This window comes from Catharus ustulatus, chromosome 1 (genome assembly GCF_009819885.2).
Source record: "Catharus ustulatus isolate bCatUst1 chromosome 1, bCatUst1.pri.v2, whole genome shotgun sequence".
NCBI classification, from domain to species: domain Eukaryota; kingdom Metazoa; phylum Chordata; class Aves; order Passeriformes; family Turdidae; genus Catharus; species Catharus ustulatus.
The window spans coordinates 92,133,306-92,419,256 of record NC_046221.1 but is presented as its reverse complement, the minus strand read 5'-3'; the positions used below and the strand labels follow the sequence as shown (position 1 = coordinate 92,419,256).

Below are 285,951 nucleotides of genomic sequence, written 5' to 3'. Positions count from 1 at the left end.
AAGTAATGCAGTACATTCAGAGAGATGAGCAAAACACTGGCAGATTTATTCTGCTACATTTCCCCTTCAAGGTAAGTAAGGAGATATGCAAATGTGTTTCAGAAGATTAACTAAGGTATAGTGACTCAAAGCTTTCCTTCACTATGTTAACTGTTCCTTCATGCTTTCAAATGAAGAAATGTAGGAAAACAAGTGCTTCAGAATAAATTTTGATAGCTTTAGGAGCCTTGTATCTGATTTGAACTAAATTGTAAACAGTAGAGATTTAGGGTAAGAGAAGAATGTGCAAAGTTAAAAAATTTGTACAGCATCAGACTGCTTTTTGCTCTCAGTTCTATTATAGCATTTCTTACAGTAATTTTAAAGTAAATATTTCTCAGGTTTGCATCTTACACTGTCCACTGATGACTGAGAATTGTTCAGCTAAGCTGAGTTACCATATATGTAACTCAGATAACTGATAACGCTGATATTTTTCATCATTGTATTCTTCAGGAAAGCCTTTCGGCCTCACCTCTTGTGAAGTTCTGTCTCATTTTCAATGCCATTCTCTGTGTCTTTTTTTTTTCCCAAAGGTTGAATTGTGGTTTTTAGGATAGCAATGAGGACATATATTGCCTTAGAGATGTGTATTATTTTTGTGTGCATTAAGTAAATGTTTTCAGAAAGTGATCCTCAGTGGCGTTTTAGTTGTCTGAATATTTATCTTATTATACAGGACCATAGAAGTAATTCTTTGTTCCATTTTGCATTTAGTCTAATTTATACATTTTTGCTTTCTTTCCATGTTTAGTCACCTAGGGTTGGTTATTGCTGTCTTAAATAACCTGGGACTTCTTCCTCAGTACTTAATGATACTGATTCAGTCACATATTTCGAATGTTCCCACTTTTACCTTTGTCTTGGGTTGGAACAGACCTGGGCAGGTCATCTGGCCTAAATTTTTGCAAAAACAGGGCTGATTTAAAAGTTAGATGAAGTTGCTCAGGACCTCATCCAGTCAGCTTCTCCATGTCTTGTAGGATACAACCTTCTGGCCAACCTGTCTGTGTTCTGATACCTCTTGTGATGACTAATCCTCCACCTCCCCACCAATACCTAGTCAAAATTTCCTTTCCTGCAACTTTTCTGTGCCTTTCACTGTGCATTTCAGAGTTAATAATAAATTTTTATTTTGTAGATACTGTGTTTTCTGTCATTTTCCTGCTTCTGGAGCTATAACCAGTTGGCTGTGTAGTTCATCTACTGAGACTGAACTGCTATAGAACAGAGGTTAAACCCGTGTTTCAAGAGAGTTCACCACTACTTCCTCTAAATTCTAGAAATATGCCTTTCCTACAAACCTAACTTTGGCAAAAAGAGGCACCTATCCTGTGAAGTGGTCCAAGAAAAACTGTTGGGTCCATGTCCAGTCCACAGGAAGTGGGAAAGAAGCCCAGCCATTATTGCTGTGGTGACTTCAGCATTGGAAATATTCAAACCAAAGAACTTGAGAGTAGGTTTTGTAGTTGCCTTGGCTGCCTGATGAGATCTGGATTGTTTCAGAGCAAAAACCTTGTTTCAAATTCAGTGAAAACAGGAAGAATTTTCTAGCTGCTGTTTTCTCTCCTGGTTTTGATATTCATGAATTGATTAATCAGGGCATCTGAGTTTCTGGTGGATCTTTTTGGTCAGAAATTTTTTCAGGTAGCTAAGCAGATTAGCAAAATAGCGTTTTCAGTCTAGGGCAGTTAGACAGACATGGCTCAAATGACCAGTTCTGGTGGTAAATAGTCCAGGTTCTTGGGATGTAACAGCTGTCACTATAGATGATTGCTGTAATATGGTAAGTGATGGCTTGTTGAATGGCAGTGACCCTTTGCTTGTGCTTTCTCCTGTACTCATTTGAAGTGCTGTACTCAGGGAAGTGCTGGGAGTGGGAGTCTCATTTCCATTGCCCAGAGTAAACAACCTCTCCCTGTGTGAAATGATGAAAGAAATATATGCTTGAGGCAGTGAGATCAAGTTGCACACATAGATCCATTAAATGTGGCTGTACTTACATAGTGAATGAACTGGAAACAAGTCTCAAACCCCAAAATCCTCTCTCACATTCCCAGATGCTGAAAACCACAGGAACTAACTGTATTACCCGTACTTATGGCATACTTGAATATAGTAGCTCTCAGAATTACCCTTTGTAGTCGAAGCCAATCATTATTCTGATCTGGCCTCGTTTTTTTGTGATCTTGAATGTGAATTACTGGATGAAAACAGAGAATTATTCAATTACAGATCGTGCATATGTGTGTATTTATGTGAAGTAGTTCAGACAAAACACATTAAACTACTTCAATTAGAACTGAAGTTGAACCCAGCAGCAGGAGCATGTACACCCAATCCGCATTGAGAGGCTGTTGGACAACTTTGTTAAATGTTGTAGGTGTGCTTAGCCCCGCCTGTTTTGCTTGGTACAGAAATTAGTCAGTGCCCCTCAACCCTGCTCAGTCCCTGGTGTGAGGAACACTCCATTGTTCTCATTCCTTTTCACAGCTCTGGGCTGCCATGAGGCATTATGTGCCTTTTCCACTTTTATGCCATGTACTTTTGCCTTGAAAAAATGCATTTCAACTCTATGCAAAAGTGCTGGAATGTAACTTGGAGGAAATTGTATCTTCTGAGTCATGGCTTTTGTAGAAACCAGATCCATAAGGTCTGTTTATTTTTTCTGACTATGGGCTTGCAAGGGCTGGGTCTCCTGGGTAGAGTGATGGAATGGGTAGAGATCAGTCTCCTGCTTTGTTCCTGGACACTTCAGTCCAATTGGATCAATGTTCTCCCAGGCTTATGCAGGCTTCAGAATCCATTTACGTATAATCCATTAACTCTGTTGGTTCCCAAAGTCAGATTTATGACAAATAAATCTGGAGTGATCTTAAATGATATTGTTAAATTGTTTTCTTCAGGTTCCCAAAATTCCTACCCCCACTCCTCAGCAGCTGGTGAGCATAGGAGAGGTCTTTTGCCTTTACCAGGCCAGTAACTGCAGATGACTCTTCAGTAATGCTCAGGCGTTGGTATTTTAGAGCTCCGGTTCACTGCAGTTCAGCACACCTGCTCTGCTCTGCAGTTGGTTTTGGAAACCACCTGCCTGAGAGCTCCTCTCTGCTGGTATGGTGCTACCTCTGTGCAATGTGGACATCATGGACAGGTCAAATTATTCTGGACAGGCAATGCCTTTGGCACGATGCAGCTGACTGCGTGACATAACCTGCTGGTGTAATATCCACAGAGCAGCAGCCTTTGTGTTTTGGTGTAAAGCAGTTGGCTATTGCTGTCTTGGTGCTCTGGCCCTCACATTTGCTTCCGACTCATTTACTGCATACTCTGAATATTCTGGTTCAGGCCACTGTATCTTGTGCGGGAAATATCAGAGGAATATGTAATGGACTTTCTTCCAGACATGGGGTTATTTTAGTCTGCGTGTTAATTGTATGTTTGACTTGGACATCAATAAGACACAATAATTGTTCTCATCCTGTCAGTGATGTGTGGGAAATTAAAAAAGACATCCATTAAATGTGATCCTGGCTGTAGGACTGGAAAGGCTGATGTACAAGGTTCCTTCATTTTTCAAAGACGTGACAGAACTAGAGCCATAGTAATGATGGCAATGTGGTTTGGTCGGGAATCTGGCGATAGTGGAAGTGCCTTTATCACTCTCCCAAAGCTGTTCAGTGCTGTTGTCCCTTTTACCAGACCTCCTTTTGGAGAACTGGAGCACTGTGCCAAAGACTTCTCCAGTGCTTTATTCCAGGCATGGATGTGAGGCTCTTCTGCCCTGCAAAATACTCTCTCAACAGCAGGATCAATTGTACCACCTATAGATATTTATGATTTTTCAAGGGTTGCTCTAACAGTCCTTAATGTTACTGGTTAGAGCAGTAGAACTGGAGGAGGCTGTGGCTGTTTTGTGAACATCATTAATTTAAAGACTTTTTTTTGTTTGTTTTATGGGTTTTGGGTTTTTGTGTATTGTCACACTTTGATGTGTTAACATTCCATGATATTACATCTCCATAAGGACGTTGCTTAAGTCCTATGCATCCTCTGATGGAACCTGTCTGGAAGGACAAATTCTACCAGAAGCACAGAGAAGGTAATGACACTTAGAGATAACGCCCCTGTCCTGCACCAACCTTTACCTGAGGTTTTTTTGAGTGATGTAGTGCATCGTAATTTTCTTCCTATAGTCATCTGAGGTCCATCCACTCTAATTGTCACATAAAGATACCTGTTTATTTTCATTAAACTCCACACCACGAAAGCTGTATTTCAGAGTATTGCCATAGACAGTTTTGCTTTAGCTAATGGTGTGAAGTTCTTCAGTTTCATTAGTCCACCTAATGTTGTCTGTGGTATTACTTGTCAATGCTAGCTACCAGCCATCTCAGTGCCCTCCACTTTTGTGGAGTTCTTCACTGCAGTTTTATTATAAGCGTGTTTTTATTGTGTTCTTCCTGCTCCTTCTCAAGCCGGTGATGTGAGGACACAGGGCTGATGTGTCAGTGAGGTGTTTATGAAAAGCAACCCCTGACAAGCAGCTATTGATGTGTTGGGGCACATCACATTAGCACCATAGGTGGTTCCATACTTCTTTTGAAAATAGAGCAGTTTAAAACCCACAAGTGGAATTAACCCACATGTCTTTGCTCATTTTTCTCTCCTTTCCCATTCCATGAGAATCCTTACTATTTGAGGCTAAGAAGAAACTCAGATGGTGCTAGGCACAATTGTACCCCAAATATGAGGAGAGGAAGAGTTACTTTTCCCACTATGGATGCTAGAAATAAAGAATGCTGGTGTGTGCAACCAAGATGCAAACTGCAGCTTGAAGAAACCCAGTTAGAGGTAATCTCACTGTATGCAAACTTTTGTGTGGTTTTTTTTTTAAACTGATGAAGTGAGCTTTAACTTCTGACTGTCTTGATTATTCAGAGCATGAAGCTTATTGAAAGCCAAGCTGTTGCAAAAGGCTAACGAAGCGATTGTTCCTGCATCCTGTGGATATAGCTTGATGACTGTAAAGTTCAGTTCAATTTTTTTAGGACGTGCCTGGACTAGGAATGTTAAATAGCTAAAACAGATTTAATACAGCTGTATATAATCAAGGACAGTATAAGTAGAAGCTTGTATTCTACCTGATAGTGTTCAGATTAAAAGGTAACGGGGTAAATGTGACTTGTTGCTCTCTGGCACATAAAAATGGAAGGAAAAAACCCACAAAAAAGCTGCAGCTCTGCTAGTTGCAATACTATGTTTCAAGTTTTGGCAGTTATGGGGATAGTAAAAAAAAAGCCTCAGTAAACAATTGCTTCTCTGATTTCCTGAAAGATTAATGTCTAATGTTTCCCTACTTACTGAAAGCAGGAATTTTGTCTTATAAAGTCCAAGTTGCTGTATCTTCTTAACCAGTTTTTGCTGTCTCTGCAACCGCTGCAAATGAGAAATGTTTTGGGTCAGCACAGGGGCAAGCTGTGCTTTCCCAGGAGTCATTCTGTTGGTTTAAGTAACTTACAATAGATACATATAGCTGAGTCCTAGGAAAAAGCAAATTATTTTCCTTAAAGTTAGGAGAGCCAAAAAGTATATCTGATACCTAGTGGAAAAAAAAGATGTCCTCATGACTTTGAGCTACACTTAAACCATTATTTTACAATCCTTTCTCTGAAACAAGTGACTGGGCTCAAGCTCACATGCTTCTTACAAACAGGTTACTAATGCCTGTCCACCTCTGTGAGGAACTACCAGCTCAGTGACATGTTCTACAGCAGATGCACAGGGAACTTTTGCTTTGGGCTGCAGAGCACAGGCCAGAGATGTGGATTACCCAGTTTTGTGGTAGCCACAGAGACAGGTTATTAAGAGACAAGATAAGAGGTCTATTAAAATGTGATGGCAACTGGAAACGAACATGAAATATTGTGAACTGAAGAGTCTCCCCCTGAAGATTTTCTCATCCTGACTCCTTGTCACTCTAATGGCATCACTTGTGTTTGCTTCACAGGAAGGGTTTCTGGATATCCTGAAGGAGGTGGGCACGCTGAGGCTGGGACAGTGTATTTCTAAGGGTCAAAGCAGCACCATCTCCAGGACTGGAATTCTGGTGATGGCACAACAGTGCAGTTGCTCCATGCCCTGTTCAATTCTCATTCACAAAAGGGATAACTCACAAATACCATCCTTCTCACCTCATTGAAAAGATTGTGCTCTTCTTCCTGTCCCTTTTGCTGTGCATGTGGAGAACAAGGTTATTTTTAAAGAAAAGGAAGCCTTGCTTAACATTCAAAGGACATTATTAAATTCCCTTTTCATGAAAAGGGAGTGTGCAGGTATGGGGAAGTAGAAAGTCTTAAGGTAGTGTGTTTAGACTTAAATGTCTCTGGTGAATTGCATGGGAAGCCCTGCCAGTCAGGATTCTGCCACTGTCAGCATGAGTATCCAGTTCACAGAAAAAAAATAATACATAAAGCAATTTTTTAGCGAAAAAACCCAACAAACAAAGACTTCCGGTGTTGAGATGGCTGAGTATTTTGAAATCTTTACCCTTAAGGAAGAATACATAACACACAATTTTGCAAAAGAATTGGCAAAATATTTTGATGATGATAGCTAAATGAGCTCACTTTGGTCTCTTTGGGGGTCTATTCTTTTTTTGTTAACACCGCACCACGTATTTTCACTTTGATTTTCCCTCCCCACTTTGTCCTGAAGGCAAAAAAAAAGTAACTCTGTGGTTACATCCGAGGTGTAATGCTGGAGCAGAGCAGGAGACAGGCAGGTGTGGTATCTTGCTGCTCTGGGGTTGCTCTGTGCTTTGCTGGGGTGTAATTATTCTTGCAGGTGTGCCTCCTGCCATTTCCACTGTTACAGCCACTTTGGGTGGCTTTTCCCTCACCAAATCAGAGCAACCACCCCCACTTCTCTTTCTGAACTCAAACCAGGTACAAAAGACTGCATGGAATTTCAGAAACTTCCCTACACAGTGTGTATCTCACTGACTTGATTTCCTCTGTCTTCCCTTCCTGTTGCAAAAGTATTTTGTTTCTAGAGTCTGAGCCCTGAGGATCGATACCCATGGCCTCATTTGACTTCCTTTCTGCCTGAATCACTGTGGCAGGCACAGCTAAAGCGTGGGCTGGTCTGGCTGCCATTGGTCACTCAGCCCCTGCTGTCCTTGCCCCCTTCCTCCAGTGACACACATTGCCTCTGATCACTTGTCTGCTCTTGGCATGAAAGGGTTTTATTGCATCTCCCTATAAGGCACAACCTTTTCCAAAGTGGCAACGTAAAGCCATGGCAAAGGCAAAATTGGTTGGTACCTCAATTGGTTCCACATGGCATACAAATTCCACATTGTTTTCTGACAGTGTTTTAAAGGTATAAAAACAAAAATCCCAACAGCTGCTTCTTTGGTTTTGTGCTGCCCAGGGATCTGGGCAGTCTGTCAATCATCAGCCAGGCTTTGGTTGAGCTTGAAGTACCTATGAAAAGCTGACTTAAAGTCAGGGAACACTGATCAGCCAAAACTATGTCTCTTTCTATAGCAACCTCCCCACTGTTGAGCTGAATTTTGAGTTTCTCCCAAGATGGTGTTTTTGTTATTTTTTTTTTTTCCTCTGTGTAATGAAAACCTTTCAGAAAACTACTGGGCACTGCAAACAAAATCTTTTGCGTAGCAGCAAGGGATTAAGTCTTAGAAAAAAGCATTAAACAATTGTTTTAAACAGATTTGAAGTGTTTGTATTGGACCACTTTTTGGCACCTTCTTTACTTCTTCTTAAAGCCAGGAGCATCAGTTACTATGAGTACAACTGTGCAAGGCCACAGGAAGCTGCTAAATCATATGAAAGAAATTAAAACCTCTTTTCTGGACCTCACAGTGCTGTAAATTCTGTTATCTGAAATTTTAGGAACTTGTAGGGTTAGCAGTAATAATCAGCAGTCCTGTCAAACTTTGCCATAGCTGGCTTAAAATGCAGGGGAAAGCATGGAATTACACCTGTCCAAAGCAGTCTGCTTTGGGGCCTTTCCAAAAGCTGAGGAATACAAAGAATGAGAAAGTAAATCTTGCATGCTTATATCAAACAGCTTTTTAGCTGTCACTGAAATATTTGCAGCTGCCAATATAAACCCAACCTGCCACTGGCACCACATTTTGATTCAGTGCACAACGGTTAAAATTTTCACTACAGTTATGCATGATTTTTGTTTAGTTTGTAGATTTTGCTTTGACAGACAGCAAGTGCCCTAATTTAAAGAGCAGGGGTGGCTTCAGTTTTTAATTTGCACTGCTGATAAATAATAGCTCCTGTGCTTTACTGGGTAAGTAAATTGAAAGTATCTATGATAGGTTTTTTGGGGGTTTTTTTTGGTTTTTTTTTTCAGCTGAGGGTTAGGAATGCAAGAATTTCTGTGATTTGTAAAAAAACTCTAATCTGCTTCTTTGGTTTTCAGCTTAGCTACATAGGGCTGAACTTCAGCCCTGGAGATCAGGGTGAGTACAAGTATTGTGCTTTAACTCTCAGTCTTGTTTATTTTAAAATCAAGTAAGAAATTTGCAGAATGTTGTCATTTTCACCCTGATTCTAGGGGTGAAAATAATGGTGGTTCCTGGGAATTTTCCTTTCTGTGCTTATAGTTTACTGTACTTCAAGAATGGGCCTAGAATTGACTTGAACTTTAATATCACTCAGCTGAAGTAGGCAAGTACTGAGAGTGTTGAAAAGAGACAGGAGAGGATTTGAATAAAATATCATGGCCTGCTTTTAACTTAGAAATAACAGTGCTGCTCTGAACCTGTCAGTGAAGGTTGAAGAAATACCTCTGAAAAAGAATTTGGTTTTCTACTATGACACAACAACACCCATTTCCTGATGCACAGCTCTACCAGAAAAGCTTCTCTGGGCTATAAATGTCATCCTCTGCAACTGTGCCATGTGCTGAAGACTTAAGAAGGAGAAACTGCTTCAGATGACAAGTTTGAGTTTTTTTGAACTTAGATTAGGCATATGCAGGAGGTTGCTGAGCTGAGTTTGGATCACAGCAGAGTTCAAAACAGAAAAGTGAGGGGGCAGGCGCTGAGCATGTGGCTGTGCTATCAGCCTCTAGTGCATTCAGGGCCATGCAAGTAGCACAAGTGTTTCTTCTTCCCTCTTCCACTTTCTTAACTGTGGACGTGTGGATCTGGTGTGTTAGCTATGGTATGAGTAGGCTGTTTAAAATAGTTACGTTTCAGAGAACCATCACTCAGTATTTTTTACTCTTGCTCATGTCATATAATGGTCATCATCTGTTTGAAATTCAGGCTTCATACAGAAACAATCCAGAGTGCAATAGCTGTATTCTTATTTGGATGTGTTTCTGTTACATTGTTATCCATCTAGTTCTGTCAAAATGAAAAAGAGATTACAGTAGTATTTGGGGTATTTCATTCTTAGAAGCTACTCATAGCATAGCTAACTTCAGTGAAAGCCTGACCACCAGCTACCAAATAAACTGGCATTATTGTTCCTCTGCTTAAGCAGCACTTCCAGTGGACTTTTCCTTCATTTATCTGCATTGTGCTGATACCAGCAGTTCACTCCCTGTGAGCCTCCTGAGCCCTGTCAGGCAATGTTTCCATCACACCGCAGATGGTTTTGCATGAGAGGTTTGGCAAGGGAGTGTCAGTGCTGCCTCTGAGTAGGCAGGATGTTCCAGCCAGCTCTTTTCTCCCTCCTTGCCCTATCTCCTGTCTTTTCTTACAAGAAGAAAACTGCACAATATGAAAGTGAAGTGTAAACAAAATTTCTATCTTAGGGCTTTGAAGGATGGGTAGGTAGGCTCCTGAGGGAGCTGGTCCCCACAACACATCCATCCTTTCCTAGCTAAACCCAACTTTGCAGGTTGCTGTGATACAACACCAGCTCCCTAGATTGCACCTGGTTTTACTATTGGTGTTCACGTAATTTGCAAGTTGCTTCAGGTGGCTACCTGGGCTTGCAAGTGAAACAGTCTTATCTGTTTATTGTAGCACTCTCAAGGCACTTTTTTAGTCTGCTTTGGTTGTTGCCAGAGGCCTTTTGGGGGAGCAGGAGTTCTGTCCTCATCCTCTCCTGTCATCCTCCTGCCCTGAAACTGAGAGTGGCTATTATCTCCCAGTGCACACTCCTCTGAGTGGCAAGCTGGTGGGATGACTGCCGTCTGAAGTCCCTGGTGTCCCCAGAGGATGTAGGCTTGTGCTGCAGAAAGTGGAGGTGGGACCTAGATGCAAAAATTTTAGTAGAGTTTTCTATGAAGATTTTTCCGTCTCATATATCCATAAAAAGCCAACTGCTCTAATTTGTGCTTTCAGCATCACAGCCACCCTCTTCTTCACATTAAAACACCTTTTTTGCCATAAATCTGTTATATTGTAGATCTGCTCTAAATTTAGACACACTTTAGCCTAACATCCATTATAGTTGCTTCTTCATTATTTCATATGATTCCCACGTTATGAAACTTGCCTTGGTTTGTGTTTGTGGTGGATTGTTTTTTGTTTTGTTTCGGTTTGGTTTTTGTGCTTCCTTATATTTTAACCAAAGGAAGTGCTCATTCTAGAAGGAAAGAATTTGGAGGGTGAAGCTTTGCAAGATGTAGTTTTGTATTGTCATAACGTCAGGGTTTATATATTTAAATAGTTGAAATTTTCCTTCCCTGCTGCAGCAATGAGAAGGTATTCCCATCCTTTATCCTGTAAAGGCAACGTATGGTTTTCCTGAGCACTGGTACAAATATTCTCTTCTTCATTAATATTGATGGTGGTGCAATCATCAGCATCAAGTTTCCATTTTCCTGTTACAGGACAGACTTTTCACAATAAACCCTGACTCCCTGAGTCAGAAATTTTCAGAGCTTGGAACTTCTTTTTCCTTTTAATACTGTTGTTTCTGACAACTGATGTGTAACTCTGTAATGGTGTCCAGTTGAAAGTTAATAATCTCATTTGCTTTTCAGAGTGCTTTGCAGCAGGCTATGGAGAGATTGTCAGTTCCCCTCAGCTAGCAGTGCTTGAGGTGATCATTTCTGTTCACTATGTGTTTGCCAAAAATGAAGGAATCCATCACATGCCTTTTTTTTTTCTCCTCTATGTAGTAATATTGTCTTGACCTGTGGAGATTAGCACAGCTTGCTTGACTGGTTTTAAGCTCAGCATGACTTCCTACTGCAGGATTTTGGAGACAGACAGTCCTGACTGCAACATCAGACCTGTGCTCCAGGTTGTGTGCAATCTTCAGAAACTAAATTGATTTATCCAGGGGTAAGCACAGGTCTCCCCTAGGGCTGCTGCTTTGGGCTCCCACTGCAGTCTGATTCCTTTTCAGGCACTGACAGTGTCAAAGAGGCTGGTCAAGATCATCCCTGGATCTGTCACAAACTCAAAAATGTGCTGTTTTCTCATCTCATCCCAGCCCCTTCTTATTACCTTCCTCTGCCTGCCTCATCTGGCAGTTGCTAAGGTACCAAGTACATCACTTTGCCAAATGACTGAGCTCCTCCTCATTGCTGCTAGCAAGTTGTCACCTCATTTGCTGCTTAAATATTTCCATTCCAGTGGGTCTCTATGGGCTCAATACCATAACATTCAACTCCTTCAGTCTTCCAGGTGTGTGTAAACCCAAACTATTATTTCCATCAGTTCTTCTTGGGGCCTGATGTTTGAGAACTGAACAGGGCAGAAAGTGCTTGGACACATGGCTTGGGTGTCCTGAGAGCTGGTCCCAGAGCACACAAGTGGCTGAAAATGCGTTTCTGCCTGCTGGACCCCCTTGCTCAAATCAGGCCTCTAGCAGCCAAACTTGTGGACTCACCCCTGCCTTCTGGCCACTTGGATCCAGCTGCTGCTCTTTGAGAGGAATATGGTGGGAACAGTATTTATTCTGCAAGCACCAAAACCATTTTTGTGTGCAATAAAGTGTAATAAGTAGTTACCGCAGAAAACAGCTGCAGAACCCTTTTTAGTATGAGTCTCTGTATACATACTAAATATGTTTGTATACATGTAAAAATAGCGACAGTATATTAATATGTGTCTACATGGTAATTTTGGTGGGGTATTTTGCAGAGGGGTTATGGTCTGTGGATGACATTTTAGTTAGAAAAAGATAATTAAGTCACTGTCCATACTTATTGATGAGAATTGTATGCTGGTAGGCGAAGTTATTTTTAGGGTATTGACAAATAGCCTGCAAACTGATGTGTATGGATGTGTTTAGTCTTTGTTAGTCCACTTGTGTGTGTGGGTGACATTAAATGGGCACTTTTGTGTTAGGTTGCTGTTGCACCCACAGGCATAGAAGCAGATTGAGTATAATCTCTTTGTCATTTACTTTGCTAATTGGCTGTTAATCAACGCTCTGTTTGTGTTTGGTTCATCTGTGGAGTTTAGCAGTGACATTTTATGTGTTTGGCAAAGCAAGGTGCATTGTTTTGAAGAGCCAGCTGTCCTCTGTGGCTTGCTGGCCCAGCTGTGACCCACACTGGGTGCTGCAGGGTCCAGCTGGGCACCAAGGCAGCAGACAACCTCTGTCTTTCAGCAGCTGAAACTCACCCATCCCATCACAGACCTTTTTCTCTAGGAGTGTCTTTATCCACCAAATTGATAGGGTTGTGTTTTACTTTTTCGGTTTGGTTTTTTTTTTTTTTTTTTGGTTTTTTTTTTTTGTCTGTCCAGGCGGTTTTTTCGAGAAGATAAGAGATTTATAAATTTTGGGTTATCATACCCAAGGAATACAAGGCAAGAACTTAGTTTCTCAAAGTTTGGCTTAGGACAGTGGGATATCAGTAGCAAGCTGTGAAAGATCATCACTCTTTGGGAAGGAAAGATGCTCCTGTATTTTGCACAGAGACACCAAGGGAGCAATAAGATGAAGGGACTTCTTCAGTTCTCTGGGGACTAGCAACAATAAAGGACTCTAGATGAACAGACTTATATATTTGTAGCATTGAAGTTTGTGTACCCTGAGCTTCACTTCAGGTTGTGTGCAACTTGCAGTAAACGAATTGCCTTACCAAGAGATAAATACAGTCTCTTGGCAATCTCTCTAGGTAGTCCCTGCCGGTGAAGGTTTCAAGGCACTTCTGTGTTCCATTACCCTTCTTTCTGCCTTGCTCTCCTTCACACTCTGGCATTTGTAGCTGCTTCCATGCAACTGATTTGTTGGTGGGATATAAGGAGCAGGAAGTGAAGTACCCTGAAGTGAAGGCATAGGGATGGCCAACAGGCTTAACACTTTGCTTGGCTTAGACCTCAGAATGCTTTCTGTTTCCTCTGTTTCTGTAAAAAAGATGGGGAGTCAGGAATGCTGTTATAACTTTCTGTGGATTATAAATGGATCTTAAAAAAATCAGAAAAACAAAATCCTGTCTTAGATCAGGTTTGTTTCGATACTAGCTTCCTGGTGTTTGTTCTCTTTTTCTGCATGTTTAAATTCAGATGTTTACTGGTTCAAATTGAAACCACACCTTCACTTTGCTGCCCTTCTCGACTGATTACATCAGTATCACAACCTCAGAAGACACACTGTCTCCTGGAGATAGGCACTGGCAGGACCTGAATGATGTTGTCCTCCTTATTGTGCCCTGAAGCCCTGGAGCTGCTGTTCCTTCTGGTTACATGCCAGAGGCGAGTGCATGTAATTAAAATGAGACAATCACCTGGTGCCTTCAATACTGTGTGATTGCAGGGATGTGTAAAGAGGAAAGATCCTTAATTAAAAACCTTCAAAAGTCTTAATGAAATCAAATGTCTAATCCTGGAGGTAGAGCTGCTTTTGACTAGATAAGGCATATTGGCCTCGCATGAAGAGAAGGAACTCCGTTGAAAATCAGCTCTGGTTTCACACTGAATGAAAGTCTCCAGAGATGGAAAGGGGTTTGAATAATAACAACATGCAAAAATAGCCGTCGATTTTTGAAAGTGAAGTTGTATTATGGAAGCATAGTTTGGATTATATTACCTCTATCAATGCAAGGTCCAGATGTAGAAGGCAAAACCTGTCAACAGATGAAGAAGGTGGTTGTCTCAAATGCATATAGTCTGCTTAATGAATGGATGGATTGATGGCTGTGCTCATCAGCCCACATTTATGTTTAGCTATTGTGTAGCCCCACATTTTCTCTCCTTTCCTCGTCCCTCAAACAACCTCCACGAATCTGATTTTTGTTCTTTGAATGTTGACAAAAATAAGAGGTGGAAAAACAAAAATAATGATTTCTTTGTCCATTTTCCTTGACATTCTGCTCTCTCAGGCCTTAATCTGCAGTTTGCAGGTTCTTCACCCTGCCTGGGCACTCCTTCACCTGGCTGGAAGTGCATATTCATATAACCTGTTAAGCATTAGCACAAGTCCTTCAGATGGCAAGAGGCATAAAAGGGGAAAGGAAACTTCGCAAACTCGGAAAAAGTACTTATAGGAATAGAAAAAAAAAAAAGGCAGACATATCAGGAGCAGGTATAGTGCCATACCTTTAGTTCAATTTTCTTCAAACCATCCAGATTTTCAGTTCATTTCTTCTGAACCAGTAATGTGCAGTGCACTGGAAGTAACATAATATCCATGTATCACACAGATTTCTGCAGCAGCCAATACTGCGCTCATGTTTATGGATAAAATTGACAGTTGTCATATATAGGTGGAACTAGTCCATAGAGGCTATTTTATTTCTTTTTTGTTGAAGTAGCTCAGAACTTAATTCAGAGTGATCCCATTTCTCCAGAAATTGTGGGTGGTGGCAGAGTACAGGAGATCACAGAGAAGCAGAGACACACTGCATTCTTCATGTCTGCATTCTACTGAGTAGCTGTTGTTAAAAACAAACCAAAACACAAAAGCTCCAGAGATCAGGAGCAGTGTTGACTTGTGTATGTGCAAGTCCCTTGCTTCCTGCCTTCATCTTTTTGTGGATGAGAGGAACAGCCTCCCTCTTTCTCCATTTATGGCCCTGTCTTGAAAGTGATGTCTAATGGGGATCTGTGGAAACACAGGTATCAGGAAAAGATAATACCCTGAGCTCATGTGGACAGAATTGAATTAAGAAAATGTCTTACAGCTAACTACTCTGGTGTGGTGTGATGGATAGACAAAGTTTCTTAAAGTTCGTAGTTTGCTCAGTTTAATGGCAGAAGGAGATGTGCTCCAGAGTTTCAGCTGGGCATCTCCAAGGGTATGAAGGGTGTATGGGATCTCTTCTCTCATCAAGAATGAGCACAGGTTAGAAGCAAGCACCAGACATGTCTCATATTTTTGTAGATGAAGTGGAGGGGAATAACCAAAAAATCTGGGAGGAGCTGGTATTACAACACAGGCTTCTAAAATAGTCGTTAATCAGAGCTAATCTGTTTAAGGAAGTAAAATGATGAAAATACCCTTGGCTTATGGATGGAAAATGTCTGTTAACACAGATGTAACTCTCTTTAAAATTTAACAATTCACGCTCTTTAACCCCCACACCTCATCCCCAACAAAATCTGTGGATCAAAGGAGCAGAAAGTTGTGGCTCAGCCTCACTGCTGCTGAGGCTTTGAACGAGAGAGTGAGCTGTCAGGTTGCTGCAGTGTACAACCACATCAAAAAGCTGTGCTGATAATAACAGATCCTTTCTATCTAGGCTTCTAGGTAAGTATTTTCCAGGGTTTATCTAGGATGGCACTGGCCACCAGCCTGTTTTGACCTGTTCCTTCATTCATCTCCTAAGAAATTCCTCAGAAAGTATCTTGGCTGCTTAGAAAAGAGGGATTTGTGTAATTCCTTAAAGGGGAATGATAATATTGCTCCCACATAAATGCATCATTGGGTTAAGGAGGTGCAGTGGGTTTTAGGTAATCATTAACTTATGGAAAAAAACGTTATTGTTGGAATTAAACAAACGGACTTGGTGGGGGGTTGGTTGTTTGTGGGGTTTTTCTGCTGGTTTTGTGTCTCCTCCCACCTCCACCCACCCCACAAAAGTCACAAGTTCATATGGAGTAAAAGGTGTCTGTGTTTTGGTGAAAGGTTAGTGCTTCTGGAGCTAAGTATCAGTACAATTTTATGTGTAGGCAGTACCTGTGATTACTATTTCAGATGGCTGAGGAGTGACTGTTGCTATCTCTGACTCTCTATACTGAAGTTATAAAACAGGCCTGAAGGTGCAAGACATTAACTGGGACTTAATGTCAATTTAACACAATCACAGGGGTGATTACTTGTGTTGTAATGAGTAACAGGCTTTGTAAATGGATTATGTGTATAATTCTAGCTCTGACTCTTGAGATTTAATGCTTGTGTGCTTTCTTGCCAGCTTCTCCTCAAAATTCCTCACTGATATATGCGGTAAGCAAATTGTAGGTTGGTGTACATAAATTACAGCTAGAAAATTTCTGCAACCCTCACAGTCTCCGGGATAGCAAAACCAAAGCCACTAGTTTCCAGTTTACCTATGTGAATTATAGAAGACTGAGCTGCCTACCAGGTGTCTGAGAATGAGGCACTTTAGTGAGCAGTGTAATGTAGCATGATCCTTAGGTATGGAGTTACCAAGAGGCTCTTGAAGGTTTTACCAGCAGTGTTACTGTCTTAGTGCCAGACATCCCTTTTCCCATCAGTAACCTGGGAATTCTGCCTTCCAGTACTTGCAAGGGTCAATGTTTCCCTCATTGTGATCTCTGACATTATCAGCAGACATATCGGGCATGGTTTGACTTCTTTACTTAGACTAGAATCACCCTTCCAACCGAGAACTGGGATAGGAGAGATTTAATAAACCATTGCAAATAGCCCCTCCCTTCAGTTTTGTTCATTCTCTGTTACAGACTCAATGTAAACCAGATGAACATGTTACCGGGTTGTTTTGGCATTTTGCTGGAAGAGTTGAATATGCAGGAGTTTTTATTGTTTTATTGGATTTCCTGCTGTTTAAAAATATGTGATGTAAAGGCAGGGAGCTTAGAAAAGTATTTTACAGATACTTATAAGAGGGACCTCTGTTCTTGATAGTTTCTCTATCCTGCTCTCCCAAACAGTTCCTTAAATCAAGAAAACAAAAACCTCAGTTAAACCTTGATATGGGCCAATGAATTGAATCCCATTTTGTTGATGGCTCTTTCCCAAAAGATGTATTGTTTTCCTTTTCTCTGTCCTAAAATGTGAAGATACTGTATTTTTAGGATGTTGACAGAAATAAGTGTGGCTCCACATTATTCAATTAGGATGAAATGCACTGTGGAGTATTAACAGCATATTCCTTGTATTTTGGCAAGCAGAACATGGTAAGGTTTGCATTCAGATTTTTCTCAAGATCTGATGAGTTCCACTCTGTGCCATTTATGATGGAACTAGATTATCCAGTCAAAATTGTAGAAGTTCTCTGAAGTCTTTGAGGCCTGAGAGTGAACCTCCTTACCAAGCAGATTTTAATCCATTTCAGCCTTTAGCTACTGCATTACCTACACGCTGAATTAATATGTGGGAGCTTATGCTGGTTCTGTGGCATAGAGGCCTCATTTGAAGATGATTCATAAACTCATAAATATTAATGGATAACAGAAGGGGCTGTTTATGGAGACTGTGTAAGCCCTTCCTCTGGTATTGGTCCAAACTCTTTGTAGTTCTCCATTACCCAAAATCTCCATTGTAAAAATTATGCAGAACATAGCTTTGCCCAGTCCTTTCAGAAATCATTTATATGTTGTGTGTGAATTTGGTTAATTACAGTAATTTCACAATTATAAGCCTCACCATTTTGACTAAAATTTTGGTTCGAACCCGGAAGTGTGGCATATACTCCGGAGCAGCCAATATATGAACGAATTTCAGAAATTTGCCAACCCGGAAGTCTGAGCCCGCACGGCCCTGAGCCGAGACGGAGCCCGCCCAGCCCCGGCGGTGCCAGGGAAGCCCCGTGCTGAGCCCGCATGACCCCAAACTGAGCCAGTAAACCCCATGATCCTGCAATTCTGTTACCAATTGGGAACTTTGTGCAAGTTGCATGCGAATCCTCGCTGCAAATGAAAGTGCAGCTTACAATCCGGTGCAACTTATATATGGATGAAGACCTAAACATTGCCGACATCTAGATGTGTGGCTTACAATCAGGTGCGGCTTATAATCGTGAAATTGCTTTTTTAGCTGGCTGATACTATTGACATCCACAATCTCCTGTGGCAGCAAGTCACAGAAGCTCACTACCTTCTATGTAAGGAATAATCTTGCAGCCTTTTAAAGCTAGTTTCCAGACAGTTTCCTTGAGTGTCATCTAGTTCCTGCAGTATGGGATTTGGTGAATAATGGTTTGGCAGTCAGCATGGCCACCAGATGTCAAATTATGTCATGATATTGATACTGCACTGTATGATATCACCCAGCTTTTCCCTTAGCAAGTTAAAGAGTCCCAGTCTCTTACAATTTCTATTTTTTGGCTTTTTTTGCGTAATTGCACTGTCCCCTTAATCACATTAGTTACCCTTCTTTGTACTTTCTTTATATGTCCTTCTTGAGATGCAGAGACCCAATCCACACACCATTTTCAGGATACAGGCTGACAGCTTCTTACGTGGTGGTAAAATGTTCCTTTCTGTCCTGTTCTTTTTACCCTGATGATGCCTGGCATGTTCTTTTCCGTCTCTCTGATGAGACGTTGCTGAGTTGGAACCTGAGAGCTGTCAATGATTGCCCCAAAATCTCTTTTCTCAGTTATAACTGCCTTTTCCAAACTTCACACCCTGTAGGCACAGGTAAGGTATTTTTCTTTGGGTGTATTTTCTTGATACCAAATCTGGCCTGCTATCTTTTTGCTTGCTCAGCTCTCCTGACTGATAAAGTTCAGCATGGCATATGGATCAGAGTCTGTAAACAGAAGAAACTGCAGATGAAGTGAGTAGATAAAGGAATTGCGAAATGTTAGTTCTGAGTGTTGACAAACATGCCAGTAGAGTCTGTACATCAGCTGTGCTTGAGAAGTACTGATGGTTGGGTAGCACACCTGGGTTTCTCACAGAGGTCAAACATAAATAATCCTGTCCAATAGATAGGAAGAGCTGGGATCCAGAGCCAAGAAGTACAAGAGGTCCCAAGCCACATCTAGCTGCCAGCCCTAAGATTAACTGGCTTCATTATGTACCTTCTGGAAATTAAAATTATTTTAAAAATAATTGACCTCAATGCACTTGCAGTAAATCTGAAAATCTACCTGCTTCTTAAGCTTGGGCTGTTATGGCCATACCATTAATTTCAGAGCTAGCAGTAAACTAATGAGGTAAATTACTCAGTTGGTCTCATGTGACTGCAGGGACCACTCTGACACAGCAGCCAGCTTGCTTACTTTCCCTAGTGTCTATACAAGAGCAGAGCTGAAAGTCTGGCTTTGGTATCTCTGCTTTGCACACAGTCTGCAGTGTGATCCTGCGTGTATTAATGAATCCTCAGAAAGGTGGTTGTGATTGGGATAAACCAAACAAAATCTAGCTATTGCAAATATGTTAGAGGACATTTACTGTTTAAAGAAAAATGTTAGGTGGATATTGTGGACCAGTGTTGGGGGATTTTGGAGATGTACATGCTGTCTCTACACATTCTAATGCCAGGTGCTACAATGTGCTAGTGTATGAGATTTACTTTAAATGGTGTCTTAATAAATAGCGGGTGATTAGGCAAGACTTGTGATATGTAAAGAAGAATCAAGCTTTTGTTTGCAGTTGCTGTAATGCTAAGAATCACAGGCTTGGCTGTGGATAGAAGAACATGCAGACACCAGACTCAGATTTGCATTTCCGAAACCTAAAACCAGCATCACGGCACTTAAAGAGCTCATTTCTTTAAAGGCATGTTGAAATGCCCACTTGCAAACTCCCTTTCTAAATGAAGCTTTAGAGGGCAACCTAGGAACCACAGGGCAGTGAGTCTGACTTCCAGCAGAGACAAGATGATGGAGCTGATAGTTAGGCACAGAGCACTGGACAGGTAGCTATAAACACAGCCTGTGGGAAGCAGCACAGCTATTTTAAAGGGCAACCCTAGCAATGTAGGGGTCCTACTGCAACCTCCTGGTGGTGGTGTCACTAAGTGTGTCCATAAGTAGAGCACAGGAAGAGGTCATACATGGATTTTCAAACAGCATTAGTAGAGGGTTTATATCAGAGGTTAGTAAAAAATTAAGTTGCTGTGGGACTGGAGCAAAGACTTGGTAATTTTTTTTTAGTAGACAAAGCTCTTTAGAGGATGAGATGTTCTCCATTAAAATTTTGGATGCTTTAAAAATGAAGTAGAGTCTAGTCCAAGGTCACAATGAAAATTCACATTTTTAGTTTCCCTGTAAGACAAAGTGCTTAATGAACATTGTGTGGCACAGGCTTTTGGGGGAACAACCACTGCGTGCAATGTCATCAATGGGGAGTCTGTTCCTTCCAGGACTTTAAGGGCATATGTAGTCAGAAGGAAATTGATGTCCCATGGACACACAGAAGCCAAGCACATAAAAAAATGAATGGGTTTAGGCTGTTGGCTCCTCACAGCTGATGCTGATTATGCCACCCAGCCCATCTGTGAAACAGAGCTACCAGGTAAAAAGATGTAAGGAGAATACAGTTTCCTTTCTTTTATTTCTCCTTCCATTATATCCTAAAAGAAACCTCTTCCTGGCCATTATTCAGACTCTCTTTCCTCCAAACAGCATTAATACAAATATTTCTGTGGTAGGAAAAGGTGTGTAGGAAACTTCAGCCCTGAGGAAAGATGCTACGTGCAAGTGGAAATTACTTTTTGCATTGGAAATGTTTGTTCAACCTTAATGGTATTCACCGATCCCACGAAACAAAGCAAGGAGAAAGAGCAAAGCTGAGTGAGTCCAACACAAGTTTTGCCTGTAGGGTTTTTTCCCCTCTTTTATTCAGAGTTGAATTTGATCCATTTTCTTTTATTTGCTGTAGAATAACAATGATCCTCTGCTCCCCCAACAGTAAACATTGCAGCCTGTGAACATCAGGGTTCAGCAAGCAAACTTTGAAAAATCCCTTTGCAGGGTAAATGTCAGGCTGTTGTTCAATTAATTATTTTTAAAAGTGAATTCACATGCAGCAGTGACCTTTAGCTGTGCTCCACACACAGTACTGCTTTTTATGATTTCATTTGGCGTTTCATGGCTTGGGCTAATATGAGGGACTGGTGGTCTGCATAGCAGCAGATGAGATGCCTGCAATGCTGGGGTGGAGGGAGAGATGCTTCCTTCACCCTGGTTTGGGGGATGGGGATCAGTGAGAGCCCCAAACTTCAGAGGGAAAGCTGCTCTGAATCTACTCTCCCTCTCCACCTGAGACATGCTGGGACTATCTTGGTCCTGGTCAGATTCACCTGGGCTTGGGGAGGGGATGAAATGACTGATCCCACCTGGTACCTTGCTCCCTTCTCGCTGATTGTATCTTCTGTTACCAACAAGTATTTCACAGCTGGGGCTCAAATGCTGAAAGAGACAAAAAACTGATGGGGTTTGGAGTCCTGTGAATGAGACTGGGCTGTCTTGACCTCTCCATCTGGCACGGTTTGTTGTCTCACCTGGTGTCACGTCAACATTTAAATGAGAAAATAACAATTCCTCTTCGCAGGTGGACTGAGAATGGCTTTTTTGACAGGAGGCATACATGTGCATCCCAAGTGAGCAAGCAGCCTGCTGGGAGTGAGTGCTTTGGTTTCACAAGTTTTCTCACAAAGGTCTGAATTTGCCAGTCCTGAGAAAATGTACCCAGAAGCAATAGAACATTCACCTGAAAAAAATCTGCTTGAATGAAATTAATGGGAAACACCAGTGATAGGGTCTAAAGTAATTCCAGAGAGGTTTAGGGTTCTTGCTTGCTCTGCAAGAAAATAATCAATCATCCTCACCTTGCACTACAGCTGCTCTCCTGAACTCGGTAGCTTAAAGAAAATCATACCTCACAGGAAGCAAATTTTTTTAAAAACTCCTTGAGTTGCTTCAGCAGATGATAATGTTAAAAAAAAAAAAATTATATCTTCTCACAAATGCGTGGAAGATCACCAGCCATTGTGAGAAAAAGAGAGAATGATGGCAGGAACCTGGACTGCCCTGTTAGACAGATGGGGAAGTGCTGGAGCTCCAAGCTGCTGCCATGCACTGGCTGGAGACCCAGCAGACTTGTGTTTATTTAAGTCCATTGGAGATTTACACAACTGACACCCTTACTTGGCTGTTTGAATTTCCCAGATTCTACCAGTTTCATGTTTTGGTTCTCTTTTGCTATGAGGCAGAGATTTTTTTTTGTCTAGGTACCACACTTCAGCAAATAGTGCTTAATACTATGAAACCCCTCTACCTTTTGTTTTCTGAAGCATTATTATGTTTTCTAAGACAAGCTCAAATTTGAGGTTCTATATCAAACAATTTCTGTTTGTCTTCCCCTCTCTATCATTCTCATGCTATATATTGTTTATATTATAGACACAAGTCCTTGTACTTACTGTGCAAGTAAAAAAAAGAGGAAGCACATTCAGATGCGTATATGCTCTTTGAGTATTGTAAATACTCAAAAATGTAATTGCAGTAATTTCACGACTATAAGGCACACCCCTTTTAACTAAAATTTTGGTCCGAACCCAGAAGTGCGCCTTATAGTCCGGTGCACCTTATCTGATGGACAAAGTTGCAAAATTTGCAAACCCGGAAGTGCGAGCTGCGAACCGAGCCAGGAACAGTGGGAGCTGTGGCTGCCGGGCAGGGGGACGCCGAGACACGACGCAGCCGCCAGCCAGAGAGAAGCAGGGGGAAGTGGCACAGCCACCAGCCACGGGGAAGCGGTGAGAAGCGCCGCCGCTGCGGGAAAGCGGCAAGGAGCGCCACCGCCGCCTGCTGGGGGGAAGCCGGGACGCAGCATGGCTGCACAGTGGGAGCCAGGAGCTGTGAGCCTTGCCAGCCAGCGCCGGGGGCGAGCAGGAGTGCCGGGGCCCGCTGCATGGGGAAGGCACCTGGGGCTGCATTTAAAGGCTACACCGATCTTTAAAAAATGTTTGCAAATTGAGCACCTGCCAGTAATTCCTTACTTTGTTGAACGCTGCGCAGCTCCTCGCTGCAAAAAAAAAGTGCGCTTATAGTCCGGTGCGCCTTATATGATCTGCAAAGTTGCGAAATTTGCCGACTCCTGGGGGATGCGCCTTATAGTCCGGTGCGCCTTATGGTCGTGAAATTACTGTGCTCTCTTTCTTGCCATTTGCACTGAAGAGGAAAAGGAAGACAAATTGCTAGTAAAAAAAAAAAAGCAAAACTTGCAGGAGAAGAGTTGGAAAAGGTCTTCCTGTTGATGGTGAGCTAGACAGCTAGACATTGTATATATGCACATATATATATATATATATATATTCCAGATACAGTAACTGTATTGTGATTTTTGAAAGATCCTCAGTATAGAATGTTCAATGTTCACTTATAATTTATTCTCTTTTAAGCCTGAGGTAATTAAATTCCAATTCAGATTTGCTGTTGTGTTTAATGACATGCTAAAAGAGCAATTTTCTCATTTATATTAGACGTGGGCCTAAATTTGTGTGTGACAGCTCAGGACTTGGAAGAGGAGACCTGCATATATTAGTGGCATGGTCATTTTTTTGGCTCCCAAGTTAGGTTCTCTTTAGTAAAACCACTGCTGGTTTTCTGGTAGGTGAATATCATGGGGGCACCAGAGGGCAGCTGGGGGTGGATGGGAGCTAAGGGCCTCAAAGCAGAAGTCTGAGAAAACTTCCACCTCATGTACTCAGTCCTTCCTGACTTACTTAGCCTGATGATAGCATTCCCTCTTCCACTGCTTTTGTGGTCATGCAGCATCATCAAGGGGTCAAAGTAACTGTTTCACCAGCTATAAAGGATGATAGTGGAAAAGGTTCATGACCAATACTTCCTTTGAATATTATTTAATTGAAGAGCAGAGAAGATCCTTGCAGTAAGAGATACTTAGTATGCAAAGCATCAGTGCCTGGGTGCATTTCCTTTCATTAGCCTTCCTGGAAACACTTTCCATGACTAATGTGACCCTTTTATACAGAGTGGGGTCGTGCAGTCTGTACCCCCTGGCAGCTCCTGGGTTCTGAAGCAGTGCCACAGCAGCTGTCGCCAGCAGGATGAGGAGGGGCTGAGGTGGCGAGGCTGAAGGAACTGGGGCTCATTCCCCAGGGGTCTGGCAAGAGGGGGAAAACAAAACAGCCAAGAGATAAAAACAGCAAGCTGACTAGCTTAGGGGGAATGTCCAGTTCATATCCATCTTTGTAGAAACATTTTCTAGAAGGTGGTAAGAAGAGGAAGCCAAAACATCTCTGCTTCAAAGGCAAGATCTGGCTCCCCCCATGCCATCCCTGCCTCCTCTGGGTGCTTGGCTGGTGAAGTGTACTAGCAAGAAAAAACAAGCTCCTATTGTCTGCTGCAAATTTAACCCGGAGATCAATACAATACCTTGATTTTCTGTGCTCTCAGTGTGCCATTCAGACCTACATTGCCCTCGGAAGAGCCTGCAGACCCTGAGCTAGAGCTCCAATGCATCTTTTCCTGGTGTTTTGTAGAGCCTCAAACACATAGCATAGTGCATCCTCAGCCTGAGCTTTCTCCTGAATTGGACTGCTCCTTGGTCTCCCTTCAGAAATGTCATTAAGGTAATTCATTTAAATGCATTTTAATTTACCATTCTCCCTTTTTGCTTGTTGAAGATATCAGAAAAGCATGTGTCTGCTATTGATACATAGCTTGAAAGGCCAAGGTCTTGTCTCAGGGTTACTCCTCTTGGGTGCTGCATGTACAGTGCTGAAGTGCTGCCCTTCACAGAAGCTTTTCAGTCAGTGCCAGAAATAACACTTTTCTTCAGGTCAGAACACATTTTAAAATTAAAATTCAGCCTCATTAGTTGGTCACCGGGGTTGTGCTTGTGCACAAAGACTAACTGCTGATGGAAAAAAAGAGCCTCTGGACAGACTAAAGCTGGTTGTAGAGCAAAAACAGAATGTCTAACACAGTGATTTCCTTGTCCTGTGATGTTTTTTTCTTAAAGACCATCTTCAACAAAGGAGAGTCTGAGCATGCCCACTGAGTCTGGAAGCAGGGAGGGATACAGGTCTAGGTTAAGCATGCACACTTGGAGAAGACAGACAAGAAACCAGACATGACATCATGATGAACTGAATGTAACAAGGGTTTCCAGTGGTATTAATATTAGATGATAATGTTGGAGTGCAGCTGGTAATTAGGCAGGACAGCTGCCAAGGCCAGTCATTAGCAATGTTGATCTACTCACTTGAAAACCAGAGGAAAGGTATTGCAGATGTTTCTCTGTCACTTTTGTTTTGTCTGTAATGGATACGATAGCTCATTGCAGGTAGAAAGTTCACCTTCCTGCATAACAGCCTTGGATTGTTTGAGTTGCCACAGGATGTTCTTATTTCTTACTTGTTGTGTTTGGCCCACAACTGTAAATCACAAACACCAGGCTGTGTAATTCTGACTTTTATTACGTTAATGTATTTTAAGAGCAGGAAATCTATAGACTTTTGGCTCAGTGCAGTAGAAGCAGAGCATGGTGGGTACTCTGTGGTCAGGAATGTTCTCAGAAATATGCCTCTTGCTGAAAAGGTGACCTCAAGATAATCTCTTCTTGGCTTCTGGGCTGGGAAAGGAAGGGCATCTCAACCTCTCAGCACAGGTGTGAGCTGGGAATGGGTTCTGGGTAGAGAAGGAATTTGTTCCCTAAGCATAAGGAGGGAGGAAAGGAAGGGTAAAAAAAAAAGATGTTAACTTCAGTGCTAAAACCAGCCTATGTATGCAGGATTCTCTTTGCACAGGGCCATTGCAATACTCTTTAATACTCTGCATGACATCAACAGCATAGCTGAGATACCAGAGGAAGGCTCCTGATTCCCTACCTGGTGCTTTTTCTACTGAGCCTCAGAAGCAGCTTAAGATCTTCCTGCACCCTCTTCAGGAAAAAACATATATCCCCAAAGTGGATGCATTGGTAGCTGCACTGAAGTGTTTCCTTAGTCCCTTTCTAGGCATTAAGACATTTTAAATAAACCTCATGTGTTTTGGGAAGCTCCCCTCCAGCCCCACTGAGTGTCCATTATGTCACAGCACACAAAACTGATCTGCATGTTGTTCCAGAGACTGGAACAGGTGATCTGTTTCAAGACATCTTGGGGCTTGGAGTGAGGTGAGTCAGGCCTTACTCTGGTGAGGGGGTGCCCTGCCCCAGACCGCCCCAGACCCCCCCAGCCCCACAGTGCCTGTCAATCATGGCAAACTGGTGGCAGCCCCAGTGTCACCTACTCCAGTCCCCAAGAGGCTGAGAGAAGAGAAATCCCTCCTGGGAAGATGGCCAGGATGGGCCAAGGCTTTGAGCAGCCTGACCACAAGGCAAACATGTTGTCCCTTAACTCTACCTTCATCTTGGAGTTTTATATCACTGCAACCCAGGAGTTGGTAGCTATGTGTCTGGGGCTTTTTTAATCTCTTTCCTGTCCTTCTGTTTTTCTCCCTTTCTTAACTCTCTTCTCATGGAACATAGCATCAAATGGCTTTAAAGGTTTTCTGTGTTCAATGGGCTAAGTCTATGCTGTGACAAATGATGTCATGTTGCATTTACTCTTTTGTTGATGTTCATTAATTTTCTATTGTTTGCCATATAGTTTGCCATAATTTTGTGTGTGTGTTTTTGCCTCTTGAGAATATTTGGTTGGAATTTTCTCCTTTGTGTCTACCCCGAGAAAAAGTACCTTGGTTTAGCCCTAGGTTTGAGTGATCAGCATGTAACACATGTGCAGCAGAAAAATCCCTCAGACTTGTGGCTGGCTACCATCAGAATCCATATTATAAGTGCCAGAATCCATATTATAAGTGCAGGTGAACTCGCTAATGATCATGATCTTCTCCCTGAGCATGTCATTTTCTACTCTGCTTTTGCACAACTATTTTAATATGGGCAGAGGGAAATCAGAGAAACCAGGTTGCAAAGCACTTGGTCTGCAGGGCCAGGATTGCTCTATCCATTTAGGGTGGCCTCTGGGCCAGACTTTATACTGCTGTACCTGGAGAAAAAATTCTTCCCTGTGTGAACAGTCTAACCTGAGAGAGCCCTGTCAGTGGCATTCAATGGGCTGTGTTGTATCTGTGAAACTGCTGGTGAATACAAATATTTGCAGGAGAGAGGTTCAACGAGCATCCATCTTTACAAAGGCATGAAAAGTGGATTGCTCCTTTATTTTATTGCTTCTGAATATCCTATCCTGAATGTACTTCTTGCCTTCAACTGTGAAAGTGTGCTGGAGAGTCTTGAACATAAGAGTCGTATTACAGCTCTTGATCCTTCTCATCCATGAGTTCCCTGCCTGCTCAGGAATGCCTCAGGTAAGTAGTGCTGAGCTGCTAGGGCAATTATATCTCTGGGATACCTTTTAACCTTTCTTTTAGCTATCATACACTGGGAGAATTACACTAAACCAGGTCATAATAGAAATGTTGTGAAATGGAAGTCGAGATAAGAGAGATGTGCTTTAGTAAAAGTGGAAGTGGAGATGGAGTGATGCAAGGGGGAGATTTGAACTGCGTCTCCAGGTTCAGCCTCTGAAGAGGAGAGGTAGTGGAAGCTAATGCAGTGAAATGAGCTGTAACAAAGCCACACCAGGAGTTATTCAGCTGTTCACAAGAATTTTAGAAGAACTGTAATTGGGAAATGATGTGAATATCAAACAAAATGTCACTTGACTGGAAGCCTTGAAAAGAGGGGGAAATAAAAGAAAACGAAGAAAAAAACCTGCATTACATGTCACCCTCTTAGACACACTCTGAAAGAGTTCCCTGCTCTCCACTCAGACCTTTTGGCACGCTATTGTGTTGCATTGTGTATTTTCCGTGTGGGGTGCTTCTCCTTGAAAGAAATTAAAATGATGGGAAAGCTGGCATGTCATGTTAAATAACATCACATGTTTTTCTATTGGGGAGGAAAAAAAATGAATAAGTACTATGCTGAGTTCCAAGAAAATAACTACTGAGGAAATGAGTGCAGCAACCAGCTCAGATCCTGTCCCTGGAAAATAGCAGCTGTGCCAGAGCAGGGAAACAAGTTCTGTGTCCTGGCAGAGTTCAGAAGCAGGATTGAATTTCTTCTACATGCTGTTTGCTGATGACCTGCAGACCAGATTGTCCACACCTCTGATCTCTCCCAGCTGCCCATAATGATTTTCAAGTTCTAATATTAGGGATTATTTTTTTCTAAAATTTGAAGTGTATGTAAAAATATCAGGATTGTTGACCACCAATTCTGTTTTTGTTGACTAATATTCACTTTTTCCTTCTAAATTCCCTGTCTGCCATTCTTCTCTGGGATTAAGCCATCTTGAAAGCACTTTGGCCCTTTCTTCTTCCTTATCATGTCCTTCATATGCAGAGAGCACCACTGGGTTGGGTCCTCTGGGCCCCTTGATGTTCTCCTCAGCACTCACAGAAGAATTGTCCTTTGGACGATCTGCAGCTCCTCTCTCTTTAATTTAGTGTAAACTTTTGTCTGGAAACACCAAGAAAACACCTGCTGCATGCAGAGACATAAGGACTCTGTGGGCCATTGAGCCCACTGCATGCCTGGAGAGGGGAGGAGAACTAGGACAAGATTTGCTTTGAGGTTTACCAGAGTGAAAAAATCCTCTTTTCTCCTGAAAGGAGAAGATGACAGCGCTGTGGAGAAATTACCCATCAAGAAGACAAGAAGAGCACTCTGATTTTGATTAGGCAGACTTTCTCAGTGGCCTCACAGTGCTCCTTCTCATCTCAGATATTCTGCAACCAGGAACTTTAAAATGAGGTTAATATGGGTTTTGCATGTTTTACTTGCTGGGGCTATATGGAGAAAAAGGGGTGATACAAGGCACTGCAGTAAGATAGCTGTCTGATAATAGATATTATTATCTATAGTATCTAATAGTATAAGATTATGCACATAATTATATATGCATTAAATGCATTAGTAATAGATACTACATTTTTAGTAATGTTGTTATGCATCTGTCATGATTTGATGGGAAATCCTTCAGGCAAATATTCTTAAGGGCCTGAGGAAACAGATACACTGATTTCTATCTGTAGATTGCAGTGATTTTGATGGAAATTTCCCAACTTGTTTTATAAAATAATGCTTCATGCAGTAAGCAAAAGAAAAATCCTGCCTTGGAGCATCACAGGAAAACAACAGAATGCTAATCCCTGTTGCATGTTTTCTTCACCTTCATGTCTTCACTATAGAGCTGGGAGACACTTGCCAGCTTCAAAAGGAGAAAAAAAGTAAATTCTCTCTTTTGCTGTGAATATCAGAAAATGGGGTCTGATAGTAAGATTTTAGGTTTCTGGTCAATATCTTCTTTGAATGTATACTTGGGTTTTTTGAAGTTTGGTTGGGTTTTTTGGATGTGTTTTTTCTGTCTGGTGCTGTTTCTAGTCAGTGAACCATCATCTCTAAAGGCAATCCATCTCCTCCCCACCCCGTCACCTCTTCTCCCATCAGGCTATGTTGGGGAAGAGTTAGAATAAAATACACATGCAAGCACAGGTCCACAGGCAAGTGAGTGTCTGTATAGCCTTGAGGCAAGGCTAGTAGAGAGCTCTTGGTTGAGCCTGAGCAGTAGTTACCAGCTGCCAGTCAGAGGGTGGCTGGGCAGGGGTCCCTGCACCCCACCATGTGCCCCTCAAGCACAGAGGAAGGGTGCAGAGGTGACAGGAGGTGATTTAGGCAGTCACCACTGTGGGCACTTTATTCCAAAGAGAGAAACCTGGTCAAATGGTGCTGAAGAACCAATTCAGGTTTAAAAGGCCCAGAGCCATAATTTATTTGGGGAAGGTGCTACTGCAAAGAGAAAGCAATAGGACAACTCAGCACTAAGAGCCAGCCTCATGCAACCTCTCAGCAGAAGATTTTGGGATTTGCATGTTTCTCCCTGCTTTCTTTCCCATTCAGAAGGATACATGAAGCAATGAAGATGATTTGTGGCCTATTCTTATTCCTTGTTGTTTTCAAGTCTGAGCAGGAGCAGGTCTTGTATCTCCCTCAGCTGCACAGCTCTCAATTGTTTTTCTCCCCTCACTTAAGGATCTCACAGAGGCACACCTCAGGTGTACTTGTGCTTTTATCTCTGGTCTCTGTTATTAACGGGTCTAATAGCTAACATTCTTTTCAATAAGACCTTATTAATCAAAGACTGTCTGCTCTAGTAAAGGTCTAACGGTATTTTAAAGCTCCTCTTCCAAGGGCAGAGCTTTGCCTGTGAATCATTAACCAAAGGTTTCCCTGGGGCTCTCTAGTGTGTTGTCAAGCACTGCCCCTTCCCCTTGCAAGGCTTGCTGCTTTTTGGTGGATCTGACATGCAAAGGGCAAAATCAAACTAAAATATGAGCTCTGTGTTTAAGTTAAATAACAGTGCTCTTGCTATTCTGAATTCGGTAGCGTTCCCTGCAATAATTTCCTGAGAAAGGGTTTGGCAGACTTTACTTTCCGTCTCATACATATATGAGCTGTTCTTGCTGCTTTGGAGTGACTGAGTGGAGGAGGCTTGCACACTGTGGTGTGCTTTTGATTTCCTTTTTTATTTTATTCCTGCTTTTTTTCCCCCCATTAAAAAAAAAAATAAAAAAATTATAAAACACTATTAATTCACTTGAAAAGCACTGCGGGTTTTTTTCTCTGTTATGCTATACAGAGTTATACCATCAAATATTACCCTTCTGTGGGACTCTCTTCTAGCTGGCTGCATGGCAATGCAATTGAGGGCTTGGCAAATACCAGCAACTCTTGATGTTATCACAATATTCTGAAAAGCTTGTATCAGGATAAAGTGGTTTTCAGCTATGTTTAACTGCAATGCAAAGTGAAAAGAAATATTGGAGTACGACCAAACAGTTCCTGATTGTTTTGTTCTTGTGCATCATATGAGCTGGGGGCAGAAACTGTTCAGTTTTCAGTGCTACCATAATGGCTCCCTCTAGTAATGCATTGGACATTATTACAAATTGAATGGCAGCAGTTGCACTTGTGAATTGAAGCTTTGCACAGCCATAGCAAATTCAGCTACTTCATAATCTTGTTGAAAGGCCTGACCTGCAGAGAAGGACAAGAAGCCAGTTTTTGGGGAAAGCAGGGGAGGTGGGGAGCAGCAAGGATGGTGAATGCAGCAGGCTGCCTTTTGTCACCTGGGTGGCTTCACTCAGCCTTGAGAAGGTGCCTGAAAATAGGGAGTGAAAGGGTGAATCTTTTAGCAGCTTTTTCCGATCTTCTTACAGTGAGGCACTTAGAAGGAGAGAAATGGGCCTGTAGTTATCTTATGGTGACTCCTCCTGCCCCCTGCTCTGTCTGGCATTCTGGAAAGCTGCCACTTCCCAGTCTGGTGCAGATGGACACCACTCGGCATTACACCGGGCATCTTGCTGTAGGAGACAAAGACCTGCCTTTGAATGCCCATGGAAACACCCTGAAAATAGCTGGAAGCATCCCAGGACAAACAGATGAAGTGAATGTGCAGACATAGGGGTAATATTATAAGAGGATTGACTGTATTTATCCAAGGTATGAAAAGCACTATTATTCCCAAACAAAGAGGTAACCTGAGGAAGCTGCAGCTGTCAAGGAGGAGCAAACCAAATGGGCTCTCCTCTTCTTTATGTCATGACAAAATATGCCAGGGGCTTTGTGAGCAAATAGAAGGTAGGGCCCTGAGGCGTACAGCTAACAGTTTAAGGCCAGACCAAACAGTGTGTGTTTGCAGGTAGCAGTCTGCAAGTTAGGGAAAGGGGAGGGGAGATTAGAGAGGAGATAATCCACACTCCCTAAGGGATAGCACACAGGCTAGCCAGATCAGATGGTTCAGCTATCACAATAAATCCATTTGCTGTCTGTCTGGATTACCGTGTGTAGTTTTGGGTACTGCCTTTGCTCCTGGAGCAGTCTGACCCTCGAACACCCCTCCTTTACAATGTGCTTGGAGGTGGGACAGCTCTGTGTGCTTCTCTCAGCTTCCTGATGAGAAAATACCATAGACTCTGACCCTGAGGGAGCCTGGGGCAGTGCAGAAAATGTTAAGCCTCGAGTCTCTGATCTAGAAAATGCTTCCTATCACCTTATTTTTGGAATAATGCTTGTATATTTAAAAATTAATTTGGCCTGCAATGTTTGATCTTATAGCTGAGACCAATCTTGTGGTGTTTTTTGCTAGGCTCTCAAGTCACCCTTGGAGCTGTGTCATTCAGGCAGATCACAGGTAGAACAATGTTGCCTCTGTTCAGCTAACCTAGTTTAATGATACAACCTGTAATGCCATGCAATATCCTGCAGCCGAGAGATTTTTATGCTGGTGCAGTTAAATCAATAAACTTAGTAAGTTAGGCTGGTACAGATATTTTTAATTGCACTCCCTACAGACAGCCTCACAGTTCCAATGTCTAATCAGAACTGCAAACTATTCAGGGGAGTTTTCTTTGCAAATAGGGTTATGAGTAATCAATAGTTGGATGTTTGTGTGTGTGCACAAATACTCATTTAGTAATTCTGGCCTGTGAATGCATTCATTAACCTGACTGCCTGATGTTACCCCAGCCTCCCTTCCCTTTTCACAGACAGGAAAAAGGAATGCATTCATTGATTATGCTGTTTTAATTTATTTGCCTAGTTCTAATCTCTGCACAAGATAAGACTGCTGAGAATTGTCAAATTGCATACTTTGGAGAATTGAAAAGCCCATTTCCTCACTATTTCCTATGTTATGTGATAATGCAAGATACATGGTGCCATTTTTATTCTCCATGCAAAACATTGGTTAATGGATATATCTTTTAGTGTCACTGTTTTGTGTGAGTATGTCCCATTGTTTATGCACAGAAAAATTAAATAAATAATTAATACCAATGGAATCCAACTGGCCTTTGAGTAAACAAACAGAATTACCTACCTATCAGCCCTTGTCTTTGGGAAAAACTGGTCCTGATTAAATAAAACCAGATTGGTCCTGTTTGATGTATGTCATTTTGACTATGTCATCTTGATGCTGAAGGTTTATTTAATTACAGTTTTAAATCTGTCTCCTATGAGTTTTTGCTGTATTCCTCCCCCCAAACTCCTTAGTCCAACATTGCCTCTCAATGAGAGATTGCTCTCTGCTTGATGTGCCTGTTGCTTACTCGTGAGAGCAGGAAAACCTGTGCAGCAGAACTGCTCTTTGGTGGGTGTTGGAGGTGGTCTTTGTTATCAGTCTGCAGGAACTGTTGGTAAGGCAGCTGGTAAGGCTTTCACGTGAAGCAGGCTCTGCTTTTATTTCAGTGGGAAAGGGAGACAACACTGCCAGTGCTGCAGGTGAAGACTGTAGGTGGGTGTGGATCCTAATAACTTGCTGGGCTTCTGTGCTGGAGCGTGGCATGATGCCCTCCCCAGGAGCCACAGCACTGACAGGCCAGCCAAAGGCTTACACTGCACAGCATAAATTACAGGGAAAGAGACAAGATGCAAGAGGGAAAGAGATGTGTGAACAAAGAGAGGAGATTAAGTGATGGGAATGTGTAGTTGGAGAGAGGAAGGAGCAGCAGCAAATAGGGAAAAAGAAGTAACCTTCCATGACCTCAATACTCCCAACAACATGGAGTACCCCAGAGCCTCAGCCTTAGCCCTCACATGGCTCCAGGCACCTGGAGATGAAGACATGGAGGCAGCATCTGTCCTTCCTTGGAGGATGATTTGGCATTCAATTCACTGTGGGGAGCATTGTGGTGTGGCTGGAGAACTTCCCCTTCCACTCTGCCTGCACCATGTAACAGCTACAAATTGTCCATGAGGGCACTGATGTTGTGCCTCAGCTTATTCCTGCAAAAACCTTTTCCTGACTTACCCATGAATAGGCCCTGTTCCTAATCCCTGATGCTGGAGCTTTCCTAGAGCCTGAGGTGTCCCAGTCTGGGTGAGGGAGATAGCGAGGGGTCTTAGTGCATGGTGGAGTCATAACAGTGTCCCCAGCTTGTTCTTCTGTCTCCTTATTGTAGGCGCCTCTCATAATTCCCCTTGTTTTTTTTTCCCGCATGGATCTGAAATGCAGTTGTGTTTCTTATCAGGAAAATGATGAGGACTGGCTGTGTTTGAACTGGTAGAACAGTGCTGCACATTGTGTTGATGAGACCTGGGAGCCCTTCATCAGGTTGGGTTCATTTGGAGAGTTAATGGGAGGTCCTGCTTAACCTTATAACCCAGGGAAGAGACTTTCTGCGCTGGTGAGGAAAATGGTGAGGAAGCTGAAATACCTACAGGACCTCATGCCTTATCCCCCAGGTCATGAACTGCACAGGACTCAGACAATAGGGGGCTTCATTTCTGGTTGACTTCAGTGCTCAGATAAGAGTAGAGAAGTGCTATGCTACTGTGACATGGGAGATTTATCTGTCAAAAGTGTCCTGGGTATTTCTCATCAACTCTAAACCACATCAACAAACCTAAAGTTATTTCTAGTTTTTGGTTTTTTTCCTAAGTTGGGGTAAAGTGAAAATCAAAGCAGAAATAATGTCTCCCTGCCAACACTTGCTGGGGTCAGCCCAGGTGCATGGTTTTGAATGTGTTGATGGCTATGGTATGTGACAACCCCTTGTATCCTCAGAATGGCTGCATGCTCTGGGGAAACACAGCTTCCTCTGAAGGCCATCAGAAAGGAATGGGGAAAGAGAGGGGGAGTGCTGCAAACACCATTTACATATCTGGGAGATGAGCTCATCCTCTTCTGTCCAAGTGGGAATCGAGAGGATCCATGAAAAAAAAATAAATTCAATTAGTCTTTTCTGAAACATAAAGAAAGCACTGCTTGCCTCTGGTAATGGGCTTAGAGGAGAAGATGGGTTGCTAATGCACTGCAAGTGTGTAAACATCAATTTACAGTTTGTAAATGCTGTTTCTTTCTCTAAAGCAAAACCTGCAAAATTCCCATATTTCTGAGTTTCTAGCCTCCTGACCAAGGTGTGTGACTTCTCATCAATTTCCGCGGCCAGCTGAATGATAGATACCCCCTACATTTGGGAACACACACCACCCACCACCAGCTAGACACTTACCTAAGGGAGGAAATTGTTTAGTCTATGAAGTAGCTCCTCTATTTCCCTCTAATTGCAGCAATTTTGTGTTGGACAGATGGCCAGGTCTCTGCATCATGTCAGAGAAGTTCTGCTTGTTTGTCTGTGCACCAAACTTTGTTACAGCACTTCCAGACACATTTATTTTAAGTTAGCTTCGACCACTCCAGTGCTTCATCAGAATAAGACACATCTTCACAGCAGCACCTCCTGCTTACCCGTGCTGTCTGTAAAAACCCTTCCTGCTGCTCCTCCAGCAGACTTTGCTTGATGTTTTACTCCCATCTAGTGCTTTTTATTAAAACTGCTGGTGCTGTGTTTCTGACATGGGACTAGTCTGAGCTGATCAAACATTACCTTATTTCTAACCTAGGTGTTCACCAAACTTCTTTCCATCTGGCTATGAAAATCTACAGCTCTTTGATCCTTGCTGGTGTAGTGGAGGTACAGGAAAGCGGAAAATCCCTGCAGACTTTTGCTTCTGTAAAAAGTCTTTTGTGTCTTTCATGTACAAGACACTTCATTCATGATTGTTTTCTTGTCAGAGGAATCTTGACACTTACGTTTGTTTGAAGCAGGTTTCTTAAATACATTCTTGTTGATATTGATGGGAATGGGAAGGCTGCTGTACTAAATATGAGTGGTGTACTTCAGTGGTCCACATTGGGACCAGTGTTATTTAATATCTTCATTAATGACATAGAGGGGTCAAGTGCACCCTCAACAAATTTACAGATCACACTAAGCTAAGCGGTCCAGTTGTCACACCTGAAGAATGGGATGGCATCCAGAGGGACCTAGATAGGCACAAGAAGTGGGCCCATGGGAATCTCATGTGGTTTAACCAGACCAAGTTCAAGGTGCTGCACCTGGGTCAGGGTAATCTCAAGTACCAGCACAGGCTGGGGATGAACAGATCCAGAGCAGCCCTGCCCAGAAGGACCTGGGGATGCTGATGTGTGAGAGGCTGGACATGACCCAGAAAGCCAGACATGTCCTGCACTGCATCTAAAGCTGCATGGCCAGCAGCTGAGGGAAATGACAGATATCCCATGTGCCTGCATCACTACAGGCGGTGGGAGAGCCCCAGGCTGAATGAGTTGCTGGGCCCAGAGGAATCTGGTCTGTCTGTGCATTCAGTGTGTGACTTACATAAATAAAAAACCCTGAACTCTTCAAGGGAGTAGCTGATGACCAGCTGATGCAAAGATGGGTCACCCTCTTCAGGTGAGTGTGTCAGGGTTTTCTGTTGGCAGCACCCCATGTGGGAGGGAGGTGAGCATCCAGGGCATCGAGGTGCTGGCATGGTCCCAGTTGTGTGCTATGTGTGTGCTGTTAGTTCCTTACTGCAACTGTGGCTTGTTCTTGATGTAATGGTTAGCAGGTTAATAAAAGAACATTAGAGGGGGTGATCAAGTGGTGGGGAACCTGGCAGTAAAGCTAGACTCCTCAGGTGGAGGGTGCTGTGTTGTGAAGCAAAGCAACTTCATGTGGGTTAGTGCTGATTTGGTGGGAATCCTGCATAAATCCCACCTTGGCTGTGCTGCCCAAGTGCTGATACCCTTCCAGCCTGGACTCCTCTCTCCTTTGTTTTCTCCCACTGTTTGTTTTCTTCCCCAGCAGGGCTTCATGGAGCAGGCTGAGCATGGAGTAACCTGATGTTTTCACATTTCTCTGGTGTCTCCACTTGTGGCCGCTGCTGTCTCCTGGTCTCCTTGGTGTTGAACTTTCAGTTGTGCTGAATATAAATGGTTCCTCATTTTGCACCCATTGCTGAACTGCACTGAGAGGTTTTGCTTTTCCTAGAGATTCAATTCTTTTGCTGGCTTTCTGTCCCTTTTGCTGCTTGAATCACCAATTGTCCCAGCTTAGATTGATCCAACCTCTGTTTTTTGCTTAGTTAGCAGCTGTTTTTTGCTGAGTGCTTTGTTCTCCTCTGGTACCCTCAAAGATCCCTTCTGCTATCAAAACCTCAAGCTCACTTCCACCTCTGGGTGCTGCTACAGCACTGACCCTAAATTTTCTCATCATCTTTCTTTTTCCTTCTCCATATTCCCATTTCACTTTTCTTCCAGCAGGATATACCTTGCTCTGTTTTCATTCCCCTATTCTTATAATGGATATCTAGACAAAGCTGTTTTACTCTCTACATAGTATAACGTGGTCTGCGCTCTCTTTTTTTTTTACCCTTCCTTCCCTCTCTTCATGGTCAGTTAAACCACATCAATGAAACTTCAGCTCTAATCTGTATAGGAGCAGAGACCATATTGCTTAAAGCTATAAAGTTCTGTGTTTACTTAGCATAGCAAAGATAATTTTTGCAAATAGGTGGTGAGACTGCAGAATAAGAGTACTTCCAACAGCAGAAAATGCACAAAGGCAAGAAAAATATTAAGGAATGTTTATAGGCAGGTAAATATCAAATACAATGCACTGATTATTATTCCAGTGAGATGGACTTTGATAAACTGGTTTTATTTTGCCATTCTGCAGGTTTTATTTTTAACAGATGGGAGAGAAAAACAACATTTGGTCTAGAGCCTCTGTCTGTCTGAGTGAGGTTTTGCTCATTTTGGGGGCTGCAGCTATTCTAAACATGGCAACTTGATTTAATTAGCTGACTAGGATCCTGCTTTGTCAGTGGTTTTTTGTTATTGTTGCTTTGTTGGTTTTTTCTTGTTGATTTTTATTTTTTTGCCTAAATGCACTTTCGCAAAACTGACAGTACCCAGAACTCCCAGACTTCTCTGGCCAAGTTTCTGTCTGAAATGTGCAAACAGAATAGCTGACAAAATAATACACATGTCCATGCTGGAAACCTCTCCCTTCCCTTTTTTAGGGAAAATTGAATATCTATTGATTCATTGTTTCTACCAGATGGGGAGCACAGCAGTAATTCCTTTGTGTTTTTGAAAGCAGTATCTTTCACAGAGTTTGCTTCGGTTGACAAGTTATTTTCCCTCTGATTTGAATCTGTCTTTAATGTGTTCTGTTGGGGTATTGACTTCAGGAACAGACAAGCTCTGATTACAGCTCTTGCATAGCTGCCAAGGTCCTGCAACAAGCAGAGAGCTGATTTAGTCTGTTCCCCTTGAAAGCTCAAGACTTCCTAAGGATGGCATAAAAAGCTCTAGGTCCATTAAGCAGAGATTGTGATGCCTAGGAGAGATGCAAAGACAGTCAAGCTAGACAACAATGCTATGTCCTTTGTGCATATTTAAGTGTGGCACCATAAAAGGGCTCGTGCCAAGTCCATCTGAAATGTTTAAGGACAGCCTTACTGAAAATGGTCTGTTGTCTTAAATAGGAATTCCAATTACAGCACAAATCCAGCATTATGAGTCTTCTTTTTTGAGTATGTTGTGCTGAGCTAAGTTTATGGGTGGGGGGGGAAGACAGAGGAATTAACCTGAGCTTACTAATTTAACATTACATTAATGATGCAATATCGAGCTGCAATATCAGCCTCTCCCCAAGTATGCAGAGCAGATACCCACATGGAGTGTTGAACCGAAGGAATGGTTTTGGGAACCTGTCTGGCCAGGTCTCCCAAGCCTTGTGTGACACATGTCCCTGAGTGTCTGTCCCTTCTGTTGGCTGGTTTCAGTCTCATTTGAAATGGACATCAAAGTCCCCAGATAGCAAAGTCCCTGTTGACAGTCTGGGACCAACAATGGAAAAAAAAATCGAGAAGGTTTCAGCAGTGCCTCAGTGTTTGGGATTGCTGGCCAATAGATGTTTTCAAATCAGCTGCCACAGATGCTTCACTTTCTTAGTGGTATCAAAGGCAAAAGAGAGCAGACAGAAGCAGTTACTGCTCCTAGAAGAAAAAGAAACTTTGTGGGATATGTCACAAATCCATAGGAAAGAAAGTTTGACAATTTCTGCTGTTCACAGATCAGCTAAGGTGTTTGGTTGCATTTTTCTTTTGTGAAAATTCTGAATTGTTATGTTTGTTTGTTTGTTGGTTTTCTGGTTAATTTATTTAACTTTAAAAGTTGTTAGAAAAGTCAAGCAAAGCAGATTTTTTTCCCAGCAGTTTTCCCCTCTGCACATTCCAGATAGCCCCCTTCTCTGAAGTGTTCCCAACATAGAAACCAAGGCAGCAGGTTGCTGGCTGAAGAGCAGGTTGTCTGTAGGGATTGGAGCCATGTGTGTGAGCAGTGAGAGCTACAACAATGCTGAAGCTGGGGAGAAGGTCACAGCAGTCCCACAACCACATATTGCTCATTTAGTAGCTTCAGACACAGCCATCCTGCCTACACTGCAGTTTTTAAATGCACTTGAAAACTATCATTGCATATATTTGCATACATTTACACGTTATGCGAGCATATGCCTTATTTTCTGGTCATGGGGGCATTTATTGCCTGGACTTATGTGCTTGATGGCAAAAGCATCTGAAATCCACTGCCAACTTCTGGCTGGTACCAGGAACACAAGGTGCTCACTGTCAGGTGTGGGAAGTGCTCCCTTAGCACCAGCACAAAACACTTTCTGTTCACAGCAGCTTCATGCAAGCAGAGGGGTCGTGCATGTTCCAATTCTTTTCTGCGTATCCACACTCTGGGTGACTCTTTTTAAAAGCCCAAGGATCTCCTCCTACCTGTGCACAAATGAGGATTGGAAGAATGTTTTGGGCTCAAACATGACCTCCTGGGACTTAGGTCAGAGAACTATAATATAACTGTAACTTGGCCCTTTGTATGCACAGTCATTAGATTTTAATTAAAATATCATGTTCTGTTATTTTTTTGCAGACGGCTGCCTCAGTAGGTGCCCAAGAGGAGAGCAGAAGAAACTAATGAGAAGGAGTATGACTGTGTAGTGAAAGCACTTTCTGTCTGGAGAACTCTGGCTTTCCTTGCTGGAGAAGGCTGCAAATGCATAATGAATGAGGCAGGATGCTGCAGAAAGACATAAAATGGTCTCAGAGGGGATGCTTGACGCCTTTGTGGAGAACTAGGTTCTACAGCTTGCTCAGCCACAAACTTTGTCTCTCTCCCATAAAAAGAAAAATTGACCACAAAGTGCATGATCCTTATTTTCTCTATGTCCAAGTTAAGATATACAGGAGGTTTTTGGTTTTTTTAAGAAGCGATAACTGCAGAGGCTGTTGGTGGGACCTTTGTCTGGTTGCTGAGATATAAGAAACCTCAGTACTCTGGAAAATTGGGGTCTCAGTCTCATTCAAAATTTACAGGTGCTATTGTTAGGCCAATACTTATATTTTCCCATCTCTAATCCTCTGTTGTTATGGTAAACTGAGGAAAGTAATTTTTAGATATCCTAAACAAACTACAAGGAATTCTTAGTATTTGTGGAGTAAAAGATGCTGCAGTGGGAATAATTGGAAGGAAAGCACAATATTTTTTCTGAGGCAGGATTTAGATGATGTAAAGTAAATAAAGATAAGGGATGTGTACTATAGTAGCAGAGCAGAAATAAATAGAAATATTTAACCACTCACTGAGGAAGACAGGGCCTTTGTATAAAAATATCATCTACAATCACGTAATTAAAGACTGTATTTTAACTCGAAGCTGAAGTAAGGAAGCTGCGTGGGTGGTTTTAGCTCTTACATTTCTTAGTCACTGAGTTTCTGCTTTAATAGGTAGCTTTTCAGACGTAGTGGTATTTGTAATGGCATGGTAATGACTTCCATAACGTAAGCTTTGCATTGCATTAAACGCACACATCTTACTTTATGCAGCTCAGTAAACAAAATAATCCACTTCTCTTACTGACTCTCATCTCCTTCCTAAATTCATCTCTCTGTTTGTCACCCCTGTGCTCTCTGGGACAGAACATGTTGGCCAGAATCATGGGTTTCCTGCAGCTTTATCCAACACCAGTTTATCCAACTGGCACTTGAGCCTCCCCTCGCTGCTTTTGGACCTGCACAACCCCTCACAGCAAATGTTAGCTGACAGTTTCAGAGCTGATGCTTCACTTGCCAGCCCTGCTCTCTCCACAGCTTTTGAAGCCTCCATCGCATCCAAGGGTTGCTCTGGCCTGTCTTTGCTGAACTTGATGTCTGTCAAGTCAGTAGTGACTACTGGCATTGATTATTTTATTTTTGCTTTGCATCAAGTGCTCCTGAATTCTCCCATTTAATCCCACTTGATGGGAGTTTGTGTTTATTTTGTGTTGTTTTCTTGGCACGTATTGCCTGTGTCCAGCTGTGGTTTGTTACAACGACACATGATTTCTCTTTCTCTTGCAGGGAAAAAGGGGTGATGAGGAAACAATGCTAGCCACTCACTACTACCCCACTATTCTGTTTTCAAGGCCATGGAGTTGTGTGCACCTGCAGGAGAGAATGGTGCTAACTGCAGGAAACCTGAAGCCAGGATATGCTTTACAGCAAGGCACTTAAAATGCAGGATCGTAAGAAATGTTTGCATTTTAAAATGTTTTATCTTATGTTTAAAGGACAGTGTTTCTGGCAGGGGAAAAAATATATAAGGACATTAAATTGCTTTCTTTGCAGGCAATTAAACAATGAAGCCAGTATGAGGCATTTAAATAATTGTAACAGATGTTTATTGCCTAGTGCAGTTTACTGCATCCTATTATTCCCTTTACATACAGGAGAGAAAAACACATGACAAACTATACCGTAAAAGAAATTCTTCACTGCTTTGTGAGCAATGTGGCTGTTTCTCTGACTTCTTAATTGAATCACCTTGGGAACAAGTTGGTAATAAATAGTATTTGGAGAGCAGGCAAGTTGACTAACTGCCTGAAGGAGCAGCAGCAACTGGTGTGCAAAGACCTGGGGCTGGCGGTAAATACCTCTGAGTAAACAAACTGCAGTGGGATTGCTCCAAGAGTGATGCTTGGCTCACTCTCATTAAGGAATTCAGTACCTCCCAAGGCTGTGTGTTTCTGGAGACTCTCCTTGCCTGAAATCCATTTTGTGTGCTCCTTTGAGAGAGGAAGGATAAGATTCTGGGTCCTTAGATGGACTTTTGATAGGACATTTGTAATCCCATGTTACTACAAACCTGCTGCGTGGCTTTATTTCCTGCACTGCATCCCAATGAGGCAGGGAAACATTTCAGTCTGCCCAAAAGTCACTGTAGGGATGGATGTCCTCAGCCAGGCCAAAAGTGCACAGAGCCCCATTGCCTGTGATGACTTCTGGCAATAGCCTCTGGGGGATGACTAGGAAATGATGAAGGACAAGTCTGTGTTTGTTATTTCCTCCAAATACTCTCCAAATATTTATTTTACAGAGCCAGATATATTCTCTATGTGTTTAATAATGTATTCTTTCAAACAGGTAATTAATCTGTGTGTTTATCAGTGACTTTTTTTTCATCCATTCTTCCTTTGAAGAATGTCCTGCAGACATTTAGTGCTCAGAGCAGTCTGTGTAAGGCTGTAGGATAGTAAATGCTCTAGATAAACTCATAAGCTTCTTCAGCTAGTAAAAAAAAAGGCTCTACCTTCCCAAAACGAAGAGAAAATCTTCAGCAACTCCCTTCCCAATCCCAAACCCCCAAAGTCCTATAGACATTTTAACTCTTGCCTAGTATCCCTCCTGTTGTCTTACCCCTGACTTTGACTAAAATTTGAGGGGTTTTTCACCGAGTATTTCCTTCAACTTTCCAGCACAGTTCAGCCAAAGCTGTTCTGTGATGTCAGGTCAAATTTGGCAAAATTTGAGAATGTTCAAGGGGTTTTTTTTTCAGGAAAATGTCAATGTTTTTAGCATACATAATATTTGGACACCAAGTTTTGATGCTGTAAATAATGAAAGAAAGAAAACTTGTTTTCCCAGTGCTCTTTTCAGGGAGGAAAGTGGTGCCAACAGTTTCTTCCTCACTCCTTTTCCCTTCCTTTTTTCTCCCTCTGCCACGTTTGGTTTGCCATTTTGATTCTAACGCCCTTTTAGACCTTGCTCATTTCTCATTGTCTGCAGCTCCATGTCATGCTAAAACTTACTTTATATGCTGCCTTTTATGTGTGTTAGATCCTGTGTCTTATTCTCTTCCTCATCCCTAGAATGAGTTTTCTCCAGCCCCAGGTCTTCTTTACCCGGCTGTCACTGAGTGGTTTATAGCTGTGGGATCTCCAGGCCCAGTCTGTGTCCTTCTGCCATCACCCCGTGCCAGCACTCCTCTGTAGCCCCTCCAGTGTGCACCCCTCTCAAAGCCTCTGTCCTCTCTAGTGCATCTTTACCTTAGAGTGGTGCATATCTTGTTCTTTATAGAAAAACTTCTTGTTGCTGTGATCTGTCTAAAATGACTCTTGTATCACGCCAAGGTAAACAGAAGAAAAGCAAATTACCATCAGAGAAACTGCAGTTACAGATGAGCTGAGCTTTCTGCATTGCTCTGGTCTGCTGGTACCTGCCCTTTCCTGGCACATCCTCAGGCAAGCTGCTGTTACACGCCTGACCTTCACAGGGATCTGCAGCAGAGACACGCCTGGGTGGAATGCAGGTAGGGCAAGGAGGAGGGGGGAGCAGAGGAGAACAAACCCCAGCTGCAGGATGTGGATCAGTGCCTCTGCTTCTCAGGGTTATCAGGAGATTTTATGAAAAGTCCTGTCAGTTCGTCAGAAACCCTTCAGCAGGTTTTGATCTACAGCTTGTCCTGGCAATGTAAGTGGGTAGTAGATGATAGCTGAACTGGGAGTGCTTAAAGTTTCTTTCCTCTCTCTCTCTCTGTCTCTCTCAATTATTGAAAGAAGCCTTCACTGGAAAACTTCCCAGATGTCCTTGGAAAGACTATATTCTTTTCTGAAATCCCAGTGTAATAGCTCTGGTTTGGGGTCACTCCTGGGTGAGCCTCTGGGCTTTCTTTACAAACAGAAACCACCCACATGAATAGGGATGACAGAAAAAGGACTGATGGAGACTGACAGGAATAATTTAGAGAGGAATCATCTATTTAAGGATGAGGATAACCTGGAAGGTCTCCATTTGGAGGTTGCCTACACCTGCCTGTGCATCTCTGAAGTAGATTTTCTTCTTTGGAGAGTCTTACCCATAGCTTTTTGGATACATCAAACAAGAGCCTTACCTGCCTCTGTATCTCTGGATCATCCCCACAAACAGGATGACACTGTGGGGAGAGGTGATTGTGCTGAAATCAGAGCAAATGTTCATGCAGTGGTGGAACCTGGAGTCTTGTTCAGAGCTATTAGGTGAACCCTGATCTCGCCTTGTCTGATCAAGCTCAGTGGTGGCACCTGGGGACCAAAGGGTGAAAGAGCCATCTAACCCTTAGTTTTTTCATCTCCACCTTTCCCATAACTTGCTAAAACCAGCCTTCTGTCATTTCTCTCCTAAGTGAGACTCTTAGCAACAACCTTTTAGTATGTTAGAAAGCAATAATCAAATCACTCTGCCTTCTCGCTGAAGCAGAACAAATCCATGGCTGAGTTCCCAGCTGTAAACAAAGGTAAACAGATGTGGGACTGTGGTCATCTCCTTCCCAGCAGGAGGGATTATCAGAAAAACTCCATAAATAATGAAAATGTAAATGGGGCATAAAATTCATTTTTAGATGAAACTGGAAGCCCTTTGTACACCCCTTATCCAGTTTAGGTAGAGAACAGTCCCTGGCTCACCTTATAAAATAATTTTCTTCTTGGTGAATATTTTAAAACTTTGAATTCTCAAGAATTCCCCTGTCATATTTGATTGTTTGTTTTCCTCTTGTTTTGTTTGCTGGCTACTTAAAATAAAGAGCTTTCCTTACCAATGATTACCTTTTTCCTTTTCCTTTCTTTAAAAATTTATTTTTTTCCTATTTCAAATGCTTCTTACTCTGCCAGATCCCTCAGCTGCACACTATCCCCTTTCCCAGATTGTATGTCAACCTTTTAGGCACCAGCTCATGCTTGTATTTGTGTTTTCACAAGCACTACCAGAGTAGCAGCCAAGAGGAAAATAGAAAATAATATAAATTTGAGGCCAATACAGCTGCATTCTCACTTCATGCCTCATCACTGGACATAGAAAATGGTATGTGATATTATCCCCTATGTACATTGTTATAATCATTGTCATTTGCAGATTATTTTAGAGACTGAGCCTGTCTTCAGGGAAAAAAGAACCAATAAAGCAGAACAATCCACCCTCCTGCTGTACCTCCAGTCCCAACACAAAATCTGTTGTGGTGGATATTGAAGTAATGACTGCCTTGAAACCAAGGAGGGGCTGTACTGTGGCTGAAGTGCTGCTGGCTGCCAAAAGCCTCTCTGGAGAGTGTCTCCAGAGCCTCTGTGTAAACTGAGGGTCCCCTCTGGAGTTAGGTGGTCTGGGACCTAACTGGGTTTCCCTCACCTGCACAAATACTCTGCCTCTTGTTTGGGTTGGGGAGATGCCTGAGCTGCTGTTCCTGAGCATTAGATGAAAATCTTGTCAAACTGGGGATGCTTGTCAACATAGCAGTAGATTAATTTATTTTTTTTTTAACAGAAGATGGTATCAGGGAACTTCTGATGACTGAAGGCAGATCCCAGATCATCTCAGGCTAGCCTTCAGGAGGAACCTCTGCTGGAAGCCAAGCACTGGACAAGCAGTTAATGTGCTTTAAAAACAAGTACTTGAGAAGCATTCAGTATTGCCATGGCATGAGGTCCTAGCTTTTTGTGAAAGGAAAAGGTATAACTGCACAGAAAAGCTTGGTAAAAGCACCTTAGATCCAAAACTGCTGTTGTGAACTTATTGGAATTGTTGGGGGATGATGAAATAGCAGCCAAAAGAGCATCCCATCATACTGCTCCTTTTAAAAATAAGTCTTAGAGTGAGGTTTCCTCTTTCACTTGAGCAAGATGGCTTTCCACTTGCTTGGAGGGTCAGCAGTGGGGCTTGCTGCTCATAGTGCCACTGCTGTGGGCACAGGAAGCTCCCTCCCTGAGCCAGAAGGACAGCAGGCATCACAAAGGAATTCACATGGATTGTGTCTGCCCAGAGGTGCATCCTCCTTGTGGTGGCGCTCTGCCGTGGCCACAAACACCATTGCTGGCCATCAGCCTGCCCCAAGAGCATTCCCCACAGCTCCTGCAGTTAGAACCTATCATAATCCGCGAGATGAGAAGCATTACTGCCACGTTTCTGCTGCAGCATTATGGATTATAACAATCCTGTCCCTTAGGAAATAGCTCCAAATTTATTTTCTTTCAGAACGGACCGAAAAGTAGAAAATTGTGAGTGTTTCTGCAGAATGCAAATTAAAGAAAAAGCAGTTTGGAAATACCCATGAGTTTTAACAATATCAAGTTGTTCACTTTTTGTTCCTTTTTTGGTCACATCCAAATACTAAAGGACATAATGTTTTATAAAATGGGTATGCACAACTTTAAAAAATGACAGCAGGCAGAATGTAGTCCAGTAATCTGATGAATCCAAATTATATATTTAAATATTACTGAAACAAACTGTGGCACTTGAAAATGCACCCCAGCCCTCATCCATGTTATATCTTTCTCAAAGTTATTTGAAGGTAGTATTCCTGTGAAAACATCTGCATTTAAAAAAAAAAAATTGTCTATTTTTTTGAGAAATCTTGCCTGGCATGCTTAAGCATCCATAGCATACTGTATTTTACATTTCATCTTTACAAAAACTGGTGAGGATGCTGCCTCTGTAGGAGACATTCCCTCTCATGAGTGAGTAGGGAAACTTTTTCTTTGGAATGGGGAGAAAATAAAAACCAGTTTAATCCAGACCAAAATGACAAAGTTTTATTTTAATCCTAATGAACTGAAAACTATTGATTGCAACTTGGAACAAAAGAAGTGCTCTTTCAAATAATTTAATTTTATTTCTGTTCTGAGCATCCCTTGGCAAAAACAAGACAAATGCAGAAAATGCTGGGTTTAGGCACATCTTGCAGGTTGTTGTGTGTCATGATTGCCTCTTCACCCATATAACTGAATGTGAAGTCACCTCTTCTGCTTACAGCACTTGGAGAACCCCTCATGAGTTTAACCTCATCTTTCATGGGAGAACATTTGCACCCTCAGGCCCCTGGAGACTCCCCTAACAAACACCATGAATCAGACAGTATCCTGGGATGGAGAAATGCCGTCTCTCCAGCTGATGGTTTCCAGTATCTGTAAAGCAGTTTAATGTTTATTGGAACAAAGTCTGGAACATAAGGGTCTCTCCTCTGAGCTGAGTGCCCTCACCAGATGACAACTGATCTGGCTCATTGAATGTTTTAGTTTTGTGGAAATTATATCAATTCCAGCAGGAGGAGACAATGAAGTAAATTTACCCCTTAGTGCCCAGAGCTGTGCTAGTAACGCTGCTCTCTTGAAAAGCTCTGGTCCAGGTCCCCTCCTCTACTCTGGGAGACCTGAAGCCAGATTTAGGGTAATGCACACGTACAATTTCACTTCTTTGGATTCATAGGAGCAGTATGGGAGGGATGAAAAGGACTCCTGATATTTTTTATGGAGAAGCAGAAGATTTAGAATATTGCAATGCTGGCAAGTATTTGGTCTACATGCAGTCCACAGGGGTTTCTCCTTCCCTTAGATACTGAGACACAGGGGGACTCCCATCATGGTGCACCAGTCCTAGACCCTTTCCTTCTACATTTCTGCCTTGGCTGATGCCTGGATAAGCCAAATTCTGCAGTCTCTTTAAGTGACGTGATGAAGAGGATGATAAAGTAAGGTTTGGTGCCAGAAAGAAAGACAGGTAAGTGCTGATTTAATGTCCCAGCCCTTCTCATTTTGAGTCACAGGAAGAGAAAGTGGAGAGGAGAGTTGCATTCTTGTGGTAAGGAGTCGTGGTGCTGGTGATGGTGCTAGAGGGGAGTTGCTGACTGGAGTGAGACTGATGGCTAATGACTGGCATAAGGGGCTGAATAGATCAGGCTTGGTGTTCAGTACACACTGATCAAATTCCAGGGAGCTGACCTGCAGTGTCCTGTGCCATTTCTTTAGTTTGTGTCTTAGGAGATCTGGAGGGAGAAGGACAAATTATTTGTTTGTATTAATAAAAGCTTATTATAGTACTGTGGATTTACACAGTGCTTCGCAAACTTAGCTGTGTTCCTTACCCTCTAAGTCTTTCATAGAAAATCCATTGAATAAACTCAATTAATTATTTGGAGTGGAACAGCAGTGAGATGGGAACCATCTAACCCTGTCCTTAGAAGTGATTTTACAGCTACATGAGGTGAATTTGAAGCATTGTGCTTATTTGCTTGCATGCCTAAAAAGCTGAGTTTTTTGTTTGCTTTCTTACCTTTGTAGCGAATTTTTTTGTGCCAGAAACTGCACTGTTGTCAGGAACTGACCCCTGCTCTGTCTTACCAGTAGGTCAAGTATTTAATTTTTTTCCTGCACATAAAAATGCCTTTTCTTGTCTGCATGCTTCTTGTTAGTATCTCATCTGAGAGAAACATCAGCTGCTTGCTCAGTTTTCCGCTTGGACTCTGACCTCCTTTTTATTCTGACTCAGATTAAGAGAAACACCCCCAACACCTCTGTGTGCCCAGCCCCTGGGTGTTGCCTGCCTGTGGATTTGAAGGTGGTGGAGCGAAGATCAGGGATGTGAGGTGGGCCTCACCTTTTCCCTATGGCAGTCCTGGATGTGCATCCCCTGGGATGCAAAGGCTGCTGGATGGGAAGTTTGGCAGGAGGATGTTGTGCAGTCTCCAGCTCTCATTCTCTGCCCTCCCACCTGCTGTTCTACTGTGTGGCCTTGCCTTCCAGCTATAGAAAAGGACTGATCATCCTCCCTCCTCCCTGCTTGCCAGCAGTGCTGGAGTGCAAGATTTGGCTAAGCACCATGACAAACCTTTGCTGGGGCCAAGCAGGGAGGAGAGGACCTAGCAGATGTACTCTACAGGATTCAATTTTGCCATTCTCAAGAATACAGGAAAACAAAGACCTGACACTGAACTTTAAGCAATGATTTTTTAAGCCTTTTTAAGGCTGTTGCTCTAGGCCACCTCCTGCTTGGATGGTGCCAAGGAAGAGTATCCCTGTACTGTGCACTGTGCAGAGACCATGGCTGAATGGTCTCAGCAGCATTAAGCTAGTGAGACCGCCAGATCTGACTGCAGAGCAGTCATGCTGTAACAAACCTGGACCTGGCTTTTCTGCTTACAGGGGCCTTTCCTCCACCTTAGAGACTAAGGGATTTGGGTCCACTTAGGGTAAAGGCATATTAGCTTGCGCCCACCTTTGTAACAAGCTGCTCCCAAATCTGGGTCACGTTCTGATCCAGCAGCTAACTTTGTATTTGGAGCCCACCTGTAGCATTAATGGAAGTGTTTCATTTAAAACAGCATGGAACTGGCTAGCAATGCCTGTGAGAAACATCTCTCGCTGTTAGCAGGCACTGGTCCTGCTGGGAAGGATTCATCCTGCTGGCTCTGGGAGGCAGGGAGATCATTGTTTTTCTGAAGGAGGGAAGTAACAGGGGAGGGGAGTTGGCAGACAGAGACAAAAGTGTTGTATGTGAACTCAGACTCTCTTAGGTTAGCAGTGTGGTTGCAGTGATGGGAGAACTGGGCTACATGCTGGCTGGGGCTGGACACAAAAGGAATTTAGAGCCACCACCACCCACAGCCAACATTTGAGCTCTGTGTCCAGACCTGATGCTCGAGCCCAGTGTCTTCCCAGTTAGCAGAAATAGTAGTCCAGGTGTGGGACCCCTGGGCTGGATTTGTGCCTGCCCACCTGATGCAGTGTGTTACCAGGCTTGCTGGTCCTGATGCATGTGAGCTGAGATGCAGGTGTGAGACATGGTGCTATGAGCAGCAGCAGCAGCAGCTAATGTTCCATTCTTGTCTTCTCCTCCTGGCATGGTGTCCCTGGAGTTTGAACCAAAACTTCTGTAAAGATATTGACTCTTTTTTTTTAATTCTGTCACTCTAAAAGATTTTATATCACTGTGATTTATATAAATTGGAAGGTATATCTTCCTGGTGTTCTTTCTTTTCTGTCTTTAGGGCTTTTAGAGCTATATTACAGCCAAAAAGAAAGAAAAGGAGAGACAGACATTAATTTACAGGAAAAAGAGGTCACCAGAAACCTGACCGTATGTCTATCGGGTGCTTTTTCTGTGTCCAGGGAATCTCTGCAACAAACAGAATGGCCAAAGCAAATTCGCCCTTAACTGCTGCTTGTTTGCTTGTAAAACCAGAAACCAGCTCCAGAAATATGCAGCAAGAGATCCAACATGCACTTTCTTGAAGTGGGATGTCTCCTTAGGTACATGTTATTCAGTGAGTTTTCACTCCTGGTTTCAGCATGCATGGGCTCCAACCCCTGCAGAGGTCAGTCCAAATGCTGCCCAAATGCAGTCCAAATGCAAGGGGGCTGATGGAGCAAACAGTGCCTGAGTGCTGGGGGAGAAATTTGCTGGGATGATAGGGTCTGTCACATGCCTTGTTTGTAACCTCTTTGAGTTCAAACCCTTGAATATGTGAGAGCAAAGAGAGACTGTGCTTCCAGAATTACTGAAGAAGCTCCCCATAGTCAAATGCTGGACTTTCTGTCTCTCTCATTGGCAAAGAGGTTACCCTTGCTATGAAGTCAAAAATTGATCCAGAGGGAAGCATTTACCCCCTCTTTGACTGTTCAGTATTTAGTCCCTAGATGATCTGATTGATATACAGTGTGCTGTATATTTTATTAGGTGAAAAAGTACCCACTGAGGCATAGTATCATTTCCAAGGGTGACCTTGTGGCAGCGCGTGGCAGCAGCGCACATAAAAATGATAAAAGCCTGGCCAAAATCCCCGGCTGCACAGGTTGAAAAGGTGGCTCAGAAACTGTTGATAGATGGGTTAGATTAACCGATATGCCTTGGCTCAGAGGTTCAGTCTTTTTTTTAAAGAAAAAAGGCAAATCAGGGAGAGAAATGAATGCAGATGAGCACACAGAAAATCAAGGGAAAGGTAAATGCAGCAGAGAGAGAAGAGAGAGTGGAAAAAGGTTTCGCTTTTTTAAAATAAAGCATTCTTCATGAGGAAACATGGCCGGACTGAGGTGGCATGTTGCTTTATAGTGCAGAGGGAAACTGGAGTGTAGACCATACTAAATTGCACATGAGTTTCTTTGTCACTATTAAGTTCTCTCTCTCTATTTCACTTGGTTATTTGTGGTGTGTGTTTGCAGTGAGTTTTCAGGCAGTGTAGATAAATTATCACATTGATTTTTCTTCCTCACCTTTTTTTTTGGTGGGTGGTGGCCGGAGGGGGCAATGGTGTATTATATAGAAAGCAGAGTGGCTGTTAACAACCTGCTGGGTTTAGTATCCACTGTGCAGGAGAGGCACTTGAACCAGAACTTGGAAACCAAATATCTTGAACTGCAGGGCAGCTGAGGGTCTGCATCTGAATTTGCCATTCAGGACCATTTCCACTACCCAATACAGGAATGAAAAATTGAACACTAGCTTCTCAGGACTGTATATATCACAGCTCAAGACAAGGAATATCATAACTTGATGTATTCAATGATTGATGTGATCATGGTCAATGTAACAGAACTGATTGTTTTTGCAGCTATCATTGCAGTGGGAGTATAGAAGTAGCATTTTTTGTTCAGCACCACTTCGGTTTTCATGCCCTGCTCTGCCAAGAAAGAGATATTAAAGGTGAAGAGTGGAGAAAAGGGTTTTAAGCAGTCAAGGGAAGAGAGAAAAGATTAATATTTCTGCCCAGAAGCTGGAGATGAAAAGGGAGAGTTGTGCCCATGACAAACATTACCTTGAGTCACTCACCATTGACAAATGGGTTTGTGGACCAGAAAGTGTCATTTCTCTCTGGGGAAGCGTGGCTTAGATGGGAGAATGGTGATAAGGAGTTTAAGTGGATTTGCCTTAGTTAACTTTCAAGGCAGTGGGATCTGCTAGCAGGTTGGGAAACACAGAAACTTAACCTTTCATTCTGCAGACTGTTAAGATACCCCTTAGAGGGTGCAGGAAATAGTGGAAAAGAAGTGACCCTCACTGGAAGTGTTTGTTTATTGTCAGCATTTGGCAAACTTCTGCATCTAATAATTCTCTCTGAGTTTGTTGCTGGCAGTGATGTGATTTCTATGCAGTCTTTGTTGGCTTATAATTTCCTAGTGCACCCTGAGAAACAAAAGTAATATCCATAGCCAAAGTGTTAATCCAAAAGTAGTCTCAGTGCATTGTCAGTGACATTGGAGCTGTGCCTTGTTGGTTCAATGTGGGCTTAGTGGCTTTGGCTTGTGTGGCGCTCCTGCATCTACTTGTATTTTCACTTCTCTGCTCTGGGGTGCTGGATATACATATTGATCACCTTTGTAACTTGGGGTTATGCATGCCCCTGTTTAGGGTCAATCTGTATAGTGTCCTCTGCCACCATGAAGCAGGTGCCCTGAGACCACTCTGGGATAAGCCATCCTGACCTGATTTTGTGTGCAGTGAAATGATGATGAAAAAGGGGTAGAAGTGTGAAAGATAGAAAGACAACAGCAGCAAGCAGAGGGCTTGCTGCTAGGGAAGTTCATGCCTCCAGCCCTGCCAGCCAGGAGATTGTCCCAGCACCCTGGGCACAGTGGCGCAGGTGCCACCTATAGCTGAGGTCAGCTCTGTTCCTGAGAGCTCAGGAGTGCTGCTGGCTTCAATGCAGTTGTGCTGGAGAATGAATCTGGGATTTCAGGGGGCTGGGAAGAGAAATGTCTGGGGGTGGCATGGCAGCAAGCATGGTTGTCAGGTTAGCTAGAGTAATGACATGATCCTATGAATATTTACTTTCAACTATTTATGGGGCCATGTATTAGATGTTCTTTATGGTTATTTTAGTAGAATTAATGCTTAGGGGATATTCTCCATGAAAAATATTTCCCATGAGTGAGTCAAATCAAATAAATAAATTTGCTACTTGCCATAAAATAGCAAAGGTGCACTTCATTTTCCTGCTAGGATGACATCATTTCTGCGGAGATGCTAGCAAAATATTCCTAGTGCATACATTGCTTTGAAATGAAAATAAATAGAATATAAGGTATTCTGAGTGCAATGAAAAAGCTACTGTGAAGGCTGAAAAGGCACATGTGCCTTCTGACTTTGAATTTTATTTCAGTTTTGGAATTGTCTGGATTCTATACAGCTTCCTCAATCAAAACTGTTGCAGAGTAATTAACATTTCTATGTACATATGCCAAGGAGGTTGAGGACAATAAGAATTCAGGTACTGAAGTGAAAGCTATCCCTTAAGAAAACATAGGTTCATTACTTGGTACAATTGGCACTACTGCAGAAAAAAATGAACTGCTAAATGAATATTCATTATGGATAAGGGAAGGTGCTTTGTCATATATTTGGGAGTCACAGTGAGAATGAAATTCTGTTTTGAAAGTAGCTAATGAAAATGCTAGAGAGCCATTGCTAACAGTGAGCATGTTAAAATGTACATGACCAAATAAGTTTCACCCAGGAGTTCAGAAAATATTTACACAAGAAGATCACACATTGTTTGTGAACAAACTGTGAAGAGCACATCAGAGAAGGGTGTGCTCAGACATGAACTTGATTGCATGAGATTGTACCAATTTTTAAAAAAAATACTTTGAAACCACAGGTAAATGAAGTTTGATTTGCCTAGCAATAAATATGGTCTAAAAAGAAAAAGAATCAGAGAAAAGAGAAACAGGAGGATAACTGATACCTTTCAATATCGTTTTTGTGGAAAACACACAATGTGGAACTTAGCTTTTTGATGTGATTATAATTTCATTGATGATGCCCACATGATGTTCTTCCATCATGTCTTGGGCATCAGACTCAGTGTCACAGAAGATTCTAATTGAAGGTTAGTAGTGGATAAACTAAAAGTAGCACATTTTAAATAGATTAAGCCATCTCACCAATAAATCTCAGGTAGTAAGCCCCAAGGGTTCTCCAGGGGTCACTTCTTGGCTCAATTCCTTTTGTATTCCCCCAGTTTTTTGTAAGAATATATGAAGTCATTGTTAATAAAGTCTGTGGATGACATAAAGGTGAAAAATAAGGACAGTCTAGTTCTATGGGCTGAACTGAATTACTTGAGAAGACTGGACTTTGCTGAGCTAAATCCTTTTCAGTACCTCCACATTCAAGGTCATGCATCCAGAACTGGAGAATTTAGAACATGCCTACAGGAGTAGAGGCTGCTTCCTGGTAGATAGCAAGTATGAAGAAGACACATGGTAGGTAACCCATCAGCTCCTATTGAGATCCTCCTGCTGAAAGCTGCTTTGACTGAGAAAATTAAGAGACTATTCTCTATTTATAATGTCATGTGCCGGACCAGTAAGACCGTTGGTGGAAATCTGTGAACAATTCCTGGAAAATTCTGGTGAAGCAGGAGGGATTTATGAAGAAAAGGTCTGGCTTAAAACTTCAATTATACTCAGTTATTGTTTTTCTTTTGTTAGTTCATTTTTTTGCCCTGCTTATTTAATGTACTTGTTGGGCAGAGGAAAGGAGGAAATTAATCTTGGGTTTAACATTGTTAGCTTCTTTGTTCAGCAATGGATAAATACAATTCCTATATTTAATTCTAAGTCTCCACAACTGTACACACAATTATTCTTTTTATCTCCAGCCTCTCTCTGTAATACCTACTCTGTCCCTCTTTTCTAACACTGGGCCCAGATGTTGCTATCTGCTATGGAGTGGCTGAAAGTCCAAACCCTCCCAAACAACCAACAGGAGTTTTGATGCCTGTCATAACCTACTGAGGTGATTTGCTTCACAAAGTCTACTGGATCATAAAAACTAGAGATAGGACAAAAGGAGAAAGGATGCCACATCCAGCTGAGTTGCAGAGATCTCCACAGGTGTAGCTGTCACTTCAGTGATTCTGTTGAATATAACCTAAACCCAGAGCAGCCTAGGAATAAGGAAGAAAAATCGGAGCTGCAGCTAGACCTGAGTGCCCTTACAACCCACTGCTGACTTGTGATGCTGTCTCGATGGAGAGAGGTCTGGTACAGCACCAATGCACCCAGGATAGCACCAGTAGAGCTGGGTCCCAGAGGAGTTTGGTCTGTATGCTATGCTCAAGTGCAGAGCAAGAGAAAGAACAGCTGCTGTGGTCATTTAAGGACATGGGGAAAGCTGCACGAATGGGACAGGGTCTGTATGTCCCTAAGAAAGAAGATGAATAAAAATGGTTTTCATTAAGAGTAATGAAGAATAAAAATAATATAATGAAGAATAGCAGACATGTAAGACAAGACAGCACTTCTATTTTCCCTGTTTTTTGAAGTGAGAATGGTAAGACTAAGGAGGTGGAATTCAGTACTGAAAAAAATTAAATACTGACTTTTTCTGCCTGGTTATAAGTGAACTATAGAGCAGCTTGCCAAAGTATGAACACTGAAATACTTTAATAAGCTTTTAGGTTTAATTGTTATACTAATTACTGTAATTTGTGCCACATTCTCTTGATATGCTTATGTCTGCCTACCAAGAACACCCAGAGCAATCATAAAGACCATTGATAAGAACACAGAGAGATGGACAGATCTCTTAAGCCTCCTGTTTCAGAGGTTAAACTAGTCTTCAGCTACGAGAGATGGTGTGGACAGAATATGGCTCACAGGAAAACTGCGGTGCAATAATGTGCAGCCCATGGCTGGAGTCAAGGTATGGGACCATTTCATCTTGGTTGTGGTTTTAGTGACTTCAGTCTTAGTTTTGGACTCTCCTTGATGATTTCTGATTCCTCATGTGGTGTAAAGTGGCCCAGGGTTTTTGGTTTTAGCAGTATGTTGCTGATTGACCCCATGCTTTGCCTAGGCATAAATGCATCAATACAATAATTATCCCTGATGCATCGGTCAAACATATAATCTTTTTTCCTGATACTCTGAGAGAGTTTGCACTTAGTGGGAATCTCTCATTCTCTTTCCATCTAAAAAGAAAAGAAAATCTTACACCTGGGGTCTAGGAAAAAGGTATTTCTTTCTAATTGGATTTCTCTTTTTCAACTGAAATTGAGCAGGCATCCTGTGAGCAAACAGGCAGAGAATTTTGGTCCTGCTGCGCAAGTCTTACTCTTCAGGTGCTCACTGGCAATTTGCAAGCACTTCTGAATATCTTCTGGCATGTGAGCTCTCTCTTCTCTGGATGATTTTTTTTTTTTTTTGAATCCTTGTATTGTGCAAATGCTCTTGCAGGTGGCAGGCATGCTGCAGATAAATCTTTTGATCCTTCAGAATCACCAACCTCTTGTAATCATGTTTTCCAGCTTTGTAAATGTTACCCCCAACACATACAGCATCTTGTTACTCTCAGATCTCTGCCCTTACTCCTTAATTTCAAACAGCATCATCATCCCTGTCTCTCAATGTGCCACATCACATTTCCCTAAGAAAAGGAGAGTCTTCTTGAAATGATCACTAGATGGCTACACTACCGCACAGGATTTCACAGCTCTGCTTTTCCAGACCTTCAGACCATTTCTCTCAGCCCTCTAGCTCACAATATCTTTGGTCTGAATTGCATTTCAGCCACAAAATGCCATTTCCATATCTTCAATTTTCTTCTCAGCAGGTTGCAATATAACTCCACACCGTTCAAATTTATTGTACAAAGAAGTCGCTGGGGCTTAAACGGCATCTAACCTCTGAAGCATCTGCTATTGTCCAGGATTGGAAACAGGATCCTGGACTGCATGCCCCTTTAGTTTGATCCAATAGAGCAACTCCTGTCTTTCTGGAGTCTGTGCAGAAAGCCTTTGGAGTCAATTTGCCGCAACCTAGTGTGTCTATTGACCTGGCTACAGCTGAGCAGCTTCAAAAGCCCAGAGATTTGGGATGAGCATCAGTCCATGACTCAAATGTTCACCAGTCGCCACTACAGTTTCAGAGGATTGAAGGGAGTTTCAGAAGGAGGGAAAAAAATTGTGCTTATTTTCCTGTCATAAGCAAGAGCAGATTTTAGGAACAAGAAGTGGCAAATATTAGAGAAGTGTTTGCCTTCCTCACTGCCTTTTTTCTGTCTTTCATTTAAATCAAAGACTAATGCAAATGTTAAACTTTCCAACAGAAATAATTTCTTGCAATAGTTGCCAGGAGGCACCTAAAAAAGACACAGCAGCGTTAATTTTTGTCATATATATTTGTGTTCAGATTCATGTAGAATAGAAACACATTCCTCCTCTGCTAAAAGTCCTTTTTTTCTGTTTGTGCCTTTACACAAATCCTCCCACATTCTTGTGAGTGGTTACATTAATGACATTTATGTAATATCACTGGGTGTTTACAGCTGCGTAGTCTGAACGTGAGTCTGGATATAAATAATGTGATCATCGTCTCCTGCGAGCTGGAGCAATGTTATCTGTGTTTTACAGATGGGGGAATTGAGGTAAATGGGGGTAAGTGAAATGAAGTGAATAACTGCTCTTGCCTGCAAGCTGTGGCACCCTGCTACACTCATGAGGGATGCAGGATGGGGACAGACAGCCAGTCAGCCCTGGGATGCCAGCAGGCACTCGATGATGCCAACAGCTGTGCTGCCACAGGGGCAGGAAAACAGGGCTAGGGAGCATCGTGCAGAGAGGAGTCTGGTGAAAAGACCTATTTTGAGAGAACTGAAACAGCTGGCTGAGGAATAAGGTGTGTGGCGTGCAGTGGCACCACCCCCAAGGGCCAGAAGGGTCTAGAAGGGACTAGAATTTTTCAAGTTAGTTTTTTGCTGGCTGCTCTGGAAACACGACATGAAAACCGGGGTTATACATATATTTGTCTTAGTGTATTTTCAGTGGGAGTCCACGAAGGAGGAGAATCATCAGAAGAGAATTAGCAGAGCTCAGCCTGGGTCTCCCCTGCCACATGGTTGTTTGGAGCTCAGGGAGGGTGGCCTGTCCTCCCTGCCAGGCTGCTCTGGCTGGGTACCATGGAAGTGATCGCTGCTCACCAGAAGCCCCGGAGGCAGCTTAAAAGGAACAAAAAACCTGGATGGTTTGCCTGTGAGTTCCCCATAGAAAATAAAGCTTCCCATTTGGCAAAAAGTCAACCTGTTGTAAAAGGTAAATTGAAAATGCAAAACCTCTTCATAAATGCAGATGAGCTTTAAACTGTATATTTAAAAAAGAGCATCTCAGCTGTTTTCTCTGAGTAGGCTGGAGATAGGGATGCTGTTCCTTTGGTTCTAGAAAGTGTCTGCCATTTCAGAGGTGAGACAATTTGGAAGATGAACTTCAAGTTGGCATGGGCTGATTTGCTCCCAAATTTTCAGAAAAACACTAAAAAACACTATGGTTGGTATAATTGTCAGATATACAAATTTGTGGGTGAATTTCCTGGAAAACATTGTGAGTTTGTAGGCAAAAACCAGTATTAATTTCAGATAGTAATCTATAGTGAAAACAGTCTGTTTTCAGGGAGATGCTTTGCAGTGCTATTGAAATTTAGAAGCAAAGGAAGGTATTGATGGGAACCAGTATCTCCAATACAGGCATCCCAGAAAAATTCCAGATATGGTGATCAACCTTGCAGAAATCATTTTATTTTATAAGCACAAAGCTATGAATCAAGAGTGGCTAATGAGACACCAGTTAATAACAGGACTATGGCAGAACTATATGGACTGCTTTAGACATCAGCATGTAATTTTGGAAATGGAGCTGGCACTTGTTTGAAGGGGAAGGGTTTAAAGGCAAAGTGGTTCCTTCTGAATCCTCTACTTAGCTGTTGTAAAAATACTGATGTGTTGGCAGCAAGGATGGCTGCTTGGCTTTCACTTTTTCTATAATTTTCTGCTCTGACCCCATATCAGCTGTCAGGATGCCCAGTGAATAGGTTACATCAAAAACCTACACACCATTTTGCAAGTAATAAGAATCCCCAGTGACTTGAGGGGCGCTGTGTGGATCATCTAAGAGAGACTGATGGTTATCAAGGCTCCCCCTCCTTGCCTCAAGGAGACAGCAAACACAAGCAAAGTTCTGACATTGCAAAGGCAGCTTATACAGCACTGTTCTCTGCTCCACAGCTTTTCTTAAGGATTTCTTTTCCACAAGAAGACAAATAGTTTTGGCTTCCCTTTATGCAAGAGCAGAGGAGAAAATGATCCGGGCTAGGAACATGGCCCAAGGCTCTAATAACCCCTTGTCGCCTGTGGGGCTGCTCTACACTGAGATTTTTTCCCAGCAATTCTGCCCTTTCACAGGATACGCCTCAGCTCACAAACCATTTTGCTGAGAGGTTAAAGCCAGCTCTGGACCACAAAAGTTGTGGGCAGTCATCTGTGCAGGAACGTGCTTGTCCCTGAGGCCCCAAAACTGACCTTCCCTCCTGGAGCAAACAGCTCCAAGGAGGAGGATGCATACCCATGCCCCTGCAGTGGGACAAACCCTATCCCAGCACAGGGGCTGGGCAGTACTCCAATTATCTCAGGGAACAAAAATTTAGTTTTCAGTCTCTATTCCACCCCAGAGCCGCCTGTGGATTTCTTACAGCAGCAACTTGGCCTCAAAAGCTGCCAATGCGTAACACAGCATTTCATGTTCTGCACACCAGACAATTACTGTGGGAAGGCTGCTTTGGATAAGCAGAGTTGCTTATACAAATGTTACCACAGCAGTCAGCTTTCTAGCCAGAAACAGCTCCTTCCTTGTCCTGTGTTAAGGCTTTTCCATCCAAATCTCAGGCACTTGTTTCACTAGAGTTTAACTTTGTTCAGCCTCCATTTTGAGATTAACAAGAAAGTTAATGACAGGATTCAATAATTTTCCTTCAGTTTTTTTACTCCTCAAACTAGGGATAAAAAGAGGCACTGAATGTGCACAAACATATGATGCAGTTTTTCCCATGATTGTGCTTAAACCCCACTTGAAAGAGAGACTTTTGGAGCCATAAAATACTTTTATCTGTAGGATTGAAATTGGGTTAGCAATTTCCTCAAAGAACAGAAGAAAACTGACTGCTCTGGGTCATGCAGCGTACTTGCATGCCTTTGAAGTAGTCTTTTTAAAATTAATGTCCCAATGCACAGTTAAACTTGCTATTTTTTTTTTTCCTTTTCTGACACTAAGAGGTCATTGGAGTCACTAAGGTTATTTTTTATCTAGTTGGATAACCAGAGGATGGTAATGGGGAGCTGAGAAGTGCACAGGTCCCCATCAACACCAGGGAGTGAGTTTCAGAGGAGCAATCCCATGAGCTCGTTCAAACTTTGGTTATGTGTGAGCTGTTCCTGATTCTGGCCACAGTCACTGTCACTGCCACAGATTTATGTTGTTGTGCTTTCTCTGCTCATTACAATTTTCTGAGAGGAAAAGGCATTCATCAGCTCTGACATCAGACAAAATCTTATGAGGACTGCTACCCAAGTCTGTTGGGCAATGAGAGCCCAAGAAAAGTGTTTGCAACTCACTCTGCTAGCAAGGGCCATGATAATGTGTAAAAGAGCATGAGGTTTGAAGTAATTACAAGCAGGAAATAATTAGCTAGCTCCAGTTTCCACGAGGCAATGTGGTCTAATGATTTAACTCTGAACTGCTGGGCAGGACTGCTAGATCAGAGCTTGGTCCTGCTAATAGCTGTGGGCAAGTGATTTAAATCTGTATTTTGATCTCTTTGAAAAGAGCATGTAACAGCTATGATTTCTGGAGTGAATCTGGGCTCTCTTACCCCTCCCTTATTGGAGGGGTAGGCTAGTGAAAGATAGCAGAAGATGAGCCTTTGAATATTGCAGACAGTTCCTGAGAGAACCTAGAAATGAAAAATACTGAAAATCAAATGTATTCAGCAATACTTGGAGATAATGGTTTTTAGCAGAGATACATCATTTTGACCCCGGTAACTTCTTTTTTATGTTCACCTGTTGTTTGTCCTCTAATCTTTGTATTTCAAACCCTCTGTGTCAAAGTCAGCTCATGACACGTCCATAAGCAGTACCTGTTATTGTGTACTGAGCTTGTACTGTACTGTCATGTCGTTAATAATTGGTTTTCTTGTCCATGCTCTGTCAGATGACTCTGGACTGCCTGGTCTTATTTATGCTGCCACTACTCTGATGTGGCTTTCCTTTGCTTTTTCTCATTTTCACCTGCACCACAGTCCAAGTAAGCTGTTAAGTATAACTGAGGTAGGGCAGGGTTATCATTGTCTTCCTCTCAATACACAAATGCATTCTGACACCTCCTAATTCTCAAGGCCAGGATGTCAATAAAAATTGGAAACACTGTGGCATTATCATATCTCACCTTAAATATAATCCTAACACAGAGTCTGTGGCCTTGGGTACAGGGTAGAGAGTTTTTATTTGTTCACTGGCTTTATAATGGTATATGATGATGGTGCTGTCAATACCTAGCTATAACCTCTGCCTGCTGTATGGATTGTTCTGCCCTTAACTGCTGCTCTCCAGCCCTGAGCCCTAAATTTTAAATCTGTGTGAGAAATAATGGGCATTTGCAAAATTAAGACTTATATTCCTCTCATTATTAATCATCCCTTCCCTGGCAGCTCCTGATTGTGGTTTCATGTTGCATTAGCATAAATGCAGTGCTTGAGATCCACCCCCACCTTGTCCTTTTCTTTCCCTGATTCCTTTTCTAACTTGTAGGCTAAGAGGGGCCATTCAGTCAGAAGGTGTCAGTGTGAAGTGGTGGAGTTGAACAGGAAAAAAACAACATAAAAGACTCCATGAACAATGTGTTTATTAGACTGTTTCATGTTAAGAGGGAAGAAAGCAGTTTCAGAGAATGGAGAAGAAAAATTACAGAGCTGTGTGACTAGAGGTGAATTCAGATCGAGGTTAGGTAACCTCACAGAGTTTCTTGGGTGTTTTGGTTTTTTTCCTTCCCTATCTCAGGACAGCACTTGAAGAAAAGTCAACAGATGAGAGAAGAAGAGGCCTAAACCTAAATCCTGGTCTTAATTTACTGAAACCCTGGGGAGTTCAGATCTTGCTCCATGCGCAAACTTTGCATGTCGTGACCACAGCAGAGATAGTTTGGATTTCCCCCTCTCCCAGTTTTCTCCAGCAAAAACAGCAAAAGGAAACATGAAGAGTCATGGTAAGGAGCTGGATGACAACATAATTTCTCCATCTCAGGTGATGCCAGGGCACCCTGGGGGTGTTAAGATCACAGTGGCCACAGGCAGCCTTGCTGGGGACACCTCCAGCACCCTGGGGGCTCCAGCTCAAGTCAGGGCATCCCATCCAAAACTGCCCTACACCAGTCTCTCTCTGTGGGCAGCTTGTCTCCAGCCTGGTCCAGGACCTTTTCTCCTGGATGGACCTTGGACACACAGTGCTGCAGTGTCCAACTCCAGCCCTGTCTGCAGCTGCTGCAAGTTGGACCTGGACCAGGTCTTGTATCAATGTTTCATGAGTATATTTATCACAAGTTTTCAAGGAAAAACTTCATCAATTTTTTCCTAATTTCCTTATTCTTTCTTGTTTCATTTTCCTAGGAAAAAAAAAACATACAACAAAAAACCAAACAAAAAACCCAAACCCAACAAACCAACCAAACAACCAAAAAAAACCACCTACCAGCCTACCTCCAAACAGAAAAAGAAAAAAGCATCAATAAACAAACCATCTAAGGAAAGGGGGAATTATGATGGACAGGAAGCGGTTTGAGCTGAGAAGAGAAAGGGAGAGGATAACAACTACTATTATTTCACCATATCTTTTCTAAAGAAAAACAAAAATCTGAAAAACAGCAAAACCCTACACCTGCCCGGAAAAGCATCTATATTGCTTTAAAATATACATTTGGCAAAGGCTTTCGTTTTCATCAGCTCCTCTATTGAAAGATGGAGTCTGCTGGTATAAGCCTATTTTCTGGTATGATAGGCTTGAAATAGGAATGGAAAGTCATATTACCATTTGATAAATTAAAATCTTAGAGATGGAATAATGATGTATGTGTAAAAGTCATGAGGGTCTTAGAAAATATTAAGAGTTTAAATATTCTAGCCTGCAGCTTGGAACAGTTTTTGTTAGTCCAATACTAGGAATAAAAATGCTTTTTTCAAAGGTTGTTTGTTTACTGCATGCTTGATGGCTAGTTCCATCTTTTTGGTTTATTAGACTTCATGGAGTCTATTGGAATTTTTTTAGACTTTCATTGTCCTTGAAATCTTTCTTCCTTTTATTCCTGGTAGCAATAGTGTATTACCTTTAGTGTGATGTTGTGCTTTTTAATAGATAGCCATATTATCCTTTGTGTGACAATATTATTTGCATGGCACTAGCTGCTATAAGACTTGGGTCTGAGGTCTCCTAGCTCAACTCCTGCAAGTGGGAACATGTAGAGGATGGACTTGTTATGCAAAGAGTCCATGATCCAGACAGGTAAGAGAGAGGAAAGGGCAGCCCTGAGAGGTGAAACCCTTGGCTGGAGCCAGCACCCTGGGTCAGTGTCAACAACTGAACGGATCTGGAGCTGTGCCATTTGGCACGGCATTTATCATCACATGGGACTTGCTCCACAGTCAGGAGCAAGTGACTAAGTCAATCCTGAACTGACTGAACTGAAGGAAAACTACTTTTCTGTATGGATTAAAAAAATACATGTTTTAGCATAAAATTTCTGTCATATTTAACACACCTGATAGCGTTCAGCTTGATGAATTGTAATTGTATTGTATGTTGAAGGATAATGGTGAGTTGGCCTGAAATGAGCTCTAAGTGTGGATGCAACCAGTCTTGGCTGCACAAAGCTTTGGGGACAGCCAGGCCAGGCATCTGAGCTGAGGCAGGAGCACTTTACTGCAGGATGGGCACAATCCATGTGTCTTCAAGGGCTTGTGGAGGGTTTAACTAAACTATCCAAGCCCTGAGCAGGTAAAAATTACATTCTATCAAGGATTATCAGTTAAACTCTCAGTGGCTTCTTGCTCATCACTTTGTTATTTTCAGAGATGAGGTCAAGAGGAACGATGAAGTGTGATGAGAGAATAATCCATTTGCTTCTGCTAAAATATGCCTAACGGAGCAAAAGGGAAATGGGCTATTCTAAAGATAGGGAAATAACCTAGCAAAAGAAAGATGGTTTCATAAATACTATTGCTGAGGAAGCAGAAACTGTATTATTAAAAGAATTATTCTTTTGACCTCTAAATAATTCCAGGTCTATAAAAGGTAGAATTTTGTCAATAAATGAGTGTCATTAAGATAGATCCATACAGAAAAAAAGATCATAAATCAAAAGGAGGTGGGCTGCTGTATTACAGCACAGCTACAAATTGCTGTTCTGCTCATTTCTGCATTGTTAGCAACCTGCTGATAAATAGGAAATGGGCACAAAATGTCTGTAGCTATTTCATCAGCAAAATGGTCCAGCATTTGAAAATAGATGGAGCAGGTGGCATTAGCTGAACACAGGCCTGGAAGAAAAGACAGTTTAGGTCTCATCTTTCATGAGGGTCCCCATAGAACACTGAATTATTTCCATTGAACTTATTTGCATTGCACCTTGCTTCCAGGAGCACTCCAGTGAGGGCTCATTAGAGTTAAGAGGCAAAGCCTGGTGGTGGTGATATCCTTTAAATGTTGCACCTGACTAACTCTAGGATTTCCAGGGACAACTGGGTGCTTAGGGGCAGAACCAGAATATTTGTGGGTGATAAGTCTCTAAGTGGGAAAAAATAAAAGAGACTAAGCCTCAGTACACACACTTCTTCAATCATCTTGAGTATTTTTCAGAGTTTAAAAAACAAGGCAGGAGGTGGGAAGCTACCCTAGTGAACACTCCCACACTGTTACTCCTATCTTATCTAACATCTATTGAACAATATATAAGATAACATGCCAGCTCAGTGGGTAAAATAAAATAATTTTGCTAAGGGAAAGTCAGAGATGAGGCAGGAAAATGATGTGCAAAACTCATGGAATAGAAAGGAAGGAGGGAGACTCGGACACATGATTGAATTCAATTGTCCAGCCTAGGCTCAGGGACATGCTGAGGGTGCATGAGCTTGCAAGCAGGCATTTTTCCACAGCTGACAGAGACAGAGGGGCAGATGTCTTGCAGTGTGCCTGGTTCTCTCTGGAGCTCAAACCCAAGTAGCACTGCAGTTAACAAGGCAGTGGCTGGTGCTGGATGATGTGCTGGGTCTCCTGGCCTGAACATCCTGACCTCTGTTCTGTCCCTGCTGGCTTTGTGTGGAAGAGGTGGCCCAATTAGGCTTGCATGGGGCAGAGGGAGGGAGGACCCAGCCAGCAGCAGGGTGCTGGGGGAAGAGGTCATGCCCATGGTCAGGGGCAGATGGTAAGAGGTGAGGTGAGATGAGGTGAGGTTAGGGGCAGAAAGGGACATGTGATGCAAGGCCTGGGGGTCACAGTGGGAAGTGGTTGAGATTTCTGAGGTGGCAGGGAATGAGGACAGACAAAAAATGTGCCCTAAGGAGAACTCATGTACTACTTTGTTTTGCAAAGAGCTTGGCCTAGAGGAAAGCGTGGCTTTCCCCTAGCCTGCCAGACTGCCAGATAACATTTGCCCAATGATTTGGGGCCAGAGCACAGCAGCAAGATAAAGATGATATCATCTTCCATTATTAAATCCTGATGGAGGATTTCTTAAATGCAGTTGGTTCAGACAAATGTGTTATTTTCTCTCTTGACGTGTGAGATAGTGAAAAATAGGACTTTCTCTTCCGAGTTTAGATTGTGGTTTGTCACTGATTAGAGGAAACAGAACTTCTCTGCACTCAGTGGCTCTGAGCCATCTTCATGAAGCTGGTGCAGTAAACACACTCTGACAGTAGGAATTAATGTTATAATCATATCAGGACTGTGAACCATAACTTGTTGATGAAGTTGTGAGAAGTGCACTTACCAGATATAGAATGTATGCAGAGCATTTGATGCATTAAATGTCAGATCCCCACAGCCTACATTCCAGAAATAAAAAAAGGATAATTAATTTCCATACATCTTGGCACACTCCATTAGAACAGTGACAGCAGAAGCAAATGTTTTTACAAGTAGTTGCTGAAAAACTCTATTGAATTTTGGGAATAAGAACAGCAATTCAGGATCAGTCTAAAAGTTTATCTCACTCAGTATTTTCTCTCTATAATGACTAGTGGCAGAGATTTTAGGGAAACATGAGAAATGAGGGAGCCCAAGGTGATTTTTCCTTGATCTTGTCCAACTTTCTAGCAGTCTGTGGCTCATGGGCTTCATGTATTTTCATCACATATTTAAGAGCCCGTGCTGAACCTATTTTTTTTATTTGTCTAACCATTTTATTTTTAACCTAGTTTTATTTTTGGTGTCAGCAATGTCTCAGATCAGTGAGTTTCACACTTATGTATACATGTGTGAAAGAGCAATTCCTTGTGTCTCTTTTTAAACCTGCCACCTGATAATTTCCCCAGTTCCCTCCTACTCCTTCCATGGTGATATATTATGAAATTGAATAACAGTCCCTTGTTCACCTTCTCCAGACTGCTTGTTAAGACCCTGAGCTAGCTGATTTCCAAGCTGAAATGCTGTACTTCGTGTACCATGTTCTCTCCTCTAGCTCATCACAGCATGGCTTTTCAGTACCTCTTGCAGCAAGCAAGGAAGAGCTGAACTTCAAACCCATTTCTTCCCAGAGCTGCTTCCATCTGATAGAAAGCAGTCACTCCCATCTGCACCAGCAGTTGGTTCCCTTCCTACAACCTCCACCTGGAGGAGATGGTTGTCTTGATCTTACCCAGCAGCACATCTACCTTTCTGGACAAGCATTTTCACTTAGGAACTCCTTATTCTTCTCTTGAGTCCTTTTGAAGCAGAGGAAGTTTCACAAACATCCCCCCACCCCCCGCCCCCCTTTCATTTTAGAGACTCCTGGAACCTCTTTTTTTTTTTTTTTTTTTTTTTTTTAATATGAGGCAAACACAGAGCAGTATTGGGTAAGCAAGGCATTTATTCTACTTTCTCATTTCAGCCTCAGGAGAATGACTGAAGTCAGTCAGCACAACTGTGCTAGCCTGCCTCAGGAAAGGACTTCTCTTTTACAGAGAAGAGGGAGGAATGCCAAAAAGACACAGAGATATTGGTAAGATGCAATGAACATATAAAAATGTAGAAATGTGCCTGGGTCTGGAAATTCCTGAAGCATGTATAGTTCATGGCAGAGTGCTTGAGGAAAGTTTAGAGGCCAGTTCCTAAACTCTTCCCTAGATGAAAACTTTTGAAAATTAATTGGAGATAAAGCACTAGGCTAAATGGATTTTTGATCCCACCTACTTCATTTTCCTTTACTCTTAAGACATGGATAGACCACCTAAGTCATGTTGAGCAGGTGGGCCATTGCACTGGGGTGGATGCAGATGGGGGGCTGGGGATGCTAAGAAGGCTGGGGCCTTTCCCTGGTCTAGAAAAGCTGTGTTAACATGGTAAAACATCTGTCTGTATATGAGATATTCCATGCTGAGGTTTTCACCGAGATAGTTTTTGGCCCCAGTGGTCCCCAGCACCAGCTGGATTCTTCCCTTTGAGGCCAGAGCAGTTTCTTCTGTTGCATTGATATGGTTAATGATTCTTCTGGAACTTAGTTAAAGACAGATTTTCAAGAACATAGAAACATTCCTTGGGCTCTTACAACAAATACCTCTGACACCTTTCTAAGTGTTATTTCTTACTGAAGCCCTCGTGGTTTCAAGAAGTTTAACAAATTGCCTTTGTGTCTCAAGCCCATTCAAGTCTTGCTAGATCATGGCATTCATTAACCTTTTACAGACAGGATTAAAATATAAAGCCAGAGTCTAGTCATACTATTCCAGGTTTTTTATTGTGGTACTGAATGAATGGTAGCAGGAACCATTTTACTGCATGAGGACAGGTAAGTGTCTCATTTTAATTGAATGGCAACAAAATGTTCTGTGATGAAGACTCTTCACATATACCAACGTTATATTTGTATTTGTACAAATACTACATTTATAGCATAACAAAGATAAAGCATTAAAAATAAGCAAGGGGAAAATCTTTGCTTACATACTGAACACAGGATGTATAGGCAAAAAATCTAGAAAGCGTGATTATTATTTCAGGGTCAGGTTTCTCTGTTTCTTCTCAAGGGTTAATTAAAAGTAAAAAATTAATTGTTGTTATCAGATTTTTTATGAATTATGGAAGTGAGGGGTGGAGAAGCAGGAGGGGAGGAGCGTATAGTTACATTGCTAAAACTCTCTTTGCAAGTATTAGCATTTCAGTGAGCAATCAAACCTCTGAATTCGGTCCTGGACTTTGAAGGCTTTTGAACCTGTGTAGGTTTCTGTGAGTGAGCAAATATACCTGAGGTTGTGTTGTATTGTAAATTATGTCTGTAAATGGTGTTCTTCTCTGTGCACATTACAGCTTGAGCAGATGTAATCTTTCAGGTGTGTTTCACAACATAAAACATGTCAAAGGCTGTCCCATGCACCTTGTCACGGGTTTCCTTGATAACTGCTGGTGGAGGCCTTTGTTCCAGTGTCAAAAATCTTTGTCTATCTTATCATCACGCCTCTGTGGTACAGAATTGAAAGCCATCAACAGGACAAACTGGGAACTTTGTAGACTCTGCCTTTTAACACACTTCACTTAGAAATGTTAAATTAATCAGCTTAAATGTTCCCATTTGAGTTGTATGTTCTGTAGGAACCTCATTGAATTGCAGGAGTTGAAGCACCACCTTTCTTTTCTCGACCTTCAGACTCTATTTTGAAAAGCTACCCTTTCTGTGAATTTACTCTTCTAGTCTTCTGTGTTTAGCTGTGAGATTTTTAAGCTTACCGGTAGCTTATTCTTAAACTATAGACATATTTGGGGCACTAGAGAAAATGTCAAGTTGTTTGAGATACGGTATGTATCATTGTGAACTCCACCTTGGACTGGTTGTTAGAGCTGTTTCTTGCCTTCTCAGAGAAAAGGCACAGCTATGCCAAGATTCAGCTTCAAAACAAATTAACTGGCATTGGAAATGACATTTCCTTTGTGTTCAATTACATCCCTTTCTGTTTATGTACATGGTACCATGGAAGTTGCTAAGGTATCTTTTGTGCCAGAAATGACTGCACAGAGTAGCTTACCCTGATGTAGCTTGACTGGTGTCAGTACAGTTGAGCTGGAAATGAGTGTGATGCATTATATTCCTTTCTATGAGTGATGGAGCAAGGGTTTACTCCAGACGTGCTTAAGTGATGGAGCAAATATCTCAGCTGTGCTCTGCTGTTGCTGCAGGTTGCTCATGCTGTGTCAGGAAGGGATGGTGCTCACACCCAGGGCCTTGGCAGTGTGCTGTGCAGATCACACAGTGCTCTCTGTGTGGGTCTCCACAGCATTTTCCTGGAGCCAGGATTGTTTGCCATTTGCATCTTTCTAGCTCGTGGAAGATGCCTTGCAGCCATTCCTGTGCACCTGGGGCTAGTGCCAGCAGAAAGCCATTCAGGTTGATTTCTTAAGTGAACTATTGTGCATGTTTACCTTGGTAGCAGCTCATGTAAAAAATGGATTTGAGTAGTGGATTAGAGGGCATAGGGCACATAAAGACTCTCTCTCAAATGGTTTCTCAGCAGATGATTGATGAAGTATGAGAGACTGATTGGAAAGCCTGTAAACTGCCTTTTTCTTTTAGTCCTTTCCTACCTCCCTCTGCTGCCAGCATGTTTTCTTGCATTTCTTAGTGAGAGATTAGTTATTCATGACCTGTAGTCCTTAGGTTTTTCAGAAACATTTGGCAGAAAGATGAACACCTGTAAGGAGCAGCTGTGGGACAAACTCAACCATCAGGAAAGAAGCACTGAGAGGACTGCTGCAGGATTTTTCCTTTTTTTTTTTTTTCCTTAAATTTTTTCCTCTCCCCAGCATGCTTGTGCAATGGCTTTCTACATCTAAGGCATCACAAGTCAAATTTGGCTGATGTTTTTCTAACACCCATATGGGACACTGGCACAAGGCCATTTATTGCTCCAAGGTGCTGAATAACTCGATTTCATTTCTGTTCTTTGGCCACTGAGGGAAACTGCCCCCCATCCATGTTCTCAGCTGTGAGTTTATATGTGGATGCCCTCATAGTACTCCATGCTTATTTGTGGATAAGAATTTCTGAGCACTTCAGGTTTTGGCCTGAAAGAGTCAATATATATAGCCTGATATTAAAACATGTTTAATGATTTTTTGCACAGGTACCTGCAGAAAAATATTGAACATCTATATTCTAAAAGGTTATATTTTAGACATTTAAGGCAAAGAACAGCTGTACTACAAATTAGGAGACTCCATGAAAAATGAGTGCCTCAGTTAACTCTGTATAGATCCTGTACCTGGGTTAGGGCAATCCCAGGTAAAAAATACAGGCTGGGCAGAGAATGGACTGAGAACAGCCCTGAGGAGAAAGGCTTGGAAGTGTTGGTGGATGAGCTCTGTAGAGCATCTGGCAATGTGCACTGACAGCCCAGAAGGCCAGCTGTGTCCTGGGCTGCATCTAAGCAGCGTGGCCAGCAGGGCATGGGAGGGGATTCTGCCCTTCTGCTCTGCTCTGGTGAGACCCATCTGGACTTCTGTGTCCAGCTCTGGGGCCATCAGAATAAGAAGGACATGAACCTGTTAGAACAAGTCCAAATGAGGCTGCAAAGATGACCAGATGGAAGGAGAATCTCTCTTTTGAAGCCAGACTAAGAGAGCTGGGCTTGTTCAGCTTGGGAAGACCAGACTGCCCCTGAGAGACTCTACAGCCAACTTCCAAAACCTAAAGGGGGCCTGCAAGAAAGCTGGAGAGGGACTTTTCACAGGGGCATGTAGTGAATTTGGCTTTTCCCTCCCAACCCCCTTCCCTCCTCTGCAGTATACAACATACATTTACAATTGCTTTGGACAGAGTTTGTTTATCCATTGAGGAAACACAAATAATTCCTCTGTTGTAGATACCCCTTCACCACCCTATTTTCTGGGTAAGTGGAGGGCTGGCCAAGCTCATGGGAATCCAGGTATCCCACTAGCAGTGGCTTCTACCTTGGAGTACTCAACCTGTTGGTGTTGATACTCTTCATGTTTTGATCCATGTGCATCGTCTACGTGATCCACTGCACAGCTCCACTCTCTATTAGGAGGATATTATTTTACTAATTAACTCATTTATAGTCCAAGTAGTCCCAAGTCTACAGTGAAGACATTTTGCCATTAGAATATTTCTAAAAACACTTTTTCAATTATTAGGGATATTTAACTTTATTTGAACAGCTGTAGTACTGACATGACTGGGGTTCAAAAGTGTATATTTGGCATAAAGTCATCCTTCCTTTAATTGCAAATTAGTGTAAATTTAGCCTTCATAAAGCCACAAAGCAAAAAGATGTCAAAGATTATTACACTGTGGTGTGTTAGATTGGTGTGTGAAACATTCGGTAAAAGGCTCATCTCAATTATAGCAGGGCAATAGACAGCTTGTGTTTTTTTTAAATGGCTGGAAGGGGAGTTGGGGCTGGCAATTAATACCCTATTCGCTATCTTCCTATAGCATGGTCCAAGTAGCTTGCCTCACTGATGGAAAATATATGTTATTGTTTGCTCTGCTTCAAGCAACTTAAAGAACAAAGCATGGAGTGGTTAAAAAGTAAATGAAACTGAGAGTGGGGGATAAATACAGACAAGCAAGAGAAATTGTGTCTGCATTTGTGTGTCCCACTTCAACTTTGTGTTACTATTGACCTAAAAGAAATACCCAGGTGCTTTACAAATGTTAGTAGAGCTACCTAGCTGTGTCATTATTTTTTATCTGGAAATACTTTGCCAAAATACTGAGCTTAAATCAGGCCAGATAGATATTTACCACCTTTAACAACCTGGTGGAGGTGAGATGGATGAAAAAGGGTGAGGGCTGGAGGCCATGAAGTGTTAAAAAATGTAATTACCTTAATGATGTGGCAGATAGTTCAGATAAGTTTTTTCCCTTTGATTTGGCAAAGCTGTGTATTTAGTCTTTCAGAACATGCATTTTTTTCTCAACAAAGCTTGGACAGTTTGGAGTTACAAATGAGTGCATCCCTTTTCTCTATTAAATATGATGTTTTTATAACAAGGAAGTTTGAGAATTTTTCAGTCTCTTCCACACCTGGTTGAAGGTGATGTGTTTATTTAAAGAATAAAGGTCCTCCCTTTGTCTATGTGATATGGAAATTTAACTGAAAAATATAAGTCTGAATACTTCTAAATCTTACCTTTATAATCAGCTTGCAGGTCTCCATGTTAATTTGCTGACTGAAATGACTTTTTTCCAAGTAGTTAAATGCAGGCATGCTTGAATTTTTTTTAAAACTTTTCCTAGATATGTTTTATTTCAAAACAGGATGGAAATTTCTCAAGACCAAAACTTTCCCCAGTTTTTGATTAACATCCCCTCAAAAATATTAAATTTCAACAAAAACACTCTTTCTACATCCCATTTCAAAAACTCCTTTTGAATTTTTCTGTGCAAGAGCATGGGTTTTTTTATTTGCAAGTCAGCTTTACTTCAAAGGCTGTAGGAAAACAGAAGCCATGGTTCTATGTGTTGGTCAGCAGGAACTTTGCCAACCTGAGGCAAAGATTTTTCTTCTTTAGACCTAAGAAGCACATTAGATACTCATGGGGATTTTGCCCTAGAAAGTGTGTGTAGGTCTAAGTGTGAGAGAAAAACACTAAGTGAATGTCAGAGACTGGGTCAGGCTATGGTTGTTCCAGTGTTGCAAAGGGAAGTCAGGAAACTACACCCCTAAACAGCAGAAAGGTGTGAAGGTTGGAAGGCAATGGTTGTGCCAAAGGGAAACATGAAGCTGTGTCCCACCTACTCTTGCCCCTCTGAGGCTCCACAAAGGAAGAGCTCTCCCACACCTTCCTTCAGCTGTTTCCCACACCTTCCTTCAGCTTGTCACCTTAGCTCCCACTTCTGGACACGGTGTCCTCAGAGCGACGTGAAACCAGAGAGGAAAATGGTGAGTGAAAAACACTCAATGTTTCTAAATTACCTTTGTTACTGTACTGTTAACTTGGCAACAAAATGAGTTTGGAATAGATCCTGGAGTTTTTAATTGCTTGAGGCAATCACCTTGGTTATTAAGTCACTGGGGAGGATTTGGCTGAGGGAATCGTACAGCAATGAGGGGATGCAAATCCATCACTGGTAGGTGTGAAATAATTCCTGTGTATAAAACATTCATTACTTTCCTTTGGGTGTTACTGCCAAAGTCGTCACCATAAACTCAGTGGACACAGGGTAATCTTTCTCATGTGTTGCTGCTTGTTATAAAGAGGTGTAGGAGGGTCAACAAACGCTCAACATGATAAAGTACATGCCCTTAAGGATTGGCACTATATATAGGAAGAAGGGAAATTAGCAACTGATTAATGAACTGACAGTGCACCTGTCAATAAGGGAAACAAGACTCAGGTGTCTACATCCACTATATGATGCCATTTCTGAAAGTATGAGCAATTTTACCAATACCTGTGTAAGATAGGGTCTGGTCTCTTGTGCTATGAAGCTTGTACAGCTTTAGAGCACATTTAGAGCAAAATCTCTTTGCAAGAGAGAGACAAGACTTTTCAAGGACTGCATTAGACAGAGGACAATGCTAGATACATAATTTGAGTGGTATCACATAAGTCATAAAAATAAGTGGATAAATGCATTTACAGTAAGAAAGACACCCTAAGCATTATCACTTTGAAGTGTCTGCCACTTGGCAAGCTCTTGGTCTCCATTTTCTTTTTATTTTGTGAAAAGCATGAAAACTCATCTCAGTTTTCACTTGCTATAAATTGGAGCTGTTTTGTGAAAACCAGAGGATTTCAAGCAATTTACAACAGTTGAGGAACTGTGTTTTAAATAACAAGACAACCTCAGAAAACCTCAGAGGGCAAGAACAAAAACTGTTAGCAATCTCCACCTCTTCCTGCAAGGGCTGTGAGTTTGTGGAATACACCAGAGTATTGGTGAGCCTGACCCACACCTCCTTTGGCTAGTCTGAATGTGAGCCGGATGAGGAATTCCAGCTTTTCTGCTTTCCCAATGTCCCAGGCTTTCCACAAGAGACGTCTCAGTAAATGAGATTGTCCCAAGGCAGTAGTGCAACCAGATGTGCCCTGCCCTGTGTGGTCTGTCTGAACCAGTGCACCAGGCCCACTTCACGTGAAAGTCAGTCGTGAAGTAGTCATAGTTGAGAATTATAAGGGCATTCCCAAGACATGCAGAGATGCAGTTAAGAAAAGCAAAAGCTCTTCTTCACTTGAAAATGGTCAGAGGTGTTAGAACCTACAAGAATGAGCTCTGATCAGGTTGTCCTGACCTACAGTAAACACCCACAGCAGCATCACCCATATAAGCCTGTCTCTTAGTTCTTGCCTGCAAACCCTCAGCTCACTTGTCTGGCCCTGGGTAGAGCTCCATACATTCCTGCTGCTCTCTCACATAAAGAGCAACTCTACCACTGCCCCTCTCTGACCTGTCCTTTCTAAAATGTACATAGCCCTCCATGACAGCATGTGAGCAGTCTTACTGTGTCTCTGTAATTGCAATGGGAGCATGGCCCTGTGACCACACATAGATTTCTATTTCTGTTTATTCCTCATGCTGTGTCTGTTTGTGTACAGCCACTTTAGAGTAGTGATCAAGCAATTGGATTCTCTAGACAGGGTGTAAGAGGAAAAGTCACAGATATTATCCAGGTAGAGGAGAGCCTGACATATGAGAAAAGGCTGAGAGAGTTGGATTTGTTCAGTCCTGAAAAAAGAAGACTTAGGAAGACTTTGTCACTATGTTTCAGCATATAAAAACTACCAAGATGGACAATCTCTTTTTACAAGGAGTCACACAGAAAAGATGGGAGGTAATGAATATAAGTAACTTCTGGGCATGTTCTGATTAGACACAAATGGAATATTTTTCACAGTGAAAACAATCAGCCAGTGGAATATCCTCCCCAGGGAAGTGGTGGATTCCTGAGCACTGGACACTTTTAAGATTTGGCTGGACAGGATGCTGAGCCATCTTATCTAAATCATGCTGCTACCATCATTCTGCCAAGAGAGGTTGGACCAGATAATCCTTGAGGTCCCCTTTTAACCTGGTATTCTATGAATAACAGCAATTTATTTTTAGAAAATTAAGTGGGTGTTCCAGGCAGCAGTCCTGGTATCCTCAGGAGTTAGCTTCCAATTTAGTGTGAATAGTCCCAGCTGGAGAGCCTTTGCTTAGAAAAGTCCCTTCTCTGTAGGCAACTTGACATGCACAGGCAACTTTTTGTACCATTTTAGGGCAAATGACTTATAAAATGCAATATGCATGAGAAAGGGAGAGAGATGAAAGCTGAATTGTAAAGAAGGAGGAGGTCCTCAAGGCCCCTGTGGTGACGTGGGGAGGAATTTACAAGGTCATATTGGACCTACTTTAAAATGTGCTGATATAGAGAGGATGCTGGGAACTTTTGGGGCCAACTGGGAATTGGCTCACTTGTTCCTGCCTGCTGCTGCCTCCGCCTGTGAGTAATATTTGCAGATCACCTTTTTCTTCTTTAAGCAGCTGGAATGCCTGATGCTGACTCAACTCCAGGGGATGGAAATGTAAGCCTGATTGAAGCCAGGGGTGATCTTGTTTCCATGCATGGGATTTTATTTTTCATTGTTTGATTAGGATCACAGCCACATCAAAAGAATTGGAGAAAAAAGAAGGCATGGTATTTGCCCTTCATGAAAGGCCTTTGGGAATTTTAGCTCTACCTGTGGCAGGTGGGAGGTGGTAAAGTTTACAACTGGATGAGCCAATTCATTTCTTTCCCCCTCAGCCCCCCCTTGCCATTCCCACACTTGTCTGAGCTCTTTCTGTAAGGAAAAGATAGGGGAAGGTGACTGCGACAGATGAAAGTGATGTTAGTTATGTCAGTTGCTGTTGGAAATGGAGCAGAGGAATACGCCTGCTAAGAAATACAACTAGAAAATAATCTGTCCCAAAGAGTTACTGCAGTCTCTGCACAGGGCACCTGAAGAAGCTTTTGAAGGACATCTTTTTTTCTTATTACAGTAATATTTTTCAGGTTCACAAGGTGAGCACTGTATATAGGATTCAGCTGGCTACAGTGATTAATGGCTCTTTCTGCTAAGAGTTCCTCTGCAGATCCTTTGGCATTTCATGTATTCAGCAAAGCTTATTTCCACTTAACTGCAGTCTCTCTTTGCAGCTCAACATCCATTTGGACCCTTATAAAGTATATCTGCATGCTAGTTAATCTCTGCTGTTGGCAAAAGGTCTGCCTATGCAGCATGCTGCTGCTTCCTCTTCCCTTGCCCTGGGCTTAAGATGATATCTTCTTACTAACACAGTCTAGCTACATCAGCCTATAAAATCTACTTTTGAAAATTATATATTGAAAGCCATTTTCTCTGAAGCGCTTGTTTGTTTTCATCTTAGAAGGTGTCATTTGCCAATTTGATACCTTGTTCTTTGGGTGCCTTAAAGAGATATATATTTTCTTCCTACAGATACCTAACATGCTTTGCACAAGGCAGTGAAGTTACATGGTTTAATACATAATATCCTAAATGCAATCCATTGTACAGCAACATCAGATTGTAAAGTGGAGACAGACAAGCAAGTGCACGAAGGAGGCAGAGCCTGCTGCCAAGCAAGAGATGAGGAGAGTTTCTCTGCCATGTGCATTTTTCTGGCAGTGACTGTTAGAAACCTGCAGAACTTGATAGGAGAGGCTTTGAAAGCACTAAAGATGTCCTTTATCTGTTTTGCCTCTCTTGAATGCTCCTCTTGTAGTGCTTTTTGTCCCTGCAGTTCTGACTGCCGTTCAAGCAGCGAGACTTGTGGAAGAGGGGCTGTTCAGGACATTAGCCTCAAGGTGCCTTTTAAAGAAAAAGCAGTTGCTGTAACTGTGGGCACAGGAAAATATCTTGTGGTTGATAAAGAGAGTGATCCTCTGGTGGTAGGTAGGTGGTAGAGATGGCAGCTTGAGCAACTGGGTCAGTACCTTGAGTTAGAACAGAGAGTCTCCATAGCACCACAGTGATCAAGAGGTAGCTGAAACAGTCAGTCATCCTTTGGATTTACACACCATTGTTAGTCCCTGTCATGGGTTTTTGCTTGCTTAGTGACACAGGCAGGGTTACAGAAAATTTGAGTTACAGAATTCCTTCCCTTCCTGAGTATAACTCTGCCACTCCATCTCATGGGAATTGTTTCCAATAGTCATTCCTCTCTGACTGCCTGCTCTGCAGCTACTGAAAGATGTGCCAAACAGTACTGTTTTCAATTTTTTGCCATTTTTGCCAGTATTATTTCCAGGCAAAATCACGCTTCTCCATGCTGAGTTCTCTGCTAATTTGAGATTGGCCACAACAGCACTGCCCACTCAGGCTGTGTTTTCATTATAAGTTACTCTCCTTTTCAAAACTCTCAGTGGATTGCTCCAGGCTAACTTCTCTGTCTTGCTCTGCTTCTGACCTACCGTACAGCTAAATTTGGCTGGTGAGAGATCTGTTTTCTCTCAACTCTATGACAACTTGTGTTGTGTGCATTCAAGCCTCAGATAAAATATTTCCTCACTTCTGCTTCCTAATTCACCACTTCTTCCCTTGGTTATTATTATTAGGGTGACTAATGTATTGCATGTTTCTTTCATCTCTGCTGTCTTCCCAGCCTTACTCTATGAGTAGTTTAAGTGAAGGTGAGTAATGCAGAGGCAGTGGACGTGGTGGCTATTTGGAGTTTGAAGATAGTGTATTCCATAAGCATTAGTACTTGCTAAACACAGGATTGATGTGCTAAGGTACATCTCTGAACACTTGCAGGCTTTAAGGATGGCTAAGTGTTGAGTTTGGTGTCACATAACTAGGATGAAGAAGATGCTTAATGCTCAGAATGAGATACAAGCTCACCCCAGATGCAGAATCCTTTGGCCTAGGGCTTAATTCATAGTAATTGTTGGGGCTTTGGTGATACTTCAGAGGAAATTACCTTTGCCACCATTTGCACTAGTGTGCGAGTCTTTTGCACAAACAGAGCAGAAATGCTCCTGTGCTGGATATCTGTGTTATGGGGAGCCAGAGGAAGGTAACAGAGCTGTCTGATCTGACAAAATTTGTGGCAGAATAGGCAAGTCCAACATAGCCTTCAAATCACACCTTACAGACTGCAGTGCCTTTGTGTATGTTGATGCTGAGAGGGGCATAGCTACAGAGATGAAGTGGGGAGAAAGGTTTCCTCCCACTACTTTCACTTCTGTATAGAGAAGGCCAAGAGTGAACCAGACAAAAATGAGACATGTTTGCAAACACTCTGCAGACTTCAAAACCAGAGTGCCTTTTTTTGTGTGCATGTACCTTTCTAGACATGGCTGTTGTGTGGAGGTGAGGCATTGCTCATTCCAACCAGGATGGAAATTTCAATCCAATGGCTGGAATTCACATAACTGTCAAAGCTAAATGAGTTTGGAGCAAAAGCAAAGGGGGCTTCAGAAGGTTAAATCTGGAAGGAAACACCACTACATGTTTCAGTCTTTAAATAGTGAGTCATGAATGTTAAAGACTTAAAGGTAACAGCATAGCATACTCTTTATCACAAAACAAACAGTTTAACTCACTGAGCACATTTAGAGAGGTCTCGTTCTTCTCCCACGCTTGGCTTCCAGGCAGATGCAGAACTACTTGTATAAGGAAGAACTCCTTTCCTGTAGGACAGAGAGACATGAAATGGCTAACACTGAAAGCAGGTATTATTGCAGAGGTGCTCTACAAGGAATCCACAAATATTCTCCACAGTCAGCTCTTGAGAGTGCATTTACTCCCACAGTGTATTTGAGAGCCCAGTAAAGAAATATGTGTTAAGGTGAAAAGGAGCCCCACTGTGCATACAGCAGAGCACCTTCATGCATGTTGTCTTCTGTAGCACAGGATGAGAGGATCAGAAATAGGTCCCAGCACAACTATGCCTGCACACACTTCCCAGAATCTCATACCATAAGGTCCCCAGGGCTTCCAAGCATGAGGCATGACTTTCAGATTCAGCTACTTATATATATTCTGAGTTATTCCGTAACTGGGTTAAGCATTTTCCAGCTTTCCACAAAGCAAGGATTTATCACATCCAGAGCCCTGGTGAGTAATGTTAAAAATAACAGGAGCGGCAAACACTGGTCTGGGCTAGCTCCTAGGTTGCAAAGATTGCACTTGGGGGTTCTACTGGACTCTCCCAAGACTTTCTGCTTATGGGATGGGGGAAACTGTGCCATTGTTGGAGTGTGGTATAAGGAGGAAGAGCTGTGGGAAATCTGAGATCAATGGGGTTCAGCAAGAAGCACTGCCAGTCCTCCCATTGCAGTGTCTGTGATGGTTTTTAGTCCTGCAGGAGACACCTGGATCCCCCCCACAGCCCCACTGCTCCTGGTGGTTGACATTAAACACCTGTTCAGGTCCCTGTCTTCCCTACAGCATCCCTTGTGTTGTGATTTGAAAGTCAGCTCCAAAGATAAGGCTGTGTGATTAGTGTGTCTTTTAAACCAAAGTGTATCTTAATCAGTCTGATTTACTGTCTGATTCAGCACATTAGCTGCAGCTTCCTAAGCTCCATGGTGTAATGAATATGCATACATTCAACAGTTGCAATTAGCAGGCAGCCACTGCTGGGGAAAACAATCTACCCAGGGCCTAATTCCACCCTTCCCATACTGAATTCAGTGGGACTTTAGCTTAAATACAAGCCCCTGGATCCGTCCTACAAAGCAATGGTTAATAAGCCCCCCTATTTCAAAAAACTATTTAAATAGCAAGGTTTGTGTCAATTCTAATTTTACCTGAATGAGTTTGCCTATTCCTCAGTGACCCAGGCAGACAAATTGAAAGTACAAAGCACATATAGTACAGTACAGTACCTACGTCAGTGTTTGTTTCAGGACTTGTCATTTGGGCAAGCTGACTTCTCTCACTGAAAGAAATATAATTAATTAGCAAACTTCAAGAAAGTAAAAGGGTTAAGCCTTTCCTTTGGGATTCCCAGTAGAAAAGTTCAGCACTATGCAATTATCATGAGAATTTATGAGGCAGAAGCTACTGGAGTAACTAGGAAAAATATGCACAATTAAAATTATATTTCTGTTCTTGTCCTTCAGCTTAACCCCTTGGTGCACCATAAGCTGAAATGTTTGTGGGTTTGTTTTTTATTTCCCAGAGGCTTTTCAGACAGCCTAATGCAAAATTGAAGCTATGATTGGTATATTTAAGCCCTGGGTTTAAGTTCTGCTCACAGCTGACACAGTGATTTGCAAAGAAACACTTTCACACAGTTATTTCATAAAAACCATTTATATTTAATATAAATCTGTCAAACATTCAAAACCATATGTGAAGTAATTTAAAATGCTTACAGAGTCGTAGAACATTGTGCTTTATTGCATTCAGAAGCAGAAAAAAAGGGCAAGAGACCTGCAGCAACAGAAATCTGAGCTCAAGCTTACCCAAAGCTGAAAGAGATAAAGGGATCCTGTTGCTCTGTACACAGAGGAGAGGGAACTGAGTTGGACCCCTCCATGGGTCTCCTTCCTCTCTGCATGTGGCTTTTGCTCTCCTGTTCCACCCACACCAACCTCATCCGCTGAAGCTGTGCATGGATTTGGGCTGTTGAGATTTGGAGGGGCTGCTGCCCTCTTAGCTAATGAATGCCTGTCCCTGCATCAAAATAATGTTTCTGTTTCATCTGGTGCTTGTCCTGAGCAGAAGTTGCTAAGCATGGCCAAGTAATAAGCTGTTTGCAGAGCATGAGACCAGCTTCTTTTCCTTTCCTTGGGAGATGTACTAGGTGTTCCAGGAGAAAGGGAAAATGGTGGTTCCTCCCAGCATGCTAATGGTCTGAAGATGGCCAAGGAACAGAGAGGAAGTAGTGCAAGTGCTGCCTCACCTAAATATATTATCCCATTCACCTCCAAACTTTCAAGCAATATTGCACATTGTCATCAAATTTGGCTTGTGAAAATTCAAGAAGACAGGTTTAATTGTTGCAAAGCTAAATAATGATAGGGAGACAAGATCAGGTTTATAATGACAGGATATTTTCTACTTAACTGTGGTGATATTAAACCCCTTCTATATGTGCTGAGTCACTGCTTGCATTTATTTATTTTAATAAAAGGCAATAGCTACATCTGTTTACAAATTAATAAAAATTGGTTGTATACATAGAATCATTTAGGTTGGAAGGGGCTTTTAAAATTTGTTTAGTACAACCTCCCCACAATGATCAGGGAAATCTTCAACTAGAACAGGTTACTCAGAGCCACATCCAACCTTGAGTGTTTCCAAGGATGGGACATCTCTCTCAGGCACCTGTACTAATGTCTCATTGTCATAATCTAAATCAACCTTCTTTTAGTTTAAAATCCTTTGTCCTGTCTTAAGGTTGGCTCAGTCTTTTTTGCAGGCCCCTTTTTCATCCTGGAAGGCTCCTCTATGGTCTCCCCAGAGCCTTCTCTCCTCCAGGCTGGATAAACCCAACCCTTTCAGCCTTTCTTCATAGAAGAGGTATTCCATCCCTCCAAGTTTTTGTGCTATTTCTGATGCACAAATAGAGTTGATGGGAATTTGCCTGCATGCCTGCTGTAGTGCATTGGTGCTCTTTCTGTGGGGATGCACAAAGGCTGGGAAGCAATAAGCTCACTCTCTGTTGGGTTAGCCCTTTAGTGATGTGTATGGGACCTTGGTGTATCACAGGTAAATTCACCTTGTCATGAGCTCTGGTCATGTCAGATGCTGAAAAACAAAAGATGGAAAATTGAGCAGTAGGAAAAAACAGGACCAAAATGGGCTGACAAGATAGTTTAGAAGGAGAAGGAATAGAACACTGAGATATGTTTGCACATGAAAATTGCACCCTAAAATTCTGACCTGGCCCTCCACCAATTACTGTACTTGTATCTCTATTCACACACAACACTGTGTATTTGGCTATTTGTGCCTGGATTTTGGTAGGACAGTAGAAGGAGAAATTTCTTGTCCCTGATTCAAGACATTGTCTTACTTTTAGATTAAAGAAATGTAGTTTGTGGAAAGGAATATATTGTAAGGAATACACTGAATTGATTCCTGAAGGGCAGAGGGAGAGAATGAAAAGAGATGGCTAATGAATACAGCTTAAGAAGGAGAATTGTTTGGCAGATGCAGACTCTTGGTCAATTTGTGCTCTCAAGTAGATGCTGAGATGTCAACTAGAGGGGAAAGAGAGAAAGGAAGGGAATTTAGCTTCATGATTGTGCATAAAAATAACATTAAAGTTGTCCTATAACCCTCTCCTATTCATCTCCTCCAAAATGTAAGTCTGAGTGGTTTGCAAAATCCTTTCAAATGAGCCTACCCTGTTTCAAACACTGGGAAGTGCATTGTGACAGGCTCTTAGCAGCAGTAGGCACCATATGTAACTGTTGCTGCTCTCTGTGGATGTGCTGTGCATACATATGCCCAGCAATGAAACATGTGTATGGCGAGTGAATGAAAAGCAGTCCATGAACTCGCTCCCTTTTTGTTTGCTCTGTGTGAGGCGAGTGGATTTATGCGTATCATGTGCACATACATCATGAGTGTGAGGAACAATCAACTGGAGCATTTGAAGGCTGTTTTGTGGATTGCCTGCCTGATTCCCTGAGGTGTGCCTTGCAAATTTCCTTCTCCTCTTAGGAAGAATATTTTTCTTTTTTTATTTGCTTTGGTTTCTCAAAAAAACCTCGAAACCCCAGCACATATGAAAAGCATTTTTTTTCTAAAAAGCACAGTTGCAAATGCAGTGTGGGGGAATGAACTTCAAAATTGTTTCCAATTCTGATAGTGTTTTTGAGCATGGAGAGGGTAGTCTGTGTCTCAAAGGTCTTCCTTATAGTTGCAGCGTAGCTCATACCAGGGTGCCATGTGATTGTGGAGCCAGACTCTGTTGATGAATGGTCCTGGCCAGCTAGAGGAGATGTCAGACCTAGCAGGAGTCTTGAGTAGATATTGATGGCATGTTCCATCTTGCAATCTTTGCAAGGACCGTTTTGGGAATTAACACCACTCTTGCTGACTGGAGTGGCTTGCTCCCCCTTCCTACCAACCCTGCACAGTGAGTGACTCACTTGTGCTAGCCAGGAGTTTTCCCAGCATTTTCTGCAGAAATACATTATCCTCGTTTCACGGTCAGCAGCAGCAGCAGTACTGCCACAATTCCCTGGTACAGAACAAGCGACTCCCCTGGGAAAGTCAGTCAGTTTAATCCATTTCATCCTTAAGGAAAATGGGACCCCAGAGGCGGCGTGTGACTTGCCCAGTTGGTGTGACAAATCCTTAGTGGCACTCAGAGTCTGCAAGAGCTGAGCTGGTAGATGTTTCTTCTCAGCACTGGTTTGTGCATCGACCAGCAGGGCCCGACTCACCTCACCAGAGTAATTGTTACCTAAGCCTGGCTACTCTCCGTGCTCCTGCATGCTCCCTGTGCATACATATTGCCTGATGAATGCACACCCTGTTGAGTGTTATTGCTTTCTTAATGTGTTGCAATTTCCCCCCCAATATTCTAACCGAGAATGATTGTTGCTGTAGAACATCCTCCCTCCAGTCGCCGCAACCCATGTTTATTTACAAGGGCACATTTTACATCATCTGTCGCTCCGGTCTCCCTGAAATAGAAGTTTCAAGTTCACAGAACAATAAAAGATATAAATTACCTATCATAATTAACTGAACAGCATGAGCAAGCCTTCAAACACCAGACTTTGCTATGCCCTAATTACACACTGTGCACACACAAGAGCATAAACACCTCTGCCCGCCTGTCTGTGCTGGGGACTGGGCACTGCCTGATCCCAGCCCAGCAGGCAGCTCTTGGTGCCACATTCCCAGCTGGTGCCAGGTTATGCATGCACCAGAGAGCTTGCCCATGCTATCATTCTTTTATCACCATCCTACATCATTCTCTTTGGACCCCATAGGCATGCCCAGGAGGGGAGGAGGAGAGGGAAGTGTAATTTTCTTTAAATGACAGTGTTATTTTCCAACCTGTACAGCTTTGTAGAGAAATCCTGGCTGTCCCTGAGATTTGTCTGCTAGCCCTCTCCATAGGTTTCAAGTAGCTGAGAGAATTCTTCTTCTTCTGGAGAGGATGGGACAATTTCCTGCTGGAGTCCCCTCCCTGCAGGCTCCCACCTGGGGCTGTGTCACACATCCACTTCAAGGGTTTGTCCATACTATGTTCAGCATCCAGAGTCTGGTTGTGGACATCACCCATTACTGCACTTTAGGGACTCCTGCAAGCCTCATTTCTCCATGTCTACTTGATGTGCTGGTTTGAAGGAGCTGAGCTGGGCCTCCATGGGTCAGGGGCAGTGTTTAACCTCCTGGCAAGCACTGGTGTGCCTGCAGTTAGTTCAGCCCTTCGTCATTTTGACAGGAGGTGATTCCACACAAGCAGACCTCAGAGGAGAGAGAGAGAGTATTGCTCATTTTAAGGTGAGGACAGTCAATAAGCCTCTGGAAGGAGAGTTAAAACTTATGTCTTGCTCAAGTTATAGGCTGGAGAAATTTGGAGACAGGAGGTTTGATTGACTGCAGCCGAGGAAATGTTTATGTGCGCAGTCACCATGTATTTCCACATCAGGAGCATCCTCGGGAAAGGTCACTGTGCTTAGGAGCTGAAGCCTTGCCGGGAGGCTTTACAGGTGTTCAGACAGCTTGTTAACAGCAGGAAACACAGAGAGTGTGAGCCCTTTGGTGGCTCATTAAAAGCTCAGGTGGATGTGTGTAAACTTGGGACTATGCTCTTTCAGACACCTGGTTTTGGTCTTTAAAATGTGTGATCTGTGTTTAAATCTGTGTAATGTGAATCTTTCTTTGTTTCTGCTTGAGCACTTGATTTTTTTGCTATGAGATGGTGTCACAGTAATGGATCCCAAGCTAAGTGCTCCATGACAAGATGTGAGGCAGCCCTCACAGAAACAAGGTATTTGACTGTTCCTATGCCTATCCAGCCAAGCCAACACCATATTCTAGGATGTTAAACACTGTGCTTGTCAGAAGGTTTCTTGATAAAGCTTCACAGTTAAATTTAGAAATTATAATTAATGAATTATGATTTGTGTTGAATAGGGGTTTCTTGCCATATAGTATGGCGATATGGAGAGAGAACATGAAATTTTGGCACAGTCCAGAAAGGTCATGAGAAAGTTCAGTCTCTCCAAATCTTTCACAGAACAGCTATCACTTTTGATACCTTTTTATATTGGAGAAAATCTGGCACATTTATTATACTTCTGGGGTTTATGATACCCTATTATTTTATTGTTTTATATTAGTACTTTATAGTGAAATGTTTTGATGTTATTGAAACAAATTGTTATTTTCTTGCTGGAGAAAATGACTAGTGAAATAATATGTTCTGAGAGCCCAAAAATATTTTTTTATTCAGCTTTGGCATTTCATGGAAAATCTGAGAGTGTTGCTTTTCAGAAAAAAAAGTCACACTTCATCTATTGGAATTCCTGACCAGAGCTACTGTAAGATTGTACTACATTAACCCTGAAAGGATTAACAAGCTTTTAAGTCAAAGCTGACTGAATAAATTGTAATGAATAATTTATTCAATTAATTTCTTTTCTCTTTACCAGTTCGTCTATTAATACATTGTGGCTAATTTAGTTGTTGTTTGAAATATTTTACTAATAATTTCTGTAAACTATCTGATCAGGATAAAATATTAAATTTAACAAAATGTTTTATGATAATAGGGAATTTGAAAGGGAGTTTTATAGTACCATAGGATGTATATATTCCTGGACTTCTTCTTGCAAAAAGAAGAATATTATCTGCAACTCACAGGTGAATATTGAAATAATTTCTATTTTGACATTTCTTTTTTCATTGCTATTTGTACATATAAGAAAAATAATATGTAAGATAGTCTCAAGCTATCGGTGGGTGTTCAAAAACAAGTCATGGGATGCATTTGATATTCAAATTTTCTTGAATTTTATTTGCATTCATAAGATACATAGCCTCTGTTTTCATTCTCTGATTGGATGATCTCAACCTCCCAGATGATTTTGTTATGTGACTATTAAATTACATTTTAAGTCTCAGTGTCCAAAAACATCCTAGAATGCTTCAAGGGAAGTTTCTGCCCTAAAACCACTCACAGGTAGTTTTGCTGTCAGTAAAAATTGATGCAGAAAGGGTGGGTTTTTTAGTACATCAGATCTGGAAAGATTTCATATTTCTTATTTCATTTTTCTAATTGTAATTCCTGAATGAGTCAAAGGTGTTTTTTTCTGGAAAGGCACACAGTAGTATTTTTCAGTGTTTAAACTGACTTTACCAAGCCAGTCTCTGCACATCTGTCCACTAAGCTCTTTGTTTTGCTTTGAAGCATGGGGTGGTTTTTTTGAAGAGCTGTTCCTGCTCACTTCCTTCATTGCACTGGAAAATCTCCTTCAAGCTTGTCCCTCACAGCAGAGAAGTCGCCCGCAGTAGGGTGAGCCCGGCTGTGCCACCAGCTGTGCTGGTAAGGAGCATTCCCAGTCTTCAGTCTCCAGTCATAGCCCATAGCCCTACTTGGGCTGTGTTCTACTGAGGAGGGAGTACTGAGGAGGGAGTTGCATGGTAAAATTATATGTATATATATATATATATATGTATGTATATGTATATATGTATATGTGTATGTATATATACACATACAGGAAGAAGAAAGAAAACTTGTTTCCTCTGTCTCAGTGATGAATTCGTGGTGTGGCACTTTGCTTCCTGGGCAGTGGGAGGGTGACAGTGAAGGAAAATGCTTTCTGCATGGTGGTCATCAGCATCTGACAAATGAATATAAAGCTTTCTAAGGTTTTGTTTTGCTTCGTTTTTTCCATTTGGTTGCATGAAATGAGATTGCATTTTTACTGTCGACACAGATTTTTTATTAATTAATAACTCGGCATTACTTTAAAATCTAATTTTAATTGGAACTTTTCTAGAAGTTAAAATAATTATTCTCCCATCTTTTCTCATCTTTCCATCACTGATGTGAGGAGAAACTTCTCTGTATAATGCTGTACCCTATTCCCACACAGCTGAAAACGGTAACATGACTCACTGGAGAACAGGGATAAGCTGCAGTGTCCCCCTGAGGGGTCACTGCACTGCTCCTTTGCCTAGAATACTTTTGTATCCCTTGGTATCCTCCCTCTGTTGCAGCTTCACCCCACTCTCTGAAGCAGAAATGTTTTCCCTACTAAGACAACTTGTTCCATTTGCAGTCAAAGTTTAACTGCAGCAGTGATGGGATTGTGTCCAGAGAAGACTCTTTCTCTCAGGCAGGTCAGGGACAGGACAGAGCCAGCATAAGACCAGGAACAAGCCTTCACAGAGCACTCTGTGTGAGGTGCTCACCTGTGCAACTGCTGCAGCAATAACATTTCATCCTTGGGAATGCTGAATTTTTCAAACATAAACTAAAACTGGGTGACGCTGTGCCCAAGAAGCAGCTTTGCATCTGACCTACAGTACTCAGACCCAGGGGAGACATCTATGTGTATATAATGTCTTTAAGGGCAAAATATTTGCCTTGGGAAAGGCTCTCTTTTTTCCGTCATGTTTGATAGAGGATAAATATAGCTTCCAGCTGTAGCAAAAGACCATCCTGAACACACAGATGCCTGTGCAGGTGTTTCAATTGATTTTGAAAGAGCCAGGGCTTTCCCTCTTTCTCTGTTTAATTTATCTGGGCAGGACTCCATGCACCCTTGGCACTAATTCAATGAGAAAGAACAGTGTGCTTTAGCAAAAAGAGACTTTAGGATGGTCTTGTCAGTGCCAATGTGAAGGAAATTTAAGCAATTTTGACTTAAGAAATGGCTAACAACCTATTCGCATACCAGTATGATGGTTTGGGAAAAGTTAGCAGTTTCAGAGTGATTAATAAAAACTCACCTCTCATTTGGATCTTAATTAATTCTTCTGTTACAGGAACTGCAGCTTTTGCTGTTAACTGAAAATGGTCTGACCTTCAAATAAAATGGCACGTACTTTAGAAGGAGAAATATTCCAGAGCCTGTTGATATCGTGGCACCATCTCTATGTGCTTTTCAGGTATTTGCACATTTCTTGACTGCCAGTTCTGATAAAGACCTTACTCTGAGCAAAATCTGGTCCTTAGCAGCTCTCGGTCTTGTGCTGTATAAATGAATGATGCAGCCCATAACAGTGGACATTGACTCTGCTCTGGTCATTTTAAATTACTTTTTTTTGTAAAGAGTTTAGGCTTACTCCTGATAATCTTTTCCAGTTTGGGATTGAAAGGCATTTCTTCAAAGCTTTTCAATTCCCTAGAATTCTTTGATTTATTAATATAACATAATAAATAAAGAAATTCAGAACATTCCTCCTAACACCATCAAAGCATTTAATAAGAAATGAAAGAGGATTTCTTTTGTTTCTACAATTATGACTATTGAAGCAAGCTGTGGTAGTGAACACTCTTTGGTTTTCGATAATTTTGTTACTTGAGAGCAGCTTAGGGTACTGTGCATGTGGTTACAACCCGTTATCACAGAAGAACATAAGGCAGTGAATGCCACATGAGCAGCAGTCTCATGCAGGCGGGGAGGAAACTGATTTTTGTGGGTAAGGAATTCAATTAGGACATTAAAAATATCTGGCTTATGTACACCTCTCAGCTATATGTTTTTTTGGGTCCTTGGACCTGTTTAGGGGTGAATCTTCAAAGACATTTGGGCATTCATCTCTCATGGGATTAAAAAGGACTTCACTGGCTTTGTGAGCTTTGTCTTTCTGAGTCTGGTTTCCACCAGATGATGGCACTTCTTTCATATTCCATGTATTGCAATTGCATGCTTTGGACAAAAAAGCACTTTCAGTGTCATTTCATCGATTGCCAAAATGGAGCCAGGGACCAAATATATATATGGAGACTGAGCAAGGATTATACCGTACTGCATGAGTGTGTGTGTGTGTGTGCATGTATTCATGTGCACACTGTCTCTCCAATAACTTTTTCTGTGTCTTTCTAGCTGTGTTAGAGTCAAGGTTAAAACGTTTTTCTATCTTTCCTGTCTTCTTAAACGGCTTTCCTGAATTCCTATTCTTCATTTTACTTCTGATTTGAATCTAAACTATGAAGGAAGATGAACATCTGACTTGCTGGAGAGCATCACTCCTGTGAATAAGAACAGTGTTGAAAGATGTTTCAATTATCCACAGAAACAAGGGCTTTTAAAGCAGTTAGATCTGTTTCCTTATGGATTTGACTTCTCGTTTTGCATTATATCGCACTGTATAACGTGCAAAACATACAAAGGGCAAATTAGAGTGCTATGAATATTCTTCTGACTATGTGCAACCTACTATATTATGCAACATGAAATTTGTTAAAAAGTTAAGACAAAAAATTATTTCAAATCGGGATGATGGAAGTATCATATGAATATATGGAAAGGCTATGTCTGCATATATTAATCAGAGCTTTTCCCCAGCTTGCTTTTAAAAGGAAATTCTGGAAAATTTTAGGCAATTCCACACAGCCCTTTGGTTTTGATAGAACCACAGTAACAGAATCTGGTTCCATAAATCTTTTCTCAATGAAGTCTTTGTAAAACCTTAATTAAAACACACTGTCTCTACTAGTGCAACAGGAAATCAGATAACAAAGCAATGGCACCCAATATGCTCCTCTAGATGAAATAATTTCCTATTTCATTTATAGTCTTAACGAATGCTTCACTTTCTCTTCATTAAGTCCATATGCATCTCTCTTTGTCCTGGAGATAATATAACTGCTGGCACTGCGGGCTGTGCTTATACAATTGTTATTTTTAAGAGCATAAAGCACATGACACAGTGTTATAGGAGCTGCCATAATGAAATCAACAGCACTGTCACTGCGCTCACGATCATTTACACCACAGACTGATCCAACTGCTGGCACCAAGTAACATCTGCTTTGAAATTCAGACGAGAGGCCATCAAATTCTTCCTGAATTTCACATCATGAAAGAAGAAGCCAGTAGCCCAAATTATTTTATTTCTTCTTTACATAATATTGGTCTCAGTTTTAATTTTGATTACCAGGGGAAGTGCTTTTTCCTTCTTCTGGTAATTTTAATTACCAGAGGAAGGAGAAAGTATGTCCAGCCCACCTAACATCTAATTAGCCAATGTATTGTGGGAAAAAGAAAATGAAAGAAAATCCAGCTGAAGTTCACTAATGTGAAAAATAGTCAGTCTTATTTCTCTTTGTGTCCTGATCCTGTTTGCACTCAGTGTGTTCACATAAGACTGAAAAGGAGATTTCAATCAACAGTTTATGCAGCATGTCCAGTTTTCATGCATTCATGTGTGACCTTTTCTTACCCTGCAGGTACAATCTGTTTCTCAGTGACATATACTTTATTAACTTTTTCATGCTGGGATTGCATTGAAGTGATGCTTCTTTTGCCCCCAGGAGTCACATCAGGTGACAGGCTTTTGAACCACAATTTGCAGAAATGGTCTCCTGCAGATGTCCTGAGGAGGATAAGGATCTCTTAGAGAGTAGAGAAACTGTCTCTGCCACTTAGGGAGGTGATGTGTCATGGTTTGTGAGCAATATCAATCTTGTGGGCCCTTTAAAGCAATTTCCATTCTTATACATTCTTCACCACTCTCATCTTTTTTGTACTTTTCAGCAGCTCTGCAGGGCTGTGAAGACCCAGGGATTTCTTTCTCAGTAGCAGCCATTTCAGCTTCACTGCTCCTCTGTCTCTTCTCCTGGGAGTCAGCAAACAGAGCATAGAGCAACCAGGAAGAGCAGCAAGGAAAATGGAGCAGTGAAGTAAAAGGCTGAATGACCTTGGCCAAGCCAAGGAGCCAGTGTTCCTGTCCAGGCTGGTCAGAGGGCCAGCTCTGAGATGAGAGACAAAGGCAGAGGTTGATCAGCCTATGGTGAAAAAGAGCTAAATAGCAGCAATACCATTTTCCTTAACTGGGGATCTGGTCAAAAGCCTGCTTAGTTCAATGGAAAAAATTTCCACTGAGATCAGTATATTTTAGATCTGTCCTCCAAATGTGTTTTGTCTTTGGCAATTAAAATAGCTTTTGCTGCTTCCTGTTCATCTTACATCACAGATCCCATGAGTCTGTTATGGAAGAAGTGGACTTGCTCTTGGCTAACAGGTGGAATAGTGGCAAGGATGCTTCTAGACATACTCTGACCTGTAAAACTTTTATTTCTGCCAAAAATGTGAGGGGAAGAAAAAATCCAGAGTGGTTCTCAATCTCTTGGTGAGCTTCCAGAACAGCATGATGCAGCAAATTCCCGGCTTAATGGCTGCAAAAGAAGTGCTGTTCATTTGGAAACATCATGAAACAGGAGCCCAGAACTTTATTATTGCCACTCTGGAAAACAAAATAATGAAATGAACTGCTGGCTTTCATTATCACTCCACCAATGCATTCCTGCAACAGCCTTTGTTAAGGAAATGGGAATTTAGCATCCAAGTTCCTTTCTGAGATCTTGTGCATCAAGAAAAAGGATTGCAGAATTGTAGCTACTCACTGCTGTTTCTTTGGTCCAAACATCACTAGGAATATTATTTTTAAGAGGGATAATTTGAGACATCTGACTCTAGGCTTCAGTGAGTAGGAGCCAGGGAGTAGGAGCATTCATCAAAGACCAGACCTGAGTCTCTTCACCAGCTGTTGCAGTGTCCCAGACCATGCTCACCCAGGGCTGAGCTGTGCTCTTGAGTCTTGCCCATCAGCACCCAGCACATTTTGAATGTCTCTGTGCTTCTGAGCAGTAACAATGCTCCCAATTACTACTAATAAAAGAAAGGGTCAAGGGTGCTTATTTTGGTGCTCTGTCCACATGCTTTTATGTATCCAGAGTTTTTATGTAGATATTGGCAGAGAGCTGAAGGAAACCCACAGGTCTTTTTCTACAAAGTGAGAAATTACAGAGAGGAAGTCTAGAGAGTACATTAAAAGAACATAAAACAGAACAAAACTCTATTACCAACAAAATACTGTCCTTCTTTGTCCTGACCATAGAGAAGTGAAGCAAATATCTCTCTTCTCTTCCAGCCGCAGATGTTTTGATCATGATCAACAACTAATGCTTTACAATGCTCAAAGATATAGCTGGGCTTGGAACAGCTGGAGAAACCAAGGGACACACCAGGACTGCCTTGCCACATCCCTGCAGGAGATTCCTATTGCATAAAATATTCCAGTGATAAAGCAGCAATTGCCAAGCTGTCAGCCTGAGGGAGAGCTCTGTGAGTGAAAGGCAAGCACTGCTCTCCTGGAAGCAAAGCTGCAGGTAAATAGGCACAGCTGATCTGCCACCTGTGGCATTGCTGGGCTTGGTGTGATGTTGGGAACTTCTACCCATATTTTACATGTTTTTTCTTCCATTCTCTTACTTGTCTAGCCCTCCCTCACAGTAAGCCATTGCTGCTTGGTGTATGCCGGAGGGAGCAGTCTGTTTCAATTACCATGGCAGCACTACACCTCTGCTGATAACAAATAACCATTGTGCTCCTGGCCCCAGGAAAAAGCACTGTAGGGAATTGTGCCTCTGGTTTGAAGGCAACAGTTCAATTTCCGAATTTATTTTCATTATTCAAAATTTCACCTATGCCCTCTCAGTTTTCTCTGCCATCGACATCCCAAGGAAGGTGTTGATCCTACTTCTTTAAGGATCCCAGATTTTCAGGGAGTAAAATGGGGCTTCACGTGTTCCTAGATGAATAAGAGCACCAAAATTCAGCCCACCTTCATATTAGTCAAACATGGTAGCAGTTCACTGGAAGATCATCTTTAGTGCAAGATGAGTGAAGCCTCACCGTAACCCAGAAAGGAGAGAGATCTTCTGACTCCTCTGTGTACAGTCAGGACAGTAAAGGTGAGGTGACCTCTCAGGGCAGCAGGCAACGGGGCCAGAAATTGAAAGCCATCTCCTGACTGCCAGGCCCACATCTTTCTGCATGTAGGTCTTCCTTCTGTCACCTCAGATTAAATGGTTGAGCATGGCAGGTCAGCGTGAGCAGAGGTATAAAATAACACAAGCAAATGTCTGTGTTAGGTTTATTGGCATATGCTCAAAGTTATACTTACCAGATAGCCTATGTTAGGATTTCCCTCGATCACTGGCCATAATTCTCCGTGTGCCAGCCTGTAATTTCGGAAAACACTACTTTTGCTTCTATTTTTAAGTCCTCTTTCCTATCATTTTCTTCATGGTTATCAGGGCTGTGTAGTTCTATAAGAGCTAAGTCAGAGTAAGAGAAAACAGCAGTATGGGAGAAAAACTGCAGTGATGGCAATCTTCAAAAGGTTTGGAGGTTCAGGCAGAGGTGTAAGCTTATCTGAACCTCTTTGGTGTGAAAATTGATATGGAATTTCATGAAAAACCTCAACTTGCTTGTAAGACATATGGCAGATCAGAGCTTCAGCTGGGTTTGAAATAAGTTGTGAATGGCCTTTCCTGCACTGTTTCCATATTTTGTCCTCCGGTCCATGGCAAATGAGAAGTGGCAGAAGCACATGATGGGTTTTGGTATGTGAGGGCAGGCTCTCTCTATCCTCTTACTGTTTCATCAACATGTTTAAGGGCCCAGCCTGAAAACAACAAAACTCCCTACCAGCCAAAGTGTCTTTTTTAAGCTTTGCAGGAATGTTTTTGGAGGTTGGGAGAGGAACTATGCAAAGGTGAATAATTATTTTATGTGAGCAGGCTGATGTGTATGGGGCCACTGGATCAAATGGAAGCCTCACAATGCAGAGGTGATATCAGGATAAAAACTAATGTGAAACTGTGCAGCATAAATTCCTCCTGACATACATCCCATGCTGCTTCAGAGAAATTGATAGCTTGCATGGATTGTAAAAAGAATACAGATTTCAGGCTTTTGTTTTTATGCAAGGCTACAAATTCCTGGCACTGAGGTTGTTGCCCTTGATATGAAAGTTGCATGTTATGATTCAGTGGTTTTAGCTCGCCTAGAAAAAGCTCATTAATCACTGATTTTACATGTGTATAATTATTCTGCTGGAAATCTCAATCCATTTTTTTTTAAATGTGAGAGTCAATAGTTAGAGGGCTGTCAAGTCTATTCATTATAAAACGCTGGTGTCAAGAGTATATAACCAGGCTGTAAACACTTGTTCTAATCTAAAAAAATTGCACAGAGTCTGATAAAGGAGGTACATTTAAATAATGGGGAAGAAAAAGAAGAGAAAAATCCATATGGTTGTTTTTAATTACACGTCCCTTGCTGAAGGAAGTATGAGGCACCCAGCTCTGCAGGCTTGGGATGAGCACAAAGCTACAGTGCTCCTCTCCTTTCTGCCAGCAGAGGGAAAGAAAAGGCTGCTGTTATTCCCTCCTTCTCCAGATACTGCAGATGGTTTTCTGTCCCAGGCAAACAGCAGTGCAGCTCCTGATGCCAAAGTCTGCACTCCAGGCAGAGGTTTCTGTGCCATGAATGCCTGTCCAGCAGGTGTCTAATCAAATCCAGGTCTACTCTCTATTTTATACAAAAAGTGTAATTTTGATACATGAGAGGTTCCATTAAACAATGTCATAGTTCCTTCTGCTCTGAAACTTTGCAATAAGGTAATGCAAACCAAGCCCTGTACTGGGTTCTGGCAGGGAGACAGCTGCAGCAGGAAATGCCATGAATTTGTGCCAGAGCTGGCACTGGAGCCTCCCTTGCAGTCCCACCACTCCTTGTGGATGGGTTTGGTTGGAGGAACCCAGTGTACTTCCCAGATCACTGTCCTTGGCTGTCTGGGCAGGCAGCCTGTGGCTGCATGCACAGATAAAGCAGGAACATGAGCTTGGATGGCGAGAGTGCCTGTTAGAAACACGTTGATATGTGCATGGATCTGCCTACAATCTGGGGCAATTTTTGAAGTCCCCGGGACTGTCTCCACAGCTCTGGGACTTACATTAATTTTCTGGCAGAGGCTTGTGCGTTGCTATTTGGAGAAACTGTTGCTTGGGTAGATAAGGAGGCCAGGATGATAAAACGTTTGAGTCCCATCCAGCAGTGGGAATATGGAAGAGCTCAGTCCCTAAGCCCTGAACACCTCCACCTCCAGTGCCTTGTATGGCAGAGAGCAGTCATGCTGAAAATAACTTTCTCAGTTTAGACAGAGAAGTCTCTAGTGTGTCCCCTTACTTTCAGAAAGTAGGCACAAGAAGAACAAGTCAAGTGAGGGGAAAATCTCTGCCTTCTCAGCATGCTGTTTCTGACAGGTGTGGGTCTGTGTGTGTGCTCAGTAACCACAAAATGGTTTTGGGCAAATCATTAGACATTTCAATACAGTGTTGTTATGGCTGGAGAAGCACCTTTTGCAGAGCTGGATCACTGCAGTTGCATAAGCAGTTAATAATAGTATTTTTAAATGGCCAATGGTTCCAAACAGAGCAATAAAGCACATCAACAAATAGTTAGGGAAGCACCCATATTTATGAGCCCCAGCTAAAGCCCCAGCTGCATATCTCCATGGCACACTGTGCCTCCAGGAGCTGTGCAAATGGAAAACAGGACAAGGCAGCCTTCTGTAGCAAGGCACTGGATTAAAATCTCCCTGAAAGTTTCCTGTTTCTTTCTGTGGATGTTTCCGCTTTATGAAGCAGAATATGAGGACCAGAATAATTCAGACTCATCCAGGATATCGAAAGGATGGACTTGAATGCAGTGTCAGTACACTAGGTCATTAACATTAGGGGCTATTCAAGCTCTTTGCTGGAGCTTGAAGGCAATGTTTCTTGAAACCCCCAGATGTGCAGGAGGAGGGATACCTTCAATGTCTCCCCCTGGTCCTTTCCCTCCACCAAGGTAATCACTGTACACAGTCACCACAGGCTGTGGCCACAGTGTTGGTCAGTTTGTAGTGTGCAGTGCCTGGCAGAGCTGCAGAGCCACAGGGAAGGGCTTTAGGGACATCTCACCTCCAGGCAGAGCTGGCTGAAATCAGACCTGGCTTCTCTGGGTTTGTCCAGTCAGGCACTGGAAACCTTCAAGGATAGAGCCTGCACAATGTTTTTGGATAATCTACACCAAACTCTGACTGTCTCATGGTGGAAAAGTTTCTCCTTATATCCTGTCTGGATACCCCCTCACTCCTTTTATGGCCACTGTCCTGTTCTGTGATCACACATCTCAGTGAAGAGTCTCCTTCTGTCTTCTCAATAAACTCTTTGTAAGTACTGGCAGGCTGCTGGTAGGTTGTTTTTGTTTTTCTCTGGCATGAAGGAGCCCTGTTTCCTCACCCTTATCTCACATAGCAAGAAGGATCTTGGTGGCCCTCATCTTAGTTTATGCAGTTCATCAACATCCTTGTGTCTGGGGACACAAAACTGGACAGAATAATTGCCATATAGCCTGACCAGTGCCAGCTAAAGAGGAGTGAAATTGCATTGTTATTCACCATTCTAAATTTAAAGAAAATCTAGTAGGAAATATTTTTAGTCCTTTGTGATTTAGCATTTAGCTCAACCTAAAATCAGAGTGAAGCCCAAACGAGTCCATGAACTACATTTTTTTTTTTTTTTAAATTTACATTCCTCAAAGCGATGCTAATAAAAAATTGCTGAAGATGTAAAAAGGATTCAAAATCATAGTAATTCATCAACTGCAATTAAAAAATTCTTATCTTTCATTTCAGCACTGCTGGTTCTTTTGTACATCAGAGACCATAGGGCTGAGCAGGCATTGCAGGTAAAGATGTCAGCTCTGAGCTATTTTGGGGTCAGGCATTCTTGCCTCAGGATGTCTGAGGGAGGGGAGCAGCCAGCTCAGAAAGGCAAGAAGAAATAGGATGGCCTGGGGATTTTCAGACTAGGTCTCTGAAAGGGTTGCTGAGTGCTATATTGCTAACAGAATTGTGCCTTTCTGAGGGGGATATTAAACATAGTGCTGCTAGGCTTCTAATTCACCTTGGTGAGTTGGAGGGCTTCCTTGTGTAGCTGCTGAAGCCTCTCACTGTCACCTGAGACTGCTTCCTCAGGAATGACAGACTGTGGCAGAGTCAGTGATACCTCACAGACCAGTAGAAGTATTAATATATTTTAATATATGTGTATTTGAAAAATGCCACTGGTGAATGGCCAAAGACTCTGACTTTATTACCCACACTTTCAGTGAGGTTTTTTTTTCTTTTAATCCTCCAGGCAATAATTCCCCCATCGCTTTGCTCCTAAAATCAGATTTAATTTTAATTTTTTTGAGAATAAATTGCTGTAAATCTTTGGAGAGTCCTCAGAAATGTGATAGCTGCTGTGTCAGGCATTTTGGTTGAAGAAATTCTGCAGCTGAGTTGATGGAAAATAACCTATTGCTTGCTTTTATTAACTATTGCCTGATTATTTCTTTTCCTAAGAGGCTGGAACTATAACTGGTCACAAGTTTAGTGTTTCATCTAGGCAGAGATTAAGCCAAAAAAGTGTCAAAAGTAAATATGTAGCCCCCAGGGACAATGCTACCTTAATATTTTTGAAGGATTTGAATATATTTTGTGAGATGGCATTTTTGTATTTCCGCCCATTCTCACTCCTTTGTTTTGAATGCAGATAGGTTATACGAGCATTTCTTTAACTCACAACAGCTTTCTGAATCTAAAATGAAGCATTTCAAAATTAAAAAAAGGCAAAGTCAGAAAGACTGAGACAGCAAGCAGCCCTCTCAGAGAATGTTGTATGGAAGTTGTATTATTAGAGGTGCTGGAGCTGAGAGAGGAGAGCGTGCGCACAAAATTCCCTGCGTCACTAAATATGACTTTCAAAACCTCATAATATCTTCTGTAAAAGCTACCATCCTGTCAAACATTTTTACAGTTGATCTCTTTGTGGCTGAAACTATAAAGAAAGCTCAAATAAAGTCGCAACTATTTTTGCTATAAAAAAAGCCACATCCTTTTCCTTTTGTCTCCTTGTTCTAAACCCCTGGCTGTACAGCATTTGATCAAGCCTTCAAAAAGACAAAACAAAATTTTCCCTCAGGCGTAGAGCAGTCTTGGGAAGTTTTGGCTCAAGACACAGATATTTCTGCAAAAATGAAAATAAGGTCTTGGAAACTAAATCCTACAGCAGCCATAACTGTGCATCGCTATGGTGGTTTTAGTTACATCTAGGAAAGCTGGGGGATTGATAATATCACTGGCAGACTGAAATGGGGCTGGCAGTTGTGATGATGAGGACAGGGGGACCCTGAAGAAGCACAGCTGCTTTTCCACCTCCATGTCAGGATACAGCCATGCAGCAGCAGGCAGGCGAAAGGAGGTGCTTTTGAGTCTTTTGTAGCCTCCCTGGCAAATCCTCTTCCGAAGGGAAATGGCAGAGAGCGAAAGCAGCTAGAGTGCTCTTTCTCAACATCATTCAGGCACAGCTCTCACTCCTGAATTCTGAGCTGATGTTTAGCCATAAAAAAGATATTTCATACCTGTCTTGACCTGTTTAGCAGTAGGTAATCAGGCAGCCTGCTGCTCTGTGCGTGAATGTGAGCCCACACCTCTTTTGGACAGTTACCTGCTAACAATCAGACCTGAGCTGGCAGCACGAGGTCATTAATGGTTATTAAGTTTTTTTGTCAACTCTGGTCTGTGTCTGATTTAAATCAGGGGTTTAGAAATGATATGTGGCCACCTACATGACCTTCTGCCAAGCAGTTATATCGGTATTTAATATATCAGATTTCTCCAGCCGTGTGTGTTCCCTCATTTCTATGTAATTCTGACACTATTTTCTCACCATTGTCTACCTATAATTTTCTTCAATAAACTGGCAGAATTACTATGTCACTCTTTTTCAAGGCTTGAGTATGCATTCTTCAAACAGATGTTAAGCATTAAAAATAGCAAAGAGTAATGATAAATAATTGGGATGATCTGAGTGAGAGATGGCAAGAAATAAAGAAAATAATTTCATGGGAAAAATTCTATTACCATCAATAAGAAAAACTGAAGTTAGAAAATAATTGCAGAAGCTGTGTTTAGTATTCTTGGGGGGACTCTCAACCCTGAACCCAAATCCCAGGGATACATCTGACCTGCTGTTAATTACCATCTATCGCAGGTAAGGCTGTGGAAATTACAGTAATTTCACGATTATAAGCCGCACCATTTTGACTAAAATTTTGGTCCAAACCCGAAGTGCGGCTTATAATCAGGTGCAGCTTATATACGGACAAAGAATGAAAAGTTGCTGGCACCCGGAGATGCAGCTTATACTCAGTGTGGCTTATAATCATGAAATTACTGTATATAGTCCATAGGGCAAATCTCAAAGGTAGTTTTTTTCTTATGTATATAAAATGTTGGAGTCATTCAGGTTTAGAAGCAGGCATGCATGGCTTAAATCTGTATCTGTAATCTGTGGCACCTGATCTTTGCTTTTGCAAGGAGCACAACAACATCTCACTCTTTACCTTTCCATTTTGTATGGAGGTATCTGGGCTGTAGTAAACTCATATTTTTGTCTCCGTGCCAGAAATGGAGCTACAGGCATCAGAAAAAGTGATTGTATGTGAGCAGCTCCCCGACACCATTCTGCAATTTTCTCTGTATAGGACATGCAGTGGATGGCACAATTGAAGTCTTGTAACACAGCAAAGCTGTAAAATGAAACTTTAATGTCATAGTCTCTCCTCATATGCTATAACTTGACACCTTATCCATTTTTGCCTTTTTTTCTTTGGACCCTCTCCAGTTTTTCTAATTAGGTTTCATGGTATCTAATGAGGGTTCTCAGTGTGGGTTCCCCTGCCCCAGCATAGAGCAGGTGAGAAAGTCCATCCCCCCTCTTCACTATGATCTACAGCTTTATCCATAATTTACAAGCAGTGAACAATTTGCTGTCCAGTTTTGTTCTTCCTGAGTGCCTGACATTTATTTTGGGTTTCTTCTTTTTGAAACACTTTGCTTTGTGTTGTGTTAGTAGGGGTTAGTACAGGTTTTGTTTTACATTTAATTTCCTTTTGTTACTTCTAACTTGTAATTCTCTAGATACATAAGGTATTGCTGTATTTTTGCCCTTTCTCTTCTGTTCCTGAGTGTGCACTTTGCAACATCTTTTGCATTTCTAATGAAGGTATTACTCAGAGTCAAAACTGGAAGGAACCCTGTGAACATCTTGCGCCTGCTACCTCATCAGTCTCTCTGCAGCAGTTTTGTTCAGGGCTCCTTATCACTCTCCCTTCTGCTGTTGCTCTTCCTGTAGGTCTTTATTAAGCAAATTGTTTATGCTCATTGGAGAACTTTGTGAATGCAAACAAGGCTGTCCTTTCATGCAGTGGTTGCTCAAAACTGACTTGGAAAGATTTAAGCATGCGCTTAAGTGTTGCTGAAGGGAGGCTTCTGTTCCGATTTAATTACTTTTATCTCTTACCTTTTGATTCTAGTCTTCTATGTATAAAACATCAATAACTCCCTCTAGAACAGATTCTTTCTTTATCCCACGTCACTTGTTGCTCATGTTTCCAATGCCCTCTTGAAGTTTTCTAATAGCTCTTTTTGTACTGCTGGGTCGATTATTTTACTGGAGATTGAAGATAAAAGTGCTGGGCAGTAATTGCCAAGATCATTCTTCCTTCTGTGTAAATCAATACCATATTTGCTTTATTTCCAGCCTTTGGGACTTCCATAGTTCTCCATGACTTTCAAAAATAATTGCCAATGGTTCAGTAACTTAATTGGCTAATTCCCTCATCACCTGAGGATGAGTGGAACCCGACCAGCTGATCTGTACGGTGGATATTCAAAATTTCCAACTGTTCCTGCAACCTGCACTACAATAATGGTTATTTAGATAGGATTTTCATTATTTCCCAATTGTAACATCCTTTTCTTTCTGTTTTATTTGGGAAGAAAAATAGGGGGTGATTGGCCTTGGAAGAAATACTGTTTTTTTCATCTACTTCTCACTTATTAATGAAATACTTTCTGGCTGGCTTTCCTTTCCGCTACAGGACATTCACGAAAGCCATTCTTATTCCAGTACTGCTTGGGTTAGCATAAATTCAGCTAGGTTTCTCCTGCCCTTGTCATTTCTCTCTTCTCCTATTTTCTCCAATTTCTTTTCTATTTGCTGCTGCTCATTACTGGGTTCTGTTACCTCTGAGTGAAGCAGCTTGCGCTGCTGTCACTGACCTATTCCTACAAATAATTGTAAACATAGCTGGGCCAGAAGGATCCAATCCATTACCAAATCCTCTCCCATTTCTCTCCCTCACTGACTTAGTGTCCTCTCATACCTGGAATTTTTCACTGTCTTTTATTTATCACCAACTAAAAAGGAATAGCTTTAGAGGGATATTTATGATTGTCTTTCCAAGATACTTCTCTTCCCAAGAGAGACGTAATAGGCAGGTGCCAAGATTAAGCAAGCCCTGTGTTTCTGGTTCCCCTGAGGTCACAGCAGAGACCCTCCCTGGAGCTGGCTGGCCATTTTCTCTGTAATTTGTCACTGCAACCTCAGCCAGTGTGTGATGTTCAAGCCCAGAGCACTTTTGTTGATGCTCTCTCTCTCTCATGCACTTGTAAGGGCACTGACTTACATGACCTAGCAGGACTTTTCCATTTTTAACTTTTTCAAATGGTTTACCTTTCACAGCAGTGCCCCCTGAATCTTTCACTTCTTGGTCGTTTCTTTTTCCCAGAGGTTCAGTTTTATATCTCCCAGGTCTCAAAATGCTCTCACTTTAATAAATGATGGCAGTTTACAAGCTGTGCTTTGGATGCTATTCTTGTTGTGCTTGAAGTATTTCTGAATAGATAATTGTCAAAAACTCTTCCCAGATTTAGGGCAGATTTTTTTCCTGTCACTGTGGTACCATCTCTGCAGCTTTTAGAGTGGGTCATCATGTTGTCCTCAGAGTAATGTAATGTAATGTGGTGTGTCAGGCAGCTCACACAACCTGTTTTTCATTTGAAGCTGCTACTACACTAAAACTATGATTTTAAGGAGGAAAATTGCTTATTCTCTTCTTTGATGTTGTTTCATGTTCATATACATCTATATTAACCAATTTCCTCATGGTGAAGGCTGCCTTTTTTGCTCCAGAGGCCAGACACTTGGACATGAAAACATGTTACCACCTCTTGCCTTAGAGAGAGGTGCAGGAAACAGGCCTATGGGAGACCACCTTTATTTCTTTCTTAGCTTTTCCACCACAGGCATTTATTATGTTCCTGGCTTCCCACTGATTGTCTATGATACAGTCTTCTGAAAACATATGGATAAGTCTTTAGAAACATATTACAGGAAATATTAAAAGTACTATCTTGTTACTAAATTCATAATTATCCTTCTTTCAAGAGTACCTTATAAAGACCAAACATGATACCACAGATGGTGTAGTTGGAAACAAGGTGGTTAATTAAAATTAAAAAAAAAAAGCAAAAGGGAAAAAAAAGAAAGGAAAAAAAGAAAAAAAAAAAAGAAAAAAGAGAAAAAAAGAAAAAAATTCATTTTTACATTGTCTTGATTTTTCTGCATAACTGCTATCACCCTGATGCTCCAGGAGCCTCATACCTTCCTCACCATACTTCTGCATAATGCAGGTTGTGCCTCTTGCTCTGACAGAAGATCTTCATGTCCCCAGCTTTCCATGCTCACAGATGTTTCATTTCAGATTGTTTAAATTTCATCATCACTCCAAAGAGGAAACTGAGTGTTTCAGGATGCTGGTAAAGGGATGGCAGTGACTGTCCCTGGTCATACTGCCCAGTCTCTGCTCTTCAGCTGTTTTGTGAGCAGGGCTCCATTCACATTAGGTGGGCATCTGTGTTGCCCTGAACAAAAGTGCATGAATTTGGCCTTTTCTTCCTTGCATGATTGAAAATATTTTCATGTGTGGAGGAAATTCACACTAAACTCCAAAAACACTAATGAAGGTCCAGCTTGTTAACACAGTAGGTGACTTGCTGTAGTTAGTGGCAGAATCTTTTTCTTCCAGGCAATTTGGTTCCACAACTTTGTTCTTCATTCCCTGCTGTCTTTTAGCATCAAGAATAGAGTCCCAATTAATATTTGTCATGTTGCCTCACACTCAGCCATCAGTTAGGCTTGAAAACTCCCCATTCTTTAGGCACTCCCACTTGAAATATATGAGATGTTGTGGAGGATGACCAAGGGAAAGGAAGGTCCTCAAAAGCTAATAGCAAACAGAGAACAAGCAAACACTGGTTTTGGGTAAATACCTAGGAGGACACACATTTTCATGGAGGCTGAGGTTTGCCTCTGTGTACAGACCTGTTGAAGACACCCCTGGCATTTGCTTCGAGCTCTAGTGTCTTTGATGCTGAAAGGACAATGAAAAGATGCAAAGAAATTTTAAAAACAATCTGAAAAAACAAAGGACAATATGAATACAAAAACCATCATCCTCCGAGAGTTCAGTTATCCAACATAAGGTTAGAAGGTGGCTTGAACATGTTTCCTTGATAACTATTTGAGAAGGCTGATAGCAGAGGAATCTTAAATTCAGCACACAGTGTTGTTAAGCTGCCCCCTCAGACATGGGAAGTTTGTGGCTGTGTCGCAGTCTTAGCTGGACTGATGGTTCTCAGGAGGGCTGTGAAGGCTCCAGGGGACTGCTCCTGGTTACACTGCACCCGACAGGCAGATGTGCACCCTCCTGTAGGTCACAGCAGTGGAGGAGGTGGATTGGCTGGTTATTGGCTGTTTTCCCTTAGACATTGCCATCCGTTTGAGAGTCCCAACCAAATCTGCAGCTCAGGGGGATGCATTCATTTAACACTTACTGATGCTGGGTCCATTTGCCTTTCAGTCTGTAATACACAGAGTTGTGTCGTATTTAATTTTGTCACATTTATGCCCACATTCCCAAATCTTGTAGCTATGGACTGCCTGAAAAATAACAATTCCACACCAGATGTAGGTGTTTTGCTAAGACTAATGATGAGACAAAGTGTAGAAAATTGAAGAAAAGCAAGCAAGCCCTGGTCACTCAGACTTTGCTCTAGTCCTGTTATTTAATGAGAAGCTTCCTCTTTATCTGCTCGAAAATTGTTTTCTGCTGCAACACTGTTCAGAAAATAATTTCTTATGCTTTCTGTCTCACAGCAGGTTATATGGCTGCATTTGTTTTCAGTCTCAGTCTGATTGCAAATCTAAAATATGGTTCTTTGTTCTTTTCAAACAAAGAGAAAGCCCTCTGAGCCAAATTTGAAGATAGAGGTCTGTCTTCTTTTAAAAGTGGTTTTGAAGTATATAGGAAAATATTAACTGGAAAGTTCCTTTTGTACTGGCTCTAGAACCTTGTCAGGAGCTTGGGGCTTCTCTTAGTCTAGGTAATGAGCAATAATAATAGAGATAATTATACTTTTGGATGTTTAAAATAGATTCTGTGACAATGTGCTGGTCAAATGTGATATAATCTGTTCTAATAACGTCTTAATTTTCAAGCTGTATAAAAATACAGTTTTGAGATGACATGCCAGTCTGAGATAATCTTCCTGCATAATGAGTTAAGAAATTTAGGCTTTTCTAAATGTCAGTTACTGAATTTATAATTTTATCTTAGAATTTTAACACAGCAGAAGAGTAACAAATAAGAACATGCTTCCCAAGAGCATGGGACCTGCTAGCATGTCATTTTAGGTGCTTCAAAAACCAGATATTAGAGACAGAGCTTCCCAAACTTGAAATTTAATATTTTCTAATTTATCAAAATCAGATGTTTGGGATCCTGTTTAAACAACAAGAACATGTCGACCTCTGCAGAAACTCAGTCTTCCAGGCCTGGGACAAGTTGTGTGTTTTTTTTTTTTTAAACAGTGTGGCAATATCTGGCAGGCACTTGCCAACAAACCAAATCCATAAGAAGTCCCAGTTATTTTATTTCTTGACCTAGCAGTTTCAGATATGCCCAGCAGAGAGCTCTTTGTCTCTAAAACTCTATTTCTAGCAATATGCCCCAGAAAACTTTAACATGAAGAAAATGCACATGAGATAGGAAAGGCAATGTCCCAGGCCTGGCTTAAGCCAGCAAAAAGGATCTCACTGAGTTTACACACTCTCACCTTTCATCTAGGCTCCATGCCTCTAACAATTACAACTTTACATAAACAGAGGCTGCTGAAATCTGAAATATGGAGGTTCAGGGATAATAAAGGATATTAACTAAAGTCAAGCTGCAACTGTGTCTAATAAATTCTCTATTACTAAATTTATTTATTTATTTATTAATACCAGCACAGGGCTCAGGTCTTGGTAATTCACATTTATAAATAATTCTCATTTTATTTACAGGAACACATTCTGAGGAATATTTTGGAAGCTTGCTGCAGAGATTCTTTCCTGGCTGCCAATACAAAACTGCAGGTAATGAAAAGTTCTTAGCCAAACATTCTATAAAAATGAAATGAAAGAAAAATGTTCTAGGTGTGAAACTTTGCATGTAAAGTGTAACTCTAATCTTAAATATTTCTCCTAATCTCTCTGTAATTCCTGTATTTAATTTGCTTAGCTTGCAAAAAAATGATTAGATGTTTCTCTGCAAATAATGATGAATTATTCACTTCTCTTCTTGCTTATAAGTCATTCACAGACCTATATTTATGAAGTAATTTGTAGTCTCTAGGAATCTTTAGTCTCTCTTTGCTGGGAAGCCCAACCCAATATCAGTCAGCAGATTTTCTGCAGACTTCATTGATCAACTCTCATGCTGAGCAGGCCATGAGTGGTCACCTAAATTTCAACATGTGATCCAAGATTACTGAATGGGTAATGGCTAGTTTTGATTGTGTGATAAAAGATAACTCTTCAGGAAAGTTATTTTTCATGTGCAAGTATTCTGGCTCCTACAAAAATGTAGGATTTGCAAAAAACAGCTCAAACCTTTTTTAGTATCCATATGCCAAAGCCCAGTCATTCAGAGGCTGCTGTAGAGTAGACAGAGAGCTGCAGGGAGTTGAAGAATTCCCGGAGTTCACTCCCATTGTGCTCTAGTCCTGTTCTCCATTTCTGGCCAAGGAGGAAATCCAGGAGAGTAAATGGAGGCTCAGTCTCTTTCTGCTTGCTTGCTCTAGAGCTTGTTGGGAAGTGATTCAGCTGAATGCTGCCATGACAATACTCATTATCAACTTTACACAGTACACTAGCAAGTTACTTTTCTTATGGAAAACCTTACTTCACCACTTTTTATCCGTCTCACCCACGATCTCCGCCTGAAGGCTGTGATTCTCTCTGAAACATATCAGTTTGGTTCCCTGGCCAACTGAGAAAGTTAATTAGCTGTTTTCTGCTTTTCTGTGCCTGTGTCTTTCTCTGTGACAGAGTGAACAAATCTGCAGCCAGAATTTGTATGCCTAAGTGATAACATGAGCGTCACCATGCTGCCAGCCATCTCTGCGATGATGCTTCTCTCCATACAAGCAGGTTGGCCACTGAAACATGAGCTTTGTCTTATTCCCTCCTTGATCCCACCCAAACCTCAAAAACTGCACAAGACCCTGTAAAACAGTTCTCCCCAGTTCAGAGCCATGCAGAGTTCCCTGTGCTCATCCCTGCCGTTGCCTGGTGTTGAGGCACTCCCAGCGTGGGTGTGCACAGGGTTTGCTCCATATTCCAGGAATGCTGCAGCCAACAGGGCTGAGGAGTGGGATAAGCAGAGAGTAGGTGAGAACAGGAAGAGACTACTAGACTGATGTGAGGGTTCCTTACTCTACTTAAGAGGAACATGAGGCACACATATTTACCACATCTGCAACATTCTGGCAAACTCCAGTGAGTTTGTGAAGTTACTAAGAAAAAACAGTAGTTAGCAAAGAGCTGTATGGTTTTTCAAGCCTCTGAATTTGCTCAGAATCTGAATTTGATCCCTACCAACAAAGATAAAATGTACCTGGTTTAAGTGTGTGATGCCATTAATGTCTGAGGCAGGTTTAATAACACCAGAACACATTCATAAAGTGATCCTTAGTGATTTGTGCTGGCATATCTCTGTCTATCCAAAATATCCTTCTGCCTTTTCATTCTAGGCAGGCTCTTCCTCTGTGATTTGTGAACACATCTTGCAGAGGGCCAACAGCCCCCTTTTTCAGCAGCACTGAGCAGCCATGGTGCCCAGAAGGAAAAACTGGAAAGGTTTATATTCAAATTCCTGATTTCATGGAGTATTCTGAAAGTTGTATTATCTATTCTGCCTGAGTGGCAGCTGTTTATAAACCTTGAGGGAGAAATATTAAATATCACTTTCTCTTTCATAAGAAAGATGATCTTATTTCTCTGATCTGGGTTTTATTCTGTGCTTTTTATATGTCCTAAAGCACCAAACATAGCTTCAGTGCTCCAGCAGTGTTTTGCCCTGTGCCTTTGAATCAGCCCACCCTTCTAGGCTTGCCACACATTTGACATTTCAATAGCATTTTCTTCTTACATGGTAATTGAGATCTCCAAAGTTCCCTAACAGAACATGGCCCATCTTCATCCCCTGCAAAAATGATTGATTGTCCCAGTGATATTCCAACTACTCTCCACAATGTTCCTGTGTGATGTGTAGTGAACCCATGGAGCAGGTCAGAAAATATAAGATTTAAAGCACAAAGATTCAAAATGTTTTCATATCCTGCATTCAAGCTGACCTCAGTTTTTCAGTTTCAAAGCTGTTGTATGTGTTTTCTCCATTTTTCTCAAACACATGACAGAGTGAGAGAGAATGGTGTCACCAATTTGTTCACAGTCATGAACTTATTTGGTAAAAACTAACAGTGAAAATATTCTCCCAGAGAAGAGCACAGGCCATAAGGAAGTTGAAAGAAAAAAAAAGGGTTTGATCTATGTTTTAAAGGTGGGCCACTTGTATGACTATCCTTGCTGTGCAAACACACTTGGTTTATTCTGGTTCCTGGTCCTGCCATCAGCTGAGAGAAGTAGGAGTAAGAGATGTCAGCAAGCCCCAGGCTACCCAGCAGATCAATATCTGAGTCAAGATAAGAATACAGCTCTTGCCTCCTGGGGCTGTGGTTGGACACAACTGCCTCTTCTGTGTTATCAGAAAAGCCCATTAAGAGCAACTTGTTTATACCAGGACACACAGATTTAATTCCTTCTTTCTTTTTAAGTCCTTTCCAGTTCTCTGTCACCAAACATTGATTTTAAAATGGACATTTATCTTCCTTGGGCAGAGCACTCTCAGGTATTTGCAACCCTCTGAACTTGCTCTCTAACACTGGAAAACGATAATGTTGGTGAATTGAAGCCAGTGATGGACTTTTTAATAGACAAATATTACCACCAGATTTACCTGCTGACAGTGGAGTTGATGTTAATGGCGAATGGTATGAACTAGGAGAACTTTGGGGTCTTTTAATACTAAAAGCCTGAAGCCTGTAGGTTTTTAATTTCCAGGCTCCACTTACCATCTACTTATCAGGAGCCTGAGGCTTGCAAATGGGCAAAAATGGATAAAGCAGTTAAAGAGGTGCTGAAGTATTATTAGGTGTGAAGCTCTGAGTGCAAATGCTGTGTGCAATTGCTGCACTGGCTGGGCACAGAGGTGGAGGCAGCCACTGCCAGCTGGTAACAATGTGCTTAGCGGGAGACCCACACCTACCTGAGGGTGTGTTATCAGGGAATAGAGGATGGCAGCCTTAGAATTAGATGCTAGGAGAACCTGGCAGTAATCAGGAAGCCATTCTTAATAAGATTGGGCTTACAGTAATTTCACAACTATAAGGCGCACCCTTTTGACTAAAATTTTGGTCTGAACCCGGAAGTGCGCCTTATAGTCCGGTGCTCCTTACATAATGTACAAAGTTGCGAAAGTTGGAAACCTGGAAGTGTGAGCTGTGAGCCGAGTCGGGAACCACGGGAGCTGCAGCTGTTGGGCGGGGGGACGCCGGGATGTGGTGCGGCTGCTTGCTGGGGGGATGCGGCGTGGCCGCCAGCTGGGGAGAAGGTGGGGGAAGCGGCGCAGCTGCCGGCCGAGGGAAGCGGCGAGAAGTGGCGCTGCCGCCACCACCGGCTGTGGGGAAGCGGCGAGAAGTGGCAAGAAGCGCCACCGGCTGGGGGGAAACCGGGACGCAGAGCGACCGCATGGTGGGAGCCGGGAGCCATGAGCCGTGCCAGCTGGAGCCGGGGGCAGGAGGGAGTGCTGGGGCATGCTGCATGGGGAGGGTGTCTGGGGCTGTGTTTAAAGGCTACACCGATCTTTGAAAAATGTTTGCAAATTGAGCACCTGCCAGTAATTCGTTACTTTGTTGCACGCTGCGTGGCTCCTCGCTGCAAAAAAACCAGTGCACCTTATAGTCCGGTGTGCCTTATGGTCGTGAAATTACTGTATGTATATTTTAGATTTTGTCACTGGCTCGAGGAAGGCAAACTCAGTGCAGACACACTGCAAATACTGCTGGGCCACACAGGATGGCTGAAGCCTTCAATTGTACCAGTGCTGTGAAATTTTTGGTGGGAGGAACTGTGCTCCCCTTCTTCTGCTGCAAACAGCAGGAAAATTCAGAATCTCTCTCAAGGGGAGTAGGCACGATATGCAAGGAGGGGCAGATCCGTATGCTAGATAGAACAGGTTTTGTTCTTTGGTTTTGATTTTCCTGGGAGACATGAAAGAAAAGGGGAGATGATAGCATGTGTTTAATTCAACAGAAACTCTTTGGCTTCTTACATGAAGCACACTTTTGAAACAGGAACATCAGTGTAATGGGGGAGGCGACTTGACAAGAGAGGAGCACTTAAAGTAATGTGATTGCTTCACAGGGTCAGGGTTATGAAGAAGTCCAAACTGTGTCAGAGCTCCTCATTTCAAACTAATTAACCCCTTGATGACAGGAACTGGAGTTTCTTGACAAAGGGGATGGACTGTTTGCAGCAAAGTGGTGATGTCAGTGTCATTAGTAGCACCAAAGACTGCAATTTAATTCACATGGGCAAGCATGTGTCACCTTTCTGGTCAGGAGGGTCTACACGAATTCCTCTTCTAGGTTCAAGTTCAACACTTTATCTTCAAACTATCAAGGCCAAACAGAGTTCAGTTTTACATGCTCACGTAGAAGTTCACCTTTTATTCACCAGAAACATCTTGTTTCATGGCTCATAAATATTAAACTAATATAAATGTAACCTCTGTGGTCTCAGGGCTGATCATGAATGAATGAATTTAAGAACTAAAACTTCCAAACTGCAGTGTCTTCCCCTGTTGTTAACACTCTAGCACAGGCTGAACAAAAGCACTAACAACTGTGGTCAGCTCAAATTCAGAAAGGACCCTCACCTTCATTCCTATGTCCCCCCACTCTGACTACCTACTTGCAGAAACTGACCAAACACAAAAACTCCAGCCTGACTTTGCGAGCTTTGAAAACAACAATAAAAGCACAAATGTTTCCAATGTCCCACTCACAAATCCATGTTCCATACAGCGTGAGGGAATGTGTGTTTCTGTGGCACTGTGATCATATCAGTGCTGCCACATCCTTTTTCAGTTATTTGTTGTTGTGCCAGCACAGTCCAGAATTCACCGGCAACAGAAATATCCAAGTGATTTTGAGCTGCAACTTCTGAGATTAAAAATTTGGCTGAGAAAAATACAGAAGTCATAAGTCTATTTGCCTCACCTACTTACTGTGTGATTATCTGGAACAGCTTGTGAAATTATTTGGAAACCTAACACATTTAGCAGGTAGGGACCAAGACTCTCTGTGAGCTTGCCAAAAGCAAACTTTAATTCACGGTTTTGATATCAGGGGAGAGTTATACTTCAAGTGGTCTGATGTAAGACTTTTCTGACATTTATATGATTAAATACAACTCAGCCCCCTATTTAAAGGAAGAAAAAAGCAGTCAGAACAAAAGCTTCAAGGCCAATGGCCAAAATTTAAAAGTTACCCTGATCACTCTCATTTCTCCTTTGGGTATCTGAGAAAGGTTCTTGGATTGTGCAAAGAAATATATATATATATATTTGTCTTTAAATCTCAAAAGATCAAATGTTTCTGGATGCTTAGTGCCCTCATCTCCTGCTCTTTCTGTCTGACATTATATAGCACCTAAGAAATGATAGACATGCTCCTGCGTATTTCTGCCACCAAGTACTCAAACTAGAATAGGTGTGTTAGCTCTAAGGCTACTCTTACTCCTCTGGCTTCCTATTTGCCTTGCCTTCTGTGCTGAGTCCCTTCCTCAGTCTTGCCTGTTCTTTGCAGAGACAGGACACAGAGCCTGCTTATGGTTCAGATTTCAAATAGGATGCTCAGAGAAGGCCAAAAAGATGGTCTGAGTAGATGAGCAGAGTGATAGAAAGTGAAATTAGCAATAAAAAATGATTAAAGGTCCATTCTGCAAATCTCCAGTGGCATAAAAAAAGTCCTGGCAAGGGTTGATGATGTCCTTTGCTGGAAATGGTGCCTGGGGCATTATTACGCTCTCACGCTGATGATGACAGATGTACAAATCAGATAGTGATGAGAGTATGAGGCAGCTTTGTTCCACCTCCAGCCAAGCCACCAAACCTCTCCAGCTGGAAAAGACCTTGTGCTGCAGTTGTGACTCACAGAGGATGTTATCTGCTGTCAAAGAAGGTAAGTGAGGTTGAGTGTCTTTCTGAAGCAGGTCAGCTGCCATGGGTAGCACAGAAATGGGGTCAAAAGGAAAAGCAGATATCCCAGAAAAGGCATAGGTGAATATCTCGGTACATGAGTCACTGGAAACTGAGTCTTCACACAGGGAGTAATCCTGAAGTCTGTGTGGAATACCCAGAAAAGAAGATTAGAGCCTCTCCGTGTTCTGTCCCAGTGGCCTTTCAGCCTTCCTGGATGAGAACGGTACCAGGAGGCTGACATGGCTGGAGGATCTATTTTTCTGATAAAGCAGAAGATGAAGTCCTGACTGCCTGTATTTACTCAAGAGCTGATGGCCCTTTCTGGACAGAGAGAGCAAAGGACTCTTGCCCTGTGTGAACATATCCCACTTCAGTTTCTATGGCACTTTGCTATTCTTGGCCCAAGTAATTGTTCAGTTCCTGTACTGAATAGCAAAAATGGTTTCATCTCAGACACAACAGTATGACAAGCCCTGTGACAAAACGTAACTTAGTGCTGACTTGACAAAATACTTGTGTCTCTGAGGGGCCACCATGGCTGTGGGTTGTATTCAAAGTATGCTGAGCCACCATGGCTGTAGGTTGTATTCAAAGTATGCTCACAGTATGCTGAGAGAAGCTCCATCAGGCTTGACCTGAGAAGGTACCAGCATGTCTGAAACTCAGGGGCTGCAACACATGATGATGAAATGAGCAATCCAGAACCTGGAGCCTGCTTTGGACACCCATGTGCCTGGGAAGTTCCCTGCTGCTGACTTGGGGCTTCTGAGCCAGCATGCTGAGCATGTGGCCAATGCTAACCAGAGGAGTAACCTGGCCTAGGGATGCACTTGTGGGGCAGTGGGAGGATACTTTCATCCTTCAGGAATGTCAGCGTTCTTGGGCCAGAAGCTATTTCTCTGTGTTTTCCTTAAAAACAATGAACAGAGGTCTTGGAGGCCAAGGCTGGAGCTGTTTCCCCAAGAGGTAAGAAGGTAAGATTTCATTCCCTCATTTGTGTTGAAAGAACCAAATCTGCACTAATTAGGAGGTGTAGACTAGAGGTGAGATGTGGTATGTGTGGGCCAGCCTCCCTCTCAGCTGAGGTCTCTTTCTTCCCAGGGCAGTGCTGAGGGGAAGATGGGCTTTGGCCACCTGCTGTTGGAAGAAAAGTCTCTGTCTTCCTCTCTTGATTTGGTTTGAAAAGAGAGTGATGTCTGAGGATGTGACATGAGTTAATCATGTTCTGAAACTGCCTCTCAGATCAGCTGTTTTGTGGATCACTGCTAAATGTCCAGTTTAATGAACCAGCCATGTGCACTCACAGCCCAGAAAGCCAATGGAATCCTGGGCTTCATCCAAAGCAGTGTGGCCAGCAGGGCTGGGGAGGGGATTCTGCCCCTCTGCTCTGCTCTGATGAGACTCCACCTGGAACATCCAGCTCTGGGACCCCCAGCACAGGAAGAACATGGGCCTGTTGGAGCAGGTGCAGAGGAGGCCACCAAAATAATTAGAGGGATGCAGCACCTCTCCTATGAGGAAAGGCTCAGAGAATTATGATTGTCCAGCCAGGAAAAGAGAAAGCCTCAGTTTGACCTAATTCCGATCTTCCAGTACTTGAAGGGAGCCTCCAAGAAAGAGAGAGACTATTTGTAATAGTGACATAAAGTGACAGGACAAAGGTGAAAGGACTCAGACTAAAAGAGAGTGGGTTTAGATTAGATATTAGGAAAAAAAATCTTTACTGTGAGGGTCATGAGGCACTGGAATAGGCTGCCCAGAGATGCTGTGGATGCCCCATCCCTGGAAGTGTTTACAGCCAGATTGGATGGGGCTTGGAGGCACCTGGTGTAGTGAAAGCTGTCCCTCCTCATGGCAGGGGTTCGGAACTAGATGATCTTTCAGGTTCCTTCCAGTCTAAACCATTCTATGATTCTATGATCACAGTTGGACACAGAACAAGAGTTAAGCTGAAGGAAGGAGTATCTGCAAAAACTCTGATATGAAGATTTCTGGTGTCTTTTGAAGCATTTGCCTTCTCTTTATCACAGAAAGTGATATTCGATGAAAGCGACAGTCCACATGATCCTGTTGATCAAAGCTGCATGCATTACTGTTTAACGAAGCTTGTGACTTGAGGTTCCATAAAATATGCTAAGAGCCTGCATTACAAGATCCAGTAATAAAGGAATTAGCTTATAGTGTACACAGGAGAAAAGCTTTGCTCTGAAACAATTTACTGAGGTTCTGGGAACGGATTTGCTATAATTTTGCTCTGAAACAATGCTGCTGCTTTTATAGCAATTTTTATTGGCAAGTTCATCCTCAAAAGTGTTGTTTTATCATTACTTTTCTATTATTCACAGTGAAAAAATATTGCCATAAAAATATTACTTGCTCCAGTACAAAACTTGGTTACTAAGGTTACTAGATGAGATCTGTTTGGAATGATTTACAGCTCCTAAACACACTTACTTCCCCCAATGCGCTGACTGAGAAGAAGAATCTGCCCTAATAAATTAACCATGCTAAATGCAGACTGACCTACAAATTAAGAAATACAAGGTTAAATACAAACATCGATCAAAGGCAAGAACTATAAATAGATAATGAACTGAAGAAACAATGCCTGCAAAGCAAAAGGCTCCTGGAGTTTTCACGTTGGCTGGCAAATGCTACTTAAGTACCCTGCTCAGCAGAAGAGGAGGATAGCGCTTACATGCATTCAGAGGAAATGTTGTGCAGCAGGAAACCTCATCACATCTACCTAGAATAATTAAAGAAAAAATAAAAAACATCTTCCATGAAATTCTGCAGGAAAATTCTGTGTAACTTCTCTAGGGTCAAGACTATGAGTTGACATGCAGTACCACTGCCTTTACACGGATGAGAAATTGTTGCTTAGATTGTGCATTTTCTATTATTTGTTTTGCAGTTGGTAAAGTCCAAAGCCATATTTTACAGAGGTGCTACCTCTTATCTTTCAGCTTGTTGGTAGAACTGAAATTTGTAAAAGCAAGTACAGTCACTAACAATGAAACATAAATTATACAGGCAAACAAGCACATCCCTGTGTGTCATCACAGGTCTATTGCCTTCAGTGAAGTCACAGATTTAGTGAGTGAGGGTCCAGACTCATAGGAATGGGGCTTCTCCAGGCATGCATTTGGTTTTTGCACTGTTGGCATCCCTGTTTTGAAAGGCAGGTCCTAACCTAAAACTCTCACCTGAAGTAAGATTCTTTCTCTGGAGCCCTATAATCCACCATCAAAGGTTTTGGGAACACCCTGCTTCATTGAAAACATGGTCCTTGCTAGAGGTGGTAAATAATGGGTAGACAGATGCCCTCAGAGATGCAGGACAGGCCCTGGGGAGGCAAGGAGACTAGGAAATGTTCTCTACTAATTAAAGTCCCATTTTCATGTAGCTGCCTCTGGCAACAGGGAATATTGTGTGTAGCACTGAAAGGGATATAGGAGCAGATTTAGAGCTAGACTGGTACTGTTCAGATGAGAACATTGTCTTTGATAACCATGGAGAAAAAAAACAAGATGGAAAGGATATGGTTTAATTAGGCCACGAGTGTAATAACTCATCTGGGAGTGCCACTTGGAAGTGTGCTGTAGCAAACAAGCATCTTTTTTTACCCTTAAGCCTCTCTCCTTTGGAAGGCTCTGTCAGCTTTCCCACTGTCAAGGCCCTGAGGGAACTGGAGCAGCATGGCTGAGGTTGGAAGAAGCCCTTGGAGATCGTATAGTCCACTGAGCCCCATTCTCAGTGCAGCTTCTGCTAGACAGGTTGCTCAGGATCAGGACTGTTAGCTCAAGACTGTGTCCAGTCAGATTTTTAATAACTCCAAGAACACAGACTTCACAATGTCTTTGGGCAACTTGTCCCAGAGTTTGACCAGCTTAACAGTGAAAATTATTTTATTTCTTATGTTTAATTTGATTTTTTAAAAAATTCAATTAGTGCTCATTGTTTGTTGTATTATTACCAGGGACCACTAAGAGCTTGTCTCCATCTTCTTTACTGCCTCCAATCAGGTACTTATACACAGTGACAGGATCTCCCTGGCCATCTCTTCTCCAGCTAAACAGTCCCTCCTCTCTCAGCCTCTCCTCAGGTCCCACATGGGCTTGCCCCAGATTTTACTTTCAATTGCTGGCAACTGAATGTACTTAAGAAAGAACAGATTTTGCCCTAGAGGTTTGCCACAAGGTGATGCTGCTAGTTAAATCTATTTCTGCTATACCCCACTCTCAGACAGAGATCTTAGAGACTTCATTTCCTCACTGTTATCAGCTAAAGGCACATCTGCTTTCTGATTCACTTAGGATGATTTTTAAATCAAGCTGGTGCTGCGCTTGATTCTTTCTAATTGGTACACTCTGACTTATCACCTTGGAGAAGTCCTAGCCATGCCCTAAATCCTGATAATTAAGTCAGCCTTTTAATAATATCCCAAATCATTTCTGTACGGGTGCACAATAATAATTTTATGAGGCAGTTTCTTGGCTGTAGAAAGGTGTAGGAGAGGCTGTCTCAGAGCATATTGCTTTTTTGATGCCAACCAAGAACCATCTTGTCATTGAAGCATGGCTGTATGTGGTCTGCCTTCCTATCCCCCTTCTGCCAGCTGCTAAAATATCTTTCTTCTTGTCACTGGCCAGTTTAGTGACCTTCCTTAGGAAATCTGTCTGGCTGCACACTGGGCACACTGTGTTGTGCTTGTATACCTGGGCAGTGCTCCCTTGGCTCATTCACAGCATCTTGGAGTGGGATTTGGAAAAATCACTGAACATGCTGTTCCACAGTTTCTGTGTATACATGGGGGCAGTGGCATCTCATCTCTCTTTGACTTGACACTGGCATGGTTGCAGAACTGAGAAGGAAGGGTTTTTCCTTTTACCAGAAGAACAGAGTGAGCTCTCTCTCTTGCATGCTGCCACAACAGAGTTCATTTCTGAGATAATGCTGTGACCTGTGAGGAGAGGCTGGTGACCAGATCAGGCATGAGAAACGTCTCAGTGTGTCATTGTCCATTCCAATGCTTCTGTTTTCTGTGATCCATCACCCCAGCTTTCTAGCAGCTGGGGAGGAGCTCAGAGGAAGGGGGTGAAGGGACAGGCAAAGATATTCTGGCTGCTCTTTTGTCTTCCCTGTTGTGAATCCTGTGGGCTGAGATTCCATGTAAATACCTTCCTGCTGAACCCCCCCAGAACCTGAAGAGTTACCTGCCACAGCCTACTGGTCAAATTGTTTTACACTGGGACAGCTCTTCTTGAGGACCACCTGGAATGACCACAAAGAAACAAAAATATACCATGACCCAGTAGGGAAAACAGGAGTCCCACATACTGGGAACCTAAATATTGTTAAATGTTCGTCCTCTTCTACTCCCTGTCCCAAAGTGGCAGTTTGGTGGGAGCAAATTGAAGACTACACATGATAAATGCCTATGCACACACACAGACAGCTGAGCTTGGGGCTGGCTGTCGGGATGTGCTTGTTGCTGGCTTGCAGCCTAGGAAAAGCCGGAGGAAACAGTGACAGCTAAAGGAAGCAGTGCTTTCAGACTAGGCAATTTGGATGCTGCTGTGGTGCCCTCTCACAAAGACTTTACTTTCTGCTAATGAAAGATGTTCTGAAGGGGGTAAATCCCTTTCTTAATCCACTCCCGCATCCTCATAAATTGACGACAGCTGATGGGCATAATTTGTTCTAATTACTTTGGTCCTTAGATGACTTCTTTACCCACGTGTCCTTTGAATTTAAGCTACAATAACCAGCAGTGTTTCTTGCCTGCATATCAGTCAGCTGTTATGTGTTTTAACTAAGGAATAGCACAGCTGGGTTCACGTATTTGTTGAATCAGTTACAAAATTTATGAAAATGTGTTCAGATAACTTTAATGAATCATATTACCATAGCACTAGCAATTCAGAGCTTTGACTGAAAGTGAAGAGGCAATTCCTCTAGGCACCATCAACCTAATTCCTCTTTGGTCATGGGACAGAGTGCAGCAACCTGTTCATGCCTAACCTTGAGGAGGGAAAGGAGGCCATGGTTGGACAGGTGCGTAACCCTTGGAAACACATGCCAAGATCTCGGTTTGGCTCTGCTGGCAATGGCTTTCTCATCAGCCTAGGTCTAGGTAATGGATCAGCCAAGGAATATCTACTTACTTCCACCTCTCTGTTTTATTTAAAATGTGGCTTTTTTGTGCAATTACTTTTTTTCTGGTCAACAACCATTCATCAGCAAGGCGAAGGTCATGTACCTCTGACAGTACTGCCTTGCATCAGTAGAGTAGTGCCCAGCCTTATTTGTCATTAAGGGCAAGGTTAGCACAATGAGAGTGCATGCTTTGCACAGTCAGGAGTCAGAAGTCCTGGGCTGAGTTCACTTCCATATCTGGTTCCTTTCTCCTGGCTCATCATGGCACAAACATGGTCATAACATCTGATCTCTGATTCAAACATTTCAAAATGAGCAGGTGGGAAGATGTCCACCCCTATTTTCAGGGTGAACCTAAAATTCTGTAAGTGCAACAAATACAATAGTGAAGGGATATTTAAAACATAAATGTTCTGAGACAACTAGATATAAAGTTTGGGTCCTGACCAGATATGACGTAAGCAGCACAGGAAGACTCTGTATTTAAAGCAAACCCTTTTTAGCTGAATGATCAGAGAGTACTCATCTTCTGTAGTCTATAAAAGTAAATTTATATACAGGGAAAGCCTCTACAAAGTATAAACAAGATCAAAATGTAGCCTCATTACCGGTTACCCTGGTAAGTGCTGTGCTGCACAGAGCTCTACAGGAGAGAGTTTCTGGGGAGAAGAAATGAGCCAGCCAAAATATTATCTTCTAGGCTCATAGCCCACTGCTTCCTGTCAGTCACTAGATAAATTCTTCCTCAGGATGATTTTCTTTGCCAAAGGGAGCACAGTGCTGCTCTCTGCGATACACAGTCTGGAAAACATAGGTTTCTGTTTATCGGCTGAAGCTGTACTTGGGCTTCTGTCCCTTCACGTGGGTTATCATGTCTAGTTGCTGGCGTACAGCTGCAAATCAGGTGCCAGAGGAGAGCCAAATTCGATTTGATGCTATAATTAATTCTGTAGGAATAAAAATGCTTGCAGGAATATGACAGCTCCTTCTGTCTGCAAGCAGTGATGTTAGGTTCCAGCAAGGCTAAAAATACATCATATTTACTCAAATGTAAAGCGTTGGATTAATTTCCAAGCATATTTGTTAACAGCCAAAAGCTTCTGGCTATCACAGAGGAAAAACACTGCCTATATCTGAATTCCTAGGTCCTGCTGAATTCCTTCAAGCCCTGTGAAGCAGCATCAAAGGAGGAAATTGGCAACCAATATTTAGGGCTTTGTGTCCTTTCTCCAGCTAAGGCAGAGGTTCTTTTATCAATGAACCTAGAGGGACTCAGTAGGACTTGCATTCTCATGATGTGGTGAAGGACCAAGGCGTGAGGTCAGGGTGCAGCGGACTTGAAAAATGGGAAGCACTGGATGGGAATGTCATAAGAAGGGCTGTGGTTTGGAAATACAGGATGATGTGGAAAGAGGAAAAAGAAGTCTAGAAGCAACATATCAGCAAAATATAGCTTATTATTGTAGCTCATGAACCTAACAATGTTGGAAAATGAGCAAAAAGTCCTAACCTTACCCAAATTTTAGGTAAGCTGTCTTTTTATGTTTAATGTATGTCTAAGAAGCAGAATTTTGTGCTGTTCCCATTCATGGACAGGCTGTGGGATTCTGTTTCTTCAGTTGCTCTTCCATCATAAGCCAAGGACTAAGGACTGCTTGTCCTTTACACATAAAATATCACCACAGGGCCTGCTCTGCTGTTGACTTTGCTCTGCCCAAAAGTTAAATAAAGCTGATATGGAGCAAGGCATAGAGAGTTTCTTTATGGACCTGCCCTCAATCCTGGGCTTCCATTCCCAGTGAAACTGGACTTGTTCACACACTTGTTTCAAGTTCAATAGCAAGGAGAGTCCTTTTTCTGGCCCAACCCTCAGCTGTCCAAAGTCTGCAGGCCACCCTGCTGAGCCTTGAAAGCAGCAGAGATGCTATGGGCACGCTGATGTGGCTGTGATATGTGCCATCTACCAAGGGTGAGGAATGAACTGCTCTCCACATGAAGTTTTTAAACGTGAAATGCTCAGTGTAGATAAGTAAAATAAATAGTAACTGTTGTTATCTCAGTCACCCACTGTGTGGAGAATTGCTTGTGATGGTGTCCCATCGCTCCACCACTCAGCTTCACCACGCTTTTCAAGATAACCTTGTTTTTCAAAAAGCTAAAAATACTTTTCCTTTAATCTAGTTTGTTTTGTCAACAGTGTAATGTAATCCATGGGTGACTGTATTAGCTTTGACATGAAAAATTTGTGGCTGTGATACCTTCCTCAAGAAAAAGGATAATGTAGACATTTGTCACTGTGAAGGTACTAACATACTAATGGTTTTGATTTAAAATGCTGACATTTCAAACACCTCATGTGCAAACAGAAGAGAGCCAGTGTAGGAAGGAAGCTGCTCTTCATGAAGAATTGGATGTTTTGGAGGAAAAGCTTCTTTGACTTTAGCAACCAGTGTTAACAACAGCTAAAATTTAGACATGTGCAACCTAATTATTTTTCCTGGGGGCTATGGCTTAGCGACACGCTTAAGATTTGAAGAAAGACAGTAGAAAAGAAAAAACACACTTTGATGAGCCATCCCATGATAAAGATGTGCTAAAAATTCAAGTTTTTCTCACTAGTTGCACAGAGACTCCATTGCCCTTTCAGCTTGGAAAGTAGAGTCATTAAAAATCACTTTGTTCCATTTTTATTTTGCACTTCATTGTTTCAGTTTGTCTCACCTGTAACTGTTATGTCTTGTTTTTGCTGCTTTTCTGCTTCTCTGGATCCCTTCTCTTCTATGGATTTTGTCTCTACTCCTGAAGGGCTCTTCATAAAAAAGGGAGTTCAGCATGGACTCATTCAGGTCACTCATTCAACTTGTTTTCCTCTATAACTTCTTGCCAACTTCTTGGAGGTCAAAACTTTCATGATTCTCGGAGGTCAAAACTTCTCCAACTTCTTGGAGATCAAAACCACCATGATTGTTGTGCCTCTTCAGCTCACCAGTGGCAAAGCCCAGTCAACAGCATACTGCCAAGGACCTGTGCCAGAGAGGACCTGGGGGGGCTGGAGTGGGGGTCCCCTTCTCTTGTAATCTCACCTCTGATAAAAAGTGCCTTTGGTTAAGACTGGACATTGTCTAGAGAAACAGGGACTGTAAATAGCAGCACTCATTGGTGATTTTCCTTGACGCAATCAGGTGCAAGGGCCACCTGGACAACCAATATAGATGTACCTTTAACTGGGGCTGGTAGTGCCCAGCAGCAGGGAGGCTCAAGTTTCCTTAGGATATGCTCCTGTTGCGTTTTAGCAAAGTTGTGTTTGGTACTCATGTTTGGTTTTTTTCTGTTTTTTTTAAGGAAAAGTGTAAAAAAAATACATTGGTGTATTTTCCTGTGAAGTGCTTCTATCCAGCACAGAACTGAATGTCTTCCTTTCACTAGGATGTACCTGGTAACCTCTCCTAGCCAGGGGGTTGTAATGTCAGTGTGGAATGAAAGCAAAACAGCAGTAATGTTTTATTTTAGTCAGAGGACTCTGCAAGCTTCTGCCACGGCATGGTCCTGCCTGCAACCTGCCTCATTCTGAGGGTCACACTCCCTGAGCTTGTACCCAGCCCTCAGTCTCTCTTCTCCCTGCATCCTTATTCTTCTTGAGCAGGAGAAATATATTCTGTTCAAGCACCTTGTCTTTGTGTGCTGTCTTACCTCTTATCCTACAATAACTTCAGTCCTTCCCACACTCTCTTCCTCCTCCGTGCTATTTATCTACATCTGTCAATACTCATGTCCCCTGCTTCATTGTTCCTCTTTATGTTATAATTAGGATATCCAGCACAGCTTTAGTTCATTTAATTTAATAATCTTTTATCTTTCTCTTCATTCCTCTTTCTCAGAAGCTCACTTCTGTCTGTATTAAGTTAATTCTTCTTGTTGGTTATTAACTGTTAACAAAATGAGATATAATGACCATCTATCAAGATCCATTTTCCATTTACCCATGAAAGTATTATGATCACTTTTGATTAAAATATGAATGGGCCTGAATACATCTGACTAAAAAACTAAAATGAAAGAAAACTCACCTCAAAGCTTGTTTAAAACTTCATCTGTTTCCAAATCTGTATTTCTGTAGCTTCACCCCAAGTCTACATTCTGTGCTCTCTTATAATACACAATTTCTTTGGTATTAGGAGTTCACAGCTCATTTGTCTTACATTACCTGTAGTGCTAGCACAAAGCTGAACTATGTAAGCCTCAATTTACCTCCCTAGAACTGAAAATTAGTCATATGTAAGCAGTCAATTGTGCTGATTACAATGATCACTAAACCAGCTGCATCCTTATCTTACTTACTCTGTTTTAGGACTGGAAATGGTTGCATTAACTTCATTTCTGCTACATGTTCTCACTCTCTTTCCCTTTTTTCTTTCTAATTCACATCTGTTTTGAACTGAAAATGAAGCATCACAGATTATCTACAAAATGCAGCTACTAAATATAAGGTACAGCCCTTCAGGAAACAGCAGCCTGGCTGAACACAGACAGTCTCTCCTCTCTGTTAGAGTACCCAAACCAAAAAGATTCATTATAACCCCTTGATTAAAAGGTTGGTATTCTCCTCTTTGTGCTCATTTTTCTTCCAATTATTTTCCCCACCCCAGATGCAACACAATCCATCCATTGCATCCTGGGTAAATCATCATATTTTAAGGATGACTCCTCTACTACATCTAGTGACAGGTGGAGTAATATCCTTGCATCTGTACATCTAAGAGGCAGAGGAATAAGAGAGATGGGACTGAGGGCTCCAAATTGCAGGGGTTTCTCCTTTATGTCAGACATTGTAAATATGAGGCACCCTCACTGACTTCCAGCATTTGTGCCAGTATTGATTCTCTGGAAATTTCATATTAAATCACTTTTCAAAGGCATAATGGAGAGTAGGTAATTTGAAATTTGAAAGGGCAGGGTTTCTTTATTCTGCCTGCTCTGCCCTGTAGCATCCATGTAATGCCATTAAAAATTCCCTTCCTCTAAACTCTGAACAAGAAGCCAGACATGTTTAACACATCCTTCCTTCTTCAGCTCTCAATTTTCAGACCAAAATGTATATTTTCCCTTATTTAAACTGCAGCTGCAAGTGCATATCGGATAATGGAACCAAGGGATCCATGATTCCAGTATTCCCATGTCCCCATGTGCTTCTGGCTGTCAAAGCTGCTAAGCATGGATGATATTGAGCTGTCCTGGTTTGCAGGTAAATTTTGCCTCAGGCTTTCTTCACTTGAGATTCTGCAAACCTTCTCTGTTTGAAGACCTGTGCCATAACGAGTCTGATTTCTCTTATCTGATCAAAATGATTTTTTTTTTTCTTTTCTACACAGCTTTATGTAGAACAGCTCCTCAAAAATCACATTCCCTCTAAGTATTTTTCCCTGTACTATACCTAGATATTAATTGATTGTTCTCTAGAAATCATCCTACCGTGGTGACAGAAAAACTGGGTAATAGGGAGCGTGTCTGCTGAGCACTGGCACTTGTGGCACCTTTTCTGTGTCTGTAGTTTCATGGAGGTTGTCTCTGTCTCCCTGGTTCATCTGGGTGATGACATTTGTCAGATGGCTTGTGGATATACTTGACAGGTTAGGCCTGAGCTCATAGGTCTGGATGCTACAACTCTTTCCCAAAGAACCTGAGTGCTGTGGGCTATAGAGAAACTTTTGTTAGGAGGTGCTGCAGGATATGCAGTATGAGATATGGGATATGAGAAAGACTTGGGAACTGCAAAGCTGAAGGAATGGATGTCTGAGCTTTGCTCTGGTGTTTGTGGCACAAATACGGCCAGACATGAAGCATGGGTCTCTCACTCAACTCCCACAGTACACGAAGCACAGGGAAGGTGCCTCACAGAGGGAGACCTGGCTGAAAGCTTGCCACAGGAGTCATGCTGCCCTTGGTTTGCTCCAGCACGCAGGCAAGGAGCGCGCAGGCAGCCCAGCTTTGTCCGTGTCCAAGGTCACTGCCCGGTCCTGGGAGCATGTGGAACCTTGTCCTGTGGGCGTGCTGCAGGGAGCAGTGCTGCAGCTGGCCTGGCAGGCAGCCCTGGCCCTGCCCTGCAGGAGCAGGACAGGTTTCCAGCAGCTGGCTGGCTGAGCCAGTCTGTCTCAGCATCCCTCACTGTCCTCCTCACAGTGCAGGGGAGGGAAGCATGGAGGGGAGGTACCAACTCTGCTGCTGGGGAATGCAATTCCCTGGCTCCTTCTGGGAGCCCCTCATCAGGGCACGGATTATTTCTGCCTGCAGCTTTAATGAGGAAATGATGTCAAGAGACAGCAGTAACAAACCCAATCTCCCATCATCACCTTGCAGGTAAGAGCTAAACCAGCTGTGCTGCCATGCCAGCATGTAGCTAAGCAGCGTCCATTCAGAATGAATGCAGTGTGACTGAGCAGCAAGTTCACAATTTAAAGTGAAAATCAACACTTCCCAGCAGTGAGGCAGATCATTAAACATTTTGTTGCATGAGCCAGTATCACTTTTCTAAAAAAAGTGTCAGGGTGTTCAGCCAAATGAGCAATTCAGTTGGCTTAACTTTCCTGACCGCGTTCTAATTTGGTTTTAATGAAGATATAATTAAGAGGTAATGTCAGTAGAGCAGAACATTGTCACACAATAGTGGTCTCCTGCTGCTGCATAAATGGTAAATGCAGTAAATACAGAAGGGAAGTTGGGATGTTATTTTCAAAGCAGGAGGCATTGATCCTGGGACACTCTTCTGTTTTGATATCTTTATTTCCATTTTGTTAGAAAAATGAGGGGTAGCAGATTTAATCCCTTTTGGCCTGCAGCCACTTCCCAGGAGTAGGAGGACAACTTTCAAGGTGGCTCTGCTGCAGCTGAGACGTGCTGCTGCTGGATGATGGCTCGTGGGTTAGACTAAAAATTCCTCACTTTAACCCGATTGTCCAGTAGTATGCGCGCTGCCGTAGGGAATGCAACAATTGAGAGCCTCAGCTAGCCAGCACTACAGAATAACTTGGCCATTACAGTGCTCTTTATGAAAGAAAACCACCTTGAGAAACCAGTCCTTTTATTTTTTGACTGGCTGGAGCTTATGATCTTCGTCTTTTCTGGTGAATAACGTCTGCCTTCCAGCATTGCAATAGCAGAAATAAAGATTTTATGTTCTAGCCCATACCGTTCACCTCCACTGCAATTCAGGCTGCAAAATTATTTCCACTCTGAACTTCAGTTCCCATTTTTCTTTTAAGTTTTTGCAAAACTTCTTAGGGGAGAAATTCTCTTCCAAGGCATTTAAGCCAAGTAATAGCTTTAACAGTTTTTGCATTATGAAGGCTGACAAGATATACTATCTTCTAAAGCTAAGACTGTTTTTTCAAGCAGAAAACTGCATGAAATAACTGCAAATGAGACTTATGCTAAAATATGGCTAAATCTTGGAAGTTAAAACTTCCTGTGAAATTAGTACTTGCTGAAGAGCTCTGCCTTTGTTCTGTCTGAAATATTTGGTGTCTTGGATTTGCCAACTAATGACAATTTTAGAGCACACAGAGTAAATGGGAAGTGTTCCAGGACACTTGAGAAATAATACCTCTTATACAGTGCTCTTAACTGATAACTCTCAAGGCATTTCATGCTGATCAGAATAATGGCTAACCATATATGGGTTCATTTTTAAAAATCCAGGGTTTTTCCATTCTGAAGTAGAAGCAAATCCAGTCTTTCAAAAATGCTAATAAAAACCAGGAGACATTAGCACACCATATGTTAAGCACATCCAAGCTGAGGGAGATTTGCCTTCAAGCCCAGAGTAGGCCTTGCATTTAAATGTGCCCTAACTACTGTGTTGCTTGCAGTCATTTTGCTCCTGTGCTGGGAGATGTTCCCACTGACAGGGATGAGCCAGGCTCCATGCATTTGTGACTGAGCAGTTGGCTGGAAGATGGAAACAGCCAAACTTCCAAATCCCCCTCTTGATTCATGCAGGTTTGATTTGGGTCTGCCATCTTCTGTAAGAGGATATGCTGCCTCTTCATCTGTACCAGTGACATGGTGAAGGGGAGAAGCTTCTCACCTATTTCTTCTTTGTGAATTATAACTTGTACCAGCCTTACATGGGGCACTAAGATGTAGTTTTCCATTTACTCCTCCACAGCTGAGGTAGAGCACTCTCTCTGATGAAATGGGACATCTCCCCCTGGACCAGAGACACTTGCCTGCCACACAGATATATTCCTAGGAAAGACTTGTTTTGTCATATCAAAGTTTTACAGCCAGAAAAAATTATTTTACCAACCTGCCAACCCCCAAGCTGGCATTGTAGCATCATCTTCTCAGAGAGGAAAGACATCATAAGCATGAAACCTGTGGCAGAGCTGGGTGTAAGACATAAGCTTCCAGTGTCATTCAGTGCTTTGCCTTAGACTTGGCTGTGGAGAACAATTGCAATATTAACAGCAGTGAATGTTTTCAGATCCAATGCTGTGAATCTGGATGACTACCTGAATTTAAGTGTCAGGGGGCTGCAATTACATTAGGGTGACCCAGTCAGAATTTTGTTAGCATTGTGTGGAGCAATTTTGTGTCTCTGTAGGCAATTTTGTCTCTCTGTTGACTCTCATGCAGGAGTTGTGTTTAGAGAAAGTAATACTTGTGTAGACAAAGCAAATATTAGAAAATGAATGGGATCCAGTGTAATGGGATCTCGTTGTCCTGAGCCTGCTTTTGCTGAGACCTGGGATACAGTCAGCTCCCCCATTATGACCCATTCTTACACCAGCTCAGTTTAAAAGCTCCTGGGGACAGCAAGAGGTTATTGTCCAGCTGGAAGACTCTAGTGGGCCACCTATCTTATTCCAAGAAAATGGCTTTTACAGCTTACCTATAGTGCCAGGAGCTGAAGGCAATGATGTAGGACTTCTGTAAGCTTTCATGCCTTGGATGCTGTTTGTACTCTTTGGTGAGGAAGTCACCCTTCTTCCCAAAACATGTCCTCTGGTAGCACTCCAGAGGATACAAAGAGCCAGTGCTCTGGGTCACCCTTTCAGAAGAACACATGCATCCTTGCCCAGCTGAGAGGAGGATGGTGAGTCTGGCAGAAGAAATCTCTGTCTGAGGCACAGTGCAAACAGCAGGAGGATGTCAGTGGCTGTAACACAAAGGGCACCTGAGACTCCTCTCCCAGTTTTACTCTGGCCCAAGCAGAGAGGTGTCCATGGCATACTGCTGGCAGGTAGGAGGGCAGCTGCAATGCCCTGGTGCTGTGCACACCCCAAGAGATCCAGCAGCTCAGGGAGCTGAGGAATTGACCAGAGCAGCAGTCACCCAGGAAAAACTTGAGACTATGGCAGGGACAGAAGAAGCCTGCCTGAACAGCAAGGGGTAAGATCTCCCTACCCCTAAACCACTGTGACTTGGGAATGTGCTCTCCTCTTCCCTACACCACCTAAGGGCTGTTACCAAAACAGATGCACTTGGCTGGCTGCTGGAAGTAAATCTGGGGAGAGAAGAGCAAGGAACACTTTATTCCTCCTTGAATAAGAAATTCTCGGGATTTCCCCTCATCCTGTGGGAGCATTTCAGTAAGCAGCACTATAAATTTCATCTATTGGTAGAAGTAAAGATGTTTTATGGTTGTCCAGACTAAGCTATGATTGACTTAAAGTTTAACAAATAATTCCTTTAAAGTCTAACATATCAATCTCCTCCCACTTCCCTTTAACCACGCTACACAGAGTGCCAGCTCTTCCTTTAGAGATAACGGGAGAGGGAGGGAACAGCTGTCACCAGCACCTGATGAATGAAGGAATGTTGAGCCATCCTATAATTTCCCTCTGCTTGGCTATAAGAACAGGAGGAAAACAAGCAGAGCAGAAATCCTCTGGCAAGAAGCAGTCAGAGCTCCTGAGCACCATATCACACTTGTGCTATCAGGAGCCAGACCAGTCCACCCAAATCTCTGAAGCAGCTGCGTCCTCACAGAGGTGTGGGGTGCTGAGGGAAGGATGAGGAGTCAGTGGGAGCCTCACTAGAAAGGGCTTTTTGTTAAAAGGTGCTACACAACAGTGCACATTGTGGTGGAGGGGGCAAGGTGGAGTATTTCCAGTGGGAGATGGTGCATTTGTACAAATCAGAATGCATGCTCTTTCCTCTGTTGGAATATTGTCACTGTCCTTTATTACATTAAAGGGGAACATCTTTATCTCATGGTGATTTGGGTGGGATATGACATTGCTTAATGTAAAGGGGGACTGTAATATCAAGGAGACAACCGTGAAATAACACATTACACACTGAATTGAACAGCAGGCTCATTTACATTCCTTTAATTTGGAAATATGAACATTCCAAAAAGCTCTTCTCCGCTTGCACTCCCTTATTTGGGAAACATGTAAATTACATTTATGATAATTTAGTATTTAACTGGTACAAGCATTGCGAATTCCAGAAGCAAACATTTTTAAATGGGCAGGAGCTGTGCCAGCATACTTTGGACATGCGTGAGTTAAAAGTCACCTCTGCGGACGACTCGGAACGCAGTGCTGCCAACTTCTGGACCTGCACTTGCAAATGCTTGCAAAGCAGATGGGACAGCGATGGTGAGGCTTGCAGGGCTGGACCTTTTGTCCAAATCACAGTCGAGGCTTATCACATATGGCAGATGGATTTAATTAATAAAGCTCTTCTGTTGTGTGTGGAGTCATTGTTTGCAGCCTATGAGATCCCAGAATTGCAAATGAAAATGACAGCAGAGGAGCTTTCAGATCAGCAGTGCTCAGATGACGCTGAGAGGCCTCTTCTACAGCAATCTCACTGCTGCATTTTCCAACCTCGCCTTGGAAACCTTCTACCAACCGTGAGTCATGTTCAGCTGCTCATCAGTCAGCTTATTCTCCTGCGTGTGTAATAGCCCTTATTATGAAGTCATTTCTCTTGTATCTAAATGGGATTGTTCCACTTTTAATCCAAGACCCTTCTTCCATCTCTGCCGCAGGGAAGGTCCATCCTGACAGCACACAAGTACAAGTGTTCATCCCAGAGCTAGATGGGGCTCCCTCCTGCACTTTGACTTGTTCTGTCACCCCCTCCACCACCTGCAGTTCCCTACACCGTTCCTGCTGCCCATCCTCAAGTCCTCTGTCACTTTTCACTGTCCTTTTTAGAAAGTGAGTCTTAAAAATACGTGCTGTGATCCAGCCTAACCCAGACTGCATAATGCAGCACCCATCACTCCCTTTTTGTCACATGGTAGATCTCTTTTTATACCCCTGGGACAGTGATTGCTTTCCTCACAATGGGAACTCTTTTCATTACCTACTACAACCCCAAGGTATTTTCCTATAATAATGTTTCCTAAATATTTGTGTTGATTATTGTTATTTCTCTCCAGGTGCAGTGCTGTCACATTCATCAGTATTAAGTAAATTTTATTTTGTTAACATCTTCCCATGACTCAGAACATACCAGGTAATTCTGTAACTGGGATTTGCTATCCCTTTTCACCTATCAATTTAATATTTTATTGCTTTCAGTGCTAGTAAGGTTAAACACAACATTGCCCCATATAAATCAAATGACATGAGTACAGAGGGGAATAAAAAATTTGGAAAAATAATTGGAAGCTGAAATAAGATTTTTGAAAAAACAAAACAAAAAACAACCAAGAAAATTACACTCTTTTCTCATGAAATATAACCATTGGATTTTAATGCTTTCCCCTTGCCCAAACTTGAATAGAAAGAAGGTGGAAAAAAAAGAAAAAAAAAAAATAAAACCACAAAACTACTAATGTCTTATTAAAAAAAAAAATATACTGAAAATATTTGCCAGACCTAAACTTTTATGTTAACATTTTCATCTGAGTTATGCATCCATTGGGAGCAAAGGTGTTCTGAGTAATTCTGGCAAGGCTGTGAGCAGGAAATACCTGCCTTTTTTTCCACCTGTTTCACAGAAGGCAGAATACAGAAATCATGGCTGTAAATAAGAGTTTGTCCCCTTCCAGGAGAGCTCTGAAACATTTGTCTGCAGTTAATCAGGAGCCATGGATCAATGGGCTTCCATGTGTCTTTGCTGTGCAGAGCAGGAACTTAAGAACATGCTGCAAACTTAGTCAACAGCAGTCTCTTAAGCAAAGTTTTATTCAAACAAACAAACAAGATCACCATAACAAAAAAATCAAATCCATACAAAATATATCTGAAAGCCAGAAATGTTTGCATACTCATTTCTTGACATTGTACATAGCCTTTAATATATTCATGAGCAATTTCCTACACAAACTTGCATAAATCAAGGAGAAAGGACAAGCTGGAGGGAATCCCATCTGTAAGAAAGGCATAGCTAAACAGAGGTCTAGTTAATGAAAAAAAACCATTTTTTCTCAGAGACCCAAGCCAATACACTGAGCTCAGAGGAGGAAATGACACTCTCAAGCCCATTCCTCAGGAACATGCACTTTACAAATTAGCTCTCATGCACTGTGCACTGAACCCCTGCCAAAACAAATACCTGCTATTGCATGAAGGTGTATGAAGTTCTTGCCATGATACTTTTGAAGATGGCATCAGGTTATGTCTGCTGTTTGGCGCTAAAACAACCCTGATTCTTTTAATGGCAATACAAAGACAGCACCATCTGACATGCCCTGTGAATGGCTGACTCGCAGATGCCATTATCAGCTTGTGGCAAATGTCTGAAAGTTTCAACCTTCTTAGTAAGTCTACCTTGTGCCTGTGTTGCTTATTCCCATCAGGTTTGAGGAACACTGGTTTAGGTTATCCCTAAAGCAAAGAAGGGTACAGGAGGGGAGCCCAATCAGGATTCCTTGATTACCTGAGATTTGCTCTGACAGATTCATTTTCAGTAATTGTGCCTGCACACCTGATTTAGGGCTTCTCAGCAGAGAGCAGTGGAAGCTGATTTCTTTGAAAGTAAATACCCAGCAGCCAAAGCTATAACAGATGTTATGGATGGGACCAGTAATTCACTTAACTCTGTCTCAAAACCCCTCTTTTCTATACATTTCACCTCAGTATTCTCCTGGGCAATCACTAGCCCTGCTAAATTTGTGGTTCTCATTTAATTCCCTGACATGTTCTTTTTTTAAGGCTTTATTTGCAGCTATTGAAGTACAAGAAGTTGCCTGGAGCCTTGCTTTCCAGAAAGGCAACAAGAGACTTCACCCCTGGTAACTAAAAGGCAATGCTTTCCATTTTGGCATGAACATCTCTGAGGGCCTTTCTGAGCCCACTAGCACTTTTCTGCAATGTTCTGTTTCCAACGGATGCAAATCTTCTCCTGTTCTGACCATGGAGGGCACAGCACTCAAACCAAGCTGTGTCAATAAGATAATTTACTCTGAGATTAATCTTGTGAAATTAGGGGTAGTGAACACATCCCTCTGCCCTAGGGTTTCTTAATTTATGTTACAACAGGGGCTCCCCTGGGTGAGTGCATCAAGCTGCAGGGAGCCAGGGTCAGGGACAACCCAGCAGCCACCAGTGCATCCTCTTTGGAAGCAGGCCCATGGACACACAGCCTATGGTCACACAGCCCATGGTCACACAGTCTGTGACATCACTCAGGTTAAGAGGCAAGTGCTGCCTTGCTGAGGCAGGCTGTAGATGCACATAAAGATGCCATGAATAGGTAATCATTCTTTTCATGGCATTGCATCAGAAATGTTACTGAAATCACTACAAATTATGTCTGCTGCATAATCTTTTTTTCCTTTACTAGTCTATAATTACAGCAGCTCCAAACAAAAAACCCAAACCAAACAGTATTGGATTTTTCTGTCATGATCTGTGTTTAGGTTTTGGCAGTATTCAATTTTAATTTCAGCTTCAATGATAACACTTCATTACCTGTGTTCTTTATTTATAGGCGCACACTGCTCATTTAAACTGATGTAAATATTTTTCGACTTGTATGCAGGAAAGTGCTACTATCATTGGTTGAAAGAAAAGCAGCTTCTCTCTTTTGAATAGCGGCTGTGATTTCAATGAGATGAGGTCTACAAATTCATCTGCCATCAAAATATTTAGCTCTTAATCTATACAGAAAAGAAATGACAAATACATTACAGAACCCTTCCTGACAGAGCCTGTCCATGCTCTGTTTTCTAAGAATATTGCACAAGGTGATAACATGAATCACAAATAACATTCAGCATGAGTTTGAGCAAGCTAAAAAATGCTCCTTTTTTCCTTTGGAGAAGGGAGAAATAAATTGTGTTATTAAAAACAGAGATGAGGTGAGAAAAAAAATATTGTCTTAAGTATTTTGTGCATTTAGATAACCCAAGAAGATCCCATATGGAATATGAGCAAGTGTTAACAGAAAGATCATTAATCAAGAAATACGCCTACTGGAAACAAATCCCACAACACTTTAGGAAAACAACAGACAAAAAGTTATCCCGTGGTTAGATAAGTAAATGAATGTCAGTGTGGGAGCATTATGGTAGAGAAGAAGCAGCATGAGACTGTGAGCAGCCAGGGGTTAGGCATTTCATCATCCAACCCTCCAGTACTCCAGGAGTCCTGTGCCAATCAGCTGATATCCAACCACTGGAAAAAGTTCTGTGCTTGCTAGAGAGAATAACAAGGAGAGAACCTTCCGTTTATCCAGGAGAAGTGATCCCCAAGACTGCAGTGTGACCTGTGTGGGCAGACACGAGGTTCCCTCTGACTCCAGTCAAGATGAAGGAAAGCTGTGGGATGGTGGGCATGTCACCTGCATTGTCCCTCCCACAGCAGTCACCTCCCATCCAAGGTATGTATCCAGGTAGGAAGCTCCTTCCCCATCTCCTTCCCCCCACAAGCAGGGCAGTCCAAAGCAGTGTTGCTGGGAACTCCAGCTGTTGCTCAGTGATGCTGAAAGCTGAGGAATATTATGCCAAAATTTTCACGCACAAAGGGAAAGGTCTGATTTTGAAAGAATTTATGATGGCATAGAATAATTGGTCCCTACACACAGGAAAGATGGGAGTTATTGGTTCAGGGCTGCAGAGTCGGGGATTGGGAGATGACTGCTGCTGTCTTGATGCTGTTGTTGTTGTTGTTTTGGTTTTTTTTCTGAGTGATTTGGCAGAGCAAACCAAAAAAAAGGCAAGGCTGTAACTGTTTCCTCTCATCCCCCTAATAATCCTTAGTGCTCTGAGAAAATTAGCACTGAGCATTTTGCACAAAGTATTTGTGGAACAGACCTTAAGAACCATTGTTAGTAAGAAAACAACAGATATTAATGAGCATCTTCCCTCAGTTAGTGTGCCAGTGGAGAATTTACAAGTCCCAACGTGCACTAAATTTGAGAAGTACGATTTTACTTCCATCCTGGAGAGTACTTAAATCTGAAAGAAAATTCCCAGCTAACTAACTAGGGGATCTGACGAATAATTGTCAGAGCTTAAACGTCCTTACTTCCCCCCACAAAAGCAACCAAGTCCATCAGTCTTAAAGTTTTTATTCAATATTCCATTGCCAGGAAATGTTTTCAAATTCAGATGAAGGGAACAAAAATAATAACCTTCCTAAATATAAAGATAATAACAATCCTAAATATATCATTAAAAGCTTTATGCAGCAAACAAGGCAGACATTAGGTCACCAGGACCTTAGAGTCCTTGATTTCTACCAGAGATGCAGCCATGCAGCAGTACAAGAAAGATGAACACCCCAGGACTTGTGTAACATGTAACTTGTATTTTTCCACATGCAGTGAAGAGTTCTATACAAAGTCACAGGAGAAAGCAATCCTCCAAAGCCTCCTCACTTTACAGGTTGGGCAGAGATGCTTCTGTCATGAAGTTCAGCTCTTGGATAGGTCCAAAGTAATAGCATTTTTTGGTCTACCCTGAAATCTGATGCACCTCACAGAGGGACGGAGGCTGAAATTGTGGACTGAGGGAAGCAGGATGCACCAGTTTGCAGAGATGGTTCTCCCTATACCAGGTGCTCTTTTAGCTATGTGTGCATGCATGAATCAGCACAGATGTGTGTGAAGATTGGGGGAAGCAGACCATGGCTTCTGAACAAGCTCAGTCTCTCAGTTCGTACTCTGCTGTGTCTTGACACCAGTTCACCTTTGATGACACAATATTGGCAGCAAACCTCAGGAAGCATCTGTTTGCCTTAGTAGGTAAATGAGTTGCAGCTGGGAAAAGATAGAGTTCATGTGGGGACAGAGGCATTGAAGGGCTTTCTGAGCTATTGATTTTTGCATGTTCTCAAGGGAGCACAACAGGGAAACAGATTTTGTGTCAGCCCTGGTTACCCAGAAATTTCTATGTTTTGCCATCCAGCCCAATTTATAGATTATTGAACTGATTAGCACCACTTAATAATCATCACAAATGGTCTTTTAAGAAAATTATTAAATATTTTAGAAAAATCTGTTCCAAATCTTTGCTAAAGGATTTATGTATCTTAAGTAGTTACACAAAACATTTTGTGTGAAGTATAGAATATCACTAATTGGAAAGGACCCTTAATTAGACAAGGTTTATTGAAGTCTAACTCCTGACCTTGCACAGGACACCCCAAGAATCACACATGTGCCTGAGAGCAGTGTCCAAACACTTCCTGAACTGTCTCAGGCTTGGTGCTGCGACCACTTTCCTGGGGAGCCTGTTCCAGTGCCTAGCCACCCTCTGGGTGAAAAATCTTTTCCTAATATCCAACCTAAACCTCCTCTGACACAACTTCAAGCCATTCCCTCAGATCCTGTTACTGGTCAGCACAGAGAAGAGATCAGTGCCTGCTCCTCCTGTTCTCTTAGTGAGGAATTTGTAACTGTGGTAAGGTCTCCCCTTAGTTTCCTCCAGCCTGAACAGACCAAGTGATCTCAGCTGCTTGTCATTCCACTTCCCTTCAAGGCCCTTCACCATCCTCCTGGCCCTCCTTCAGATGCTCTCAATAATTTAATGTTTTTTTTATATTGTGGCACCCAAACCTGCCCCCAGTGCTCGAGGTGAGGCTGCTCTCAGAGCAGAGCAGGACAATCCCCTCCCCTGCCCAGCTGTGATGCTGTGCCTGATGCACCCCAGGACAGGGTTGGCCCTCCTGGCTGCCAGGGCACTGCTGGCTCATGGTCAACTTGTCACTGACCAGGACTCCCAGGTCCCTTTCCATGGCACTGCTTCCCAACATCTCCTTCCCCAGTACAGCCAGGGTTGCTCCATCCTAGGTTCAGAATCCAACACTTGCCTTTGCTGAAATTCAGACAGTTGGTGATTGCCCAGCCCTCTGATTTGTCAAGGTCTCTCTGCAGGGTCTCTCTGCCTTTGAGGTACTCAACAGATCCTCCCAATTTACTTCCATCAGCAAGCATACTTGTTATGCCTCCAAGTCCCATCTCCAAGTTTATGAAGATGTTGAAGAGACAACACATGGAAAAGAATACTGAGCTCTGTCACAGCAGAAAATCAGTGGTGACCATCATCTGGGATGGCAATTGCCCACTTACATGGCAAAGCTAACCCTTCCTACAGGTGGGTGTTGTGTATAAAAAAGGTAATGGGGTTGTTCTTGTCCAGTTTCCCACTCTTCCCTCTGCACAGCTGGACCTCAGGTATCCTGAGCCATTCATGTTCTTGGTGGACAGAGGACACAAATGACAGCATCTCTTTCCCCCATAACACACGCGTTTTTTGCTTCTGTCCGGCTTCATCCTGCTCATAAAGGCATTGCAGTTCCAAATACCTGGATTCCTTGGATTCCTTGCAAGCACATGCAGGCAGTGCACAGGATTCACTTGCTTTAGGACTGTAACTGCTTCTGCATGTGGTGCTGTGCTTATTCCCCTGCTGACACTTCTGAACCAAAGGTCCCCTCAAAATACTTCATATGGAGGCAGGGTGTGCAGGATGGCAGCTAACAGCCATTTTCACACAACTCTTTGAGAAATATCTGCACCCAGGGCCAGCTCAAAACACAACTCTGCCTTTCAATGCATCCCTCTCTCTGCTGCTCACTCAGCTCTAATCATTAGGACCTGATCACTGCAACAAAGATGAATGCTTTGACATGTGCTTTTTTGCATACAGTTGTTCATGAATCATTGTTCCTGTCACACAATAACTATAATTACTGCTTTTCTAGACCTTTGGCTGATTGTCTTAGCAGAATAAAAAAAAAAAGAAAATGGAAGGTACAAAATCAGGCATCTTGGAAATAAAAATAACCTCTTGCCTCTTGCTGCTGAAGTTGTTCCCTTCAGGTCAGAGCCCATATGCACGCACATGTGCACACATTGCTTCCTCTACTCCACAGTGCCTGGGGTAGTTTGTCTAGTTTTAAATTGGCCAAAGTAGACGACGGGTGGCAGAAGGTTATTTTTAATCTGTTAATGTGGTATGGGAGACTGTTGCAGCTAGGCAGCATAGAAGAAGAGGGAAAGCAGAGGGAAAATGTGGAACAAGTAGTTTGAACTAAGGGAGCACATGATGTGAGAATTTCAAAGCTCCTTGTTCCAGACTTTTATAGTAGTGGAAAAAAGAACTTCCCCCCCATCCCCTTTTCTTATTCCCTGAGAGGACATATGCTTATGTAGGACATGAGAGTCTTGGCTTGACTGAGTCTGTGGTAAAGGGTAAGGGACCACCTCAGGACTGGACTTTTCCAGAAATCTCCTGGCTGGTTACACAGCTTAGCATAACAAGAAGTGTCACCATTACTACACCCAGGATTTTTCACCACACTGTTAGCCTGCCTGACCCTGGGAGATGGTGGGACCTGACCAGACAGGCAATCAGAGGACATACTCTTCCCTTGATAGCTGTCAGGTCTCTGCTATTCCCACTCCTTCCCCTATGAAATATCAATTTATTCCTGCTTCTCACGCTTATTCTGTCTTTTTCTCCCTTTTTTTTCTTCACCTTTTATAAGAGAATTCTTAGCAATTTCAGACAGGTCCAGCTGTGGTTAATTCGTCATGGAGAAAATAATATCAAATGGAGCAGTGCTGGGGAAACAAACAGCCCAGTGCAAAGCCTGCCCCTAATTGATTGATGAAAAGAAAATTAGGGCTGCCTCCAGAAACAATTTCCATAGCAATGGGAATAGAAAGGAAGCTGTGCTGCAGATTGTGGGCGACCCACTGCAGCTCTTTGGCCTCTGAATTGCACTGGCAGTGCAGTGTGCCTGGGGCTCCCACCCACAGCCAGCGTGGCTGCCTCAGGCTAGCACGGGACCACTGATGGACCCCCAGGGCACGGCACAGCACAGGCTTGTCCCTGGCCAAGCCCAGTTAGAGCTGGGCTGTGAGCACAGTGCTGTACTGATGGATGGAGTTTAGCTTCTTCCTCCCACTCTGCTCCCCCTCAAAAGAAACAGATGCCATATTTTATGGGCTTTTCTCTTCCCTTTGCGTTTCTTTCAGGAAAAAAAATAACAAAAAAAAAAAAAAAAAGATTCTGCCTCAGCTTGAGTACTGATTGCTACCACTTCAAACGGACTGACTTTCTTTTATATTCTCTGTTAACAAAGTCATCCAGGAGACTTCCCAGTAGGAGTTTTTCCCCTTCAGAAAAAGTTCTGCAGGTGCCCGTGGCAATTGAGGCACAGTGGTAATTATTGGGACCGTGTTCCTCATTTTTGATGGTTAAGGTGGCTTGTGTTAAAATTGACTAATGATTTGGGGAATGCCTTTTGTTTGCTTGACTGGAGATATCAAGGAAGGCCTGACTTCAGGGAAGGAAGTTCACCGCAGGAGTCTCAGGGTGGGGAAACACAGTCGCCCACATTGCCAACTGCTTTTGAAAACCTTGGTCATGCGAGTTTGTGTGTGCCTTTTGTTTGTCAGGCAGGCCACAAAAAGCAAAATCAAGTTCCTGGCAGCTAAATTGTGAACAAATGTTGCTCTTAATTTACTGTAGTACAAAATTAACAGTTTACAAATTTTAATAGACCTTAGAGAAAAAAACAGCTCAAAGAGAAAAAAATAAATAACCCTAATCCTGGACTTGGAAATTTAAAAAACAAACTAATCCATTTTCATAGCTGTCCACTGGGCACACCTCTCCCAGGTCTTACATTTAGCAGAGCTTAATTCCTGCTCTGTAGTGGCTCGATCCTGACAGGAATTCAGTGCCTAGATAGGAGGAACCATTTCTCACAGCACAGGTGCTGTCGCTGGCTTCACCTCATGTTTTAAAGCCATGTCCTTTTCAAAGCCAGAATGCACACTGCAGCACTGGGTAATGTTTTGATTGCTGCTTATGACCATGACAGCATCAGAAGAAAAGAAAGGCAAGGTTGATGTGACTTTCTCTGTGTTACTTTTGTCTGGCTCACCTTTTCCAGCGGCCATTCCTGAAGTAAATGGAAAGGCCATCACTAAACAGCCTCTCTCCTAATGAGTGCCCTCTTGGTTATTGTCATCAGTACCTGCGGTCTGGAGAACATGTAAAAGAAACTGCCTGAAACGAAACAGCCTGAAGATAGACAGAGAAAAAAAGGTATTTTCTGACTTAAACAATTCTATGATTCTACAATTCATGATCTATGACATGTAATGCACCAATTTACCTGAAGATTGATTTCTCTCAAAACAACATGGTATATTTTTATCTGCCTGCATTTATAGAAGTAAATTGTACAGCACTGCTTTTTGGGCAGACCTAAGTTAGCAGGCTCTGAGGAGCATCCATATTTCAGTAATTTGTAAAAAATTTAAAAATTAGTGTGTCAGAGATATGACTAAAGGGACAGCTGGAGGGATAAGCAGTAAGTGGAAACAGACCAGTGATAAGAATGAAGTTGTGCATTGGCAAAAACTTCTACTATTTTGCTAAAAACCCTTTAAATGGCAGGAGGGAGGACATGCTCTGTTGTTGTTGCTGTTGTCAATTTTTAGTAAGAAATCTCTCCTTTCCTACCTTCACTGGAGAATGAAAAGTTTGCACTTGATGCAAAGCTAGAGCAAAAGACAAACAAGGAGAATGACAAAATTAGACAATTCAAAGCAGCATGATTTTTTAATCTACTGTTTGCTACTTTCTCTTCTTAGCTTCTTGTCGCTTTTTTTCTGCTTTTCAGGGCTCTTCTTTTAGACTATCAGCTTTTTGCACAGGGATTGCTATTGAGTTTTCACACAGGTTGGCATGTTGTAGTCTTGACTGGCAGAGGGTTAAGGGTTACAACATATGCCAGTCACTGTAGAAAGACAGCTAGAAGGAAAGGTCATCCACACAGCCCTTTGCTATAGTAAACAGTAGATTAACTCAAACAAGAAAGTTGAAGTATTCCATAAAAAAAACCAAAAAACCAAAAAACCAAACCAAACCAGACCAAACAAAAAAAAAAAACCAAACAAACAAACAAAAAAAAACCCAACCAAACAAAAAAAACCCCAAAAAACAAACAAACAAACAAAAACCAAAAACTGAGTGATTAGAGCCCTTCTTCTGGAAGAGACTTAGACAAACAACCAGCTGAAAACCATCACCACCAGCACTCCTGCTGTTTGAGCATTTGTCAGGCCCTGGAAAGTGTTGTTGCTGAAGGCTGGTAGTTTTGCTATGTGCTGTATTTAGCTCCAGCTTACAGTCTTACATGCCATCAGCTCCAAGGCAAGCCTACACATTTGGTAGCTGTACTTGAGCAGTCCTCCTCAGTTTGAACTCAAGCACTTGCTTTATGACCTTACTGGGTGTGGGTTGGCAAGGCCCTGGTGCTTGTTCATGTGTATTTATGGGGTAGGCTTGATGCTCAGGTGGAAGTGGCATTGTTTCTAGAGAAAACAATTGGGACTAATAGGGTAAGGACAGAACAGACATGACATTGTCAGGAAGAGACAGGAGCTGATACCACTAGGGTGGCATTTTAAATATACTTTTACACGGTTTATTTGCAAAGAATGAACATAATGCTCCAAGAGATTAAGAACTCCACCTGCTCTAGAGATGTAGCTATAGCAACCTCCACATGATTACATTGCTAATCTGCAGGTGTTGAAGAGGCATAGATAGATGCTGTTGAGTAATTCAGCTTCAAATAGATACTTTGATCTGCATAACAGCTTGCATTCATGTCCCAAATATGGATCATTTCCAGTTCTGCAATTCTTCCTTACAAAAGCAACATTCCTATCCTTAATTTTATAGGAGTCTTAAAACTTGACACTGTTATCTATACAAGGTAATCAGTTCCTTTACTCTTGGGTGGGGCAGGAGCAGGGGAAAAAGAAACCTTTTCACTGCCTAAAACACACAAATTATTTGTTGCATGTTTTGTCTTACTGACTTCTCAATGGGAACAAAACTAAACCAAAGAGAAAACTTGTTCTACTTTCTTGTATACATGGTATACTGACAAATCACTTGCATCTTCACTTTAAAGATGGTCTATTCCACTGCAGACTCTGGCAGCAGTGTCTGAACATGTACCAGATCAGGTTATGCTTCATTAGCAGCCACAACACTGTTGAGAACATCAAGCTAAAGTCTGTCCTGCTTTGCTCTCCACAAGATGCCATTGAACTTGGTGGGTTGCCTGGGATGGAAGTCAAGGCAGAATATGGCTCACCATCAAACAGCTCCAAAGGAGCCTGGACCTTTGATAAGCAAAATCTGCAATTCACTGATTCAATAAAAGTAAGGAATTAAAGAGCTCCAAAAGAAAAATGACCCTTCATTTTATTCCCCTCCAATCTGCTGGAGCAGTCCTTTGAAAGGGTAGTTCAGCCACACACTCATCATTTCATGAAAGCTGATTAAGAGCATTTGATGAAGCCTCTGAAGTCTATGTCACTTGCCCTTTTCCGTGTTGAAGAACAACAAATTAAACAGAAAAGTCATCTGAGATTCACTGGTCAATGTTGAAAGCTTACCTCTCTTATAAAGACCATGCATGTGACATGTGACAGTGAGGTGAACCATGGCACAAGACCTGACAGTTCTGTCCATGAGAGCCTGTCTCATCTCTTGCCCAGGACACAGCTCTTTCAGAGAATGCTCTCTGGTTGACAAATTCAGACTTTCTTCATTCCTTTCTCCTGCCTTTACTCCTGCCTTACTGACCCCTGTCCCTATCTTGGTGTCCTGCATTTTGTCCCCAGCCCTCTTGCATCCAGTCCCCTGACTATCTGGGCTACCCTGCCACCAGCAGCCACCAGACTCCTCCACCTTCCACTCTGGAAGTCATTTCAGACTCTGTCTCTGGCTCCTGTGGCTTTTCCTTAGTGCTGCCTACCACTGTGTGACCCTGGCTGGGGGGTTGCTCACCCCTTGCAGGATTAGGGGACAGCTGGATTCACAGGATTCACTTAGGAGAATCACAGGATCTGTCTTGGATGAAGGGAAGCAGCTCATTAGTTTTTGTTGTGCTGGTCCTGGGTCTCCTGCACGCTCAAGCCTCGTGCACTGAACAGGTTGGTCCTGCCTGGTTACCCTCTAGTAACCACACTTCCCACCTCAGGTAGTAATGCTGAAATCACACACTCCTTCTCAGTACAGCCATGTTAATTAATACACCTTTCTTATCACTCCTTATTAATTAAATTTTCCATTAATACTCTGCCTGATATTGATATCAAGTAAACTGGACTATATTTACCTGCATGGTTTTGTTTACCTCTGAATTTTTACACAGTATTGACATTGAACTATGAGAATGTTCCCATTATTAAAAATATTAATATTAAGCATTTACATACACAAGCTAAAAAATCCTGCATTGACTCTTGTGGGCCATTTTTGTGGACCTTCCAACTTAAAAAATGGGTTAACCTTAGTGAAAATTGTTCAGTATCTTTCTTAATTAGTAATGTGTCAGAAAACGCATTATTCCAAATAGAGAGCAGAAATAATTTTTGAACAATTTGGGAGTTTGTTTCATTGTTATTAATGACTGGGCTGTCTTCAGCTAGTAATGAGTCTATGGCATTGACAGTTTTTCTGCTGATATTTATATGTTTTCAAGAAAATCCTTCTTCTTAAACAAAGTCTGACCAGCCACAACGTTTTTTTCTGATGTCTTTAGTATCCTTTATCAATTTTCTACACCTCATAAACTCTTATTTATATGGATTATTATTACCTCTCCCTTTTTGCCATATGTTGCATATTGCTTTTTAATTCATTGTTCCTGCCTTCATTCTTCCACTGAAAGAGAATGTGCTTTTCACCAATATTATTCAGCTCCTTTACTGTGAAGTAATGGCTTTTTGACCATTTAATATGTGCTTCTGCCTAACAATTTTTTACACTCAGTTTCCCTTGTAACTTTTCCAGTTTGGGAAACCAGTGTCTTTAACTATTGAGTATATGTGCCACTTGGAGTTACACGGCTCATCAGGGTAGTGATGGCAACTGTCCCTAGGTAGCCTGTTCTTCCTGTTTCAGCAGGAACTTTTCCTTGCTGAAGGAGGACACCAATCTGCACCAGGACTGGGGCTGCAAATGGTCTCTTCTCTCTGAAGAACACAGTTTTGGTTTCATAGGTGTGTGCAGTTTATGAAGCCATTCCCTGACACAGAGGCAGAGCAAGTTTGCTATCCCTGATGTGCCGTGCCCATCCTCCAAAACAACAACGGTGGGGTTTATAATACATGTATATATATATATAATATATATATACTATATATAAAATATAATATTTTATTGTATATTATACATATTTAAAATATATCCAAAGAAAACCCAACAGTGAGGAATGTGCCACCTGCCACTTTCCCCCTTACAGCCTGTGCCCTGCCCAGGCAGGTTTTATCCAGCGATTTTAATACTGCCATCATACAGAGCCTCCCAGGTGGTTTCAGCAAGCCACTTAGATTGGATTTCTTCCCATCAGGGATTACTTTCATTTTCTCCTGCTTGTTCCCCAAACTCCTATTAGTTGTCTATAAATGCATGGAAAACAAGGACTGCGATGGCACAGAATATGGGAAGGATCTCTGGCCAAATGGAAACCCCTGACCCACAAAGACTATGAAAAGGGGAAGCTTGGAGGGAGAAAAAGGCTGGCTCAGAGGTCAGGACAGGGTTGAACTGAATTCTCCTTATTAATCCTCCATCTCAACTGCAAGACTTATCCTTCCTCCCGAATTGCTTTTGAGCTGTATTGCTCCCAGATGTGCAGAAGTGTTTTTAGTGAGCCCAAATAGCCTCTCAGTTATCTAGCTGAGAGGGAAATGTCCTATATTGCTGTAGGAAAATCTAAACTCTCTCCGTATGTGCATGCTAGTCCATAGCAGAAATAGTTCCAGCTACAAAAACATTATTTTGGGAATCAAAATCAGCACTTTTTCTTGTTTGAATGTGCTATTTTTCACTTTGCTTGGCACTTCAAGTGGAAGGTCATGTGGCAAATCATTATACGAGCAATGTTTATCTCTGTTTGAAGAACTCTGTCAAGAATTGATTTGGAAAAGGTTTGAGTAGTGCCTATTCTTACTTGTCAACAGTTCCATTATTCAAAGCCTATTTATGCAAAATCTTTTGTTGCACAGGTATTTTCATTTTAATTGTAGAAAGAAGCCTGGGGGAGAAAGGGAAAATGCCAATATTTTTGAAACAAGAATAGTAGTTTTTAAAATTTTAATGTTATATTTTGTCACATCCGTACCCATGGACTCTATTGGAAATTCAGGGAAATGCTGTTTAGAGATCCCCTGGTGTTTAGAGATCCCCTGAAGAGCCTTGGTGTTGAAGCTGAGACAGCATCAACCCAGGTCAGTCCAGCCTGTGCACTCACACACACCAGGAACATACATCTCTGTCCCTGCGTGCATGCACAGACACACCAAATGACAAGTTTTATTGGCCTTCACTATTTTTAGTAGTCTTTAAAGCCTTACGCAGGTTGCCGTATCTTAGAAATGCAGCTTTTAACACCAGCTGGTTTGAGTCTGCTAAGTGTTTTATCTAGCAGATTAGATTACATACCCTAGGGAAGAGAGCGACTTAACCACATTGTACAGCAGGTAAAGTGCTTTGGGGTCTGTGTTGTGTCATTAAGACCAATATGAGGAAGCAGCAAGACTTATCTTAATCTTGCTGATTGCCTCAATTAACACAGTCCCTATAGTGTCCTCCTTGATATCTAATCCCTGCAGTTTCTTGTTCTGCGTTTTGCTCTGACAATGTTATCAGATCATTGCTAAGGGTATAAAAGTACATATTAAGTAAGTGAGGATGTGGTAGTTATTTAGAGAAGCCACGTGCTTAATTTAATTGGAAATCAAGCAATGGACTATTAAGTCTTTTGCATAAGGCAAGAAATGTACTAGATAAGGGCCCTAAAAAAATATGTTTTTTTTTTTTTTATAAATAAAAGGAAGGAAAAGATGTGCAGGAAAGAAGGGTAATTATAAGCAGAATTCAAAAGCTATGCCATTCATAACAACCTGTCTACTCATGGCAAACACTTTCATCATTTGGAAATAACTCACACAGCAACACAAGCAAGCAGCAAAAAAAAGGGGGGTTGTCCTCCCACGTCTCACACATTCAAGATGTAGTGAAATTATCTCTTACACTCATGGAACTTTTCCTTATTCCTGAGGGTAGCCTCTACTCCCAGAGCAGCCCTGAGTACATTCCTCAGTCATGCAAAGACAAATAAACATGAAGAATCAGATGTAGGGAACTTGATGGAATGATAATCTATATTTTTCCAGCCAATTCTGCAAGTGATGCCTAGCATAAAGATTGCTGTGTTAAGGAAAAAAAAACAACAACCGCCCTAGCTGAGAATAAAAGTCGGTTTGGGAGGCTGACAACCTTGAACTGGCAATGAGTGCTGCTACCAGAAGCAATCCCGTGGCTGAAATTGCTTTCTGCTCTCTGATGTGCCATCTGATGCTCTGGATGGCGTTCAAGCGGTCCCAGGGCCAGGATGCTGCGGTGAGTGAGCAGGACTATCACAGCGAGAGCACCTGCGGGCCCCTCCCTGGGGCACCAGGGAGGCAGGCAGCACTCCTCCTCCCTGAGGGCACCCTGCATTGAAACCTCATCTTGAGGATTACATCCCCATCAGTACCAACTCTCTTTCCTCTGAAGACTCAAAATGTTAGCATTCAGTTAAGAGATTTTCCTTCTTTTTCCTTTCTTCCCCATGCTATCTTACCCACAGTGTGCAATATATGGGATCATGTTTTGGAGAAGAACGATGGAGAGTGAAATGTTCATCTCAAACCCTGCATATTTAATCATGTCAATCCCTAAATATTTTATCTGGATCAATCTTTTATAACAGTTCATCGCTCACTGGCTCGCTGGGCAACTGCCATGAAAGAGCACAGCAGAGCCTCTGATGGTGAACAACTGCTGCAAAGACTTTTTCCTCCCTTCTTTCTTCTGCCAAAATTTTAGGCAATGTACACCTGTTTTTGAGCCAGGAAACCCATTCTGTCTTTTGTATTGCCTTTCCTAAATGAATACCTGACTGTATATTACAGTGAGATGCCAGGGCAGCAACAAAAAGAAATATTTCTGAAAGTGTAACAGATCTCTACTCGTGTAAGAATATCCCATCCTTGCTGCTCACAATGCAAACGACACCTCATTTGCATTTCTGTAGTTTAAATGTAAATGGTCTAAGATAAGTCATTGTCAGACTCCTTCAAATATTGATGACTGCTCCAGGACCTGGTTTGTAACCATTTCTTTCTCTTCTGTCACAATTGGAGGGCGACATATTAGCAGAGATGTGGATGGAGCTTCTGGGAGGGAAAAGAATAGCTTTGCTTAGTGGGTGACAGCAAAAGAAAAGAAGGAAGTTAGGGAGGAAAATTTCCAGATGAATAATGAATTGAGCCAAGTTGGAGACTGGTGAATCTTAATTAGAAATCTGACATATCATCAGCCTCCTGTTTTTGTGCTCACTGCGCTCAAAGGGATGCTCAGCACCAGCCCCATGTCCCTGTGCCCCCCACCTCTTGGTGACTGTAATGCAGTGAGAGAGCCTGTTGTGAGACCAGGTGAGATGCAGCCACCCAGGCTGGGCACAACACTATTGCTTCTCTCATGCAGATGAAAGGGCAGAGAACGTGCCGGCAAAAATGATGGAAAAGGTGACTCAATGGCCACCCCACCTCCCTCCTGAGATTATCAGCAGGTCTGGTGAACTGTATTCAGCTTGTCTGTTGTGAATAGATCCTGACACCCCTTCCTCCTGCTTTTTTTTTTTTCCTAATGACAGTTTCAATACTTCTATCTGAGATGTCTAAGTGAAGTGCCTGAAGTTACAAAGGAGGGAGAGAGAACATCCATCTGCATCTGCTCTCTCCTGCAGAGAGTTGTCATCAGTCATCTTGTCTGACTTAGCAGGTGAGGGACAGCAAGACCCAAAGGGCAGCCCCAGAACAAGGAGGCAGGTGAGGTTCTCCCAGACTGTGCTATGAGAAGGTCACGTCCTTGGGCCTCAGTTTCTCCAGCTCTAAAATGAGAAAAGGACTTATTGTTCAAATTTATTTCATGTCTTAGAGGAAAAGTACTCAGTAAGTGCTACGGTTTATTATTCTAATGTGACTGTAAAATCATGATGTCTTTATTGCAAAATGATCTTTAAAACATGAAGCATTAGGATGGTGACTGAAATCATTAGTATCAAATTGTTCTGCTTTTGCCCTGTCACATCGATACTTCAAAGTAAAATTGTCCTGTGGGCGTTTGTAGGATTTTATGAGGATAACTTGTCTTTTCAAACCTTATTCAGGAGGGCAAAAAAGCCTCCAGATGTTTTCTTAATGAAAAAGGGCTAAGGCTTCTGCCTGCCTAATCTGAAGCTGTCCTTTAATATTTAAATTCCAAACCCACTAACAATCAACGTGATGAACAATCAACAGGATGAAAATGAGTCTCCAATTGCTCAGAAGTGGAGCAGGCAAATGTCCCCACACCTTGGTCCCACCCATGGCTGTTGTGCTCACTGACACATTGAAGGGTGAATGCCGTGGTGCCCCATCCCTCTCTCTGCCTGCAGAAAGGGAGTGAAGGTGTCTCTGCTCTCTGGTGTGAGTGTCTGCTGGCAGGGGCCACATTTCTCTGCTGCTCTGGGGTGCCTGACACCTAGCACCGGGAAGCCACACTCATGCCACAGCTCTCTTGGGTACAACCAAATACTAAAAAGATGGCACCATGCACTGTGCAGTTGCTGGGCTTGTAAAGTGTCTGGTTCTCCAAAACTGCCCTATCTTCTCTGTCCCACAGGCTACATCATCACCAGGTTAGCAAGGGCTTGGTTCCTTGTCCTTCCCCTCCATCCTTTTTCAGGTTGGGCTGCCCTGCGAAATCCTGTTTCCTCTTCTGATAGAAAGTCCAAAGGTGTTTCAGCAGGCTAGGTGAGTGCACTCTGTCTTGTGGGGACACACAAGGAGCAGCCTTCCTCCATCAACAGCTCCACTGGAGCAACTTTCTCACTCAGCCTCAACTTGTCTCTCCCAGATCTTTCATTTCCTTGCATACACATTTTGCAGATCACTAAACAGACTTGTGGATGCCTATGCTTGCCCTGTTATGACCCAATCCACAAGTACCAGGATGAAAGCTTTCTTCACCTTTTTTCTTTTTTTTCCCCAGCCTAGCTGTTTAGCAAAAAATGCTACTGGAAAATGTGTTTGTTTGCTTTTTCACTCCCTCTTTTTTTTTCCCTGTCAGTTTTCCCAAATGACCTTGGGATTTGCTAGGCAGCTTCCAAACAATTTTGATCGTATGAAAGTGGCTTCAAATGCTACAATTACAACAGTGAATTAAATATGTCTGGAGTTACTCCCTGGCACAGAACAGTTCCTTCTTTCTCATGTGATTCAACAGCTTTTTCCCAACACTGTGTGTTTGGAATGGTCCTGGGCTTGATTCTTATGTTACGTCCAGGAATTGCTGGATGAGTGCTGGTCAGCACAGGCCAAAATGGGGTAAGGGGTCATCACCCTCATGTGCTAGTGTATACATGACAGTGTGTCCATAGCCACATCTTTGTTTTCTCAGATGGACATATCCATCCAATGGATATGCCTGAAAATCCAGCAGAGATGAAAGCCAGAGAGCAGACAGCCAGCAACCTACACCAAGTCATGTCCTGTGAGCGTAGCACAGGACAGCCTCACAACAAGTTTGATTTAATCAGCTCAGGAATGAGTTGGCAGTGATTGTGAACAGAGATGCTCCAGGTCTGTGGCTGGCCTGACCTAGGGCCATTTGCTTGTACAGCGCTGCCCATGACTGCCTCAGAAAATGTGTGGCAAAGTGCTGCTCCCAGGCCCTCAGGTCAAGAGTTTAACAAGGTTGTGAGCTGGGCAAAGGAGCCACCTGACCATCTCCTCTGCCACACAGTCTCAAACCCAGTCCTAGATAGTGTGATAGAAGTCACAGAATGTGCTTTTCAGAAGCAAATATGCAGCTGGTTCTGATTTAAATGGAAAGAGCCTCTAATGGGCTGTAACCCCACCGCCACCCAGAGCTGGAAGTGCCTATGGCCCCCAAAAAGTGCAGTCCAAAGGAACTGCACAAAGCTGGAAAGGGATCCAGTTTTGAAGTGTCTGAACTATAGAAGACATCTCACAGGCAAAGCTGGGGACCACAGCAAGTCACCAGGTACAGGGCAGGAATAGACAAGTACTTCTGCCTTTAACTCTTCCTCAGGATTCCACAAGTTCCTGTCTGGCTCTACAATCAGATTTTCAAAGTTCACTTGAGCAATTTCAGGTTCTGAGAAGTTGCTTTCTGCAGGGTTTCAGGGAACCACCCCATCCCCCCCTCCTTTTGCATAGGTCTATGATATACAGACACATCTCTAAATTTAATGCCACAAGTGAAGTCCAGTGAAAGAAAGACCCATACTATGGCTCTGAAGCAGTCACTGAGTATGATTACTGCCTAGTTTTATGCCAAACAAGTCCATTAGCATTTAAATTGATTCTTAAATATTTTCGTAGAAATTCACAGCAATATAAGCTTTAAATCCAGGACTGGTAACATTGTGAATTTTATGTCTAATTTTAGATTTGGTTTTCAGTCCTATAGATTGTAATTATAAGGCCATGAAATTTCAGAGAGCTGCTTTAAAATGCACAGATTTGTGTTTCTCCTTTAATGAGTAAAAGTAAAAAAGAAGAAAAGGAAGTAAGCATTATCCCACGTCCCTGTGCAAGACTGTTGCCAAATCCTGATATTCTTGGACATAAATCCCTCAATACAGTCTAATTACATGGCTTACAAATTAAAAACCTAGACTGAAGATGTCTTTTAATGTGTATAAAAGATACAAAATATAAATCCCTAGCACCTGAACAGTCCTGTAAACTGAATGGCACAGATGTCTGTCAGTGTATATCTATATTCATAGAATCATAGAATCATTAAGGTTGGAAATGACCTCCAAGATCATCCAACATTTGGCCAAACACCACTGTATCAACTGAACCGCATTGTTCCGAACTTGGTATAAAACACAGGTGAAAAGGCTTGATTGGCCTCCATCCAGCCTCTGAACACATCCCAGTAGGGCTCAGCCATCAGGATGCTCTCCATTTGACAGCACCTGCTCAACCAATGCCTCTGTCTGGGGGGAAGCTGAAGATTTCAGGAGGTAAGTCACACTCAAAATATGCTGATAATTATGCTGTGTGGACACAAACAATATAGTCTTTGCCTGTATCAGCTGTGTTCTTCAGGCCATTAGCTTCTCTGATAAATTTTTCCACCCACTCTGGAAGCATTAAGAAAATGTTTCATATGGGTACAAAAAAGCAAAACTCAGCATAAGCAAAACCTGTGTGGCTTTTCAGTGACCTTTGTGATTAGTAGTATGTTTTCACTACATTTATTTGGTCTTGGTAGTTAATGTCACCACACGTAAATCCTTCAGAGTTTTGTGATTTTGAGAGGTGGGATTTCTCCAGATGTTGTTTCCATGGCTGAGAACTCTGCTGCCACTTAGGTCAGTCATGACTGAAATGTGAGAATCTTCAGAGACCAACAAGTTAACAAAAGGACACTTAGCAATATTGCTCCTCTGCTTGAATCTGTATTTAATTAGCTTGAGGAAGATATAAAGGCTGCTTTTTCAGGTGTGAGTTGCTACAAGACCCTGGAGGAAAAGAAAGAAACTACTTAAGGGAAGGAAGCGCTTGTGCTATTACAGTCACAGAAGGCTGACTCCATCAGTCCTGCCCTGTTGGCAAGAGCTGATAATGTCATACATGAAACACCCCTTCCCAGGCTTCTTCAGAAGCTCTAATGTGGAAACAATTTTAGATTATGAAGTACCACAACACTGACAATCCCACATCTTCGGTATTGCATTAAAAAAAAAATATCCTGGTTGAGTATTACTGAAGACGTCTGGTTTTGGTGTGAAAAAGGCTAAGTCAAGCTCTACATATTTCTTACCCATGTAACAAGCATTGCTGCAGGGAATGTAAGCATAGAGAGAAAATACTGTCACCAAATTTTATTTTACTGAGCTAAATCTTCAATACAAAGGTTGTGTTTCTCTTTACTAATGAAAGTTTGACTATGAACTGAATGTCAACAGTTCAGCAGAGTGCATTTTGCTAAGTGCTAAATTCACTTCCTTGCCAAGAACATGTATCTGTTGATTAAAACATCAGGCTACTTACACTGTGTTTGATACTGGATCAAAGGGGACACTGCACACATTTCCTCTCCCACACTTCTTTTGCAAAACACACTGTACTTGTAAAAATCACAGTTAGAAATCTCAGAAAGTTATGTGAAGAAACAAGGTTAAATCAAAAACTTACAACCCAATCATCTTGATGTGATTTAAACTCAAGGTTGCATCCAGGTGTTCCAGGCCATTTGGTGCAATCCTTGACTCTGAACCCTTGAAAAGGAGCTGAGCCTAAGAGGCCTGTGAACCTTGCATCTTTGACTATCTATACAGTTTATTACAAAATATAATCAATTTATTTCCACGAACCTAATCCAACTCCAGTAGAGCCAACAGAAACCTCACCACTGACTTCAAAACCAAAATCTATCACATTACCCAAAAAAAGAAAAAAATATCCAAACAAAACAAAAATCAAACACATGATGGATTGTTCTGTCTCCACAGAGCACAAAGTGGCTTCAGTTTTAATGCTCACACTTCAACTTTAACTCCCAAACCCGTCTGTTTTGTGCATGTTGTGGAATGTCATATTTATTAAACCATTTTTCATAGGTGTGCCAGGGCAATAATGTAAAAATAAAACCAAGTTTAGGTTTATGCAAAACTGACACCACAATTCTGGTTCTGTGCTCAGGACTTCATGCAGACTGGTGCAGGGACCAAGAGGAGTGTTCCCTCCATGGTTTTAACCAGGGTTAGATTAGGCCCTTCACTTTGAGTATTCCTTTGTCAAAAAGTTCCTAAAATCAGACATCTGAGATCTTTCAGTGCTACGTTTTCCCTCTTCCAGAGACGTTTGACTCTCCTTGAACAACACTTGCTTCTCTCACAGCCCCGTGAGAGGTCTGGGAAACAATTAAATGTGTCAGAAGGAAAACTTGTGGAGGTGCTTGTACACCTCAAACTAAGATGAAGCAGTCCCCTTCCTAAATGTAGCCAGAGTGATTTGGCCATAAAAGAGCTGCTATTATCTACCTAAATGATCTTGCTAATATCTCTTTCTTTCAGTGACTACATCCTTTTATATCTTATATAGCTGGTGAACCAAACACATAAACCTTTTCTCCTGATAGCCCATTAGGTATGCTTTTGAGGTACAACCTCAGTAATTACTTCCTTCCAATGTAATTGTATTTTAATTACACATTTAAGGCCAAATTCCTTCCTCATCTATCCCAACTAAAACTCGCTGAAACCTTATTAATTTTAATTAAGTAGGAGTTGATGCAAAATTTCTAAGTGCTCAATTTTGCATTAAAAGTTTCAAATTCATTTAAACATGGATTTAATTTCCACAAGCACTTCAATTGGTAATGTGCTCCTGAGTTTAGTCTTTCAGAGCAATAACATGAAATACATGAAACATAAAGTCCTTTCCAACAGATGATATTAGGACATAGCTCACCTTTAAATATTTCCTCATTTGCTGCAACTACCTGAGGGATGTTTGCTGCAGACTCTAACAGGATTTCTCTCTTATTAACATCAGTAGTAATGCTTCTCCAAAGGGATGAACTGCAGCTGGAAATAAACTGTCCCTTTCTGAGAGGTGGGACAGAGTTTATCAGCCAGTGCAGTAGATACAGAAAGACAGCCTGGGAATGAAGCAGGCAAACTGCCAGAAGGGACTGAGAGCACAAAAAGCCATTCTGAAGTGTTCATATAAGCAGGGAATAGATACACGGAGCTGGCCATGAAAGAGAGTGAGAAAACTTGGAAGTAAAACTTTTCACTGTCTCACTGAACAAAAAGGACAAGAAGTGACTTGAGAGAGTCACTTATTATTTTCAAAATAGTACTTGGAACAATTGAACCATCAAGAAAGTTATTTGAAGACTTGACCTGGACAGAGTAAGACTGTAGAGGGACTCAGTAATTGTGCTCAAAAGTGAAAATAAAAATATGAGGCAATTGAGCCTTATGTTTCAGATGTAAGATTTCTGACACTACGCATATCTTTGGAGACATTTTGGAGCCCCTAATTAAAAACAAGAGCTGCTTGTGGAATTTCAGAGTGCAAGGGAAATTATTGAGAGAAACAGATCCAGCCCGGGAGAGATCAGCCAGCATCACAAAGAGGTCACTGCTGAGCACTCAGACAAATATAACACATGTTACTGGGCCTCCAAAGCTCTCGGCTGAGGAGAGGGTAGTGCCCAGCAACACCTCTGGAATACAGCAAGCCGGGTATGCTGCACAGAATATCACACAGAAGGGCTGTTTGCAAAACCTTCACAGCCCAGAAGGGAGGCTCTGGCAATCACTATAGCCTACTGCCCACAGTGGACACTGAGGGATGTGCCTGTGCTGACTCCCAGTATTTCTCTTAGCAGCCACCAGTAGCTCCAGCAAAGGTCAGGCATTCTTTACCCAACATTCAGTGAACAGGTGGGAGACAGGCTTGCCTGAGCAGAGCCATGGAGCATATCCTCTGGCCAAGCATGACTGCCCACAGCAAACACTGTCAGACAGGGAAAACAGTGAACTGGCAGGGAGATAGCCCAGCCAGATCCCTGGGGGGTGGGGGGAAATCAAGCAGCATGCACAGGTCTGTTTGCTTTCAATAAGAGGATGGTGTAGAGCCACCCCAGCTCATTGCCCCAGCTCCACAGAGACCAGCTTCCTCAGAGCAGCTCTCTAGGCTTTTGGGAGCCCCAAGTGCAAAGGGGGTGAGGTTACAGGCTTTGATGTGGAACAAAACAGCAGTGAAAAGTGATTTGAGTCTGAATAATGGAAGAAAATTCTGCCTAAGAAATTCCTGTGAGAGAAGTTTAAAAAAGCAGGAGACAGAGCTGGATGTGAGAAAGACAGAAGACATTACAGTCATGTTGGACATAACATGCTGCATAAAATAGTGTGTGACAGCAGGTCAGAAGCTTGGAGTGAGTTTCAGGACTAAATCTGTAATTGCCAGTTGTGCACAAAGTCCCATGACACAAAAGAAAGTGAGATCATATGGATGTCCATCTGACCCTTCCACACCCTCTCCACTTTCACTTCAAATACAGAGAGAATGTGACACTCCCAGGCTCAGAGGATCAGGGCAGCCTCTTGCCAGCCTCTGCACCAGCTTCACATGAATCCTCAATGTCAAAATCGCTAGGATTGTCATTTCTAAAGCATTATAGACAGATACAGGGCACAGGAAGCTGGAGAGATGAGAGATTGACGTCGGAGAAACCCCTGGAGATGTTTGTTGCACATGGTGCCATTTATTGTTACAACCCATGGCATCAGCCAGATGTTACAAACCCTGCAGTGTGAAAGAGCCCCAGCACCTGATGCCACCCTCAAGCCTGGGAGGAGGTTACAAAGGCATTCAGCTTGTAAGCTCTTGAACAGACTTGAGGAGACTCTGCTAGTCGAGACCTTCTATCTGAGACTGTACAGCACCTACCACACCAAATCACCACAGCCTCAAAAAATCGTCTCTTTTCCTCAAGAATTGGAAGCCAGTTGCAGTCACACCAGGAGAGAACAGCACCAGATGCTACTGGCAGAGCAAAGCCAAAACTGAAAGATCTCCCAACATGAAACAGCATAGCTGCAGATGAGTCAGGAGAGAACTGGAGGTCAAAACAGCGCAGGGTGACCCAGGGGCTCTCCTGACTTAGTGGACTGTGAACAATTATATAGGTATATTTAATCATTGCTTGTTTCATGTAAATGTTTGCTGTTAGTGTGTGTTGTTTGTGCAATGAAGGCATAAAGAAAGGTAGGATGCTCTGGCACAAGACAACTGGACCTGTCCCCATTGTACATCTTACCTGCTGACACTGCTGAAAGCTGGTCCCGGGTAGGCACTCTGCCTGATGGCTGAGAAGTATGGCTATAGCATCATCCACAGCTGTAATGCCTCTGAAAAGAGCTGTTTTCCAATAAGGAGCTTGTTTCATTTTTACAAGCAACGAAGAGCTTTTTGGCTCTTGCTCAGCATGTGTTACCTGACATGCCAGGCGTTCCCAGCAGCCGTGAGGAGAGTCAGGCAGTGAGGAACTGCTCTGTGTACTGAGCTGAACTTGCTTTCTCGTTTTTCCAAGTCTTGGCAGACAGGTAAATTTTTTAAAGGTACTTGTTTCTAAATACAACATGTAACTCGTTTTGCTGCAGTCTATCCATCTAGTGTTCTGTGCTTGTGGGTACGAAGTTACTAGTACCAGTTAACGTGACTGAGAATTAAAAAGGAAATACATGTTTATCTATCAGAGACAGAATGGTTGAAGTTAAAATATTTCAAGGTACTCTGCAGTTTTGAAGCTCCCTGTTTCTTCTCCACTTAAATAAAGGATAGTGAAGCTAAATGATACATTTCTGCATAATTGAAAATGCACAAACACAGGGAGAGAGACCAAAAGAGAGAAGGCTAATTGGAAGCAGTTTCCCAAGCAAGTTGCTTCATCTTGGCCATCAGAACCTGCAGTTTCAAGCCATTTAGGCACTCTGGAAAATTTTCTCTGGATATGAAACACACTTACTCAGCGCCTGTCAATTCTGTGCTGCAGCCAGCACTGGGGAAAGAGGTCTCTCGGTGGCTGCAGCCAGCACTCTGGGCAGCTTCCAGTCCTCCTCTCCTGCCAACAGTAAATAAAAGCATAATGAAATAGGAACAGCTAATGCTAATGCCCAAAGGCTGATGTTGGAACGAGGAGCGTGAGAGCGGGGAATCGCAAGCAGCCTCTCCTCTCTACCGCAAAGTACTTGCAGCCCAGACACATCCCGAGCCAGGCTGATCTTCTGTGTATTCAGTAGCTCTAAGAGGGTTCTCTCTTCCATTAATTCATTCAGCCTTCTCTCAGGCTGCACTGCTCATCGATGTTTTCTATGCAGGCAGCCACACCAAGGAAAAAAGAGAATCAATATTCACTTTGGTCATGGCCTTTCCAGTCCTCAGCCATTCCCTCATGAGTCCTTGTGTTAACAACCCCATGGAGGGGATAGGAATGAGATCAGCAGCTGCCAGCAGGGCTCTGTGCCACAGAAATTTCCAAATAACGTTTTTCTCTGTCTCTTAGGGACACATAATGCAGCTGATACTTCTGCCCTTTTATTACACCTTTTTCTGTGCATAAGATTCATCTGGCAAATATACATCGAAGTAAATATAAGAAAAAATTAAAATTTAAATCTTACAAATGAGGTCAAAAAACCAAATCAATGTGAAAACTAGTTTGCAGAAGTTTTGTTCCATGCACATAGTGTATGTTAGTATTTAGTAATATGCAAAAATTACAGATATGACTTAAGCCTTCTCAGATTTTATGTTAGTTTTTCCCTCTGCAAAATAAAATTCTCGGTGGAGGAAGCATGGTATGAAAGAACTAAGAACTGTGATGACAAGATGGTCATTATTATTGACATTTTTCCTTCCATATTTTAATTTGATGGAACTAGGTAAGCACCTTTCCTAAAAGAACCCAAATTGAATTCAGTTGAGTTACTGAGCAAAAGAGTGAATTATTTTCTTAATTTCCCTTAGGAAAGAAAGATCTCTGCATTACTGGTACATGCCATCAAATTAAAATGGTGTGAAGAAGCACAAGTTACTCAGCAATGAAATGCTGTGGAGTAAATGGGAGGCAAATGTTAAAAATCCTCCTCTGAGCAGCCAAGAAGAAAATTCCTTCATGATACATGTAGGTGACATAATCTTGGGACAGCCTTTCCGTAGGTGTGGGCCTTCTTTGCATGTTCCCCAGGAGAAATCTGCACATCGTTTGTCAAAATGGCTGTAGATTTATATCTTTGTTTTCTTAGAAATATGAATCTTTGTCTATTCATTGATTTTCAGTCTAGAATTAGACTTTACAATCATGCCATACATCAGTCCTTATAGGCTTGCCACAGACTTTCAGACTCTTTCCTTAAGTTCCTATTTTCCAGTTGAATTGAAGCATGTCTTCTGAAATTAAAAAAAAAAAAAGAAAAAAAATCAAGCATTGATTTAAACACATCAGGTGTTAGAAAACTCTCAGACATAATGTGATTCCTGGTCTGAGCTGTCTCAGGGTTTTCCTCGTGTGGTACATTGGTCCCTGGGCATGAACTTCCTCCAATGCAATCATGAAATGTGATGGAGGAAGTGAAATTCTTGGTCTGTCATAGCAATTGACCTGTGTAAAATATCCTTGAAAACCTATATTTCCATTGAAAGAAGTTGGAGAAACTATAAATTTTAAAAATTACATACCTAGTATCTAAAAATGCCAGGACTAGATCCTTCAGAGAATGATACAAGCAGTTTCACATTCTGCAGTTACAAAGTAATGTGTCAGAAGGGAATATCGTTCCTATCCCAACCTTTCATGAAGCTTGTTTATACCTTGAAGTACAAGTTTATTTCACTTACTTTTTGAGACAACTTTTATTCTATGCTGGAAATCAGGGTGGCTTATTGGAAAACGCTAGATTAGCGGTCAGTTTTCTAAACTCCCAGCACAGTATCTGACATGCCTTTCTTCACCCTTATCCTTCAAAAAATACTAATTACAGCCCATAGTCATGTGTAAGCTGAAAACATTACATAAACATATTGTGTCATAGGTATAACAAATGTATGTCAAAAGAAATCAATATTTGCCCAATTTTCTTACTGATATCCCAGCCTTACCTGGTGAGTCAAAGATGGGATGTGTCATGCTGGAAGCTGCCTCCACAGGCACTGGGGAGAAGAGGCTGAGTTCTGACACAATTTCAAATCCACCTTGGTGGAATTGTAATCAGACATCTGTGTGGAGACCTCAACAACTTCCTTTCTCCTCCTTTGTCTGAGGTCCAGTTGCTTTTGGTTTTGATCTTTGTACTGGCATGGTTCCACTGCTGAGTATGGGACACCTCATCCCCTTCATGTCCTTAGTCCTGCTGACATTATTAGGTATGCTGGTGAGGCCCAGGCCCAGCCTTTGAGAGGGAAACTAAAATTAGAAGTAAAATAGATTTTGAAGTAGGAAGCACTTTTCCCATGTTGAAAAGTCACAACAGTTCTAAAATGAGAAGGCATATTTTTAGTGATTAGCTGCAGTTAATCCTAAGAATGCTTTAGGCTTTGTAATAAGTCAAACACAATATCCTCTCCTCCATGGAGAAGTGAGACGTGGGGTTTCAGAATGGAAGAACAAAAGGATTACAAATGAGGTATTTGCAATAATTCCTCCACAGCGGCTATACATGCTACATAATATTTCCCCCTAAAACAGAAATCTCCCTTGAATAAAAGGAAGAAAATTACATTAGGAGAAAGAAGTCATATCTACAAACTGCACGTAAATCAGAAGTTCATTAGGGGAGTATGCACAGAAGCTTTTGGAATGTAATTTTTACTACCAACTAGTTTTCACAAGAGTGAAGCAAGGCTTTCAAAAGCACCATTGCTCTAAGTAATTCAAATTACCTACTCTACCTGATACTATCTCTTCCCATAGAGATTACAAAGCACTTAAATTTTTACCCACTTTGTTACAGAAATCCCCAAGGAAGATTTAAATCCATTTGCAAGCACTGCTGAGAGAAGAAAAGATACCAGAAGTTTTCAAAATGACCTCCAGCACATCTAGAGTTAAAAGCTTCTTACAAGTATTATCTCTGTATCATAAAGCTCTTTGTTCAGAAATTTACCACTGGGTCTCACAAAAAAAAAAAAACAAACACTCTGGACCAAAGCTCAGTCTACAGGAGTTCAGCTAAGAAACAGTAATTCCTGTTTTTTTGTCCCCTTCTTTTTTCTAGGACTGAAATAGAAAAGATTCTACGTGCTCTACTGTTTCCAAGTATGAGGGTACTCCTATTACTCAGAAAATCACTTTAATTTCAAAATGATAAGGTGTGGGCTTATAGATGAGATTGCTGATGATGTTTGAAGCATCAGGTGATCTCTGCTGGTATAGATGGCTCAGCTGTCGTTCAGAGGCATGCACCCTCTCCTTGGGCATCTCTCCTATTTTGTAGCAGTCCAAAGCCTTGCTGCCTTGCTTTTATTTGGGCTAACCTCCCTCTGGCAGCCACAGGAGTGTGTTATAGCACAGGTCATTAGGGAAGGTATTGCTTGGCTCCTGTCCCTCCCCACAGCAAGTAAGACCCCACTTTGCAGAGTGGAAACGAACTCTGTACAGACATAAAAGCACTGGGACATCTTATCCCTCTCACAGCCCAGAGGGGAATCCAGGAGTGGGGCTGTGTTTTATTCTGGCTTCCCACAGAGCTGCTCAGCCACTTGGAGAGTTTTTCAGCAAGCCACTCCTTAGGGGAGCTGAAAGGGTTTGGATTGGGGCAGGTGAGAGCTGGCCTGGCTTCAATCAAAACCATTTCTAGCAAGTACAGTAAATTCACGAATACAAGCCGCACTGAGTATAAGCCGCATCTCTGGGTGTTGGCAAATATTTCGGTTTTTGTCCATAGATAAGCCGCACACGAATATAAGCCGCTCTGTCGTTCGCAGCGAGGACCCGCGTGCAATTAGTAAGAGAACCGCGGGAGGGCGGGGTTTACTGGCTGAGCTAAGGCTGTGCAGGCTCGGCCCGCTAGGGGCCGCTGACGGGGTCAGGTGGCCCAGCCCGGTGCTGCCGCTTGGGGCCGGCCGCCGCTGCCGCTGGGCTCAGTCACCCCGGGTCGGTGCTGCCCCGCGGTGGCAGGCAGGGACGGAGCTTCCCCCACTCCTACGGCAGCGGCGGCGGGCGGGGACGGAGCTTTCCCGCGCCCGTGGCGCCGGCGGCGGGCGCGGACAAAGCACCCCGCCTCCTCCCCGAGCCGCAGCAATGGCGGCGCGCACTTCCCGCCCCTCCCCGAGACGCGGCAATGGCGGCGCAGGGCTCCCGTCGGCTCCCGGAGCCGCGGCAATGGCGGCGCCCCCCCCCCCTCCTCCCCTGGGCTGCGGCAGAGGAGGGAAGAAGAGAGCTCTCTTGCCTCTCTCCCCGCCCCCCGTGCTGCCTGCAGGGAGCCAGGGCAACACGGTAACACTGTAACAATTGCAAAATGCCGGCTTTTACTGGCCGGTGCTTGGCTCGGCACTCTGGCTGGCACGTCTGGGGTTGTAAATGTCAGAAAATTATTAATATATTAGCCGCACCCGACTATTAGCCGCACTTCCGGGTTTCCACCAAAATTTTTGTCAAATTGCTGCGGCTTGTATTCGTGAAATTACTGTATTTTGTACTGTCATTAAGGGGGCTCACTACATTCTGCTTTGTGTGCTGAAGTTTGAGCAATCCCAAAATAAATAAAAAAAATTTTAAAAGATGATGCAGAGGATGAAGACTGTGTGGAATTAAAAGGCCCAAAGAATAAAACTTCCCATAAGTGCTACTGCCTGCCGTGCTTCGAAAAGCTAGGATTCTGTGAAACAGGAGAACTTTGCCTTCAGCTTTGGTGTACCTAGGTTTCCAGGTAAGGTCACTACTTTGCTGCCATTACAGGTCCTGCAGCTTGGTATGCCTGCAAAGCTCCTGCAGGTCACAGCAGCTGCTCAAGGAACACATGCCATCTTGAACAGAGCAGGAGAGAAGGGACAGCAGGGAAGTTGCCAGAAAATGCTGTAGTGGAAGGTGTCCCATGCATGGAACCAGATGATGTCCCTGGGTGTTGGAATCAGATAATCTTCAAGGTCCCTCCCAACCTAAGCCATTCCACCATTCTATAAAAAGACACCATCGTGGTAAAGTGGGCAGATGTCTGTATTATGGTGTCTGGTTGCTGCCTGTCCCAGCTGCACCTTGCTGCCTGTGTGAATACAGCTAAATCAAAGCTGACCATGCAACTGAGCAGCAGCAGACCAGCAGAAGAGGTGACATAATCACAGTCTCCTGGTGGCTGACAGTCATCTGAGAGAGCAACTTGTTCACCATTTTCTCTGGGGCTGGTACACGGCAGTCTCTCAACTCAAAACATGGTCTTTAGAAATACCTGGAGCTTCTGCAAATGGCTGTGTTGTATCAACAATTGAGGGAATCACAGAGCTAGAGGGGCAAATGCACAAATGCCTTAAGATACAGCATCCGTGGGAAAAAAAAAAAGAAAAAAGAAAAAAGAAAGAAAAACAATTTTAGTGTTCTTCCAGAATTGCCTCTTGCATTTACTCCAGCATGCTATATTTGGTGTAGCTGCTTCTGTAGGAGAGCTACTCTCTGACAGGTCCTCATGTAGAAGCAGCAAACCTTCAGGGGGTTTAAGCAGCTTTTATTTAGACCCACGCTTTGTTATGATACCGAGTTTAGCCTCCGTCATGCTGCTTACTGAAATCCCAATGTCTGTGGCTGCTCACAGGGTCCACATTTCTTGGGTTTCACTGATTTCACAGCATCACTGCCCATGCAAAACTCTGCTCCTGTTAATCCAAATCTTTGACTGTAGCTCAGATGTCTGGTGATGGAGACAGGGTGATGGCAAAGACAGCATGCAATGTACACTGATGGGGACAGGAACACTGTGTAGCTGTCAGCACAAAGAAAGGGAGGCTCATCTTGCAGCAGCAATATTTGGGACAGAAGGCTGGAAGATCAATTTAACTCCTTTGATGTGTCATATCTTGCTGCTAAAGGTTTAAATGCTATTTCTGTCTGCCACATTGATTTTCATTATCGTGAATCCTCTTCCTGAGGTAAAGAATTTCTCTCAGAGAAGTTTCTTAAATTTGTTTAGTTTGCAGTCATGTTATGTTTTAAATTACAACACAAATACCTGCATGCCTATATGCACCAGCTCATATTATTCATAAGAAATCTGTGTACAGTACTGTGCAATTCTAGTTTTCCATGACAACAGCATTTAAATTATGTATTTTCTTAAAAAAAAAAAGAAAAAAGAAAACAAATCATCATTCATTCAACTTGCAACTTCAACACCCTGCCCCACTGTTCCTCTGCCATTAATCTGGAGATTGGGAGGCATTAAGTGACGCAAGACCTTTGAATCTGCCCCCTCAGAAACTCTGACAGCTCAGAACATTGTATGTTCTCTGTTATTGTTCCAAAATATCAGCTTGCACACTCCAAATCTATTTAAGAAATACTGATTTAATCATATACTCCCCCACATTTCTGCAACTGCCATCACTATTGTGAGTGTTAATATGCTGAGTGGGACAATGGTGGTGTTTTGCTGCTCCAAAGAAAAATTTTTTTCTCATAAATTCCAGGAATGGGCTCTTTCAGCTGCTTTAACTACTTTATTTAACAAATAATCTTTGCAATAGGAGAATTTGGCTCATCATGCAGATTTGTGTTCTTTATAAATGGAAAATAATAGCAGACTGTCTTCTTCTTGTGTCAGTGCTTTTATTCCAGTCAAAGTGAATAAAATAGTTCTTGAAGAGAAAGGCACAAATCAACCTGCATGAAGAACCTGATGATGATGATGATGATGATGAGTGCAAGTTTGGGTGTGACATTCTGGTGTAGTGCAGTTCTTTCCCTGTGGCACTTGGGGTTTGCCTGGTGGGGCTTGATAGTAAACCAATGAAAGTTCTTAAGGCTGAGATTAAAACCATGCATGCTGTTACTGCTGGAAGAGCTGTTTGGAGGAGCCTGAATGTTCCCAGAATAGTACAGTTTCTTTAACATAGCTACAAGCAACACATCAAGCTCCAAAGAGATTCTTTTTTTAGGCTTGGATCTAAGGAGGTGGGGGGGCTGACAATGACAAGCAGGCATTCATTTTTCATTTGAAGGATAGTAATACATCTACTAAACACTTAAAGACTAACAGCATAAAGTCTTGGCAATCCCATCACTTTGCCCAAATATAATAGTGTCAGGATTTTGGTGTTGTTAGAAAAAAAGAAACGCACAATGTTTAAGACTACAACATAGCATTTTTCATAATAATAATAGTAATAATAATAATAATAATAATAATAATAAATACAAAAATATCTGGAAATACATGAAATAAGGGCGTTTTTCTTGCCTTTTTGTCTGGGTGAAGGTGTTGCAGTTGCTCCTGCATAACCATATACATCAGCCATGTGGTAGTACATGGAGGCTCTGGCAGTGTAAAAAAGGCCACTGGATTTTGCAGTAATTGCACTGCAACTTTAAGAAATGTCCTGTACATTTAGCATCCCACAGCATACTTATTTTTTTGTATAGTCACAGGATTTAATGACCCTAGGCTGTATTTTTGAAGGGATTATTTGGGGGTTTATGTTTTTCACTGCTCTTTGAAGAGTTCACCTTCCTGAGCAGTCTGGTGAATGCAGTTTAGTGTTTCTCAGCTCCTCCATGGAAAGAAAGGAAAAATCTTGTGGTTAGACCCAGACATTTAGTTTTCTTGAGCATTAGGTACTTCCTTACCTTCTAGCCAGCTTGGTTCCCTGGCTTACAGCTCTGGGTTTCCCTGCTGTCTTGGTCGTGTGCAGAAAATACAATCCAATTACTTCTTCCATGTGGAGAAGATGCAGAGAGTCAGCAGAGATAAATAGATCCCTGCAGGGCAGAAAGACCCATTCTCTGCAAAATAATGAACCCTGAAGAAAAAGAAAAATAATGAGAAAGAAAAAAAGAAAAAGAAAAAGAAAAAGAAAAAGAAAAAGAAAAAGAAAAAGAAAAAGAAAAAGAAAAAGAAAAAGAAAAAGAAAAAGAAAAAGAAAAAGAAAAAGAAAAAGAAAAAGAAAAAGGAAGAAAGAAAAAGAGAAAAACACAGCTTACAACTGAAGACCCCACGGCCCTGAGTGAACTGAAGTTGAAGGTTCATGTAGTTTTGAATCATTGCTTGAGGCTCTCTTCAGAGTCAAACGGATCTCAGTTCATCCACTGGTTATACATTTAATCCTGCTTTAGCGGCTGCAATCAAGTCAAAAGTTTTTACTGTTTGGGAGGGTTTTGAGTGAAAGCTGATACGGCATGTGGTGAGAGAGAGCTTTCTTCAATTCTACAGACCTGAAATAATCAGTACCACAGTGTGAGCTCCACTTCATTCAGATGCAGTGTAGGCCGAAACTTTTTTCCTAGTCCTGGATATTCTTCACAGAGGTGTGAGCCTGAACATTTCTGAAGCAAACACTGGCATTATCAATCACAGCAGCACCTGAGCAAGTGATCTGATTTTAAAAGTGATGAAATGGAAACTGTTGGTGCTTTTTCACCTCTGAACATCAGACAGTATGTTCACAGCTTTATCTGGATGGAAGCACTTGATATTAGCCAGTTTTGCAATTTTCCCCCTCTTCCAATGTGTTACAAATGTGGGTGCAAAAACCTGGGTACCACTATTGTTTGTAACAAGAAGCAGTAAATATCCACTCATCACTGCTTCACCAAGACCACATTAATTATAAACACAGATAATGGGCTGTCTTTGATGTCATTGCATTAATTGTTAGGATTTGTTTGCCTACTGTGGAAACCAGTATATTTGGGGATCTTCTTAATGGAAGCAATTCCATTTGGATATATATAAAATTGTTGATCTTGCAAAACAATGTCTGACTGTATACTTTTGAACTTCTCCCTTCTCCCCACACCAAAATTTGCCAGTTATGCTTGTGAAATTAAAAAATCATTCATTGTGTGGCAGAACACAATGCTCTTCTCCCAGCTTGTAGATATGGTGATGTTCACTTTCTCAGGCACACCCAGAAGCCTGAACAACTTCTATAAATTCAAGGATCCTCTCCACATTGCACATGCACTGGTGTAATTCACAAGCAGCAGCACACAAGCTGCTGTGCCCTCAGCAAAGCCCAGTCTGGGTGATGGCAGCTTTGCCCCCAGAGAGGAGCATCTGCAGCTGCAGATGGTTTCAGAGAAATCAGAAGGTGGCAGAAGAATAAGACTCTGCAACTGTAGCCACCTCTTCCCAGGTGACCTGTACATCCAAATTACCTTTTTTTTTTTTTCTGGAGAAGCTGGGAAATGCATTTGAAACACATACAAGGATATCATTCAGCCAGTTTAAGCCACAGAGGGGAAGTTTTGTGGGCTGCAGAATAGGTGAGTACAGTTTCAAAAACCTTTAGCCTCTTTTTGTAGTCTGATGCTTAATGATGGCGAGCTTATAAGCCTTTCCATAAGGCTAATAAGCATAAGCTTATTAGGCATATGCATCTGTTTCCATTCATGATGGACAAACTGAATTGCCTCCAAGACTGCTGACGTTCTCCTCTTAAAAGTCATTGGCAGCAGCTGAGCAGAATCAAACTGTGGAGTGGGGTTTGTGGAAATAGCAACCCATCACACACACATCCTTGCCCAGACAAGTTGCATTGCATAGATCTCATTTCTCTAGGAATTCAGACTCTAAAAATATTTTATTTTTGCCCTCTTTATTCTATGCATTTCATTCAGCTGTACTTCAATCACTCTCTGCCAGCCTTTCTTGCTCTTGTGAGGCTGGAGAAGTCATAAATATGGCAGATCGCTTTGAGCGTTAATGCTGGATGCTGTCCATGACTGCTGAGCTGCAATATGTGAGCCAGCGATACCACAAAGAGGGAGTTTATATTCCTTCCCTATTACATATTTTTAGTGTGTAAATCCACAGAGCAGAAGAAATTTATAGTGAAGTGAGTGCTCATGGGGAAAGTAATCTCCATATAAAGCAGTGGCAGGTACCTCTTTCTGTCTGGGACTCCTTCTATTGGGAAGTTTCACACCAGGCTGAATGAAACCCTCAGCCTGCTGTTCTTTTTTGGTGCCTCAGTGACAGGGGGGTCACTGACATTGTTTATCCATTATTCATTTACCAATGCCTCTGGGAAGCAACTTAATGTCATGTATTTTTCACTTACATGAATCGCAATAAACTGGTTTCTTCTTCAAGCCTGCCTGCACTGGGAAAATTTTCTACGTTGTTTTACAGTCAGCATAGCTTAAGCTGTTTGGAGGCTGCAGCAAGGACTTGGTAATAGACAGCAGGAGGGGAGTGAATGGTTTTTACCAACGTAGCTTCAGACTGTAGCACTAGCTACACCTACTAAAACATGAACTATTAAGACTACATAACCCAGAAATATTTCGGCTTTGTTGAAATACACATTATCTGTCTCCCTCGGACTGAAAATGCTTCTATTCCACAAACCGCTCATTCTCCTTTGAAAGGACTGGCTTTCAGTGGGAGATTGGAGTTTTTCTTGCTTTGCTTTCCTAGACTTCTTTAAAGCAGGGTATTTTAAGTCAATATATCACTAACAAGCCCAGATGAGATTTCAGTGCAGCCTTTACTGTCAGAATCAAAATTACATGAAGTACTGCATTTTGAGGCAGTGATATGTGTGCAGTCAAGAGGAGGTAGATTCTGATCTGGCCGGGTGAAATGCTCCCGGTTAAATCCCATCACGTGCGTGCCTCTGCACAACCAACACATTTGTGCACTAATAAAACCAAGGGGCTGGAAAGAGAAAAAAAAATCTCTCCAGGTCTAATAGGAAGGGTGTGAATAAATCACAGTTGAAAACATGGAGCAGAAAAGTTTGGTGGATACCCAAGAGACTGAGACGGCAGACCCTTTATTGAAGGAAAGCAGCTGAAGAGAAAGAGAAGGTGCTACACAGGAGGGAACACCCATAACTGTCCTCAAAGACCTCCTGATCTTGACATGAGCAGTATATGGGTCATTGGATGTGGTAGATTAAAAATTATCTTGTAGTTGCAAAGATACATTTTCTGAAGAACTGGAATTTGCTGTATTTCAGCTGGAGTCAGATGCACATGCTTCACTCCTTTAGACAGTCTCCAAAAATAGTAGAAGCAAGGTGGGTTGTTAAAGCATGAGTCCAAGTCCTTGTGTGAAAACACTTCCCTCAGCATGGAAGGCATTTCTACCTCGGGATAAGGCATGGCCAGGTTAGGGTAGTGGAGACCATGCCCATGGGGCCAGATCAGTCACAAGTGCTCAGCCTGTCCTGGGAGCACCAGAAGACCCTGCTTTTCCTGCCGCTGCTGTATCCCCTCCCTATTGGGCTTCTGGCACGAGGGGGCAGGGGCTGTGCTTTGCAATGTGCCAGGAATGACACACAGAAGAGGAGAAGGAAGGCAAGAAAAACTAGTTGTCTCTCAGCCTTTACCAAGCCATTTTCTTCCTGAGAACTGATCCAGGGCTCCCTGTGAAATCAGGAAGCATGTGGTCATATGAAGAGGCACTAGGACCCTCTCAAAGGAGGGATAGATCCTCTTCCAAAGCAGAAATCATCTGTAATTCCCTTTGGTTCTCCCACACATTCTCAGATGGGCTATGCTCTCATCTCAGGCTACTCCTGTGGAAGGTTTGGCCTCCAGGGTTCCCACAGCTTTGGAGGACAGTAAAAGGCAACTGGAGCTGTTCACTGACATCTGCTAAGGGGCTAGTTGGTCACTTTTCCCTTCCCCTTTTCTTTCCAGCCATAAAGGAGATTCAGTAGTCAAGGCAAGGCCTGTTGACAAGGGTGCAACCCCAGGTTCAAATTTGCTCATGCACTCTATGCACATTAGCTCATGGATCTCTATGGGCACTGAGAGGAACCAGCTTGTTCACACCTTCATGTCCTCTGCCTGACCAGGAGAATGCCTGATTCCCAAGCTGGAATTCCTGCCTGTCCAAGTGTCCCAACACAGGATCCTGACCTGTCTGCTGTGGAATGCCCCTGGAAGGAAGTGCCTGCCTCTCTTCTCTGCTCCCCTGTCCCACAGCCCAAGCAGCCTTACACCTCAGGGTCAAAGCATGGTGCTCAAAGTTAGGGTGCCATACACAGGTCTCCCTTGAGCCCTGCACTGAGTGCAAAGGGTGCCTGAGGCCACACAGCACCTTTCTATCATCTATCATCTAGTTTCCCTGCAAACAGTTCTGTACTTGCAGACACTTGAGGGTGTTATGTCCCTCCTTTTTCTTGCCTATCTGAAGCTAAGATTCCCACACAAAACTCAAATGAAGATGGTTTTGGTGGGATACCCAGTAAAAAAGCATGTTGACTGTTGAGACAACAAATCCTTTCTGTCTCTGAGAAATGACTGCATGTGGTCCTTAGTGCTAGACTGCCCAGCTTGCCTGCTATCTAATGAACCCTTATCTTGCCTCTACCAAACATTTGACTATAATCAAGGCTTTACACATTTGCTTTAGTCTGCTCTTACTTCAGCTGACAGGGTGGTGAGAACTGCCTTACTAGCTCTGTTGAGGCAATCCTGGTGGCTCTCCAGGTTGCTAAATCATCCTCCATGCAGATCCTCTCAGAACTGTGGCTTAAACACAGCTTCCATACCCTCCCTCAGCTGGATTACAGGATGGGGGCCAAGGGGTTACTCTGATCACCACGACAAAGGCAGCAGACCCCTCTCATCCTTGCACAGCCACTGCTCAGGTTCAGGTTTGCAGTGAGTCCAGTTCTTCCTATGAAGCTTACAATACAGTACAATACAGTACAATACAGATCATGAACTGTCAGAAAACTTCCCTGCATTTTCTCCATGGCAGACAGATGTGTAGGTGGGATTTTTTTTTTTGTCTCAGAAGCCTGCAGCTTGATGATTCACCAGCACAAGCTTTGATGACTCCTACCCTCCAGTGCTGTTTCCTGCTCTGCAGTTACACTGGCTGCCCAGCTGGCAAGCTGAGGGGAAACCTGCAAAGAGAGGGCATGTGAGCCAAAGGAGACTTGCAGTGAACAGAGAAGGCTATGCCTGGTGTGTCATCCAGTTTTAATATGATCAGGAATCCCCTTGGAGAGTGTGTCTCCCATATATACTGCATGCTAGGCAGCATATTCCTGTGGCACGGAAAAATATGGGAGAGTGAAACCCTTTTGAGGCTCTGTTGGAAGCTGTTTGTCAGTGTCTTCCCATCCTGGTCACAGGGGCTGTAGTCCGAGGTGGAATCAAAGATCAGAATTTTTCCTAGCATCTGGACTGTGCTACGCCAGCTTCCTGTGTGTCCTAACTGGAGGTACAACTCCAGTCATGGCCCTGTGAGAAAGGGGTAGCAGGTGATCCTGCTCTGCCACAAGCAGGCATCCATCCAGGCAAAGCGGGGAATGGCAGCAGCACACCAGTGTTAGCCCCCTCCTAAAAGGGCTGGTCCTCCCCAGAGGAAAAGTAGGCTGCAATGAGCCCTAAGTGGGAATTTGAAGCACCCACATTATAACCACATAACATCCACATAATAATTGTGGATAACACAACATCAGCTATGGACTACTGAGAAGAAAACAGCAACATTCCTTTCCATAAATGCAAGGTTAATACTTTTTATGCAATTTATTTGCTATGCTTAATTTAAATTATTTTTCATGTGGCTGTGAAAATACACACAAGTGTGAATTGCAAACTCCATTTAAATACCTGTATTTTTTTACGTTCTTCCCTTTTCAGTGAAATTTTTGGTGGCAGGCAAGCTACTGATGGACAATTTGCATACACATCTGTGGGGGTTTCTTTGATCTGTTATAATATAAATTTTTTCATAGCCAGATAATGCCTTAATTGTTTACTTACCAACTATAGAACAGATAATGTGTAGCCTAGGCTTTATTTAGCAACTTAAACGAAAATGTTACTTACTGAGTGGTTGGTAGACAAAACATTATATTGTAGGTTGGTTTTTTTCCACTTGTCCTATAATATTTTACTTTGATTAAAGCTGTACTGAGGTAAAATTGCACATGTCATGCAAAAAGCAATTTACCTCCGCTCTTATTGAAGTTAACCGTACTTATTTGTCCTAGCATAATGTATTTTTCTAGCTGCATTCCAACTGCAGTGCTTTATCATATGAACCAAGCTAGATTTAATCAAATTCAGTTTGTGTTGTGAATTTTAAGACATTTGTTCAATTAGTTGGAATAAAAGCAAAACATTTAGAAGGAAGATTAAAGTTGAAAAAATGCTGTTGCTAAGCTGGGCATCCAATGCTCCTTCTGCACCTTTCTCATCCCAAGATACTTCTCATGCTTGAAAAGGCTCCCTAATATTTTTTTAAATTTTTTTTTTTGTTCCTCCTATTGCTGGTAATGCTCATGGGATGGGAAAGATAAGAGTTATTTTATCAGGTTTCAACAATCAAGGGTAAGACCTGATGGTTTTTCCTCCTGTTGTGTTTGTCACAAGCTTTTTCTGGGCTCTGATAGATGGGACCACATGCAAGCTGAGGGCTTTCTTAATGTATTGGAGTCAGCTGGGAAGCCACAGTGCTGCTACCCAGTTCCTCTCTAGTCTCTCCAGTGCCCCTCAGCTGCTTTCCTATTGCTCTCCTTGTTGCCACCTGGTGGAAAAGTTGCCATCATTAACTCGTGTTGGCCCTTCAGACCTGCGTGTGCAGCTCAAGGAGACCAGCACAGGAGCTGAGGGACATCGGGGAGAAAGGTCAGACCCCAACACAACTTTCCAGCAAGCAAATTACTTTCTCCTCTCACCTCTCTATTGCTTCCCCTAAATTGGCTTGTTTGCACACAGACAAGGTATTTTGGGCTATCAGAATGTTTTTACTGTGTTGTCCTGCCAATGAAATACAACATCCATTAATTATGATCGTATTACTTTTACCAAGAAAAGTTTTATGCTTGTTACTACATCTTATTTTCCTCATCTGAGAATTCTTACCTAGCTTGAGTGATTTGAAAAGGCCATGGCAAAAAAATTTGTGAGAAATAAAAATGTCTTAGTGAAGTCAGAGTCCACTCTCTTGACTGAGAAGTGCAGTGTTTTTATATTTTGAGACAGTTTCTCAGACAGCTAGACAAGGTGACATTAAACAAATCACACTAATTACAACACAATTTATGTAGAGAGATTTTACTGGCCTGCTAATGCTTGGCAGGAGCTGTCAAGTACTAATGTTTCAAAAAAAGAGCATTTCCAGCATTCAGTTTTTTTGTTGCTTAAGAAATGATGGAGCATGTTGAGCTCCCTTGTTTGTGCCAAGCGAAGCAGAGCCCAGCCCAAGTGCAGAGGCAGGGAGGGCTCAGAGACCAGAGTTCAGGCCATGGCTTTCAGAGTTACACACTGTGTTATAGCCCCAGGCAAATCACTCCTGAATGCACCCCATTCGAAACAAAATCAGCAAGAATTTCTGTGATACCTGGAGGCTTTGCACCTCTCTGGCTTCACAGGTGTCCTGCTGTGCGTGTGTCATGCCCAGAGGCGCAGACAAGACCCTGCCATTCTGGGCTGGAGAGGTTTTGCATGGTTCATGGTACATTATATGACTGAGGGAAATATTGTGCATTAGCTGCCTTATTAACAGAACAAGGATTAAACACTTATCTATAAAACATGCTGACAGAGCCATGAAATTTGTTTCTCAGGAGCCTGCAAAGTGCTTAAAGCTTAAACCTGAGAGATATGTAGGACTTTGCCTCCTATTTACTTAGTTTAAGATTATGTTCCTGTAAGATGGTATCTCCCCCCATCCAACCCCAGCTAATGGTTACCCTCACCTTCAACCAGCACGAGGGCGTGGGGCACCCACTCCTCACCCACACTGGTGCTTGCACCACAGCTTAAACACTACAGTTTACAAGGAGTAACCCTGGCCCTGAGAAGCACTCAGGTGCATCATGCTGATTTTGCTGCAGGGACAACAGCAGCCTGGTAATAGCAAATGGCTTTGGGAGCAGGGCCAGGAGGAGAAAACAGGAGGGGGAGAAGGTTGCTAATGGCCTCTCACTGTGAGGGTTTTCTGAATGAGTCTCTGGAATGGCTGTCTGGACAGGCCTCCACTCCATGCAATGGGCATTGATCACACACAGACATGGAACACAGAATCACAGAACATTCTGAGTTGGAAGGGACCCACATGGATGATCCAGTCCAACACTTACATGAATGGCCAGTGCCTGGGAAAGCAAAGCTCTGGGTTACACCTCTAACTCAAGGGAGAGTCAGTGCTATGGGGAAGGGTCCTTGAAACCCTGCTACTTAGAGCTAAATGAGCCCAGACCTTCCTTCTGCTTCTCTAGGACATGAAATAGAAGTCAATCACTCTCTGGAAAAGTAGCAATGTTCTGGCAAGATTTTCCTCCTGTGCTCAAAGGAAGACAGATGAGCTGGACATTCTCAAATAGTCTCGGAGGGGAGATGTCTTGCTGTGGAGGTGGGCTCAGATCCTTCTCCAAAGCTAACTCAGCTCTCTGAATTGGTAGCTGGATGCAGGGCTCCCCACACTCAGCCAAATTGCTCTCATTCTCCCACCGTCATTTATGTAGCCCGTGCCTGGTTTTGGTACCATTTGCAAATGTCTGTAAACATGGGCATACCTCTGCAGAGCTTGGACATCTCCTTTCTGGGCTTCTTATGTTTTGCTCTGAGCTAGATTTGCAAGATACTCTGCATCTGTGCTTCCAAGGCTTCATGCTGCCCATGGGAATTTATCTCTGGTGAGTCCTGGATACTTGTGGAAATTGCTCAGGAGGGAAGCTGTATTTTTAAGAGGGTCATAAGGACTCTAAATGGTATATTTGGCATCAGCTGGAGACAGGAACACCTTAAGGGGCCTTGGTAGAGGTGGCACTTTTCATATGCATCAAGGACATGCAAACTCCCGCCAACCATAATAGCACCATTAAGTCCTTCTGGGCTTGTACATCTAGCTAGCATTTGCAAAAGTTACAAAGAAGAGGTTTGAGAGGCAAGGGCAGGGCACTAGAAGGGGCAAACAGGGAATGAAGCCTCCTGGTCTCACCAGGAAATGCAGTTCCTGGGAAGTGAAGATGACCAGCACCTTGTCACAGAAACCTCTGGGACTTATACCTGACTACCAGCAGACTCTCCCCTGTGGTGGTGACACACAGAGCTCGTTTTCCTGCACAGCTGTACCCAGTGGCACATGTGATTGTCACTTGCTGAGTATGGGCACATTTTCTCACTTGACTCACAGTTAGTCCAGTGCTACAAGCCAACACTGCCTGCGGTTACACGAAAATTCAGTAGGATTGAGAATGTGTATAGCAGGGGAGAGAAATGGGTCAGAAGAGTTATTTCAAGCAGATGTTGGTGATAGATGTTGGTGATAGATGTTGGTAGCAACAAAAAGGAAACACATATCTATATCTTTTCAGAATAAAAAACGAGCATCTGCACTTGAACAGGGTTTAGTGATTGCTAAATGGCTCCATTGTCAAGCGAGAAGCTTTATGAACAGAAGGGTTTGCATGAAGCAGTTGTTGTTTACACCTGAAACTGGTGTACAAATAAAGCCATCATTCTTTGCTGCCAATTCTCCTCTGCTCTGAGCCAGAGCAGCCTTTGGAGCTGCATGATAGCCCTCTCCCTGCAATTGTTCCTTGCAGGTGTAGCTTTTATATGTGTTTGCTAATGGTTGTCCAGGTCAACTCACACACTGAGCCTCATTTAATTCAACAAAGGAATATGTTAAGAAAAGCTGGGAAGGCATTATTCAGAAAAGGGATCTTTGGCCTTGGACAGAAAAAGGAGAGCATGGAGTTAATTTTCTGCTTTGAATTGCCTTGCAGAGGAGTTTAGCTTTTTTCACTGAGTGTCAGGGGAGACCAGGGACAGAGGACACCACAGACACAAGTTTCCTTGTGCAGCTGCCTCCCTTGCCTTCCCTTCCACATGCAGTAATCACACCCCACAGACTAAACTTCAACTGAATAAAATCAAAGTCTAAATTGTAAAACACTAAAACATTAGTCTGAAATCCAGTATTCTTCTCCCTCCCCATTTCTGTACCTTTTATACAACCACCACCATCATCTCTTTCTCCTGTATCTTTCTCCTTGCTAAGGCAGGTCACATGAGGTGCCTTCACCTTGAGAAGGTCAATCCTGGGAGTTGTGACCCTCTGGTACCTCTTGCTGCAGCTGCACACCTCCTGTGGTGGTAAACCCCAGCTGCTACAGAAGTGCTGGGGAGCCCTATGAACCTCAGCACCAAAACTCTCTTCTGCCTGGTGTAGAAGGAGGCAGCAAGCTCTGAGTGATTGTGTCCCTTAAAGCCACCAGGAGCCTGGGGTGAAAAAGTGACACTGATGGAAGGGACATGACAATGGGACCAAGGGAGTAAAACCCTTTTGATGCTCACTGGGTGCTTGCATGACCAGGAGGAGCACAGAGGTGGTGGGGAGGGGGGAAAGTCTGAGAAAGGGCAATAAAGAGGGGAGATGGGGACTGGAGTAACCCCAGGAAGAACGAAATGGAGAAGCAGAAAGAATTAGCAAAGTGAAGAGGTATTGATGGCAGTAGGAAGCATCGTTATACTGTGCTGCATAATTGTAAGGCAGTATTGGCACAGCTACGCTTAAAAAACCCCACAAGAGGATCATAGAAAAGCTTTAAAAGTACTGCTTAAAACAACAAATTTAGCCCTTTTTCTTTTCATTTCTCACTGACAAAGGAGGACTTTGGTCATGTCTTCAGGCCGTTTTTCTGGAAATTAACTTTTAAGAAAACAATTCTCACCAAGCTGTGTGACTCAAAGAACTGGGACACTGGGGAAAACGTCAGCTATCACAAACCTTACCACTGAACGGCAAGCACTGATAAGAGGGGGATTAGGTTTTTCCTGGACCTGCCCATTTAAATTCCTGGTAGCTTTGATCTAGCAGTCGAGAACTGACTGGGAGGACAGATTGCATACACTCTCCTGGATACTTTCCTTTTGTAGTTGCATGTGATGCTGTCATTTAATCTTGACTAGAAATGGGAGCTGATGGTTTCTCTTTTTGTGGGGAGCATGGATAGGTCCCATGCAGGCATTCTCAGCCATGCACAGATTTGAAGAGGCAGTGGGAAACTGAGTCCAGCCCCAGCTTTGGTGGCTTCAGGAGACAGTTTCCAAGCAGAGGTTATGCTGGTGCTCACGGCTGCCTAGGCACACATGCAGCAAAAAGCCAAGACACAGACCCATACCTCACCTGTGAAACACTATAAGGTACAGTGTGGCCTCATGGCAAGCTTTGTTTAGCACTCAGAAATTCCTGACAAACAGTGGAATTCTTCAAACTGTGTCTGGGCAAAGTTTCCAAATGAACAAAAAGCATATATCTTAGAGAAATGCAGGCTGTATCCAAAGTAAAAAAATCCAGTTTCCCATTCAGACACCAAGCGAGAGTCAGCCCCAGCCTTCAGATTCACAACAGCAAACCCAGATCTCTGCAACCCTTTAGACAATGCGAAACTAATTTGGGCATTTAAAGATAATTCAGATGAAATCAAACTCATCTTAATCTTTCATCCAATGAGATATTTGATGTATTTGAAAGTTTATATAATATTTTAAAATCACTGTGGCTCACTTGTAAAGTCTGAGTTCACGACACGCATAATAAATCCCTTCATGGAAGTTCAGTTTCTTGGAATTTAAATTAGAATAGGAGGTATCTGTATAGACAGATACACAAAATAAAACAGGCAGGCTGGTTTACACTGATGTATACTTTCTGTAAGGGAATACATCAGTGGTTCCCCATATAAAAAACATCTTCCTATAACTATGGCATACATTAAAAGACACTTTTTAATGCATTTTTTTTCTTCTCCAGTAAGAAAAAGTGATTTTCCTGGATATCACACTTGCCTGAGCCAAAGCCCATGGATTGTATTGTCATCTGTGTCACTGTACATATTTCTTTTCGAACTCTTTCTGAGGATTCTTCCTCCAAGATGATATGATCAAAGCAACAAATACAACATGTCTTCAGTTTACTTCCTTGGTTAAAGGTGTTCTGTCTCCTCAAACATATCTTACAAGCATGATGAGTATGAACCGGAAGACGTAACCTTTAAATTCATTAAGAAATTCATATATTATAAATAATCTAATCTAATAGTCTAATCTGCTAGACTAGACTACAGATATTTCTGTTAAAATTAAGAAATTCCCTTTTCCATTTTACTTTATGCAATACAGAATATTTTCTGAGATTTGATAGATCACCCAAAGCCACAGATACATGAACTCTCAAACAAGTCTTCATCATTCCTTGGAATTCTACTTTTTCCCAAGAAAAAAGCCAAACCAATAATTTTTGCCTACTATGTTCAACTACATTTAAACTATTGATTACCCAAAAGGTTTACAAAATTAAGACTCCACTAGATGTGAAGCAGCTCCTGATGATACCAGGTACCACTGTCTAAGTCATGCTGGCTCTGTTCACCCCAGGAAGACAAAATAATCCCCTCTGCTACTCAGTTGGAAGATTTTCCATCAGACAGTTAGCAGAGTTTTGGCAGAGGCCCTTGTTGGTACAGTCCCCTGTTCAGGAGCTCTCTTGGGCTTGTGCCCCTTTGGGGCCCTGCATCACAACCACCCCCATTGCTGAGGACTCCCTTCCCCTCTGCTCCAGTGTCACTGGGTGACACTGCTTGTCCTCTGACTTCTTCCACCTAGGCTTGTATCCAGCATCTGAGAACATTCTGCTGACTGAGGTTCCCCTGCACATCAACAGGGGATTTATGGCTGCTTCTGCATGGCTTACTGGCTGTACCAGCTCTGGTTTCCCACTCAGAGTCATCTTCTGCTTCCCCGAGGATGGCAAGAGAAGCCAGTCAGCAAGCCCTTTCCATTTTCAGCAGTTTCCCAGCAAAAGAAACATTAGCATGTCAGACTGCCAGACAACACACCACAGAGATTCTCCCACATATTGCTTCTTTCTTCCTTTTTTCACATCAAGAGCTAAAGAGGTGGGTGACAGATTTCCAGAGGAGGAAGGGGAAATTATGCTGATCACTGCGATTGTGACCTCTCTGTCTTTTACACTTGAGTGGGAAGGGGCCCTGCAGTGAGGCACTAAAACCAACAGCCTATTCACAAAGCCCCTAGGTAATTAGTCATTAAAAAAATAAAATTAAAAAAGAAAAATAATTGCAATCTGCCAAGAGAGGAGAAAGGGCTTTAAAAGGATATACCTTTATAGCCATAAATCGCTAAAGTAAAAGAATTGCAGGCTAATGTACAAAGGGTCAATGCAATAAAAGGAGTGAAAGAGACACCTGAGTTTCCTTGAAGTCACCGGGGAGGCAGCTGTGCTCGGTGTGCTTGCTGCACATACATGTAGCTGGATAATTGCTTGGTTAGGAACTAAAATAGCAGCATGTGGGCATCATCTGAAGGAGCAAGTAGACACACAGAAAAAAAAATAAAAATCACCAGTCCAGCCTTGGGCAAAGTTTCGCTGCATGCAGAGTAGATCAACAATTTATTTCTGAAATTTACACTTTGCAAAGCATAAATAAGCAGAGAGGATCAGCGTGCACTCCAGCAATGTACATACCCTCTGCCAGACACTCTGTTTGGCTCACACTAATGAGGGCAGCCCCAGAAACAAGACTACAGACCTGCAGGAGCTGTGTGCTCTCATGGTTGCTTTTTTTTTTTAACGCACAGCTCGATTAATCTGAAGGTTAACTTAATTAAGTAAAGCTCACCTCCTCATCAGGCCCTTGTAGGCTTTAACAGCACCCCAGGTTCTGTGAGGCCATTCATTAGGCCCTACAATGTGCCTTCAGTTCGGTAAATAAGTGCTAATTGCGTTTCACCGAGGGTTCACACAAAGGCAGAACAGCTAAGCCCAAAGTTTTGAACATCTGGCCTTGGGAGTTGTGTAGGAACCCCAAGGAAAATATGGGTCAGGGAATGAATTCTATAGCACCTGTGGGACCACGGGAGTCGGACAAAGGAGGGGAAGGTGACCAGAAATGAATCCTCGCACAAAACACCAATTTGTGTCCTGCACCATAATTTTGGTGTGCTCCCAGTGCTCTTGGGGCTGGGGTTGACTGCAGAAAAAGCACATCCACCCTGCCCTGAGCTGTGAGGCCCCAAGGAGCCAAGGTCTCTGGGATACTGTGATAATACATGTTATTTCTGATCCATTCATGGTCCTGCTTTTCTCTTAGAAAAAAAGGAGAGCTCACACCAATCAGCATGTGTCACCTGTGGCAGGGTGGCCACCATGCAAAGCCCATGGAAACCCTATGTGCAAACACAACACACGTAACCTGCATGCAGTGACAACAGCCCTGTACCTCTCTCGCATGCCAGTATGTTGGTGGCAGTGCAATATGAAGCCCAGGGCAGGGATGACTGCAGGGAACCATCCCTTGTTCACACATGATGAAGAAGGGAGTTTGTACTGCTGTCCTACAGTCATATATAGTGCAGCAAAAGAAACCTGAAGGAACTGGACAAGGTCACCAAAAGAGAAAAAACAAATCTCAAAGAAGGTTTTCAAGGCATCCTGCCTTGAATCCATGTCCTAGTTACAGTCTTTCTGACTGTCTGCACATTCCTTACCTCCATTTTTCTTTTCCTATAAAAGACAAATGTAATGTTTATTGTTGCAAGGAGTGCAATGTCATAATCAGGTTAAGAAAACGATTGAATGCTGATGTATATTACCAAAAACTTAATTCTGAAAAGCTTCATTTGCTCATTGGAGACACTTGTCTTGTTTACAATGTCACTTCTGTTACAAGTGTTTTTAAGGACAAATACTTCTGGGAATGAGAGGAGCCTGACAGTCTTATGAATTTGGTATGCAAATTTGTCAGGCAGATTCAGCCTTTGTTCCTTTCCCTATCGGTACCAGTAAAAATAATGTGCATTGGCCTTGTTTGAAGAAAGAGAAAGAAACCAGAAAAAGAGAAACATGGAGAGAGGAAGGGGGTGGGGAGGGGAAACACGTGGAACTAGAGCAGCAGAGGTGAGTTTGTACATCACTAGTACACTGTCTCTTGTTAGCATTACTCAGTTCTGCACCTGCCTTGAAAACACATTCCTTGGTGCTGCTTAACTACTGCAGTTGCTGAAGTTTCAGAGAAAAAACATCTCCCAATAACTCTATTTTCATCTTCTCAGCATTTTCAAAAATGCACCACTTCCCACCCCAGCCAAACCAGTCATATTAAACCTTTTCCAGCTTACATCAGAGCTTTCTCAGGAATTTTTATACCAATTTACATGAATCAAAGTGGTTGCTTTCCAAACTGATTCACCCTGTATGTACTGCTTTGGAGGTAACCTCAGGAGCTGGTTGGGATTTTTCCTTTCACATACTAGAACTGAATCCATGTTTTAAGGACACATTTATCTCACTGTCAGGCTCATATTTACCTCACTTTAAACAAGAAAACATTTCTTTTGAAAAAAATGAAATTTGTGAAAGCTCCAGCCTCTCCAAATTCATCCTAGAGGAACAGTTACATGCACTCTGACATAGGAGATTTAGCAGCCAGTAATTGTGGAAGTGGAAGTGTCTCTTCACTGCCTCACCTTGAGAGGTCTTGGGCATACATGGATTTACAACTTTAAGGAGGCTCTCCAATCTTAGCCACTTTTGAGGGACTTTAGATGGTCTCCATTTCAGTACCTCTGCCCTCAATTTAAATAATGTGTATTGAGCAGTCTAACACAAGTAGCAGAGCTCTGCATGGTGTGTTGACTCTTTTTCTAAACTGGAGCCTTTGGCATGTGAGTTCTCATTCAGCCAACAATATAGCAGAGGTCAATGATTTAAAAGTGTCCTCTCTAAAACAAGAAAGACCCATTTTATCAGCAAATCACCAGCAGTGGATTAAGTTAAGACTGCAAATAATGAAAGCATGACAAAAGCATGTGTTTTTTTCCCTTGCTCCCTTTATTATGTTTCCTGGTATAAAAACTAAAACCTGCCTCCTTGCAGCATTATCCTTATTTATAGAAGAGCTAGAGTTCTCCCCTGAATTTTGAGAGGTTGACTTTGCAGTAAAGAGCCACAGGGGTTTATGCAGACCTCTCCTGGCTCACTGGAAAGGTCAGGAGGAGAGGTCTTGCATAAACCCATGTGGTTCAGAGTGGTGTGCCAGCAAGCTGGAGCTGAGAAGTACGTGCTGAGGCAGTCCTGTAAACAATCCTGTAAAGCAAAACAAAACAAGAGCTGGAGTCACTTTGTTGAAAGAAATGTAAGTGGAAATATTTGCCAAGCTGTGTGGGACTGCCAAACCCACAAATGATTTGACACTCCCTCCCACTTCAGGGCTTGGAAAATCTATTCTGCATTAAGAGCTACATGTGCTCCTAGAAGCCCATAGTTTAGCCTAAAAGTCAGTCTGATTAATTCACACACAAGCTAGGTGGGAGCAACAGAATAGAGATGGGGAATAAAAGAAACGAATTAAAGCAAAATACAATTGGGAGTGCTGTGGTGGTGGAGATACTGGGTGCTATTAACAGTCAGTGGAATTGATACTGAGGCACCTTTAGAAAAGTCAGCAGATAATAAGAAACAGCATTAAGAACAAATTGAGGTGGGTAAAATTTACTGCTGTCTCCACTGAGACTGTAAATGGAAAACTTGGAGAGAGCTGGTGAAAATGCTAAAAGAGGCCAAACAAACAAATCCCACTAGAACCAGCAAAGTGGTTTTAAATCATGTCCTTTAATAATCTACCATTTGCATTACCGTAACATGTCATTGCATTATTCTGGTCTGCAAACAATTGTTGAGTTTCCAACTTCTGCTGCTGGAAAAAATGATGACCTGGGGGAAGGAATTTTTGTAGTAAATACCTCAGCATGAATAATAAGATGAAGTTATTTAAGCCACTGCTCCTTGAAAAATTAGACTAACTTCCTAATAACTGTACTACATAGCTTAAAGAAATCTAATTTTATCTCTGCCTCCCACACAGTAAATCTCCCTATCACATTCTTTCCTTGCTTCATTGCTATTTCTTTGCTTAATAATCACCTACTTAAAAGATCGGGGATAATATTAATAATGGGCAAATTAGATACACAGAAAAACAATGTTTTCTATACTTTCAGAGATACCCAGCATGGCTGTCATTAAACCAAAACCAGAGCTTGAGGAGAGAGCAGTGGAACAGGGCAAGAACTCTGGCTAACTTAGTGTTGAGCAGACAACATTAGTCAGTGTTGCAATGCTGAAATATTTAACAACGGGAGCTGCTCTACCCTTCAGCATTTTTCTCCCATAAACTAATTAGGCTATAATATTATGAGCACTTCCTTTGAGGCTAGGCTTTCCTCTTAGCATGACTCTTGGCAGGCTGGCAAAGCTGGGTTATTGCTGTGATGAAAAAATGGCACTACATTTTGCCTCAGCCTCCTTTATTATTTTTTTCAAAGTTCTATACAAAGCCACTCACATGCCCAATGGCTCAATCTCACTTCCAATTAAGTCAATGATAAAACTCACATTGACTTAAATGGGAGCAGGTTTGCATCCCAAAGGCTAACAGTCAAGGCTTTTAACAGTCAGACTACTAATGGGGAAAGTAGAAAGAGTTAGAGAACGTCATCATCTTCTCTTTTCTTAGGAGTAGTAATTCAAAGTGAATAGAGTAGGCATGTTCGATTTGAAATTATTTTCAGGGAGAAAAAATACGTGGTGAGTCTATTTATAATGCGGTGATTCAGCTCTTCTTATAATACGTGTGGATGGTTCCATGGCAGAGAAGAGAAGGCAGCACATAAGAATTATTGACCCTCCCTTTAAATAGTTTGCAAGGACTTTCTTAGCCCTTACTATATTCAGCCCTTACTATATCACCTAGTCTGTGCACTGCTAATAAAAGGTTTTGGCCAATTAACTTGGTTATATTGGAGTCCAGTGCTGAAAAAAGAGCAAAAGTCCTGGAGTGCCCCAGATGCTTCCACAGCTTTGGCCTCTGCTATGGACAGAGACCATATGAGGCCAGGGAAAAAGAGAATTTTGTTTTTCTTTTTATAGCATTGGCAAAATTAAGCTAAAGGAAGATACTAGATTAATAATGTCCTCACTAATGTTAATTTTCTTGCTTGAACAAACATACTTTTGGAAGAGGAAGGGTAATCCGTAAGTAAAAAAGCCTTTGAAGACAGCCGGGCAGAAAGGCCCAGCATTTAAATTTCCCATGAACCTTTCGAAGGCAGATAAATCCACTCAACCTCCCCAGCCTCAGTGTGAGTCCCACTCCTCACAGAGGGCACCGGCACCCACACAGAAGTGCAGCCCTCTGGGGGCAGTGGTTTAGGTGGTGATACCAATGTCTCATCCCTTCTCCCTTCTCCCCTATCCTGGAGAGGATGAGGGATGCAGGATGCAGAGTGACTAAGCTGCAGTTCCCAGCACATAGGCTTCTACTGGCAGGGAGTGAGAAGAGAGGCATTGCCACCACCAACTGGGCCTTGAAATCTGCTCCCTTGCAGGTCAGTGTGCTGCAGTGAGTCAGTCCCCGATGGAGACAGCTCAGTTCCAGCACGCACACAGCTGGACAGATGCCACAGGAACCCTGCAGCTCCCTGCCTGGAACTGCCCAGTGGAGGCAATCTGGGGAGGATGACACCATGGAAAGTTTGGAACCTTCTGCAGCTGGATTTGGTGTTTCTTTAGGATGCCCATGACAGACAGTGTAACTGCACACTGTTTATGGGAACAGGGAAGCCTGCCCTGCCCTGCCACAGTGTTGAAAGTATTTTCTCACTATTCTGAGTATTGTTTGTTCATCAGCTGGTGAATGTGTGCCACCTGTAGTTACATCTTTCATCTCGGTGCCTTTTCTACTCCTTGCTTTTCCCCTGCTAGCAGAGTAGAAGGAAATGTGTTTGCCTCTTGCAATGTTTATTCTCAAATTCAAACAGAAAACGCTTAACTGCAGCACTGCCTGAGTAACCTGGTGCGATACACCCATGCAGGGGGGAGAGGTAAAGAGAACAGCTTTTGTGAATGACATTCAGGTTCAGCTTGCAGATTTGCAGCTCCTCTGACAAACTGAAATGACTCCTGCAGCAAAGACAGTGAGCAAAGTTTCATGACCCATTACTTTAAAGGGAAGCCAGGTGGCTCAGCAGAATTTGATGGAGCAGCTCTGGAGGAACACAAGGAAAACAGACGTCTCTGACATTGACTACAAAACATTTGCACCTCTTCTCTCCTAAGCCCATGATCTGGAGAGTACACCTGCACACACCCACACATGCTCTGTTTTTGTCTCATTTTCTGCACCATTCTCCATTTCAAACCTTTCTCGATTTCATGGCTTCAAAATTCAGAATAGTTCCGGCCTCCTTCTGCAAATAAAGCAGAGATTGAGGCTTTGTACTTCCATGTCAAATGCTGAGGGCCAATGGCATTCCAAACATCCATAAAGTTGAAGTGGTAGGTCAGTGCAAGCACACGCTGCAAAATCTCCTGGAAGAGAAGGCACTGAAGTTCTGCAGGATGTGGGTCTGGATCTCTTCCTCTCTCCCTCCCTCAGACCCTGACTTTTTCTCTCCCAGCCCTCTTAGAGCAGAAAGCCTGGCACTGGCGGCCTTTGCCCACTGACATACTGCCCTAATGGGATACCCTAATCCCAGCCTGATTCCATCCTGCTCCAGCTACACCACATAATCTACACACCCCCTCTGGGTCCATATAGCTCAGAGCTCTTCCCAGCACAGTGATGTGGTGAGGAAAACATACCAATGGCATTGCACAGAAAACCCCACTTCTCTCTTCTGCTGCTGGCTCCACCAGCAGTTTCTTTCTCTTTGGAGAGCAGAAGCAAGGGAGAAAAGCATCAGAAGTGCAGTGGGGCCAGACAGGAGCCTGTGCTTGAGGTGAGAGCACCCAGCGATTGGCACAGCCAGGTACCACATGCATGAAGATCAGCAATGCTGCCACAGTGTCATTGTGTCAGCCAGGAGCAGGTTTCACCAGGGTTCAGGACACAGCTTGTACTGCCCTGGAAGCCACTCTGCCTGTAAAAATGTCCTCTCACAGCTAACTGGCTTTGCAGGCCAGTGTGAAGAGGGAAAAAAAACCCTCCTCATTTTCCTGCTTACACAGGCACCAATCACTCACCTCATCACTCCCACTGGGATTCTGTGTCAACCCTCTGTTGGACTTACAGCATTGCTCTGGCAGACCTTGCCTTGCTCCCTCCCTTTGCCTGCATGGAGGAGGCATGTACCTACAAGTGGCCTGCCTTGCCCATCCTGGCCCCATTCAAGGAGCAGTGTGGGGACACCCATGATTGCCACGCCTCTTTGGCAAGGTTTAATTTACAGGGATAATCTTTTTCTGACAACTGCAAGTTCACCCAAGGTTCTTAATAGATGTTTCCCCTGAATCATGACTACTGATAAACATTCTTCATTAAAGTACTAAATTAATCTCTGCTGAATATATGTGATGCAGCCCGAATCCCACCTCAATCTCCATTAGCTGCATTGTTCTTGCAGCCGAGAGAAATAAGACTTATTTTAGTCAGTAAAGTGAACAAACACCACCTGTGAACCACTCAGGAAGCTGACCTGAGCTAGAAGGTGACATTTTTACTGTTCCTTTTTGACTATAACGAAGGCTAATGGTGCATGGATTATTATGTTTCCAGAAAAGCTGCCTTTTTCAGTTGAAAATGAGGTTTTTGTCAATTAAATAATCAGTGAAACAAAGACATGTAGACCATACATATGATAATTCAATTTAAAAATACTGAAAGGAGCTGTAAAGAATGGCACTGTAAATGACAGATAAGATTTTTTTGTGGTTTGAGTGAATTGCCACTTTTGTTCTCATGCTCTATATAGTGATCATGGACTGATTCAGCCTGAAAATATAAACAGCTCCTTTGCTTTCCAGGAAAGTCACTGGCTAAAGTAACTATACAGAGCCACTGTTTCACAGATAAACAGGCTAAGTCAGTTCCTTATCCTGTCAGTATAGAGCTCTGACAATCACTAAGTTCCATGTTTTGAAGACAGATGGAGAAACTCAGTGAGCTGCATGGGACTTTCAAAGCATAAGTAGAGCTCAGCTAAGACAAGGGTGGCTCTTTATTACATATCTTTTCACAGTAAATGCAACCCCTGGAAAGTTCAGAGCCCGCAACAGCGCAGGCCTATCCCATGTATGTTGCAAAGCAGGTTTTTTCTTTGATTTCCCACTTTGTCCTTCAAGATGTATCCTGCTGGATTTCCTGCATGTGGATAACAGTTAAAAATAAAGTCAAGAATTATGTACTAGAGCTTGCGTTCTGCTATTCCTCTGCATTCCTCTGTCCTGGGACTGTCTGAGGGTGTCTGAGCCTTAACAGAGGTTAATGACTTTAGTGCTCATTAAATCAGAAAGGGCTGAGAATATTCAGAGAAGTAGGAGAGCAGGACAGGACAGGACAGGACAGGACAGGACAGGACAGGACAGGACAGGACAGGACAGGACAGGATAGGATAGGATAGGATAGGATAGGATAGGATAGGATAGGATAGGATAAACCTTTAGGTTTTATGCCCCACACAGTCTCCTTCTCTCTCACTGCCTGAGAACACAAGATGATATCAGAGCCATGTGGGGATGATCCTGTCGACTTGTGCTGATCTGTGCAAGAAGTCAGATCAGATGGGAATCACATGCAGCAATTCAGAACCCAAAGGATGGATAAACCTCATGGAGAGGAGAGGGAGAGGAGAGGGAGAGGAGAGGAGAGGAGAGGAGAGGAGAGGAGAGGAGAGGAGAGGAGAGGAGAGGAGAGGAGAGGAGAGGAGAGGAGAGGAGAGGAGAGGAGAGGAGAGGAGAGGAGAGGAGAGGAGAGGAGAGGAGAGGAGAGGAGAGGAGAGGAGAGGAGAGGAGAGGAGAGGAGAGGAGAGGAGAGGAGAGGAGAGGAGAGGAGAGGAGAGGAGAGGCTTGTAAAAGAGATACTTTACATATGTTCAGGACTAACACATCGTGTGAAGAAAAATTAGAGACAGTAAGATTAATGCTGTAGTGATTATTGCTGTCAAAGGCACCTAACTCCTTCAGATTCCCTGGAAAATCCCTGTACTGCTGCATGCTGCACTGAGTATGGGCTCTGACTAGTACAGGAAGAAATAGCTCCCACCATTTTCAAGCTTTATCCATGGTTTCCATAGCAGATTTGGCAACATCTCAAAGCTTCCTCAGCCCTATACCTAGTATCAGTTACGTTATGTTACAGTGCTGCATTTTAATTGCTGGTTTTTCTGAGACAGAGGGAGCTGAATCTAAATATATCTCAAGCGCCAGCAGTGATATTTAGCACAGCTACTGTAATCAAGCACTCAGCCACTGCCAACAAATAAAACTTCTCACTTGAGCAAATAGGTTCCCTGAATGTTTGACAAAATTTCTTTTTCTGTTATTTTAATATCATTAGGAGGCCTCAGTGTTCTTGATTGGCAGGGTGTGCATCGAAACTGCCAAGAAATTACCCATTTTATATCACAGCTCTTTTCCTTTTCTGAATGCAGAGACTAACAAAGCTCTAACAAAGATGCTCAGCTAGGAAGCCTTTTCTCCAGTAAGAGAAATGAAATATTGCTGAGTTAAAACCACTAATTACAGTTTATAATAACAATACTTCCTGGGGAAAAAAAAATAAACTATACTTAACTGCTGGGTTTTTTTCTTTAAACTAAGCGTTTGGCTAACTACTTGCAAAACTCTACTCAACTGGTACAGTCTAGCTGGCAGATTCCAGAGGAAAAAAACTACACTTCTCCCACTGTATAGGCATATTTTTCTGTCAAACCATTTGCTTTGTAATTCAAGTGCAAAATGTAATGTATGCAATAGGAAGGAAAGTATTTGAATAAAGATCACTGAAAAAATCCTGAAGTACATCCTTCATTTTGAGTATTTTAAGAAGCTCTTGGAATTTTTGCAAGCCTATATAGGGTATTTTAGAAAGGAAAAAAACACTAGATAAAATGCTTAGGCTGTAGTAAACTTTGCAATTGAAGAAATTTTCACCCAGAGTTCTGTTCTTCTATCCCAGTGCATGAGTTCCTATTCTCTCCTGAAGTGTTTCCTCCAAGGCTTTCCACTGGGACAGAAAAGTTTTTCCCATCCTTTTTCCCCTCAGAAGATGTCTGAACATGACTTATATTCAAGAATACTGAAAGATGGAGCACCTCTAGAAATCTCTCTCATTTAAATGATAACTACACTAAGTGTGCAGAAAACACTGAGCCTGAGCAGAGAACTGAAGGTGAGAATATTTATTTACATTTTTTTTTAAAGTAGGTTTTTTCCTTTTCCCCTGGGAAATAGTAATCAGAGTACAAAAACAAAGTATTTGCCTGGTAAGGCAGTCTTCAAAAATTCTGTCTTATTATTACCCAAGGTTTAACTCCTGCTATTCTTAACTCCTTGATCAGATCTTTGTTTTGTGTATCTTGCCACTGAAATCAGTCAATAGAGAATGGGGCAAAGTCTGAGTGATCAGTGACAGTCTGGAAACATATTCTCAGTTATTCAGCTTTTACATCAAAATCTAAATGCTTCCTAAAATATGTCAAAATGGAAGGACTGAAACACAATTATTTTTAATCACCCTTATTATGTTATTTTAACAACTCAAAATACAAATACATCATCCTCTTCTGAGCATTTCTTTATTTCAATATATTTTTAATTCATATATTTAAAACTTTATATTCCAGTGTATCCAATACAATATAGCATTAAAAAGGAAGATTTCAGTTTAATACACGTTATTGGATGGGACAAAAAGGCATGCAATGTTTTAAACAAGTGACAAAGTTAAGCCAATACAAAGAGGTTATGTTGCAGCTCCTACCCAAGATGAGGCACACTCTGAAGTCACCTACTGAAAAAAGTAAAAAATTTGTCCCAGTGAGAAACAAAACGTTCAATGCTAATCATAGGCATGCTCTCTGCTTGAAACATGTGAGGATACTTATTCTAGTTCTATTTCTATGGAAAGCTCATACCTACAACTCCTGAAGTATAGATACAAAATAGCTGAGTTTCAAAAGGACAGACCATGAGATAACCGCAAACTGTTTAGTATTTAATTCAGCAATCCTAGTCAAATTTGCAGGAAAAAAAACAAAAATAGCAATGCCAGTGGCATTGCAAGTACAGTAACTTTTACTACCTGATTCAGAACTTTCAATCTGCATTCAAGATCAGGCAGAAATCTGACATCTCCTCTGGATCTAGGAGAAAGCTTCAAAGGCTAATGCCAAGGATCACATTCCTGAGTCTGCTTCTTTAGATGTTCAGTGAAGTCCCACGCCTGCACCCGTCTCTCACTTTCTCTTTACATCTCTTTCATGTTGGTTTCTTCTCCTTATCTCAGACTGTTGAAAAGATGTGCCCCTCTGGCTGCAACACAAGACACGAGGGTTCAGAAAAGCTCCCATGTCCTGTGTTGTAGCCGGAGGTCTCACAATAGTTTAGAGTAAACCCTCTGGTATGCAGGTTCCTTTTGCAGGTAAAGTGCTTTTCCTGCACTTTTGAATTCAACCTATGTGTCAATCTGTGAAAGAGAAGTGGAGAAGAATGGAAATCAGGTGCACAGATAACACTGTGTGCTATTGGTACTGTCAACACAGCAAATGGAAAAAGCACCCGGGTACCTGCCAACCTGGGGCAGAAAAGCCAAGTTCTGACCTGGAATCTAAAGCTGCCATTTAGTTGACCTCAGCAAAGACACCAGCTTACAGCAGTTGGAATCAGCCCTACTGACTTTGCAGCATGATCTCCAGATCTTGATGGCTGAAAGCATTTCTTTGGCAACTTTGCCAGCACCTGTTCTTTCCATAGTAGATAAAGTTAAGCAAATAATTAGTGACTAATAATGTAAAAACAAATGCTGCCTTTTGTTTCTTGTTTACAAATTGCCCCTACCTGGATAACAACATTTCCAAATTTGTTATGCAGAATTATTTATGAATGCCTTTATAATTATTAATTCCAGGTCTGCAGATCACTCATAAGGAGTTGTGAACATTTGTAAATCACACTGCATTTCTTAGTTATATAAGCCATGTAAAACTTATTTCTGATGAGGTTAGTCGTCTAATTAGCTAACTGACACTGTGGATATGCAGCTCAAGAAACCACTTTTGGTGAACATCCAAACTTATGCATTTAAAGGGGACATTGCTGAGAGCAGTTTCTGCTAATAAAGCTCTGTACCAAATATCCACAGAAAACAGCCACTTGAAATGGTTCAAAGAGTTAAATTGAAATTCACTTGTGAATCCAAGCGGATATTCACAGGACAGCATGTTTTTATACTGTTTGCTCAACTCAAGTCATAAATTAATGCTAATGAAAATATTCAGAGCTGTTGTTGAATTTCTTATGAGTACAGTATTTACTTCTTTGTGGTCTTTTCCCTGCGGACTCACATTTCATTCCCAACTGAAAAGGTTTGAAAAGCAGAGCTTGAAAATCCCCATACTTATATCTATCTATATCTACAGATATTATATACATATATATATATATATGTGTCAATCCAGTACAATATATTGCTATGCATTATAATAAGATCAGCATTTTGAAGCCAGGTGCACAAGACAAGATTATTGCTCTCTCAGTTCAAAAAATCTTTGCAGATTTATTGCTTTTTTGTCTCTGAGTCTCCACATATTACTTTTATGCTGTCACTACTTTGTTTGGTACATCTGCTTTTCCAAACAGACTTGAAGAAGCAGGTGAGGAAATGAAGTGTACTTAGCTGCTATTTTTATGAAGATGACCAACTGAATGTCTGTTCAGGCACTCTGTTGATAAGTACTCACATTAACAGAATTAAGCAAATTACATAAGCTGTTTGCACTAAAATGTCAAACTTCTGTTCAAAAGATTTTAATTTTTTAAGCTTCCCTATCTGCTTCAAATAGAAGTATAAAAAACGTCACAGCTATCAGTTTGTTCATTTCCAGATTTATCTCACACGGAATGAAGTACAGTTCAACTGGTCAGAACTCAGATTAGGCAAAGGACAAAGCTATGAATTAAGAGGTCTTTCTCTAGAAGGGCATCAGAAGGAATGCCATCAGTATTTTTGACAGTAACATGGCTCTTAAGGCTGCCTAATGATGAGTGCAACAACAATTTTTAGCTATTAGTCTGCAACTTGAAGAATCCTCAAATCTTTTCAAGCATGTATTCTAAGATTTTTGCTATGAATTATATAGTTTATCTAGAAATTAGTTATTTCCAGCCACCTGCCTTTCATATCTCAGCTGCATAGTAAAAAAAAAATACCCAACCACTTTTACATTCAGTGTGAAAAAAAAATCATGCTAACCAACTCCATCTGTCTTACCAATTCCCTAAACTGTGCCTATATAGGCACTAAAAGAAAATCAAAACACAGAGTACTAGAAACTTGGGACCCAGAATTAATCTGCTTTCTACAGAAAAAGTATGTTCAGATAAAACTAAATGATTCATTCCATCCCATTTTCAAAGCAAGGAAATCCAAGGTTAGAGCTGAAATTGCATCTTTAAAGATTTGCTGATGCCCTGTGGTAAAAACATGAAAATATTTTGAGTTAGAGAAGATTCTGCTTAATTATTCTGCACTTCCTCCTTTTGTGTCTCCGTGTTTCTGTTCACTGAAGGCATTTCTGAGAGAAGTTAGTCTGAGCCCACAAGGCTCTGTGGAAGGGTCTCATTGTCTGCTCTGTGTGACACCTAAGACAGGAAGCAGGATGTATTAACAAGCAACCTGCTGTACACAGAGCATCCTTTTACCTGTTTTATACCACCAACAAGGATAAGTTGATTTATGGATAAATGCGAAGCCTGCTCATTCCTCAGGATTCATTTCCCTAGTCTGACAGTGCAATCATCTTTCACTCCACGGCTATAAACTTTGAGTCATGATGAATGCAGAGATTTGCAAATCACCTCTTGCCTGGTGCTTCACCCCCCTCTTCCCCAGCATGAGAGGAGGCTGGAAGCTGCAGTGGCCTCTCAGCTAAGCTGGCCAGTGTAATCCTCACAGTGAGTCATTCAAGAATCATCACTGGCAGGTATCAAGATACCATTAGCCAGACAGTCATTACTTCAGTGGTTTGCATAAGGAGCAAGAGCATAATTTGTTCCTATGACCTCAGAGGTGTCTAAGGGATTCTTTCTCCAGGATGAGGTGACGCCATTCCATACCTGGTTGTCAAATCAAAGCCCTAAACTGGAGGTCTGAGAGGAATTCTGACTTCCACCACCAAGCCCACACATAAATTTCGGTGGTGTGGCTGGATCCAAAGCAAGAAGAGAATCATTTTCCAGTTTCAGAAACATATTACAGGAATACTGAAGCCACAGAATATGAATTTGAACTCAAGCCAGGGTGATTTTTCCTCATCCTCAAGCCATTAAACATAAACTAGCACTTTCCTTTGGATCTGTCTTCTTTGCCCATTACTATCATTAGTTAAGGGAAAAATTTCTTGCCACTGTTGGAATATTTTTTTTTCCAGCCTCCATGCTTTGTAACAATTTTTGAGTTTGTGACAAATACCCTTTAGTTCTAATTAAATTTCACATCTCTTCCACACCAATTCACCCTTTTCTTTGGAGAGAACAATTTTCCTGGGGCATGCTAAAAATTTCGGTCATTTTATAGAAAAATAAATGTGAGTACGTGTTACAATTTACCTAACCACTGTGAATTAATTTGCTGTTTAAAATGACACTGTACTAATTACATATCAGCACATTAATGTAGCTGCAGGCTGTAATAATTCCCCTTTGAATGAACACTTCCAGTAAAGTCCTCAAGAGCTTGGTTTTGGAATTCAAGAATGGAATAATCAATTCTTTTATGCTGCTGCTTCAATATAAAGCAAAGAACTGGCTAACTTTATTTTTAAGTAGATCAATCTCTATTTATTAGTAGCAAAATGATTTTGACAAACTCTGCCTTTGCATGAACACAAACCCTTATGGTATTCAATAGGTACACATCACCTCAGGCAGGATTTGGCCCTCAGTGATCTTAAGAGCTCCATGAGCCTCATCTTCTTCTGATCTGTATCCACAGGGAGTTTTCCCTCATTCCAGACTCCAAAGTCTATAAGCATGCAGCCTGGGACAAGGCCTCTGTGGGTCATGTAGCAGTTCTGCTCTGACATGGTCATACAGAAGCATTTATCAGTGATGACTGTTAAACTTTAACTAGTATAATTTGAGAGAGCAAAAGAAAGGAATCTACTTTTAAATGTGGAAAGCTTTATATGATACATTCTGAATTAAAGACCACAATTTAAAATAATCCTGTAAATTGAAAATCTATATCTGATGTGGCTGAAGAGGGACTTGTAAACCTAACTGTCTTAAATATAGATTTTAAATCAATATGAGTAGTTTTGGAGCATTACTGTTCAAGGATTTTGTGCCACTGCTGTTAAAGTAATATTAATTCATGCTCTTATCTTTTTCATTTCATAAAGTGTATTGAGGGTTTTTTTTTCTGCAAGTCTATTAATGTAGGAACTATAATCCATCTTTTTCTATTTTGCCTTGGTATTGTCTCCCCAGATCAAAGTTAGATTGTAACACAGAGTGAATTTCACAAATTATTTTGAATGATTTTAGAGAAAAAGAAGGAAGGGAGAAAAAAAAATGCAGGTTAAAGTCAGGAACACATCACATATCACACAATTTACCAAGAAGCAGTCAAGGCTGCTTGAGATAATCTGATAAAACTCAGCAATAAAAAGTTTGTTTAATTTCTAAAGAAGGCAGATGTCATAAAAAAAGAAGCTGATGCAAAAATAAAGCCTCCAGAGTCTGGCAGCTCTGTTTGGATGTCAATAAAAGATAATGTAACCTGTCAAATTTGCAAGCATGTTTTATCCAACCATCATATTCTACCGTCACCACTCAAGCATCACCTTCCAAGAAACATCCGCATCTGCCTGATTATCCTAAAGTAATTCTGATGAAGAGAGCCGGCTGCAAATTAAAAGTGTCTTCCTCTGACTAGATTTCTCTATGTTCCCCCTCCCCACTTTTTAATCCTTCATTTTTCACAGTTCAACTAATTTTTTCTTGAAAGGTTAAGGAGTTAGCAATTATTTCAATGGCTCTTGCAGCTTTAGGCTAAGTGTCTCATCTGCCCTTTATTTTAAGGAGCTTCCCTTCATTCTTCATACTCGATGTCTCTCAGTGAGCACTGAGATTACTCCAGAGTTGTGTAACTTGGAGCTACTGTGCCTGTTCCTAATGGAGCATACAAACCGTGGTATGGAGATGGCCTGTCATGCTTCACACTCCATTGAGCTGGGGTTGCACCACCAGACAAAATTCTGAAGGCGAGTTCTTGTTTTATGCTGATTTAGACATATTCTCTCTTGGGAAATAATTTCTTTATCCCTATATCCACTATGAATTCTCCCAACATATTAATTTGTCTGCTATAAGTCAGCCTTCACTTTCTTTTACCATGAGTTCATACATTGTAACTTTGCAAAGTTTCAGAGGTTGCTTAACTTTTTCCATTATATATGTTCAGTTCTGGAAGGACGCCCAAAAAAAGTGCCCAATCTCAACAAATCGAGCCTTTATTTTGAGGCTTCTGCTGCCAGTCCTCATCACTGAACTGAGAAAATTAATATCATGTCCCCATGATATCTCCTCATGTTGTTATTCTTGATAGATTCAGTCACATTGGCCACTGTGTTTCTGGAGAATCTGTCCAAATTCTGCATCAATCTCCAAAGAAAGCCTGAAAGTCTAAAGCTCTGTTGCTTGTTTTCCAGCTGCAGAGCAAACATGCATAAAACGTATGAATCAATCAAGATCACAGCTCTTTCAGGAGCTCAGAAGGATGAGCACTGGGTCAAGGTGAAAATGCTTGTGCCATAATTCTCTGGCATCAGTTCATAGCAACCCCACTCGTGTGCAAGCATTCCCTTCTTAGGCAGAGTCAGTTTATGCTGTGAGGGGGCTGCAGTTCATCCTCTAAAAGCTTGGCTAGCACAGAGAAAACTCATCTCCACAGACAAAACCAAAACTGAGTCAGGCATTAACTCCTAAAGAAAAAGTATGTTTTTCCTAAATCAGGAAGAAAGAGAGTGGAAGCTGGCCCAGCACTTCCACTCAGCACAGAAAACCCACTTTCAGCACGGGACTGGCATCAGTTCAGGAGAAAAGCCATCAGCCCTAAGGTCTGTCTTATCAGGCAGTGCTGTCCTCCCACGGCCTGCACAGCCATGCTCTCCTTGCTGGATAGCCACTGGCATGTGCCTGCACATCCTGCAGTGGGGATGCTGCAGCTTGCACAGTTCAGGCTCCTTTGCCTCCTTGTCCCTGCAGGATAAGGATGCACAAGGAGACTGTCATCATCATTATGACAGGCCATAATTTTTTTTCCACTTCTTATTCAACTGTGATTGGATCTGTCCTTTTCCCATAGAAATGAGCTTGTGTAACAGCATTTGTGCCTTCCTTGTGAGCACTTAATATCATCTTCTCACTGCTTTTCTGGTACCAATTTACAAAGCAGAGTTAGGCAGTTATTAAAACTGACCTGATTAATTAAATGAAATGGCACCAGGGGAAGGCATGTGGACTGATGTAAAAGTTTCAGCTAGTGGTACCCTTCACAGATACAATGACCCTCAATCCAATGTCTCCACGGGCTGGACAAAATGTCACTCAGTGTTGCTTCCTGGAGAACTGAGCAGCTATTGCAGGTATTTTGCATCTGGCAGCCCTGCCACTCCCTGGCTTATCTACAGCTATGTGGAAAGTGTGGGCCGGAATCAACAGTGAAAACAAGAATTTAAAGGTGGAACTGAACAGGCATCTGCTGGTGTTCAGAGAGCACCAGAAAATAGGGTTGGACACAGCGTGACTGGTGTGTCACACTGACACAGAAACGAGCCTCCCAGATTCCATCCCACACACAAAGCACTTGCCACGTAGCTCCTCCCAGCCAGCCTATGGAAAGCCTGCAACTTCAGCTTTGCAGAAACTGATTTCCATATTTACTGTCAAGCCACCGTCAGTGTTGTCTGAGGTATGTAACTGAAACATGCCAGAGAATGGAGTGGAACTGCTGATGGATTGATTTAGAGATGATCTAAATTTACCAGCCTGTAGGTGGTTTAGTCCACTGCTACTTCCTTCCAGTACTAAGAATTGCTTCCAGAATTAAACACTCTGTATGAAGAAATTTTTCCCACAGCACAACTGACAGAAATTTGAAATTAAATAATAAGAATGTACAGTCCACTTGCTGTCTAATGTATGTGTGGGATTGAATAGTCCTTTGCAATTCATTCCCTTCTTACTGAATTACTCTAACTGAATTAAAGTACTTAGTTGTCACTACATCATTGAACTTTGATAGCTGGATGCATTCCAAAGCTAGGACTGCAGTTGTTTTTCTTGCAGAAATTCACAAATAAGGGGAAAAGAGAATATTTATTTAAAAAAATAAAAAATAAAAAAGGCTTATTGCATTTTCTAAGCTCTGCTTCATTCACCAGTCTGGAAAGTACAATTAGAATGTGAAGCATGTATCAAGTGTAAACACTCCACCCAGATGGGGGTCTGCTGTGGGTGTTGTGAATGTGTTCCCTGTCTCTTCCCTGGAGCAGTACAGCTACAGCTCTGGCTGAAGCTGTGTGTTTAGCTCTGCACCAATCAATACACTCAAGAACAACACCCCCACTGGTAACTTTTGCAAAACCATGTGGATACCTGCTACTGAATTCAATGCAACAGCTTCTCACACTCTTAGCTCGTGTCCATCTTTATTAGTACCAGCTATGATGAATTGTGTGGGAAAACACCAAACTATGGATTACAAAACTTTATACTAAATTATTGCACTATACAAATATTCAACTAGAATCCTACCTCCAGGGCACTTGATGACTCTAGTTTAGTTGCTGCTTAGGCAACTTAGGCTGTATCTGTGACTGTACTGAGTCAAGCACTCAGGCACAGCCATTCGCCAAAGCATCTACACTACAGTATTTGCCTTTGAATGGGTCCCACTGTGCCATGTTGGTGAAGGAGCAAAGTCAGTAAGAAACTGCACTCACCAAGTCTGGTGCCTGTCTGCACAGCAAAGACTTCCTGCTCTTGTTGCATTTGCCTGGTAGTGAAGGAGGCAGGCAGATAGCCTGATGAAATCAGCTACCAGGGGAATCACCCTGCTGTGTTCTCTGTGTCTTCAATTACTCTTTAATTCGGGGAAAATTTTGTGCAAAGTCCTTCTGACTCTGTACAAGCATATGTATGTCCATTCCAGTACTTAAAAACATGAAAGAACATAAAAGATTTTGTTACCATCCTGTCCACAGATGCCCTTCTGCTACCCAGCCTCCACAGAGAACAAATGCTTTCACTTAAGGAAGGAATAACGCACAAGGCATTTTTTGAAGTTCAGGCTATTGAAGTACGTTTTTTGAGCATTTCATATACTTCAATGACTATTCTTGCAGCTAACTGCAAAAGAAAAAGGACAGATGCCCGAAAATAGTAAGTAACTAGTCTGAGGTCACACACACTGTGGCTACAGTGTCTGGGAAGGGTAAGATCAAAGCTTAAATATTCTCAAAACCAAACATGTCTGCTGTACAGGGGTGAGCCTGAAAGCACATTAGCTGGTACAGCTGAGGAACACCCTCCAGAGCGTGTGCCCTCACAAGACCAGCACGTCAGTGCACAGCTTTCATAGCCTGCTCACACACATTCTCCACTGCCTGTCTCCAAGGCAGCCCCTGCAAGGACATGAGGGAGGAGGCAAAACACATCACCCTTGCACCTACTCTGGACACAAACCCTTCAAACGACTCTTCATATATCCAAGACACTGGACTTGAATATGATTTATGCTTTCCCCATTTCCCAGGGGCAAACGTACTTTAGGAAAACCACAAATTTTGGGCAACTTCGGGGACATCTTGTTCAACACTGGAAATTAAATGAAGCAATAACAGAACAGAAGGTTCCCACAGATAGCTGCGGGGGTGAAAAGGGGAAAGGGAAACAGAAAACAAAAGAATCGAGTATCTATACATTCCTTACAGGAATCATTTGGTAGTATAGCCTTTGGTTACTCCAGATGCCATTAGCCATTCTGCAGTGTTGTGCATAAAAAGCAGCATACAAAAAGTACTTTAGCTGGATTTTGTATTTAATTAAAATGTCTTAGATTGATCAGTAAAATGCATTTACACAGAGTGCATGTGCCATCTGGATAAAGTGTCTCCAAGTAAATCTAGATTAGAGTTTTTGGCCCGATTTTAATTCCAGTGAATCATCTATAAATCAATTTAAATACAGTAAATGGTGACTAAAGCATGCTAAGGATACTTGGTCCAGTGTGGGTTGAGCTTCAGAGAAGATGTTGCCCAGTGATAGCAAATACAGTTGAGTTGAATGCCAAGGGACAGTAGGGAAGTTTTTGGTGGGACACGACATAAACTTGGAGTTGTGAACAGTTTCTAAAGTCAGTCAGGTGAGAGGACAGAGCTGGAGAAGGTATAAAGGTATGCACATATGCTAGACAGTGAGAATCACTGTTAGTTTTCAGTGAGATGTTTGCAGCAGTCTGGACTCTGTGTGTGTGGGAAGCAGCACGAGAGGAGCAGTGCAGGCTGTGGTACATATGGTACAGCGAGGAATGTGGTGCTGAGAGCAGATCCCTGTGATGGAGCTGGTGGTGACCTACACTGGCTTCATATTTGCCAGCACTCCAGTGCTAAAATCCACTGAAGCACCAACCTCCTGTCAGCTCCAGCAAAAGAATATGTGCTTAAATTATCTTTGAGAATTTGTGTATCAAATGGCATTACTGCTGTCACCTATCAATCCACCCAGAGGATTCTTCATCTTCAACTTGGGAAATACTGATTAAAAGAAGTGAGAGAAGGTGAAGGTCTGGGAAATTTGTCAAAGAATATATTTATATATAGAAATAAATAAATTTTTAAAAAGGGAATATTAATATTCAGTAAATTAATATCTCAGATTCTTAAGAAGAAGTTTATTTCTCCTTAAGAGGATACAGACAGGTAGAACTAGCCCCTGTACATGATTTAGTATTCAGACAGACAGATTACCTTTGCAGTTCTGCATAAAAGAATGCAGGTAAAGGAGAAATTAACCATTGAATAAAAACCTTTTCTGGTGTTCAAGTATTCAACAATTTTTCTTCTTGTAAATACTGTTCTTGTAGTTCAAATCTAGGTTAAAAAAAAAAGAAAAGAAAAGCAATCTCTATCACTCCAAATTATGCCCATTTACAAAACATATACAGAGAACATGCTCTACAACAAATCTCTGTGTCTTGTTATAAGCAAGGAGGCATCAAAATCCATAGTAACAGCATTTATAAGAGAAAGATCAATATGGCATCTGGTATTTCAAAGGCAGAAAATGATTCTATTAAATTTCTACTGGTAGAAAATGCACTAACAAAATATCTAAAACCCATGGTAGGTTTTAGTCTCTCACACTGTGACACTGGATAAATCATAGGGAAACCATCACAAAATTATTTGCAAAAGATGCACTAGGATCTGCTTTACCTGCTTCAGATTGAAACAACAGCTCTCCAAGAGAATATTGTGGCTCAAGACATCACTGACGTCCTCCAATGTGCATCTTATCAGAGCATCTCTGTTGTTACTGGGATACAGAGGTAAAGCTTAAGATTTGGGGGTTTTTGCTTTAGGTACCATTGTTTTAATATTCTCTGTGTGTGTGTGTGGGTGGGTGTGTGTGTGTGTAACCAATTCAGTTGTGCCGTTAGAAAAACAATAAAAATAGTAACAAAGAGTGAAATACTCTGATTTTTATTCCCATTTTGGATACATAAAAGCAAAACCTAAAAATGTCCACAGGGGGTTAGACCACAGGTCTGTCCACTCCAGCAGAGCATCCTGTTTTTACAAATTGACACTAAGAGATCTCTGAGCACAGTTTTTGCTCCTGGAACTGCTGACAATCTTTTGTTTTGGTGTTTCAATTAAAAAAAACCCCACAAAGTACATCTGTAAGTGGATGATTATGGAATCATAAGAACAGCACAACCATATGTGAAACTTGCTAATAATCTCTCTGCCTTCATGATTTTAGCTCATGATCTTATTTCTCTGAATGTGGGCTTCAAGTATTTTGCAATGCTCAGTGGATTTATTTTCATGAGCTTCAGTCATCCCTTGCAAATTTTGAGAATCTACCATGTCCTTTGGCGAGGACTTTCATAAGTGATCTACCTGTCATGGGAAGAAGGGAATGAGACAGCCCTAGCCAGTGGGAAGTTACAGTGTCAGCCCACTGGCTGTCAGTGTTGTCATGTACTCTGCTGGGAACTCATAAATGGATCTACAGAGCAAAATAGTTTTGAAGTGTGCTGATGAAATAGATGTTGATGGTTATTTGCAGAGGGCAGTCCCTCAGCATGAGAGACCTCAGAGGAGAAAGCATCAAAGAGGCTGCTTAGGTGGCATGTAGGAAGGACTTGCCTGGAGGGAGATGGTACTTATGGCAGCCTCAGACTTTACCAGAATGGAGGGTTCTGAAATAAAGTACCAAAGAAGAGCCCCAAAGAGCAATATAGAGTCAGACTCTACTTAAAATACAAGACAAGACAGAAACCACTAGGCTGGAAAGAACTCTAGAAAGTTGCATCTTTGTTCCTTAACCTTTATGTAAGTGGTCAGACATACAGTTCCTTCATTCTTCATGTGAAATTACTCCGTTCAGAAAGGAAGCTAGACTAAAGCACCTGCTCCCCTTTTCCTCTTGGAACCTGTGTGAAGGCCCATTTTGCTGCAATTAACTGACCCTTTTTACAGTCAAATATAAATACAACTATTCACAAGACCTGTAAATAGTTTCAGCTTATAGTAACAGTGCTGAAGATGAACATTAAATAGAGCTAGAGACTGGATTTTTAGTTGCATCTGAGACAAAAGCATAGCAACGGGTACAGGGCCTTAGGAATTTGTAAATTGGTAGTAATTAATACCAGTCATTAACCTGAGAGCTACAAGGACTCATGGTGTCTGAAGGCCTCCAGTGGTTGATAATAAATCCAGGCTTTTATAAAAGGAACAGAGCAGTTATGGATAAAAGCAGTAGGATGGATGTGACAACCAGCAATTTTAACTTATCACCTTGTAGCTTTATTTTTGAAAGCTTTTACTTCCCACTGATTGCAGGCTTCCAATTTTGTGTTGTCATGTAATAAATTACAAAAATTATCTTTTTTTTTCTTTTTTGGCATAGTTCTTTACAGACAAAGTGTAGAAAAAGCTTTTTTTAAACAAAATTATTCAAGTATTGCTGCCATGGTGATTATAAGAAGAAATAAGTACCAAAAATGTAGCCTAGAAATCTAGATACAAATTCAAAATTCTCAGAAGCCAGGGTGTTTTTATTTAGTCTTTTCTAACAGGAGGATTTTGCTGTGTGTATGAGGGGGATGGGGGTCATTTTGAAAAGTAGAAGACTGTCTAACTTAATGATATGTCTGAGGGAGATCTGAAGGATATCATAGCAGGGAAATGAACATCCTCCTCTCAGTAGGGGTGTGAAGAAGAGGGCATCATCATCCCTGAGGTGGCTGTGCTAATCATTTAAAAGCTGTCCCATTTGATGAGGAACTGCCCTATTTAGCACTAGGATAGTCTTGACTCTAATAGTTATTAACATTCACTGCCACATTTACTGCTCACTGAATTCGTATTTTAAATAAGTATTCTAGACCAAAAGGTTTACTTGTCTTCTTTGCTGACAGTGCATATGCCTTGATCATAACCATCACAAAATGTCAGTAATGGGTGCAAAGAGAAATTGTGAAGCTAGTAAATATGTTTTCAATATTTAAGTAATTATCTCCTGTGCATTACCCACAAGAAGAGGACAAAGGTGTTTTGGGTTAATTAGAGACCTAAAAGCAAAAAGACACAAATAAAAAAAAAGCTTTACTCAAACCTGCAACTTTTCTAGAGCAGATGTGAAACCAGAAATAAGCTGTAAGCACCTGACTAAAAGATGAAGTCTTTGCATCAGAAAAGAGTACTGAAATCAGAGATGCAAAGTTTTTCCCATTAATGTCCCCTTATGGCTGGCTTGAGAAGGGAGTCCAGGGACTGACAGCTCAACAGATCTCTTCCAGGCACACAGAGCTGGTCAATTTAAACTGCTCCACTTCCTCTCATGCGCAGCATTTGAGATAGGTCACATTTTACAGTCAGTGACATTAAACTATTTCATAGTGATCCATGTGCTAAAAGTTATAATATATTACTCGGAATATTTTAATCACCTAAAGTTCCAGGACCTCAAAGCACATATTAATTAATGCTTATTTTAATTAGCTCTGCCTCAGAGAGAGGAAGAAGACAAAACTGTGCAGCCTTATTAGCACTACACTCCAGATCTGTAATTAAATCCAGAACACACAATATAATAAGCACAAGGACTTAAAGCAGTGGAATATTGGTCACCACCACAGCAGCCTCCCACTGTTAAAACTTCCTTTTTCCTTAATATCATACAGTTTCCACTAGGGAAAAGGCAGAAGAGTTCTACCCCTCTTGGGCCAAACTCAGCTCTGTTCTTGCAGTAACAAGATTATCTTTTGTGGAATTATTCTATATTCCATTGTACTCAGAAGAATAAACTATTATTATGAGGAAAAATCTTTTTGGCTACCAGCCACTGTGTATCTGTCTGCAGGCAAAGAAACCTCTGTTTTGCTGCCTTCAAGCATTTTGCCTCTTTCACTGTCCAAGAAAAGCTGAAGATGATTTATTTTAAATTTCACAGCTGCTAGATTCTGAAAGGAAAAAAAATGAGTTCTTATTTTCTGTCTCTTCACAATAAATTAACTGTGGGCTGAATGGGCAAGTCATTGTACAAAGGTCAGTCAGTGGAAAAGCATCAATACAACACCCAGTAGTACCAATCTCCATCCTCCTACCCTTGCCAAATGACCAAGCTAGGAAATTCCAATCACTGCTATTCAAGCATCTTATGTGCCTTAAAGACACTAAAGACAAACAAAACTCCAATAAACTGACATTCTAAGTCCCTGAAAGTCAGTAATGGTATTCCTGTTGACTCCAAGGTTTTTAGGATGAGATCTTCAGAGCTTAATTATGATACTGGGAAAAAAAAATCTAGTTCTGTACTGATATTCTTATATAGCATTAGTTTTCAACATTGTTTTGCTTGCACCTCCTTAAAATTTACCTCATAGACTTGATTTACTTGATAGACTTGTCTTAGCAAAGTTCTACAGACACCCTAAGAGTGGTTCTCACACTCTCAGATAGGTATAGGTCATGCATTGGAAGCATTTGCTAAGGGGAAAGAAATTATATTCATGTACTAAAATTCCAAAACCTTACCAGTAACTAAATACAGGAAAGTTTTGTTTCCCCTTTCTTATTTCACAGTAATGAGCAATATTTTTTACTTCAAATTGCAATAAATCCCCTTAATTTCACTCCTCTTGCTCCACTCCATGGAATTTCTCCAAATAAATGAAGCTTAATAGTTATGCTTGCAGAAATTGCTATTACTTTTTCAATGCCTGAGCCAACAAAAGAATTTCTCATGCATCTGCACAAAAGAGAAGGAACTGAACAGTTTTCAAGAAATATGCTATATTTCAATATGTCCTGGTGACATGCAGAAGTATATCTACAATTCTGAAAGGAGTAGAGAGGAAGAATGAGTGGAGAGGGAAATTTTGTACACCCATGCTTCTTTTGTAATGAATTCACCAGTATTAGAACAAATAATGCTGCCTTTCTCCAGAAACAACTCTTGGTGAATAAATTTTGTATCCAATTCTAAAACATCATTTTAGTAATTTCTAAAATGCAAACCAATGTTTAAATGTAGTATTTCACTTTATCATTTCCTTATTTGCATTTGTTCTTATTTTGATTCACTGTATTTTAATTTACTTTGCAATTTTAACCAATTTTGGGATATATTTGAAGTGTTTTATGAATTCTGATAGTTTTGTTAACATGACAGCATTTTTAGTGGATTGTAGCAGGTTTCCATCTACTCCTCAGCACCAAACTGTAGAGACATTAACATACGCCCAAATTAGACCAAAGCAGCGAGTTTAGACTCGTTTAACCTTCCCCAAAGTTTTAGAGGAGCTCATTAATGTTGCTCTGCACAGCATCTATAGTCTTATAATGAAGACATTATGCGATATTGCTTTGATACCTTCTTGCCAAGCTACCAACACCTTGCAAGAAATTGACTTTTTATGCCCTGTTATTCTTACAGTTATCAGGTTTTTTAATCAAAATTCTTAACTTTGACTCCTCCTGTAAAGGTTCCTGAAGTCCTCCATATATTTTGCAGGTTTATTAGCAGGATCAAGAAGAAAGGAAGAAAACAAAAGATCAGGGCACCACTACCCTTATTCATACCTATGAATAATGCTTTTCTCCATAAATAATGCACTGAACTCACAGCATAGGGTACAGGTGTTAGATTGCCAGAGTTTAGCCTCATATGGATATAAATAATATATTCATGAATATTTGGGGATTGGGAGAAAAAGACTTGCTTTTCATTTAAAGCTGAAAATAACAAAAGTCAACCAAAATTTTATGAAAACTGTTTACAATGAAAAAATAGACAGTTACATTAGTGCTTCAGTAGCTGAACTCCAGCCTCAGGACTCAGCTTGAGACAAAAATCTCATCTCAGAATGCCTTGAATTTGGACAGATGCAAAGCTTAACAGGTTCGTGGAGACATCTTTAAATAGAGCATAACAGAGTGTTCAGTTTATTGGGGGCAAATGTTACAGACAAATTTCAATGAAAACCTACTTCATCTTTTTGCCCAGCTTCTGCTGTCTTGTTAATGCATATCCGTGTATAAATTGTGAAAGCCCAAAGAAGATTTTAAAGAGAAAATCAAAGAGAAAACAAAACAAAACAAACAGGCAGAAAGATACCAGACTAGATACTTTTAAGTTAGAGAAGAACAGGTGAATGAGCACAAAGACTGACTTCCACAGCAAGGTGATGGTTGTTTTGGAAATAAAGAGGAAAAAAAGTAATTATTTTTCCTCTCTGCCCCCAGATTCTTTCTTCTTTTTAATCCTCAAGGAACAAACTTTCTTTAACAATGAACCCAAGCGCATTGGGGTAACTTAACTTCAGTAAATTAAGCAGCAGCTGTTCCTTTTACAATTCCAGCTGGAAAAACTGATTAATTAGCTATAAAATATTTCATTATTAAATATACTTCCTGAATGTGTGTCTGCTAGAAAGCAAAATGCTGGACTCACTTTTTTAGCTTTCTACATTCAGGTGGTAGAGCCAGAGGTGGAAAGCAAATGGAGTATGGCAGATGGGTATTCTGCTGCTGCAAAGAAGTTTCTGGAGTTGTAAAAGGTAATGCAGTCCAGCTTCCATAAACTACACTTCAGGCAAGATGACTAACAGGAATCATGGAATCAGCAATATAAAGGAAAATATAACTTCCTGCAATAAAATGAGAAAGGCATTCAAAGATAGAGACAAACTGGGAGGTTGAATTTGCAACACCTTGTAGTAATGAGTAGTGATCAAGATTACAAAGAGAAGATTGATGCCTGAAAGCTGGCCTGCTTCTTTCAAGTATAGCTGTTGATCTAGGAAAAGATAGTATCTCCTCTAAAACCTTGCCACTCTTAGACTTTTAATCAATTCTGATTAGAAAAAAATAATGCTATTTCATTTTTTCACTGGAGATTGTAAAGAGCTTTACGAAGAGGTTTACAAGTATCACTGGGATTCTTGGTGCGTGAAGTACGATGGATTACATCCTCAGAGACAGTCCTTGGTGCTTTCACACTCCATATCCTGACTCAGACACTGATGCGCTGTTGGATGGGACAGTCAGGTACCTCAGCACAGAACTGCTGAGAAAGGCTGATCTGATGAAGCTGGTTGAGTGATGCTGCTGGAGACGGAGGTTCCCTTTTCTTTTCACCCCCCTCCCCAGCATGGGTGCTATCCTTAGCTGGGACCTCCACAATTCACCATTATGTACCATCTCCTGAAGAAGGATATAAAGCCACCCCTTATAAAATACAGACAACATCCTCACCAAACGCCATGGAGCGCTTACTGGCAATATCAAATTCCAGCTTCAAACACTTAAAATATCTGAAAATATTTGGCCCCTTATCCTCTATCTCTTGGTACAGTTCATTCATTCTCCTCCTGCCATCCCCCAATATAATCAACATTTAATCACTTCACAGAAATTGGAAGAGCTTGAAACAAGGGAAGGACAATCTTGACTCCCTGTCCCATAACCCTTTCTCAAAGCTTACTCTGAGCCTGTTGTCTAAGGTGCTTCCCCAGAGAGGCAGAAAATGCAAATTCATATCTATTCAGGCAGGGATGAGACTTGAAGTAGGAAGAAGTGGGACCTCCCAACTGCTGGGTAAATGCCACTAGATCAGAACTGAGTGTGTCAGCACCATAATATTGAATCTTGCATCCATTTCTAAATTTGAAATCCTGACAGGTCTGAGGTACAAGACATGCTGAAGTGCTCAGCAACCTCCAGGCTGGAGACACGCTGGGCATGTCAAGGAGCAGGATATAAGGCACATCAGGAACATCCTAACATTAGATCTTTAGACTATACCTGATATCCAGAGACAAGTGGTTCTGCCCATATATGATTTTCTTATCCTGGAAATAAATACCTTCACACTTTAGGAATGCCCAAGCACCACAGCCCTCCAAATCTAGAACACAGGGCAGCAGACTATGAACAGATGAGACATCTATGGTACAATAATTCCAGCTTTTTTAATTAATAGCTGACCTGCTCAGTAAGAGCCTGGATACTGTAGAAAGAGAAAGAAGCCTGATGATGGCATGAAGGTATGCTAGGACCAAGAAAAGGCAGATGAAGCTCTGCATACCTGGGGTCAAACTTTCCAAGCTGTCACAGTTAAGTTGTGTTTTTTCACACGTGCACATTATCTGTGTAGCTGAGCACAGCTGGGCATGACTTCATTTGAATCCATTCCCATTCAAACTGCAGGCACAAACTCTGTGAAGACCATGAATTACACCCTGGATTTTTGCAAATCTCTCTAGGTGAGTTATCTTACATTCATGCAAAAGGAGGCTTTTAATATCCTTTGCCACACAGCTACCAAAATTTCATGGGTGTATGAGATGGACACATTTCATGACCCTTTAACTAATTATTGTGCCATTACTACCCTTAGTGCTTTCTACATTTGCTGAGCTCAGACTAAACTTACATACCTCTCTTCACATGATTTCAGACTGAGTATGACTTTCGTCTCATATCCATTTTCATTTAACTCTGATCTGTTCCTTTTATGAAATTCTGAGCTGGTTTTCATAGAAATCTTATCTGAAATCAAAGCTCTGTTTCTCTGTAATGCTTTGGGATAAGGCCTTATCTCATGCCATTATTAAAAACGGAAAGCTTTTTTATTCAGGTATATTTTTGACCTCTGCTCTTCTCTATTTGGAACAAAACCTACAGCATCATAGCCAAGAATAGAAGCACCATCATTCAGTTCCCAATTCTATACCTTAACCACTAGATGATGCTTCCTGTGAATATAAAATTTCATTAAAATGCAAAATCTCATTATGTTTGCTCACACTAACGATGTGTTAATATTGTTTTTACATCCTGCCTTTCCTTGACCTTCCTAGTCCTCCAGGGCTTAGCAGTTAGAAGCAGAAGAAGGTTTATGTGAATACTTGTCACTCAGCCTGTATGTTAAAGGTTCCCATAAAACAGCTGGGGACATTTATAGTTAGCACTGTTTGACCAAAGCAATCCATGACTCTTTGCGAACAAAATTTCTGACAATGCAGATATTTTAGGAAACAAGCAGAAATACTTTGAGGCTATTACCACCAGCCAGGCACTTGTATTATCCAAGAGTTCAGCACTTTCAGTGTGCGATGAAAGGTCCAAAATTACTTTTTTTGCAACCACATGTATAGAATGGGATGCATTCCACTTGAACAGAGGACACTATATTTGTATAAAGTAGTTTTTAGACAGCCTCAATCCCAGCCCATAATAATTACAGTAAAAGAAAAACAACATGTGGTTCTCAAGATAAAGTTACCAGGTAAGATGATAAAGACTTATTGTTAGTACATCATGCTCTGCCAAGAAATTACAACTAACAAGAAATTAAGAAATAGGTAGAACTTAATAAAAGACTCGATAAAACTGGTTATATTGCACATCAATCTATTGAAAAAGCTTTTGATAAAACTATGACTTACTTGTGACTCTGGCTTATTATGTAGGTTGTGATGTTGCTTTCTGAGTGCAGAAGGAAGGTAGGAGAAACAGTCTATGTTCTACAAAAGCTTGGATTCTATTTAAAAAATTTTGTCAACCAAAAATGGAATATCTGAGGAAGAGCAACTGTAACAAGTCTCATTATCTTCCAAAAAACCAAGGCATCACAGACAATGTATTTGTCCAACAATATAATCATATGTTCATGTTCTTTTGATCAGCAGTAACATTAGCCAGCTGAGCTCCAAATTTGAACAGCACTTTAGTACCCAGCTTTTCATTGAGTTGGCAAACAGTCACAGTGAATTAAATACTCACTGCACTGAGAGATGGTCAAAATTGGAATTTCTGTTCTGTAGGAAACTGACCCTTGAAAATTTGATGATGCCCTAAATCTGAAAGAACATCACTACTTCAGAATTTCCTATTACACAAATGGCTTGAAGAAAAGAGATTCAGGAATCTAAAATAAAGGCATTTTGGCAAAGACAAAATAATTTATTTTGATATGATTAATGGTTTTAGTTTGATATGGTAAAAAGCTTTGCATCAACTGTATCTAAATGCTGTCTAAACAATTTAGATTACATTTGACGTCATCATAGTAACACAGTTAACATTAATATATAATGTAAAAGGACAAAATAAAGAACTGGAATTACTAAACCAGAAGATTTTTGTGGAACTGAAATAATTATTTCTGACAGTTCTCCATGGATATCTCCACTGTATCTGTTATAAAATCTTAACATATGACTACCCTTCATTCACTGGTAATAAACAGAACAATCCTCCCTTTTCCTGCCCCAAAACAACTCGATTGAAAAATGTGATTAGGTTTGGCCTTTCTGAAGTGAGTAGGAGTGCTGGCATTGACATCAATTAAGCCAGAACTTTTTTCACTGATTTCAGAAGGACTACTTGTGTACTTGAAAACATGCAAGCATAAATCCTGTATTGATCTGGAACCTTAACAACAAAACTTCAAAGGAAATGATCCTATCTAAATACCAGCTGAGAGCATAGAGCAAGACTCTAAAACATAGTGCGTAGACTCTCAAAAAAGCAAAAGCATTGTCTAGCCAGAGTCTGAGACCATTTTCCATTAATTTACATCATCAGGAATAACATCAAAAATAGATTATTTCAAAATCAGTATGACCAGTCCACCAATTTTAAAGCATCTTCAACCACCGGAAAAGAGCAACACTATTTTTATCATACACTTAGAAAGAAATCATTACTGTTACTGCATTATTAAAATCTGCATACTTATAAATAAGGTAGTGATTTCTGGCATGAAGAAGATACTGTTCTCAACAGTCAATACAATAAAACTAAACAATGTAGTAAGATAAACAAGAAGAGAATTCACCAAATGTGGGCAAATGCGCCTCAGGCATCATCTATTATGTGCACATCTGCCCACAGAGCAGATTGCTATCATCTAGTGTTTTCAAAAGGCTCTATGTATTTCTCAGGAAACAAGTACAAACATTCTCAATAAATCATGGTGCTAAATATGTGTTCCTCTGTCAGTAAGACATTGTCTTCCATCTTGGTTATGCCTGAGAGAAAATGTTTCTATTTTTTGTGAGTTTAGATAAAAAGAAAGAGTTGATTCTATTCTTCCCTACTGCCTAATCCCTTGAGCAAGTGCTTTACTGCAGACTTGAAAAGTCTTGTAGGGCCCTTTTGTCCTGGTATAGGCAGGGCCTCATTGCCAAGCCCATCTACATTGCCTGCCACTTTTCTGATGGTACCTAGGAGACAAAATTCTTTGGAAGTCCACTCGCCTGGACATAAACATGAAGCTAACGATACTTGCATTATTTTTGGCCAGTATAGTATGCATCCCCACTGCTGCAGCTGATGAAAGACTAACAACCATCTTCCTCTACCTCCAAAATCAGCTGCTGCAATGTAAAAAGTGTCCTTATTTCCAACAATAGAGAAGCATATTTAAGAGAAAGTAGAAAACAATATTTCAAGCATGAATCATGCCACACCAATTATTATACCCTTAAAAGCCTCTTTGTTTTCTTTAAATGAATGTTTATTTTTGGTGCATTAACTCAGTATTTTTGGTATCAGTAGATGGAATGCATGCTTTAATTTAAACTTCGCAAGAATATTAGCCAGAGCTTTGCAACTGTGTTCATCCAAACAGATGACTGTATTTAATACTGCAGTATAACATTGCTCAGTTTCCAAAACCAATTTGCAAAGGGAATGGATTACACTGAGGATAATTAATGTGACAGGGAGGGTTTTTTTAATCTTGATGTCATTATTGAAACTAAGTTCAATTTGTTACATTAAGTAACCTGGGGTACCAAATGGAATTTGAACCCTTCTTTCAGGTACAGCAATATAGTAGGAAACAAAGCTGTGCCGTGAAACAGATTACCCAAAGAAAATAGTTCTGCCAACCCTATTAAAACCAGCCAGAGTGACTGAACTGTGTTCCCAGAGTGAATACACCATAGAATAGAAATAGAAATAGAAAATGAATAGAATAGAATAGAATAGAATAGAATAGAATAGAATAGAATAGAATAGAATAGAATAGAATAGAATAGAATAGAATAGAATAGAATAGAAAATGAGCAGTGATCTCCCAAGTACCAAGGTCTTTAGTACAAGTCCCAGCCATTACTATGGAAGAACCTGCATGGACTCCACTGGATCTCTATTAGAACTATGGCAGCCAGAAACAAGACAAAACAGAGATGGAGAGCAAGTAGGCATCCACTGAAATGTGAAGCTAAGGAGCACCTCTGTGTGTTGACAGATGTGATGCACCATTTTGACAATGCAATTCCACTGAGGTTCTCTAATTCCCATTTAAGTATTGTTGGATATTGTTAGTGAAGTCTCCATGTGTTTTAAATGTTCAAGGAATGATCAAGCACCTTGCTCTATCAATCCAGTTTTTACCTATGTTTATTAATTATGTCTATCAACAGCAAAAGCATGTAAGGTGTTTAACAGTGATGAGAATTAATGGCCTGGTAGAATGTGTGAAAGGTTCATAAGAAACTTGTGGCTAATGGCCAGAAGTCAACATTACCACAAGCATATAACTAGAGTAACTGCAAGAATGATTCCAGGCCAATTACGGTTCAGTAAACATTCAGCATCTGTGGGTTCCTTATGGTTTGTATTAAGCCAGAATGAAAGGCTTATGCACATAATTCTGTACCATCTCTTCCTTTATGCTTAAAATAAGAAGTGTTTCCCTAAAGGTCTCCCAAGGTCTGAATCTTTCACTGCATTTAATCAGTTTTGTTGTCTTTCCCTCTTCTTTGCAGCAATTTTGCCTTGAGTACTCCTGGGACTGGTGTTGCATTACAGATTCATCAATGATTTGCTGCTTACTCTACATTATCTCACAAGTGCTGAGGCAAACAGTTCCTTGCTAGGATCAAATGATCCTCTATATTCACCTGCAGTTTAAAATCTTGTTAATGTTGACACTTCTGATGAAAGCTCCACATTGACACTGGAATGTGTGAAACCTCCAGGCTTTGGTGACTGCCACATAAACAGGTACCCAGGGCACAAAATTTCTTCTAGGTCCTCTATTTGCCCACAGGGATATAATCAACTTAGGCAACATCCTTACCAGAAACAACATCAAATAGCTAACAGCTAACACAGCTAAGCCTATCTATCTGGAGGTGATGCTGCAGATGGGTGACAGAGAGACTGCTTGCTATCCTATGTTGCTAAACCACAGTGTCTGAGGATTTTGCTCTAAAGTCAATTAACTTTAATGGAAAGACTCCAAATTGCTTCAATGATCTTTGGACCAAGCTCAATAAGAACTAATTAGGTCTCCATTTCAAAGGTTAGTTGTCGGAATTATTAATGGATTTTTATTCATTTGTTTTTAATATTGGACAAGAGGGTCTTTTTTAATTATTTAGAGAAACTGACAGAATTTGCAAGGTCATAAATACTAGCAAATACAGATGCTAGTATTTAAAAAATTTAATTTCAGGTTAACAGACAAGTAAAAAAAATTTACACACTGTGCAAATGTGGTCCACTTCATGGGGACAAAGGAAACATAAACTAAAACTACTGCCGCCTGCAATCCAGTTCTGTGGTATTTACTACACTCCACAGCCTTACCAAACCTTCCATGTGTTTAACACGAGTATAGCTAGGTTTACTGTCCATAGCTTCCAGTTCTGACAACAAAGTCTAGGACTAGGGCTGGACTTTTCAGAACTCATCTCACTACCTCTGCTAAAAATTCTTGACAGAGAAGAAGATTACATGTCTGAAAAACTTACGACAGGAGAAAACATACTTGAAGAAAGACTATGATGAAGGTTCGTCATGTGGGAGTGATACCGCAGCAAATGCCTGTGCAGTCTTGGCACTTTCTATGATTTCTTTATTCTGCCAGCAGATCATCACCTGCAAATCAAATTAAGAAATTTTCAAAATCTGAAAGTCAGAAATTAGATTAAAGTAATTTATGTCATGATTTTCCTCTTACTTTTCCTTCCTTTCTTTTCCTGGAAACTGCAGGAAATACTTGAACTTCAAAGTACAATAAATATAATCCAATCAAATTGCATTTATAGCATACAAGACAGGAAACAGATAGTTCTTCACTATGAATTGGTCAGAAAACGAAATTATTTAACTTGAAATGTAGTGTTCAAAAAACTCCTAAATTCAGTCTTTGGATACTAGAGTCCAATTCTCTCTGTCACTAACAAAATGTCATGTCATTTTCTGGAAGAACAAGGTCTGCACTTTTCCTGCTGAGCACTGAAAACCTAGTTTTAGAGGAGAGTCTGTCTTGGTGGTATAGTGGCAGAGACGAGAAGATAGTACACACCCTCACATGGTGCATACAAAGGCAGAGACCCAAAAAACTCTTCCTGTGAACAGGCCCTTCTTTCTCCCTGAAAAGAACTAATCCCCTGAAATACAGGGGAGTAAAGGATGAGGGTTGCTCCCCTCTCCTCCATCTACCATCCACCTTGCAGTCATGAAAGGATTAAGTTCAAATAAATTCTGGCACAGAGGTTTTCCACAGACTTCCCCACCTGTCCTTTTGCCAGAGGCCTTGTCAGCTGAAACATGTGCCTGCTCTGATCCTGCTCCAAGTCAAGGTCTCGCTGTCTTAAAGGGGATGAGACACCAGGACATAATTATGATGTGCTGAAGGTTACCTGAAGGAAGTCAGGGTGGGCACAGGAATACGTGCATGTCACTTGTTCTGTGTTTGGACACAAACCCTTGGCAACCAGGTTTGGCCTGATGTGATGGGCTGAGGGCTGTGCTGCAGTTCACAGTCTCTTGCAGAGGTTTAGGTCGACTCTGCAGCTCTGGTGTTTAGAAGCAGTGGCACTTGGCTTGAGCTGAAGACAATGAAGATGTGGGCAAAAAGCCTTTCTAAAAATCAATTTCTCAACAGTAACAGAATCACAGAACCACAGAACAGTTTGGGTTGAAAGGGACCTTAAAAATCATTGAGCTTCAATCCCTCTGACATGGGCAGAGACCTCTTCCACTAGACCAGGTTTCTCTAAGCCCCACCTTATCTGGCTTTGAGCACTTCTAGGGATGGGGCATTCAAAACTTCTCTGGGCAAGGTCTTGTAATAGCACTGAGCAACAGTTACTCAGATTTCGAATTAACAGACCGGTAATAAAAATATTTTGGATTAGTATGAAGAAAAATTGGAAGAGTTTAGATGCACTACATGCTTGCACCAAGCCCAGACTAAAGTCTCAATTAGGATGTGCAAGCATCTTTGTAACCTATGTGAAAAATAATAACAAAACTGGCATTCAATTATGCCCAGTCAATCAGAATGATCCATAATGTGGAAGTTTTTAACAAGCTGCTGCCCAACATTTTTGACATGTTTTAAAACAAGCCATCCTGATCAGTCCTGTAGAGGCGAGTACTTCTAAACATAATGACTTTCCAAAGAGGAGAAGGCATAAAGATTTAGCGACTCAGTAGACATGACTGCACAGGCCTTTGCTGCCAGCTTGGAAATGACAAATGATTTGTTAATAGAGAAGTTTTCTGTTCTGTATTATTTTTTGCCAATGAAGTGAAAACAGAGCATTGATTAAGCAATCCAAGCTGAGAAAATTCCATCTAAATTGGATGAGAGCTTTCAGACCAGCAGCTTCAGACCAGGTTTCAAGGCTTTGAAATACAAATTCCGCTTGTTGCTTGATGCTTAAAGATACCTATCCTGAAGCCACAGACAGTAATTGATGCCAAGCTGACACTGTAGTACACAGATGAAATTCAGTTGTGTGGGCCATGCCACGTGCACATCACTTGTGTGAAAAAATGCTTTCTGTCTCAAATGCTACAAACCAAAAGGATTAATAGAGACATCAACAGAAAAGTTCTCTGCACAAATAGAGTATGGCTGAAGAATACCAATAGCCCAACGTGCTCCTGACACAAAATCACCCTTCTCTTCCACCTGTCAGATGAAATCATTTGTACAAAAATTCAGACTGAGCCTTTCACTCTCAACACAAGGTTTCTGCGCAGCTAAAATTCTACACTTACATGCTGTGGAATAATTTTATGGAAGTCACCCTAGGTATTCAACAGTAAATAAAAACTAGGTGTCTAGAGGTAATTAAAAATATTTGCAGGTTTTCTTCCTCTTGCAGAAAATAATTAAATTTTCCAGGGGAGCTTTAAATACAAGCTTTGGCAGTCACAGATATTAAAGTTTGAGTGACTCATATTCTCATTCCCTTGTGTAGCTACATTACTAGACTGTATTTCCCTCAATTCATCACAGAATAGGTTATGTCCACAGCCATAAAGCAGAGATAGTGGCATGTCATGGAACACTAGGTCCAAACAGAAAAACAGGACCCTAGGTAGAGCAGAAGCAATATGCATCTAAGTTCTAATACTCAGAAGGCATTATGGAGTCTTATTTAAATTTAAAAATGTATAAAATTTTAAGTTAAATATTTGGTGTCTGGAGAGGGGGGGAGTTATTAAAATAAACTTGCAAACAAAACATGCCCTTTCACTACAAATATTCTAATACACCCATAGAAAACTGCTGCAATGAAAAGTTTTCACCTTTATCAGGTCAATTTGTCAGGACGACTGCTGGGTAAATAGCTATGCCATTGTATTTGTATTGCAGCTCTTTCTCCAGAGTTAGGAAAAATCAACACAGACATATAAGCCAAGTCAAAAATATGCTTTATTTTTAACAGATAAACATTGAAAAAAAAAAAGTTGGTTTTTCTTTTTTTTGGTTTTTTTGTTGCTGTTTTTTTCAACTAGAGATCTGTATATTTCACACATCCAAAAAATTAAGCTAATAATTTTTGTGTCTCTGGATTTCAAATCAACACCCATCATTTTACAGCCTGTTAACAAATTGATTGTCCCTGATGTAGCAGAATTGCTCTCCTGAAAAGTTCATGCAGGACTACAAATCCTAAGCCTAAGATCCTGTTTTCTGAAAATCTTGCTCAGAAAACAAGCACAGGGAAGGAGCAGGTTTCTCTCACCATGATTTATCAGCCTTATTTAACCCATTGTCTCCACATGTTTGATAGAAAAGTTGCTAATTGTTTGTATACCTCCTTCGTCTCTAAAAAAAAACAAACCCTCAAAACAATCAGAATAAGAGAACAAAGACTCGTGTTAATTGTTTTAGAAAAGAAACTGAGGAAAAAACATTATTGGTGATAAAATTATCTGGATTTTTTTTGTTGCTGCTGAAATAAATTACTGAGCACAAGATTTGTTGGGTGAGTAACACTGCAACACTGGTGCCAGGGGAGACTTTCTTGTAGGACTCTTTGCAACACTGTGGTGGTACCTGAAATTCTTTTCATAGGCCAAGTAACATCTTGATCAGATTTTCATTGAAATTCCTCAATATAACATTATTCAAGCACTTCTATGGGATTTTTTTGTTCTTTTTGTAAATCATAGAATCATAGAATGAATCATGGAATGAGTCATAGAATGGTTTGTGTTGAAAGGCATCCTAAAGATCATCTAGTCCCAATTCCCCCCTGCCCTGGACAGGATACCTCTCACCAGACAAGGCTGCTGAAGGCCTTGAACACTGCCAAGTCTGTACCTTCTTGGACAACCTGTTCCAGTGTCTCACCACCCTGACAGTAAGGAATTTCTTCATAATTACAGTTATATTAGAAACTGTTTCTTTCTGAGTACATACTTTCACTGCCTGAGAGGGAAGTAATAGCTCTGTACATAGATGAAATTACACACTTCAAAACAGAATTCTGCTTCCATTTCTTTCCTATGATCCAGAATCCTGCTTTGATGTGAAGAGGACATAGCAAGTAAGTACTGAAACACATACAGATTCCGCACTAACATCTCCTGAATCTTTCTGACACACACAGAAGTGACATTCCAGCTGACTTTTATTGGTCAAACTTAGATTCACTGATGATGCTGAAGTAAATAGATGTAGTTACATATTAAAGAGATTTGAAGAAAGTTTTTTTTCATTCTCACAGCAAAAGGTTACACTATCCAAAGTAGTTGTGTCCATCAGAAAAAAAAATTATTTTTTCCATTAACTCATAATTTTAAATATATTTTATAATTTATTTGTAGTGGAAAAGGGATTTATAAGTGGAAACCACAGGAGAGTCATAATTCAGGTCACATTTGTGCAGCTCACCAGCTAATCTGAAAATCTAAATCTACTGAGACTCTCTGATATCTTCTCAGAGCTGTGTCATATTACTTATGAATAGACTCAGCTTTTAAAATACCTAAAAACATTTTCTGCATTGTCATCTACTTCTTTGTTCAGTCTGTTCATGTCTTTTGCTCAGTTTACAAATTAACAGACAAATTGGGTTTTGACCCATCCACTGCCTCCTCCCTGTAAGAGGTTAATGGCTAATGCATAATTCCACTGGATTGCCTATAAAATGCAATGGCTGGAGTAGAGAACATACCACACTTTCTCCTTTTACCAATTGCTTTGTGTATGGTGACAGATTATTAAAGTGAAACAGCAGAAAGATAAATTAAATTTTGTCTCCTTTCATTCCCAGTATCCTAGTGAAATTTTCTACCCCTAACTAACAACTGTAGTGGAAGAAAATCCTACAATTTCCCACAACTGAGAGATTGAGAAGTCAGGGGGACTGGGTGCAACTACTGGCTGAGCCCCAGACAAGTGACACTGGCTTCTTTCCCACCTTTCACAGCAGTCATGAAAATGATGTTTGCTTCCTTTGGTGCTGAATGTATTTTACATATTTCAGTTTCAAGTTCTTTGGGGCAAAGTCAGCTGCTAAATATGCTTTTCTACTGTTAGTGCAACACAGCCATGATGCATCTTGAGATCTAACAAAAATCCAAGTAATAAGTAGTTACCAAGGACTTTTTCCATGCAACAATTTAGTTCTGTGAAAAACCCTTTTCCCAAGCACTCAGAACAATACTTGTACATTTGCAAATCACCAGTGTGCCAAAAGAAAATCTAATAATACTTAAAAGACAGAAATAAAACATGAGTCGATTGGCAAAAAGGCTATTAGAGAAATACTGGGCACCTGAACAAATCCCTGCATTCTTCAGTTTTCAAGCAGTTTCATCTTCCAGAACATTTTGCATTCCTTTTGATACTGCATGTGTATCTCTTAAACAGCTTTTACAGCACAGCTAAAAAAGCCACCATTGTGAAAAAAAAATGCTGTACCTGGTGAAAGTACTTCAGGGAAGGTAGACCCTAATCTGCAACCCTTTTCTCTCAAAAATAATCTTCATAGCTTTGATTCTGATATGAGTAGGATTATTCATACAAGAAAGAAGAAAGGCAGGCATGGGAACTTAAGAATTCCACTAACATAGTAAAGCATTGTAAAATGACAAAAACGGCACTAAAACTCTCTTGAGTTGTGCCTATTCTGTAGTACAGAAAAGGAACAGTAAATTGAACAAGTAGCTTTTACAAAGCTGCAGCCAGCAACCAAACAAGACCTTGTAAAATGGAGGTACTGGAAATAAGCAAAGTTCACACAGAATGCCCAAAGTACTGTCCACAAGCTAGAAACATCTGAGAAGTCAGGAAGTACAAAGATAAAGTTTGAACTCCCATGAACTCAACTAACTTCTGTCCTGCAAAGAACATGAAAGCACATAGTTAAAGGCTCTTTGGTAGTCTAAACAGAAGAAAAAAAAAACAAAACCACAAGGAAAAATGCTGTGCCAATGTGGAGGAAGGATGGAAAAGAGATTAAAGACAACACAAGAAAGGCCTCAAATAAGTATTTTCTCTAAGTTTTCAATCAGAAATTTTTAGGTTAAATTTACACACAAAGATGGAGTGAGTAATAAGAATGTGAATATGCAAATAGAAACTACCATAGCAAAAAACTCGATTCAAAGTGTTAAATACTTGAAGTCTGATTAACCACCATCTCACAGTTCTAAAAATTTCTCTCAAATGTAATACTGGTCCAGTGACAAATATTTTTAATAGCACCATCTAGTTGGGAATGAAGTTGAAAAATAGTAGATATGGTTTCTTTACTTGGAAAACATCTGTGAAGAAAAATAAGAGGAGATGGCAGTTAGGAAATAACAAGCTATTTCATTGGACTTCATTAGTATGAAAGGCTTTAAAAATACATTTTGAGAGAGACAATAAAGACACATAAGTAAATGAAAAATGGCATAAAGTGCAACAGCAATTTAGCAAGAGGACACCATACAAATCATCCATATAGTTTTCTTAGATTAGGTAAAAGATTTTGTGAATAAATGAAGTGTAATAGATCTCATCTTTCAGGACTTTAGCAATGCATTTGACATCGCGTTATACGCGATTAAGGAATCTGAGGACTTTTTTGCATAGTTAAAAAACAGCTAAAGGAGAAGTACAGTAATTTCACAATTACAAGCTGCACCTGATTATAAGCCGCACGTTCAGGTGTTGGCAACGTTTAGGTCTTTGTCAATATATAAGCTGCACCTGACTATAAGCCGCACTTTCATTCGCAGTGAACTTTCACAAAGTTGCCAATCAGTAACAGAATCGTGGGATCGCGAGGTTTACTGGCAGGTGCCAACCTTGGAAACATTGTTTCCAAGTGAAAAAAGATACAGACAATAGCTGCGGCAGCGTACCCTGCAAGGTTTATTAACAAGTGGGAAAAGATACAAACAATAGTGTGGTCATTTTGCAAACATTTCCAATGGATCCGCATTGCCTTTAAATAGCCACTCAGCTGAGCAGCCACACAGCTGCGTGGGTGGACAGGAAACTGGGCGGGTGGGCGGGGAGCCGTGTGGGCGGGCGGGGAGCTGGGTAGCCGCGTGGGCGGGCAGGGAACTAGGCGGGTGGGCGGGGAGCCAGACAGCTGCACAAGACTGAAAACACCAAAAAAATACTGAGAAATATCACGGGCTTGGATCAGCGGCAGCCCCGCCGCCGGGGCCGCGTGGGCTCCAGCTCAGCTCGGGACTCTGCGGGCTCGCACTTCTGGGTTGGAAAATTTCTGAACATTGTTCATATGTTGGCCGCTACGGAGTACAAACCGCACTTCTGGGTACAGACCAAAACTTTAATCAAAATGGTGCGGCTTATAATTGTGAAATTACTGTAATAACAAGTAAGTGCCATTAAGAAGGAATGTATTGAATCAATAAAGATTAGCAGAGGGTCTTCAGGATCCATTCTGGGGCTACTGTTGTCCTTCCGCAGCTCTTCATCACTGTGACCAAGGTAGAAGAGTACCTGCACACTCTAATGTCAGTAGAGTAGTGAAACTATACAAATGAGCAGCTTGAAGATGTGAGCCAAAGAAATGGGGTAAGCAACAAGGCCTGTGGCAGAAAACGAAAACATAAGCTGGGGTGTGACCCGGTAATGACAAATGAGGACTAAAGTTATCAATGAGAGAGTGACTAAACAGGTAACAAGACGAAAAAGGCAAATGAGGCTGTACGACATGAGGACGGGGATTTCCTGTAGAACCTGGGAGACAACTGATTTTCCATCCAAAGACACTACTAGAGCTGAATTGTTTAGCCCAGCAAGAGAAAAGCCAACTAAGCATATAACTGCTGCCTAGAAATGCCTTGAGGAAGAAGACTCCAGGTAGAATTAGCATTACTCAATTCAAGGAGCAACAAGAGCATGGTGAGGGAAGGTTGTGTACATGCCACACACTCATCCACGTTGTACAGAAGGGAAGCAGCTATAAGCTATGAGTTTCTCAAACAGTCTTCCAGACAGAAGAGTAGGGGCAAAATTACAGCATTGGAGTTGGAGGTTGATACACAGCTGGAAGTATTACACGATGTACCACCCTCTACAACTGCCCAGACCCACTGGTCACAGAGTGTCTTTCAGGTCTTCCATTATTAGTATTGATGTTACTAGTTTCATTCTGGGGGACATATCCAACATACTGTTCCATTTTTCACGTACACTTTTCATTACAAAATCCATGTAAAACTAATTACACAGATAAAGGCTTTTGCGATAATCCAGGCTACTTGCAAGTGAAAATAAATAGAAGAATGTGAGCCCAAGATGATTTAAACAGCTAGGGCTCACACAAACATAACAATAATAATTATTTTGTGATATAATTAATTAATAATAATTATTTTGTGAAATAATTCAGGGTAAACTGCAAAATTGTTCTTAAATTATTAGCCGCTTAGAAGAAGTTTGTCAGATGGGTGCTCTAAACAGAAATTGACCAGAAATTGTATTTTTAGAACTTGTGGAGAGATGCATTTCTCCTGAAGGGAGTGAAGATTTGGCACTTCATATAAGCAGAGATGATCTGGCCCAAACATTATTGTTTGCAGATGATGACTACTATATTATTCACTTTGTCTTGGCACAGTCAGTCAATAGAGGGAGTGCAGCAGAGAAAAAAAACTTTTCTCTATTTGCTGATAACATTTTTAGCACATTTAAGGAGAAATCTGAAGAACCATAGTAATTTCTGCACCCTAGAAAATATGTTAAGCAGAGAGACAAGGACAAAGAGGACATGAGGAGTTGATAAATACAAAACAAAACACAGAAAAATGTCTCCAAAAAGGGTATGTGAAATAACAATCCTTAAAATACATTGTAAGAATGCATGTTAAAGAACCTTTCCAGAAAATAGTGTCTATTTATATCCATTAAGTTTACACTTACTTGAAAACAAATCAGTGGATACTATGCCAGGGATGAATCTAATCCAAAAAAAAAAAAAATTCAAGGGATTAGCCAGGACAACAGCATTTTTTATCAAACAGAATTAATTTGTATCCATCCTCACATTACCAGAAAAGTAGCTCTCTCCTAATTAGCAGAACTTGAACATTAACCTTTTGTCTTGACTGCAATCACTTCGATTAGTGGTAATGTTCAGCTTCCTCAAAACTTCTTCTTTCATAAATTGACTATTCCCATGGTAACAGCTGCTACTTTCATTCTACGAACACCAAGAAAATGTGATTTCCTTTGTATCAGTGGACCAGGTTGGGGGTGCAACTTTGGCCTTTGTCAATGTTTTTTTCAGATAAAACTGTTTATTTCAGAAGAAGAGGAAACAGGTGCAAGCACAATTCAGGAAGCAGCTGTTGAGTCATCCACGAAGCAGGTTTGGCAGTGCTTTGAAAGGAAGCTGTCAGACAGCCTACCTGCAATGCCAATATGTTCTGTGGCTGCATGAGGGAAGGACAAGCACATTCAACAGTAGCCACCAAACTTAAATCAATATTTTCTGTGGGTTGTTGTTTGGATGGCATTTTTTTTTTCCTTTTTGCTTTTTTCTTCAGTGGCTCCACAAACAGTAGCAAGACATCAGCTTAATACCCCACAAGAACAGTTGGGAAATGTAAATTAAGGATTTTCATTCAAAGAATATTGAACTTTATCCAAAAAGAACATCAATTCATTGCTGAGACGCTGACACAGCTTTAATGATTCGTGTCTTCATCTTCAGTGCTCACATTGGTCTATAAACAGTCCTAATCTCAGCTGAAGTGAATTCCCAAAGTAGCATCAACTTCAGTGGGACCAGCAAACCTTCACAACAAAGGTACTTTTCCCCCAGCAAGTCATGCAAAATCTTTCTGAAAGTTTATCAAATCTGAGGCTTTTTCCAGAAAACCCATCTGTTGCATATGAACTCATCTGATATCTTTACCTTCTTTGAAACTGAAGGTTTCTGAGTCAATCTGTCAGGGTGAGAACGGATAAAGTGAAATTCACATCTACTTTTCCAGCAATCCACTGAAATAATCAAATTTTCCCTTAGTCACAAATGTAAGATTGTATCAGAAAATAGAGCTGCAATTTTCCAAAGCTAGAATAGCATGTTCAGTTTCTTAAATTGGTATTTAAAATACATTTTTAATTTTTAAATGAAATTTTTAGCATTCACATAAAGGACTGGCAGACAGCAAAGAGACTGAAAAATTAAACACAACTCTAGAAACCTTTATTTTTTCCTTCTCCTTAATTCCCTCATTAACCCTTTCAGCACCAGGTGATCACTTTCCTTGCCATACATACTTTTCATTCCAGGCATAACCAATCTCATGTGTTAATTAGACACTTTGAAAACCTGGACACCGTTTGGGCATCGAGCCTACTGTTTTTAGCCAAAACTATGAAGTGTTTGAGTGAACTAACCCAAATTATGGATCTGCTTTTATGAATGTGAACAGTCAATGGCTGCAATTGTGCAGCCTACACAGGCTCTGTCTCTGCTCATTTCAGCAGATGTTAAGATTGCTCAGAAATGGACTAATTGCTGACTCTCCTGTCGGAGCATTCATCATGCTTCTATGTCTGTAGGTTTTTTTGCCATCAGAAGGTACCAAACCCAATTCCAACAGTAAAGCCCACAGTCTCTCCCACTATAGCCAAAAAGGAAAATGACACTAGTTAGGAAGCAATAGGAGGCTGTAAATATATTGCAAGCACTAAGCTGCTATATTTATATTTGTATGAGTATTACACTGCATGCCATTCAGACTCAAAACCTCACTCTGACAAGGGATCATAATCCAAAAGGGGGCAAATTAAATCTCCCAGTTCTGGGCTCACATTGTGGAGGTCTGGGTTTGAGCTGGCACCCAGCATTCCAAGCTCATGTTTATTTTCACTCCAGCTCCAAAAAAAAAAAATTGGTGAATAATCCAGAACTGCTCATCCAGGAAAGATTCCAAAGGCTTGCCAAGTTCCACACTACAGTCCATGGAAAAAACCAAGTGCACAGATTTGTTGGCAAGAGATACCTCTATCCATGCTCAATTTACACGTGCTCTAGGGTGGTTCTCAAAAATGGAACAACCTTGAGAAAAGAAGCACAAGGGAATTAATTGAACCCTACCTGTGAATGCAATGAATACTCCTCAACTTTAATACAAATGAACACAAAAAAATAATTCAAAGTAAGCAAAGAAACCAAAAGTATTCAAAGTAACAAAGAAGTAAAGAAAAAATTACTGCAGATCAGTGAAAAGGAGGAAATGGTTGGCAGGGGTTACCTGTAGAACTGGCAATATCATGGTAACAAAATCATTTTACAGGAAAACTTGTGTTCTGACACCACAGCCCAGTTTTGCCATCAAGCTACAGGCACCAGGATTATTAAGGTATTACAACCACATCCCACAATGTCCCACTAGTCCCCATCCTGTTTGGTTCACTCCTCTGCAGTCTGGCCCATCTTTCTCCTGGGAGATGGATGTGATTCCACCTGCATTGGTCCTGGAGTCAGGAGAGGCAGAGAAAGCAAGCAGTGCTCACCTTCCTCAAGGTTTGTTTTTCTCTGCAGCAAAACACCAGAGCAGAGCAGGTGAACCTGTATGTTTTACAAGGAATTGTGGGTCACAGGGAGTTCTAGGACTGGATAGTCCCAAGCTGGAAAGTCCCATACTGCAGAAGGATAGATAGAGAGGAGGGGATCCCAACTACAATGCTTTCCAAATTAAATCCTTAGAGGGTAAGTCCCAGCTTTTCTCCCACCACCCTTGCAATGATATCAGCTCAGATCTCACAGGAAGCAGGCTAGGGAGGAGACCACTGTCCTGACCCACAAGTTCTATAAATGTCACTCACTCTTTGGCTGAGGAATATTAATATGATTGCCATATTTAGTGTCTTTACTACACATTTTAAAAAAAAATCAGTAATATGCGGGATTCAGTATGTTGGTTTGCCTTCACACTTCTTTTCATGTCTCCAACCCCTGCAAAGCAGTGCATCACAGGCCCTTCTTACCTCATGCCAGGGAAACATAAACAGCATCTCTGCATCACTCTTTGAGTTTTCAGGTTTTTTGCATGCTTTCACCCTATATTAAGGAACTTGTCCCACACCAATTGGTGAGCTAATTGATGTCAAAACAGATGGTAAGACATGCCTGAAAAGAATGTTTGGCATCTTTATTTCATGTGAGGGGAATGTCAGAGGAAAAGGATCTCTCTTCCATTTTCTGAGCGCTGAAACAAAAGCTAAAGCAAGATTTTATGATCAGCAGAATTTGAGGAAGCTCCAGCTCCAGTGGATGCATACCTTGCATCTAGCGCCATCTAATTCCCTCCTCTGTGGTTTATTTGCCTCGTGGGCATGCCTCGTGCTGGGGGCTCATCGACTGACAGCATGCTATCAATCTGCTCCAGGCACCAGTGCTCAGAAAGTAGCCTTGTGAAGCAATTCCAAACACCCAAACCAGGAGCAAACTCATGAGGTGCTCATAATAAAGAGGTAACATTTTTTCTATATTCCCTGCAGTTACCTTGGAGGGATGCTGGCACAGTAATGTCCTCGGTGGGAAACTACTGCTCAGTGCTAACTTCCCAATGTTGGCCACCTTACATATTCAAATAGAGACATAAATAGCACAGCATTATAAAAATTAACAACAGTACCAGAGGTCTGTGTGAGGATCAGACCTCCAAACGGGACACTGCAGAAGAGATGCTACATTGGAGCTATTCAGGCAGAATTCTCCGCATTTGGAGAAGGAAGGAGAGCTTGCCAATTGGCATTCCAGCAGTTAGTTGCTGGCCAAGATTTTCAAGGTTGAACTTTATACCCATAGCTTTACAAAGGTCACACTTAGCAAACTGTTGGGGCTTAACAGACCAAAGATGCATTTGGCTCTTATTCCAGGGCCCTTTCCTTGATATTAATATTGATGACAGCGGAACAAACATCTCAATAGCTGCACAGAAAGGCCAATGCACAAATGTGCTATACTCAACATATGGAAGAAGTCTGAAGCCTTTCAAACCACTTAATGAGAAAGCTGTGGATATCAACAGCAGAAGGAAAAATCTCAAATGGGAGGAAAAAGCCTATATCCTACCATGCTAATTTATATTGTTAGAGAGGAAAGTACATGGCAATGTTAGCTATGCTGAGGATTTTCAAATGTTGCATTTATTTTTGGTTTTCTTTCAAAAATAGTGTTTCAATGAATATGCATCATGCTGGGTTTGTGGCACTGGTAGTGTGTTGATCACCATGGTACCTAAGCACTCAAGCCAATGATTAACCAGCAGAGCAAATGAAACAGAAGCTGAGAGCCAAAAGGCACTGTGACAAGCTCTTCACAGACCTTATGTACGCCACAGCATCCCTGTCTAGACTTCTACTCCTTCAGGCTTTTCACTGTCTATCTTCGCTGCTCTTAGGAAAACCAGATCTTTTTTCCCAAACAGTGCTAAGGGATACAGAGATCTCAGAGTGGCTTAGGAGAAAGAAGAAGATAAAAAAACCCCAACGAGCAAACCTAAAAAACCAGTACACAAATGTTTTCACCAGTAGAATGTTGCTTAAACACACAATAAGGAAAAAAATAATTTTCATTTCCATAAATTCCTTATGAATTCACAAACTTTGTTACGTCTGCCGTGCTATCAACCTAGTCCGTAAAATTAGTGTTCTGAAGAAGGAAAACAAGTCCTTGCTTGCTAAGGAAATGGCCTTTCAAGGGACTGAAGCAGACCTTACTTGAACACCACTGTTAGCTTTAGCTAATAATAATGAAAAGAATGCATAAAAACATATGGGTATGCACCTTCTTGAAAAAGACCAGAGATTGCATCAGCCCCACTCCATACTGCAAATAAGAAACAAGTTAACACAACTCTGATGATGTTTGGTTAACATATGTGCATGCAACTAGTGTGAGCTTCTTCCGGCTTGGGATGCTTAAGCAGAGGTCTCTGATTTTAGAAAAAGAAATCTTCTGTTAAATTATCTACCCCTTGCTGTTTTGTTTTCTGTACGAAGTCTCTGAGGGGCACAGGAAAGCTGAGGATCTTGACAAAGGTTAAATCCTTTCACTACTGGGTAATTGTGCAGCTATAATACAACCCCCACTGAAGAAGTTTCCTGTTTTCCATCACTAATCAGGGCAATGATGCTGCATTCTAATTAAATTGGTGCTACGTGGAGTTTACTCTTCACTGTAGCTGCTTCACATTTAGGAGGTAGTTACAACCAGTTTATCCTTTGAAAAAGGAGTAGGCTTTGGGGACAAAGCCCCATTACCAGCAATGAAAACCCAAGGGCTCACTTCCTAGTGCAGTTATAATATGTTGTGCTACCACTGTGCTTCAGCAGCAGCAGTTTTGAAATAGATACGAAGCTCTGCACCACCCACCTATATTTGACTGTGAAACTCTGGATTAAAGCTCACTCTAAGCATCAGCCTGATTTCCTGTGTCTAAATTATATCCATCACTGTCATCTCTAAAGATTGTGATCCTCTGTGCACTTCATCAGGCATTATAATTGAAGCTAATGGAGGACATGTTTGTTGTTGTAAATGGCTTTGAAGATCTTGGTTTCAGCCAGGGTGATGAATTAAGGATGTCAGCTGGGCTAACAGTTTAATTTGCAATGAATTCAGCTAAAATGGATTACTGAAAAAGTGATATTTCAAATTCATATTATTTCACATACTTTAGCAGTAAATGTTTCACCCCTTTTTACTATCTGAGTCCCTAAGCTAGAACTGAAAGAATCAGCAATGACAGCAGTTTCTCAAACACAAGACAAACTTAGGATACTATGAACAGGTGTGAAAAGCCACTTTTCAACTGCAGCAGGGAGTATACCCTCAAACAGTTTATCCCTCAGCTGACTACATTTCTGCCTAATAGCATTTCTGCAAAGCAGCCTGAACATGATAATTAAAGTATTTTATGACAAAAGTCAGAAAGCAACAACTGCAAAGAACTATTCCATAACACAGTTATTTATTAGAAGTATTTGGCTTTTATTTTCCCTGGTGCATTTTCAAATTAATTAAAATAATAAGTTAAGGGGAAAGAAAATTATCTTTAAATAGTAGTGGGTTTTTTTTCCTCTCTCAGGTAATTAGGAGTCAGAAGGAATCCAAAATAACAGCATGATTGTTGAAAATTGCAGGGTAAGGTTGGAAACCTCTAGTGGTCATCGGGTCCAGCTTCACTCATACTCAAACCAGTGCCACCTTAGAACAAATCATTCAGAATTAAAAGAGAAAGGAAATAATTTAAAGCAGAAAGAAAGAAAAAAACAAAATCTTCCTCTATCCTCTTTTGCACCAGAAGGGAAAAAAAAATGCAAGGAAACATTTCCTTGAAACATATAGTTCTTCTGTGTTGTTTGTAAGTATGACCAACCTGGAAAATAGATTAAAGCTGCCACCTTTGGATGACTTGCTTCCTTTTCTGCCTCGATACAGGTAACATTTAGCACAATATGTGGCAAACTCTGACTCAGTTGCCAGCACTGCTCTGCCACACTGCTGGCCAGGAGAGGCTGGGAATGCTGCATGTTCAGCTTCAGTGACAGGGAAAACGCTCCATATCACTCATTAGCAGTCTGCTCCAAGTTAATTAAGGAACCGAGCTGACAGCTGCTGAAGCAGGTTCCACCCCATCTCTTCCTGGGAAAGCAAGGCCTCCAGGGCAGGGCCTGGGCTCTACGGCAAAGAAGAATAGGGTGGGGGAACCTTGCAAGATCTCAGTGAAACCCAGATGACTCATCAGAAAGTAAAACGTTTCTATTTTGGCAAGAGGCTGAAATAGCAGCCCTGGGTTGTGCTGCAGCACAGCAATAAATGACCCTAAGTGCCCGGGACAAACTCCTGTGCACAGTGATATTCCTAACAGCAGGGGCTATTTCACATCTCATTAAGCAAAGGGGTTTACATGACAATTAGCACATTAATTAGCAGCATCTTTTTCACAGGTGAAACTTTGGCTTGAGATTTCAACATTTTTAGACCACTGTTCTGTGAGTGAAAATTAAGGAAGAGTTTATTATGACTCAAGGTGACAAGGACTTACAGGCAGAACTAGCATAGGAGTATGTTCGTCTGAGTACTGAAGGACACTGGAACCTGGTGATGGCCTTTCCCATAACCTGCCTGGAAGGAGGGCCTCTTTGTACAATCTGCACCCTGCCATTCAAAGCCCAGCTCTTGGCATGGGAAATGTACTGGGCTGGCCACTTCACGATCTGACCATAAACCAGGCTAATGTACCACAAAGTCACACAGGGACAAAGCAAAGCCTGGACTTCAAGGAGCAGTAGCTCCCATTCCTCAGCCCCAGCTGCTGACCTGTGTGGCTCCACAATACAAAAATCCCTTTGAGTGTAATTATACAGACATAACACCAAAAAGCAACCCTGCTAACTTCACTGAAAATAGACATCAGCTATAAAAGAATGTTTACTGCCCTAGAGCTTCACATCTTAGATACAGACTTAACAATTTCTTCCAGAGACCGCTTTAAAGAAAGTTGGTACTATTAAGCTGCATGAATATTTCTCTCTGAGGTTTTTGTTCAAAACCATCTTTAATTTCTATTATCTTTTGAGAGAATGGATTTACAAGTATGTAGAGTACTGGAAATTGAATGAAATAAAGAAAAAAATTGGAAACGGGAACATGTTGTTTTCAAGATCAGGTGGATTCTGATAGTCATTGGGTCCATTGCCTATCAGATGCATGTTGCCAACTCACAGGAAACAGTGGCACACTTTGTATACGTTATCCTTCACCTCCTTCAGGTACAGACAGCAAGGAAGCTGTTCTAAACAATTTGGCACTCAAAGTATAGATAAATCACTGTGTCATAGCCTTACCTACAAAATAAATCCAGGCTCAGGAGGAACACCAGATAACTTGTCCTATAATTAGCTTTTAAAAGAGGATAGTTTGTTTCAGAATATGACTTATTTCTTTCATTTATCAGCCTGCCTTGTTTCAAATGGGTACTGTCTGACTGACCTCTAGATACCCTTGCATTTGCTCTGTGATATCCCCAGAATGTCAACTCTTTGATTCTTCATCTTTCATTCCCCAAACATTTCTTATTGGTCACTTCTGGTAGCGGTGGCAGCTGAAGTGGAAGTTTATCCTCTGATAATCTGTACTGCTTTAATGGTTCCAGGCATCCTGAGGATATTTTCCAAGTGTTATGGTGACACCAGCTGAGATCTTGGCAATAGAAAAGTGCTTCACATGTTTATTTTCTAACTTAGTCTCTTGTGTTTTTTCCTGCTTTCCCAACCCTCTGCCACCCCCTTGATTTCTATGGTTTAATGCCTTTTGTTATTACTAGATTCTTAGTTATCGCTTCTCAATATCTTTCTGATGAAAAAGCTTTTGACAAACCTGAGGGCATTCCCACTATGCATCCAAAAATCTCTTAACAGATTTCTCCAAACCTCCAGGTCACATTTGTCTAAAAGCTGAGCAAAAATCCACTCTAAAAGGAACAACAATTGTCATATCTTTTATATATATTTCTCTGTAAACTAGAGAAACTAGGAACTATAGCACATAAATCTTGTAAAATGATCAGCATGTTTCAAACAGTTCTAATACAAAATATAAATACACATAAAACAGGTCACTCGTTTTAGTATGTCTCCAAAATAACATATGCTGGGAAATGCCTATCCTTGTAGCATCACTATCCTCTTTTTTTCCATCAGAAAATGAATCTTGCAGAAGCATGCCTGAAAAAGCAAAATTCTCATACAATTTCAATCACTCACTCAGTGTGTTCATGACTTTTATACAGCTGACTGAACATTTATTATCTCACGTGAAAAAGAAGCTGTGAGTTTGCTCACCTTTGTCACCTGCAGGATCTTTGAAATGCCTCCTCTTCTGTTTCTTCCAAAGAGTACATTTCCGCATCTCCCAATCCATTCCCGAGTCCACTGAACATGCAGACATCAATAAGTTCTGGCCAAGTTATTCTATGTAACTCTGAAGAAAAAGGAGACACTTGCAGATGCTGCAGAAGGTCTTCACTCTCTTTGAAAATTTTCTTTTCTTGGTGGTCTGTCACAGTCAGGTCTCCGGTAGTAAACTGAACAACCTATCCTCCTGGCTCTTCTTTTCTTCTTTTTCTTTTCTGTAAACACATAATCAGGGCTTCAAATCCTTTAGGCATCACAAACTGCATTTCTCTATTGCCCTCTACTGACTGCAGGCTCACGCCGCCTTCCCGGAGAAGCGGCGAGCAACAGATCCGCGGTACGCGCTCCCCGCCGCCCTCCCCCGGATCGATAATGATACACGATGACCAAAAGTCAACACAAATCATTCTATTTTTTCCTTTGTTACAAAACACCAGGCGAGATTTACAGCCTGTTGTCCTGCCATGGTAGCTGCAAAACGCTAAACAACAGACGCAGGAAGCAGTTCCTAACATGGCTCTGCTAACGTGGGCTTTTATTCTTTTTTTGGTGAACAAAAGCCAGGAAAAAGTAGAGACGAATGCGTTCTGCCTTGAAATGCGGATGAATTCATCCCACTGATGCCATAAATACTGTGCCGGGGATCTGAGGGTTGTCTGGTTTTAAGGGTTTGGTCCTGCCAGCACCGGATGCACAGAAATACTGCCTTTTGATGGGAGTTCTGTAGGAAGGAGCTGGTAGAGAGTCGTGAATTTGAGGCCATGGTTTTTGGCCATTTCCCCTTTGTCCCTAGTGCTTTGTTTAGCACATTCAGCAGCACACCCAATATGGGAAAGCCTCATGTAACGGGACCCGGGACGAGGCACATCACTCTGTGTGTGTGGATGGCACTGGGAGAGGCTGTTTGCCCTGCTTTTTGGACAAAGATGATCTATAATGTAAAGAGAACCAGCAAACTAAGATAAAAAAAAGGAATGGCTCAGTGTTGTCTCAGGAGCAGAAGGGAAAAAAAAAAGGGCATAAGCATTTCAGGCGGAGTGGAAGAGACTGAGGGAGACAAAGCACGGATATAAAGAATGTAAGAGTGAAGGTGGAGGGGGGGAATATAAATTAATCATTTGCATTGTGTTAGTCACTGCTTAATAAGTGCTGGTTAATCAGGTCGCTCAGGCACTTGTTCTCACAAGAAAAAGTTAATCCACGGTGCTGGTGCAGATGCTCTGGCCCACCTGCACCACTCCAGGGGCAGGCAGGAGTCAGGTCCCAGCTGCACGCAAAAGAAGAAATCCTTAGCACATTTCCCTCTATCAAGGCAGAAGCTGTGAAAGAACGTGGCACTATCTTGCCTCACCATTCTTCCTTTCTAACCAATTTCCCTAGGGAACAAACACAGACCCATCTCTCAAAAAAGTATTGGAATTATTTTTATCTACTTGTGTTCAAAAAGTACTTTCATGTTCCCGCCCCCCCTCCCTCCCCCAGTATTAATAAATGGGAATAATTCATTTGCCAAAAAAAATCTGTTGAGTGAACACTGGTTGTATTTTGAATAGATATTACGTGACATCCCTGCTCTTCCACTCAGAAAAGGTAGGAGTTCACTCAAAAATTAGAATCAAAAAAGCCAGCAACATAGCAACAAAAATGTAATATTGAAAAGTTAATTGAAAAATTCATTTCATTAAAAAATAGAGTCAACAGAGGCCCTAATTGTACCTATTATGAACATTTCATTAACAAGTCCAGATTTATTGACTGTGCAGTAAAGGTCTCTTAAAGGAAGCCTTGAAATTCCTTTTTGCCTTTGCTTTTCTATTTCTACCGCCCTTGGCTACTCCATATCAGAAAACAAGAAATAATTATATTTATTCAAATTCCTTGATAGAATATCGAAGCCTGCTCAGCTGAATACCTCTCCTAAATGAACACCACTACCAATAGATCAAAGGATAAAAACATCTAGCAAATGAACAGGATGGGGGGAATTAATAAAACATACATCAAATGGTGAAAAGATGAGGGGATGGGTTTGGGGCTTTTCTGGGGGGGGTGGGGGGAGGTTTGGGGGGGATTGTTTTGTTTTTTGGGGTGTTTTTTGTGGTTTTGGTTTTTTTGTTTTGGTTTGTTTTTTGGGTTTGTTTGTTTTTTTTTTTAATGGGAGTACATTTGCAGACTGATAAAGCAAAGTCTGCAGTTGCCAAAATCCACGGAAAAAGCACCTCAGATAGAGAAGGTGACAGAAGAAGCTCAGCACTGCTGAGCATCAGGCACATTTCTGGAGCTGCTGCTGCCGATCGTGCACCTGACAACCCCTCACAGACAAATCTGTGGGGTTTGGAGGTTTAGTTTTGTTTTTTTCCCACCAGAATCACAAAATTGTTACGGTTTGAAGGGGCCTCTGGAAATCATCCAGTCCAGCGCCAGTGCCAAGGCAGGGTCCCCAGGAGCAGGTGACACAGGAACGCATCCACGTGGGTTTGGAATGTCTCCAGAGAAGGAGATCCCATGAGCTCTCTGGGCCTGCCCTCCACGTAAAGCTGTTCTTCCTCACGTTTTTCGCCCTGAAGTAAAAGTTTCCTTTCCTAAGGGAAAAACTTTCCACAGGGCCGGGGACACAATCGGCTCCCGGAGCGAGGCGGGTGTCGCGCTCCGAGCAGGCTCGGACTATGCTGAGCTGAGCTGGGCTGGGCTGGGCTGGGCTGGGCTCCCCCGGGCCCTCCGGCTCCCCCAGCCCCGGGCCCACAGGCGGGGCGCGCTGCCCTCCAGCGCCAGCCCTGCCCCGAGCCCGGGGCCCGGCCCGGCCCGGTACCCTGGTGCTGCGGCCGCGGTGCCGCCGGGGCCCGGCCAAGCGCTGCACACCGCCCGCCTTCCCTTCCCTTGCCTTCCCTTCCGGCGGGGCGGGCGCTCGGCGCCATGGGGCGGCGGCGGCTGCTGGCGGCGGCGGAGCAGCTGGCGGGGGTCTGCCCGGGACAGGCGCGATTCCTGCTGTAAGGAGTCGCGGCGGGGCGGGGCCGGGCGGTGGGAGAGCCCGGCGGTGACGCGCGGGATGTCCCCGGCTGTGCCGGCGGCCCCCCTGACGCTTTCCCTCTCTCCCGCGCAGGTGGATGCTCCGCAGTTCCCGAGGCGAGTGAGGGGCCCCGGGTGCAGGCCGTACAGCCGGGGCTGGAGGAGGGGGGCTCCGGAGCCGGACTTCCCAGGATCCCGGCGCGCTCCAGCGGAGGCTCCTGCCGTGGGAGAGCAGCGCAAGGACAGGAGCGTGGGAATAATGAGTGGATGAATGAATGAATGCCGGCTCGCCCTTTCCCTCCCCTCACCCCTGCACTGCCCCCGCAGGGCTGTGTTTCGGGGCTGCCGGCAGCAGTGCGGAGCTCGCCAGGAAGCGGGGCCAGGTGTCCCTCGGGGGTTTAGGGAGAGGCGCCCGAGTCCAGCTCCGGCAGCAGGAGCTCATGAGGCAGGTGCCAGGAGCGAGCCTCTTACTGGGTCTGAAATTTATCTCAAAGCGTTTCTTCATTCTAACCTGTGGTCGTGTCATCTTCTCACACTTAATATGGGCCAACAGCTTTACAAGGCTTTGTTATCCCTGATCTGGTAGAAGATTGTGCCTACATGGGGCTCTTTGCAGAATTGTGAGTCTCTGTTGCTAAAGAGTTTTAGCAAGGAATTGCGTTTTTTCAAGAAAATCTACAGTTATGTATATTGTAAACTTGTGCCATGCATTAACTTAGTCTGAATTGTGCTCAGCTGAGCACATTCTGGTGCTCAGCTTCCTCTTGTGTTCTAGTGTTATCTTAAACACAAAAACACTTAGATACTTAGGTAATGTTAAAATTGAAACACACCATTTGAAAGTTTGCTTATACAACATAGTTATTTCATCCTTTTGCCTTTATTTATCTGTAGCTAATGAACATGGATTAGAAAGGATATGTCCTTACTGCTTCCAGTTCCTGGTTCCTGACAGCTACCGGGTGCGCCTCAAACCAAAGATGAAAGTGACTCCACAGATAGAGAAAGTCCTTAAACGCGAGGCAAAGAATCATAAACTTAACATGAAACAGACAAAGCTTTTGAGAAAGTACAAGGAGTCAAGAAGTGTTCTGGTAAGGACATTTATTTGCAACTGACAAGTACATGATATTCCCTAAATTTCATGTCCCTATTTCAGGGACACGATTCAGAAACCTTTTTCTTAGAAGAAGAGCCCACACATTTCTTTGTTACGAGCATAAGACTCTTCCTTTCTTTTTGGAATAACTTCTATGCATAAATGACATTTTAAAAATCTGCCTTCCACAATAGATAGATCATGAATGCAATGACAAGACCAGTAAGCTTTTCTCTGCAAAAAAACCTTGTGACCCTACATGTTAGAGAAGCTACACAAGCATCTAATTTACTGCCTTTGTTTCAGTTTATCAGTTGTTAAGCAAATATGTTTTGACACAAGCTTTACTTCATGTATTTCACTAGCCTCTTCTGGCTACATCAGATTGTTATTACCATCTGAATTAATAGAATTTCTTAACATTTATCTGACTATTACTGCTTATAGGAAGTCTTTAGAAACTAAACCACAGAGGTAATTTCAACAAGTTGATGTTTTTCTTGAGGCCTGTTATTTTTCCTAAAAGTACTCGGGAGCATGACATTTAATTACTGTTGGAAGAATAATAGCATACATTTAATCTAGTGTTGCCAAGGTATGTACTGTTTTTAAAACACGTTATGTGAATGGTTGTAATAAATGAGACAGCACCCTACCATGACCAGCAGTTTCTGGCACACTTGGAATTTTCTTGGATAAGAGTCTAGTGGTTTGAGGAGTAAATTTTTTGAAACCAAGAATTACTAGACTTAATAAAAAAAATTTAAACTGAGGAAATGTCACCAAGGTTCTTGGCTGTCAGAGCAAAATAAGATGCTTCATAAAGGCACTCTCCCCAAACTGTAGGTCACAGTTGAGCTTCAGAAAGAACATCTAAAAAGGTTCTTCACCCAGAGGGTGGTTGGGCACTGTAACAGGCTCCCCAGGGAAGGGAGTCACAGCACCAAGGTTGACAAGAGTTCAAGAAGCATTGGAACACTCTCAGGCACATGGTGTGATTCTTGGCATGCTCTGTGCTGGGCCAGGAGCTGAAATTTGATGATTTGATGCATGTGGGTCCCTTCCAACTCAAGATGTTCACAAATGTTGAGGGTACATTAAGAACTGCGTCTTTAAGCAACTGATGAACAGAGCAGTGTTCTCTGAAATGATGATGGGCTCTTAGACTTATCATGTGGTTAGAGAGTGTTTGTTAGGGACACACTGTGCATTCATATGAGTAGTTTAAAATTCTGTTTAAATAGTCCAGTTTAAACTCCAGGTAATACTTTGATCTTGGTACGTAATTACAGTTTGCTGTACTTGTGTTTTGTTCAGTTTGAATTTATCCTGTGGTTTATGATTTAAGTGTTTCTTATTTCAAGTCTTTAAAATGCTGTCAGCAACTGGCAGCTTTCAGAATTAGCGATGTAGATCCCTGTAATCTAATACCTGAGACTTGTGCAAATGAAAATTTCAGCGTGGTTGGAAATTAAAGCAAGCAACAGTGTGACAGGTTGAACCTTTGAGAACTTTCTAAGCAAGTAGAACTTGATTTTAGATTGCTTCTGCGATAAAAAGGCATATAACATAGGGACTGTTTCAGGACTTGAAACATTTTTGGAGTTAACTGCTGATCCATTTCAGGGAATGGAAATTAGCTGTGAAGTGCTATGTAATTCCTGCACTGTAAAGTGGTCACCTCCATTTATATTCTGTGCACCACAAGATGCTGAGTTTGTTTCCCATCTGTATTTCATTTAGAAGAACTAAAAATACATCAATACCTGAGCACTAAAATAGTTAATGCTATTTCTTTTTTTTTAGTTCGTTATGCTGACAAAATATAATGTCTAGAGGAAGTCAAAACACTTAAGTAAAAATGTTTCATTTCAGCATCTCTAAATGTAATTTTTAATAAAACTATCTGAATTTAGTTAAATTGACACACTTTGAAATGAAGAATGGTTTGGTATAGATGTCTTCAAAGCTGCTTAGACATTTTTGTGACAGTCTTTTGAGTATGTTATTTTTAACCAGAAGCATCACGTAACTGATTTTTTGTCAGTCTAATTGGTGCCTCAGAAAGCTGTCTGGGTGTATTACTTTCGTATCTCTTAGTGTGAGTAGTTGCCATGGCAGTAGGGGATATCAGGAATGCCTGACAGTCTCTGTAACTGGTTGATGTGATTGGTTCTGATGCACCTCTCAGCTTGGTGTGCTGCTGAAATTCCCTGCAGCCTAGACGTGCACAGAGAGAAGAGAAAGTGCCCTTTGTTTAGAACATCCTCCTTATTGTAGTAAGTACTTTTGCCCTAATACAAAGCCTCACCTTTGTTCACTGAGACTTGCTGTTTTTAGTGAAATGGATGACCGGATTTGAGAGTTTGGTAGTTTAAATATTTTATCCCAAGATTCCATGGAAAGTGCACAATGTACAGTATTTCATGATTATAAGCCACACCATTTTGACTAAAATTTTGGTCCAAACCCAAAGTGCGGCTTATAATCAGATGCGGCTTATATATGGACAAAGAACAAAAAGTTGCTGTTTTAGTTTGGAGGACAGGTGTCTGCTGAGAAAGGCAGGAACTTCTCTTTGAAATGGAGAATGTAAACCCCCTCCCTCCAAATTACTATAATTTTGAAATCAAGGGGCTTTCAGGCAAAGATATGGGAATTAGGAATAACAGTTCTTTTCTAGGGAAATTAAAATAGAAATACAGTACTACAAAGAAACAAACTCCAAACCCTGACAAAGTCAGAGTACAACCTGACACCCCGTCAGGCAGGGTGTTGGTAGCAGTCCCATTAAATGGTGGCTGCATCCTCCTGTAGTGACAGATGTGATTCAGTTGGAGCAGTGCTCCTGCACAAGGCGCAGTTTCCCTCTGGAGGTCCAGTGGTGTTGTGGAGAAATCCGGTTTTCCTCTGGAGTCCAGTGGAGAAAGGGGCTACCTTAGTGTCCCAAAACCTCTGTTTTTATCTTGGTAAGAAATGTTGGGCTCTTCCCCCTGGCTGGAGCAACTTCCAATGGGATGCAGTAATTTTATCAGTCCCACAGTGGGACTCAATGGGCCATTAGCAGAAAATGACTCCCGGAGGAAGGATGGGTTGTGAAAAGATAAAGAACAATGGCCTGCCTGGTTTCAGTGGATGGCCCATTAGCAGAATATCTCCCGCAGAGATAAGGATCACTGCCCCCACCCTCAACAGATGGTGATAGAATAGATACCTTTTATCACACTCTGTATTGTAACATGCTGCTTATAATCAGGTGTGGCTTATATAGGGACAAAGAATGAAAAGTTGCTGGCACCTGGAAGTGTGGCTTATGCTCAGTGCAGCTTATAATCGTGAAATTACTGTAACTTCTTCGGGGGTTGAATATGCTAATGACTTTAGATGACACAGAAAGTGACATTTTTTGGCCAAATTTCTAATACATAGGAGGAGTACTTTGTAAACGCAGTGTATCTTGTACACTCAAAATATGATTTGCCCAGTTCAGGTGCTCTTTCATCTGTTTTGATGGGGTTGTTCTCAATATTTCACTGTACAATATTACATTCAGTGGTGGGGGTCTCCTGAAATTAGTTTGTTGGGAATTTGAGTAATTTCTAGATAAACCCAAAGGATGTGTTTGGCTTAAGAAGCCTGAATTAAAATGCAAGTTACAAAGTGTATGTTACTTTTTAGTATCTCATGTTTTACTTAAGCAAATATTTAATTTGTGTCATGGTATTTGGAGAACAGTTTGAATAATTCTTCTAACGGCTTTATAATATAAAGGTGGAAAGACTGAAAGGCAGCTTGACATTTACTTTCTTCTCTCCATAGCTGGTTACTTGCAAATCTTGCAACAAAACAACAAGACATTATGGTAAAAGCAGGGATTTTCTGACTACCAGAATACAAAATTGTGGCACTCCAGGTATCAAATTTAGCCTGAAGACACCAGATGTAAAAATTCAGTCTACAAAGAAAATGACACCTGTAAGCTGCAGTAGCTTGGGATCTAAAGGGAACAGTCCCTCATCACTTTCCAGGTATCTCTTTCTTTCCTATTTAAAGCAGCCCTTTGCCAAGTACAGTGTATTACATCTTGGTAATTTTAGATCAGTCATTTAATAAAGTTTAAATTGATAACTGTGTATTTCTCAGTTGATGTGGTGGAAGAGATCAATTTTAACTTTCCAACCTTTAAAATCAGAGATTATAATGAAAAGCCACTGTGTGCAAAGAATGCCCAGTTACATTTGTGTCATTAATGCAAAATATCTGTCCTAAAATTTGCATGACAAAGTAACACTGCTGACTGCTCACTTGCACATAAAAATACACTATTTCTCTTCGATATTTTTTTGTCAAATTGTATATGTGTGCATTCACAGTTACTTTATGCTAATTTAGATTTCTCCCCTTTAAGACATTTGAATTTTTTGTTTTTTAGGATACGTGAATCTGGACAGTCAGCAACCAACTCTGCTTCCAAGACTCCCCGAAACTCCAAATTTCACTTTTCTAAGCTAAAACGGATGCTTGACCTAGAAGAAAAAGAGAAAAGCCAGAAGGCAGATTTCAAAACCTTTTTGACTTTACTTTAGTTATATATTACTTCAAAGTAATAAAGATTACAGCAATAAATATTGCTCCAGTTCTAGTAAATCAACAAAGTGATTTCTTTAAAACTCAGGCTAACATCCTGTACCTTGTGGAAGCATAGACCATGTTTTTTAGAAGGAAGCTCTGTTTCTAAGGGGAATGATTATCTGCCAGAGGAAGTTGAGAAGATAGCCAGTTAACATGCTTGGAAATCTTGAACCATGTTTTGCAGTTTCTGATGCCCCAAGAATTAAAAGCCAGGATTTGTCCTTTGAGAAAGGTGATGATGGTCCCACCAAGACCATTTAATTGTCAAGGTCAAAGATTTTCAATATATATTTGGCACAGAGATCAGAGAGGACAGTGTTAAGTCACTGTTCAGAACTGAGGTTATAGCCTGTCCTACTTGCAGTCTGCAGTGACAATTCTGCACATGGTGTTTCACATTTCCCTCCTGAAAAATACAGCCCATTAGTTAATAACATTTACTTTATTGGATTTAAAAGTCTGTATTTTCCTTTCCTTTTGTTAGTTTAATGAATAGTTTACTTTAAGTGCCTTCAGACTCAGTGAATACTGCTTAAGAAATAGGATCAGCAAATAACTTGGACTGGGAAGCAGTCCAGGGCAGGGGAGAATAGTTCATTGTAAACTGCACTTAAGAGTCTCAGAGATTGGCACGTAACCTTTTTATATCTCCTGTTCTCTTGCACAATAACTGAAGGGTGCACTGCTCTTTGTCTCTTATGTACGTGTAGGATAAAATGAACTGCCATTCTTTAATCAAAATACAAACTTGGAGAGTTGCCTTTTTCAGCAGAACTTGGCATTAATTCACCTGTTGCTGTACTTACAATCCAGTCCTGGAAAAATACTTCATTTTGTTGACGGAAAATGTGCATTGCACAAAAGTATTTGAAAATACAAATTTCACAATAAATTTTCTTATTAAAAGTGCACACATTAGGTACTGCTGTGCTTCCCATGAAGCCAATGTGGAACCAGCACAGGCATCTGCTGTGTTTTATGGTGCCTCAACATTAATGTGTTTGTTAGATCAAAGCACATTTCCTTGCTCTCCCTGTTTACAGTGCTTCTTACACAGCAACTTGTGGTCTCAAGAGTGCATTCCTTTTGGATAAAACTACAGAGAAGGGATAGAAGACATGAAGGGGGGAGCACAACCAGTGTGCAGAATAAGCTAATGGGTGACCTAGCCACATGATCACAAGTGAGCTTGTCTAAACTACACATTTCCAAAAATATTTTGTAGTTGTAGGCACTGAACTACAGGCATTCTGCACAACAAGTGTATGTACCTTTGCAGCACATTCTTTTTTTAACAGAGATAGAGCCTTGTCATGTTCCCAAAAACATCTTTTTTTTCCTTTGGAATTACCAGAGTTGTCAGATATGTCTAGTTGTTGGTAAAACACACTGTGAACTATTAGACTTTATTCTAGTAAATAGGGAAAGAATTAATTCAGTACATGCCTTTTCTTGTTTTACAAGTGTGCTTAAAAATGCTGCGTAGAAATAATCTCCAGTGCTTTTACATTATCCCTAAGCCTTTAATAGAGTCTGTTTTTTTGTTAACTAGACTTCTACAGTTAGTATATTGGAAGACACACACACATATCTATAAATGTATCTCCATATATAATGTAAGTAGGTATATACTTACATATCCACACATCAGAGGCTTATATGCAGACATATATTACATATATGCATGTCATGCACTCTTACCTTCAGGATATATTACCTTCCTGTACTTGATGAAACACTGAAGGCTTTTGGCTGTGAGAGACTTGCTGAGCTCCCCTCCAAACCACTGCCAGGCCACATTACTGGCTTGTGTTTGAAGAGCTGGAAGAGCAACTTGAGAGAGGAAATGCCTTCAGTGATTTCAGAGAGGGCAGAACTTCAGCCAGACTTTGTAAAGCAAAAGCAAGAAGGTCTCTGTTAAGCATATAGCCCTGCAAAGAGGCATGTGATTAGAGAGTGTTACTTCCCAGCTCACACAAATTCTACTGGGCAATGCTGTGTGTATCACTGGCAGTACTTGTGTCATAACACATTGAAAATATTATAGAAGTGCATCTTAAAATAATCATCTCAACTAAATTTACAGTTCTAGAGGTAGGACCTCAGACCCTTTAATGCACTGCTTCCTCACTGAAAACGGTCACACAAAATACAGGGAGTAATAAACCTCAAAATTAGTATCAAGCATTTCCGCAACATCATCACTGAGATGAGATCTTGCTTGATCCTGAGTATAGAGAGCAGTTTACATTAAAGACATTTCCCACTATGAGACTGAGAAGGCAAGCAATGAATAATAATTTCCAAAGATGTTTTTACAACAATGTTTTATTAAATATGAAAGAGCGTACATATAGGTGTAATTCTGAGGACATAAATTACACAAGGATTACAGGTTCTGTCAGAAAAGCACAATAATGAAACATCTTTACATTTCAAACTTTTCTTGTTAGCTTTTAACAAATAAGTCTATTTCTCTTGCAAACAAGTAATGAGTGCTATTGAACTTTTGCAAATTCCCACAAAAACATCATGCTTAGTAGAATACTTCAACTATTGTAAATATGAAATCAGAATTAGATTCCTAAATAGCACGATGGAAGAGATTTACTATTTAATCAAGATAAATGACACACTGAAATAGGAGCCGAGACAAAATTGGTCATTTATTGGAAAAAAATTCCTCTTCAGACACTATGTTTGAGTCTGCTTTCTTTACTTGCAGGAATAATCACTGTGATTAAATGTAATGAGCAGGACTGGCCTAAATATTTGTAAATGTAGCCATCAAATTTTAGACGTGCTGGTTTTCACTGATTTTCCCACTGAAGAAACCCCACACCCACAGATCTATTTCCTTATGTTTCAAAAGGCTCTTCTGCAAAGGGCCAACCAAGCCTATGATTTCCACATCCTCCATGGTCATCTGCACTGCCGGCTACTGCATCTTACGTACGTGTTTAGGTTCATCATCGACTCATCAGACTGAGTTACCACTGACTTATGAGAGCAGAACTAGTCTGTGCAAGTCCTTTTTTAAACTTCAGGTAAACAGGAATGTGATTTCATTGTAATGAAAGCTCTCAATTTGACACTCGGAAGACTACTCGGATAAAATACATAATAAGCATGTGGTTTGGGTTGTGTTGCTAGGGATTATCAGAGGTGTTTTAATATATTAATACAAACATTAATAGAGTGAATCAGACAAGCTAATATTATTGCAGGCTGTTGTCTTATTTCCAAAAGAAGTAATGAAACATAATTTCAAAGAATGGTAATTTTTGTAGCTAAGGACTTCACATTTATTTTTAAAACCACAAAAATGGGGTAGTATTCCTGATATCTTTCAAAACATTCTGCAAAAAACACAGCTTGAGCCTGCAAACACTAGAGTATACAAGCAGTCCCAGTGACCTCCAAGGTAAGCATTCTCACATGGCAAAGTGCTGCAGGAATCTTTTTGCTTTTTTTCAGAGAATGCTTAATAAAAGTGCAATATAGTGAAGCAAATAATCTAATTAGTATGCCTTTATTATTAGATGAAAAATATTCAGATATTTTATAATTGTGCCTTTTGTAGGGCAGGCATTCTGGTTTGCCTAAAGCCAGACCACGTTAGAAGAGGTAGGCAGGTTTTGCCCACACATTTTCTTTCCCAGGATGGCAACACCCCAAAGCAATTCTGTGGTACAATCCCACATACAGATAAAACATTGTGCTGCCCAGTCTCGCAGTTTTTTCTGTTTTGACAGAAGCTTGACGTGGTTTGCTTTACCTTTCCATCCAGGCATGTTCTCCCTCTTGTCTCCTCGACACCCTACCCTTTCCCACCCAGCCTCTTTTCTTCCTGAGATGTCAGAAGTACGTACATTAAGATTTGGAACCTGAGAATTTGGAGGTATTTTTTGACACTACAGGGCTGCATCTGTACTGTACCATGCTATCTCCTGCTATACTATTACAGTTACAATATACATTTCCTAACTACTTGATACCTGATGCCTTTCCCATGTAAATAAAAAAAAAAATCCAGCACACCATTCAGCCATTAATATATGACACTTGCTCTAAGAGTGACCTTTGCCTTTTACAAGTCCTCTTTTCCAAACAAATATTGAAGGATCATTTCCAAAACTCCAGCTATGAAAAACTCCTTGAAATAAACAATTTCACAGTAAAAGAAAGAAAAATATATCTAGAAAATAACACTCTCTCAAAATTAAAACTTATATACATCAAGAGAAAGTTGAGGTTTTTTCCTCATTCTTTTATCAGTTCTACATTACCTGTAGATAAGCAATGTTATTATTAGGAGTTATGAATAGGAAAAACAAATCCAGTGAAATAAGTGTTGTCTGTTTTCTAAAACCTTTGAGAGATCAAGAAAATACAGCAGTCAACTTTATTATTGTAACTAATTTCAATTCAGGCAGCAAAAGACTGTTTAACCTTAATTCCCTATGATTCTGAGTATCCAATATAGATCTTTCAGTGCAGTCTAATAAGCCTTGTTACTGCACTTATAATCACCTCTGGGCACAAATTAAGTTTTCTATGGATGGAATTCAACCATTAACTCACTATTTATGCTTCTTGTTTTATAATTTGTTTTAGAATTATTAATAGATTAGGCTGGTTTACTATTCACCACAAATTTGGTGCTAATTCTTTAGCAAAACTGAGCTTTAACTGCAACTGCAATGCACATCCATGTGTGTAAGAATTCATGTGATGAGTTTAACGTACCAGAACAGAAATATTTAAAACATTAAAATTGTATCAGAACATTTTCTTATCAAGAACCTACACTGAAATATGTCAGTAAGTGTTATTTAATTTTGCATATTAAAGAATTGAAATCCTCTGGATTCAATACAGTCAGCTTTTTTTTTCCTATGGAATGGAAAATTGCCACTCAAAACTTTGAAATTTTTGGACATCTAGTGAGCTCTGATAACTATTTTGAGCACTCCTATTTTTCAGTCAGAATTTTTTAAGCAATCAGTATTCTACATTGCATGCTATGGACTGCTGTATCAACAGCTTGTATTTCTATCTTTTCAGGTTTTTTCCCAACTTAACTGCGGTTTAATTCATGGCAACTTCTACAAAAAAAACGTAACTGGACTGAGATACTTATGTCCAAGTGTATCTATTTTAAAGAGAATGATTATCTCCATTCACATGCTACAAGTATTCTAGTGATTAACCCTGTAGAAGCCAGTAACAAGTGACAGATAACAACCTTGAACAATTTCACTCCAGGACTATTTTGAATTATTGTGGGTTTTGAAAAGAAAGAACAGCTTTTTGTAAAAAAATTTGCTTTCATGTGGGACATATTGAACTTGTAAACTGTGAACTTAACTGGTACAAAACAATGCCTGACAAGTGCAAAACCATGAAAAAATGCAATCATTAATTACTCCTATGATATATTCAACTCAAAACACTTGCAGCCCGGGTTTTTAAGGTCACCGAAATGCCAAAGGTACAGGCAGACATTTTTAAAATCATTCAATGATTACACAGCTCATATCGATGGATTGAAAAGCCGGGAATTTCTGGAAATGTGCTAAATGCCTGTCTGTATCTTTAAGTTTTTAAGTGAACTTAAAAGTTGATGCATAGGATGGACACAGGGTTTTTCACAAATTCAGCTGTTCCCAGACAAATACCACATTCATGCCATGCAACAGAGTTTTTTAACTGGGCAATACTTTTCTGCTGTTTGACTTGTACACAGGCCTGAACAGTCTCCTCCTGTTGTGTGAGAAAAAGACAATCAAGATTTAGAAATATTTGCTGGAGTGGGTGAAGGTGGGGAGGTGGTAGCCCATGCTGGCCTCCAGGACTTCTCAGTGGAAGAGGATGTACGGTACAGCTGTATCATGTTGCATGTACGGATGGTACAATGTCAAAACTTTAATAATGGGCGCTTAGCAATTGAGATCGTTTAGAGAATGACCTTTCAATTTAATTAAAACTGTAAAATGGCTTCACATTTCTGGGATTAACCTTTTTAGATGGAAACAGATGTTCCAGAAAGGGATTAGATTACAAATGAATGGTCCCTCGATTTAGAAACTAAGCAGCTGTAAAAAGCTACAATTTCAAAACATAATTAAACTGGTCAATTCAATTGTTTCTACATGCTGACTTCTAAATAATAGAAAAATATTGCAGTATTTTGAGTCATTTGAAGATCTGCTCAGTGTAACATGATTAATATTTTCCAATAAAAAATTGGTTGTTAGCATTTACTTCAAAAAAACCCACGTTGTTTTGGAAATGGGTAATTTAAATGTAATGGACAGTAAGATCACTTTTAACTTTGCATTAAATTGCATCGGCCTTCTTGCAAACATAAACCTGTGATTTCCACATTTCACTCCCTCACTAGCAACGGAAATGTCTCAAGTTAGAATTATGTTTTGATTATATGTTGATCTACGTTAAATACAGGGTACATAAGAAAAAGCTTTGTATGTTTTTTAACAGGGCACCCAACTAAAATCTTTACAAAAGATAATTATTCATTCTTCCATGTAACAGACACAGATGCCACTTTTATAAATGTACCCTTATGTTCACTCGCCAATAAAATAGTAAACAAATCAACCTTTTAAACCATTTTTTATAAATTATTAAAGTATTTTTACTGACACTCTGCAACAATATACAAAAATAATACTACAAGAGTACCAATCGGTCTGGCCTACCCCGCATTTCACAGGAAAGCAAAGGTTATAGGGGGATGTTTGGTAATCAATCATCACTGTAGATGTCTCCTGCAAACGGTAGGTGTACGTGGCTGCCTGTGACGTTGGGAAGTCGAGAGAGATCAGGCAGGTTCTGGATGCGTGACCTGAGTTCTTTCCGTACTTGGGACACTCTGGCTAACTTGCGTTTGTACTCCTGTAATGCAGAAGAATTCAATGAGTTTTTTTTGCTATTACCGTCCCTACTATTTACTGCACCTGTGATTTTCCATACTAATTATTCTTTCTCCAAGGAGCCTTTAACAGGTGAGAACCCAGAGATCTGGGTATTTAGGAAGCAGAGGTATCAGCTCTAGCATTTTCCCAGCAATGGACTTCAAAAGCATAGCCATGGGTTTATTTTGCTTTGAATTCTAACAACATAAATGCTAAACAAGGAAGACATCCCAGCTAACATAACCACAGGCTTTTCTCCATGTAACTAGGAGAATGGGATTATTCTTAAAACTTAATTAAGGACAGTCGTTGAACGTATTCTACTATCAATAACAGAGGCTAGAAGGATAAACTTACTGATGTCAAAGAAGTTACTTTCATCTCATACTGCTGAAATATTAAAACCAACCAAATATCCACTAACTAGATCTAATAGGTCCCACCAAGCTGACCAATGCTAAGTATTTTAACTTTTACAATAAAAAAATGCCATTTCCTCAGTACATTTACAGATTTATCCCTGGGTTTTCAGGAACTTTTTAAATTAGGAACTTAGGATTCCATATTGTGTTGGAATACACATCAAACCACTCAAAATTGATATATTTCATGATGAGTCACTTTTCACTTGAAACAACATTATATAATAAAGTCTAACATTGTAAATCAGTGCACTAGAATATAGTCAGCAGTCTCCTCTAAAGAAGATGAAACATAATGAAGAGGAATATCAGCTTCTATAGAATGAAAACAGTTGTTCCAACATATAAGAAGATTAGCCTATAATTTACAGTTGTATTTGAATTTCAAACACTTAGAAAGTGTGGAAAGCAGAAGAAACTATGCACTAGCAGACAAAGCAGTGCTTTATAAAAAAATACCACAATTCAAATACCACACATCAAATGCAGATGCTTTCCAGTGTGGCCTAAGGTTTTGCTGCAGTCTGGGAATGGCTGGAAGTAACAACACATAGGTAATTTATAACTTGGATAATCAGCCCATGGATAACCAAGATCTCATGACTATAACCACTTTTAAATAGCAGTGGGAGAAAATTCTACATGTCCCCTGCAACAGGGACAAATATAAACAGTTGAGTTCATACAGCAAGTATGAAAACACAGTGCAAATGTCTATAAAAGGTGACAATGGGGCTGTTTCTTTACAAGCTCTAAATGCAATTTTAAATACATTACTATATTGTTAATAACATGGAGTAATAAGGAAGAACAATGAAACGACCTTTTGGTAGTAGAACTCAATATAGTATAAAAATGTAGTAAGAATATTAGGTAAGTGGGACATGATCAAGATTACTGGACAACACACATTTAAAAAGTTTGCAACTACTAAGGCAGCAGCATGACCTTCTTACCAAGGGCAGTAAGAGAACCATAAAATACCTTAAATTCTTCATGAGAATAGTAATGGGTAGCTAAAAAAAAATTATCAAATCTTTACACAGAAGAAAGAAAAAGTGTCCCTGAATTAGGATCATCAATTCCTTGGTACCATTTACATTTCAAAACCAAGTATCACATGCAGATTATTATGACATACTGAACAGAGTGAAAATACTACAGGATGCCAGTCAGTGGAACTGTAAACACTTGGTCACAGTACATAGGATAAAGCATCATTTACTTTAGGATACAGGTGGCCAAAGAAGTCCTTCAACTGTAAGCCCCTTGGTCCTGTGAAAACCATCACTTGCTCACACTTGTCCAAAATGTTCTCTTCAGTGCAAGTGACTTCAGGACATGGCTGTGGAAAGGAAGATCTGTATCCTGACATTGTATCCCTACAGTAATGCCCAAAGGCTGCAAATATCTCACTGTTTCATACCTGATTTTACAGCAGCACTCAGAGGCCTCACTGAGCGTACTCTGTGAGATGTGTAGTCTTTTGCCAGCATGTAAAAGGCCAATCACAGGCATTCTCACTATGAATTTTAGTCCAGGATGCAGATGCTCCTGACTATTACTTAGGGAATCAATTTTAATGCCAGAGGACAAGACCAGCTTCAAGTTTCATTGTTTACTAAAACAACCAATTTGGTGCTATACAGAATATTAGTCAAATAGAATCCCTATTTTCACAAGCAGGATGCCTGGAGATTGATCACTGGGCAACAAGGATTTTGATGAAGCTAGGTGATATGACCTCCAGTGTGAAAGATGCACTGCTGTACAGAAGAACTTTAAGCAGAACCAATACACTCAAGAGGCCCAAAAATCATAAAATATATTACCTATAAAATCCCTCCTGCAGTTAATTCTGGTAAAGAGCTGAATCCTGTTCAGGTTTATTCTTTATCAAAGAGCAATGTAAAGAAACAACTCGGTATCCCTTCACAAGCTTGAAGCCTGAAGCTAGGCAAACAGACACAGTCACTTAGCAACAGACTCGGCAGTATATTCTTGCTAGACTTTACTCCAAAACCTGAAATGTGCCTTATATTAGATTGGCAGTTGCTGGACTCCCTTAAAGTTCCCTTTAGCTGATAATAATAGATAGATAATAAATCATTTCCATAACAACACTGCATTTCTGACATCCAGCATTTTCCATATAAATTCTGTCTGGGACTTGTTGCCTAGTGACTATCAGCTTGATCAATACTACTAACAGTAGGCTCCTTTTCCTCACTAAGGAAAATGTTCTCATAAATTCTGTCTCCCACATAACACAGTCATCTTCCTCTCACCAACATCTCTGGCATAATGCACTCCTGGAAGTCAAAATTTGTTCCTTAAGCCTTCTCAGAAATGACTCTGAGAAAATTTGCTTAAAGTTTTTACTGCAAAACTAGATTAAAAAAAATTAGAAAAACCTAGGTAAGGTTCTATAGTTGATTATATTATTGATGCAGTATAAAGTACAGAATGCAATTTAATCAAATTTTGGTAATCCAAACCATTTGTGAGATCTGAAACTGCAGGTCAGATGTTCACAGCAATCCTCTCCCATAAGCAGAAAAATTATTTACCTATCCAGAGCACCTAATTTCCTATGACATTCCTGAAATGATTCTAGAAATCACTGGAGATGTCTAGTTTTTATGACTGGTGAGCAAGTCCAAAAGAGGACTGATTTTCAAGTACAGTGAGTCAACAGTTTAGAGGTATTTTCAAGGCAGCTGCTGTTCACAGTTTGATTCTATTTAAAACCAGTAGTCTCTTCTGAGAGGTTTTCTTGTGCATTCTTAAGGCTGTATAGTCCTGGACCCAAGTTGTCCTGGACTGCTGGAATACAAGTATTAAGTAATCATTATTAACAAAACCCACTGTATGTACAGCCTTTACTGTTTTATTGCAATAGCATCTACATGTACCTGCAACCTTTTTCCTCGGTGTGTAGGCTGAGGCTATGAAAATAACAGCAGAGAAGTGGGAACTGGAATATCTAGGTGTTATTTCTAGTATCGTTGCTCCATTAGAAATGCTGGACATTATACAACCAAGTAACAATTTAATCCAATTTTTGACACCTTTGTGGAAATCCTCACAGAGAATTTCCATTTGTCACCATGCTGATTTTAAGATAAAGTTCAAATTACCCCTGTATAAATGAGGTAAGATTTGAGATATTTACTTCAAAGAGTCAAGGACAGGCAGAAGTATGATGCTTTCTTTTGTTACATTGAGCTTAATTTGCATTTCTTCCTACCGATGGAGAACATTACTCTTGGGATGTTTGGAATTACAATCTCTTCAATTTCTCCAGAGGCTTAAGCTAACACTACTTTAAGGCAATATTTGTTTGCCCTTCCAGTCATAAAAGCACGTTTATGAGGTAATTAGAACTTATTTTGCTCATTAGAATCCCACTGATTACTTTAACTTCCATTATTTGTCAGTATAGATGGATTTTTTGTGAAGGCAATGCATATGGATTAAGAATCTAGATTAATAGTGATTCTCTATCAAAAAGTACAAGGCAAAAAAGCCAAATAATTTTTGATTAGACATTACAGACATCATAAATAATAAAAATGTGGGCAGGTCAAACAAGCTGTGCACTGCAGAAAAAATAATCCCTTCCAAAAATATAGATGTTCTGCAATAGGAAGGTGGTACAGATTAAAAATCCACAGCATGGATATGCTTTCCCTTTATAACACTGATATGACTTTGAATGTTTATCTGATCAATGAGGCTACAGAATGCACCAAAATACTGTAGAAAATGCTGTGGTAGAAAATGTATAGCAAAGCAAGAATAAAAGGTTTGCAGGAAAGTGCAGTATTTAATCTGCACCCTTGTTAGCCACAGAAAGGTAAGGTGGAAATTAATACTTCAATACAGAAAAAAACCCCCCACACATTTAAAAGGCTTTTAAGGTGTTGAGGGCACGTATGTACACAGTATTTAAAACTGAGATCTCTGACTTGCCAGGTCCATTCCAGCCTTCAGTTTCATGTGCAGATGTCGGAGCTGCATCACAGAGCAAAGGCTTCTCCTACACTATGTCCAAAAGTGCAGAATCTTCTAGAAATCTTCAAAGATTCAGATGAAAGCAAATCTCATGTCAGAGCCTGATACCTAGATTCTGAAGCTCAGAATCACAGTATTTACAGCTCTACTTTTCTAAACACCTCACCCAGTCTGAGTATTTTTCTGCAAGGAAGACTGACAACTTGACCTACAGGACTCAGATAAGCCTCACTATCACCTTAGAAAACAGATGATCAGGGTTAAATTTTGTGCTGCCTTTAAAAACTTGGTGTCTTGGATTACAATACAGGATGTGATAAAAGGTATCTATTCTATCACCATCTGTTCCGGGTGGGGGCAGTGATCCTTATCTCAGTGGGAGATATTCTGCTAATGGGCCATCCATTGAAACCAGGCAGGGCATTGTTCTTTATCTTTTCACAACCCATCCTTCCTCCAGCGAGTCATTTTCTGCTAATGGCCCATTGAGTCTCACTGTGTGACTGATAAAATTACTGCATCCCATTGGAAGTTGCTCCAGCCAGGGGAAAGAGCCCAACATTTCTTACCAAGATAAAAACAGAGGTTTTGGGACAATAAGGGAGCCCTTTCTCCACTGGACTCCAGAAGGAAACGGGATTCCTCCACACCACCACTGAACCTCTGGAAAAAAATTGCACCTTCTACATTACCACCACTTCAACTGAACCACATCTGTCACTGCAAGAGGATGCAGCCACCATTTAATGGGACTGCTACCAACACCCTGCCTGACGGGGTGTCAGGTTGTACTCTGACTTTGTCAAGGTTTGAAGTTTGTTTCTCAGTAGTACTGTATTTCTATTTTAATTTCCCTAGTAAAAAACTGTTATTCCTAATTCCCATATCTTTGCCTGAGAGTCCCTTTAAAGGGAGGAGGTTTACATTCTCCCTTTCAAAGAAAGGCTCCTGCCTTTCTTAGCAGACACCTGTCCTCCAAACTAGGACATTTGGCACGGCTTACATTTGTCAGCAGTACGATTAAAAGTTCAACCTATGTTTAGGATAAAATTAAACCCTGAAATAACTTGAGGAGACTGAACCAACATCCATATGCTTCACACATAATGTAGAAGAACTAAGGACAGTTATGACAAGCTTAGGAAGGGACTGACTTGGCTAACCTTCTATCGCACTTTGGCTACTTCCTAAAAGAGAGGTTTCTGGAAGAAAGCGTCAACTTTTTATATATGCTAATATTCAACTTTTTTGCATTTGGTCTTGCCAGGTTTTGAACTAAGTAAATAGCATTGAAGCAATGAGCCTCACGACTGCTTTGTTTATTCAGTTTCTATGCACTGCCCCATGCATTACTTACTCTACATGCTTTTATGTGCACAGATTTACTAATATTCTCAGAGGTTTTCTAATGGCAAGCTTCAACATTACAGAACACAATTTTCTCTTCAGAAACCTTCTTTGAGCTGATAGATGAAAATCCTGTTTTTCCTTGTACTTAAAACTTCCAAGAACTTAACACTGCAAAGCAAATTTTCTACATTAAGTTAAAGTATTAGAGACTCCTCTGCTTGTCTGAAAATGAAGCAATAGGAAGCGATGAACTCAGAATTTTGAAACCCACAAACAAAATTTGTGACCATCTGGAGGAATCTTGACTGCGTGACTTTGTCTACCATCAACTGCTATGCAGACCTTGCAACTGCAAATTCCTGACTGGAAGAGTAGCAGATGGAAACAAAGCATTTTATCAGCACATTTCCCATCTGAAGAGTAATTATCAGAAATGCAAAGTCCTTCACGGTGGCCACAAATTACTCTTCCGTTTTCTTGAAAATGCAATTTTTGTCCAGCTCCTTCCAGCCTTAGACAGTATCTCAAATCTCATTTGCACACTTGACTCCTAGTCTCTCCATCTCCATTCCAGGAACATTGCTCCTAGAACCAACCTTGGTCCACCAAGGATGTTCATTGCCTCTCAGACTCCTATCACAGCTGTATTCAGATATAATACAAACACTTGCAACTGGTTTTTGCCTGCCTCTAGTTTTTCTGATTCTGATTTAAATTTCTCCCTCTCCAATCCTGGTCTACATTTATCATTCTCTCTATAGCTCTGGTTACACCTGTTTCTCCCCAGCCCTATATTCGGCCTGTTCCTATTCTCCACCTCTATAATATCTTCATCAGATCTATTATCACATATCAGTTTTTGCATCCATTGTCTTAGTCCAAATGAATTACAGTTTATTCCAGTCCTACATGGTACTGTACTCTTCTGGTTAGTCACTCCATTCTCAGCCAGTTGATCTCTTGTTCGATTCTTTACTGTAATGTCAAGTCCTGGATCCCTTCTTAATCTCCACAGCCTCTGGTGCCAAGTTCCATAATGAACTTGTCCAAGTTTTACATTCAAATCCATCAGCTCCCATCTTCCCATTATTTAGACCCATGGGAGCCATGGACAACCCACCCATAGAAGTTCTTTGTTCTCACATCACAGAGAGCAAATTGCCAAGCAGCACATGGCCAGCCTAGAAAACAATAGTACATGGTTGCAATTGCAGAAGTCTTCTTTAGCCCAGGCTGGAAAACTCTCTGACAGAGACCTTCACAGAAGTTAGTAACATTTAGAGTAATCTCTGATGAGCATATTAAAAGTAAGATTTTTTTTTCTAAAGGCTTGCAATTTCATTGAATTAATTCGTAAGGTTCTTTTTTATTAGTATATCAAAATTCATGTCCCCTCAGAAAAAAGCGATGTCCCCATTTCAAAATAATTTGAAAAAACACATAAAAAGCTAATTTTTGAGATTATTTATTATAAACTTGTCTTTAGCCTTTCTGTTGAAGATGGCATTGCCAAAAAGTTGCTCAACGTTTGGAAAAGAAAAAGAAAATAAACAGGACTTGCAAGCCTCCAGGGAGGTGGTGGAGTCACCATCCCTGGAAGCATTCAAGAGGCACCTGATCTGGTAAGTGGGTGATGTGGCTTGGGGGGTAACAGTGGTGGTGCTGGATTGGCTTGAAGGTCTCTTCCAATCTTGATGATTCTATGAGTAAATTTAATTAGCAGGGATAGTACCAGGCTGGCTTAATTTTTATTTATCTCCCCTATATCATAAGAGGTCCAGGGTGATCAATATTAATTTATAAAACATTACTATATAAAGACATTGATTTAATTAGACAATCTCTATGGGACTACGATTTCACTTAAAGCATTCTAGGATGGCAGATATGAGCAGCAGCTGAAATGAAATATGCCTGCCTGAGGTTGAATTTGGTCTACTCATGTTTTATTACCTGATACAGCATTTATTTAGCCATTATAATAAACTCAAAGCTACATATTTCCAAGAGATGCTTAAATTATACTGAATTCTTAGGTTTCAAACACTGGATGACAGAATGAAGCTTTGGAGAACTTTTGATGATAAGTAATCAAGTACTTCAGAACAATTCTGAGCAATTTTGTACAAATACTTAAGTTGTTACTCTGCACAGACACCAAAGGGATAAAGCAGAACAGTTTTGAAAATAATAAAAAAAAATTTAAATGGGCTAGAGGCTTAGAGGTAGCTTCTTGAAGTTTCACCTACTCACAAAAGATCTACATGAAATCCAAATTAAAGGGTATCGGTGTTTAATTACAGAAGAATTTAAAATGAAAAATTTTGATGATCTGTTACAAAAGCATGCCTTTAGCAATACATATAAGAACTGTGTAAAGTCTTCAGGCTCAAGTATTTCCTGTACCTAATAGATTAACTGTAAAAATTCGGATGTGTCAGATGAACATTGATCAGTTCAAGTATCCCTTGCCTGTAGGTCATTACAACAGTCTCAGTTCCAAATTCAAATTTCACATGTACAGCTCTCTCAACCTATTGCTCTAAGTGCTGAACCACAAAAATGTGGACTGTGTAGTTCATTATTTAGCAGACATGAATGGATATCTTGAAGTATGAAATTGCTGTAAAGCTATGACTACATCTACTTACTTTGAAGATGAAAGTGAATCTGTGAATGCAAGTTAACACTGCAGGTCATTAGGTAGGGATTTATCTATTGCTAGCCAGGTTACAACTCTCGCAGATCTTTGTCCAAGACAGATTTATATAATATAAAAGTATAAAGCCTAGTTCTATTGTAGCAAGGCTAAGCACTAGTAGCAGTCTAATCCAAGAAGCATAGAACTTAAAGCAGTGTAACATACATAGCTGTTGCAGCTGCAGTACAGAACCACTCAAGAAACAAGAAAGAAAATGACAAAGCATTCTAGTGATATAAGACTGGGTATTAGCTATATTTAGGGTGAGATAAATAAAGAGAATGCAGATACAGGACTCCAAATTTCTGCTATAGGTGAGCATACACTGGTGACCTTGTTCATTTAAATAATCTATCAGCATAGGGTCTATCTGTGCAAAACTGGTCTTGGAGATTTTGAAGAAGTTCTTCCAACTACTTTTATTTTTTTAATAATTCATGTCTGTCTTTCCCAAGTTCATAAATTATTCCTATCCAACCCAAACAAAGAGTTGTGAAAGATAGCCACCTTAAATTTCAAAAGTTTTACCTGAATAGCATGTGTTTTTAAGAGATTTTTAACAAACAGTTCTCAAAAGAAGTCAAGAAATGCCATGGGCCAACCAATATGTGTTCATGCTAAAGAATTTTATCAGCTAGACAGTTTCATATTACACTTGTCAACTCATTCTCACAGTTTCATTAAGTAGGTTGAACCATCCATTTTAGATACATGGATTCTCAACAGGGGCATTAAGTTACAGTTCAAAGATAAGCATTCCCAAGCCTGATTTGCTTAATGGCAGTTGAAAATGCTCAGCGTCAATTGATAACTGAAACTATAGTTTACGTGACTAAAGAGAGTAATTCTGTAAGACAAATTGTTGATATGCTGAATGGTGATTTTTGTGTTTTTGTCTCACTTTGTATGAAACAGATATTTCAGATGCTTTGTTCAGCAGCAGGGATGGGAGCATAAGAAAGGTAAAGCTGGAAAGGGGAACTACACAACAGCAGTAGATATTCTGATTTACCTGCCCCTCATCCACCCTCCAGTGAAAACTCTACTATGCATGAAGTAAGCAAACAACTGCACCTCTTCTACGACCAACAAGAATCATAATGTAAGTTTTCCAAAAATGTACATAGATACAAGTTCTATAATTTAAAAAAGTATAGAAAAAAGTGCTTTTAAAGAAAGTGCTTACCCTCAAGTTTTAGTATTAAAATATTATGACTAGAAAAATCTGCCTTAGCAAAGTGATACCAATAGGGAGCACAGAACAATTCCAAGAAAAATTCAAAATGAAGAAGTCACTTATCAATCAACCGATTTCAGGCAGCAAATTTGGCACACTCACATGTTTTGTATGTTATTTACCCAATCCCAAATTGCTCAAAGGGCTGCTTTTATTTTATAATAAAAAAGGTGTAAAAAGGTTGTCAGGGAATACATTATGAGCAATCAGAGGGGAAAAAAAAGTCTAGAGAGATAGCAAAATGTAGAACAAGTAAACAACATCAAAAAGAACAAGCAAAGACATTTACACTGGTTTTTACAACTCTTCTTTCCCATTATGAATTACATTTCTCCCAAAAGCCTACGGATTACAATAACCCTACTAATGCACATCTTTCTCTGATCTACTGATAAGATATGTATCAGAGTTTCGCAATCACAGAATTATAGAATATGGTGAGCTGGGAGGGACCCACAGGGGTCACTAAGTCCAACTCCTGCCCCTGCCCAGGACCATCCCAAGAGCCACATCATTGTGCCTGGGAGCATTGTCCAAACACTTCTTGAACTCATGAGGCTTAGTGCTAAGGTATCATTTCAATCTAAAATGTCTTAGTTTTTTAAAGCATCTTTCATCCATTCAAGCCACCTATAGTTCGCTAAAATGATCTTTAAAATTGTTATCCGGGTTTATATAGAACTCTAGGAATATCTGTGGGGTTTTCCATTTTGTATGTCTGTATTCCTATCCAGCTGTGGATGAAATGACCTAGGAAGATCTGGTCATGAGGCAAACAAAGTAATTTAAATGTTGTTACAGTAATTTATTACTAAAATAATGAGACTTGTTACTGGGGGGCGGGAAAAGCAAATGATGCAAGAAATTCCTTCACTCTTCATGTTTACACAGTGTCAAAAGAAATAGAATTATACAAAGTAGTAAATCACTTTAACGCTCTTGTTTGCCATGCACTTCTTGCATGTCAGAATGCAAGTCACTTAGGTATATTTTCACCAAGTTCATTTCCCTGGGTTTCTTGCATGACACACACTCAAATCTTATCTCTTATTCACACTAAATCTGCACTCTCAAACTTGATACTGCTTTAAATTTGCACCACGGGTTCTAGAGAAAACCTCAGGCTCTACTGCCAGTTGTACAGCCTAAAATAACCTGTAAAACCTCTCTTTTAAAAAGATGGATTCCCTGAGAATGTCTTAGAAAAGCAGGGTTTTAGCAGATTTGCTGTCCAAATTGCAAAGTAATGACATCTGTCTCATTTCACTGGTGACCTGCTTCGAATTCCCTTAGAAAACAAGACTTGAAGTAGCAATGGAAACAGCATTCCTGCTGTAGAAAAGGGTTTACCATGGTGGCAAACTGAATTGAATACAAACCCAGTATGCATAGCTAGTATAGCAATTTAAAACCGTTTTTTTATTACTGTAATTTCACGATTATAAGCAGTACTGAGTATAAGCCACACTTCTGGGTGTTGGCAACTTTTCATTCTTTGTCCATACATAAGCCACACCTGATTATAAGCAGCATGTTACAATACAGAGTGTGATAAAAGGTATCTATTCTATCACCATCTGTTGAGGGTGGGGGCAGTGATCCTTATCTCTGTGGGAGATATTCTGCTAATGGGCCATCCATTGAAACCAGGCGGGGCATTGTTCTTTATTTTTTCACAACCAATCCTTCCTCCAGGGAGTCATTTTCTGCTAATGGCCCATTGAGTCCCACTGTGTGACTGATAAAATTACTGCATCCCATTGGAGTTGCTCCAGCCAGGGGGAAGAGCCCAACATTTCTTGCCAAGATAAAAACAGAGGCTTTGGGACACTAAGGTAGCCCCTTTCTCCACTGGACTCCAGGGGAAAACCAGATTTCTCCACATCACCACTGGACCTCTGGAGGGAAACTGCGCCTTGTACAGGAGCACTGCTTCAACTGAATCACATCTGTCACTGCAGGAGGTCTGCAGTCACCATTTAATGGGACTGCTACCAACACCCTGCCTGACAGGGTGTCAGGTTGTACTCTTTGTCAGGGTTTGGAGTTTGTTTCTTTGTAGTACTGTATTTCTATTTTAATTTCCCTAGAAAAGAACTGTTATTCCTAACTCCCATATTTTTGCCTGAAAGCCCCTTGATTTCAAAATTATAATAATTTGGAGGGAGGGGGTTTACATTCTCCATTTCAAAGAGAAGTTCCTGCCTTTCTCAGCAGACACCTGTCCTCCAAACTAGAACAGCAACTTTTTGTTCTTTGTCCATATATAAGCCGCACTTGATTATAAGCTGCACTTCGGGTTCGGACCAAAATTTTAGTCAAAATGGTGCGGCTTATGCTTGTGAAATTAGTGTAATTGTCTATCCCTACTTGCTTATAAAACCTTTAAGGTTGGTCTCATCATAGACTCATGTTTCCATATTTCTTGTAAATGTGAAGTCTGAAAGAAAAAGAAAGTACACCCAGCATCTGATGACAAGGGAAACAAACATAGCAGGTCTGAACACACAGCCGATGTTCAGGCAAGAGCTGGACTGACTGCCATAGCAAAACCCACCTGTCAGGACCTGTTTAAGATTTCTGGTGCCCTGGACATGAACTGTGGCAGGCTGGAGTGTGTGTTTATGTTTTATGTGGGTATGTTTCCAGCCTGCCATGAGGTGGAGCGATGGAGTATTAGGCCTGGGTATGCCATTTTTCTGTCACTCTGCAGTGCAGTATCATGGAAAATGGCAACATTTCCCCACACAGAGTGGGAAAACATGACAAAACTATTCACTATTTGGCCATGACTTACATGTAAAGACTTGCACACAATCTTAAGATACCATCTTAAAGTGTAACCATACATGTCACCATGCATTTCAAATTTTAAAATTTACCTTTTTAAGGGGTTTGCCTTGTAAAGTAAACGGTAGTTTCTCTACTGACACCCCTCAAACCCAGGCTAGCCAGGCATCACAGGCTAAAGGGCTCAACAGACAAAATGAGTCCCTCATTGACTTCCAGCCACCTGTAGCTGGTCTTTGATAGTGCAACAGCATAGCAGAGATGAGCCCCTGCTGAGAGGGCAAGTACCTCCTGATGGAGCCGAGAAGACACATCTGTCCCCCACTTTCACAGATAAAAAAACCTAAAACCAAATAATCTTTTTGCTGCTATTCAGGCAAGTGACTTGCTCATAGCTACCTTATCAAGAAAAGTCAAGACCACAGGATCAAATAAAAACAGCAAAATGACTCTCCCCACAGTCATGCATGTGTAGGTGGAAAGTTGCAACTGTAGGGCATATTTCATTATGTTTCCAAATGAACTGAACTTTGGAGGGGAAAAGTCAATTGTGCAACATGGCAAGAGCTGTCTGACATTACATAAAAGCATGAGAGGTACCCCAATGCTGGAAGAAAAGCATTGTTAATCACACGTTCACCATGAAAAAGTGAGCAACATGCTTTAACAAGTACATCTGTATGCAGTAGCGTAAGAGAAAGCTTGTCTGCCATTAAACATTCTGAGGGACATGAAGAACATATCCCCTGAGGAAATTGTTTCAGTGACACTCTGGACCTCACAGAATTCTCAGAATTGCACAGTATTCCTCCCTCCCACTGCAGCACTAAGAGCCTACCTGACCCTCACAACAGTTTGTCTATACATGTATGTTTTCCACCAGTAGCTTTATTTCTACTGCAGTTCTAATGAAACTTGGTATTTTCCAGCAACCTCCTCCTACTGAAATTTGGGTGCTGGCTTGTATGCAGAAAATAAATATGCTCTAAATCGTAAATCACATAATACATTTATGACTTCTTAAATTAGAAAATATATATTTAAATGGTAAGTCTTTATCAACCACATTGAAAGATGCAAATCTGGAGTTTGTACTCACCATTTTATAACTGAAGATCATAAAATTTACATTATGAACATCAGTCTTTATAACTCTCAGCATTTTTAAGAGTAACTTATGCAAACTCTCTTGCACTTTTAGTTATATACCTAACTGGATGTTAGCTATTTAGATTCCAGAAGACAATAACTATTTTCAGGTAAATCCAAACCTGAAGTTCAAATGACCAAGATTATTCTACAGCCCCTGGACTTATGCTCAGAAGCCTAAGAATTATTGCTTACTATTTAACAGAAGCACAAGGTTGAAATCTACAGTTGCCATTGAGCATGTACCTTTCTGATCATGCTGCATAAGAACATCAATTTTCCACTGACTACAGCAGCTACTACTGAGCAAAGTTTCAAGGATTTGGGGCTACGATATTTTCTGAGTTGTATATCCACACAGAGTTCAGAGGACACTAATGGAATAAGTCAGATACTCCTAGTCAGCAGTGACAGGAATCTTCTCTATCTCAAACCGTTAAAGAGTTGACAAAAAATAATAATTTTGTGGTTTATACAGGGATCAGCACATTCATTTTCAACTGGTTTAAAAGCAGTTGCATAATCCAATATGAATAACACTGATTAGCAAAATAACAAAGCAGTATCGTTCTGGGACTTGAGAACTAAGCACACAGAACAACAACTCTACTGGAGTGTGGGCTGGGAAAAAAAGGAAGATCTTGGTGTTCCAGAAAATGGGATTCTTCTCTTTGTATAAAGCAGAAGACACTCATCAGGCAGAAGGTAAAAAAGTTTCAAGGTGCTCTTTTCTAGTAATGTTAAGACCATGAGTGCAAAACAGCTGCAGAAGGCTGCCTGCTACATTTTCAATGACATTAGGATGACTTCCCCTTACAGGCACTGCAGCAAAGGAATGCAGTAAGAATCCATATAAATTATAGGTGAGAAGGTAGCCAGGAAAGGAGTAGTGTTTTAAACACTACTGTCTGGATGATAGCCTAGTCACGTTAAATTTTTTGCTGCTATGTTCTAAGACAGCACTATCGTACAAGAAGAAATGGAAAAACCAGGAATTACTGGTTCTTAAGAAGAATGTGTGAAAAAGTTCAGGCAGGTTCTCAAAACCCAATCTGTGCATAGAGACTGTACTTTCTGCTTTGGATTTGCACCTGTATCACTTCTTTATTCCACAATCTTTCAGCCTGAGGATAAAACGCCTCTGAGGTAACACTGCTTGAGCAAGAATGCTTGATTTATTCCACAGATAATATTATAAATAGGGACTTTCCATTTCTACATTTTCACATAAGCTAAGTGTAGTAATTGTGTTATCATCAATAAAGCAAACAACAGGTATACACACAGACAGAATTTAATTCTCTGCATACAGAAGTTTCATCTAATACCATCTTATGCCAACTGACATGCTTCTCTACTGAAAATGGCACTCTATTCACTACAGGACCCGTGAAAGCAAACACAAGAAATGTCTGGCTTTCAAAATGGCATGCTAAATTGTTTTGTTTGAATAGTCAGTATAAATAGTCAGTATATTAGTATAAAATACTAATTACATTGGTACAGCTCGTAGATTTAAATCATGTAAGACTAAAGACTCTTCAATGCACCACCATTTTAAAAAACAACAGCAGCAACAAAAATTGCCACAACAAAAATTTGCCACAACAGAAGTCATGTCAGTGGAAGACAGAAAATGAGGAAAATGAGGAAAGAGGAAACCATGATCTACTGGCACCCATCCAGCATCTCTCACTGGTTATTATGGAATCATAGATGAACAAGACTAAACACATCTGTCTGGAAGCTACATGCTGAGTATCAATTTAACAAAACCCCCAATTTCCTCTGGATGACAAATACTCCAAAATAAAGTTGATGATGGCACAGCTCACCAAATTTATCTATGTACTATGTTGGTTTTATCAGCTGCAGCTACCACTTTTTGCCCATGGTTCACTACAACTGAAGGATGTTAATTATCTTCACCAGAAAACAGGTAGGAAATTGTATGTTTCTAGAACACATCAAGAATTTAAACCTTTATACTTGGAAATCTCAGGCAATGAAGAGCTCCAGCTTTCACTGTTGAGTCTGGATGTGCAGGACAGCAAAGACAAGATGGAGGGATGCAAATAAAAAGGAGATTCTCTATGAATGCAATGTTTTCAGCAGTCTCTGATTTGGTGACCATGGTTTGAGGAGAATGCAGAATAAATGATAGTGCACAAAAAAAGAAATAAAGTGATGGGGTCATTACAATTAGGAAATATGGATGTGATGCAGAAAATAACTGATTTCATTTAATATCTAGTGCCTTTGCAGAATCATTCCTCCTACTCTGGTAGCTACTAGCAACCTCAAAATAAATTACATTAAAACTTTGTGTGTTTGAAACATTGCCAAGTGTAACACCCGGGGGAGTTACACCGTCTGCTGTCTGCTGCATTCTACCTTCTTCAGGATCAAGGGGCTCACATTTACTGAGAACATGACAGTTCTGAGGTTTGTCTTTAAGGAAGTTATAAGGAGCTCAGTGATCCACATAAAATCTGGGAACTGTTTAAAGGCATAAATAACTGTGGTAAAAACAAGCAATCACATCCCTTTATCTCCTTTGCTGTCCAATGAAGTATTTGGGCTGGAATAAAATGAGTTTTTGATGCTGACTGAAGAAAAACGAAGGAAGAAATACATAATTAGGAATAGAAACTGGTCATGACAACCTAACATTTGAGGAAATAGAGCCCAATAAGCATCTACTTAACCTGTGCCACAGGGCCACAGTCAGATGTAAATCTTGATTCCCCAGGCCTCTTAACATTTTATTGCTACTTTTGACATGTTGTTCAAGTTCTATTTTCAGAACTGACCTTAAAATAAAGGTCTTTTGAAGGGCGGAACTCAAAGCTCAATGTTTATCTCCAACTTTCAATTCTGTTCTTCAAATCTTCTGTCTTTCAGCGTACTAAGTAGCCACTACACATTTGCTACCCTAAATTCTGCTTGCAGCCAGACTTTAAAACTGTTCATGTGCTGACAAAACCAATTCTCCACACCTTTAACAGGACAACATAAAAAATCTGGTTTGGATGTGTGGGGAGGAAGAAAAAAAAAACAACCCCACCAAAATACAGACAGAAATGTCTAACTTCTTAGAAGATCAAAAGTTAAATTTTACAGTGATTTCTATATATTTGTTAACACTAGCCTACATTTAAATCATAGACAAAATAGTTTTAAATAAAAATTAATAAAATTTTGTTTAAAATAAAAAAAAATAAACAAAATAGTTTTAAATAGGATTTGTGGTAGATTACAAAATACTGATTAATATCCCAGCCTTTTGGTGCACAGCTACAGTAACATCTACAATTATTTTAGAAAGTATGTGGCATTTCTCTTACTTCTTAGCTTCTTCTCTCACATCCATTTAAAAATTACGTGGAAAATTATAAAAAATTATACTATGGAAAACAAACTCTAATATGAAGAGGGAACATCTCCCTTGCACTGGGAAATCTGCCTGATTCAGGGAGAGAATTTATTTCACCAGAGTCCTTATTTCCTCCAGTAACCAAAATATAACAGACTTATCTCTGCCTCAAACTTTGCAATATATTCGTCTCTTACCTATGGCCCTCAAAAATACCATCCTCACTGTATTGACTTAAGAGCACATCCTTTTCAGTTTGGTAATGCCGAAGTGCGGAAAAAGTAACCAAAATTCCTTTTTGATGCTAACAAAATATTTCAAATGCTTTAATTTAAATATGTACCATGTCACTTCAAATTCTGAACATCTTATTCAATTTCAAAAAGTTGTAACAGCAGATTTTTCTTCATTTTGCAATGGAGGGGTGTCCCCTATTAGATAATATGGTTATTATCCTAATATGCATAAGGTTGGGGGGATTTCATAATTAATTTGCATAAGGTTGGGGGGATTTCATAATTAATTTTAATTCATAATGTATTTCTAAATTAAGAGCCCAGTCAGAATATAATAACCTGCTGTGATGCCAGTTTCACAGATGAAGAAAACTAAATAAAGATGCTTTTGTAAAAAAAAATAATTTAATATGAATGAGGCAAGAAAATAAAACAACTAATGGTATTGGAAAGAACACCCCAAATACTGACTCCTTAGATTACTTACTTTCAGAGAAACATCATTTCAATGTTATTATTACAGACAACTATTTTACACTCGGAATAGTGCCAAATGTTCTAACTCCATCCCAGTAAGTCCAATTCTCCATCCCACAGCAGCTCCCAGACAGTGTATGCCCTCCAACTCTCCCCTTTCCACCCCAATATTCCTTGATGTCTTCTACATGTTGTGGTAAAGAGCAGTGGAAATTATGGCTGGTTCCATGCTCTGTAGGCTGACTCGGATAGATTGAGGGGAGAAGAGCTACTGAAGCATTCTTCTGGGCCTCTCTTTATGCATTCACAAAGGCAATTTTATTGAACTTTTAAGAGTAAAATAATCAGGATTGTTTCCCTGCCAAAGGAAAGGGTTGATATGACAGGTAGCATAACTGCAACAGACAAGTCTCCCAGGAAATTGGTCACCTGTAAGCCTTATATAGCACAAATTAATTCTCTTCTGCCAATCACTACTAGCAATAACTGAGAAATATTACAAAAATGCTTTGCCCTCTCTAATAAAGTCAACTTTACGCACTTTTTATGTCAGAGATATATCTTCATATTATATAAATAAAATGAAATTCCAAGACAACAGCATTCATTTACAGGATTTATACATCATCCTGAGTTGTTTCTCTGCATTCTGCTTTTCCTTATTTCCATCAATTTTAGTTCACGGCATTTCAAACTTCAGCAGTGGAAAAACTTTACCAACTACATATTAGACCAATACAATATTCTTTACTTTTGGCAGAACTGAAAAAGAAGTGCTTCAGTCAAACACAAAAGTAAAGGTACTCTGGCTATTCCTTTAACTTAGAATGAAGTTTTAAGACAAGTGAAGAACCACCTTATACATTTATCAGGTGGGTGGTGAGTACTCCTGTGACAACTTCCATTTCTTCCCGGCTAAGAAACATTCTCAGCAGGCACAACAGCTGTGGGATACATTGTTTCCTCACTGCTGTTAAAACAGCATCAACTGCTCTTACATCACACCCCCAGAATAACAACTGATACAGCTCCAAACGATAGACAAAGAGAGCTGGTGTTTCAACACTGTCCTCAGCCTCAACTCATAATTTCCAAGTTGTTCCCCCCTCTCAGCAGGTACCACAACCCACTGAATGAGAGAAAACCAGGTATGAAGAAAATAACCCAGCTCCTTAACACAAAAAGGGGGGGAAAAAACCCAAAACAAACAAACAAAAAACCCCAACAAACAAACTGCCAAAACACAAACAACAACAACAATCCAAACAACAACAAAAGATCCCCAATGGGCATGTGTCTAAACATATATATGACCATAAAATCTCAGCTACTAATCAATGCATGACTAAACACATCTGCCAAGTAGTTGTACCACTGTGTGAAAGTCCTGAAGTTCTCCACCTCCCATTCTCCCTCTCTCTTTTGATTCACACCTCATCATGTCTTTCAGTAGAGAGGCAAGCCTTCTAGACTGAATTCTCTAGGGAAAAAAACTAGCATTAATCTTGGAGATTCATTCCAGAATTAGGTCAGTATTACATAAACTACAATTGTTACTAGCTGAAAGGAAACATTACCAAAGTTCTGCATTTCATCAATGAACTTACACAGAAAGACAAAGTTTTTAAGAACTGGATTTTTTAGTACAGTCCAGCTAAAAATTATGTTACCTAACAGTTTTCATCTTTTCTCAGCTGAAGCTCTTGCACCATGAAGTGGCCTACTATTCTCTAAGTTTTTTAGGAATGAGGATTAGTGAATATTTTGAAGTAAATTCCACTGTAACTGTGGTGGTGTGGTGGTTTTGATTTGTAAAATTTGGTTTCACTGTGAGTCCTACTGAAGAGTATTTCTGCTGTCTACATTTAGCCTTAGCTGGCGATGGATGTTGTCTGCAACAATCACAATAAACCCTGTGACTAGTTTAGTAGCACCATTACAGAAGATCATAACGAGTTTAAACTAGGAAAACAGAATAGCTTTGGTTCCTGATTAAAGCAATTCAACTACTAACTCCTTTATTTGGATTCATGAGCTCAATTTAGACAACAAAATTAATAAAACTAAAAATTATTCTAATCTGTCAAGAAAGATTCCTATGCATTCTTGAACATTCTTATTTCCAGTGGTATTTTACACATAACTGATGGGCTTAGTAGTAGACAAATTTCAACTAAAGCTCAACCCAAAACCAAAACAAAACCCAAACAGAAACAAAACCCAACCAACAGAAAAAAAAACCAAAACCCATGACACATGGAAAAGTGCAGTGCTTACACACTACAAAATGTCAATTCACAACCAGGAATATTTCACTCCTAAAAATGCTTTTTAAAATGCAAACAGGTTTTTGTCATAAAGATGGCACCTATACTTACTAATCACTTTGCACAAATTAACATTTTTTTACTTTCCTCTATGTTGACATTAAGTACAACATAAAAGGTCATATATTATTTCATTAACAGGCTCTGAAAACATTTGCCACCTCAGACCACTACATAAGATGATGAATTATTTTCCTACGCCGGATGCGATAACGGGAGGGAAAAATGAGCACTCTCCCCAAGATCTACAATAACTGGATACATATTTTCTTTAAATGCTGTCTCACAGCTACTTGTTGTCCACCTGTAGACTGTTTCCTTGCTGGGTATATTCAAATTCTCCAAAAGGTATCAACTCTGTTCACAACAGCATGGGTGCCACTACATTCTACATCATATTTTACATAAATTTCTTCTATATAACACTGGAGTGGGTTTGAGTGAAAACATCAGAAGTCTGCAGTAGAATAACTGAGCTGTTTCAGCAAGGCTGAGAGAAAAAGCAGGCTGATGTTCTAGCAATTTCTCTTCTTTCTTCTGGTGGAAACTTCTACAAGCAGCTCTCATCAGCTCTTCCAATAAACCAGGCAAATCATCAAAAATGCAGCAAAAGAATGTAATTACTGTTACAGGCCATAGTAAAGTGTAGCAGAAAAAATAAACAAAAATTTAAAATAGTAAAAGTTGTAAAACAACTTTTGAATATCAGCCTAACAATACAGGTTTTAATGTGTTGTTACTATTTACAGAGAATTCTAAGGAGCACAGCTTTTGAGTCAATTATCTTCAAGTTCACATGGGCTTATTTTCCTATTAAATGAAACTACAAGAAGACATTAGCTAAAGCAACATATTTTGATTCAGCATTTTTAAACAAGTCATCTCTAATTGTGGAGCAGAGCTTTCCAACACCCTCCCTTCCCTCTCCATCCACAACATTAAGGGTTTTTTGAAACTAGATTATGAATGTTTTCTTACTAACTCCCATACAGAAAGACTGATGTTTAGTCTGCCTAGAATGACTACCTACTATTTAGTGTGGTCTTACGTTCCTAGACTTTAAAACTACTTCAACAAAAAATTCCAAAAGCTTCTAATTGTGAGAGATACAAGCAGGGTTTACAGTTCTGCTGACTTTGTATTCAAAATACAGATTTTAAAATAACCTTTAAATTTACTAAGTCCAGTAACACAAATATCATTTTTAACAACAACAACAACCAAAAAAAAAAAAAACAACAACAAAAAAAACAACAAAAAACCCCACAAAAAAACCCCACAAAAACAAAAAAAAACCAAACAGTATTACTGTTGGAAATTAAGACTTGCAGGAAAGTTAGTTTGAACTTGAAAAATCCCACTGCTACTACTGATGTAAATAGGCACTATGATATCACTATTTCCTACATCTATTTCCTATATCCGGGTTTTCTTTTTATTCCAGCAAACTCGTGATCAAAGCAAACGATGTATCTACTGCAGGATGCACTACAGAGAAGTCACTTGCTATCTATAGCTAGCCTTCAAAGAACTTTAGTTAGTTAGTTGTTAAGTTTACAATTTCCTATCATCTCAGATGTTTGCATAAGGTTTTACATACCTGCAAAACTTGTTCTTCTGAGGATGACACAAATAGATCCATTCATTTTGGTTAACAGTAAGAAGTTTTTGTCTGGCAGTAGCCAAGAACCTTCTAGCTAGAAGTCTCACAAACAACAGCAAGTCCTACCTAAGAAAGTCCAGTATCTTCTCTCAGTATTTTTATAATGAGGAATTCAAAACAAACCTCAAAGGTATTTAAGTACTTGGTATCCTGCAGTATCTCATACATATATATCTTTTTCTTCCCCTTTAATAAAAACTAATGGGTTAGTTACAGAGTGAAAGCTAAAAAACCTCATCCTTCACAAATAATAAGGGTGAAATGGATAAAATATAACAGCTGTAACATTTTTATTATCTTGTTTCAAAACCAGAGTATTTTGAATGACAAACAATGCTTTAAAATGTGATGAACTGAAGCAAAAGGTTATTTTTATTTCACAAGGATGAGCAAAGTACAACCTACAACCTGTTTGATCAGTTAGAAAAGCCAGTATTTATACTCAAATATCTGAAAAGTTAATTTAAAAGGTGGAAGCCTTCAAGTGTTTCTGCTGCTCTGAATGACAACATCGAGCTGTGAAGTTTAATGTTCTTTCAGGTACAAACTAAGTAACTCTATACCATGGTATCTGAGGCTGCAGCCACTAAGTCACTCTACGAAAGAGGTATATTTATTGCTCAAGTACAGAGAGTTGTAAGTTTGTTGTGAAAACAGGTCAAATAAGCATTATTCCCACAGAATGGGTACAACACAGGGGAACAAAATGCACTGATCATTTGATTTTGCTTTTTTGTGTTTGACATAAGGGTTGCTGCTCTCCACTCTAGTCTTTCAAGTTATTTCTACAAAATGCTACAAGTTTATCTCCTGTCACTGAAAAAAGTGCTTATGGAAACAAAGAAACCACATCCAAAAGATAGGTCAGCAGCCTGTAAAAACACTTAGCAAGCCTCCTTCCACTGCAGATAGATAAGTGATGCAACTTATGTCTTATTTTAAACACCCCTTCACCTTAACGTCTAACTAAATAAAAACCTTAAGGAGAAATTACTATTTCAGTGATCACTTAATTCTCCACAGTCACCTTTGAGTAGATAATCCAAACTACTGATTTTACTGAAGTTTAGTTTTGGTTTTTATGAAACACAACCCCAACACTGATATTCACTGAAAGAACTGCACTGTGCAACTCAAATACAGCATTTACACTACACAAAGCTTCCCGAATGGCCAATCTATAAGCAAGGGATTTCAACCAATCTACACAAACATCTAAGCATAGCAGCACATTTCATACATGGCAGGATGGTGACAGCTAGAACATAAAGAATACATCCATTAGAGATCTTTACCCTACACACTCCTCCTGATGAAGAGCTATGTACGTTTTTCTGAAAAACAGTGCAAGTTACTTGGAAATGGGTCACTAGAGAAAGAATAGAGAAAGAAAGTAATTTTGGCAAAAGGCCTCTCTCCTTTATTATTAAAAACTATTTAAAAATCCAGTTCTACTCAGTCCAAGAATAACTGCCTCAACTCAAAAGACTTTTCAGTAGAAGTCATATATTCCTTGAACTGGAAGCACTGACAAGTCAGCTTCAATTTTTGAAGCTGCATCTTCAACAAAAATGAATACAGTGGTTCATCATGTCAAGAGATCACACAATATGGTCTGTTTGTACCACTATTAGGTACCGCTATTTCTGTTACCAAGCCATGTATCAGAAGCTCTTAAATACTCAAAACAGTCCTAGTGGGTTTGGATGAACCTTACTGACCACTGCCTGATACCTTCCAGTTACCACTTCTGTAATCACTGCACTATTAACTGCTCAGCTCCAAGTCCAGAATAACTTGAGTTACTGTGCTGTTGCCGCATTCATGGAGTTGAAGATCACCTTCAATGCTGCAAACTCCACTCCATAACAAAAGGCAATGTCGGGCTCATCCTACAAATCAATCTTCGACCAAAACTCAGTAAAATAATTTAGGTAAATTATTTAAGTAATTTTGCTCAGCCACAAGGTTATGAAGAAATTAATCCCAATTATCTGAAGTGCACTTGAAAAATACAAAGCATAATGAAATATATTCCCCTAAGTACTCTGTCACTGAGCAGAAGAAGCTGACATACTAACATTGTAAGGAAGAATAAGGGGTTTAAACAAAAAAAAAAAAGCCAGCAAGGAAAGCACTAAAGCACTACATCCCGTGATAATACGAAGGCCATGGTGAAAGGCAACAGTAGACAACAGTACCAACCCAGTTCCATACTGCAAAACAAAACTTAAGGATAAGAGACCTGTTATACCACTGCCAGCCCTAAACTGTTTGCTTAATAATTTTGTCGACATTTGAAATCATTCAGTGTGAACTGAGCAGGAAAAAAAAAAGTCTTTCAAATCCAGAGCTAAAGGCAAGGCTGACTAACTGCATGGTGTTTGTCTTGGAATTTTACAGATAAAATTAAAACCTTTAGGAAGAAAAGTCAAAGACAAGTCAAGCTATATGCAGCCATAAAAGCTCAATCATGACAAATGTACATTGATCATTCTCTCAACACACTAAGAACGCACAATTAAAACCAGATGTGTGAGTGTAAGAACATGAATATTGCCTACAGAGCTGTAGAAAATCAGAAATGCAAGACAGAACCATTGTTGTAATTAAATGCAAGCTGCTAAATCAGAGCAGGCTTCCCAAAGTAGCACTTCCCTCAAAGTTTTAGATCTAGTGACAAGATATTCCCAAATTTAAAGTGGAAAATTGATAGAATGTGCAAGAAACTGTATATCCACTATATGCTAAGTGTAGCAATATTATATCTTTCCATAAGGTCAAAATGAAGGTGAGATAGTGTCTTTGTGATCCCCTACTCACACCTGTTCAAGAGGTATGTAAGATTCCCAACTATCAAATCCTTTATTTGAAATTTAGTAAGACACTGATCACTCTACAATCCAGCAGTCAGTGGGAGGGAGTGGCAAAAGCAAAGAAACATGAAAGAACAGTAAATCATGTATTTCCCTTGTTAATGTCATTTTTAAGGCCATATTAATTCTATAATAACATGACAGTTACAAAAGGACATACGCCATCTGGGTCTCAACTTATGTACACCCAATTGCTTGTTCCTGTATAACATAAAAATCTCACCTTATCCTTCAGTGACACCAAGAGACCAACCAATGCTTTTGCTCAAAACCTAGGGGGTGGGTAGATAGGAAGGAGACACAATACAGAAGGAAAGAGGGGAAAAGTCAATTGAAGTAGCAGAAAACAGGAATAGTATTAGTCCTCAAGGGCTTCAGGAAAAAAAAAAAAAAAGTTCCACAAAAAATATTTCTGCAAAAATATCCCTTTTCTCTAACAGACAGAACCCTAGCTATCTAGAAATCCTAGCTGGAGCCAAAGTGCAATGAACCTTAAATTTTAAAACTACTAAAAGTGAAAGGAAAAGACTCCTTAGAATGATCCTAAATTTGAGGGGGGTTCTAAAGGGCCCTAAGTGCAATTAATTATAAAGTACACCTTCTCTGTTCCCTAATAAAGTTGGGGTTTTTTTTATTGTGCTTGTGAGGGACAAGTCCTACATTCATCACTTCTCATTTCTGATCAGGTAAACCCAACAGTGTAAGTTCAAAAGCAAAAGGTTGAAAAAGTCCTGTTTTCAGAGCTTTCCCCTTTCGAAAATGGCAGTTTCAACGCAAGCAACCCCCAAACTTATGCACTGGGAATTTTGAATTATTTCACTGAAAGAATGTGAGAGTTTTAGGAACAGCCATGTGAAAACTTTAGTCTTCAAGAACAAGAAATGACACTGGATAAATCCATCTCAGGCATAAACTCTGTAATGCTTGTGAGAATATAGATGAAAATAGCAAAGGTTTGGGATGCGTAGTTACAGTATTCCACCTCTTCAAGTTTTCAAAAACAACAGACAATACAAGATTTTGATTCTTAAATTTATTTTTAGCAGGATGTGTGTACTAATGGATGGTGACATCATTAGAAGATAGGTCCATGTCCACCACCTGCAACAGAAGCTAGACAGAAGTTAAAGAAAACAATTCAAGAGTTAAAGACGACACTACTTACCCCAAATATACTTAGGAAAGTCACCTACCAAGCAGTATAGCTTTTGATGCAGACATCACATTATTTACCTGTTATCAAAATTTCCTGTCAAGATTAGGCACATACGTTACCTTGCTTTTGATGGGAATCATGTACTTTTATTTCAGAAATAACTATTAGAGAGGCTCTTTAGAAATTACTCATGGTTATTCAGCAGATTGGTTATTCAAAATTACTTACCTGTAAATTATCTTTAGAAGATAAAAGATCTGCAGATTTAGGTCTAGAGTTTCTATCTAAAGCTGAAAGCTACTGACAATTCTTTGGGAATTCCAATTCAAATTGTTAAACCAGGTTAACAGCAGGTAACATTTCTAGATTCAACTAAGAATACATGCACTTGTTCCTTACTATACCTGTTTGGTAAGGTAAGATCTCAGCATTATACTCACAGATTGGTGATAGTAACTCAGGAAAAAATAAAGACTTTCTGTTACAATTGAGAGACAATGTTATACCTGGGAAAGTGTCAATAGCCAGAAGTCTAACACATGAAACAAGCTTATCTGGAACAAATTAATTCCACCAGAAACAAAACTTGAACAGTAAAACCTAGGGACAGAGAGTTCAGGGAAATACACTCTCGAAGAATTAGGTGACAGGCCCTCTCCCAGTGCTATTTCAAATGAGAAGCCAAGAAGCAAGCTTCAATTTGAGCCATGGAATTTCCCAAATCTGTGAAAAAAGAGAGTCCTTGCTTTATGTCCTTTTCTTAATCACCAAAATAAATCTTATATGTGCTAAGTCAGCCATCCCTACAGACAATATTGTATTACTAAGACATCCTAATCTTACATTTCAAAACTTCAGTATGTTTATCAGCCTCTACTTCCCAAGCCAAAAAGCACTACTGGTAGTGAGCATGATGTCACACTAGTTCAGACACTTCATTTTAAGGTTCTTGTTTTTTGAAATCTCTTGGCTCATAGGCCTTTATTAGTAACTGAGTTGATGGTATCCTGGCTCGTAGTTGTCTATTAGGAAATCATGTTTATGCCATACTATTGTGCCTAAAAACATTCTTACAGTGTACTTCAACATCCTGGGACTTCACCTGTTTAAAACAGGCTGCCACAGCCACTGAGGACTGTCTCCTACTTTTTAAAGGAAGGCCTCAAACCAGTCAAAAAATGGAACTGTGCTATACTAGAATTCAGTTCTTTAGCAGCCTAAATAGTTCAGCTAAGAAACCATGTGAAGGACCATAACAGCCCAGTAATATGCAATTGCTGTCTCTCAGAATTATGAATTCTCTCATCTATTAATATTGGGAAATTACACCAGTTTATATTTGTTGAAAACAAACAAGGGTGGAATCTGTTCACAGCCACACTACCATTCTTAATTTCATTTAAACTGAGTGCTCCTGTCTTACAGAAGTGTAAATCTGTCTGAAGGACTAAGTCACTGCCTTTTGGGCAACTCACTATCCCTACTATAACTGCTGGTAATGAGTTACATAAACAAGTCAGTGCCTCTAGACAACCAGCCCTTCACTGAAACTGTGGGAACTTGTCCTTCAAACCCATCACACATGCAGAGGGAAGGCAGGCATGTGATGAAAAGCTTAAGGCTTCCTGTTCTTTAATCTTCCAGGTTCCATTATACAGTTGGATCAGTTGCTACTGAAATCAGCACTACCATGCATATCATCTATCTTACATGCAGTTGGTTGATACTCTTCCCACAGGACAAACACAGTAAGGTTGACAGGAAGAACCTTCATCAATTGCTTTTCTGTGAGGCATAGAGGAAAGGAAGTAAGTCAGGAAATAAGAGTAGGTCAGGAATGATACAACTGATCTGACTGATGAACAGCATTTTCCAGAACAAAAGCATAACAAAATCTGAATCCAAATTATGAAGTTATAAAAAGGTAAAGAAACCACTAGGGAAAGAAAATGTTCTTGACAGGCTTATATGATGAAACCTGAACAATACTTAATTTTGGGATCATATGCATATGTTGCAGTTATGCAGCACCATGATTGTTCAGACATTTCCCCCTACAAAATGATGTAGCTTCAATTCCATTATTGTAACACCCAAGTTAGCACTGGGAAGCAATTGACATGAAATTATGGACATATTCTAAATATTTGGAATGGTCAACACGAGGCTTGTACAGTAGTACATGGTAGGAAAGGAAAACAGATAACTGGTAACAGCAAAGAACAGAATAACCCAAGGGATCATTTGCTAATAATGAGCTGCTCACCCTGCATCCTTCTTTTATGATGATCTGTCTGGTCCTGCTGGTGCTAGTGCTGATAACCAGCTGTGTTAGAGACTGTAGAAGCTACAGCTACATTTAACTGGGTTTAACAGATGCTTGAGTCAGGTAAAAAGTTGTGCTGAAACCTGGAATTAAATTCTTATCCTTTAGCAAATGCATAACTAAGACAACAATGAATGAAAAAAGCATGGAAAGAAAATGACACTATGAAGAATTAAGTTCGTAACACCAGGGATAAGACTTTCTATCTGCACTACTAAAACTAAGTCTGTAGGTATAAGCAAAACTGAATAGATAAAAAAGCAGAAAGAGCTGGTTTAGTAGGCTTAGAACACTAGAATCAAACAATGTGTTAATAATGTGCTGGAAGCAAAGACATAACAGTGGCAATAAAATACTTATCTTTGGAAAGAGAAGTTGTTTAGGCTAACTAAAAACATTTGCAAGAACAAGTTTTAGTGAAGAAGGGACTAAAACAAAACATTACGCACTTCCAGCTTAAGTTCTTTCTCTGCAAGGAACTCTTTTTGACACCGGAGAAAGTCTGATAACATTCGAGTTAGCTGTTTTCTATCGTCTATTTCAGCTGCCAACCTGCCATTGTAATCCGCCAGCAACATACATGCATCATCTACCATTTTGGAAAGCTGCTCTCCAGATTCCTTATCTATAAAGCAAGCAGAGAAAAACAAGTAAAGTGTGATTTCATTACGTACCATTACATTCTTAGAAGAGCATTTAGGTTACCAGGCCCCCAACCCTCACCTGTTATTCTGTCTAACAGGGACACATCCTGGACCTCTATAGGCAAGGAAGCTATTCTCTGGTGAACTGCTGCATCCCCAGAGGCAGCGTTTTCTAGTTCTTGTAATGCTCTAATGAGATCTGTGGTCTGAAAAAAGCATGCAAGATTGAGAACTAGTTTAAATAAGCAGATCCTAGAACAAAACAAAAGTATTTTACAACAAGCTTGTAGTTGATTGATTTGAGGGTGATTTTAAAAGCATTTACAGTATCAACCAAACCTTTAATTCTCAGCACAACACTGCAGTATTTCTCGTTTAAAAGATTACCTTTCTACAAGAGCTTTTTAAATTCTTGGTGTAGGAATACTTATAGATCTTTTCCTCTTGACAGCAGTGATTATTTTATAGTACCTTCATTTTATTATGTATTTTTTAAAAATTACTTTTCTTGTTGTTGCTTCACTATTGCAAAAGACTATCAGTGCACTTCTTCTGGAAGTAGGGCTGATGTTCACAGAAGCCCAGATATCTGTTACAGAGAAACATACTAAACCATCATGACTTGAGGAGAGTTGTTCTTTGCTCTAACAAAAATCCTTTTGAGAAAGGACAATACGACAACAAAACTCCACAAGAATTAAAAAAGCTGTAACAGTGCAAGGCAGGCAAGAATTTTTCACAGTCATCATGACTGAAACTTTGGGAAGTATTTTGTTGATAAATACTTAACAATCTCACTCAAATCCTTAACGTGTTACTCACTACTACCCTGGAAACTGAATGAGAATTCAATACATTGTAGAAACTACTGCTGAAATCCTGACAAGAACAAAGCTGGACATATAGTTTATGCATTTAGGTTTAGTGTCAAAGACAAAGTTACAGCATACCCCACTGAAAAACTAGGTAAATTTTCAGGTGTAGCCACCCTCACCCAGAAACAGTACCTCCCTGCAAAACAGAGACCATTCAAAAAAAAAAAAGAGTAACTGAAAAATTCTATATGAAACCATATGTAAATAGAAATTTTTATAAACGTGTTTTTACCTGAGGAGGATCAGTGGGAGAACTTCGAGGGGAACAGTTATTTTCATCAACTTTGATCTGCTCATATGTGCGCTTCCTCACCTTTCTGTCTCCGTCTAAATGAAAACAAACATAGCAGTCAGGTAAATACTATTTCAAACAGGAGACTGAACCTTCAAACACTCATGAAATACTTACACAAAGCTTGCCTAAGTTGTTCTAATACATCATTTTCATAAACAGACCTTTCTTCCCAGATAGACAGCACTCGGCCAAGGTGTTTCTTACAACTCTCATCAGACTCACTGTTACAAGGGAAAAAGCAAAAATCAGCACTAGGTAGAATATAGCACTGCTGTATGATTATCTTTCACAGAAAGACCTCCAACAGATCTTAGCAATATCCAAGCATCAGAAATCACATAATCTCAGAAAACAACAAATTCACATTTTAAAAAAAGCAAAGACTGGTTCAAGGTGTCCTAGCAAGCAGATTTAAAAAAAAAAAAAGGGCAGCACTCAACTCTTTCTTTTTTAACCCAAAAATCTGCAAACACTACAAATAGGTTTATGTTGCTTCAACAGCTGTGTATCATTGTGAAAATAACCCTTTATCAAGATTCTAGCTTCCTCATGTAATGAGATTAGAGGCTGCTGGGGAAAAATAAATCATGCAACACCCAGTAATGAAAAATGTCAAACCACTGTAGCACAAACACAGACAGTAAGCAAGTCTTAGTTTCAGGAATAGCTAACAGCCTTCCTAGGCAAAAAGGGACTGAATGCTGACGAAATTTACTATCAAACTTCATCCAACAGTAGTAAGGCTATCCAAGATCAAAAGAACACTGAATAAATTAAACTAACAAGATTTCGAGTACAGAAATAGCACATGAAGAATAGCTGGGTCAGAAGACACCAAATGATGACTTCTCTAAACGCCCCTCAAACGCAGTATGAAGGACACTGCACATACAAGTTTACTGTACCTTGAAACATGCTTAAAAGCCTCCACTATTACTGGAGCAAAGTCTTTTGTAAATTCTGGTCCTTTCCTTTTGCTGTTCTGTATGACATCATTGGCCAAGTACAGGAATGTCAGCTTCCTATTTGGTTTTGCTAATAAAAAGAAAAATAAAAATTACAAATTTTATTTCCTTCAACTAATACCTATATACCCAGGTCCATAATGAATATAAACATCCACTCCCCACACCCTGAAAACAAGTGTGTTTAGCCCATTTTCATTATTGCTTATGCCATTTCACATTTTCAGTATTTTCATGAAAAAGAACTTAAGTCACCCATTGGGTTTTCTCTCCCTTCTGCTCTCTTTGTTCAAGTTCTTCTTCCTTCATAGTATGACACAACTTCCATTCAGTGCTATCTCAAAAAACAAACAAACAAAAAAATCCCCAGATATTCCAAAGTGATCTTCATCCCCAAAATAGTTTTCATGTGTTTTCCTGAGCCTTTTTTCATTCTTATTTGGTGGCCTTTGTGGATTTCTTTCAAGTACATCAGCTTTCTTTTAAGCCTGCCTAAATTTCTTACACTATGAAGTCTTCTGACAAGGCACTTCACAGATCATTCATGTGAAGAACCTCTTCCTTTTCAGTCTGAATTTCACTCAGTCTTACATAACCACACCTCATTCTCACACTAGTCAGTGTCCCAGTATCACTGTGATACTCCCCTATCTCACCTCTAAATTGTTCAAACATTCATATGCCAGCAGCTGTAATAGCACAAAAACGTTTTCAAAAAAACACTTTCAAGCTCCTGTGGTGTATCTCTTCTCTTCTTAAACGTCTTATCCTACCTCTCTCAATGTAGACTACAAGCTTCCAATTTATGAGCTGCTTCTCAAAATACATTCCATGTTTTCTAAGTGCTCCTACCTAGGTATTTTCGTTTACACTTCATCATTACTCCACAAGTTTCTTGGAGCTGAAACTGTCATTGTAACATTTCTACCCTTGGTTAACACCACAATACCACTACCACCACATCATCTCAATATGTACACTCTGATTTTAAAAAGAAGTTTCTCTTGAAAGACAAGTTTTTTCTGCTCTCAAAGGAAAGTAACAATGTGGTAACAACAACCAGGATTTCTTATAATTTGCGCAAGTAAATACACTTTGATTTTGTTACTTTCCACTCCATCCTCTAAAAAATGCAGAACTACCACCCTCACATATAATGAGAAAATTCAACGTTACTATGCTTTCACTCTAGGGAAATGCTTTTGAGAATAAATTTTGCACTACAGAAAGACTCCTCAGAAGGATTTTTCCTTGAAGTACTGAATTCTTTTCAGTCTCTTGAACAGACATATCTAACAAGTTGGAAGTTCTGGATTGACTGAGGAAAAAAAACCCTGTTAAATGCAAAAATGTATTTCTCTTACAATCAAGGCAAATTAAAGAGTAGGAAACAAAGAAAAAAATAGCTTGGAAGTGCTGGACACAAGGTGGACTCTATTAAGAGTCTGCTCCAAACAGTGAAATCACTACATGCAAACACCCAGGAAATTAATCTATTTTGGTCAAAATCTGGCTAATCTATAATGTAGGTTTGATAAACTTGTGCTGCTCAATATTAAAACCTGACTGATGACAAAACAACACATCTACCTATGTTTCATGTAAATCAGAGTTCTGACACCTAGCAAATTTTGAATTATTCAAAGAGAGAATGTCAGAAACCACGTCGTCTTATCAGCATAATCAAAATGTAACCAGTGTTTACCAAAGATGGCCCTGCCCTCTCTCTCAGACCTTAAATAAGCCCAGAATTAGGACTCAATCTAATGAAGCAGGCTGTTCCCCCATCCTGTAGCCTCTGGAACTGCATGCAGGATAAAGCCTTGTCCATCCATTTCACCAGGCAAAAAAAAAAAAAAAAAAAAGATGTTTTAATCCTCAGTGATGTAGCCCATTTGTGAGAGACCCCAACTTCCATCTTTCCAATGAACAGCCAAATCAATCGGGCTGGCAAAGCCACGAGATGGATACACAGTGACATGAAGTCAGGTAATGCTGACTGTCACAAAGCCTAGACTTTATCTATTTACTACAATAAAAGATTGATGTATCATATTTGGTAAAAGCATCATAAACCCTAGAAAGTCACTTTCAAGCTTATTTCCCCGAGTATTCAGCTTCCTACTACAATTCAACATAAACAAATCTGTCCAAAATGAACAAAGAATACTAAACCCACAATTAAGCTATCTGTGCCTTTGGTTGAAAATTCAACTAATGTTCTACCCTTACTATTCACAAGTAAAATTTAATTCTTCTTGCTCTAAGAATGTGCTGCACAAAATTCCAAAGGTAAAAATTATGCCTAGTCTTGAGAAGTGTTCCCTTTCCCTTCACAAATCGTCAAGACTTAAGTACTGGTCTACTGGCACTCTGCCTTACACATGAGACTGAAGTGCAATGTAACCTCTGGCAACTGAGGCTGACACCCGAGCTGAAAACATTCGATTGCTACCATGACTATAAATTAACTAGTGATGTCTGAAACACAAATTAAATTCAGGACCAAACAGAGCTGTTCTGGAGAAAGAACTATGTTTAAAGCATCTGTCTTTAGTAGTAGTGACACTAACTTTTCAGCCCTGGGCAATGATAAACCTCAGAACATCGAAAGGGCTCAAAAAGATAATTTTTGAAGGTCTTTAACACATGCAAGGCAAATAGCAAAAGTATTCTTACTGTCAGAAGAAAATGAAGGGAAAAAACCTGTAAGAACCTAGGTTGAAGGATCTCTAAGGCACATACTGCCAAAATGTGCAGTGCTAGAAGTAGCCAACCCACAGCAGCTCTAGTACACCAACAGTACTGTCTATAAACACAAAACTGCCAAGAAATTGTCCGTGTTGGATTGAGTCATCTTTTCAGAAGCTCTGTGCAGTGTTCATGTAACTCCTCTGCTTGTTGCAGCTACATTCACCATTTAGCCACTAAAGCAGCTCCCTGAGGCACTGGATTCTGAAGTATTTTAACATGTCAACAGTGCTGGTTGGTGTAAGAGCCATATCATGTATATTACTCTTAAAGCATCTACTATGTAGACTATGTAGGATTGGCACCTTGCAAATGAAACTGTCTGTCCCAAAAATGTATTTGACATGTTTAAATGCCAAAGAATATTCTTCAGATAATAATGATACTTCACCTACAACTAGCATACTGAGATATCTGCAGTGAAGACAACATGATCAAGTCTCAATTTTTGGCAATCTAGCTTTCTCAGGAACACCTTCTTGATAGCCCTGCTTGGGTTGCACGGCTCTCCAACAGTTCAGCATCGATGCCCTGACATTATATGTTTTAATCCATAAGACTTAGACAACTCTTAACAAGCCACCACTTTAGTAGTGAAAGAAGAAACCAATATTTTACCCAGAAAGGCAATAAACCAGTCATTTTCACCGAGGTTAGCCCTGACAATCAAAGTCTGCATTTGTCTTCTGCAGGTTTACCTCCTGCATTTGAAATTGAGCTTCCCATGAAGATTGCTAGAAACACGCCCATTAGTTTCATGCTGTTTTACACCGAGCCAAGAGATATTTGCTACCTTAGATATACTGTAAGAAACTACAGAAAAACACACAAGCATAAGAGATTTCACTTACATCCCACTACAACTGTATAGACTGACTGAGTCATCTGAAAATCTTGCATCAGGCTATGACCTTTCATAGGCCAGCTCTGCTGTGTCAACTGACCTTGAAAGAAAATCCCTAACAAAAGGGTTTAAGACAATAAGTGTTAATGTGTTAAAATCCCACAACAGTTACCAGTCCTAAATTTTCACTAGTATACTTAAGTTCTCTCTAGTATGGATTCAAATAAAAACTTGGCTAAATTGCTTTTGAATTACTTTAGTCTATACACCTGCAGGAGAGTTTGAGTCCCACCTCTTCTCCCAAAATCTCTGGGACACTTTCTCACAGCATGCTTCATGCCTTTGCAAGAGGAGCTCATGACATCTCTGTGAACACCTGACAAGCTTTTTATTACAAGACCAAACATTGTTAAGTCAAGGAGCACAGCAACTCGAGTGCAAGATCATGGATCCTTCACACTGCAGAGAGCTAACCTGGGTTTTTATGCAAGTTGATTAAGCAGAGCATCCTTGGTAATATGACTCTAAAAAGCTACTTGAGAGGCTGCCACCAGAAAAGACACCTCAGAGATAACACAATCCAAAAAAGCATGCTGTACAACAAGTACTTAACCTTAAAATTCATTAACCTTCTACTCAGAAAAGGTTAAACTAAGTGTTCAACCTTGCACAGTCACCGGGTTACCAAGGTTTGGTGATTGCTGTGCTCTCTTTTGGAAGAGGGAAATGGCATTGCCCACTGAATGCATTCAAGGTTTGAGGGTCCAAGTATTTTAACTGAGCTTGGATACTAGTAACAAAGGGAACATAGCACACAGCCACTGCTGGGAATAAGGCCATCAGTATCAAATTACGACGGGAATGCCAGAAAGCTGGTCACAGATGAAGGAAACCATTCCAACATAATTACTCTGCAGAAGCTTCCCACTGCACTGAGTGCATCCTGAATTACTTGAACATATGAAACAAACCAATTCCTTTCAGTGCCTCACCTTGCAGGTAGAATGCCAAGATGGGTATGAATCGCCAGCAACAACAGTTTCAGGACAGGAAAAAGACCCTAAACTTAAGTATCCAGAATCAGAATGGTGAAAGACAGGCAGCTGCAGGTGACATGCATGTTTGGACAACACAACCCAAATATAACTGTTTTAAATGAAAGGTTCTTATATTGCTATTCTGCTGCTCCTAACTGCAGATTATTTTGCAAATCGTAGACAGTAAGTAAGTTTCCCTTACTAGGTTCAACAACATCCATTCACTCGAAGTTTTGCTTGTTTGCTGCTCTCCATGAAAAGATTCATGTGGGCATAACCAGTGAAATTCAAAGGCCATAGTTTTGCTTCTCTTAAATAAAAGAAACCAGAATTATTTATTCTCTCACATTGGCCAATGACACTATACCACCACTAAGTAAAATAAACTTCAAACCACCAAAAAAAGAAAGATTTGCAGAAAAACTACACTATATGGTACAGAAAATAATTGCTCTAAACCAGGACCTTGTTTCCTACGATCCACTTCCCATCTGCGAGGCAATATATTGCAGCCACTTTTGGCTGTAGTTGTGCTCCAAAGCAGCTAATTATTAGAGTAATTCAGATGTAGTACAACTTTGAAATCTGCTAGAAGTGCTGCTAGGCCTTCTGAATTTACTTACTAAAATCCTTATCCTCCAAATTTCAGCAGCTGCCACAACAGTCACTAGCTTCAGAAAAACATATTGCATCAATGCCAACAGCTGTACTGAATGAGGACCCAAGCACCAGCATATGTCCCAGTAGCAGAAGCTGTAGACAAACCATAAATAAGCAAAAAAAATAGCTTCTTATACCATTGAAATGACTTCAACACCAAAAAAATAAAACGAAAAAAGCATAACAAACTGGAACAGCAGGTGAACTGTCAGAGTCAAGCTCTAAAAATACATCTCCCTGTAGCAGTCCAGGTGTACCTACACAACTGTGGCTGTCATAAAGGCGATATACAATGGCTCTACTGACCTAGATAAGCTGTGCAGGGAAGACAATGATTGGTGTGACATGGGTGGGATGACAAATGACAGCCTAAACAAGAGGTCAAGTGATTACAGAGGATGGGGAATGATCACCAACAGTTTCTCTTATTGACTTATCATTGAGATGCCACATTGGGCGGGCACTGAAGAGACAGATACTTGAATCTGAAATTAGGTTTCAAGATACAACATAACTGTGTCCCCTGCAGCAGCAAGACTCGGACATGTGGGTCCTTGTGGGCCCTTCCAACTCAGAATATTCTGTGCTTACTAAAATACCATTAAGAAATAAATACTTAACAAGTGACTGAGCTGGACCTGGAAAAGCTAACAGAAAATGAGACAACAGGAAAATATTATTATGGACAACTAACTGGAACTCAAAATAACAGGTTTCATACAACAAACTTTTAGAAATTTGGGGCCTTTTCCTTTGAAAAAGAACACATTTTAACGAAGTACAGCAAATTGAACACTGAGCTTACTGAACAAACAGTTACTGTTCATCCTTGAAGGAAGATGCCTTGAATCACAGAACTGAAATTTTTCATTTAAAAAAAATGAACAAACAAGTAGCAAACCTCTACAGTTGCAGAGTATCCTGAAACCAAGGAGCAAGAGATGTATGCAGAACATACCTGACTTGCAAATAACAAAAAAATTCTTCTCAACAGACTCCATCTCAGAAGAGCCTATTCAAATGCATTCCTTCGTAAGGGGTTTCCCAGTAGCCATTCAGTGATTTCAGGCTTACACAATAAATTTTTATCTATTATGCCACTACTCAGTTTAAAAAGAAATCCTGTAAGTCATTTCCTTTATGGATACACAAAATTACATAGGTTTAAATGGGCCTACCAGTTGCCTTTTAAAAATGATTGAGGTTATCACAAGTTAATTAATACTACTTAACTACTGAATAAGCTTATGACTACTGATTAATTAACTATGTAACTTTGAGAGTTACATTTCACACCTCTGAAATCTAGCTGAAGCAGGACCCTTTTCCTCAGTACACACTTATCAAGAAAACCTGTACGTGAAGGCATACTGAACTGATGATCTGTAGATAACCAGAATATGGCTGACCACTGCCAACTCATTCAAATTAGCAGGCACTAACATTTTATGCTGCGTAAATCATATGCAGATTTCAAAATTGAAGAAGCAAAACCAAACACTTAGGAAAGAAAGAGCTCTTAGGACTTTATAAATAGCTAGACACACGTTCAGAAAGGCTCATGCAAGCTCATCTGACGCAAGTGATCTTTCACCAAAACTGAAAGTGTACAGTAAAAATACAGTATCACTATGTTCAACCCAACTAGTTATACAATGTTCATGCAAGGCAGTAGGCTGGAAGGAAGGTCTGGAGATGGGGGTGACAATAAAAAAAGGGGATACAATGAAAGGAAATAAAATCTAGAAAGGTAAGGTCCAGTTTTCAGTTCCAGGACACTACTGGCTAGCAGCTGACAACGTCAATAATCTTGATATTCATATTCCCCAAACAGAGGCAATTTTCCTCTCAGGTAGGAGAGAAACCATGTTTCTATAGCTTGGATGATAGGCAAACCAGGAGTCTTAAATTTACTCTAGTTACGGCCTCATTGCCAATATCCTACTTTGTGGTGCTTTATGCACTCCCTTCAGCACAGAACAGCGGCTTTCTTCTAATCTTTCCCATGCTGTCTTGTTAAAACACTGTTTCCACCTTTGGGGATTAGGAACCATCTTTACAAACCTGTGCAGCAATTAGCCAGAAGTTAGTATCAGGCAAATGCAAGCTAACATCTATGAAGCTTAGATGTTATAAGAGACAGAAAATTAAAATACGTCTTGTGTGCATTAACCATGGAAGCTTCAAATGAAGCTTCCTATTTTCTAGTATTAAACACTTCACATGGGTCTAAAAGGCCAGAAGGGTAAAGACCTTGAAAGCAACTAAGCTACTCCTAGCACAGGCAGAGTTTCATATACTTTCCACAGACCCTTGAAGGTTGGTATCCAAAGAGAGGTCACAGCAAAATTTTACTTTGAAGCAGCAAAAGCAGGACAACAAACAAATCAAATCTAATTATGGCAGCTATTGTCAAAAAAAGCTCAAAAGAAGGTAGTTATCCTTGCCTCTCAATGCCACTTTCAGACACATAGCCCAGGTTGCAAAGATTTCATTTCTCCAGTTAGTCAACCAGCACAACAGGAAAATTAAAGTTAAGGACTGACCATTAATATTACAGATCACTATGAACTAGTATTGTGCATGGTAATTAAGATGAGCAACCAAAACTCTGTGTCTATTTCAATTAGTTTAAGATACCTTCCCTGTATCATTCAAAATTCCTAACATTTGTGTTGTTTGATGTTGAATGTTTGATTAGAAGGCTCAGAAATGTGAAATATTTGAGACACAGGTGGGTGATCCATTAATTTGTTCCTGGAACAAAAAAAGCAAGCCTGCAACTACCACAGAGCAAAAATGCATTTACTTTGTAAGCTGGAATGTGCCACCCAGTCAGTCTTTCTTCAGTCAATACAAAAAAAAGAACTAAACTCATACCTCAAAGTTCAAAAGATATCAAATCCCTGAAAAAGAGTGTTTTAAACAAAACCATAGTAGCCATATGACATGAAACTCAGTAGTTCCTTCCTTTTTCCTAAGTCCTGTAATGGCTTAGTGCTGTTTTTCCTCTCAGTCTGAAAAACTGAGTCTTCTATTTTTCCAATTAAAGATATACATATTAGTGAGGCTCCAAAGGAAGCCGCTGGAAAGCAGAATCATTTCGTAGATCAAAGCAGAGCTCTAGCAAGTGAGTTTTAATTTTCTTAAATGAACCAACTTAAAATCAAGTTATTATCCAGTGAGGTCAAATAAACCTTCATATGCCATTTCTCCCTTTCGCTCCCCAAACCCTGCCTACAGCTGCAAGTTCGTTCCTGTTAAATGGAAAGCCACATTAGCATTTAAGTCTGCACACTGAACACAGCTAAACAAACTCACTGTTTTACTGTGTTAACATTGGTACCAACCATCTGGCAAAACCCGGAAGTAAAAACCACTCTGGACACATTACACTGCTCTTCCCTCAGTGCATTCCCATCCTCATCTGCCCTTCAAGAACAGTTTCTGACAAGAAAACCTGAGCGAACAAGGAATTTAAGTAGTATTACAGCTAACCATAACTACAGACAATAAAAAATAATACCTAAAAGGCGTCGTCTTGAAAGAGCTGTAATTAACATTAACAACAAAAAGCCCTAAACCGGATCGCTCGCCGGATTCCTTCCGGTATCCCACTTTCCTTTCTCCTTAAAAAAGGGAGATGAAACACAAGGGGCAGCCTCCTCAGAGTCATCTCATTGCGGAGAGAAGGGAGAATGGGAAGGAAAAGAGAGGAGCGAGTGGAGTGGAAGAAAAAAAGAGGGAGAAGAAGCACCTTCCAGCCCACGATCATCGGGACACGGAGATCCGACGTTTAACGCTGGCCCCAACAGTTCCGTTCTCCCCAGGCGCTCAGGCCTATCCTCCCTTTTCCCCCGCCGGCTCACGGGCTCCGCAGGCCGAGCAGCCCGGCCGCCACCCTCCCTCCCCTGGGGAGCCGCGCTCCGGAGCGGGGGCCGCCGCCGCCTCCCCGGACCCACCGCCCCGGGGCGCCTCCAGCGGGCCCTGCCCGGCCCCGGGCTCACCTTTGCGCAGCTCCCGCTCCCACACGCTGACGATGAGGGCCGAGTGCTTGCGGTGATGGATGAGCCACAGGCTCAAGGTCTGCACGCTCTGCTGCGAGTTGCTCAGCTCCGACAGCTTCCGCTCCAGCGCCACCTCCGAGAATGCCGACATCGCTGCACAGCGTTGGGCCCCGTCGCTCCGTCCCGTCCCGGCTGGGCCGCGCTCAGTCCCCGCCTCTCGGCCCCGACGAGGGAGGAGCCGACGAACGACTCCCAACCCTTCCCGTCCCGGCGGCAGCGCCCGGCGCCAACAAAATGGCGGCGGCCGAGGCCGTGGGGAGCCGCGCGGTCCCGCCCCCTCCCCCCCTGCCCTCACTTCCGGCCCAGCGCGAGCCGCGGGGCGGGATCCCTCAGGGATGGAGCCCCTCGGGGATGGGGTCAGGCCATTGGCATCGTGCCCTGGGAAATGGCATAAAAATGCAAAGAGCCCCCCCTCACTAGGCAACCCAGGCCTAACGGTTTCTGTCACGCGGCAGGTTAAGGATCACAGAATCGTTATGGTTGGAAGGGACCTCTGGAGATCATCCAGTCCAACCGCCCTGCCGAGACAGGATCACCTGGAACAAGTTAGACAGGAGTGTGTCCAGATGGGTTTGGAATGTCTCCAGAAAGGGAGACTATAATTTCCCAGGGCAGCCAGTTCCAGTGCTCTGCCGCTCTCAACGTAAAGCAGTTCTTCCTCAGGTTGGGTTGGAAACTCCTGTGTTTTATTTTTTTGGTCATTACTCCTTGTCCTGTCGGTAGGTGCCACCGAAAAGAGTTTGACACCATCCTCTTGGCACCTGCTTTTCAGATATTTGTATGCATTGATGCAATCCCCTCTCAGTCTTCTCTTGTCCACACTAAATATTCCCTCAGTGCCTTCTTCCTAAGAGAGATGCTCCAGACCCCAAGCCATCTTTGTGGCTTCCACTGGACCCTCTCCAGCTCCCCATCTTCCTTGTGCTGAGGAGCCCAGAACTGGACACAGCACTCCAGATGTGGCCTCACTAGGGCTGAATAGTGGGGCAGGATCACCTCCCTCCACCTGCTGGCAATGCTCTTCCCAATGCACCCCAGGATCCCACTGGCCCTCTGGTGCTGGTTTATGGTCAACCTGTCACCCACCAAGACTCCCAGGTCCTTCCCAGCAGAGCTGCTCTCCGGTGCTGGTACATGGGATTATTCCTCCCCAGGCATGTACTGTGACACTCACTGGGTGTATGGTATTTCATATTTGCAGGTAGACACATGCTCCACAAAAGTGTCTGGCCTCATTTCTAAAAGCTCTCTCTTTTGTTTTTGATTTCTGGCATTAACTGTGTCATGTGACAAAATTCCACTGTTCACTAGCAAGATTATGTGCAAAAATGCTGCTGCTTTGTTGTTTCGAACCTGTTCCCTTAAAGCTGCATTACATTCTTGCTACTTCTGCTAATTTGGAAATAGTGGATAAAAATTATTGTCTGCTCACCCTTTGTATTTTTTCCTAGATTTTCTATTGTATCATCGTCATTTTTCAAGGATTCTCCAAACAGGGAAGGTACTCT

At 41.1% G+C, this 285,951-nt stretch overlaps 2 protein-coding genes and 1 long non-coding RNA gene across 7 annotated transcripts; 1 reads left to right on the top strand and 2 right to left on the bottom strand.

Annotated features, from left to right (window-relative positions):
- Positions 1-133,262: 133,262 nt before the first annotated feature.
- On the bottom strand, positions 133,263-228,992 carry LOC116993182. Of its 5 annotated transcripts, none has more exons than XR_004417209.1 (6): positions 228,453-228,992; positions 210,636-210,745; positions 162,671-162,843; positions 157,000-157,303; positions 154,160-156,291; positions 133,263-133,968 (listed from the first exon to the last, which is right to left on the bottom strand). It is a non-coding gene; the product is annotated as an uncharacterized LOC116993182 (long non-coding RNA). The 5 variants fall into 5 exon arrangements; XR_004417210.2 differs by lacking the exon at positions 133,263-133,968 and adding an exon at positions 149,768-149,843; XR_006162934.1 differs by lacking the exon at positions 133,263-133,968 and having other exon boundaries at positions 149,768-156,291; positions 228,453-228,974.
- Positions 228,993-231,426: 2,434 nt separating this feature from the next.
- On the top strand, positions 231,427-237,265 carry C1H18orf21 (chromosome 1 C18orf21 homolog). Its single transcript, XM_033078070.2, has 5 exons — positions 231,427-231,511; positions 231,625-231,647; positions 232,425-232,624; positions 236,449-236,657; positions 237,062-237,265. The coding sequence occupies exons 1-5, from the start codon at positions 231,438-231,440 to the stop codon at positions 237,213-237,215; spliced, it is 660 nt and encodes a 219-aa protein (XP_032933961.1). The 5' UTR covers positions 231,427-231,437; the 3' UTR covers positions 237,216-237,265.
- Positions 237,266-239,571: 2,306 nt separating this feature from the next.
- RPRD1A (regulation of nuclear pre-mRNA domain containing 1A) lies at positions 239,572-284,709 on the bottom strand. The gene is made up of 7 exons (XM_033053301.2): positions 284,384-284,709; positions 275,025-275,154; positions 274,234-274,340; positions 274,057-274,151; positions 273,029-273,155; positions 272,755-272,930; positions 239,572-244,182 (listed from the first exon to the last, which is right to left on the bottom strand). The coding sequence occupies exons 1-7, from the start codon at positions 284,532-284,534 to the stop codon at positions 244,033-244,035; spliced, it is 936 nt and encodes a 311-aa protein (XP_032909192.1). The 5' UTR covers positions 284,535-284,709; the 3' UTR covers positions 239,572-244,032.
- Positions 284,710-285,951: the final 1,242 nt, after the last annotated feature.

What these genes read in the sequence shown, in the direction of transcription:
- C1H18orf21 (XM_033078070.2), top strand. Translation starts at nt 231,438, where the DNA reads ATGGGGCGGCGGCGGCTGCTGGCGGCGGCGGAGCAGCTGGCGGGGGTC. An exon ending in GATGCTCCGCAGTTCCCGAG is followed by an intron (nt 231,648 to 232,424) that starts GCGAGTGAGGGG and finishes ATTTATCTGTAG; the next exon opens with CTAATGAACATGGATTAGAA. An exon ending in AGTCCCTCATCACTTTCCAG is followed by an intron (nt 236,658 to 237,061) that starts GTATCTCTTTCT and finishes TTTGTTTTTTAG; the next exon opens with GATACGTGAATCTGGACAGT.
- RPRD1A (XM_033053301.2), bottom strand. Translation starts at nt 284,534, where the DNA reads ATGTCGGCATTCTCGGAGGTGGCGCTGGAGCGGAAGCTGTCGGAGCTG. An exon ending in GCTTTTAAGCATGTTTCAAG is followed by an intron (nt 274,341 to 275,024) that starts GTACAGTAAACT and finishes CCCTTGTAACAG; the next exon opens with TGAGTCTGATGAGAGTTGTA. An exon ending in AGAAAGAACTTAAGCTGGAA is followed by an intron (nt 244,183 to 272,754) that starts GTGCGTAATGTT and finishes TCTGCATTACAG; the next exon opens with GAGTACAAACGCAAGTTAGC.